This window comes from Euleptes europaea, chromosome 4 (genome assembly GCF_029931775.1).
Source record: "Euleptes europaea isolate rEulEur1 chromosome 4, rEulEur1.hap1, whole genome shotgun sequence".
NCBI lineage: Eukaryota > Metazoa > Chordata > Lepidosauria > Squamata > Sphaerodactylidae > Euleptes > Euleptes europaea.
The window spans coordinates 72806285-73094642 of record NC_079315.1 but is presented as its reverse complement, the minus strand read 5'-3'; the positions used below and the strand labels follow the sequence as shown (position 1 = coordinate 73094642).

At 41.7% G+C, this 288358-nt stretch overlaps 1 protein-coding gene across 1 annotated transcript; it reads left to right on the top strand.

Moving 5' to 3' along the window:
* Positions 1-55908: 55908 nt before the first annotated feature.
* Positions 55909-232027, top strand: FER (FER tyrosine kinase). Its single transcript, XM_056847980.1, has 19 exons — positions 55909-55983; positions 57764-58030; positions 60432-60605; positions 61285-61384; positions 69678-69861; positions 71771-71908; positions 73863-73982; positions 83992-84114; positions 85134-85323; positions 127401-127493; positions 131230-131433; positions 131988-132110; positions 157667-157723; positions 159855-159970; positions 162349-162443; positions 189230-189353; positions 218147-218301; positions 228642-228764; positions 231841-232027. Exons 2-19 carry the CDS (start codon positions 57824-57826, stop codon positions 231981-231983), a joined length of 2469 nt encoding a protein of 822 aa, XP_056703958.1. The 5' UTR covers positions 55909-55983; positions 57764-57823; the 3' UTR covers positions 231984-232027.
* Positions 232028-288358: the final 56331 nt, after the last annotated feature.

Below are 288358 nucleotides of genomic sequence, written 5' to 3'. Positions count from 1 at the left end.
GAGGTTTTTTCTCTTTTAAAAGAACTGCTGAAGGCCAACGGGCTCAAAGTTACATTCTGATGAGCAATCTTCATCTAAACTATTACGTTCTTCCATGTATTATTAAGAATATATACATATATATATTATTTCAAATAAAACAGTGAAGCAGCACATAAATCAGAAAAGGTCTCAAGGGCTATATCATCTGCAGTTGATAATCAATAATGCATCACAGCTTAAACTATAAGATCCATTATGTGGTTGTTGGTGTCTCCAAAAGCTGGAAGTGCTATGTCTAGGGTTTCCAGCTCAAAGTTGGGAAATACCTGGAGATTTTGGCAGTAGAGCCTGAGGAGGGTGGGGTTTGGGGAGGGAAGGGACCTCATCAGGGTATAATGCCATAGAGTCCATCCTCCAAACCAGCCATTTGCTCCAGGGGAACTGATCTTGATTGTCTGGAGATCAATTGTAATAGCGGGTGATCTCCAGGTGCCACCTGGAGATTGGCAATCCTACCTATGTCCATTCATTCTGTCAAAGCCTGGCAGGTCAAGAAACAAGAAAGGTCACGAAAATCTCAATTGTTAAACGAAGTTCATTTGTAGGGTTGCCAGCTCCGCGTTGGGAAATACCTGGTGATTTGGGGGATGGAGTCTGAGGAGGGGGAAGGACTTCAACGCCGTAGAGTCCAATTGCCAAAGTGGTCACTTTCTCCCGGGGAACTGATTTCTATCTCCTGGAGATCAGTTGTAATAGCGGGAGATCTCCAGGCACCACCTGGAGGTTGACAACCTTATTAATTTGGGTATTGGGTAATTCACTGGCTATCTTCATTTATCATGAACAAACAAATTCAAGCTTGTCTGTGACAAGAGTGAGCCAGGAAGTCTTTGGGTAGGCATATTCCCCCTCCCCCTCTCCTTTCCTCCCTGGTAGAGTCATAATCAAAAACTTCTTGGCTGGCAAGAAACATACTGCATCCTTAAAACACCCCAAAACAAAAATCACAACAAACTGCAGTTTCTTTCAGGAAGTGTCTTCGATCTCAGCTATGTACACAAGGGGAGGAATGAGGGGGAGAGAGCACATACGCCCAAAGACTTCCCAGCCAATGTGTTGGAACTGAGTTATTACTGCTACCATTTAGAGGGATAGGATCGTTGGTTATGGCTTAATGAAAGTAAAGTGAGTCACTCACACGCACAATAACAGACAAAGTTGTTTGTCTTAGCAAAAACAATCTTTACTTACTATAATCAAGGGATGGGTTCACTGGGAGGTAAAACAAATAATCCTTTCTACATGGCTAAGTTTCCTAACCTTGCCAGATACTTCTGGCAGGTACTAAGCTTACACTTGAGGCATTCTTAAAGGAGTAAGTTGCCTCTCCATCCTTTCAGGTTGGAATCCAAAAGGTAACAGAATACTGCTTTCGCTTCTACACAAAGGAAGTAGGAAAGCAGTAAAAATGCAGATTGCAAGTGTACGTGACAAACAAACACGTCTGCAATGGATACTCGCTGACCACTTGGTTAATTAACACATTACATCATTTCCTTGAACTGGTCAGCATCTATATATTCCTTATTAACCCTTGACTGTCTGACATGTAACAAAGCTCGCTACCTAATGCCCAACACGATTTCTGTTCATCACGTGAGGATAGGATGCAACCCGTTTCTCAGGCTAACCTATCTCAGTGCCTGTCGGAACTACCTGGAGAAAAGGCCGGAGACAAATTGAACAACTAATAATAATGCTGAACTTTACACTGTTACCGAGGCAATTTTACCAAATACATTTCTGCCCCAGCAGGCCCTTAGCATAGTAGTTTCCCAGACAAGAAAAATGGCCGCTTTGGCAATTGAACTCTATGGCATTGAAGTCCCACCCCTCCCCAAACCCCGCCCTCATCAGGCTCCACCCCAAAAATCTCCCGCCGGTGGCAAAGGGGGACCTGGCAACCCTATCTGCTGCTAATTCGGTCACTGGTCCTAATATTAACGATAGTGTTTGTATTCCACTGTTCCTCGAAACAATTCAGAGCAGTAAACATTTGGTTTTCCCATTTTTATCTTCAAAACAAGCCTGCAACTCAGGCTTGCACACTAGGTTTCATGTAGGTGAAAATGGGAACATTTGCCCAATGGTGAACGGAGGCAGTTTTCAGTGCAGCTGGTATTCCACGCCTTCATGGATTCCTAGATGTTGTCATGACAAAGGATACAGGTCCCATGCCTGTACAAGCCAGACAAATCAAGTCAAATGTGATTGAAGGATAACTCAAATTGGCATACTTATTGGCTCAGACACTCATTTTTCCTTCCGGCACATGTAAAACAGAAACAAAAAGAACCTGCTTCAGAATTTGTGTCCTATTGCACATCTATTGTACCAAAGTACACTTAACTGTCTGTCATCTTCAGTTTGCATAACATGGTCTGTCCCTCTGCATTTGTTTGTGTTAGCAGCTGTTCTGCCTGCTCCATGGTAATAACTTCTTTTTATGTAGCCATGGTGGAATTAAAACTGTGAAACATCTCTCTCCTTATAGAAAATTCAGCACTTTCCTAATGCCTATTGCAGCAGTCATGGGAGTTAGACACATGGCTGATGGAAGGCAAACTTTGGTTTAATGTTGCTTGTCGCATCTAATGGAGACACTTGTGCTTTCTCCTGTAAGCTATTAAAGTGTACCTGCTGTACGCTGGTGAGGAGTTTAAATTCCCAACAGAAATAGTTCTTTGGAGAAGAGGGACAATGAAGCTTTTGTTGGTCTCTCTTGGGGGAAAACTTGATCATGTATAATTCTCCAATTTATTGTGGGAGTATGCAAATCAGAACCTTATTTTATTTTACTCATGGGGGTGCCATACATTTCCTATATACAGAGGTTTTCTTCTTTACCAGACAGAGGGATGCAAAGGACCACAAAGGAGCCCAAAGGAGCTCCAGACATAATTTTCTAGAACAGGAGCTCCCTGTATGGCATTTATTTAAATTTTTTAGATATATTTCAAAAGTAGTTTGTGAGATAGCATAGTGGGGGCATGGGTTGGGTTTAGCCCTTCAAATAAAAAAAAGTCCAACAGTCCACCGGGCTCAAACCTTTTGCATAGGCTTACCAGGTCCCTCTTCTCAACCGGCGGGAGATTTGGGGGCGGAGCATGAAGAGGGTGGGGTTTGGGGAGGGGACGGACTTCAATGCCATTGAGTTCAATTGCCAAAGCAGCCATTTTTCTCCAGGTGATCTGATCTCTATCGGCTGGAGATCAGTTGAATTAGCGGGAGATCTCCTGCTACTACCTGGCAGTTGGCAACCCTACTTTTGCATGACCCTAAGCATTACTTTGAATCTGGCCCAACTGTAAAAAAGAGTTCTGTGACTAGGTGGCGGTGGTGGGGAACCCAGTTTCCATTCTCCATGTTTTCTAATGTGCATGTGAAACAATATAATCTATGTTGAGTTTTTCAGGCACATTTATTTTTCCAACATTTGGCCCTAGGATTTCTCCTACAAATACTGTCGTATGTGTGTATGGCTTCCCTTAAAAGCTAAGCAACCTCTGTATAGGGTTGCCAGGTTCCTTTTTGACACCAGCAGGAGGCTTTTGGGGCAGAGCCTGAGGAGGGTGGGGTTTGGGGAGGGGCTTCAATGCCATAGAGTCCAATTGCCAAAGCGGCCATTTTCTCCAGGTGAACTCATCTCCATTGGCTGGAAATCAGTTGTAATAGCAGGAGATCTCCTGCTAATACCTGGTGGTTAGCAACCCTACTGTACCACTTTTCCAAATATCTTCCCCATTCTTCGCATATTCCAGGTTGTATTTGGGAAGACCCCTCTGAAAAACTCCATTTGGATTTCCCCTGTGAGTACTCTGCCACAAAATTAACATAATATATTCAGCACAGTGCCATAATGATTTTGTGGTGGGATGGAGTACTTCCAATTCAGTCCCAGAAAAATGCTATACTAGCTACATTTCAAAACTTGTATAATATTAATACTAATCAGTGTTTATTAAGATTCAGACACGTTCACAACTGTTCTAGCAGCTGAATGCCTGTAAGCTAAATTGATTTTAGCCCTGAGACACCCATTAACAGCTCCATTTCCCATTTAGATAATGGAGTACAGTTGTTTAGGGGTGTTTGGGAAATGACATCCATTTGATTTATAACTGACCTTGACTGAATAAGGCTGGGTACATCCTAGAATTTAAACCGTAACGAACACAGCCTCATTTGATTACCAAATGGTGAATGTGAATCCTGAGAGAATACAGCGATCTATAAACACCCCAAATATCAATTTGTCATTTAGTCCATCAGAAATCCAACTAGGAGGTTTAAGCATTAACTAATATTTCATTTACATGCACACGTGCATTAAAGAAATATGAAGGCAATAGTAAAAAAAATTAAAAATCAAATTTTGCTTATTTGTCTTTATAGTTTATGAAAACTCTGATCAGGTTCCAAAAAAGCAAGTGTTTTAGGAGTTAGTTAAATACCAAAATTTGCTGCATTGCTTCTTGAAATGTTTGTATAGGAGGTGTACAATTAAATTATTTAAGAAACGTAGGAAGATCCCACTGACATATATTATACGCTACCAGAAAAATCCCAGCTTGTCCTAACAATAATGCCTTTCAACATTGTGTTAGTTGTTAAATAATAAATGCAGCCACCAGCTAAATAATTAACAAGACGTTTGCTTAAAATAAAAACATTCTCCCAGGATGTCTGTTTCATCCGAGCATGAGCAGAATTGTCTCTCTTGATGGGCATATTGAGGACATTCTCTGAACATAGACATTCTGTGGTGGTGATAGTGAAGCAATTTTAAGAAAAAATAATCTCAGAAACTGAATCCTGCCAGCTTTATTGCTCTACCTTGCAGTTTTCCCCTTGCCATAGTCTCCACCCCACATAGCTTTTCCGCCCCCCCCCCCATGAAGGTCCCATAATCCCTAGCACAGCATGTTGGTAACCTTCTTCTTCAAACAATGGGTTTGGACATGGCCAAGTTATGTCTCTCAGATTAATAAAGCTGCTGAGGGGCTAAATGAAATAATAATTATATTTATAATGCTGTCAAATTGCAGCCAACTTACGGCAATCCTGTAGGGTTTTCAAGGCAAGAGAGTAACAGAGGTGGTTTGCCATTGCCTTCCTCTGCACAACAACCCTGGCCTTCCTTGGTGGTCTCCCATCCAAATACTAACCAGGGCTGACCCTGCTTATCTTCTGAGATCTGACAAGATCAGGCTAGCCTGGGCTATCCAGGTCAGGGCATACACATATATAGGGGGGAGGGTTAAAAAAACCCCAAAATAATAGAAACAGCACCTGTTCCTTTACTAAAGGATATCTCCGTGGCCATTGTGGGGGTTACCTGGCAACCACAACAATATTACCAGCTTTCAAACCTTGGTTTCTGTTAGTAAAAGGTGGGGGGAAGGGCCCTTTCCACCCCTTCTCCCCTCCCTCCTGCCCTGAATAGAGGACTCATTGGGACCAGGGCCAGCTGCAACCACCAGACATGCAATTTGTGCAACTCAGTTAGGTGCTGTGGTGGCTACGGGATGACTTTATGACATACAACTTGTCTGAAAGCCAGTGTGGTATAGTGGTGATAGTGTCAGACTGGAATCTGGGAGACCTTGGTTAAATTCCCCACCCTGCCATGGAGGCTTACTGGGTGACCTTGGGCCAGTAACTCTCTCTCTCTCTCTCAACCTAATCTACCTCACAGATGGTAAGATTGAGGTTGTGAGGATAACATTAAGGAGAAAAGAATGATGTAAGTTGATTTTGATCACCATTGGGGAAATGATGGGGTATAAATGAAGTAAATAAATAATAAATAAAGGTGAAGACTGGGATGGCAGATACAAGAAAGGATGACTGGAGAGTGGGGAGGAAAGAAAGAAGCAGGGAAAGGGAAAAGCTTACGGTTTATACCAGGAGGAGAGAGAAAGGAAATTTGTGGGGAAGGGAACCCAGGAAGAAATGAAGTGACCCACAAGTCTTTGCGGGTTCTCTGCTGGTTATCTGGTAATCCTCAATTGAACCCCACAAGGCAGATCTCTACTGTTAAGCCTGCACTGCATGTAGGGAGGAGACTACAGCTGAGAAATAGTGGCTTACTTAAAGTAACTCCTGTCATTCAAGGCTGAAGTAAAATGAGAATCAGAGATTCACTGATTTATAGCTCATTTTGTCAAGCACTGTAAATGCTGTAGGAATAGTAGATAACAGTTAATTTCGTTCAGGTAATGTAGAACTATAATTTGCTTTGAATATGCACTTTCTTGAGTGTGGGATACATTACAATAAATACATCAAAATAGTGAAGTCTCTTAACACTTATTCAAAGATGTTTGGTTTCTGTTGGCCACAAGGTGGTGATGATGCATCTGCAAAGAGTTGTGAAGCCTTTGTACTGTAGATACTTCCTGTCACACTAAGTAAATGTGGCTGCCCAAACCAGGGTATTCTATGCTCTGTTCTCTCTACATATTACATGCTTAAAGGACACTTGCTACATCACCCCTAAAATAGTCCTGAGTCTTGCTGGACAAAATCCTCACCTGGCCCCACTCACTTTCTAAAAACCCTTGGCTGGCACCAAGAAAGGTGTCAGCGGGCATCGCGTTGGGGATCCCTGGCCTATAGTCATATCCTCTACACTTACAGTTCAACCCCAAACCTGAATTGGCATGGATTTAGGCACTGAATCTTGCCTGTCTCCATTCAATGCATTTATCTGACTCTTTCTACAGTTTTATTTTAGGTCATGTAAAATGCACCTAGGATGACTTCTTTATCTTTGATAACCTTTTTTTTTTTGCCTGTCTCAATGGTCTTTGATGCTGGAGTGAGTCACAAGATTCTGCTGGGTCACAAGCCAGAATGTACCTGTGGTGATATATCAATACATAAATGGCATTCAGCTTTCTTTTCCTCTTTTCATAGGACCTGCATTGTACTCTTCTGCAGCTGTACCAATACTTGGCAATTCTATTATATATTATATAATATTATTTATACAAATCGACTAAAACTATTGTATCTCCACTTGCTGTATTTAGAGATTGTTTTCTACATATTGGACATTGTTATGTGTTTTTGTAGTGATGTCACTCAGTTATATATCATTACCTGCATATTTTAGGTATAATTCCATGACTAGTGTGACAAGCTGAGTAGAAATATTGGACATTAGTTTCCTGACATCTTTTTTAAAAAATGGTTCATTTGCAGGTCTGAGGGGGAAAATGCAGTGTTGCATTTCACTACCTGAAAATTAAGGCTTATCCAAACAAGCAGTGGATGGTGTTAGTGTTTTATGACCTTTAGTCCTTTATTGAAAAAAGGATATTCCAATACATAATCAATAACAGAATAATATCAACTTCAAGCTGTGAGAATAGGGGATAAAATATAAATGAACGAAGGGGAGGAGACGCCGCTGCAGTGCCTCCTAACCCATTTCCCCGGAGCTGAAAACTAAAAAAAAAAAAAAGCCCTTTAAAGGCTTTTTAAATTTTAAATGAGGCTTTTTGCCCCATAAAGTCAGGCTGCGCATTCTAAAAAAGCAGGCGCAGCCTCGCTCTTCTCGACACCAGCATACCCTGGGCGAATGGCAACAGCAGCTCCTCCCCCCTGCCTGCCCCAGGAACACCTCCGGAATGCCCCCCAGAACGCCGGCATCTGGGGCTCTGGGCCTCCCTGCTGGCATTGGGGCCACTAACGCCAGCGTAAATAGCCCAGACACCGGCACAGAGGGCCCTAACGCCGGTGCAGCGCCTTCCTGGCCTGCTAAGGGCTTTCGCCCTTAAAGCTCAGGAATGCATTGTCAGTGTAGCATAGATAATGATAAAGTATAGCTAATACGCATGATCTTAGCCAAAAGGCCAAGAAGTACAATAAAATTAATAATGGCTCTCTTGAAAAAGTTTGTCATTGACTAATCATCCTTAATTGCCTAATTCAGTGATTCTGAGTGGTTAATATAAAAATATAGCACATCCAGTTTTAGGAAAATATGAAATCTTTACATCAAAAGTGTAACCTAAAGGGAAAATATACAGCGAATGGCTAACAACCATATTGATTATTCTGAAAAAGAGTAGCATATTAAGGACCAAGAGAACTAGCAGCAGCATGTTATGAAAACACCCAGGACACTGTGAATTCCTTAGGTCAGTTTAGATTGGAAGATGTGATTTCTCAGAGTAAAAGAGTGACTGTTTTTGAAGGAGAAACAATATTTTCCCCTCTGAAATCACTATTAGCATTTGCCGAGGTATCTGTAGCACACAACTTGTATCCTTCCATCTTTCTATTTTTCACACACGCATGCACATGCACACAGTAGGAGAGATACAGATCTGAAATTGCTGAGTTTTGGATAATGAACATACAATGGCCAAATGTGCTCATGCTATATTACATGAAAATACTAACTTGGTCATTTAAACTTTGAAAAACAGGGTAGGCCCTTTGGTATAATGTCACGTGGGACATATTAGAATGACTGCAGGAACCTGGAATGTTACTATGCTGCTGTTATTTATAATTTCCTACTGTCACTTTGCTCTGCAAATTCTCAGCTGGCATATGGTCCCATGCCAGCTGGTATAAGTTAGAATCCTAACTCATGCCAATCCTAATGATGTAGCCAAGACAGCTTAATCAATCTGCTATTTGTAACTGGCTGAGCGCCCAAGCACTGGGCAAGTGGTAATGCACAAGAGAACCTGCCCCCAGGAGCATATAGATGGGGGAGGGGGAGACTTTGCAACAGAAAAACATGATCGAGTAGGCTTTTCAAACCGAGACTCATTTCTTCACATTGTTTTCTGGTTTACTGTAACGTGACCAACTGGGAAAGAATTTCCTGGCAGCTAATGCTGGGATGAAGATCCAAGGCAAATGCTGCCATTTCACTTGCTCAATATTTGCCAGGAAAAAAATCGACCTTTAGGTCATTGTTGCTGGAAAAGGTGTTTTAAAAACAAAACAAAATTCTTATAAGTTGGCTGCTTGAGCTTATTGCAAGATGTCAAGAAGCATCTTCAGGGGTGAATTTCACCTGGTGAATTTCTTGCATTTGTCCCCCAATTCCCCATCTCAGTTTTGTGCTGTCTTAACTATTGACAAGATACACACACATCACTCAAGCAGTAATTGAGGGTTCCCCTCCATTTAATTGTTAAATTAGGGTGAAACCATACTGGAGGTTCTTTAGGACCCATGGCTTAAGTGAAGATTCCTCTGCGTATGTGACTTGGACAAACAATGAGTGATTCAGAAGGATGGCCATCATAACTTACTTCCGAAGGCTCGCAAATGCTCTTTTTAAATTAAAACCTTTAATTTTAAACACGTCTTATATCTAATACCTGTGGAGTTGAACCGTGAGGAGTATTACATTTTAGATTGTTATTCTGAGCGAAACAGCCTCAATTATTCTTTAGAATTGAAACATAAAGCCAAAATGAAAATGCAGCTAACTACAGATTTATGTGTTAAACATTCTCACAAATCAGCAGGGAGACTGGCAGGGTGGAGGCATCATAAAACGTGATGGAATGCCCCATTTACCAGTCCCTTCCTCCTCTGTGTGTCTCGCTTCCCGGATCAGTGAAGAGTGGTGTCCTGGATAGCATCATTCTGTTATGCGCTCTTGTGACTGGCCTTTTTATACCAACTGAGGGGACACGCGCCGTCTCCTATGATTTTGGATTTGTTTTAAAACTAGAAACCTTCCCCTCAGTTACCAGGCGTTCTAAAGGTAGCAAGTGTATAGGCTCTGGGTTCGCTGCCGTGAGGTTTGTGGTACACAAGGAGATTATTGAGATCACTGAGGCAGGAATAGTAATATAAACAACTAAGAAGATTTATTTATTGGGTTAAAGGAACGAATCAGCAGCACAGGTCTCCAGGTAGACAAAGGTGAGTTATGCGTGGTCGGTTTAGCCTCCTTCATTCCCTGTTTCAGCCAGGATCAAGTTTTTGAAAATGCACGTTACCTCATTCCTTTTCGGCTTGTCCCGAGTCCAGGCCTGCCCAGGCCGCCTCGGGACTTCCCAAACATGGGCCGAGGCCACCGGCCGCTTCCACAGGGGACACAAAGAGGTCCATGCGATGGGGGGGCAGGTCCGCCCCCTCCGCGTCCTCGCCTGCTTTTCCCCACAGGGTCCTCGCCAAAAAAGGTGGCAAACGTCCCGAGGACCCCCCAGACGCCGACCGACAGAGACAGGACGGCGCCCAGACCGAGAAGAGCCCAGCTGAACGGCAACGGTCTCCCGCGGCTGCTTCAAGGGCCCGGCAACCAGCTGGGAGGCGGGCGGGCGCGTCCAGGGCTGGGTCGGGGAAGACGGGACCCATGTGTTCGGGCGGAGAGGGAGGAGGCGGGCGCAAGCCTCTCCTGCCCTTATATGGACTCTGGGGACGGGTCCGGAAGGGGATTGTAGGGGGTGGGACAGGAGCCGGCGGGGATAAAGGAGGCTGTGAGGCGGAGGCCAGGGAGGAGCGAGTCAGCGTCTGCCCTGCTGTGCCTGAGCTCCGTGGGCTACGACGCTGGCTTCATCCGAGGGGGAAGACAGTTCCGGTTCCCCCTCGGAATGGTCTGAGGCCGAGGAAGCCCCACAGCCCTCTCTCCCGATGACTACCCCGGGGCAGGGAGGAGCACATGCCCAGGTGGGGCCGCTCACACGGCTTAACCCCGTTTCAACCTTAAACGAACTCGGCTTTTCCCATTCCCCTTCGTGCCGGAGTCAACCAGTCTTTCCTAGCTGAAACCAGATCCAAAGAGCGTGCATAACACTTGCCCCGCATTGAGCTTTCCCCGCCCCCTTTCCAAACCCCTCTTCTGTTCTGTTTGCTGATAGCCATACAGGGGAAGCAGTGAAGATTGGCATCTCTCACAGCCAATCGTGAAGAGGCAGGGATTCAATTGCTTCCTGGGAGCTCTTTCTGAGAGAAAGGCTTTTTTTATACTAAGGCTTTGATTTTGCCCCCCCCCCCTTCTTTCAAATGGCTCCATTTTTTGTTCTTAAAATGCTTTTTTATGTGGCAGTTGGGTCTGGGGGAAAAGGAAATGTTCTCTCAAGAGGTGATTCAATTACAGAGAAGCAATTAAAGGGGTGGGACTTGATTTGAACTTGGGAGGCTGCTTTCCTGTATTCATGCCGCCGATTTGCACACAGTTTATTCCCTGATCATTCAAGCCAATGCATACAGTTTTCCCCAACCCAGGTTGCTTTGATCCTGGCTGAAACGGGGAATAAAGAAGGGTAAAGTGAGCATGCATAATCGGCAAAAGGAGAAACCTGGCTGGGACACATAAGTTTAAACTAGTTATGGCTTCAGCGAGTAGTTAGAAGTTTCTTTAAAGCTTTCAGGCGCAAACAGGCATTTGCCAATTAGCTGCTAGATTGGATCCTCTCTAGGATTCCACCTACACCGGCCTGCTCTTTCCCAAGAGTCAGACTAAATTGTACAAGGTCAGCTCATCCCCAGAGTATTCTCTCTTCTCTGCCAGAGATAGAGCTAATCTGCTCTGCCACTATACCAGACAGAGCTACCCTTCGCTCTGTCTGCTGCTTCTCCTGAGCCAGATTTGAACTATCCCTGCTCTTTCTCTCTTGAGGCAGATCTCAACTCCCCTTTCTTCTGTTTTCTCTCCCCTTCTCAAAGGTGATTGGATGCTGGAGCGGCACCTCATCGGAGCGGCTGATTTTCCCTTCAGGGGCAAGACAGCCTCCTGTCCAACACACCGCCCCACATCACTGAGTCGTGAGAAATGACGGCAGTAGTGCTTCTCTGGGTTAGTCCCTTTGGAGAAGAGAGCATTGGCGATTTAATGGCATTTCTGCGGTACTTGCTTTATTTCCAAATATATGCACAGCTAGGAGCCCCGTGGCACAGAGTGGTAAGCTGCTGTACTGCAGCCAAAAGCTCTGTTCACGACCTGAGTTCGATCCCGACAGAAGTCGGTATCAGGTAGCTGGCTCAAGGTTGACTCAGCCTTCTATCCTTCCAAGGTCGGTAAAATGAGTACCCAGTTTGCTGGGGGTAAAGTGTAGATGACTGGGGAAGGCAATGGCAAACCACCCCATAAACAAAGTCTGCCTAGTAATCGTTGGGATGTGACGCCATCCCATGGGTCAGTATTGACCCAGTGCTTGCACAGGGAGCTACCTTTACCTTTTAGAAGCAAATACGTTCTTCTACAGGATGGCAAACCCATTATGACGCCCATCAGATTCCCAGAGAGGTCTTGCTCCACCACTCCACTGACCGAAGAGAAGGGTGATTTTATCCCCTTCCCCTTCTGTGTTGCAGCCTACTGGCCTGCTTGACTATTACGCCACAACGATCCTACAACCCTAGGTAGCAACTTTCCTGTCGTTATAAGGGACTGCTGGGCAAAGCAGAAAGTGGGGAAGGCCCACGGGTGTCAGCATCTACTTCTGACAGATTTCTAGATCAAACCTGGAATCCCTCTTTCCAAGGGAACTGAATATGTTCATGCTTATGCGCCTTCTGCTCAAGGAAGTGGGGAGCACAAAACAATATATTATCATCAGCGATGCTCCAGTAGGAGATACTTTAATAAATATAACAAGGCAGGACATATTACTCTATTTTTGTTGTAATTTTGTTTTTAGAATAGTTTGTGTTCAAGACTGTTGTCATAAGAGCAGAGAATTAAAAAAAACCATCATTAAGAATAATCAGAATTCATTAAGAATATTTCATTCAGTCTTAACAGAGAAAGAAGGAAATCTTTCTATGCTACATAAAATATACTTCTCACAGGATATTTCCAGCTGATTCGTGCCACATGATCTCACCAACCAACCAACCTTGTTAATGATAATGCATTGATCTTAATTGTGATGATTCATATAATGAATCGGCAACAATGATTATGCAATGCCTAATGTTATGGTCTTGTTTGCTTATTATGGAGTGAAGTGAATGCTCGCTTGCACCTGCATAGATTAAAAAAACCAAAATACTTGGCTTCATGACTGTGTATGTCATTCAACGAAGCCATTTAACTAACAGGGAAAATTCCCAGGGGAGGACCACTGCCCTAGAGGGCAACTGGTGGCCAGTAGCAGAGCCAAGCCCTAGGAACTCTGCCAGTGTCTCAGGAGTATCTTGGCTCAGAGACAGTGGTAATTAGTATCAGTTCCTAAATGGCCTTTTCCCGCACTGCTGTCATTTTTCAGGAGGGAAAACCGAACTGACCGACTCCTGCAGTGCTGGCTTGTAGACGGGGAAGTGGCTGGAAGAAGAGAACTGAAAAACCGAGTGCTTGAAATCTTCTGCCTTCACAGCTTCATTGTCTACAAATATATGTTAACCTTAGGGTCATATGTATATCACATGTGTCTGTATATTGAACATGTATAAGAGAGATACATACACATGTACAATCTGTACTCACAGGCTTTGTATTATTACTACTACTACTACTGCTACCACTACAACATTTTTATGCCCCCTTTCCACTCAGTTCAGGATTTACAAGGTGGCAAACAGTCATAACAATCGAACATTTTTTTTATGAATGGATAGGTAGGTAGGTAGATAGATTTAAACAAAATGCAAACACATAGAAACATACACATAAATGGAAATAGGGTCATTGAGGGTAACTGAGGGAATGCCAAACAAAACAGAAGTCTTTATCTCCTAGCAGTCATTGAGAGGGACAAATGAGTCTCCCTGGAGAAGGAATTCTACAATTTTGGTGCCATGACTGAAAAGGCCCATTCACAGGTTTCCACGTATCTGACATCAGATGGCAGAGGCACCTGAAGCAAGGTCTCCAAAGTTGACCAGAGTAGTTGAGTAAGTTCATATGGGAGAAAATGGTCCTTCAGGTATGCTTACCCCAGCATATAGGTCTTTAAAGGTCCATACCAGCACCTTGAATTGGTCCTGGAAGCAAACTGGGAGCCAGTGTAGGTAGAAGACTGGAAAGATAGGGCCATAGGACTCCTGTATGAGAAGGACTCTGTCACATCCTTTATGAATAACTTTCAGCCTCCAAGATGCAGTATAACATAAGATTAACCTTATCAACTATTTACATAACTTAAACATCAGTATTAGAAGGAGCAGTCTGACTCACTACTTCAGCCATGACTCTGCTCCTAATGACTTTTTTCATTGCTAATATAAATGTCCAACTTGAAGTTGGAGGGTAAGAGATTCAAAACAGATAAACAGAAGTATTTTTTCACACAACGCATAGTTAAATTGTGGAACTCCCTGCCCCAGGATGTGGTGATGGATGCCAGTTTGGAGGGCTTTAAGAGGGGAGTGGACATATTCATGGAGGAGAGGGGTATTCATGGCTATTAGTTAGAATGGATACTAGTCATGGTGCATACCTATTCTCTCTAGTATCAGAGGAGCATGCCTATTATTTTGGGTGCGGTGGAACACAGGCAGGTGGTGCTGCTGCAGTCGTCTTGTTTGTGGCTTCCTAGAGGCACGTGGTTGGCCACTGTGTGAACAGACTGCTGGACTTGATGGGCCTTGGTCTGATCCAGCAGGGCCTTTCTTATGTTCTTAAGTTCAGATCAACTGGCTACTTCATGTACCTTCTCCTCATGGCAAAGCCATGGTTATGGATGCATAAGTCGTGGCTACTTAACATCTGAACTGGCAGTAAGCTTAGGGGCCATAACAGAATGGACCCAGGATCAGAGTCAGGGTAAAAAAAACTGAATCTCAACCAAGAATCAGGATACTGGTAGAGATTAAGGATGTAGCCCAGGGCTGTAGTATTTCCATTTTAAATAAACATAAATTGCAAAGAAACAAGCAAACTTCCTTTTCTGAATCCTCTGTTATTCACTTTATCCTCTCCACAATTCTGCTAGGCCTCAGTTCAGCTTCTTCCAAGCAACAATCAAGTCTCTTCTTTCTGGTTTCATCAGGAAGGCTAAATTACCCTTTCACAAAATGTCTGACACCTTTTCATAACTCTTCCCCACCCCCCAAGTGCAATGTACTGTAGAGCTTCTGCCATTCAATGCTAGTCCTTAGCCCTTCAAAAGCATGTCGCATTCAGGAAGAAACTCTGCTTTCACCCGTACGGTAACAATGGATTATAAAATAAATACAAACCATATCATGAGTTTAACAGCATCTAATTTCTTTTCAAAACACCAGCTGCCACAATTTGAGATAGTTTTCTAGCTTGCAGGGAATAATGAAAAAGGTAGCAATCAGCATACACACCTCTTGCTAGTGCAATCAATGACTACTTTTCCTATAGAGTTTGAAAGAGTCCTTTGTTAGTTAGAGCTGTAATATTTTCAACATCCCCAGAAAAACAGTGGCTTCTGCAGGACGAGACAACACAAGCGCTCTTCAAGCTCCCTGATGAGAGTAATCTTAGCAAATTAGACGTTTTATTTATTTGCTTAATTTTAATTTTGGTCTTAAAGGTGGCTTTAGCCAGGTGCTAGGCAGCCTGACAGGCTCTCAAAACACAATTTGTAACAAAATGGCAATCACTAATCATCAGCCAGCCTTAGCCTGTACAAAAGGGGGGCAGCCAATGCTAATGGGCATAACAAAACATGCAGAAAATGCGGTCAAAGCCCACACATTCTAATAAGTGGTCTTTTCAAATTGAAGCTGCAGTGACAAATCTGAACAATTGCAACATAAGTAGGGTTGCCAGGTCCCTCTTTGTCACTGACGGGAGATTTCTGGGGCGGAGCCTGAGGAGGGTTGGATTTGGGGAGAGGAGTCCAATAGAGTCCATAGAGTCCAATTGCCAAAGCGGCCATTTTCTCCAGGTGAACTGATCTCTATCGGCTGGAGATCAGTTGTAATAGCAGGAGATCTCCAGCCACCACCTGGAGGTTGGCAAGCCTAAAAATAAGCCAAGTTTGGTCTATAGATTGTAAAGTCAAATGTCTTACCAATAAAACAGCCTTGCAAAACCTTCCCCTCTCATAACAGTAGCAATTACTTAACAATCACATAGCACTTTTCATTTAAGAGGTTTATCAAAGAGTACATCAAAAAACATGGCTCCTTTTCTGTGCTTTGGAACAGCATGGATTGTACATAAAAACTAGAGGTAGAGAGGGCATCAGTTTACTTTAAAGCCACTAATCTGAGGCTAAATATCTTGGGTTTATTGGAATGGAAACACAATTTATTTCCAAAATGCCTTTAGAAACATGCCTGTTGTGATCTTTCACAAGACATTCTGTTTTCAGACACTGTTAACTATTAAATCTCAAGATAAATGACTTGACTGCTAAATGGGTCTCATAGGGATGAGATCAGGAAAATAGACATGGGCTACGCACAGCGCTTTATTTTTCAAGAGCTCATCAATCCCACATACTTGCATTACATATAGCCTAACACTTTCTGCTTATCTCGGTAGCCCATTCCAGCCAACCTAGAGATTTTTAGGCCACACAAGTTTCATCATGTAGGAGAAAACAGGTTCATGCTGCGAAGATAGCCAAAACTTCAGTGTCACCTGGGGAGAATTGTAGGGTGGAGTGCAAATGGATATGTGTCTCTTCGAAATTAACACTCCTCAAATCAAGACTTCTTTTTCATTTGCAGTTTAATTGTGGGATTTATGTAAATTAGCTCCTTATGCCTTGCTTGTGGTGTTAGTGCAAAGAATGCTAACAATGTATATATGTACGTAAAATATTTTATCCTTATTAATAAATGTTTCTATAACAATCTATGTAGAAACTTCTGTGCAGTTCCTTTCTAACAGCATCAGCTCAGAATAATGTTTATGTCTTGTTTTCTAGCTATAATGGGCTTTCTAAACCAGAGATGCACACAGCCAAGATAATCAAGTCACATCCCACCTCCTAGCATCCACACGTCCCCTCTGAGATTTATGCCTTATTTCTCATACTGTGTAGGATGTGTAATGAGCAGCCTCCCTCCTGTCAAAAGCACACAAAAGCCATCAACAAACCAAGCGCATAAACAGGGTGGAAAATACTGTGTGATGGGCTTCATCTGTACATCCCACATCTCCATTCCCTTTCTCTGCTCCTACTACGGCTGAAATGCTTTTAAAATTTATTTTAACTTGTAACTACAGAGGTCAGCATTTACAAAATGAAGTAGATCAATTCATAGAGGATTGGTCTAATTATTAATGGATATTAGTAATGACATGTGTGAAGCCGCAAGGACTTCCCTCTCCCCACTAGTTCCTTCTTTCCCTTCCTTAAAATCTCCTGTAGCCTCTCCCCCTTTCTGGCCACCCACCAGCCAACCGACCTTTACCTTCTCCCCATCTTCAGTTTTTTTGCCCTACCCTATCACTGACACCCTCTACCTAGGAAGAAAAAGAAGTGTTGGTTTTTATATGCTGACTTTCTCTACCACTTAAGGAAGAATCAAACTGGCTTACAATCACCTTCCCTTCCCCTCCCCACAACAGACACCCTGGAAGGTACGTGGGGCTGAGAGAGCTCTAAGAGAGCTGTGACTAGCCCAGGGACACCCAGCTAGCGTCATGTGTAGGAGTAGGGAAAACAACCTGGTTCCCCAGATTAGAGTCCCCTACTCCAAACCACCACTCTTAACCACTACACCACACTGGCTCTCTCAGGAAAACTATGGTGGGGCTGGTTACCAGAGCGGGCCAGTTGCACAGTGGGGAACATGTAAAGACCTGCAAAGGGCACCCATTTCCCCATGTCTCACATTCCTCTTTTTCTCCACTATTTCCCACACTACATCCTCTTTTTCTCTACCTGACAAGTCCCTCTTCAACCTTCTCTGCTTCCTTCTCTCCTTCCTATCCATCCACCAACCTTTTTATCTGCCCAGCCATCTTCAGCTATAATTATTATTTACTTACTTCATTTATAGCCCATCTTTCTCCACAATGGAAACTCAATGCACGTTGCTTCATTCTCCTCTCCACTTTATCCTCGAAACAGCCCTGTGATCAGGGGCAGAGTAAAAATCACTGGTATCTGGACTCTGCTTATTGAATTCACCCGACTTTGGACCGAGACCTGGCTTGTGCTCTTTGGATTTGCCTCTCTGGTTTGCTTTTGGATACCTGTGTTTTGACCCTGGATTGTGTTTGGACTATACCTGTTACCTCTTGCCCCAGGGGCCTGCCTAAACCAGGACACGCATGGCTGCTTATCGTTGCTGCATGTGCCTCTCTTTTCCTTTTCTGCAGGTGAAGATCCAACAGGGTGAAATTTGGCCCAGGCCAGTACTCCCCCACACACACTCTGCCCAGGCTGCTGTCCCAGCCTGCCTTCTGAAGTTGACTGTTCTACCTGCTGCTCCATCTGTGGCTCCACCCTACTTAGAAGCTTGCCATCCCAGGAAAGGAACAGTCTATTTGCTTGTGGCACGTTGGAGGTGGTCTCTGGAGTCCTCAGCCCCTTCTCTCATTTGCTGATCAATCAAGTTTTGTTTTGTGCCACAATTCTTTCTCTGTTGGTGTGAGGCATATATGTCTGGTTATTTGCACCCCAGACCTGTTTTGGTGGAACACTTGGGAGTTGGTCTTCACATGACTGCTGCACACCCAAATGTTAGAATTCTTAAGGGCTTACTGCTACCATTCAGAGGGATCGGATCGTTGATCATGGTCTATTGAAAATAAAGCTTAAGTCTCACACACGCACAAAAGACGTTTGTCTTAGTAATAAATGATCTTTACTCTAAACTCAGTGTTTGGGGTTTCACTGGGAGCAAAAACAAATAAACTTTCTACATTCTAAGTTTCCTATGCTTGCCAGAAGCCTCTGGCAGTTGCTAAGCTTACTCTCGAGTAGGCATTCTTAAACAGCAGGAAAGCCTCGCCATCCTAGCAGGCTGGCATCCAAAAGAAAAAGTAACGACTGAACTGCTTTCACTTCCAAACAAAGGATATCGAAAGCAGTTAAACATGCAAATTGTTGTGTACGCGATAAGCAGGCACGATTGCAATGGCCACCATACTGACCACCTGTTTAATTACAATATTAACCCTTAACTGTCTGACATGTAGCAACGCTCGCTATCTAATACCCAACACTGAATATATCTGGTAGTTCTATGGAGGGCACTAATGTGGTCCCTGGAGACAGTCAGACATATTGGGGTTTACAGTGAGCCTTGGGAGCCAGCGCTTAAAGGCTCCCTTGAATGGCTAGTCTTGTTTCTCCTTCCCCTGTGTCCCTGTTCGCTGAGGCAGCGGCTGACACATGGCTCCACAGTTGCTTGTGGCTGCTTACTTCAGTTTCAAATTTGTCTGTTCCCCCACCCCCCTTCCCTCAGTTTAGTACCTGCGGCCCAACCAAGCGGTTGCCTAGTTGATGAATGATCCATGGGGGGACGCATTAAAGAAGGAGTCCTCCCTATTACTATCACGTAAATGGGTGTGTTTTGCAGCTCTCAGCTGTGGCGTTTGCAGTGGGGCCACTGAGAGCATTTGGGTCCTGGCAACCACCAAGGTGGTCAACTTTGCATAGCCAGGGCATTTGGTTTTTTTCAGAACTCTACTGCACCAAACCTCCACAAGGGAGTTCAATGGAGTATAGAAAATTGGTGTTTTAGGATAGGGTACAGAAAGAAATTTGGCCGTGTTATCATCTATATAACCAAGAGACACTCCTTCAGAAATTACAGTTCTAATAATTTTGGAAATCCTATTAACAGGATTACTAGGCAATTTCGTATAAAATCTGGAGTCAGATAGTTGTCTCAAATTCTACCTGGCAGTTGGCAACCCTAGCACTATTCGTCCAGTCAAGCTCAGAATCGGAGAGCATAAATCAAGAATCAGGCAAAAAGTGTTAGACGCACCGTTAACATCACATTTTATTACAAATAAACCCAGTGAGAATGACATTTGGTTCATTATTATTTGGACCTATAAAGGTAATTCATTTGATTTAGATAATGTGCAAAAGATCGTTTTGAGACAAGAGATGCGCTTTATTTATCTTTTTAAATCTTATTTTCCTTTTGGTCTCAATAATGAATTAGATCTCTCTTGCTTTCTGTAATAACAGCCTCAGCTGTTTTAACTATTTGGTGTGGAGGTTGATAATCAACCAGCGGAGCATTGTATAAATTATTGACACCTGTGGCTTTTGGCTACACGCAGCTTGGAGCGGAGCAGCTCTACAAGCGCATTTGAACAGAACTCACTTTCTCAGTGAAAAATTTTCATTGTACTAAGGTATGTTTGGTAATTTTGCTGTAAAAAACACTATGTTATAATAGATTTAAGTAGTCAAGCGCAAAATGATTTTTTAAAATACTTTTATTGGAAAAATAGTATGTATTGCATTTTTTACAGGAGCATTGTCTCTTGAAATAGAATGATTTGCTGACGAAGCCGCCAGAGCGGCAGTGAAAACGTCAAGTTAATCCGGACTGCGTTTCTACCATCTTCTACCGTTACCTTTGTCAATTTCATACTTCAAGGAATACTTCAAAGACTGTATTATACAGAGAGTCCTGCGGGACTAATAAGACAGCCCTGAAGAGACGTTTGGTGGCCCCTGTTGGGAGCTATGCTTGTGTAATTTGTATTGTTGTTTGCTGCTTGTTGTTGCAACTCATCAATTTATGTTTTGTTATGTTTGCACTTTTCACTTGTCACTAAACAATTTGTGTTTGCATAATTAGTTGCTCAGTACTATTTTTTCTCTCAACTGCCAGGTAGTAGCAGGAGATCTCCTGCTAATACAACGGATCTCCAGCCAATAGAGATCAGATCACCTGGAGAAAAATGGCCACTTTGGCAATTGAACTCTATGGCATTGAAGTTCCTCCCCTCCCCAAACCCTGCCCTCCTCAGGCTCCGCCCCAAAAATGTCCCGCCGGTGGTGAAGAGGGACTGGCAACCCTAGTGGGCGGCCATTAGGCATGCGCTGCCCAGGATGTACAACTGGCTCATGTCTTTACTCCTATTAACAATGATCATCATCAATGTAATATATCTGTGAAGATGAGAAATGGCTTCTCTGAAAAATTAGCTAGTTTAGAATAACTAGTCTTGGTCAACTTTGTCAGCTTTTGACTTGAATCTCTCGCTGTAGCTCAAGTCCTTGGATTAAACAAGGGATTATGTGAGAAGATCTCCAAGGCCATTTTCCTCCCTCAGCACTGGAGATTTTCAGTCCAACAATCTTCTTAACAGCTTCCAGATTCTTACATATGCCTAACCGTTGATATCATGATTCAAAAGACTGTTCTGGATTTAATTTTTAATGTAAAGTTAACATTATGATAGCATCTTAAATCCAATTTTCCATCTTAATTGCTTTGGATGCTTTCATAGTTCCCAAAGACCATTTGGACACTTTTTTAAAAGCAGGTATTTCTTTTACAGGGTACTTTGGGACAAAATATACAGAAGATTTTATTATTAGCTTTTTCATTATAAAAAGAAATGCTGTAAGATATGATTGATGAAACCTGACTCAGATTTGTCAGAATTCATAGTTATTGCCTTAGAAAGGTGAAGTAAAGTAAAAGATTTAATGTTAAATAGGAATGTACTCCATTAATTCTACAAACATAAGAGATAGATTTGGAGTTAAATTTTACCTTCTGCCTTTTCCCCCAATAAAACTATACAACTGATTTATATGAAAAAAATAAAGGAATGATTACCTGCTAAATCAGAAGAGGAAATATTCAGAGGTGAATGCTCCAATTTTTAAGAAATGTGAGCTGCTGACCACATTAAACTTTTTATGGCCCAACTTCCCATTAAACATGTAGTATTTCTTAAGCTGCAGTTAAACAATGCTTTTGCTGTTCTCATTACTTTTCACCCACATCTCTCGATACAAGATTTCATTCAGCACTCTCCATGGCCACCAGTATGTTGCTGCAAAGTAATTAAATCCCAACTTTGAAAAATATGTTATAAAATCAAAAATATGAAATCCCTGGGAGGGATTGCATAGACATTGTACCCAAGAAAGTACTTTGCTGCTTGTCCATCGTAAAGCTCTACACCAATTATCTAAATGAAGATAACTTGAACTCAGCCAAGGACAAGATTCAAGATTAAAGAAATCAAGAGTTTATGTCCGCATTTGATGGCATTTATTCCCTTATAGGCCATCATTTAGATTTATGGACGAATATGACTTTGCAGCTTGTGCCAAAATTATACTGGATTCCCAGTAGTGTTGTCTTCTGACAGCTGGCCCTATCCAAATACGAGTCTGAATTATTAACTATTCACAAAAGCAATTCAAAACGAACGTGAAAGAAAATTTTCAGAGCACACCGTTGACTAAGGAAGCCATGCTGAAACTGAAAGAATTAGGGGGTCAATAAAAGATGGATCCAAATTCCTGAGCCAGAGAGTATTTGGAATGAGCAGAGCTGGGTTGGTCAGATGGGTGGGATTTTGAATACTGTCATGGTTGGGGGGCACCTGTCCCCAGCCTGAGGGATGGCAGCTGGTGCATTCGGTAACCAGCCTAAAAGTGAAAGAGGGATATGGATGGAGCTGCAAATAAAAGGCTGCAAATAAAAGGTGTGTGTGTGGGGGGGGGGGGGGAGTGCCAGCATACCAGTTCTGGTGGGTAGATGTGAGCCTGTGTGAGCATCTGCTCCCAACACACTCATCCAGATCCTGAGGATTGGTGGAAGGAGAGAAACAATTAGGAAATGTGGGGTGTTCCTCTAAGCTGGGAGACAACTTCTGGGAGTTAGTACAAATGCGTTGTAGGATTCCTGGGATCTATGAGATATCTGTGCAAAGGGGACAGCTGCGAGTCCTTCTGGGGGGTATATAAGGAATTATGGAGAACACCAGCTGGAGAAAGTCCTTGTTATTATAGGACTAGTGCATGTAGTACTGCTAGGGTTGCCAGGTACTTCTTCACCACCAGCGGGAGGTTTTTGGTGTGGAGCCTGAGGAGGGCAGGGTTTGGGGAGGGGACTTCAATGCCATAGAGTCCAATTGCCAAAGCAGCCATTTTCTCAAGGGGAACTGTTCTCTGTCGCCTGGAGATCAGTTGCAATAGCAGGAGATCTCCAGCTAGTACCTGGAGGTTGGCAACTCTATATCCAGGTCAGGGCAAAAATTAGTGTAGCAGCTATTGTAGTTCTTTGGAGGTAAGTGTAACCTTGGCAAGTGTAACAATCACTTTCTGTTTCTCCTCAGTTGGGGCCTGAGTAGAATGAGGGAAGGCCAAGACTGAGAGAGCTCTGTAAATAAGTTGTTACCATAAGGTTACGGTTTGTTTAAAGACTGAGAGTGTTTTCATATAAAGATAGAAAGAACACACCTTGAAACACCCCCCAGGAAGACACAACCCTCAACACACACACACCTCTTCCCTACTGCACATATGTATCCTTCCCCTCTGCACAAGTATACTCACAGAGCTCTTCTTCCTTGGAAAAGTAACCTTTTGGGAGGTAAGGAAGCAACAGCTCCTCCCTTTCATTTCCGAGGCTAGAAAATAGTAACTCCCTTGCCACCTTCTGGAGGGAAGGGACAAGGGTTGCCAACTGTCTGGAGAAACAAATGTTCTGCCCCTTTAATAGAGGCTTAATGGGATGTTATTAACCTGGTGATATACCTCCATGCAAAAAGCTTCAGCTGCCTGTTTTCACACATTAAACCTCTTTGAAGGGACATTTTTTCACCAGGCCTACTTTAGAAGGTCAACTCTAGAAGGAAGGGAGAATGCACTGCACTTCCTGCCTTCGAGGAGAGCCTCAAGGCCCTTAGAGCTGCACCACTTACCCAAATGTAGGGATGCCAACCTCCAGGTGGGGTCTGGGGATCCCTCGGAATTACAGCTGATCTCCAGACTGCAGAGATCAGTTCCCTTGGAGAAAATGGATGCTTTGGAGGGTGGACTCTATGGCATTGTGTACCCTGCTGAGGTCCATGAACTCCCCAGGCTCCATCTCCAAATTTTTAGGAGTTTACCAACCTGGATCTGGCAACCCTACCCCCCCATCCCTCGCTGGTGAGCAGGAGGGACCAGGCAACCCTACCCAAGTGTCTGTATTCATCCCTCATTAAGATTGCCAACCTCCAAGTGGTGGCTGGAGATCTCCCACTATTACAACTGATCTCCAGGCAACAGAGATCAGTTCACCTGGAGAAAATGGTCGCTCTGGCAATTGGACTCTATGGCATTGAAGACCCTCCCCTCTCCAAACCACGCCCTCCTCAGGCTCTACCCCCAAAATCTCCAGATATTTCCCAACCTGGAGCTGGCAACCCTAGCCCTCACTGTGCACCATGCACAAAGCAGAATTATTCCTTTCCAGTCTTGCCTGGTAGAAAAGACTGCCTCTGCAGTGTAAAAACGAGATGCTGAGAATCACACTATTATTGAAAATCTGGAAGTAATTGACTTTGGCTAGATTTTTTTCTCTTTAACTCTGTTTCTTGCCTCATTTTTACTGGTATATCACCTCTGTCTAAAACTCAGTTTTTGAGGAAATAAGCTGTAGCTTTTTCATTTCCTTGTTATAGTGTAAACTATCTGTTAAACAGAAGCTTAATGTCTGGAAATGGGCAGCTGAAGCTGTTTGTAGCATGGAGGTAAATAATATCCCATTTCCTCCCCACACAGTTGGCAACCCTGCCTTTGGAGGGCCCTTGTTAATTAAACACTATTCTCCTTAATTTTTATGATGCACAAAGTATCCCAGTCATTTAAGTCAATGTATTTGTAATTTATTTTTTATCCACTCGGCTTTCATAGAGACTACATTAACTGCCCTTTTACACCAAGTATTTATTTAAGAAAGGTGATCATTGTTATCACGGGAAACTTCTGAAATAACATAGGTTTTACTAAACTATATGTTCCTGATGCTAACCATTTGTGTGTGAAGTGCCATCAAGTTGCTTCTGACTCATAGCGACCCCATGAATCAATGTCCTCCAAAACGTCCTATCTTTAACAGCCTTGCTCAGGTCTTACAAATTGAGGGCCATGGCTTCCTTTATAGCAGTGGTTTCCAAAGTGGGCAGTACCTCCCCCTGGGGAGGGGATTACCTAGGGGGGCACTAAGAGGCAAGGGGGCAGCAGGGGGTGCTAGAGGTGGGCCCCTTCAGCTGTGTTGTTGGATAGGGTAGGGGGCACTGGGGTTGAGTTTGTGGAACCAAGGGGGTGGTGGACCGAAAAGTTTGGGGACCACTGCTTTATAGAGTCAATCCATCTCTTGTTGGGTCTTCCTCTTTTCCTGCTGCGTTCAGCTTTTCCTAGCATGATTGTCTTTTCCTGTGATTCTTGTCTTTTCATAATGTGACCATAATAGACACTACATGTGACCATAATAGACACAACACATTTACATACTGAGGTTTGGCAAAAGGTATGGCGGTTTCTCTTGGATATGAGGAAATTATGGAGTTTTCCATTTGTTTCTTTGAAGTCCTCTCTAAAAATAAGTCTTTGTGAGGAAGGCTGGCTGTAGCCCCAAGAAAGCCTAGGATGAGTCATTGGTGTGGCTCAGTGGTAGAGCATCTGCTTGGCATGCAGAAGGTCCCAGGTTCAATCCCTGGTATCTTCAGTTAAAGGGACTAGGCAAGTAGGTGATGTGGAAGACCTCTACCTGAGACCCTGGAGAGCCGCTGCCGGTCTGAGTAGACAGTACTGACTTTGATGGACCAAGGGTCTGATTCAGTATAAGGCAGCTTCATTTGTTCATGTGTACTACACTGGCTTACGCTCTGAAGGAAATGTGTTGTGTAAAAATAAGAGCTGGGTGCAGTATTGTAGAGCTATCGTTGCCCACTGTTCATATTTATTTACTTAGAAAACTTCTCTGCTCCCTCTCCACAGAACTGACATGCATTCATTTTTTTTTCTGGCTCTACATAGTATCTGGTCAAACTGCATTTGCATGTTTCTGTATTGCTCCAAACATTACTTCTAAAAAACTGCAGCTGCCTGGAAGATCAGCACTGCTGCAATAAATGCTTACATTTTAGAGTGACTATACATGCACCTATGGGATAAGGTTACCAACCTCTAGGTGGTGCCTGGCGATCTCCTGCTATTACAACTGCTCTCCAGCCAATAAAGATCATTTCACCTGGAGAAAATGGCCACTTTGGCAATTGGACTCTATGACATTGAAGTCCCCCCTCCAAACCCCGCTTCGCTCAGGCTCCACCCCCAAAATCTCCAGGTATTTCCCAACCCACAGCTGGCAACCCTACTATTGGACAGCCTCTGTGTGATTAACACACTCAGCCACAATGTGAAGAACAGTTTTAGAGCTGTTTTTAAAAACACTTCATGTACAGAATGCTTATATGCACACCTGTCCAAGTTCTTTTTAAAACGATGGCAAACCACCTCTTGCCTTGGAAACCCTACGTGGGCATGATAAGTTGGCTGTGACTTGAAGGGGAGGGGAAACACATAGAAATCTCATAATCCGAGCACATTTACTTTCTTGCTTGTTAAACTTCACAGTTCCATTGATATGCCTAGGGCTAGGGAAAGCAGCTGCAATTGAGGTTGTATAATAACCATTAACAGACTTCCTTGACCAGTGTTTGAACACTTATCAAGTTGTGATAGCAGGGAAAAGGTGTTTCTGTTGTTTCTTGACTGTGTACACACAGGCAAAGACTGAACATCATTCAAACACTTTCGCAGTGACCCCAATCAATAGTAATTTGCCTTTATTACAATGGTTAATAACGTTTGTGTAGACAGGTCTGAATAAATTGGACTAAAGGTATATTGATAGGAACCTTGGTGCAAAAATAGTCTTGGTTTTCCTCCATGAGAAAAAAAAAAGATAAATATCTAATCCATCTGTGTTTACTCTGCAAGTAAACAGACTAAGCCTATTTAAATCTGTATCAGATCACTAAGCAAACTCTGACACTCCTAAATATGTATCTTGGGCATAGAGAAATGCCCACAGCAATATCTTGTGGGTTATTATACCACCTTTGTTCACAGTTGAATATAATGTTGGATTAACAAAGGACGTACATACAGATGCGCAAACCAATGCACAGCAAAAAATTAAAAGAAAGGGAATGTGCATTGATAACATTCAGTCTGATTATTTAAAGGGATCCCTACATAGAATAGTTGAAATGGTTAAAGCAATTTTGCAAATAGGTTTGCACACAGAGTATTTGTTGGAATGATGTTGGTTAGAGAGGCATATACAAGAGGATGCCCAATAGACTTGGGGCAAGCTGTCTCTTGACAGCACTCCCTCGCTGTCTGTTTGGACCAGCTCAGGCCATGCGATGAAGATCTTTATGAAGATACTGACTGTTGAAACCTGGGAGGTGGAGCTCAGTGGATCACTGTTAGCTGACTGAACCTGACACCAAAATAGAGCCAGCACAGGAAACGTGCAGGTCAAGGTGTGATACGTGCAAGTCATTACTCAGGGACAAAATTACTGCTGCTGCTGAATTTTTGAGGGGGGAAAAATCAAAATGTTTAATCAAATGCAGCCTGCATGCTGCCTAGCCAGTACATTTGCAGGGTTCCTGGTACTTATTTTCTGGAAGCACAGGACAAGACAATTCTGAAATCTGAAGGAGAGATCTAATGGTAGTGGCAAATGATGCAGTAGTGGCATGGAATAGTGTATACATTTTGCACAAGGTGACATCCCCTTGCCACAGCAATACCACAAACAGTTAACTTGCTAAATAGGAAGGCCACATGACAGAATGGGCTTCTCAGGTTCTTGCATTCTACCCCAGAATGTGCAGATCTTCACCAGCTGGTCCAGTTCTGAAACTTCTGCACCCTAAGGAGTTCACTTCTTCAGCCTGTCTTTTTAAAGCTGTCTGTGCAAGTGACCTAACCTTAAACTAAACCCATTTTTCTTCCACTTCAAGCACTTATGCCTATCTTATCAGCTTTGTAATGGTCTGCTTCTGTTTTATGGATAGTTTTAATGCTGTTTATGTCCAACTGCTTGTTTTTTATACTGTGGGTTTTAATTGTAAGCCGCTTCATGTTTGATATAATGTTCCTAAACTCTGCTCTCTGCCCCCACCTGCAGAGATAAGGTGAGTGCAAGGAGAGACGGGGGTTTTTTTGGTGGTGGCACCTCATCTTTGGAATGCCCTCCCTCTTGATGCTTGCCTAATACCTATTTTATGTCTTTTAGGCACCAGGACAAAACATTTCTTTTTACCCAGGCTTGTAATCAATGGGGTCTATATATTTTACTATTCTTATAGTCTGCTTCTAGCCTAAGGGCTGTTTAATTTTTTTTTTTTAGGCTAATCAATGTTGTTGTTGTTGTTGTTTTTGCTGTTTTAAAAAACTTGCATTTAATATTGATAATTTATGTTGTGGTGGTTATAATGTTATTGTATTTTTTAATTTGTGAATCGTCTACAGCAGGTCTCTGGAAAGGCAGGATATGAATTTACTAAATAAAATTATTTATTTATTAAATGTCTGTGCTGCCTCAGGGGAGAATCTGTCTGGCACCTAAAAAAATAAAACATGACAAAATTGCATTGAAAATTGGGAAGAATCCGGGGGAGGGGCCTGAGGGGCACCATTAATAACAGCACGATGTCACTTGCAGAGAGTTTCTGGTGATTCCTAGAGAGGCATGATGTCACTTCTGGATTCTCCACAGAAGTGATGTCACACCATTGACCTGGCACCATTTTCTTGTTTCTTTTCTTTCTTTCTTTTGTAGATAAATGGGCAGGGAGTGGGAGAGGGCCGCAGAATGGATGCTTCTGTTGTGCTCCTCCCCTAATTATCTTCCCTAGTCCTAATTAAAGGACGCAGGCCTGGCAAAACTGATATTTATTAACTACATTTGCATATGCACCTTTCCTCCAAGGAGCTATACATGGTTCTCCCTTTCCCATTTGATCCCAACAACAACACTGTGAGGTTAGGCTGAGAGGATGTGATTGGTTCAAGATAATCCAGTAAGCATTGCGGCTGAGTAGTTAAACTCCGATCCCTTCATTTTACACCTGACATTGCATCATGGTGGTAAATAGGGGGGCAACTCAGTGAACAAGGGACCCACCTGCCGTAGGAGCAGCCACCCACCACTAGATCCATCAAATCCTTCTCAGACTAGCTGAAAGTGAAAAAGAACCTGGGCTAAGTGCTTGTTTTGTAACTTTCACCCCCAGCTGATATCTACTATTATCTCAAGAGCCAGCACTGATTAAGAATCTTTATATTTGGGTGGCTTTTTTAATTTAAAAAAATGAAGTGGCATTATATTTTAATTTTTTTCCAGTGATGAACTTTATACATCCCAGTTCTTCTTCTATGGGGTGCACTTGGACCCCTGTTACATATGGCTATGCTTTGACTGCCACAGAGTTGTAGAGATATACCAGTTTGGTTCCCCTGGAAACTAAATCATCTCTCTTCTTCTTCTTCTTCTTCTTCTTCTTCTTCTTCTTCTTCTTCTTCTTCTTCTTCTTCTTCTTCTTCTTCTTCTCCTTCTTCTCCTTCTTCTCCTTCTTCTCCTTCTTCTCCTTCTCCTCCTCCTTTTCTGAAAATTAAGAACCCCAAGCTATTCCAAATTTCTCTGGACATATAAGTGAAGCTTGAGAATCTTGCTTGTTTGAACGATAATTTCCAGGCAGAAACATACCTTGGTCCCTCGGTAAGTGTAATCACTGTTGGCCATGATTAGTCCTTGGATGGGTGACCACCAGGGAAGTCCTGGGTTTCTCTAAAGAGGAATGCAATGGTAAGCCACTTCTGCTCATCTCTTGCCTTGAAAACTCTGGGGGTTGCCATGAGTTGGTTGTGGCTTGATGGCACTTAACTATCATTTTTAGGTCTCTTCATCTGCCTTTTTAGCGAGGCCATATCTTAGCCTCGCTCTTTACCAGCCACTCCTGGAACGTTCTCTTCTTCTTCCTAACACTTTCCTATACCAAAACCAAGTGTGCTGCCTCCTCGTAGAGTTCCCTTTAAGCACCTTCAGACCTGTCCCATTCTTTCTTCTTCTTCTCCTCCTCCTTCTACCTGATGGGAAATTATCATCTGCTGACTAGGAGATTTCAGTGCTGCTCTTAAATCCCGAGGCCACTGGAAGTAACTCTTTTTACTGTTTTGGCTATACTACATTGACATATGAATTGGCCAATATATTTGACACCCAGGGAGAGTGGAGCCAAGCTGGCAAAATCAGTGAAGGTTGATTTAGATTGATTATAACTACACAGTGCAAATTAAACATCTGCTTTCCATAGTTTAAATGTTTATACAAATGCTTGTGCAGTGAAGTGGCATTTCACCACTAGCCAATCTTGGGATAGATCTAAGAAAGAGGAGAAAAACCTGTCTCTATGTTGCTTTTCTTGCAGTTTGGGGCATGTGAGTCACAAGGATAAATTCCTCCCAAAGTATGCCTATAGATATGGGGCTTAAATTTGTTTGGGATAGCTGCCACTTATATGGAAGAACTCTTACCTCCTTGTAGGAATATGCGCAGCAATTGCTTTTGGATCATATTCAGGTTGCTTTGCTCCTTAATATTCTGTATGTTTTCTGTATTTTAAAATTTTTTGTTTGATTCCCCACTCCTCCACATGAGTGGTGGACTCTAGTGAACCAGGTTGGCTTTCCCTCATCTACACATGAAGCCTGCTGGGTGACCTTGGGCAAGTCACAGTTCTCTCAGAACTCTCTCAGCTCCACCTACCTCACAAGGTGTCTGTTGTGGGCAGAGAAGGGAAGGAGATTGTAATCTGGTTTGAGATTCCTTAAAAGGTAGAGATAATCAAGGTATTAAACCGAACTCTACTTCTTCTTCCCCCCTGTCCCGGTCACTTGCTGACTTAAGTCAGGAGTGGCTCCCAGCATCTGCCACCACTGTGGGAGAGGGGGAAATCCCATCTCCTCCTCCCATCACTTACCTATGGCCTTCTGTCACCAAGGCTGAGATCAGAGGTCTTATTTCATCCCTCACTTCTGGGAAATCCCCTGGTGAGGACTTGATTCCCCCAGTGCTGTTTAAGATCTTTCCTGATTGGTGGGCACCCATTTTAGCTAAGCTATCCACCCAGATAAATTCAACAGGTGTTATCCCTGCTGGGAGAAAATTGAGTATTGTAGTCCGTGTTTAAAAGGTGGAGTAAAGCAGACCCCCAGAACTATCATCCAATAAGCCTGATGGACATAGACGCCAAACTGTATAGTAAATTCCTTCTATGGAAGTTGGAGGATTGCGAGGCTTCCAACCAAGTTATCCCTCCAGAGCAAGCAGGCTTTAGAAAAGGGCAATGTACTATTGATCACTGTCAAATTCTTTACCAACTAGCCTTTCAAATTATCAAGGGCCCAATTCAGTCCTTGTATGTGGCCATTATAGATCTGACAGCTGCCTTTGACTCTATTGATAGAGAAATCCTTTGGACGAACTTGGCAGGCACTAACATCTCTGCAAAAATTAGGCTGGATACCTCAGAGTCTTTAATGGAGGAAATCCCAATTATCAGAGGAGTAAAGCATGGGTGTGTTTTGGCCCCCCGCTGTCTAATTAATATCTAAATGACATCATCCCGAAGCTATCTGGCTCTGAGTTTGTTTCTTCCTCTTTAAGCTCTCAGAAAATATCAGTTATTTTATACTCTGATGGTATGGCTCTGGTCTCCCTTATACGTGTAGGTCTTAGAAGATTGCTGCATAAATTGGGTGACTACTGTAAGGAAGAGGCCTTAAATATCAACTATGCTTACCTTACAGTGATGGTGGGTGGGGGGGAGCTCCTCTGGCAGATCCTGGGCTCTGCTGCCACAGACAGGCTCCCGGGCTCCACTACTGCACTCCTGGGCTCCACCGTCAGCTCCCAGGCACTGCCACAGATCCCTGAAGTGCCCGGCTGCATCAGCCTCTAAGGGGGAAATGCATTGTCTATGCATGTGCAGACAATGCTTTCTTTAGTTTGGGGGGATTTAAACTCATTTGTTTTTTAACATTTTGGATTTTTCTGCAGACCCAGGGGGTCCCCTGAGTCTGCAGAAAAACCTGTTTGGGGATGTGTGCCCCCTATCTGCAGATTTAAGTATCTGCAGGCATGGGGCACATGTGAGAATTAGATATAAAGATGCCTGTTCAGGTTCTTTATTACAAATTCATTTTTGTTGATTTTGATGGGAGATACATTTTTCCTGTCATATTTTTGTTTTCTGCCTTGATTAGATGACTTTTTCAGTCACTGTACTACTTACCCAAAGCACCTTTCCTGCCAAATTTCAGGAAGAGAATGTCTCAGTATCCGAAGCAATACATATTCTGGCATGGATCCCATAGCCTCATGATTGTTTCTGTCCCCCTTACATTACCCTTAACCGGTATCCTCTCTCCCCCCCTGCATTCCCATTTTGAGCAAACTTCTCCTTGTTTGGGCAAAGAAGGATACTTCAACTATTTCCATCTGAAGTTATTCTCCAGCTCTGTGAATAAAGGGACAACTGTTACTTTCCACCATACACGAACCTATATGCCCTGGGCAGGACTGAGGAGGGTTTGATGATCTGTTAGTACTTACATTTTCAAAGCAGAGACTATCCAAGGAGCCTGTGTAGCTTCTTGAACTCTTATCTGCATCCATCACTATGCAATCTAATTAAGTATGCAACACTTTCAGGTCATTTAAAGAAAATTGCAGTCTTTGGAGCAACAAAACATTCCAACATTCCCTGAACCATCTTTTCGCTGTCTCTCCTCCCTGCGTGTGTACTGAGCATCCAACTTGATGGAGTTAAGGAGAACTTGAAAGCTTGGGCTCGTTATTTTGTGATATTTTGATTGGTCCTGATAGAAAGGTATTATGCACATCTTACTTTGAGATATTTTCCATTGATCCCCCAGCTACCTAAAATTTCCACTCACTTCTGTTCACATCTATGGTTCTGGAACCACCCTCTTCTCTTGCTGAGAGGTGTATGTGATTGTGTGAATCTATGTCGAGGGGCTGGGGTGGTACAAGCCTTGTCAGCAGCCATACCCGTTTTCAGCCTGCTGCTCTTCTTGGTTGGAGTACATCCAAGCCAGAGCTGCCAACAGCTAGCATAAGATTGTGTATCACATCAGAAAAGCACATTTTAATGCTTAGCAATGTACCATGACAGGTATGGGGGGGAAGCTGCTATCTCTCAACAGAACTCTAAGTGTTGCAATTTCTGTTTAGAAGTCTGAGAGATTACTATTTCAGGGTATGTATTAATGAGATTATTATGTTTTACTCCTCACAGGAATATGTGCCTATAATCATTTATTCTTTTTTGCCCTCTCTAATAACTTCCCGTATTACTGCCATGTGCATAATGGCCTCCTTTAATATATCCAAGAGATTATTTTATGTTGGAATTTGCAATGACTTGAGGTTTGTTCTACCAGCTTGGAGGAGTGATAATGAGGTACTCTGCCTCTTACATTTTATACTCCCCTTCCAGGCATGTAATTTCCTTCAGAAGTTGATATTGTTCTCAAAGCAAGCTGTTCTTTCCAATAATGGAATGCAGTGTAGTGATCTGCCCTTCAACTAGAACTTTACCATTCCCCTCTCCTCCCTCCCCAGCAAGAGGAGTAATTCTTTGCAGCAGATACAGCAACTTGTATTTGGGAATTTGAAACAATCAAGTGGAAAGAAGAAACAACGAGTTTAAAAAGGGCAATTTGGGCAGTAAACCAGAGGGGAAAGCTGTGTTCCAATGAGTACTAGAGAGAAATCTGATTAATTACTGGCTTTTATATTCTCAGAGCTGCCATTTTTGTCTTGAAACTTGTTTTGCACCCAACTCCATGTAATCTAATTAAGTGCCCCACACATTTCAAGGGTCTGCAAACTGCAGACCATGGTGTCTTTCAACATATTTTGAAACTCTCCACTCAACATTTGTGTGTGTGTTTTTTAGTGAACATCCACCCAGGTAAGAGTTCTGTTCACTGTTTTGTGGTATTTTTCTTGTTCTTAATAGCCCACTGTTGCTGTAGGAAGATATGTAGAAGACAAAGCATCCTGAATCCTTGGAAACCCTCAGTAGGAAAAGACACCTACAGTGCAATCCCAAGAAGTGTTACAGCCTTCCAAGTTCATTGACTTCAATGAATTTATAAGGCTTTAACTCTGGAATTAGGAGGATGTGACTCCTTAGGACAGCACTGCTTGATGCACTGCTTGGCCTTCAACTGGTTTAATGGTTATGCCTTGGAGAGTCTTGTGCAACTGATAAAGAGATATTTAAACAAGAAAATGACCCCCAGAATTCTTGGTGGGGTAGAGCTAGTGATCACTGAGAATTCTTAGCAGTCTCTACAACTACAGTTCCCAGAGCTCAATGGGGAATACCATGAATATTAAAGTGATACAGAAATGGTACATGTTTATAGAGCAGATGTATCATACTTTAACATACATAGATGAAAAATACCAGAGAATGAGGCTGGAGACAGATTTTTTAAAGGTGATTGCCATAGTTGCAAATTGTGAACACAGTGATTTTTTTTTGTTCCGTTGAAAGAAGAAAAGGAAGAAGAAAGCCTACATTTTCTCCTTGTTCTTAATTCTATGTGCCTATTAAACTATACACCAATTGCCCATACCACTGGATTTAATTAGATTTATTCTAATTATACCTAGCCCTCAACAGTGTCTGAAAACATTTCATGTAAAAGGCAGTTAGGTTATTTCCACAAAACTCAGAGTAAATCCCTTTGGAATTCCCAAGGTTCCAAAAGTAAAGGCTTACTGATGTCATGAATCAACAAATTGCGACAAAATATTTCTCTCTACCTTAGACATCTGATAATTTCTCATTTGTGACAAGTTTCAATTATCCCAGTGTCACATATATTTATTTGCTATTGCTCACAGATCAACAATCTTTATCCTTATTAGGAAAGTGACACACTGTGGGCACTTTCACACAGCCCAAATAATGCACTTTCAATCCACTTTCAATGCACTTTGAAGGTGGATTTTACTGTGTGAACTGGCAAAATCCACTTGCAAATGATCGTTAAGGTGCAGTGCAAGTGGATTGAAAGTACATTACTTGGGCTGTGTGAAAGTGCTCTTAGAGAAGATAGGGGGCATTAGATCCGCTTAGTTACCTAGGAAATTATCTTTGCTGTTCCTCACCAATCTTTGATATTCTGCTTTATAAATACCAAGTGACATATGATTTGCCCTAGATTATACAGCATTGACATACCACTGAAATACTGCTTGTCCTATTCCTGAAAGCCATGGGTTTCAAGGAGATTATTTACATATCTGTTTCTGTCCGTTATCAAAGATGAAGTTTATGGTTGAGAACCACAATATGCTGCTCTCAAAGAGCTTTTGGAGGCTGCAACTGTTGCAAAATGTGGTAGCATAGCCCCTAATGGGTGTCCAGCATCACATTATAACAGCATCCCAGCTTGCTTCCTTATTGCTTTCCTGATACAAATCACAACCATGGCTTAATTAATTCATATATTTATTTACTTATATTTAATTTATACCCCACGCACTCTTCCCATAGGGGACTTGGGACAGCTTGCAACATTAAAAATTATATAAATACAGATGCAATACAAATAAATATGATAAGCATAGAACAATACAAATAAATACGATAAGTATAGAACAATAAAACCAGTTAAAATTCCAACAACAAGCAGGCAATTCATGGGCCAGGCACTTGTAGAAGGTCCTGCGATTATGATTTAAAGAGGCGTGGGGGGGTCATACTGGGAGAGATTTTTATTTTCAAACTAAGCTTCCAAGGTGTCTTGACAACAAAAGCTCAACAGAAGTTAAAAGCCATCAATTAAAATATACAAATACTAAACCAGCAAAAAACAAACAAAACCAGAATAACATAGCAACCCCCCCCCCCAATCTAAAAACCATTAAAATAGCAATAAAAGCAGAAAAGCAGCAGGGACAGGAAATATATATATTACCCATTAAAATGTTTACACCTAGTGCTTAAATAATGATAAAGTAGATCTCTGCTGAGTGTCCATGGGAAGAGTATTCCACAGCCAGACAAATGGATTTGGACCAAAACTTCCCTGATCCTAAATACTTCTTGGCAATTTGGGGGTGGAGCCTGGGAAAGGTGGAGTTTGGGGAGAGACCTCAGCATGTATAATGCCATAGAGTCCATTTTCCAATGCAGCCATTTTATCCAGGGGAACTGACCTTCATTGTCTGGAGATAGGTTGAAATTCTGGGAGAACTACAGATCCCACCTGGAGGTTGGCAGCCCTATCTCCCATTGTTCATTTTCATTCCCAAGACCCGCCTAGAGTGCCCTTTTGACAGCATTGCTGCTCCAATACATTTAAGACAAATAGTGATGTCATCTAAAGAGGTATTTTCCGTATCTGTTCTTTGACCTGTAGTCTCTCATATCAGATGGATGTTAAAGCCCAAGGCTAGGTATCTTCTGGAAATATATTTTTTTTAATTTAAGTTTGAGCTGTTTCTGTCCTTTTCTATTGTAGGCAGTTTACCCTAGTGGGATGGAGTGTTGGGAGAGACAGTTGGAAAACAGAAGTTAAGAACAGCAGGTGAGAGTTGGCAGCTATGGAATTGAGCAGGGAAAGGAGGATGTCCAACTGAGTGAAACTGCAGAAGAGCTGCTTGTAGTGGGCTGAAAGTAGTCAGTCTGTAACTAAAGGATCCCAGTTGCAGGGTGACATTGGCAATGCTGTGGAAACAAGAAGATATTCCAGAACTGGAAAGATGGCAAGATAAGTTGGCGGAATATGCAGTGATGGCGAAATTATCCAATGTGTTAAGAGGAGAACCGATGGAAGAATTTCAGAAGAAATGGACGTCTTATTATGAATATGCAAAACTTAAGGTGTAATACAGAAAAGTAGTAGATATCAGTATTTCGATATATAGTAATATGCATATCCTAAATGGTACAAGCTGAAAAGATTAGGTAGCCGACTCATTTGAATTAAAAAGTAGAAATAGAAAGTGCAGCAAAGCCAGATGAGGAGAAGAACCTTAATTTTAATTAAGAATAGCTATAATAAATTTTGTATAATCTTTAAGTGGTGAATGGGGAAGTAAATGGAATAATTAGGATAACAAAAGCAGATATAATGGCAATGGTTATAGAACAGTATATTAAGTAGATTGACTTTTTTATGTTATAAAATGCGAGTTTCTGAAAAAGGCAATTATTTACTGGAACCCCGAGAAGGGTGAAAAAAGACTGTGTGAATGTGTATGGTTATTGTTTTGCTTGTTTTATAAAATTTTCAATAAAATATGTTTAAAATAAAAAAGGATCCCAGTTGCAAGAACAGGACCTTAGTTCTCGGTCTATATCTAAATCATAGGATACAAATAAATGGTGGTAGCATGTGAATGGAACAGAGTTTGAGCCCCAACCCCAATAACTGTGTGAGTGAGGGATTATTGTTGAAGGGGGCTGGGCTACCTGTCTATGGATGTCTCTGTGAGTGAGAGGACCTAAGGTGTGAAATGATCATGGCTCTGTCGATATTTTAAAAGACAACAAGGCGAATGTGACGCCTGACCTACTGGTAGCCCTGAACCTGACAGAGAGAGGTCTAGAAGATGGTTGGCACTCTGTGTGAAAGGAGAAGGGACATCATAACATATTCCTTGTGGTAATTCATAAAAAAGATTCAGTGGGCAGATAAGCAATTAAAACTCAGTCAAGTATATACATGTATACTTATTTTGAACGTCAGGAATGTTTTGCATTATAGAACCATTTGGTAGTTTTATTAAATTATATTGCCAAGCATACAGGAATTAGTATTCTGACTTGAATTAGTATTAAGTATTCACAAACATGATTGAACAACGCTAGTACTAAGAGAAATATACATCTCTGGCTTTTTCTAGGAATTCATCTCCTTGCTCCATCCCATGTTGATTCAAATGTAATGGGAACTTCCACTCCATCTCATATGGGGTCTTTGCTAGTTCAGGCTGGAGAGCTGCCCTCAATTATAAAGGACACTTCATGTCCTGAAGATTGACTTTTAGATGTACAAATATCCAATTTTAGACTTTTTCTAGCAATCAATGTGTCCTGGGTCACATATATACCAAACTTCAACTTTCTAACAGTGCAGTCATATACTGAGTGATTCCACACTAAACACATTGAAATCAATTGATTTAGGTTGGAGTAACTCTGCAAGGATTGTACCGTACATTATGAAAAAGTACCGTAAGAATTTTGGGGTATAGGTAAGAGTCCCTTTTATACATTTAAGAGCAACCATAAACAGGGCCAATCCAATTAGGTATACTCCCAAAAAAGTGGTGTTACGATTACACTATGTGTATGTATGTGGGACTGCTTGGCCTCTAACCATAAGATGATGCCATGCAATTTTTCATTTATTATTTATCTAGTATATTTAACATACACCATTCTTTTCTTTTGCTCTGAGGCCTGATTGCCTTATATAATACTGGAGAGAGAACTGACTAAAAGCTGCCTTTTATATTCACAAAGGGAGAGTAAAAAAATTTTTTGTCTCCTGCTTTGCCCCAGCAATCATTGCTGCAATCTGCAATCCTGTTTGGCACCTTGCACAATCTAATCCCATTTAGCTCACAGCATTTTAATTCTACAACTGCAGACATTAGTCTTTGCCACATGCATGCCCCTAGCCAATTTTTATCCCCTCCCCATTTTGTACTGAAATTGGCCTGATAAGGAGTTCAAGAGCCTGCACACTGTTTTATGTTGGATACTGTTTTCTGACATTTTGGTTGGTCTTGCTAAAAAGGCATCACATTACCTTTGTTTTTGGAATTTGTCTGTAGGTCAATATGGCTACTATCAATATTTGTCTATTTTGAAGGAGATATAGATAAATATGCAATTTTGCAATTGACCAGTCAGAACCTAAAAGTACAATCCTAAACAGAGTTACACAAATCTATTTAGGATTGCACTGAAAGAACTATTCCATGAATAGTTACACTTTTTTCAGAAGTAAGAGCCCCGTGGCACAGAGTGGTAAACTGCAGTACTGCAGTCCAAGTTCTGTGCACGACCTGAGTTCGATCCCAACGGAAGTTGGTTTTAGGTAGCCGGCTCAAGGTTGACTCAGCCTTCCATCCTTCCAAGGTCGGTAAAATGAGTACCCAGCTTGGTGGGGGTAAAGGGTAGATGACTGGGGAAGGCACTGGCAAACCACCTTGTAAAACAAAGTCTGCCTAGTAAATGTCGGGATGTGACATCACCCCATGGGTCAGGAATGACCCGGTGCTTGCACAGGGGACCTTTACCTTTACTTTTTTACGAAGGCATAATGCAGAAAGGATAACACTCATATTTGAAAGTACAGACAAGCTCAGCTTATTCCAAATTCAATGAAAAGAGGCTATAAAATACAATGACAACTTGTTTTTCTTTTTTATGGGCCCCAGGACTAGCTTTCCCGTAACCACTTTTTAATGGGAGATCAGCTAGTAGCCATATTTCATTGGAAGTGCTTTCCCCTTAGTTAATATTTAAGTTTCTAAACCATTATAGCATGCTTATATTTATTTTTACTCATAGCAACACAGACACTTAACTTTTTTATTTTTATCCTATCCTCGCGCCAAGGAGCTCAGAGCAGCATGCACCATGCTTTTCTCCTCCCTAGTAGGTAGATTAAACTGAGTGACTGGCCCGAGACTGGCAACAAGCTTCCATGGCAGAGTGGAGATTTGAATCTGGGTCTCACAGACCCTAATTCAACATCCCAACTAGTACACTGGCTCTCTAGCTTACTACACCAATGAGAGACAGGCATTGAACATTAGCACTCACATTAATCATTTGGCTTTACTACAACTAGCTCTCCCATGGTTTGACAGCTCCAAGTTGGGAAATTCCTGGAAATTTGGGATGTGGGTGGTGGACCTGGGGAAGGACCTCAGTGAGGTACGATGCCATAGAATCTACCCTCTAAAAGAGCCAGTTTCTCCAGCAGAACTAATCTGTCTTCTGTAGATGAGCTGTAATTCTGGGAAATCTCCAGGCCATATTTGGAGATTGGCATCACTATCTCCTACTGCTTACCTGAAAACTGAGTTGGCATGGGAGGGCACTGCAAGAATAAGGTTTTAAAGCCTTTCAAAGTCAGCACAAGGGAAGAGTCTAGTCCATAACAAACAGTCATGGTACAACCAAGTTAAGTAAAGGTAGTCCCTTGTGCAAGCACCGGATCATTCCTGACCCATGGGGTGATGTCACATCCCGACGTTTCCAAGGCAGACTTTGTTTATGGGGTGGTTTGCCAGTGCCTTCCCCAGTCATCTTCCCTTTACCCCCAACAACCTGGGTACTCGTTTTACCGACCTCAGAAGGATGGGAGGCTGAGTCAACCTTGAACCGGCTACCTGAAACCAACTTCCATTGGGATCGAACTCAGGTCGTGAGCAGAGCTTTTGACTGCAGTACTGCACCTTACCCCTCTGCGCCACGGGGCTCTTCAAACAACCAAGTTAGTAATGTACAAAACTTTTATTAGTAATTAATAGTGCTCGTTCTATATTTGAAGGGGGGGGGAACAAACACTTTGGCCTGCATTAAACCCCTGATGCGCTTCTGGTCCTGCGACCTTTTTCACAGGAGACAACCCCATACACACAATACTAAGTCCTACTTATTTTAGTCAGTGTACGTAGGATCGGGCTGCACGGCTGTGGCCTTACGCGTACATTCAGCACAACCCCCTGCATACTCTCTTCACAATCGGAACCTAAGAAACGTACCCAGTGCTGTAGCTTTACATAGGGCGAAAACGCATGGTCACTTTATCCTCCTTTAATCCCTGTTTTAGCCAGGATCGAACGCCCGTTCGGCGAAACGCATGCGTTCGATCCTGGTTGAATCCTGGCTGAAACAGGGATTAAAGGAGGATAAAGTGACCGTGCGTTTTCGCCCTAAGCAAAAGCCTTATTGAGCTCCATAAAGCTTCGATCCGAGTAAAGACTGGCAGCTACGTGCAAAGATGTTGACATCAGGAAAGGGGCGGAGACTCCGCAACGGCTCCTCCCCCCTTCCCGCCCCTCTTTCCCTACCGGGACCCTTCCAGGATACAGACCCACCTGCCTAATCAATGAAAGGAAGTCAACGCCCTCTGCTCGGCTCCGACCCCTTCCCACCCCAAAGGGATGCAGCCAATCGCCTCCCTACATCAGCCAGGAGGGCTGGCGCGACCGCTTCCTCGTCTCCCCCGATTGGTTGCCGGCCGGGCAATTCGTCGGCGAGCGGGGGGAACGATTGGTCGCCGGCGGGGCGAGAGGCGGGTGCGGATTGGCCGACCCGTCCTCACGTGACCCAGGCGGGCCCGGTGACGGCGTATTGTGGCGGAGGGGGGTCCCGCTTGTCAGGTAGGTGGGCGCTGCGCTCGGGCTCGTGGCGGCGCCTGCCGGGTTCCCCCTCGGGCGGGGTCGGTGCGCCCCCGAGGCCGGCAGGGAGGGGGGAGGCTTGTCAGGTAGCGGGGGCATCCCCGGTGGATGCCGGGGGGTGGGGTTGGTGGGAGGGGTCGCTTGGGGCTAGGCCCGGCGGTGGGCGAGCCGTTTGGGCGGGGGCGCGGGGGTGTCGCTTCGCGAGGGCAAGGAGGGGGCGTTCCTGGTGGGGTCCTAGAGCCTGTATGGGGGGGGGGGAGGGCGGCAGCAGCTTATTCCCCGGTGTGGGACATGGTCCTTGGATGGGAGGCCCTCTTCTGAGGTCTGGTCTTCCTCTGATCCCATCTATGAAGATAATTCCCAGTGGGTAGCCGTGTTAGTCTGTCTGCAGTAGTAGAAAAGGGCCAGAGTCCAGTAGCACCTTAAAGACTAACAAGAATATTTTCTGGCAGGGTGTGAGCTTTCGTGAGCCACAGCTCACTTCTTCAGATACCAGTAGTAGAAAAGGGCAAGAGTCCAGTAGCAGCTTCAAGACTAACAAGAATATTTTCTGGTAGGGTAGGAGCTTTCGTGAGCCACAGCTCACTTCTTCAGATACATCTGAAGAAGTGAGCTGTGGCTCGCGGAAGCTCCTACCCTGCCAGAAAATATTCTTGTTAGTCTTGAAGCTGCTACTGGACTCTTGCCCATCTATGAAGTATTCAGGCGACTGCTGTGATTGTCCTTTAGAGTTAAGTTCCCCTTTGCCTGCTCCTGGAGGAAGTAGCGGTGCTTTGCTTCTTTCTTCAGTCCTCACGGTTTTTGCAAACGGGCGGGTGTTAGAACTTGGGCAAGTAGTTTCTCAGGCGAGTGACCTTTGGGGTCGCCTGACATACTACAGCGGTGTAAGAAGGTAAAATCGGGATAGGGTTAATAACCGGGAGTGGGGTTGGGCGTGACTGGGGGGGGGGATTTAGAAAGTATAGTCTCGCAAGAATATGCTATGGGTTTAGCTATGTGAAACTAAATTGTGGTTGTAGAAAAGGGCCAGAGTCCAGTAGCACCTTAAAGACTAACAAAAATATTTTCTGGCAGGATATGAGCTTTCGTGAGCCACAGCTCACTTCTTCAGGTATCTGAAGAAGTGAGCTGTGGCTCACGAAAGCTCATACTCTTCCAGAAAATATTCTTGTTAGTCTTTAAGGTGCTACTGGACTCTGGCCCTTTTCTACTACTGCAGACAGACTAACACGACTATCCACTGTAAATTGTGGTTGTTGTTTTAGGGACTCCTAAGGCTTCTATTGAATATAGATCTATTTTATTTGCCCTGAGTCTCTGTGAGAGCTTTTGTGAAGTTCTGTCATGCAGATCTGTTGTAATGCCTTTCAGAGGTGTTGTTTGAGTGGGAGGTCAGTTTTCCTGTCTTTGTTGCCACCATCACCTCTTATTCTTGCCTGAACACACAGATGTAGTTTCAACAGAGAGGAAGGTGAATACTGTGATAGATTAAGCAGGAAATCACACATTTTCATTACATTATGTTTAGTAGTACAAACTTGCTAATTTTTTTTTAACCACTGAGGTTTTCAGGGCTTTATAAAGAAGTGGAAGAGGCTGCTGGCTATGATCTTAGTTTGCACTTGGAAGCAAAAGGTGCTGCATTTCAATCCTACCAAGCTTGGATTTTCACCTTCGGGTGAATGGATCTCGTTTGGTAATAAAAGGCAGTTGAATCATAGTGGTGCTTCCTTCTGGCACTCTTGGACAAAACTAGTGGGGGCAAAACAAACTGGTTAAGCAGGTAGTCTAGGTTTTCACCCAACTGCAGAATTATCTTTTGTGTGACACCTTTGTATGGTTGGTATTCAGCGCTATATGTGGATATGTCTTGAACAAAATTACAAAAAACCCGAAACACTTAAAAGTTCTATCAAGAATATGTTAATGTTGAAGAGAGAAGGTCCATTATTGTAACAGAACATACACAAGGAGAATTAATTGGATTCTAGAAAGAATCTTGGCGTCTCTTTGGACAGGACAAGAAAATCATGGGAAATTAACTTCCAGCAAAATCTTAGTATATTGTGCAGTATTTCTTCCATTTCTTATTTCAGTGGTCATCATGTTTAGTTTGAAACAGAAAAACATGGCTTCCCATAAGTCTGTTTTTCAGCTACATGAAGTAGTGGTGCAGTAGAGTGAGTTTAAAACATCCTGTTTGTATTGTTCTTGGGGCCTGGAGCATTATGCCCATTACTTAAGCAGATTAATTTCTCAGTATTGGAATCCAGAGCTGCAGAGAGCCACATGGGCCCACAGACAACAGTTCCCACTGGGCATTACACCACCCAGAAACTTCATTTAAAGCAAATGGTGTGACCTGCAATTATAAGCAGTTCATATTGAAACTTCCAAGGCCTCTGGCACATTACCTACTGAAAACCATTATATGATCCATTCTGTCACCTTTAACAGCAAGGTTCAGCAGTTCTTGTGACCTCTTTAGATATATGAATCAAGTGTAATTTTAATGGAAACTTGGGGAAATCCTCCATTTCTCCCAAAAACCTGTGAGGAGCTTTGAAAGATGGAAAATAATTCACCTTAGTAAACTAAAAGTCATGGCTGTTTTTTAAACCAGGCATCTCCCACCTTTTAGAGCCTGAGAGGACCTTCAAAAGTTTGAGGGGAGGGGAACGCCAGCCCCAAGTGGCTGCCACAGGAGGCAGCTGCCAAAACCTCCTTCCTTGCTTTGCAAAAGAATTGTAGAAGGGGAAGTAAAAGAAAAGGAAAACCCGAGGGGGAAGGGAGAGAGAATGGGGAATAAAAAACAACAACAAAGGAAACTGAGAAGGGAGAAAGAGATTTGGGAATAAAAAGAAAGAAAGCCTGAAGGGCAAATGGAATGAAACACTGACAAAGGAAACCCCTCTTGATGTTCCAATGGCTGCAGCTTCTACTATAGCAGTGAAAACCTTACAATGGGCCCACTTGGTGGGTGCCAGGAGAAGTACTGGTGGGAAGCCCGGCCGCCTTCCTTCTGCTGTAACCAGTATGGTGTAGCCAGACTTCCCAGGTGGAGAGAAAGCTGAGAAGTGGGTATTTACAGCCGTTAGAGTGTTGGACTAGGATTTGGAAGTCGGGGTTCAAATCCTTACTCTGCCATGGAATCTTAGGCTGTTCACACACTCTGAGCCTAACTTACTTCACAGGTAGATTTCTCCATTTCATCTCCATTTCCATTCTATGGTGTCTGATGAAGGGAGCTTTGACTCTTGAAAGCTTATACCCTGAAACTCTAGTTTGTCTCTAAGGTGCTACTAGACTTGAATCTAACTGTTGTACTGCAGACCACCATGGCTACCCTCTGAAACTTACTTCACAGGGTTGTTTTGAGGGGAAAATAAAACAATATAAGCTGCTTTGGGTCCCCATTGAGGAGAAAGGCAGGTTATAAATGAATAATACGAATAAAATGATCTGACTGCAGGTTTAAGGGTTTCGGTTTAAGTGGAGCTTGAAGTCAGCCTATATAGGTGAAACAGATTCTGCAGCTTTCTCTTGTAAACCCACACACACACAAAAAAGTACATTAATAGCTGCTTCTGAAGAACTACTCTTTGATTTCTACATTCCTGAAAAACCTCCGGTCTGGCTCATAAAGTTTAAATCAGTTGTGCTTAAATTAGCTGAGAATATACCAGAATGATGATGCGGGGGTGGTGGTTGGTTGGTTGATTCAGTGAAGAAGTTGGGCATTGCTATTTAAAATGCAGCAGCAACCATGCATGTACATTCTCAGTTTGCTTCACTGGGCAAGACCTGTTCCCATTGTTCTGATACTCAGAGGACAAAGGTCGTGGTAGAGGATGTGAAATTGCCTGTGTTGAACCTGATGTGCTCAATGCAGGTGATCCTGTTTACTTCATAAGAACATAAAAACAGCCTTGCTGGATCAGACCATTGGTCAAGTCCAGCAACCTGTCCCACACAGTGGACAACTAGTTACTCTGGAGACCCAACAACAGGGTATAGAGGCCGAGGCCTTGCTTTGATTTTGCCTCTTGGTACTGGTATTCAGAATTTTACTGCCTCTGATTATGGAAACTTCCTTTAGTCACCATGGCTAGTTGTTGCTGACAGACCTATCCTCCATGAATCTGTCTGATCCCCTTTTAAAGCTGTGTATACCTGTGGCCCATCATTACATCCACTGACACATTTTAATAACTTGTGTGTAAAGAAGTTTTTCCTTTTGTCTGTCTTGAATCTACTGCCCATCAACTTCATTGGATGCCCTAGTGTTTTTGGAGAGGGAGTAAAAGTTCTCTGTTCCCTCTCTCCGCCCATGCATAATGTTATAAACTTCTATCATGATCCCCCTTTAGTCTTCTAAACTGCAAAGACCCAGGCTCCTTAGCATTTCTTCCAAACCCTTAATCATCCTGATTGCCCTCTTCTGTACTTTTTCCAGCTTTGCAATGTCCTGTTTGAGATACAGAGGCAAGAACTGTGCCCAGTATTCTAAATGATGCCATGCCTTAGATCTATCTATATGGGGGAATTATGATATTAGCTGCTGTATATTTCATTCCTTTCCTAATAACCTCCGGAGTTCTTGTTTTTCACCACGGCAGCGCACTGGGTTGACACTTTCATTAAGCTATCCAAGTATATAATGTCTACTGGGTCACTGTTATCTACATGTTTACTTTCTCAAAGGCTAACTGGCCCGTAATTTCCTGCTTCTACTTTGGACTCCTTTATAAAAATCAGTGTAACATTTGCTACTCTCCAGTTTTCTGGTACAGTGGTTCCATGTTACATATACATGTTGGTAGATCAGCTATCTCACATTTGAGTTTGCCCAAGAACCTTGAGGTGTATGCCATCAGGACCTGGAGGCTTACTGTTTCTTAATTTCTCCAGTAGGTCTAGAACTTCTTCTCTTGTCATCTCAATTTGACTTCTTCATATTCTCTTCCTGAAAATAGTGGCTGAGTGTACATGCCCCACAGTTTCTGCAGTGAATGCAGATATGAAGAATTCATTTAGCTTCTCTGCCATCACCCCATCTTTCTTCAGCAATCCTTTTATTCTTTAGTCATCCGAAGTCTCAGCTCCTTCTGTAGCTGGTTTCCAACTCTAGACATGTTTGAAGAAATGCTTATTGTTTGTCTTGATACTTTTAGCAATACATTCCTCAAATTCTACAGTTCTGTTTCCAGACCCTGTGCTCCTTTCTGTTTGCTTCATTAGGGTAGATCTTCAACTATTTAAAAAAGCCTTTTTGCTCTTTATGGCTTTTTTGGGTTGGGTTTAGCTTTCCTAAATGGGAAATGCATTCTATCTGGCCTTCAGTTAGTGTAGTTTTATTAAACAGTTTTCAAGCATCCTTAAGGGATTTGACTGTTTTGTTGCCCTTCAGTTTTGTGAAGTTCCCTCTTTTGAAATCATGTTACTGTTTTGGATTCTAGGGGTAATTTAACATCAACGTGCTGAACTTAATAGCATTGTGGTCACAAAACCCCTAGGATCCTATTATCAGGTTACACTCAGGTTATGCCTATTATCAGGTGACACTCAGGAAAGAGTGACCTAAAAATCTTACAAATAAATAAATTTAGTCACGGCTTGAGATCTGGAAATGTAGTTTGGGACACTTTCTTGCATCCCCGTGGGTGTATCTTACAACATTGTAAAGTCTTAAGGAGCTTTCTGCTGGAATAAGAAACTTCTTCCAAAAGAAGAAAGCTCTACAGCTAGCAAATGGAGTTGTAGAATTCAACCTAGTGTTTTGGAAATACTTTGTGTGGATACCATGGTGATAAATCTGTGAGACATGGCTGATTTCCTTATTATGAATTGGCTGTCTGTACAAAGAGCTATTGGACATATCAGCAAATAAGAAAATGGCAAGATTTTCTAATTCTCTCAGTGTGCAGTTCCCCCCCCCCCTTTGAGCATGTGTGAAAATAGCATGCGATACCAGGATCTTCCAACTCCATTTATGGAATCAAGCAGTCAGTTTTTGTAAACTAAAATGTTTAATTCTATGGCAATTATTGTAGTGGCAAAATAGCAGGTGTCTCAGGCTCTGACCTTTTGTTTCTAGTGTATAAACAGTGGAGTGAAGCTGATTATACTTTCCCTGTGAAAAGGAAGTGGCCAGGGTTCTGTACTGTACTGGAAGGAACTGAAAACGCAGGCGGGGTAAAGGCCACAAACTATATCTGGCCTTCTAAGTTTCCTCCTCCCTCCATCCCAGAACATTTAGTTCATGGATGAATTGGTGCATTGTGGAAGAGAGAAGGGAAAGCCGGGTCAGAAAAAAGCCTTGTCAGGGTGAAGAGAGCCTCATCCTGGCTTTCTCGGTGTAGTGGTTAAGAGTGTTGGACTAGTATCTGGGAGATCCAGGTTCTATTACCTGCTCATACCATAGCAGTTTTCTGGGTGAACTTGGGCCAGTCACACCTTCTCAGCCTAACCTACCTTACAGTGAGGATAAAAAGGAGAGGAGAACGATGTAGGCTGCGTTGTGGGGAGAAACGCAGGGTACAAATAAATGTTGCCTACCTACTCTTAGAATGCTAGGATTCTAGATTCTGTTGGAAAATCTTTTTGCGAAGGAGGCAGAGAAGTTGGTGGGAATAGTTAATAATTAAAAAGTGAATATGGCAACACTGCTGAAAACTGTGTGCTTTATGAACGGAGAAATAAAGGAAGCTTCGTTTTTCGCCTATCAAACTGCCTTGGAGGACCCATGCCAGATCAAGAGGGAATTAGATTAATAGAGGATAGGTACATCAATGGCTTTTAAACCTGGTGAGCAAAGGGGACACCCATATGCAGAAGCAACAAACCTGTGAATACCAGTACTTGGAGGCAGCATCAAGAGAAGGTCTTGGTCTCTTAGCCCTGTTGGTTCTCCAGCAGAACTGATTTGGCTGCTATGTGAAACAAGATTCTGAACTAGATGGACCACTGGTCTGATGCAGCAAGGTTCTTATGAGCAGGCTTAAAACTACATTTTGTGCTTGGTATGATAAATCTTTCTCCTTAAAAAAAGAAAATTAAACTTCTTCCATTCAATTATCTATTTTGTATTACTGAGCTCTGCTTTCTAGACATAGCTAAAATTGGGAGCTATACAGTGTTTGGGGCAGTGGTCAGATAGTTGTGTTCTAGTGTTTCATTGCACTATGCAGTGTGGTTGCTGTACAGCTATGTCTGAAAAGATGTATTTAAAAACCCCAATAAGGTATTTTTCATATATTTTAGATAGTTGAAATGGTATTCAGGATTCTGGAGTACTGAATTTTGATTCTTGAAAAATCCCTAAAATATTCAGTAATATCTGGGGCTGCCATTTTAAGGCTCCTTGGACTGTTTTTCTTCCATTTCTCAGGATTCCCTAGCAGTGGGGGAGAGCGGGGAGGGAAGTAGCTTTCCCAGGTAATAGGATCAGACGTTTGAGGGAACAGTTGAACTGTCGGCCCAAGTCATGATGATTAACACTTCCCTCTTTGAGGGCCAACTACACATTCAGGTTTTTTTTTTAACTAGTTGGTTCCAGGTTCTCTGGATCCAACACAGGGTCTCTCTACAGCCATACAGCAGCTGTGGGGAAGCATTTTTACAAATAAAGGAGAGCCCAAATGGGCTTGAAATGTCACTGGTGCAGAGAGGACTCCTGCCTCTTCCCCAGTGTTTTCCTATGCCAAAAGAACACTAGGGGGGGTTATTATTGCTCCTTGTAGAGTACTCTAGGCATGGGCAAAAGAGGATAAAAACAGCTTGATTCCATTTCAGAACTAGATTTTTTGGAGTAAACTGCTTTGGGCTCATTTGGTTTTCTACTGTCATTTGTTTCAAAATATTATTTCAAGGTTTCCTGGTGGGTTTTTTTTTTTTGGTGTGTGTGGGGTTATAGTAGGGGAGGGGTCAGTCTTTTATTTTTCTTTATGGTTCTTTAAAAGTTTTCCTTGGTTTTGATTTGTGGTATCATGGAGTTTTGTGGTGTTGCTGTTGATTTTCTTTAAAAAAAAAACTGTTGCAGCAGGTTTGGAAGAAAAATTCTGGTTATGTTTTAATAATAGTTAACAAGAGGTGAGGGTTAAGTTTTTTTTTTTAAAAAAAACCCTCAAGGTTAGTTTGGCTTTGACTCTCTGGTTTGACATTGGTTCTGTTGGGACTGTTGTACTGTTTGCATTGAAAGGCTATTGGGTAGTGCTTGTTCTTGTATGTTTGACTATTGGCTTCTTTGACCTGAAGGAAGCATAGAATTTCCCCCCATATGAAACAATGGCTCCTTGTTCAGGGGCCCATAAAATTAGAACCATTGATCCGATTTGCTTGAAACTTGGAGGGTTGTGTGTGTCGTTAGTGGACCGGCAACACTAGGTTCCCTGAAACGTTGGTGTTATTTGGTTGAAAAATAGCCAGGCCAGCCAGCCAGCCCCCCCCCCCGCCCAGACCCCCATAGGGAATAATGGAACCTGAATAATTCTGGAATCTTAGGAAAAAATCCAAATCCTGAAATGATGTTGGAGGACACAAATATTTCTGAATACCAGTATTTATGCTGCTGGCAAAATCCGAATCTGAAAAATACCTTTTGTTTAAGGTGCACATCCCTATGTACAGCATCATATATCTTTGGTAAGGGTAGTTGTGGTAGCAGAATCAGTAGCATGCAGCAGGGTGTCATTCACAGTTAGGAGCCTTAATTTAAAATGGCTTAGCTAGTTGTTATGGATATAATAGCGGTATTTTAGACTAGGTTGTTTGTACTTCAGGCAGTGTTTAGGTTGCCTGTCTGCCCCACCCAGACTGAGAACAATTACACAGATTGACATGAATATTAATATTCAGGATAATGATTCCTTTGTTTAGCAGTTCATTTAATCTGACCCAACCAGGAAACAGACATTGGGTGACTTTTCTTTATGCAATGGAGCTCAGGGCTGCAAGTGCAAAACTGCATTTGTAAATTTGGGCAAATAGTATGCATGTGTTTAATTTGAGTCACTAGAAATCAAAGTACATTAGAAAATTTGTCTGGGAGTAAGCCCCATGGAAAAGACCCCAGCTACTTTTGCTCTTGGGAATCACCTAAAAGTTGAATTAGAGCATTCTTGTGTATTGGTTAAAATTGGTATTTTAATTCTGATTTCAGTACTCCCCAACCCCTGCCTCTGGTTAAATCATAGTTGTATTGAGCTGCAGTAATCTTTTGTGTAGATTTTTCTGTAATCTGCTGCATGAGTACCAGTAAAAGTTCAAAGTCTAATTATCATATTGTGTTTCATTGAAGCAAATTTATTTTCATTTGTTGCTTAAGTTTTCTGACATTGTGTTGTCATTGGTGCTAAATGGGACCCAACTAAGTGAAGCCATATTGTCATCAGAAGAAGTAAAAGGTTGTTTCCAGTGTTCTATGTTGGCGATTTCATTGTGATGCTGAGCAGAAACAAAGGAATGGAGTAAAATGACACCCAAAACATTTTAGTTACTTAAGGCAAGGTCCCTTTCAACATCTAGTGCTCTCAAAGAATATCAGTGAAATGCTGTTAGGCATTAAGAATGTTTCTGTTTTTGTCAGTACAAATATATCAGGCTCATAGTTCTGTATCAAGCAGTTCAACTATAAATAGCAGCATAGACAGAATAGAATTATATCCTTAAAATTTGATTTAAGTAAGCTAATGGTAAGACAAGTGGAAATAATTTGGGGAACATATTATTAAAAACATTAAGGACAGCAAGAATCTTGCATGATATTAGAAGCAGGAAGCTTGGTAGGAAGATACCGTTACTGTGGGACTGCTGAGGACCGAAATGATCACAGAAAAGCTGAATGAATTATTTGCATCTTTCTTCGTGGATGAAAATGGGTGGTTACCTATTCCAAAGCTGTTCTTTCAGGGACTGTGTATGGAGAATGGGGTCAAGTAGAAAATATGAAAGATGAAGTAGTAGGACTAATTTCAACCAAAGCCTGAATGCCCTTATCCATGCCCGTGCTTCCAGAGCTTGTAAAACTAGTTCCACTCTTAGAGAAACATTGGCCACACAACTTGGCATCCTTATGATCTTTCGCAAAAATATTGACAGAAGAGAAATTGATATGTGAAATTGATGGTCTTCTATGCTGTGTGTGTAAAGTGCCATCAAGTCGCAGGGGTTTTCATGGCAAGAGACTAACAGAGGAGGTTTGCCAGTGCCTTCCTCTGCACAGCAACTCTGGTATTCCTTGGTGGTCTCCCATCCAAATACTTACCAGGGCTGACCCTGCTTAGCTTCTGAGATCTAATGAGATCAGACTAGCCTGGGCCATCCAGGTCAGGGCAGAAGACCATGCTACCTATCTCTAAAACCTTTTTGACCTTTCTACTGGACTGTTGAACAGTAGCAAATGTAATACATCTTTTTTAAAAAAGGATTGATAAAACTATAGGCCAGATATTATTGCATCAATCATCATGAATGGCCATGATATGTCTGCTTTTGACATGTATATGTAGGATTGGGTCCCAGAGTAGCCCGAAAGTAAGGAGGAAAACCTTCCTTCTGCCATTTCCAGGTGGATTTGATTTAAATCTATTTAAATCAGTAGTCAGTAAAACTAGATTTACATATAAGGACTCATTCTTGCTTGTATAATCTTAATATTTACAACCAGATGAAGGTTTCATTTTTAGAATAATAACTTTTCAGTTTTACAGTTATATCAAAAATTGCTGATTTGGTTATACTGTTAGAAATACATAAATAGATAATTATTAAATTATTGCAAGGTGAGCTATCTCCAGTTTCATTTCAGTCACCAGGCCTTGCATTTATTTGTTGCAGTGTTTGAGTTTGGCACGCATGCCTGCCTTAACCATAGGTAGAGGAACTTGATTAAAATATTCCCAAACTGGGTTGATTTTTCGGCCTGCTGCCATTATAGATTTTCTCCTCTAGAAAGAATAATATGATAAACCTCAGGCCGTACACACAAAGATTCCAAGATTTGTGGAGTAGTCTGCTCAAAAGGATTCACTTTCATTTTACTGCTTGCCTCTCCCTCCTCACACTTAGCTCCTTGTGCAGATCTATTCCACTCCATCTTCTAATCATTGAAACTTAGCACTTAAAAGGTACAGGGTTGATTCTGCATACATAGATTTGCAAAGGAGTATGGATTAAGGTATGTTTATTTTATAACATTTTTGCTGTGAAGAAGAGGCATGTTATCTCTGCAGTCACAAATTCTCAGTTTTGAGAAATACAAAACCAAGTATCTGTGATAATATCTTCTAGATAGAAAAATTGCCCAAAATAATCTTACAGAAACCTCTGGAAGAGCATGACATTGTGAATGGATTAATGGAATTCATTTTCCAAACAATGTGAACATTGAATATACAGCCTCATGCTACATAATTAAAAACTAATCCTTATTGTGGCAAATAACCTTTGGAATATAATGTATCTTTAATAGAAATATATTTAAACTATCTTTAGATAGATTTTTCCTCAAAAACATTTTATTTAAAAAATCTGATTATCCGCCCTGGCCATTTCTCACTCTAAGGAATTGTTGGCTTGTGTTTCGCACCAGGCTTAAAGGAATGTAGCCAGTCTGGGCAAAGAGTAACTTAAGTGACGTTTGACAAAGTCAGAAGGCTCCTTATGCAGGCTTGTAAGAGGTTGGGCCCATGAAAATGGTGCAGTTATGCCAGATACCCGCTGAAGACGTACATTGCACTTAGGGGTAGGGTGGGAGAAGAGGCCAAAGAGGTACCGCTACTGATCATTGTAGTTTCCAGGCAAAACATCCTAATCCAAAGCAGGGGTCCCGCAGTGTCCAACCAGCCGATAATCCAGCAGGCATTTGGCCAGCCTGGCTGCTCGTGAGGAAGGACATAGGAATGTGTCCCAATAGAAACGGGAAAATGGGAAAGGGATGTGTTGGAGGAAATTTTAATTGTCTCCATTAAATCCTGAGTTGGGCCTTGTGTAAAGAAATTCCATAGACCAAATTAGATCACTCTGGACTAGAAGCCTTTAAGTGGGAAATGGTAGTGTAGACGTTAGTTCTTCCTAAGGCTTACTGGTAAGGCAGCTGCATTCTTTGTACTTTATTGAGTGTTTGTGTGTGTGTGTGTGTTAAATGCCCTCAAGTCACTCCTGAGTCATGGCGGACCTATGAATTAATGACCTCCAAAACACTATCATTAACAGCCTGCTCAGGTCTTGCAAACCAAGGGCTGTGGCTTCCTTGATTGAGTCAATCCTTCTCATATTGGGTCTTCCTTTTTTCCTGCTGCCTTCAACTTTTCCTAGCATTATTGTCTTCTTCCAGTTACTTGTCTTCTCATAACCAAAGTACCATGTGACCAAAGTACGATAGCCTCTGATAATTTTAGCTTCCAGGGAGAGTTCTGGGTTGATTTGATTTAGAATCCACTTATTTGTCTTTTTGGTGGTCTACGATATCCATCAAAGTCTCCTCCAATGCTACACTTCAAATGCATTATTTTCTTGCTGTGAGATTTCTTCATTGCTCAACTTTCACACCCATATATAATAATAGGAAATACTATGGTATGAATTACCTTGATCTTGGTCGCCAGTGACACATCCTTACACTTAAGAATCTTTTCTAGTTCCTTCATGGCTGCCCTTTCAAGTCTCAATCTCCTGATTTCTTGGTTGCAGTCTCCCTTTTGGTTGATGATGGAGCCCAGGAATAGAAAATCTTGAACAGTTTCAGTTTCTTCATCATCAACCATAAAGTTGGGTTATTCCCCAGTAGTCATTACTTTTTCTTCACTTTTGGAAAACTGACTTCCTGGGAAACAGATCATGAGGTTGTGGTAGATAGCTGAATGAAAATGTCAAGTGGGATGGTGACTGCAGGGATGGGGAGGCAAACTCTTTGCTAGGAATTATTGGGAAATACACCAAATATATAATGGTAGTATTTTAGTGCCCTTCTATAGATTCATGGTGTTTCTTCTTGGCCTGGTTGCCCCATCTCAAAAGGTGCAGAAAAGGGTGATCAAGTGGTTGGAGTGCCTTCCCTACCAGGAAAGGCTGATGAGTCCAGTCCTTTTTAGTTAGGTAAAAAGATAAATAAGGGGAGATATGACAGAGGTTTATAGATCTGTATATGGGGTGGAGAAAGTGAATAGAGATATATTTTTGTTCTCCTCCATAGTATTAGAACTTGGGGCTCTAATGAAATAAAAGGTCAATAGATTCAGCACTGGCAAAAAAGTTTTTCTTCATAAGTCTACCTTGTGATCCTCCTTGAGTCTCAGTAAGAAAAGCAGGACGTAAATTAACTGTAATTGTTGGCTGTTCAGATGACTTTAAAGGTGGATTAGATTCAGTGGCTCTTAGCTATGATAGCTGAATAGATCTCCATGTTCATAGGCAGTATACTTCTGAGTGCCAGTTGCTTGGAGGTAACAGTGAGGGCATCTGTGTTGCTGCGATTTACCTTTAAGGACACTTGGGTGACCACAATGGGAAGCAAGTTGCTGGGCTACATGGCCGATGGATCTGATTTTGAGGGCTCTTACGTTCTGAGATACTGTTTGAGATGAAAGTGCATAACCTCCATAGCAGGCAAAAGAGTAAACTAACAAAATAGAGCCAAAATATACATTTAAATAGGAGGACTGTGAATCTTTCACAATTGACTCCATATTTGTCAGTAGAACGCGTTCCGTGTAGTGGTCAAAAACACAAGCAGTTCCTCCGTATGTGTGTAATTGCTCAGTGCATTGTACTGATCTTCAAATGTCCTATGGTATGTTGGTCTATAAGGCCTGTTTCACATTCATTGTGTTGGAAATCAACACAAGATACCTCCATGAAGCTGCATAGTAGCTCTCTTCTTTCTTAACCCCCAAATCACTGCATTAAGCCTGTAAAAAATATTCCATTGAAGTGTTTTATCCATAGTAAAAAGGTAATATAAAGGCTACAAATGCTTAAAAAGTACTTGCAGCAGTATTTATTTGGCCAGAGTATGGTCCTTGTACTATTGGATGCAGTATTTTAATATACCAACAGTTTTCTTGAAGAAACTAAGTTAGTCATTGAAAGCAGTTTAGATTGGTTTTTCAGTTTGAGTCTTCCTGCTCATTTTGGATGGATTTTGACAGATTATGTTAGGGAAAAACAGTTTTGATGAACAGTTTTATTTTCTGATGGAAATCATCACAATGAGGAATTCACACTCAGTGTTGCAAGTCCATGATGTGAACTGAAGAGAGACTTATATTTGAGATTCTTAACTGTCCATTCAGAATTGGCACAGTATGCTATATTGTTACTCATATGTGCAGTTTGATTACCTGTGTTTATAGTTTGCATTTCGCCATTGGAAAAGATGGCATCTGCTGAGGCAAGTGCAAGCTTCTTCTGTAAGTGTCCTGGTTCAAAACTGGCAATACATGACATTTCCTTTTGTGTGGTTGTCAAACTAGGTCTTACAAGTTTTGTTTTGTGTAGGGTCAGAAGATATTGAGAGAACAGAGTAATTGGAAGAGCTGAGCGACGACCACGTTGCCCCTGCTGTAAGAGAGAAAGCTTTGCCAGAAGAAAACTTTTTAGAAGGTATGTAAGCAGAGTTTTATTTCCTTGTTATAAGGCCTAATTCAAGGACTTCACTGTGCCATTAATCATTCAGGTGTGTCATTCCTAGGGTGCTTATCAGCAGCTGTTCATAGCTAGATGGAGATGTTCTTTTCCCAGAAATGTGTGCACTCTGGGGGAGTGTCAGGTTAGAACTTGTGTCACATTTCTGAAGAAGTGATCTGTGACACATGAAAGCTCATGCCCTGCCAGAAATTTTCTTGGTCTTTGAGATGCTACTGGGCTCTGGCTCTTTTCTTCTGTTACAGACAGACTAACACGGCTACCCACTGTGATCTGCTTCATTTAAGTTTGTCTCTCCCATTGCTGGTTCAAGTGTTTGTTCACACGTATAAATATATTTTTGCTTATGAGGCTTGCTTAACCTTAGGCACTCTGGAATAAGCTTGGACTATGAGCCAAACTACATTTGCTGTAATGTAGATGTGCAGGAGGCTTTTCTAAAAGAAGAATTTGTGTGTATGCACACACTCAGCTGTAAATACCAAATCCTAAACAGTGGTGGGTATCAAATTTCAAATACCTTTATTGGCATAGTAAAATCTGCAGTATATAAAAGGATAAAAGTTAGAGTAAAATAAAATTAATATAAATCATTCCTTAATGCTGTGATTCTACTTTCTACTAGATTCCCATTGGTTCACTATCGGCAGAAATTTTGCCATGTTTTTGGTTATCTCAGGATCCTTATCAGCAAATAGTTTGTAAAGTATTGTGTTGATGATAAGTTCAAAACTATAGGTTTTATTAGGTTTCCTCTTGGGGAATCATAAAGATGGCAGTCCAAAAAAATATGAGACAGGGAGTCAGGACATCCTGCGCCACATCTGCAGACTCTTTTAGCGAAAGGTGTTTTCAGGAATCTGCCAGGGAGGATCTCTGAAGGCAATGAATGAGTCCTAGCTTGCATAAAGACTTTCCTGAGCTTAGGATTGTCAAGATGGTCCAGTTAGTTTAAATGGAAATTAGTTGGAAGTCCAAAGTATTGAGGTTAGCAAATTGGAGGCGTTAAAGGAAATTTGCGCTGGTATCATTGCAAAGAGTATCCTTGATTGGAGTTCTGCATTCTTCTGCCTTTCGGAATTGCTCCAACCACAAGAAAAAAGTCACTGTGTTGTTTCCCTATTTCTCTCTCTTGATATGTTTTTGAGACACATCTCTTAATTTGATCCTGGATAGTGTTGTAAAATTTGACCAATGTCACCTTTGAATTGTACAAGCTTGGCTTCTCTGCCATCTGGGAGCTGTCCACACCTTGAGCCTGCAGGCGTACGTGCATGGGTGGTTGTTGCTTTCTCATAACCTTTGGCTTTTGATGGCTGTGGAATAATGAAGTCACTCTGTCATCAGAACCCTTTATTTTGGAGTATATTGGTGATTATGCTGGTTTGGATCTTTAACCAGTGGAAAATGTTGGTGTTAGCTCAATGGAATGACCTGCAAGAACAGTTTTGCTTATCATAACTTTTCATTGGGGGCATTTTCCAATTGTTAATCCACCTTTGTGCTTGGAGAGCTGGCTATGGGGCAGGGGTGTGTGATCTTCTGTAGGCTGGAGGAAGGAGATGTTGGAGAATGAGAAATCTTTCAGAGCCAAGATTTCCCCTTTATTTCCGAGTTATGTAGATGAGTTTATTTCTTACTTTAAATACACACAGGGTTACAAGAAAAGTTGCACTGGAAAATAGCATTATAGATTGCCCTTTCAACAAACTTCTCATTAGTTTTATTCTTCCCACAGATGTGCTGACTAGAAAGACCCCTCACTTTTAGCCCTTGGTAAATCTGGTGCCTTATAAATATGGGGTTTGGAAGTGACCTGAAGTATTCTCATGAAGCTTTGCTAAAACTGCAAGACTGGGAGTTGCGGCTACTGGAAATGGTGAAGAAATTTATGGCCATGAGAATAAAAAGCGACAAGGAATATGCATCCACTTTACAGAATCTTTGTAATCAGGTTGATAAAGAGAGTACATCACAGCTGGATTATGCTAGTAATGTATCTAAGGTAAGAAAACAATATTTAGAAGCTGAACTGAGCAAAGTTAAAATTGTGTGCATATGCAATGAATTGCACATAATTTATCAACAACACAGCGATGTAAAAATCTTTGAAATGATTCAGTGCTGTCCTGTGCAGACTTACTTCAGTCTAAGCCAACTGAAATCCATGAATTTAGACTGAAGTAACTCGGCATAGGATCACACTGTTAAACATCCCAGGAGTACTGGTAATCTGCTTTAATTTGGGTACTGATCAGTTGAGTCACTTTGCCTGTGGAGTCCCTCTAATGGTTGGTACAATCAGTGGCTTTTTGTAGTCAGTTAATTACTGTTTAGGTGAATCAGCGGTCCTAATAAGTACATGTAACATTTTGAACAGTTTGAAGCTAGCTACTGATAATCCTTCCGCTGAAGCTAAATGTATTCATTTAATTTGTAGCCTCATGTGTTAGAATGCCTCATTGTAATTTGTGCTATAAGCATCTTTGGTGTGATTGTGTTTTCCTTGTTTGACTTTCTGTCCCAGTTGTCAGTTCTAGTACATTTTTTTTGCCACATAAACAGTAAGTGTTGTCTGATAAAAACATAAGTGCAGAGCCAAGATTGAAGATTTTCACAATACATTAAGCACGAAGCATCTCAGACTTTCACAGTTTTTAAACTGGAGTTTTAAAAATTACATTATGTTGAAGCAAAATGTTCATGTATGATAATTTTTGGCTAACTTGAACAACTGTCGAAATTAAATGATAATACTTATGAACAATGAAGTGAAAAACAAGTGTTGGTGGGTGTGTTTTTGTAGAACAGTATCATAAAGTAACGTGAGGCTTTTTACCAACATCAAATAGTTGAGTGCTGCCATAAATTTGTGTCTCTTTGATTCTGATAAACTTTCAGTTACCCAGAGTACAATTTCGAAGGGCAATAGTTGTTGGCATATGCCCCTGATTAACAGTTGTGAGATCTTGGACTAACCGTCTTTGTCACTTAGCTCTTGCAAGAGGAACAAGATATGAGGAAACAGCAGCAGTATCTGTCAATATTTTAATGGTAGCGGTTTAGAGTTAGAACTATAAATGTCTGGGACAAATACGGAAGGATAGCTGTGGTTGCTAGAGGCTTTTTTTGGTTGTTTTTTTTTGCTTGCTATGCATCTAATGAAAACCTGGCTTTGTGGGCTTAATTCCCTAATTGTATAATCCAGAGATTGAAGAATGTCTTGTACACTTAGCAGACTTCTTTTCAGTAGCACAGCACAGTGTGGTTTGTTACAGGTTGTAATCTGTTGCCATTGCCTGCCTCAGACCATGTTTTCTGCATTTTTGGGAAAACTCTTCAATAATGTGGCAGAGCATGGTGTAACTCAGGGGTTCCAATATGGTATCCAATATGGCATCGTTACTTGTCAACCATCCATCCAGCTTTTATTTTCTCTAGTCATTGATGAATGGAACTAACAAAATGGGAAAATGAAATAATATGTAAATGGGTTGGAATAGATTGTGTAAATTACTCCTACTTTTGCCAATTAGCAACATAAATCAGGTTGTGGATGATGCAGCAGAAATTGCTGCATTTCACTAGTTATTCTCTGAGTTAACAGTTTCCCTCCCTGTAAGAATGACAGTTTCATTATAATGTCATTGCTTTTTCTATTCAGCTACAGTAGAGGACTTATTTGGAGCATTAATTGTGCTTACTGCAGATTTTATTATAGTTTTTTGCGAACTGTTCTTCAGCTGTGCCTTTATTACATTAATTAATCATTTTATGAACCAAAAAATTTCTGGGGACAAAAAGTTTCATTGTTTGCTGTTGAACGCATGTACTGATACTAAGCTGTCTCCATTCCCCTTCATAATATTTAGGTTCTGTAGACCGAATTCAGTTCTTCGTAATATCTTTTCAGTATCTAAATTATGATAATTTGCTTTGCAAACTTTGGAAATAGTGTGTGAGTTCAATATCAGAATAGCTTGATTTACTGTGGAACTGACAATTTGTAGAATTGGTAAATGTGTTTACAAAAACATGTATGAATGCCTTAATGAATGGTCAGATAATCTGTCTGTACTTTATCACAGTTTCTCAAACTTTTGGGTCATGGAGCACTTTTTAGGAGAGAAATTAGTCATGGAGCACTAATTTACACCTAGCACCTATATACTAAACTGAATGACAGTAGTATTTTGCTTTCCAATCTCTTCATGGAATACTAGGAGCTCCGTGGAACACAGTTTGGGAACCTTTGCGATCAGTCATGTGTTTGTCAACATACTAAATTTATCAGTGGGCTCTTAATAAATACTTTTTGAAATCTGAAAATTCTGACAACTTGTACCTGCATACTTTTGTGTCCAAGCCGATAACAAATGAGGTTTCATCTCTCCTCTTTCTTCAAGTCATGGCTGCTCATTGTACAGCAAACAGAACAACTTAGCAAGATCATGAAGTCGCATGCGGAAGACTTGAATGCTGGGCCATTACATAGACTTACCATGATGATCAAAGACAAGCAGCAAATAAAGAAGAGTTACATAGGTGTTCACCAGCAGATTGAGGCAGAGATGTTCAAGGTATTTCATTTAATCACTCTTTGTTTTTAACTGAGGAGGTTATTTGGAGTTACAAGCCTCCCATCAATGTATTGGCAGGGAGAACCTATTGATGATTGTGGGGCCTGTTCTTGGTGGCCCTCTTGAAAGCCAGAACAGTCCAAGCCAGGGAATTAAGCCAGGAGGGCATTTCTGTGGGTGAAATCTTTGAATTTCGCCATGTTGGTCTGCAGTAAAACAGTTAGATTCGAGTCTAGTAGTGCCTTAGAGACCCTTCCCTCCTGAAGGCAGCTGTGCCTCGCGAAAGCTGATACCCGGAAACTCTTGTTGATCTCTAAGTCACTACTGCACTCGAATCTTACCCTTTTACCAGAAATGTCATTTTTGCTATATGTGAATGACTTTTAAACTGTACAATAATTATTTGGGATTATACATGTTAACATAACGTTCATGTGATCCTATGTTTTGCCTTAAACAGATGACACAAGGATCACTTAAAACATTATACTGTGGAGGCTGACAGATTATTTTACTTAGTCGCATTTCACATCAGGATCTGTAATATTTGCATGCTGCTTACTGTGTGGTTCATCCCAGTTGTGTGGACAGCTTCTGCATTAGCACTGCGTACATCTGTTGAGTGTCTTTCGACTAAATTAGAGTGACAATACCTCTTCTATGTTTCTTTTCATGATAGGTAACAAAAACAGAATTGGAAAAATTAAAATCTAGTTATAGACAATTAATTAAAGAAGTAAATTCTGCCAAAGAGAAGTACAAGGAAGCTGTGTCTAAAGGTAGGTGTTTAATGATTAGTAGTATGAAGGATGACTCTGCATGAACCTTTCAGGATTATTATTTTTGTGCTGTCACGTCGCAGCCAACTTATGGTGGCCCCGTAGTGTTTCCAAGGCAAGAGATGTTTGGAGGTGGTTTACCATTGCCTGCCTCTGCGTATCAACGCTGGTATTCTCTCAACCAAATACTGATCAGGGTCGACCCTGCCTAGCTTCTGAGATCGGACAAGATCAGGTTAGCCTGGGCTATCCAGATCAAGGTTTCAGGATATACTTGTGCATAATAAAACTACAGTCAAAACTAAACTGGCTGTTGGTGGAAAGTGCTGTTAAGTTGCAGCTAAGTGTCAGCTGATTTATGGCAACCCTGAAGGGTTTTCAAGGCAAAAGACTAACAGGTGGTTTTCCATTGCCTGCTTCTGTGTAGCAATCTTGGACTTCCTTAGTGGTCGCCCATCCAAGTACTAACCAGGGCCAGCCTAACCTGGTTAGCTAGTACAACAAAAACAATGTGAAATTCCTCTACTTGCTCTTCCTTCAGATTCCTGTTCTGTAGTTGACTGCATAATGTGTGTTGGCTATTTCTCTATTTTCTTCTGTACCTCCTCGGACAACTTTCCAGACCTCAGCCCAGTCTTCTGGGTTAATATACATTTTTTACTGACTTTTCACTTCACTTATTAAAATTGAATGTTTGTAAGTATTGTTGATGCTTTCATTCAGTGGTTAGGATGTTTGTGAATGTTCCATTACATACAACAGGTTGGTCAATTGCTGCTAGAAGCTTCACTAGAATAGATAAAAATTAGTATGTTATCATACAGATAATGGTTGTGATTGTAAAGGCTGCTTAAATGTAAGCAAAGGGTATGTTCTAACCCAGAATATATTGTTTAAAATGTCTTTAAATGACTATATGCTGGATTGTAAACTGAGTTTTAAGAACATTTTCCCATGTTGCCTGGAGAGGCTTGAGAGAAAACAAGTCTGAAGCTGCCTTAGGCTCATGGAACTAGTTTGGTGTTTTGGAAACTCTGGAAGTGCAGGATTACCATATGGTAGCAATACAGTATTGAACTAGGCTTTTCATTGAACAGTTGATCTAAGTCATGATAATAGATTTGTTTTGTTTATAAGATGATAATATATTTGTTTAACAATTGGGTCTATTGAAAGTCTGAACCATATTAATAGAGGTGGTCACTTAAAGTTTAGAGACTAAATTATGATGGGGCAGTTGAAGTGAATTAAGAGAAGATCAGTTTTAAGCATCTTGAAATAAATAGGTTTTGTGTTCATGAAACACTATGCTGATCTTAACTGCAGGCTGATGTACTCGGAAACAGTTGAAACATTCTGTTTAGTCTGGTTTATAATATAAATGATTCCATTCTGACTAGTAGCAGAACTTTAACATGCTATGCTTGAATTTTTATAAGGATTGACTTTAAGGAATATAATAAAAGTCAAAGTATATATTCAAAGTGGAATCTTTAACACTGTAAGATATCACAAGTTAATTATCTGCAGTTGCCATTAGTGGGATAAATAAAGCTTACTGAATGCTTATTCAAATGCAGATAGATCACGATGGGTAGCTGTGTTAGTCAGTCTGTAGCAGTAGAAAAGAGCAAGAGTCTATTAGCACCATAAAGACTAACAAACTTTCTGACAGGGTATGGGCTTTTGTGAGTCACAGCTCACTTCTTCAGATACATTGAAGAAGTGTATCAGCACTGGTAATGAGACAAGTATCCTAAGTCTCATTACCAATGCTGATTTCTCCACGCCTACTACCCCTCTGCATATTACATTACTAATACAGTCACTCCTTCTATTGACATTTACATGCTATTTTCATTGGGTCTCTGAATTCACTCTTCTCAAGGCCAGATGGACTCACATTCTAGCTGTATCTGAAAAAGTGAGCTGTGACTCATGGAAGCTCATACCCTGCCAGAAATTTTGCTAGTCTTTTCTACTGGACTCTTGCTCTTTTCTATGCAAATGCAGATAGTCATAGGAATGAGAGAACTGTGCAGAACTGTTGAATTGTTCTTATCAAAGACAGGCACAAATACTTGCATATTAATGTCCAACTAACACATTGAATAGTTATCATACTGAGCACTCTAGAATCAGTGTGAAAAGCTTTGAAAAATGATTTTGAAGTGTTTGTTGCAAGAAACTGCATTAACCTCCTAGTGTCCTACTGTAGCTGACAAGCCAGTTGTAGTTCTTAGAAGTACTTATATGGCTTGTTTTTAATAATTTAGCAATGATGACATGTTAAATATTTGTAGAGTCCTTCCTTATGAGAAGGACATTTTAGAAAGACATTACTGTCCAGAGACTTAAATAAAATCCTTAAAGACCAGACTTGCTGCTAGTCATTTGCTGGCAGATTTAAGTCACATTGTGGCTACTAAACATGCCCCATATTCTTTAGATGGGGTCTGTATCTTACTGTGAACAAAAAGCTCTTTTTTTTTTGTCTGCCCACTTTTATGGGCAAGCCCTATTACTGTCTAGTGATAGTAACCTCTTGGTGCCTCAGAGGGTGAACTAAAGTTCATAGAGAAAAATATGATGGTAAATTAGAGATTGTGAGGGGGTGGGCTGGTCCTAGGGGTGAAAAGAGAGGGCTGTCCAACTATCTGTAGTTGGTAGGTCATTGAGAAAATGTGTTGCACATCTGTCACCTTGGAGATGAGGCCACTGAGAGGTGTATCAAGCTCACCTTCCTCCTGTGCAGAGGCCTTGGATTCTGAGGGGGTTGAATCTTCACTCTGATCCCTCTCTTTATGTCAGGACTCTCCCTTCATACCTAACTTTCTCTCTGAGCTAGCTCTGTGGACAGAAGAGCAGCTCCAACTATGTCCTCCTTGGCTCTGGGCCGGAGGAGCTTAAATAATTCATCACAGTATTTGCAAGTCCTTTCCGCTTCCTCTGGTTTGTGAGGAGCCAGGCAATCCTGGGTATTGCCTCCCATCCCTGGAAATGGTTTGCTCCCCCTTATGGACAACTTTGCTTTGGCCTGCTTTCGGGACTGACCCCATCAAGCTGTGGAGGTGTGGCTTTGATTTTTAGCCTGCAAGGGCTTAAAACGACAGTGTACCTGCTTCTGCCACCCTGAGGAGCCCTCAGCCTCACCAACTGCTGGCCTTGCCTCTGGAGCTGGTTGTGAGACCAGGGTCAGAGCCCCCATCCAGCTCTGGCCAAAGGGGTTCACCTAGATTATTGATTTGGGAAACAGTTTAGTTTAGGATAGATTTGTTCTGTGGCTTGCACAATACTTCTAACACTCATTATGAATGATTTGCTCATGGAAGTAAAGTAGCTCCATATGGTTTACTAAAATATATGTATTGTAAAGTAAAACTTGTAAAATCAAACCTGTGATGATTAGTAAAAGGTAAAGGTCCCCTGTGCAAGCATCAGGTCATTCCTGACCCATGGGGTAACGTCACATCCCGACGTTTTCTAGGCAGACTTTGTTTGCGAGGTGGTTTGCCAGTGCCTTCCCCAGTCATCTTCCCTTTACCCCCAGCAAGCTCATTTTACCGACCTCGGAAGGATGGAAAGCTTAGTCAACCTTAGTAAACCTTTTTTCAAATGAATATTCAGTACACTTTTTCAGTAGGTGACCTGAAAGACCTGTATGTGAGACACTGGGGAGCTGCTGCCAGTCAGATTAGACAGTATTGACCTTCTTAAACTAGTGGTCTCATTTATTGTAAGGCAGCTTCATGTGTTCATTTATTTTTTATTGTATTTATTTATTTGGATTTTTATCCCACCCTCAATCCCCAGCCAAAGCCAGGCTCAAGGCAGCTAACAACAAAGCACCAATACAATAAAATACAATAAGACCATAGACTTTAAAATCAATAAAATAAGAACATTTAAAACAATCCCAATAGAATAATCAGTAATAGTTTCAGACAGATGGTGCACATCTTTAGAGCACAATGGCTGCTGTGGGGCACAGCAAGACAGTCAGCCCCTCCCCCCCATATACTAGTTGGTAATGATCAAAGAAGAATGGGGGTAGGGAGGCCAGCTCTGATGAAAAACCTTAATTGCCCTCAACTATAGGCCTGGTGGAATATCTCCGTGTTACAGGCCCTGGGGAATTGCTTAAGGTCTCTCATGACTGAGAAGCCAGAGCCATCCCTCATACATCTGGACTTGTGGGGAGCAATTCCAGGCAGCCTTGTATCTTTAAGCACTTGTGAGCAGAAGAGAAAAGGATGAATTTGGGCCATGAAATAAGCAACTCCAGAGGATGATGGCTATATTACAAACCAACTTGGCATTATAAGCAGAAAAATGTATACAGCGTTTTCATTGCATGGCTCATCTTAAATTATGTTATGCAGTTTTTTGAATACATGTCAGTCTCCATGAATGACTAAACAACATTGTGATTGGCTCCTGAACTCATTTAGATTAAGTGGGGAGATCGCTTCAAGCAGTTTGACTGACCCGGGCTATAGCCTCCTGGATCTGCAATGGTTATTGGTCAATTAGATTGGTCAACAGGCCAACAGACAGTGACATACCTTTCTAGCTTGTTTTATGCCAGATGATCTTGAAAACATTGGGTGGAATGAATAGCATCTTATCGGTCTGCACTTCCTTATGCAGAAGCAATAGTATAGTCATTGTACAGCTAGCTCTGCCTATTCCCTCCCATTCAAGATGAACCTTTTCTGAGCCCAAAATGGATGAAAAAATTATGCTGCTGTTCTCGCCTCCAGCCTTAATTTAAAGCAGCAGTAGTAACAGAGGTGTTGTGCCTGATGTCAGCATTCTGCTTATAGACTGCCAGTGGTTAGTAATTAATATGGGGTATTAAACATTATATGGGCATCGCTTGGCCTCCACTTGTCAAGTCGTTGTATTTGGGATTTTTTTTCCTTTTGAAAGCTGCTAGAGAACAAGACATAACTCAGCTTGGTGCCATTTCATTTCAAAGCAAAATTACGGGTTTTGTGACATAGTAATGAAAGCATTTCAGTTTCGTTTTGGTAATCCAGATAATAACTAGTATTGTTTAACTGAAACAGCCTTGTAAGTAACCAGAAACTGATGTTTGTTCAGGTGAAACATGTGATGAAACATGGAGGTGTTGCATTGAATTCATGCACTCTCTACTTTTATCTTCCTATCCAGAGGAGAACCTAGAATCTTAAAAACAGATTACATTAGAGAATTGTTGTACCGAGAGACTATAATGTAATGTCACATTAGAGAACCTCAATGCAGACTTGTGAGCAGTTTTTGGATATTACCCTGTAGAAATATGCACTCAGGGACCTAAAAAAATTGTTTTCCTCAATGCTTGTGATAGGCTGGTACAGGAGAAACGTAGTAAATATCTGGGTGTACTTTTGCAACCTAAATTGTGGGATTCTAGAAGTTTGTATGCATGGAATTTAAAAATCCACCCCCCCCCCAATGTTTGCAGACTGAGGAGGCAAAGGGAAGCTCTTTTCCTTCAAGTGTGTGTATGGTCATGCTTGTGCTTTCTGTGAAGTTTCTTGAAATTTGATGCAATATTGTTGGAACAAATCTATGAGAGTGGGGAGAGAGTAAATCCAAATGGAATGGAGCTCTCATTCCTACTTTGGATTAGTGTACTGAATTCTGTTCCTTTCCTTTATCCCTTAGGAGCTCCTTGATCCATCGATCTTGAGCAGCGTAATTTTAAATCTAATGTTTGAGGGATATAAGGACTGGAATAAATCTTGCCACTGACAGTGTAGCCTTGGGATGAATTCTATTCAGATTATAACAATATGTACATGGAGAGTCTGAGTACATTTTGTTTCCATTGGAACATTAATTAGTACTATGGGTACAAATCTAGAAGAATTAGGACGAAAGAAGAACTTGAATAACTAGTAACTCAGACTTGTTGCTGTAGCATGTCTTTAAATAGAGACGTTGAAAAAATGTTGTGCTGTTTCATTGAACTGCTTTTGTTTCTTGATCCAGTATATAGACTTCAATTAAATAATTTTACCCCCAACTGCAGCAAGTGATTTGTATTGAGAATAACTGCTTCATGGGCAAGTGGTAAAAACAAAATGAAACCCCTTAAATATTTACTGGTAGCAAAATGTCTTTTCAACCCGTGTGAGTGCATGCTTCATAAACACATTTGATCCATATTTAGTTTCAAATAAATGCTACTGATTCAGGGTAAATATTTATTGACTACAGAAAACACTTGACCTTGGTTGTGCACAAATGCTGGATGATTTGTGCACTGTTCATTGAGCATACATTATACGAATATTCAAGTGCTTATTTTGTATTTTGGATTTCTTCAGTGTTTGAGGCTTCTAATTCCAACATGTTGTAGTAGACAGAGGGCAATCCTAATCGGGTCAGCTCAAAAGAAAGTCCCATTTTATTAAGTGGGGCTTACTTCCGGAAAAGTATTTTTAGGATTGCAGCCTAAGAAGAGGTAATTTGGAATTTTTAGACCATCGAAAAGTAACTGATTTATTGGAGACGCTTTCCCAGTGAAAGTCAGAGCCAAGTGCTCAGAGAATGAGCCCCCCTTCTTATGAAAAGAAGAAATCGATGGCAGTTTTCTCTAGCCATTAGCAGAAGTTCAACTTCTGAAAGAAAAATAAGAGCTTTGGTTCTAGGGTTTATAATGGCTGGATTTGGCAGAGTTGGCCACATTGTTTTCCATGGTTTCATTTTGACTGTAAACAGTAATGTAGTACCGATATGTCTCTGATTTGCAATTTCCCCATTTTGAAGCAGGTGTTTAAAAAAATTACAGTTTTGTATAGGCTTCCAGCAGAAATAAGGGCTACTGAAATTGGTGGTCCTTAAACATCTAATGTGCTATCCTGTGCAGCATAACTCCTGTCTAAACCCACTGAAATCAGTAGGTTTAGTCTGGAGTAACTCTCCATTGGATTGTACTGTAAATGTGTATTTTAGTCCTATTAGCTTGAATGGAATTTAGTTCTGGGTAACATTTACTGGATTTTGCACCCTGTATGGTAGATGAAATGCTTGACTTCTAGAATGTTTCTACGAGCTGTGAGCTTCTCTTGAAGGGAGCAAAAATTAATTTTTTCAGCTCATAATAGTTGTTGTAGTGTGGCATATTATGCACAGCCTATTGCTATAAACATTAAACGTTTACCAAGAAGTGACGGCAATAGAATTGTAATTAGATCCTTTTATGAACAGCTAAAGAGGAACTAGTTGTTTCCTTCTCTTTTAATTCACAAGTGGAACATGCATTTAGCCTAATTCATTCATTTATGTTTTAAAAATACAAAAAGTCCTGTTGCAGAGAGAGCTGCGGCTGACAACAAGTAGCTTTTACATTGTACTCTTATATTTCAGTTATTAAACCAAGCAAAATGTCTTTTCAACCCGTGTGAGTGCATTCTTCATAAACACATTCAGGGTAAATATTTATTGACTATAGAAAACACTTGAGCTTGGGTGTGCACAAATGCTGGATGATTTGTGCACTGTTCATTGAGTATACATTATATGAATGTACACAAATTCACTACACAAAGAAACAATGGCCACTAACCCTTTGAAAAGATAACAAATCATCAGTTATTCAGATCTGACTTGGGTCCTTATTGGAACTTGTGGGTTTCTTGTAAGGTACACAGCAGAAATAAAGAGGAAACTTCCCATTGGCTCTAGAGGGAGACTGCTGAATTTGCCTTGACTAGGGATTTTATTTTGCTTATTTTTAAATGCCTGTATTAGATATGTAAATATATACAATGCGAGGGTCCAAAGAACCAAGCAGCTAGCTCTTAGGGTTTTTAGCTCTTAGTGGGGAGAGGCTGTGGCTCAGTTTGCAGTGCAGGTTTAATCCCCGGCATCTCCAGTTAAAGGGACAAGGCAAGTAGGTGATGTGAAAGACCTCTACCTGAGTCCCTGGAGAGCCACTGCTGGTCTACTCAGTGACTTTGATGGACTAAGGGTCTGATTCAGTATAAGGCAGCTTCATGTGTTCAGGGGTCCAAATGTCAGCCTGTTTTTGAGTTGAGATGACTTTAGGTGCATTTAATACAGTTTTTTGTATTCCAGTCAAGATATATTCCAGCTGAATATGCAGTTTTTAAAGAAAATAAGGACACTTTTAATTCCTACTGAATTCACTGGGAGAGCGTTAAGCACATACTGCCCCACCCCATTGAAATTCAAATGCTTTACTTTGCTTAAAAACAGATTCATGTGGTTGCAGCCTGTGAAATTATCATGTTTTTTTAAATTGCTTTTGCTTCAGGAAAGGAGACAGAAAAAGCCAAAGATCGTTATGATAAAGCCACTATGAAACTCCACATGTTGCACAATCAATATGTATTGGCACTGAAAGGAGCACAACTGCACCAACATCAGTATTATGATACTACACTTCCTCTGTTCCTTGACTCCTTACAGAAGATGCAAGAAGAAATGATTAAAGCACTGTAAGACTCACTTTCCCCCTGTACTGTTCATCAGTGAAAGTATGCATATTTCTTTTCATTCATCAGTTGTCTTGTGTTAAATTCTAAGGGTTCTTTTCTGCTACATGATGAATCTTTGTTCATGGAAGGAACCCTTCTGTGAACAGGAGGGAGATCTCTTACTGCAGAACTACTTCTGCAGAAAGGAACTTTAGGATCCCACCCCCTTGTAAGAAAGAAGCAGCAGCACTCAGTAGTATATACTGGTATTCTTGTCGCCTAGTACTGTTTTACAGTGGTCATAAACTGGCATTAGTTGTTTAAATTACATGAAGGGATCAGATAGTTGTTGTCATTGTCTCTTTTGCAGCCTCATCCCATAAAGGGTCTCTTAAGGTAAATGGAACCGTATTGCGGATTTTTGAAAAGTGTAACATTCTAAAACTAGGGATTTTCTCTTCAAACAACTGCTGAAATATTAATATGTCTTGAAACAAATGCAGATGGCAATTTTCATCTTTGAAGTAAATGATTAAATTGGAACCCATATTTTGTCATTTGCAAAACCACTGACCCTGATCTCTCTCTCTCTCTCTGTGTGTGTGTGTGTGTGTGTGTGTGTGGGAGAGAGAGAGAAGCTTCACCTTTCTCATTTCAGCAACAGAGCACCATCATTTCTGTCTGCATAAAATGGGCCTTTGTGCCTTTTTCTATTCAGTTATTTGGATTTGCTTAGTTCTGTAGAAACAACTTTGTAACAGTAGCACTTCTCTTGGATTACAAAACTCGTTTAAATGGCCCAAATAACAAGAATAGATTCCCCCATATAATAGTTCAGCATTATATAGACTCTGATTAGCCTGCAAAATGTTGACTCTTCAGAATCAGCTTCCCAGTTGCTGGGACAAAAGAAGAGCCATGCCTAATTGGACCAAAGGCCCATCTAGTCCAGCATTCTGTTCACATAGTGGCCAACCAGCTGCCTCTTAGAAGCCCATGAGCAGGATAACTGCAACAGCATCCTCCCACCCTTGTTCCCCAGCACTTCATATAAAAATGCATACTGCATCTGGTACTGGAGAAGTAGATGTCACAATGGCTACTAGCCATGATGAATTAGTAGCCATTGATAGCCCTGTCGTCTATGAATTTGTCCACTTCCCTTTAAAAGCCTTCCAAGTTTGCTGCCTGTCCTTGTTTTATTAGTTGTATGAGAGTGGCATTGAATATGTAGTATGCAGCAGACCAAAGCTTTATATTCAGATAGGTTAAATTCACATGATAAAAGTGTATTGACAACCCCATATGCAACAAGTACCACACGGCATACAACTGAACTCTTTGGCTTTCACTTATCTTCTTGCTTAGCTTGAACCTACAGCATGTTCATCAAAGTCTGATTCTGATGAGTAGGATAGATTATACTAGATAAATGACTACCAGGGGGATGTATGGTGTTGCTCGTTCATCTTTTCCCTCTTCAGTACAACTGAAACAGAGCAGAGGAGGAGAGATGAGGTTGGTATTGTGATTTCACTTCTCTCTTACCCTTCATCTGTAATTTGAAAATGAGAGGAGGAGGAAAAGGGAGAAGTTACAGTAGCATGCTTCTCACAAACCTCTCCTTCCCAGTTCAAAAGAAAGGGAGGAATGGAAGAAAGGTAGCCTGTGCTGCTGAGTCATTCACTTTGCTTTCCTCCCTTTCCTGCTTTGGAATGATACGCAGGTGAAAATGAGAGAGATGTTGCTCTTCACAGTCTCCTCATACACAACATCTGTGTGTAATTGAGAGTTTTGAATGCGAAGCCTTAAATGCCCAACAAAGGGATTGAAGCAGAAAACTGAGACATCATTTTACTTTTTTCATAAACTTTATATAGTAAATTCTCCTGAATTTGCTTACATTGTTTTCTTCTCTCCCCCCCCCCAGAAAAGGGATTCTTGATGAATATAGTCAGATCACCAGTCTTGTAACAGAAGAAATAGTGAATGTCCATAAAGAGATCCAGACTTCTGTTGAACAGATAGATCCTGGTTCAGAGTACAATGGCTTCATAGAGGCTCACAGGTAAACTTCATATTTATTTTATTCCCCTCCTAAATCTGTAATCTGTTTTCAATATTAATGCTGTAACATAGCAAATAGTTTGTACAAGGGCCCTCTCATGCAACAGCAAGGCAATAATATGTGAAAATTGCCTACATTTGCCAAGAGGCAGTTAACACTCATGGCTTATCCTGTACAGTTGCTTTAGATATAGACACCTGCTTGGGTAGCTGAAGGTATGAACTATATTTCCTTTTTATCTATTAAGATAATGTAATCTTATTTCCTGTACATCTCTTTTGTATATTGTAGTCCTTTTACTTGCTATTAAAATGTTTTTAAAAGCTTTACTGCTGTGTAGCTGGTAAGGATTAGAAGTTCTCTACCAATATACAAGAGCCCCGTGGCGCAGAGTTGTAAGCTGCAGTACTGCAGTCCAAGCTCTGCTCACGACCTGAGTTCGATCCTGACAGAAGTTGGTTTCAGGTAGCCGGCTCAAGGTTGACTCAGCCTTCCATCCTTCAGAGGGAAGATGACTGGGGAAGGCACTGGAAAACCACCCCATAAACAAAGTCTGCAGGTAAATGTCGGGATGTGGCATCACCCCATGGGTCAGGAATGACCCGGTGCTTGCACAGGGGACCTTTACCTTACCAATAAACAAGACTTGTGTAAGGCAAGAAGTAGGGGTATATGGGAGGGGCTGCAGAATATTCCTGGGAGCCATTGGCTCATCATAGCATATATGTGAGTGTGTAAGGTTCCGTCAAGTTGCAGCTGACTTATGGCGACCTTCTATGGGGTTTTAAAGGCAAGAGACTAACTGATGTGGTTTGCCAGTGCCTTCCTCTGCATAGAAACCCTGGTATTCCTTGGTGCTTTCCCATCCAAATACTAACCAGGGCTTCTTAGCTTCTGAGATCTGATGAGATCGGGATATACCATGCTGCCTTCCCTCTATATTTAAATGAGCAGTTTTGGTAAAATCCTAGTGCAAGAGCAGATAGTGAAAGCTGAAGGGCTGTAGATAGGAGCAAGGTAGATAGGAGGAATATAAGAAGGGCAGTGGGCCATTATCAGCACACACCAGTTGCTCAATGAATATGTATCTGCAGAGCCTTGGAATTAGAGGATCTTCCTCATTATGTCCTGTCTTGTGATTTTTCTTTGATTCCTAGGGCCAAGTTTCTTGCAGCCATTTTAGCTAGGCTAGCCCAGCATTCAGTGGCAGACAAAATCATTTATCTCTTCTCTGATGGGGACCATCACCTATGTCACCTATATAACATAGGACCATCACCTATGTCACCTATATGAGCTCATTGTGTGCATTGGCAGCCAAGAATATTTGTACTAAATTCTCGCCTCGATGCAATCTATGTTATGCCCCTGTCCTGACAATTTTGAAACTGTTTTTAACCTTGCTGTGTTTTCTTTTATTGTTATATTTATTGGTGCCTGGGCAGTTGTTTTTGTTATACTGTTATGGCCTTTGGCCTTACACAGTAAATTTTACTTAGCTTACAAGAAGGGTAGAAAATAGATATGATATGAGCAGTGGCATGGCAGAAGCTTTTTGGTTAGCTCAGAAAGTATAGTATGAAGAGCCAGTGGCTGCAAGAATTGTTTAGCTCATCTTAAGGGGCTGGGTTAGGACTGCAGCTGTCCAGCCTGGTGTGGAAGGCTGTATATTCTGGCAACACTAAGGATGATGACTCATTATCTTCTACAGTCACAATTCCTAATAACTTTCTGCTTTAGCCTTTTGGCAGTAGCTTGTGTCTCGCCCCCGGCAATATCTAGAGAATGAGTCATCCTAATAACTCAAATTGAATCTTAAATCTTTGTTGTTGCATGGTCAAAAAGCAGCAGAAGGTGATGTTGTTTTGCTCAAGTGTAGATTCTTTTTCTTAAGATAGGTTGCATAGAGAAATACCTTGTACTTCTGATACTCAACTGTTTTGCATTTCTAAAGGACACCAGATGTTGCACAACAAGAAATAGAGTTTGATACATCTTTATTGGAAGAAAATGAAAATCTTCAAGCTAATGAAATTATGTGGAATAATTTGACAGCTGAAAGTTTGCAAGGCATGTAAGTAATTTAAATAGTCTTTTTTCTTTCTCCCTATGTGAACGTGCATTTTGAGAGACATATGTATTCCCAAATTCTGCAATTGGAATGATTTATCCAAGTGAAATAAATTTGCACAAAATTTTGTTTATAGTTTGTAAGGGATCTGGAGGTTTCTCCGTTGTTGGCAAGGAGCCAATACAGAGAATAATGGGCTGTAAGATCGGGGATGAAAGGCCAATGAGTTAGGAGAATAGGGAATAGTTGTTGCAGTAGAGGAAGGGAGAATTTTTTTGAGGCAGCAATACCACCTCCTGAACTTTGAGGCCTACATAAAAGCACTGAAATAGTATGATACCTGCGGATTAATTAATTCCTTGAACTTCCATGAATGTATACATGCACTGGAAAGCTGTGTGGTCATAATTTCTTAGTGGGTGCAAACAGTCAGACGTATAATCTGTGATCATGCTTAAAAAAGCAAGCAAAACTGAACCATTAAGGTTGTTAAATTCTGCCTTAAGTAGTATGCTTAATTGGTGAAGGTACAGAGTATGGGCAGACCAATTTGATACAACCTTGTATTACATGTTCCGTATGACTGGTTCTTTGTGCAGTGTGATTTTAAAAGTATAGTTCTGGCAATGCATTCTTAGGTTGTTAAAAAATTAAATTCGACCTGCTGACATTCAGACTAAATAGCTTGCGCCATCAGTACTGATTTCTCTTTCTCCCCCACCCTGGCAGCGTATCATTATCAATTTCAGGCTATGATAGATAAATGAGGAGCCTTTATAAAAGGTAAAGGTCCCCTGTGCAAGCACCAGGTCATTCCTGACCCATGGGGTGACGTCACATCTCGACGTTTCCAAGGCAGACTTTGTTTGCGGGGTGGTTTGCCAGTGCCTTCCCCAGTCATCTTCCCTTTACCCCCAGCAAGCTGGGTACTCATTTCACTGACCTCGGAAGGATGGAAGGCTGAGTCAACCTTGAGCTGGCTACCTGAAACTGGAGCCTTTAGAAGCTTTTAAAGGCTTCACAAATAATGGGAGGTACTTAGCTTATGTGTATATGAAGAAAGAAAATATGATAGTTAAAATTTCTCTGCTTAGTTATGTCTCCTTAGTGTGTGTGTGTTCTTAGCTGTATTAGTTTATCATATTGTAAATGGCTAATATATATTTGTTTGGCTTGTTGGGGATGAGGGTGGGCTCTAAATTTGAAAAATAAAAAAATATTATTGTAAGTATCTGCCAAAGCAGATGCTGATTAACTGATTAATTCTGAACAATTTTATTTCTGCCATTTTCATACTTTCCTCCATAACTCAATAAATTTATTGTAAGGGAAAATACCCTTTTGATACCCATGGTTACTAGCAAAGCATCACCATATTGCATTCATTTGGTGACATTTAGTTGATAATTATTCCCTTTGCTGTTTCCTGAATGGTTGCTGGTCTGTCTTCAGCTGTTGTGTTTAGTCTTAACATTTTTTTACTCCAATTTGGGATTTAGAAATAATTTTAAATCTGATAATTCTTTTATAACCTGTTCAAAAGATTACAGGATTATTTGCCTATTCTCAGTGATGGAGCAGTTTTACAAAAAAGAAAAAAATACACCAAAGCATGGCCATAACCGAATTATATACTGTGACAAAGAAGAGAGCATCCTGAGTACCAAGTGTCTCTTAGCATGACAATCCAACAGTTTCTCACAGGAAAAGAAAATAACACATCTGTATTTGTCTAAGCCCTGACCTGGATGGCCCAGGCTAGCCTGATCTCGTCAGATCTCAGAAGCTAAGCAGGGTCAGACCTGGTTAGTATTTGGATGGGAGACCACCAAGGAAGTCCAGCGTTGCTGTGCAGAAGAAGGCACTGGCAAACCACCTCTGTTAGTCTCTTGCCATGAAAACCCCAAAAAGGGGTCGCCATAAGTCGGCTGCGACTTGACGGCACTTTACACACACGCACACATTTGTCTAAAGAAATAGTTGCAAGTGGGGAGGAATATTGTAATAGTTTTAAGCAAGTGGGAACCCGCAAGGACTTGTGGGAGGCATCTCATTTCTTCCTCCCCCTGTATTTCTTCTTCCCCTTTCCTGAAAGCCCCCACACCCTCTCCTCTTTTCCTGCTTCCTTTTTAGGGTTGCCAGCTCCAGGTTGGGAAATTCCTGGAAATTTGGGGGTGGAGCCTTGAGAGGTGAGGTTTGGGGAAGGAAGCACCCTCAGCAGGGTATACAGTTCACCCTCCAAAGTAGCCATTTTCTCCAGGGGAACTGATGTCTGTCATCTGCAGATCAGTTGTAATTCCCCACCTGGAGGTTGGCAACCCAAGTTCCCCTGGTGGAAATAGCTGCTTTGGAGGGTGGAGTATATGGCATTATATTCCTCTGAGGTCTGTCCCCTCCTCAAACCCCTTTCCCCAGACTCCCCCCATCCAAATCTCCAGTTATTTCTTAACCTGGAGTTGGTAACCCTATCTACGTCTGACCCAGCAGCCAACCTATCTTTATCTGCACCACTGTCTCCAGATCCTCTCAAAGGCAGCTTCTACCTAGGAAACCTGTGGCCCAGTCTTGTGCTGGCCACTGGGCCAGGTCCACTTGCATGGCAAGGTACATTGAAGGACTTGTGGGGTAGCACCTCATTTCCCCCTCTATCCTGCTCCCCAAACCACTTCCTCTTTCCTCTTCCCCACCTCTTTCTCTTTCCAGCCGTTCACAAACCTACCTTTATCTACCTTCTAGTTTCAGCTATATATATTATTTATTTACTTCATTTTTACCCCTCCTTCTCAGTGAGAACCAACGCAGCTTACTTTATTCTCCTGGAATCATAGAGTTGGAAGGGGCCATACAGGCCATTTAGTCTGACCCCCTGCTCAGTGCAGGATTAGCCTAGAGCATCCCTGACATGTGTTTGTCCAGCCTCTGCTTAAAGACTGCCAGTGAGGAGGAGGTTACCACATCCCTAGGTAGCTGATTCTACTGTTGAACAACTTTTACTGTTAAAAAAAATCCTAATAGCCAGCTGGTACCTTTCCCCCTATAATGTAAACACATAACTGCGAGTCCTATCCTCTGCTGCCAGCAGGAACAGCTCCCTGCCCTCCTCTAAGTGACAGCCCTTCAGATACTTAAAGAGAGCAGTCATGTCCCCCCTCAACCTCCTCTTCTCCAGACTAAACATTCTCAAGTCCCTCAGCCTTTCCTCATAGTAAACTCTGTCTGCTGTGCATTATAACCATCTGTATGTTGGCGTATGTTAGAAAGCGTTGCAGCTCTACAGGCGAGTAAGTACAGAAGACTCAGCACGTAGTACAAAAGTGCTCTTTTATTCACAGTGACAGAATGCTCCGCTCGGTCATCAATCCTCCACAACCCACAACCCAATACATATATAACACACCTATATACATATCTGGCATAGTCTCTCAGCCAATCAACTGTTGGCTGCCTTGTCTCCAGGACTATCTAGCTCAGTCCAGTACAAGCCAGTTTTTCTGCTCAGTCATTGAGCTGTCATGTGACACCACCAATCACCTGGCTGTCACTTAGATCTTTTACATCTGCTTGCCATGTGCAGTCTCATGTTCCAACACTCCTCCTAGACTGACATTGCAAGCCCCAATTTGCTTCTAAACAGTTCAAACGTTTCTGTAGGCAAACATTTGGTAAAAACGTCAGCAATATTTACATTTGAAGCACAATGTTTCAGAACCATCAAACCATTGTTTACCGCTTCCCTGACATTTTGGTATCTTATTGTGATGTGTTTACTTCTTGTTCTTATACCTTGATATCCAGCCAGTTGCTGTGCTGCAGTATTATCACAGTAAACACTTACAGGCATTTCACAACCAAGATTTAGGTCTTTAGCCAGTTGACTCAGCCATTCCAGCTGAATCTCACTGTCGCTTAATGCAGAATATTCTGCCTCACATGTGCTGGTAGCTACATGAGTCTGTTTCAAAGACTTCCACATAACCAGTGCCCCATGTAGAAATAGCACATACCCAGTGGTAGACTTTCCTTCTTCTCTATCTCCCCAACTGGAGTCACTATACACTGTGATTGTTTCCTCTGCATCAGCCTTTAAACACAACCTGGCTGAAGCTGAGCCTTTTAAGTATCGCAGCACCCTTTTTGCTGCATTCCAGTCTTTCATGTATGGGCATGCACATTTCTGGCAAAGCAAATGTACTGCCATACAAATGTCTGGTCTTGTCCAACATGACAGATATAACAATGAACCCACCAACGATTGGTATTGATTTTTGTCATGGAATACCTTATCATCCACCTCTTTCACATACCCTGTTGTCATGGGAGTCTCAGTGCTTTTTGCTTCTGTCATTTTAAATTTTTCTAGGAGCTGTTCAATCTTTTTCTCCTGGCACAACTCAAAATATCCTTCTGGGTTCCTGGTAATTTCTACCCCCAGATAATTTTGAATGTCACCAAGATGCTTCATTTTAAACAGTTTTCCAGTTGCCTCCTTAAACCAGTTTAGTTGTTCCTTTGTATGACACAACAAACAAAGATCATCGACATACAAAAATAAAACACAGTCAGAGCCCTTTACACATTTGGTAAACATACAAGGATCAGCAACACCTTGCTTAAACCCAAGATTTGCCAATGCTTCACTAATGCATTGGGACCATGCACGTGCACTCTGCTTTAATCCATACAGAGCCTTATGCAATTTTAGTACTCCCTGTTTACCCTTGCATTCAAACCCAGGGATCTGCTCCATATATATCTCTTCACTTATTGTTGCATTCAAATATGCAGTGGTGAAGTCAAAATGGTGCACTAACATGTTATCTCTGACAGCTTTACACAATGCAGCTCTTATAGTATCAGCCTTCACAGTGGGAGCAAATAATTCATCAAAGTCTTGCCCTTCAACTTGGGAATAACCCTTAGCCACAAGCCTGGCCTTACGGAGTATCTTCCCTTCTGGACACTGTTTGACTTTGTAAAGCCATCTGCACCCTATGGCTTTTCTCTGAGCTGGCAGTTTTGTTACAGAGAATACCTTATTCTCTTTCAGTGAATCAAAACTCAGTTTGCATGGCTTCTAGCCAGGCCTCCTTTTCCCTGCTTTCCAAAGCCATTACCTCCTGAAAACTCTTTGGTTCTTTGACCTGCACATGATTGACATCAGTGGTCTCAAAACCATACCTCTCTGGGGGAATTCCTTTAGTGCTCCTGCTTGACACCCTAGGAATCTGCCTCCCCTCTTCAGCCCTTGGTGATGAAGCCCTCTGAGGAGATCCCTCCTGCTTCACCCCAACTGCATCCTGTGAGAGATCTGTCAATGGTAGCCCAATTTCCTTTGGCTCCTCCTGTCCATGAATTCTGGCCCAGTTATTACCCTCACAAAAATTCGCAGCTCTGCTGTAGCTGAGAGAATTATGCTCATCAGCAAACCTGTATGATTTCATGCCAGACTGATACCCAAGGAAGGTTAGTTTCTTAGCTCTCGCTCCTCCTTTCCTTCTCTTGGATATTGGCACATCAACCCAGGCTTTTGTACCAAACACTCTGAGGTAACCTAAGCTAGGATCCCTCTGGTACAAAACCCTATAAGGTATGTCATTTATGGACCTGGTCCAGATCCTGTTGGAAACATAGGAGGCGGCCTTGATTGCTTCTGCCCAGTATGTCATTGGCAACCCTGCATCCTGCAACATGGAATACATTTTTGTTTGTAGCATTCCCCCATGTCGCTCAGCAACACCATTTTCTGCTGGCACCGCCACGTTGGCAACCCTGTGCCTCACACCCTGCACCTGCAACCATTTCTTAAACTCATTTGACATGAATTCTCCCCCAAAATCTGTTTGTAGAGAATCCAAGATACATTTAAGCTGTTTCTGTACTCTTTTGGCCCAATACTTAAATGTTTCAAACACCTGTGACTTCTTTTTCAAAGGATACACCCATGAGAATCTGGTGCAGTCATCCACCAGAATCAACGCGTAATGGTTACCTGAGTGACTCTCCCTGTAGGGGCCTATGACATCTGCATGCACTACCTTTAGTGCAGTGTCTGAGAGTCTCTCACTATGCTTAGCCACTGGGTAAGCCTTAGATTTGGAACTTTTGCATACCTCACAATCCAGGTAGTTCCCACACTCTTTAACTTTTTCCTTCCCCAGTAAGGCTAGTGTTTTCTTTATGGTCTCATAATTTGCATGAGCCAACCTTCTATGTAGCAGATGTATGCAATTGTCATGGGGGCTCTTATTAGTTATCATTTTTGCCTCCACATGCCTATTTTCTACCACATACACATTATTACACATTTTCCCTGTAAGAAGCACTTTCCCACCTTTGGATATCTTACAAGCCTTGTCTGTAAATGTTACAGTATATCCAGCCCTGTCAAGGGCACTTACACTTAACAAATTGTTCTCTAGTTCAGGGACACATAGCACCTTTTTAAATGTATAGTTCAAAGCTGGGAACCACACACTCCCCTCACGTGTCACCTCAGAATTCCTTCCATCAGCGAGGCTTACATGCGGCAAACTTGAGTCCCGTGTGTCTTTTAAAAGTTCCTGATGCCGGCAAATGGTCTGTGACGCACCAGAGTCTAAAATCCAGACACCGGCTGTGTCACTGTGCTCAGTCAGCACCAATGATGCCTTCTGACCGCTCACAAACTCACGTGACGACTGGTCCCTTCGGCTTTTCTTCCTTGCTTCTGGGCAGTCGCGCTTTAAGTGATTTGTTGCCTTGCAGATGTAGCAACGTCTGACCTTCAGAGCCACGTGTTGCTGTAAATCACCCGGCTTTCTCTGCTCCGCATTCCTCTCTCCGCCGGCAAACCTCTGCGTCTCCCGGCTTGGCAGGTTTCCCTCCGGCTTGGCAGGCTTCTCAGGATTTGTTGCAAGCAATCTCTTCTCGTGTTCCAAAATTCTGCCAATAACATATTGTAGAGTCAGCTTATCAATTTCAACCGACTCCAGAGCAGTAATTAACATATTATACTGCTCAGACAGAGAGCTCAGGAGTATATAAACTTTATCATCCTCCTGTAGAGACTTCCCCCTCTGTTCCAGCATTTGGAAACATTCAGTCAGTTCATTTATATGGTTTCTCACAGGAACTGACGGCAAGAGAAAAGTTCTGTACAAACGCCTCGTTATGGCTATCAAAGAGCCAGATGTTTTTTGTACGTAGACCTGAGATAATGAGTTCCAGGCTGCTTTCGCTTTCAAAGCTCCCGTCACATGGACAAGCTGGTCGTCAGCCACGTGCCTTCTCATCTTTCACCACGTCCTGCGGCGTCTCAGGATCCGGGGGGTTGGAGACATAAATCCACAGTGCCTCTCTTTTAAGGTAGTGTTGCATACGTAACGCCCACACATTGTAGTTGGTAGAAGTGAGCTTCTCCACAAGCAAGGACATTGCAGCTTGAGCCATAATTTCTCCCGCTCCCTGCTGCTCCTGCTCTGTGTCGCTCTCCTCCTCCGCCTCGGACGCACTGCTGCTGGCAGACCTGCTGGGCACCTCCTCTGCTCCGTCTGACTCAACCTCAGACATCCACTCGCCTTCTGCTCACTACAGCCCTTGTTCCACAGATAGTACCTCTGTTCAGAACCTCCAGGATGTAGCGCAGTTGAGCTGTTCTGGGCCCATAGCCCTGTTGGCGTATGTTAGAAAGCGTTGCAGCTCTACAGGCGAGTAAGTACAGAAGACTCAGCACGTAATACAAAAGTGCTCTTTTATTCACAGTGACAGAATGCTCCGCTTGGTCATCAATCCTCCACAACCCACAACCCAATACATATATAACACACCTATATACATATCTGGCATAGTCTCTCAGCCAATCAACTGTTGGCTGCCTTGTCTCCAGGACTATCTAGCTCAGTCCAGTACAAGCCAGTTTTTCTGCTCAGTCATTGAGCTGTCATGTGACACCACCAATCACCTGGCTGTCACTTAGATCTTTTACATCTGCTTGCCATGTGCAGTCTCATGTTCCAACTCCGCGAATTGCCCATTGAAAAGGTCATTCTGCAAAGTTTAAAATGTATTTATGACACAATTATAAATTGTCTGGACAATATTTATAAAATATCTCCTATTTGGTATCCCTAGAATTTATCAATCTTCTTTTCAACGTTAAGTGTTACTCTCTCCCCAACACAGTAAAATTGTTAAAGATGTCCCATGAGTTCAGTATATTGAGATGAAATGTTTATATGTAGGCCTTGTAGAGGAGTGGAATGAATATTTGTTGTTAGCAGACTCAGGTACCTGATTCCTAACTTGCTCTTTTTCTGGTCTTCCCCCAGGGCAATCAATTTTGTGATAGGCTGAAATCCAGCCCACAAAGGTTTTGCCAACATATTCAGGGGCTTAAGAAACTGTATTTCTAGAATTTCTGCCAGTTATGCTACTGTTTAAAGCATACAAGCCTTGCCAGACAATAAAGAGTAGTCCTGCAAGCTCTCTGTGCTGGGAGTATAGATGGAAAGAGGGGAAAACAGACCCAGACCCAACCTGTGCACCCTGCTTTCATAGTCCCCAACTCAACCATCATATCAAAGCAAATCCAATGACTTGTTAGCACGAATGGGCTACAAATTGTAGCTGTTTTCCTCATTTAAACTCCACCCTTCCTTCAAGGAACAAATGCAATAAACACACTAGTTTGAGAGTGAATTTAGACAGCTACAGGAGAAAATGAATTTTGAAAGGAGGAAGTGACCTCACAGGAAGGGGCAGGGTTTTGTTTGGGGAGGGGTGACCTAAAATTGACATCACATTAAGGTGGGCTTGGGTCTGTGACCCAGCAGTGATATCATGGGAAGAGGTGTGTTCAGGGATGTAACCTGGAAGTGACTTCACAAGACATGATAGCACGAAGTGACATCACATAATTGCTAAGTGCCGGCCTGAAAATTTCCAAATGTTTTCTGAGTTAGACTTGGCAACCTAGGCCAAGGCCATGAAGGGCTTTGTATGTGATTTCAGTACCTTGAACTGAGCCTGGTAATTGATGGGCAGCCAATGGAATGCCTGCAAAATGGAAGTGATATCATGTTTTGTTTTCTGGAAATGGTATTTGTTATTGATAATTATCTGTCATGAATGGCAGAACTAGAGGGAAATGGAGTCAAATAACTGAATGAATATAGTAAAGTAATCTGTTCTGTGCTACTCAACTTTGTTCAGGACTGAAAGATTATTCAGGTTTGTAAAGTAATGTACGATGAGGTATATATGTTTAAATTGTCTGGATGTGATGAGTCTCATCTTAGTGCAGTTGGTTGACCTAGTGAACTTTCAAGCCCTTTCATTTCTGTGAGATATCTTAAATGACATTTCTGTTACAGTTACCGTACAAACCACTTATTCTTGGACTGTAGTTTAGATTTATCAGCTTGAATCTGATAATCAAACATTTGCTGGTGACAGAATGTTTCAAACATGCAGTACTTTTTATTGAGTATTATTGGATTATTTTAGCTTTTACTGCTGCTGGAAAAAATACTGTTTCTAAATAACAGTTTTATTTTGTAGTAATTTAAATGCCCCAACTGCTGTAGATTAATTTACCTGTATATGAATGAATGTAATAAGGCTATGGACAAGAAGGCTTGAGCATTCCCTGTGTTAAAAGGAGAGTGCTTATATATCTTGTTCAACCTGGCATCTTATTATATCATTGTGAATGAAAAATGTGAGCTATATTACGAATATCATGTTCTAATCAGAACAAATTTCTATTTCTCTTTCAATATTAGCATATTAATGCTTCCTGGGAATGTAGTAGCGTTACTGTTCAAAGGTTCTTGCAGGTGACTTGATACTTTTAGGAACCTAGCATTTAAATAATGTAAGTGGGCATAGACAAAATTGGAAATAGCTCTATATTATAAGTTACTATCTCTTACATATTAGACTCTATTCAGAGAAATGGAAAAAGACATGCTAAATGTACTCAAAGCATATTTGTGATCAAGGCATATATAGATTCTTTCAATTGAAACCATAGGTTGAAAACTGTAGTAGAAGAACTGATTCAGACGCAGCAGACACTTCTAAACAAGGAGGAGCTTGTGTTGGAACTAGAAAAAAAGATTGAGGAATCTTCAAAGATCTGTGAAAGGAAATCGGAGTGAGTACTGGAAAGATGTTAAAGCTTGAAATTATACTATACCATGATTGCATTTGGTATGTGAAACCTGTAAGTGTCTGTATGTAAGCATGCCAAAATGGGGCCTTTTAACTTGTTATGCTTCTTGTTGAAATTCTCAGAATTTTATTAATTTGATAAGAACCAAAATAGGTTTTACCTTTGTGCATTTGTAATGATTGATAGAAAATAGTGCCTCTTGTTGGATGAATATACTGGAATTAAGAGGTGTACAGGTCAGACCACAGAAAACAGAATCAAAATATGCTGATGCCCCTGTCCCAAGTTGGTCATTAAAGGTAAAACTTCTGGGTGCTTGCAGTCACATCTGCTTTAAGCCTGTTAAGGGGAATTTGAGAACCCACTTTCCTTAGCTGTTTTACAAGCTTGCCTTTCACCAAGGGTGAAACCAGTCCTGTGCCAGAAACCTGCCTGTATCCTGGTAGTTATATCACTCTTCCTGTCTTTTTGTCCCTCACACATCCAATTAGTGACATCTACTATGTCATGTCTACTTTCTTTCCCTTTCCCAATGTAGTATCAGTACATACATGCTAACCCCTACCTTTAACTCTTCTGCATGGTGGTCATCAAACTTTCTGAACTCTTCTCCTTGTTCACTCTCCGTACTTTTCCATCTTTTATTACTAAGTACACACTTGAGCCAAAGTATTCTTATACTCCTGTCACAAGGAATCTCCACACCCCACCTGGAACAAATGTGCTGCTTGTATCCTATTCCGAAAGAGCTTCCCTTAGGTAGAATGGGTTAGCATGTTTTTCTAATTATTTAAACTTACACAGGAAAACACCAAACGAATACCAATATTTTTGTAACAGTTGTTCTACACAGTTGAAGTTTGTGTTACAAATAAAGATTTTGAGGTATTCTCTGACAGGCATTTGTGAGAAAAATACATTAAAGGTGTGTTCTACTGCATTGTTTTGACAAAAATGCTACCCACTTCTTTTCAGAGCTAACTTTGTTGTCTTCTTTTCAGTGTTGTGCTTCTACTCAGTCAGAAGCAGGCACTAGAAGAACTGAAGCAAACAGTTCAGCAATTGAGATGCACTGAAGTCAAGTTTGCTGCCCAGAAAGAACTTCTAGAACAAAAAGTTCAAGAAAATGATGGGAAAGAGCCCCCACCTGTTGTAAATTATGAGGAGGATGCCAGATCAGTCACTTCTATGGTAAATCCTATACTTATTATTCTATGTCATAAAGTTGTAGCATTATGGATTTGCGAACATTCGTGATTAATCCTGGATTATGTTACTTAATGCTGTGTTTTATTCCTTTGTTGAATATTGTCCCTTCTTATGGGTTGTTTGAAAATTGGTTAAAAATCATGGATGGTAGATTGTTCTGTAATGCCCTCTAATCACAAACTGTCTTCTGTCATCAGGGCACTAAAATGCGGCTACCCCCAGATGATGTCAGGGACTCCACAGGAACAAGGAAAAATACTAGTTTTTGAGTTAAAGTAATACCCCCTCATTCATGATTTGATAAGGACTGAGCTCATTCATTGTCTTTTAGCAAGCACTGAATATAGAAGGTAGTTGAGTGCCAGTTAGGAGGCAGGAAAAAAGATAAATAGGTGGGGACAGAGAAGTAGAAGAAGTGTGCCTTATTAAGCCCATACAAGTTTATGTCATCCAGAAATGGGGCCAATTTGAATTGGGTGAAGGGGGGTATGCATTGGTGGGATGTGCATTGGTAGAACATTGATTCCCCCCCCCCACCCTAATCCTCTTTTCCCAGTTCCACCCTAGCTAGATACTGTAAGTTTTAAGAATATCTGATTTAAAGTTAAGAGTTCAGGTAAGAGGATTAATTAGGTTTGAGGGAAAACATCATCTAATCGTACCCCCAGTGACTCCTTAAGCTCCAGAGGAACTAACAATGTAAAATACGTTGGAAATGGGACTAAAAATAAAGTCAGGGTGTGTCGCCTGTATGACATAAAAATGTGCTGAGATTTGAGGCTAGATGAGTGGCTTTTTCTTCAGTCCAAACCTCAGCAGTCAGAGCATTAAAGAGCATTAGCTCTGGTAACAACAAATGTAAACTTGTGTTGGCATACCCCTGATTACTAGGTGCAGGATTACAATACACAGAAGGTGTCTGCCTTCATTCCCTGTATGTTTGCTGCTGGCCAGGGACTGTTGGTCTACATGGTGAGTTAGGCTGTTAGCATGACAGTTATTTATTATTGTATTTGTCTCTGTAGCCGAGGGGTTTAATAGACTATGCAAAAAAGAGTATACAAGAGTTTAGCAAAACCTTTGGATACAGAATGAGTCTAAAACAGAAGGGTTAGCTTAGCTTTAATCATGGGGATGACCACAAGAGAAGACATTGCTTCTGTATTTTGTATTAAGTGGACTACAAGCCCAATAAGAGACTAACTGTCCATTCCTGGGTGGGGTGGGGTAGATCTGTGAAAATGGGGAAAATGCCCCCATTGAAAACAGCGGGGCTGCAACACCAAAAAAGGTGTCGTAGCCCTGCTGCAGCTGCGAGGGGTGTTCCCAGGCTGGAAGGGGTTAGAAAGTTGACTAAAGTCAGCTCTGCCTCTGGGAACACCCCCCATACCAGCACTGCAGGTCTCTTCTGGGATTTAGTTCCCAGAACGGTTGCGCCGGTGGGGGAGCCCCATGCAGCTCCACAGTGCCCAGGCACTGGTGGGAATGCCCCCATGCCAGTGTAAGTTCCCCTTCTACCGTGATGTGGGAACTTACGCTAGCGCAGGGTCACACTGCCCAAATGACTCCCTCCCCACCAACTCAGAAATGTGCTCTTAGTATCTGGCTAAGTTCATCTGAAGCAGACCTCTTTGAAAATATGTAAAACTGTGGAGTAAAACCAAGAGGGATTTGTAAAGTTGGTTAAAGCTACAAAATTTTCTGGTTCAGGAAAATGACTAGCATCAAGGTAATGATTGTGCCAAAAATTCTTTTATTCAAGAACCTCCCAATCCTAGTTGCTTACCCCATAGTAGAAAGAATGTTGGAAATGTGGGATAAGTTGAGACTTAAGCCCTTCACCATCTCCATTGTCATCCTTCATTTATATTTGTGATTTTAAAATTGAGATCATCATACATTTGGATAGAACCTGGCATTATTTGGCTGATAGCAGTATTTATATTTATTTATAATATTTTTCATTTATATTCATATTTATTTATAATATTTTTATTTATATTCTTATGTCTTTATATTTTTTGTTTAGAATATTTATGTATTATCGAATGCTCACAGAATTGTCACTACATTATCGATGAAGGCTGGTTGCAGTACTTTTCATTATATATTCACATTTTAGAAAACCAACAAAACCTACACCCCATCCCCTTGACATCTTTCAAGGATGTATTAAACAAAAATAAGATGAAAGGCTTATTAAAACTATTTTTTAGTCGAGGGGGATAAAGCTGTGTTTTACAGCAAACAGAAAGATGAAAAGGGCTCAACTCATAACTGTTATTGTCAGAATATTGGTAAGTGGGTAAGGATTCATTAGATATTATTAAGAGTATGTTTTGTTTTTGTGAAAAGAAAATTAGTGTTGTTTGGGGGGTGATGCTCTGTTATAAGTGTCTATCTATAGCACAGTTACATGGATTTTGGGGAGCGACTCTATGGTTTCTTTGTCTCATATGAGATCATATATTTGCTAAAGTAAGTGTTTGGCCCCATGGCCTATATAATATACTTGTGTTCTCAGACAGGCATATGATATATTCTTTTTAGATACTGCTGCTTCCTCCACTCCTCTCCCCTGTTATTCTTTTTCCTAGGTGCCAGATTTGCATGCATTCCTCTGTTATCTGAAGAAGTGAGCTGTGACTTAAGAAAGCTCATACCCTGCCAGAAATTTTGTTTGTCTTTAAGGTGCTACTGGACTCTTGCTTTGTTCTACTGTTACAGACAGACACCCATCGTGATCTTCTTCTATTATTATGTATTTGTACAGAATCAGATGTATTTTAGCAGATGAACAGCTTTGATGAGAGCCTCTTCTGGGTAGCTTGCAGTGTAATTTAGGTATAACATGGCAAAGGGTGGAAAAGGGGTGCAGTGCTTAAAGAACTGAAGGGTAAACTAGTCCTGTTCAAGTTGCTTAGACTGGCCTAAACTTAGACAACCTGGGCTATCCAATGGGATGCTAAAATTTCAGCGAGTAGATGACTTGATTGTATAGTAAGTAATAGCTTTATTTGCATTTAGCCATAGGCCATTACAAACATGTCAAGGATACCACAGATAACTTGGTTGTATAAATGCCTTGGAATGCTATGTTTTCAGGGAAGGCACATAGTCGCAGTTCATCTTCTGGGTGATACTTCCTGCATTACAGGGGCGATGGCTGAAAGTCTTTTGATTTCCGTTTTTGTGTATGGGGTAACAGAGTGCAAGTGAAGAGATGACATTGAAAATTACAATGAGAAAATAGTATCCCTGTCACCTCCTAATCATTTAATGTGCAACACTATGTGCACATTGTGTTGGTGCTTGGATAAATTAGGGTTAAATGTATAACTTTGAATTTACTAGGAGAAAGAGTGGACAAGAATAATTCTTAAATGGTTCCAGAGTAGGCTAACGTTTATTGGGCTAATCTCAGAAAAAATGCAGAGACCATTATCTAGTTATATTAAAAAAGGGCAAGAGACCAGTAGCACCTTAAAGACTAACAAAAATATTTTCTGGTAGGGTATGAGCTTTCGTGAGCCACAGCTCACTTCTTCAGATACCTCACAAAAGCTCATACCCTACCAGAAAATATTTTTGTTAGTCTTTAAGGTGCTACTGGACTCTTGCCCTTTTCTACTACTTCAGACAGACTGCTACCCACTGCTAGTTATATTAAGCTAATTAATGCATGTAATGGGGGCAGGGCTTCCATGGTTTTGCTAATATAGTTAATGTCTGCAATGAGTGATAAATCCAAAGTCTTCATTCATATCATGGAGGATGGTAGTGTAGTTAAAAACTCTTAACAATATTCTCAATGGGATTTCTTTTGCTCTGTATATGTAAATATGATCAGTTTATCTATAATTGTCAAGGCTGTTGTGCTGCAAGTCATGTAAGATGGGCTACATCTGGGATATAAGCATGGATAAACTTCAGTGCTGGTACATAGTCCAGGCTTGTACATAGTATATTTACCTTCTGTTCCCAACTTATAAATATTTGAATTTGAATCAGAAAATCTTCTGGAAAACTTTCCTGGAAAACCCAGACCACTGCTTTTAATTTTTTTGAAATTCAGCAGTTTCACTCTGGTCTGACATAGCTAGCCATATTAGCCACGTTAAAGTCAAATGTTGAAGTATTTAACCTCAAACCCGACTAGTTTTAACTAGTCATATATATATATATATATATATAGAGAGAGAGAGAGAAAATAGGACTTCTCCACTAGTTCATCCTCCAATATCATCGTGTGTTAACGAAGTCCTTCTGCACTTTAAATGGGACAAAAGGTCATTTGGGGTTACATTTTCTATTTATAATGGAATTCCTTTTTTTAAAAAATTGCAGGTTGACAAAAAAATTGTTAGAATTTCCCAGGTATCAATATAAAATATACTGGTGAGCCCTCTGGGCTCATCTTTCCCCCCATATGTATTAGATTTCAAGAATTCTTGAAATCTTTAATACATATGGAAAATGATGAGCTCACATGGCTAAGGGTGTTAGGCTCTGTAACACTGTACATTTCTTTTGTTGAAGAATTTTCATTTTCACAGCAGAAACAGAGTGCCAGTAGGTTGAAAAGTTCTCTCACTGGCTTCTGATTATTTTGATTTCTAATGCCCAATTTGTATCTGTCTCTTTTTACTGACTGACCTGTGGTCCCATGTAGAATGCAGAAGGACATTGTTAACACGTGATGGAATATATCCCATTGGAGGGATGAGCAAGAGGAAGAGTCTTAGGTGGTGTACCTGATATTTTACCAGAATTGGCTAGTAGTGTATATAGAAACAAAGTTGGCATCTTGGTTTGTTAAATACTTTAACATGTTGATATTGGGGTCAGCCAATGCCAACTTTTTCTCTTATGAAGTTTTTTTTTTTTTTTTAAGACTAACAACATTTATTTCAATATGAGTTTTTATGAATCACAGCCCACTTCCTCAGAGGGCTTCCTTAAAGCCCTACATCGCTTGGGATGGGGGTATCTGACAGGAACATCTTCTCCCATACATTCTGCCCATGGACTAAGATCACAGGGAGAGGCCGTCAACTGACTTATCGATCAAAGAAGCGTGTCTGGAGAGTACACGAGGAAGGGTCTTTTCAGCGGCAGACCCATGGTTATAGAAAAACCTCCCCAGGCAGGTGTGCCTGGCCCCCTCACTTTTTTTTTTAATATATTTTTTTTATTTTTCCAAATCATTATACATTCCAGTTCACGTAACAAAAAGTATAATTCTTTAACTTCCCCTCTCCCCTCCTCTGACCCCTTATTTAACATTGTCTCTCTCTTTGTATTATTTATCTAACTCAATTATACCAAAAACATCCATATCTAATACATCCACTCTGAATTAGATCAAAATATGTTTCTTAATATCACACTTAAGTTCATTTCTACAATAATTTGTCCATGGCTCCCATTCTTTTGCAAATTCATTGTTATCTTTTTGATTTATCAACGCCGTAAGTTTTGCCATTTCTACTAATTCCATCATTTTTTCAATCTACTCCGATTTATTTGGTATATCCGTCATTTTCCATCAAAAAAGGTCTCTGGGTCACTATGGTGTCTGGTATTATGCTCAACAGCATCATTTCTGGTGTTTTAGGGATATTTTGTTGTAATATCAGTCTTAGTTCATTGTAAATCATATCCCAATAGTTCTTAGCCTTCTCGCATATCCACCAAATATGATGAAAAGAACCCACTTGTTTCTGACATTTCCAGCAGTTCGGTGACATATTTCCATACATTTTGGCTAATTTCTTTGGTGTTAGATACCATCGGTACATCATTTTATATATATTCTCTCTCAAAGATTGTGAATATATATATTTCATATCCTTTGACCAAAGTCTTTCCCATTTGTGCATATGTATGTCATGACCCAAAGTTTGTGCCCAGGTTATCATTGTTGGTTTAACAAGGTCTTGTTCAGTGTATAAAGTCAGTAATATCTTGTAAATCTTAGATATTAAATGTTCATTGTTATCTAACAACATTTGTTGAAAAAGTGATTTGTCTTTTGTAAAACCTAGCCTCATATCTTGTATAAATACAGATTGTAACTGATGGTATTGAAGCCAGGTAATCTGTTCCTTCATTTCACTATATTCCTTTAAAGCACATTTATTGTCCTTCCATACCAATAAATCCTGATAGGTAAGAAATTGTGCTGGTCTCAGTGGTTTCAATGTCAGCATCTCTTGTGTAGAAATCCATAATGGTGTTCTAAGTTCCAAAAGATGTTTATATCTAAGCCAAGTTTTTAGTAATGAAGATTTAACGACATGGTGCTGAAAGAGCTTGTGTATTTTCAGTTTATCATACCATAGTAACCATGCCATCCATATCTATTGTTAAAGCCTTCTAAGTCCAACAATCTGTTATTTTTCAAATGTATCCAGTCTTTTAGCTTCTCTTATGAAGTATTCATAGGTGTTTTTTTTTAAGGTTAGCCTTCAGCACAGGTGCTCTGTGGGGAAAAGGAAATTGCTGTTTAACTCTGTTGTGCTCACTCATGATTGCATGGGAGAATGAAATTTTAAGATCCTTACGGAAATGATTGTTTTCCCCTTTCATTCTCCTCCTGCCCAATGGGATTACATTTTTTAAATTGCAAGTTGAAGAGAAATTATGTTTGAATTTACGAGGTGTCAATTTAAAATGCAACGATAACTGCATTTTTAATGTCGCCTTTCCAAGAAAAAAGCTCCAAGTTCATAAACTGTTCTTCCAATTCTTTGCCTGTTTCAGTTAATTTATATACTGAATATCGATGATGCTTTTGTTAAAAGAAAATAAATTGAAACTATTTGGTAGTAATAATGAATAGCAGAGAAAAAAAAGAAATGTTAAATTGCAAAGTTGCTTTTAATCATTTGTGTAAGCATTTTTGAATAAAGGACTCCAAAGTGAGCTCTTTAAAGTGGTTTTGATGGAAGTGGTAACTGGAAGTACTAATCTCCATTTTAATGTGGTGACTATTTTTATAAAAATAGTCATCTGATTTAACCTCATCATTGGGTACAATATTTACTGTAGCAAATACATTGGAAACTGTCAACTGTATATTTCAAAAGGTATATAATAGCCTAGGTAATTGAACTCTTTGCTTAAGTTAAATGAAAAGATATTTAAGGTTATGGAAGAAAATAAGATGATTTTGAGCTCACTATAATATTTAGTGGGACACTAACATATAATCTCTTTGGCCCAATTGGCTGGGGCACCTTCTGTTTTCCTGCTTCATAGAGAAGCAAGTTAGGATGGTGTGGGGTTTCTGTCAAGATCATTTTTGGTTTGACTGAATCTGATAAAAGTGAGTTCCAGGACTTTTCCCACCAAGACGTTGGATGCAGTAACCTTCTTCCACTAAGTGAGGAGCCTTCCTGTTGTAGAAGGATAGCTCAGGTTAGCCCGATCTCATCAGATCTTGAAAGCTAAGCAGGGTGATGGGAGACCACCAAGGAATACCATGGTCAGTGCCTAGAGGCAGGCAATGACAAACCACCCCTGAACATCTCTTGCCTTGAAAACCCTATGGAGTCACCATAAGTCAGAGGAAAAGGAAAGCAACAGGAACAGAAGATAATGGAGGTGAACCACTGTTGCGTTGGTGCTGCTGGTAGGAGCAATTTGGATTCTGGGACCATGGGCAAGGTTTTCTGGAAAACAGCCTCCCAGCATGCAATGGACTTGTCCTATCAAGGTCGGGGAAGAATGTGTTTGGCAGGAAGCTGGGGGGAATCATCAGGAGGGCTTTAAACTGACACCCAAGGGGAGATGACAACATAGGGATTTTAAAAAAGGAGAGCAAACAGCAGAGATCCACTTGGGAAGTCCAGGTCAAATGGAGCCAAAGTTGCAAGGGTTCAGGTGCCTATATGCCAATGCCTGAGGCTTGGGCAATAAGAAGAAAGAGATTGAGCTTCCAATACAAACAGTGGGATATGATTTAGTAGGCGTTAGAGAGACTTAGTGGGATGATTCCCATGACTAGAATGTAGTGGTGGATGGATATGAGTTGTTCAAGAAAAAAAGGAGGTGGACTGGATTTGCTTGTCAGGAAATACTAGAGGAGGCAGGTGGCACCCCAGGAGAAAGTATCTAGGTGAGGTTAAGGGAAGGAAGGGCAAACAGTATTGTGGTTGGAGTCTGCTAAAGACCACCTGACCAGAGTGATGAGGTGGACACTGTCCTCCTTGAGCAATTGACAGTATATCCAAGCAACATGACTTCGTACTTACGGGTGACTTCAGCTTCCGTGATGAGTACTGGGAGACAAACTCTGTTAAGCATCCAGAGTCACACAATTTGCTAGGCTGACAACTTCCTTTATCAAATGGTGGAGGAAGCTTTGAAGGACTCAACCTTACCTGACTTAATATTAACCTGCAGGCAAGTGATGGTAGATGGGGTGAAGGTTGTGGGGACCTTAGTGGGTAATGGCCATGTTCTCCTAGAATTCGTTTTGCTGTGGGGGGCCAAGGAAGCTTGTAGCCAGATGTGTATGTTAGATTTTAATAGAGCAGGCTTTAATGAACTCAGAAGCCTGATGCGAGTCATTCCATGGACAAGACTGCTGGAAGGGAAAGGAGCAAGTCATGGATGGGCTCTCCTAAAACAACTCTTGCAAGCTCAAGCCCTCACTATTCCAGCCAGATGAAAATATTATAGAGGATCCAAGAAGCTGATGTGGATGAGGTAGGGAAGAAAAAGGAAACGTTCAAGAAATGGAGGGAAAGACATACCTCCTAAAGAAGAGTATCTGCGGGTTGCTAGGCCCTGTAGGTCAGCCATCAGAGAGGCCAAAGCTCACAGTGACCTGAGGTTGGCCAGGGAGGAGCAAATGCAAGGTTAAAGAGGTGATAGGCTCACTGTTGGGTGACAATGGAGGAACTCTGACAGAGAACAGAGAGAAAGCAGAAAGGCTCAGTGTCTATTTAATCTCCTTTTCCCACCTGAAGAAGTGAACAGGTCCATCTAGATATGGTAGTAGGCAAGGCACGGTATCTGGGCTGTTGGTTGACATGGATAGAGAGGTTGTTGAGAGGCACCTGGCTTCATTGAATGAGTACAAATCCCACAGGCCAGATGGTGTACATCTGAGAGTACTCAAAGAACTTTCTAGAGAGCTTGCAGAGCCTTTGTCCTTTATCTTCAAGACCTCTTGGAGGAAAGGAAATGTGCTACAAGGCTGGAGGAGGGCTTCTGTTATCCCAATCTTCAAAAAAAGGAGGAAAGGTGACCCAGGAAACTACTGGCTAGGCAGTCTGACCCCTTCTCCAGAAATGATACTAGAGCAGATTTTAACGGGGTCAATCTGTGAGCATCTGAAGAACAACTTGGTGATCCAAGGAAGTTAGTTGTCTTTTAGCTGTCTTTTTCTGAACTGGAAAGTCCCAGATTCTTCAGCCTTTTTTCATAGGATAGATGATCCAGCTCTTTAATCATCTTGGTTGCTTTCTTCTGATTTTTTTCCAGCTCTGCAGTGCCCTTTTTTGAGATGCAGGAACCAAAACTGCACACAGTGTTCCAAATATGGTTGTCCCATAGATCTGTGCAAGGGTATTATAATATTGGCATTTGTATTTTCAGTTCCATTCCTAATAATCCCCATCATGGGGTTTACCTTTTTTGCCACCGCTGCACACTGGAGTCAATATTTTCCTCAAGCTATCATAGTACAACTCCAAATATTTTGATTTTCATCTCAACATATATTTGAAGCTAGGATTGTTTGTTCTACTGTGTGTCACCTTACACTTACCAGCACTGTATAAACTGTCAGTACAGGTTTCAATAATTTTGTACCCAACTATCTGTGAAAGAAAGGCATATGGCATTTTCTTGTGTTCTTCATTCCTATAGACCTTTCCAAATCCTGGAAAGGTGATTCTTTTTATATTGTATCAGAAGCCTACTAAAACCTTACAATAGTTTGAGGTTTTTATACTTCTAGGCGTGCTATGTGAATTTAAATTAAATTTAAACATCGCCATATTAATATAACTTGTCACAAAGTAAAACTGCAAATCTAATCAATAGAATTTATAACATTTGGGCTACTATGCCAGTAGGTGGAGCTCACTCCTAGCTAAAATGGGATGATTTAAAGAAGAATCTTGATTTAATGCACATGTTCTGAGAACGCATATTTATTCATGACATTACTCCTTACCTACTGATAAAATGTACTCCTTTTGAAGATGGCTATAGATTTACCAGCATCTTTACAGTAGTTCTTGGTTTTGAAAGTAATTTTTACTTATGTCATGTAAATATGGTTTGATGTATCATTTACATTGAGAGTGTAGCAATAGACAGTAGGGGCACAAATTTCACTCGAGTCTTCATTTAAAAATGCTAATATGTAATGGTAGCTTTCAAGTAAGTGAACTTTGTTTTATTTTTATTAGAATATTTATCTTCCTTTTCCATCATAGAAACAGATCTGAAGGTGGGTTGCACAAAACCAAAACCATAATATTACTTTAAAATCAGCTACCAATCAAAAAGGCAGTCTGCAAGTTTCTCTGTCACAGCCATTTAATGGCCCATTTATCAGTGTGACTGTCATTACAACTTATCAGTTCAGCCAGTGAAATCCTCATAAAGGAGACCGTCTTAAACAAAAAATACAACCCAATTAAGACAAAAAAAATTTCGAAACAGTCAAACCAACTGAATAAATAAATGAAAAACAGATCCATAAAATGCCAGTAAAAACAAGCAAAGCCAGGTAGAAGAACTAGGGCATAAAAATGCATAAAACAAAGCATTCTAAAATTATATAAACAGTCTTTAGGCTAGGAGCAGATCATAAAATGAAGTGATTCTCTGGAGAGGTGGCATATAAATTGTGAAATTAAATAAAAATTGTCAAAATAAATAAAATGACAAATAAAACCCCATAGATAAAAGCCTGGAGCATAAAAGTAAGGAGGGCATCAGGGGAGCCTCGATGAGGGGGTGGAGTGTATTGCGCATCTGCAGCACCACAAATGATGCCACGCTCCCCTGGAATTTTTTTTTTAAGGGGCGTGCGGATAGGGTAAAACTTACTTGGGGGGGGGGGAAACGATACAACGGCGAAAGAGGCGACCTGTGTACAAAAAAATTGAATTCTCTGCCAAACCTCGCAGATCAACCATCGGGATAATCTGTTGTAAGTGATTTGTGCAGAAAAGGCCACAGTGCCCCCAACTCCACCAACCTTTCCAGAAACATACCATGGCCAGTAGTGTGAGAAGCTTCTGACAGGTCAAGAAGAATCAACAGGTATACACTCTCCCATTTTTTTCTTCCAGTGTAAGCCATCCATTAGGGTGACCAGTCAGGGCAACATCCCAAACATGCCTTTATCTGGATTGTAATGAGTCCAGATAAACAGTCTCTTCCAAGACTTACTGAATCTGGTTTGCTCCCATCCAGTCAGCCACTGTCATAGAATACCTTTTCAGAACTTTTACTTACCCCCACCCCCCGGTCAGATGTTGTTTTTCCCCATGTGGAACATGTGTTCCTCCCAGCAACTTTATAGGAGTCCTTTGAATTAGGAAAATACAGCATCATATCTGGGATGAGCACTGGCCTCTTCCAGAAGATTTTTTGTAATTACTGTGGAATGGGCTTCCACTGGAAATATGGGCCATCCTATTGTTCTCTACTTTTAGGAGGGGCTGTAAAACCTTTGTATAATAGAACCTTTGAGATGCAGGTAAGCAGGGTACAGATTTATTCTAGAAATTGATGCCAGCTTACTTCAAATGTCAAAACATCTTCCCCAGTAACTTCTGGTAGATGTTAAACAATATAGGGAAGAAGGTGGTTTGTTGTGCAGAACTGAGCAACAGGGACCAGCATTTGTGACCTACTCTCCAAGATGCAACCGAGGTGTCACAAAACAGTTACCAGCCAGTCAGAAAGATCCATAAGACTGCCATAGTTGACTTATTAGATGTCCTTGAGAAATCAAGGGGGAGCAACAGGGATGCTTTCCTCAAGCTCTCTCCTGGCATACATTGTTAAGCAGAGCACCAAAACTACCGTATTTTCCGGCGTACAAGACGACTGGGCGTATAAGACGACCCCCCATTTTTACAGTTAAAATATAGAGTTTGGGATTGTCCCGAGTCCGCGGCCTAGGGCATGCCCTCGGGACTGCGCCCCAACCCCGCGGCCACCCCTGGTCCTACTGGGGCGGCTCAACCAGGGAAACAACACCACTTACCAGGGCGGGAGAAAGAGGGGCGGGGGCGGCCGGACGAGCTGGCAGCGTGCCAGGAGGCGGGGCTGGCGGGAGAAACAGGAGGAGGCCAGGGGCCGACCTCCCGGCATGGAAGAGTGTGTGCCGACCCGGCCCAGCCGGAGCAAATCCTGGAGGCGAGGCGGGGAGGGAGCCTCCCCAGGCAGTGGGAGCCCCACAGCCAGAGACGCCGGCTGTAGCCAAGGCTCAGCCCCGGGCTCTGGCGGGAGGGTGGGAGCCCGAAGCGGCGGGATGTGGCTCTCGGGGGGAGTCGGCGAGGGGAGAAGGGAGCGGGGAAGAAGAGGGGGACGGGGGCGAGAGTAAGGGCCCTCGAGAAGGGCGAGGTTAAAGGCAAGGGGAGGACTGAGCCGACGGCCCGCGGAGGACGGGGCTAAAGGAGGGTTTGGAGGGGAGGGAAGCCCATAAAGACAGAAGCTGAAGTGGAGGCCGGGGAGGAAAGGGGGCATGTTGGGTGTGCTAGGCTTCAGCCAAAACACCCTGTGCCGGGAGAAGAGAGTGGCCACCCCGGCCAGCCGGCCAGCCAGCCGCCTGCCTGCCTTGCGCTGCCGCTGGAGCGCAGCCGAGCACTTCCCTCCGTGCACCCCGGCGCGCCTGGCTCCGACTCCGAGCCGGGCAGTGAGCACCCTCGCCGGGCTCGCCTCCCCTCCCTCCTCCGGTGGACATGGACAGAGCGGAGGCGGCTCCCCAGGCAGATTCTCCAGTCCGGCTCGGAATTCAGCATCCGGCGTATAAGACGACCCCCGACTTTTGAGAAGATTTTCCTGGGTTAAAAAGTAGTCTTATATGCCAGAAAATACAGTATTTTCTGTTCCAAAGCCTAGGTGGAAACCTGACTGGAATGGATCTTTTACATGCTCAGTATGTTTGCCAGTGAACACTGGTGTCCCTTGTCCAAAAATAACCGTGCAGGGCAAAAACCATATGGCAAAAGGTTTGGATGATGGTTCTGGGCTTGTGTAAAGGTACTATATGTAGCTACAAACACACACTGGCTCACACAGTGTGGGGTGCTCACACATCTTCTGTGGGAAGGAGTAGATGGGAAAAAACCTGATACTCCAGCCTCTGGCACTGCACAGAATTCAAACAAATGAGAAAAACAAGAGCTTTCTTAGTGATAAAATACCATGTATTTGTGTCTGTTTGTGTTAAATCAACCCATAGTGCATAGAGATCTGCTTGTTACAGTAGCTTGCTTGGAGGTGGATGTCTAATGCATGTTTAGTAATGCTTAGTGCATGATTTACCTGCAGACTCCAAACTGTGGTGTAACAACCTGGTTTGTGACTGATCTTTAGCCTACGATTTAGATATTCACACGTAATAACCTTTGTTATGCCGGCATTAGGCCAAGGTGTGATCTGAGACATTATTTTGAAACTTCCTTGTTGCGCTTCTGTTACATGTGGGGTCTTCCATGACCTGTTTTCTCTCTATCTTTCAGCGAAGTCATAGCGGTTGTTCCTTTGCAATTGCTCCGTACTGACAATAATGGAATCCTTGACTTTGCTGGCGAAAGCGGCATAGTTTTCATACTGTGTTCTGTGGCACTATAATGTGTTTCATCACAGGGGAAGGCGCGCCAATGTTCTAAGCAGCTCCAGCTCCAGAATTCTCATATTCAAAGTAACCCACAGGAAAACTGTCAGCTTCTTGGACATTCTGTCTCCTCAGTAACTGGGAGCCAAAGAGCAAAGGCTAAAATAACTGGCTGAATACTAGCTTGTTTGCTTAGCACAATGGGAACATTTCAGCAGTGCCTTAAATATTATCAAATCCTTCTCGTTCAGAATGGAATTAAATAGTTGGTAACTTGTATTGCGGCAAGGGCTGAGGAGAACCCCGTAAATAAGTAGAGCAAATGACTGCGACTCCCTTGAAATATTTCTTAAGGTGCAAAAATTAGTCTGGTAAGCCATCATAAGGGTTCAGAGGTGATCTGAACAGCTGCTGTGTCAATATTTGTAGGGTTTTGGACTTGGCAAGTGAAATAATCCGCAGTTATGCTGAAGGTACTATGTGTTGTTTAAAATTGGTTTGGGATTCCAGATTTCTGATGCACAGCTAGCTAATCTCTAGTATTAGGACTGGACTAAGTATATTTTTGGCTTTTTATTGTAATCCATCATGGAACAAAAATGCAGCAAATGCCTGGTACTTTCTACAGCTGGGGAGAGTGAAATGTGTCCTTCATGTAAAAATGAAGAGAGTACAGCTGCTTCTAAATCAATGTCAGTTCCTTCTAAATTTTCTGTTCCTCCTAAAACTGCACCAGCTCCTAAAGCCCTTGTATCTCCTCTCCAGTCACGGGAGAAATCACCCTCAAAAGATAAGGTAAGAGATGAATTCTCTATGGGTGTGCCGTGAGGAAGTGATTTACATCTTCAGTAATTTATGTTAAATCTTGGAAAACCGCAATATTCTTTTCTGTTTTCTAGTGAAACCAAGCCTGCTGTTACAGATTTCAAGCTCTAGTGTTAAGTGGCACAGTACAGAATTGGGCTTTAGATATCCTGATGCTGTGGGGCATCCATGTTTGAGTCCTGTGTTGAGTTAAAAGAAAAATGATCACTTCTGAAAGAACTCTCTGACAAGGCCCTTATGCAAGGAGCTTCTTTTGGGAGGGGAGATATTAGGATGATGGAGACATCTTGTACCAATCCGGAGGCCCTTGGAGCAACTTGTCCCCAAACTTTAGCAAAACAAAGGCTAATCACTTGCCAACCAGATACGTTTTCATTAACTGACTTCTAAAGTCTGTGTTGATATTGCAAGTAAGGATTCATAACTATTGGTTTGCATCTCTTCTGGTTTAACTGCAGGCATATTTCACTGCATGGCTTCTTTTGTTGCAATTTGCCCTAAAAATTAGATATGCTTTGGATTTTGAAATCATCTTTAATTTTGTACTATCACATAAATGTTGGAAAAATATGTTGGAAATTTGGGATTATTTTAGTGCTGTTTTCCAAACATAAGTGTTACATTAATTTGACTTACTGAGGTAATTTATGGTGGTGGCGTGTAGAACTTTTATATTTATTATAAATACACCAACTTAGATGTAGATATAGACAGATACACATACATAATCAATTACGTTCTTAATCCATTTATACTCAACACTCATAATATACATTCCTTTGTTAAAATTTCATTTTTTTACTTCGTATAACATAAGAATCCTGTAAACTTTCCACCATTTAATTTCCTCTCTAATTTTTAAATTAGGCAGTCTCACCAATCTCTTAATTGGAACATGCCTTGATTTCCATGGACTAACTCATTCTTGCAGTTTTTAACAAATTTAAATTTGTTTCTTGAGCTAATGGATAAAGCCACCTGTACATAATAGTCCCCCTCAGGCACCAGTGGTAGATCAGTTCTCAGAACTTCAGTTATCTTCCATCATTTCCCAATACGATTTTGCACATTTGCATAACTAAAACCACCTATGATAAAAATCAGCCTTATCACTTTGACAATTAAAATTATATACTCATAGCACTGTGCTTTTTTAGGAATATGATGCAATAGAGTTGCATTGTTAGACCAAATAAATAACTTTAAACTCTAGTTGGCTGAGTCTGACACCTGCCTTTTTGCCAGTTGCTGGCTATGTCCTGACTTGTGTTGTTATTACTATTGTACCTACATGTACTGAACAGTTGAGAAAATCATAGAAGCACCTGAAAGGGCATTCACAGTATATTAAAAAGGAAAACAGCCATTGACTATAACTGAAAAAGTGATGGTCTGGGTGCTGTTAGAAGTCCAAGTCATGAGAGGCAGGAAAAGAGAGAATGTTGATTACATGGAGCTTTTAAATTATGGCTCAGTAGATTCCTGAGTATCATGATTCTATAGCTGTCATAAACACTGCAGGAGAAAAATGTAATGAACTTTGGCACATTCCAGTGTTAGTTTACCTGGGAGAATTTTTTTCAGGAGCTGCTGTGTTGAAAAACAGAATCATAATGCAGAACTTTAAAAAGTTCAAAGATATGTCTAATCTGTTTGCTATGTTCAAATCTGTTATTTATTTACTTACTCTGACATATGCGCAATTTAGTGAGTTTTTGCTAGAAGCATTTGTAAGCACAGTAGGATTGTTCAAGTAATCCTCTCTTTCCAAGCAAGTAAGAATGCATCAAAGCTACCACCTCTAAGGTAGCATTAAAAACATATATTTAAGTTTTTATGGTAATACTTATGGTGGACTTCACCATGCATGGGTTTCTCCTCCTTCTCATTGGAGAGAAATTAGAGTGTGTTCTTGGGATACCTTTACAGAATTGGATGATTTGAATGAAAGTCAACAAACTGCACAGTCACTTGCAATACACCCCCCCCTGCAGTTATGAGAAAAATGAGCAAGGTTTTCTTCGGTTTTTGAGAATTTATTCGAAACTGGTTACATGAAGGTTGGCTATTTGACCAGTCAGAAAGATTTGATCAGTTGACTGAAACATGGTCAAATATTGCTTGATCAAGTATTAACTGTATTAGAACAACAAATCAGATAATTCACAATTTTGATATTTGTACTAACTACCGAAAGTAAAGGGCAGAAAAGTCTGTTCTTTGTTTACTCACTCCTCCAGTTCAGCTCCTCGAAATCCCAAATGGAACAGGTGGAGAAATCCCATCATCCCTAGGAATTTCTGTCTGTACCTTCAGTCTTTTTGTACCATACAGAAATCTGAAGCACACGTATGACCACAGATTTTGATATAGGATTTTCTGATCTTTCCTAAAATGAAACCAGTGTCTCGTTCTATATTATTTATTTATTTAATTCATTTGTCTTCTATTGTCGCCTCCATTTTATCCTCACAACAACTCTGTGAGGTAGGTTAGACTGAAAGAGTATGATTGGCCCAAGGTCACTCAACAAGCTTCCATGGCATGAGTGGGGATTTGAACCTTGGTCTCCCAGGTACTGTTCCAACACTCTTAACCACTGCACCATACTGTCTCTTTGGAATCAGATGCTGAGTGAGGGATTCAAAGCCCTCTCACCAGAAAGTTCATGGCTGGAGCAGAAATTCTGAGGGTATCTGCCCAAAAAACAACTCAAACTCCGAGATTATATTTTTGTATTTTGTCTTTATTAGCCTGTAAAATAGCACAGACTATTTAAATACTTGAATTTATTTTTACAAATTAAATGTTCATTCTTACATTCTTTTAGTTAATGAAATGTACAATAATTTCATTGTTAGTCTATTTAAATAATCATGCAGTATACCAAAGGTTTTCATTGATATTTGGTTTAAAAATTAAAAATTTTATGTTTCACATGACAGGAAATCACTGTATTGTGAAACACTTGACATAAAAATGGCTGTAAAGACCTGTTTCTAGTTGTGTTTGTAGTTGTGCGGACTGTCAGATAGAAATAGCCACCCTGTTTCTAATCTATTCAGACTGCATATCTTTCTGTTTCAGTTTATGAAAGGGTAAGATTTATCCTTTAATTCAGTTAATGCAAAAACTAAACTGGTTAAGAGTACATTTTCTTCCCTATCTCACAAAAAGCTGATCAGGTTTAATTCTGTCAGGCTTCTGCTTTTCTGAGATAAAGGATTTACAGTATCTCGCAACATGAGTTTCTTAGCACCACATATTAAAAATTAATTAGAAGTAACTTTTTTGTTTCTGAACACTGCAGAAACCTTCACAATGCATGTGATTTTAGGTAACTTGGGCCTTCCCCTGATGTTGCCTCCTGGCATTGGGATTCAGAAGTTGACTGCCTTTGAATGTGGAGGTTCACTATGTCACCATGGGTAGTTGTCACTAATGCACGTATCCTCCATGAATCTGTCTAATCCCTTTTTAAACCCATCTATGCTTGTCACTACATCCTCTGGTAGCAAATTCCACATTTTAACCACTCATTGTGTAAAGAAGTTTTTTTGTTCATAACGAATAATGATAAATAATAATAATTCTTATTTGTATCCTACCCATCCCCCAGTGAACTGGGCTCAGGGCAGCTCATATCATCTAAATAAACAAAGTTACAAAGTATAAATACAATACAGTTTAAATAATGTAAAATCCAAATCGAAACCTTTTAAATAATTATTTAAATCTCTCGATGGCACCTTGAGTTCTAGTATTTCGGGAGAGGGAGAAAAAGATTTTTGTCAATTCTCTCCACCCTGTGCATAATTTTATAAACCTCTATCATGTCCATTAGTAATCTCTTTTATGAACCAAAAAGTCCCAGACTCTTCAACCTTTCCTCATAGGGGAGGTGCTCCAACCCTCTAATAATCTTGGTTGCCCTCTTCTGTATTTTTTCCAGCTCTGTGATGTCCTTCTTGAGCTATGGTGACCAGAACTGCACACAGTATTCCAAATAAGGCTCACCCTAAATCTATACAGAGGCATTATAATATCGGCCATTTTATTTTCAGTCCCTTTCCTAACGATCCGCAATGTAGAATTGGCCTTTTTCACTGCTGCAGCACACTGGGTTGACACTTTCATTGAGCTATGTACTATGACCCTAAGATCTTTTTTTCCCTTTCAGTCTTAGCAAGTTTAGGCACCATTAGCCTACACTTGATGTTGGGATTTTTTGTCCCAATGTTCATCACCTTACACTTACTAACAATGAGCTTTATTTGCCACACTGTTGACCACTGTTGGAGCGATGGGGACAAAACAGTGCACTCTGTGCAACAGATAGCAACTTGTAATAGGAATTATTTATTACTACGTCTACATGTTTGCTATGCTATACCCTCTGTAACAAAAACAGCCTTAGCCCAGACACATAATAATTTAAGTCCATTAAGGTGGTGTGAAGCTATGGAAGAGAAAGTGGAAGCACAAATGAACTTGATAAAAACTAGTCATATAGGCTCCCAGGTAATTAAGAACATGGGAAATATGGAACTTTTTATTGAACTGATTGATTTGCTTCAGCCTATGCTGGTAGCAGGTGGAGCAAAGTTCAAGGGACATGACATACCTAGTAGAAATAATTGGTATGATCCTGATTGCAAGGCAGTTAAAAGGGCAATTAGGAGCCTTCATAGACAGTTTAAAAACTCGAATAGAACAGAGGTATTTCCAAGTATTTTGAAATTGAAAAGAGAATATTAAAAATTACTGAAATTAAGAATGGGAATGTTCATGCTGCGCCGTAAAAACAATAATGACAAACTTTTTTGGACCTTAATATCAAAAGGGTTAAACACAGGGTTTCCTGTAGCTTGCCACATTCCAGCGGTTTTCTGGGAAGCCTTCTTTACTATTACTTTTGCAAATAAAAATAGTGATATACTGGATAGCAGACTGAAATTACTGCCAGATACGAAGGAATGCCCCCCAGTAACAGTGAGATTAAGTCTTTGAGTAAGCAACAAAAAACGGGAAAGCATCTGGTCCTGACCTAATATCAGCGGAATTGTTTAAAACTGACCCAGGCTGATGGGCACAATTTCTGGCCCCAGTCTTTACAGATATAAACAAGACGGGGAGTATGCCTGTAGTATGGCATAGCACAATGATTGTCCTGATTAATAAAAAGGAGGATCCGATGGACCTGACAAATTATCGTCCAGTAAGTTTGTTGTCCTCTATTGGGAAACTTTATGCTGCAGCATTCTTTGGGAAGCTTAGAACCTGGGTCGAAGAAGAAAATAACATCCTTGGGAATGAGTAGGCTGGTTTTAGAAAAGGAGCAAGTACAATTGACCATTGTCATACCCTTCAATATTTAGCAGATAAATATACGAGCTCTGGATAAGGCATATTGGCAGTTGCCTTGATGGACCTTAAATCAGTATTTAATACCATCTCTAGGCCCCAATTATGGGAAAAGCTAAAGAAGTATGGCATTGAATCTCACCTCCTTTATCAAATACAACAGCTTTATAGCTGTCCAACTGCCCGGGTCAGGTGTGGGGGAGATGGGCCAGATATCTGGGGTACTTTCCCTAGACAAAGATGCTAAACAGGAATATATTCTTGCACCCCTGCAGTTTAACTTACATATTAATGATCTCAGACCTTGTCTTTTGAGAAATTATTTCCACCTTCCGTATCTATCGAACTGCAAAATCCCCATTCTTTTATATGCAGATGATGTGTTGTTGATGTCCAGATTAGTTGTGGGGCTCCATAAATTGATTTAAAAATTTGGGGAATACTGTAATCATAGAGTCGTAGAACCATAGAGTTGGAAGGGACCACAAGGGTCATCTAGTCCAACCCGCTGCACAATGCAGGAAATTCACACCTCCACCCCCAGGTCTGTCTATTAATGTAGCAAAATTGAAGGTTCTGATATTTAGTAAAAGGAAAAGGGAAAATCTTCAGGTGGCATATAGCAGGCCAATCTATGGAATAATTACTCCGTTTTGATTCATCCCTCAAATGGAATAGATTACTCCATTTTGATGCATCCCTCACATGGAAATCACACTTGGACCAGGTGGGGAATACTGCCTTGAAAGTCAGGAGGACAATTGTAAAATAATTTTATACACCAGGAGGTAAATTTGCCCCCTCGGTCTTAAAAGTATATAATGCCAAGGTTTCCAATCAGTTTTTGTATGGTGTGGAAATTTGGATTGTTGCTGTCTCTGAGAGGATGTACTACGTTAGTATAACTTTTTCTGACGCTTACTGGCTACTCCTAGATGTGTCTCGTTGAGAGCTGAATTGGGTGAATTATTGATGGAGGCTAAGGCATGGATAAAAACATTCCTTTGGAAAGTTAGGGTCTTAAATCTGAGGGGAGGCCTACGTTTCTTGTACTTGTTCAGGCAGATGCACATGTTAGCCAATGGGATCATTTACTGGAAAGAAAAATGAAATGTCTAGGAATTACAAATGACATGGTAAAGATTCCAGAGACCATAAAGTAACTAGGCTAATCAAAATGTGAGTAAAGAAATTGGATCTAACAGTACATCTGTTAGAGCTCGTAGGGTATGCTCAGTATCCTTTTTGGGTATTGCCCTTCCGATGCAACTGCTGAAGTATTTCTACCACCTGACATTACCAAAGCTCAGAAGAGCTTTTACCTTGGCAAGAATGAATGCCCTTCCTTCGGCAGTTTTGTCAGGCAGTTATAAAAAAAAATGCCATGCACAAATAGACCATGTAGATGTTGACATGACAAAGTTGAAACTATCGAACATATGATCATGGAGTGGCCTATATTAAATGAGCTGAGGACCAGTTTAATTACTCCTTTATTTAAAAATATGGAAATGTCCAACGAGGCATCTGGCGGTACGAGGGCGCAGGTGACATGAATAGGAATTCAGTGGAATGCGATAAACAGAAAATGTTGCTACCTAGACATTTTTCTAATGCTCGTGCCTAATCTACTCCTCCCTCTGTGGTTAGGGGTTCACTTGATGGAGGAGATATTATAATTACTACGACAATTCTTGCCCCTTTAGCACATGCAGTAGATCTCTCTGTAGTTTGCTTGTACTATTATGTATTGCCAGGTGGTAATCTTGCAAAGCAAAAGGGATCACGACTGCTTGAGCAGTGGTAGTTATAGTTCAGGTGGAGTGCCATAACGCTGGCTGTGCTAAGCAGTTGCATTCACTTCTATCTGGTGAAGGGTGGGGGACAACATGGAGCCAGTTACAGTAGCCAAACTGGAAGCCATGGTGTATTCTTCCTCTGCTTACCTAATACAAAGGGATTAGTACTTGCAGTTGTAGTGATTCTTGAATGTTTGGGTGCTACAGTAGAGTACTTGTAAGGGGTCTGAGAGGGTGTTTTTTTAAAATATTTCTCCCTCAAGCTGTGACTACTTGTGCAGTTTTCTTTTTTAATCCAAAGTCCCCTCCAGTGTTGCCATCAATGAAGTCCCCCACAGTGTCTTTGGAGTTTGCATCATAAGAGGCCCAATACCGTTTATCCTGTTGTCTGAAATATAGGTATTGTGTTAGGCTGTTGCAGACAGTGCATGGTGTGCTGTAATTGGCTGAAGAGTTGACTTATTTATTTAGGTAGAATGCCATGTTCTTTGAGGGCAACAGGTAGAGGTGGACAGTTGTTTTTGTCTGTCTTCTGAATTCATTTGTAGTAATTAGCCAGTACCGTCTCTTTTGTTGGTATAATATTTTGCTGTTCTTAGGGATGGGTCCAGGTTCTGAATGATCATTTAAAACTGGCTAAATCCTGCTCCCTCCATGATGCCATACAATCCCAGACTCCATGCTGGTGGAGTTGTACCAGTCTTGTGATGTATGCCAGCATATCTTCAAGATATGAAGAGGACTTGTAGTGTAATCCTATGCAGAGTTAATGCAATCTAAACCCATTGACTGGAGTAACTTTGTACAGGGTTGCTCTGTTAGTCAGCATCCTATAGTACTCCTGCTAGTGTTGTAGGGCCATAGGATTGTATTGTAAGTTTGGGAATATTTATTCTTATTGATGCTAATGAAAAGAGTGCATGGAGATCTCTGGGTTTTGCTGGATTTAACATAAATTCATGAATGGTTGTTATAATGTTATTCAGTAAAGCTTTGCTTCAGTAAAGATTTGCCGTTGGAGACAACATTATACATAGGTCATGGTCCAAAGACCCATGCAATTAACTTTAGGTCTCTGTAGATCATTGGACCTATGTATCTTATAGTTGATACAGCAAATGTTTATGTGACCCTGTTTAAAGAAAAACAAAAACCCAACATGGCTTGCTGAAGCCAATAGCATGTTAAGTAGCTCCCTGAATTTTGGCTGATATATAGGTTTTGAGAACTGCAATAAAGAGAGTGAAAAACTGTATTACACTTGTATTGCCTATTTGAACAGGTTCTTTTAAGTTCAGCATGTTGAGGCTGTAGTTGTGAATTAAGACTGTATTTGATCTAGTGTGTTACAATTTTTACTTGCTTGACGGCCAGGGTTTGAAAACGTGTCCTATTGCTTACTCCTTTCTCTACTTTCCTTTCTTTTGTAGACCCAAGAGAAGGCTTAGTTTTCTTTGAAGATCTATTTGTAGCAACTCTGATTTAGTTCCTTGCTTACTGCTAACAACATGCTTGTTAGTATTTATGATATACTGTCAGCTTTGTAATTTGAATCTTGTTTGTTTACCTGTGTATATTGATACTGCATTGAGAAACTGTGGACTGTGGAAAGCTTTTAGAGAACACTGGCAAATTATCTGAACCATTTAAACTAAAATATGGGCTAATTAACTGCAGACTTCCCAGTTTGAGCAATTTTTGCCTTATCAGGGGATCAGATCATTAGATTTATTACATGTTAAGACCAGGAAGTGAATCTTACAATTAAATTTGATGCTGTGGTATTGAGTGAGCTAGTCCAGTAGGAGAATGGCTGATTTAAACTTTAGCGTTCTTAACAGTTCTTAGATTCTTCAAGAGCCTTATTTATATATGCAGTAGATGTAACCTCTGTGGGCTGATGATTGCATTGCATTGCTAGCATTCATTTGGTTAGGAGGCAAGTATTTGTAACAAAAAGTACTTAATTTTAAATAGAAAAATTAAAAGTATTTCAGCTTGGCTTGCCTTCTGAATCTGTTTCTTGTTCCTGCTTGCTTTTGTTTTAATTGATTTGGCTACACAGCTCACAAAACTGTAAATTTCATCTTCATTTTGATACGTGATGGATTTCAAAATTTTCTCTTGTTTTCAAAATTACATTGAAATATATATTAATTATTGAAAATGTTGACCAACATGGGAAAAGATGCTTTAGGCGTGCCCAAGGGTTTAGCGATGCCCAATAGGGTTTTTAGTTTTTCTTTCTTTGTGCGCTAGACCCCCATACTATTTGATACATTGTATTTGAAATGGTCAGAAAGCCAAAGTGTTCTTTGATCTCTGGCCTTTGTCTTTATCCCACAGTCTCCTTTGAATAAGGGTTCTAACCTAGTCTGCTGGTTCTGTTGGGTACTTTCCTGCTTTAGAGAGTTTATGGTTTGGACAAGTCATCTGTTCCTGTGAAGACTTATCCTAATGGCATCCTAATGCACAATCAGCATGTTAATTCCAGTTTTAAGAACTAGCATCTCCCATGCTGGATTATGATTCTTAAAAAAGCTTTCTTTGAGCTACGCACACCCTTGTCCCCCTCTTTTCCCACTGCCCCATTTTCTTCTGCTGCCATTCTTCCATATTCCAACTTTCAGATAAAAGGTAAACTACATTAATACTTGCAGAATGTATAAAAATGACAAGTCCAGCAAGATTTGTATAACTAGTAGAATTTACTAAGAAAATGGGAGCTTGGTTTGATTCAGTCATGCTTGGCTAATTGCAGCATTTAGGGAAAACTACATAATACGCTCAAGCAATGCAATCTTCGTGCAAATATTGATGATTTTCAAGCTCCTATCCAAGCACCATGGACTTGTGTAGACAGTGCTTTCCCCCTACAGATCTGGTTTGCAATTAGGAATCAACATCAGGATCATATGCTTACTTGTCCTTGTGAATTATTTCATCTTCATACCATGACTTAATGCTATATCAGTGCCGACACAAGAATTTGAAGCCAGGATTTGAAGTGTTTTGCAGGTGTGATGTGATGACAAATGCTACAGGGTGACCAAAATGATGAATGTTAGGCACTGGCTATTGGGTGTGCAGTGATTAATTATTACAGACGGTTGATTGTGAAATAAGGCTTGGTATGACCAGGCAGTGTTAAACATTTATTATGGATTTTAAGAAAGGATTCCACCAAATGCAGAGGTTCTTGTTTGGAAAAAGCTGCATTTCAGGGAAATTTAAAAGCATTTTGAGGAAGGGGGTGGGGCAGATTGCACTTGATTGGTTATTGCCTGAGAACTTGTTTTCCTCCCTTTATTTCTTCTTTTGTAGTCTTCTATTACTTTGGCCATCCTGGTATTCTCAGTTGTATGAGAAACGTCTTTCTCTCCTATTTGAAAGTGTATTATAGCAACACCTATAGTAGCAGCTTATAGAAGAGTAATAGTGGAAAGTGCTGAATGTATTTCTAACTATATTTTGAAGCAATTTGCCAGCTGGAAACAAGAAGGGAAATCACTATTGTATCAACTGATTCTCTTAGGTTTCTAGCACACAATTTCAGATGTGAGATTGATAACAGCATTTTGGTAAAATCTGGTATGGGGAAGGTGAGATAAAATGATGAATCATAACATGTTATGGGATTGGTTCATGAACAATTGAGAGACCAAGGATTATTTGCTCAGTAAAACTGATTAGAGAACACTAGCCAGAAAAATTCTGTCTGATCCACTAGCCCTGTACATTGGGATGCAGATTGGGGGAAAGGAGGGGGCAATTAGCTTGACATTTGTTCAAAAGAAAGAGCATATAGCACACATTCAAAGGGCTGGTTTTGTTCTGTTCCTGGCTTTGGTGCTACCTTAGAATTATTAGAAATGTAAAAAGGCCTCAATGTTAGCTGTCATTACTCTTCCAAGAATTTGGTTTCAATGATTGGATGGGACCCAGATAAAGATTGATAGTAAAAGTTATCTGAAAGGCTAGGCCAGCACCTGATAAAGATGTCTCAGTACCTCCAGGCTGAATCTGTGTGGGAACATTTCACATTCAGGCCAGATTAGACAGGCAAAAAACAGTGAATGTGAATTTTGAGTCACTTCTGGAGAAACAGAGTTTGCTGAGGGTGCTTCCCTGTTATGCTATGAAGAGGATCAGGGACAGCTCAAAAAGGAAGGGGACAAGATAAGACTGCATGTGAAAAGAATGTACTTGGCCAGTGCAGGACCCAGAAAGAAAGGTATCTTCCAATTTTGGACAAGTTTGGGAGCTCAGCAAAATCAGCCTGGCAGGCTTTTAATGTATTTAGGGAGAATCTATAGCTGTGAAAGAGGATGGAGTAATTCCAGGGTGTGGGAGCAATATAAGCATATGTGACAGGGTTGTGTGTGAGAAAGAGAAGTGTGTGTGGGAACTATCCCAGTGCTACAACAATGTTGGAGCAGGGAGAAGAAGGTCAGAAAACAGAAGGCTAACATTTAACACAGAGAAGATATCACTGCGTGAATCAACTCTGTAGTCTGTCTGTTCCACAAGTAGGGGCCGTTTTGTGGGTTGTTTTCATTTTGGTTGCTAGATGGTGGATTCAAAACAGCTTTGCAACCATTCTCAAGCAAGCTACACACAGCAATTTGTCAGCATGTACATATGCTCATCTAGTCTGCAGTTTGTTAAATAGATCATTCTGATCCAACTGACAGCTGGGTCATGTGACTATGCTGGCATGAACCGGTTTGATCAGCCAGAAGTAGGTTTTCTGGATGTCTCAGCTACTGTAATATGATCGGATAGAAATGAGTGTATATATGTATATAAGTTCATGCATTGTATGCAGGGTTGTCTGTTAGGGCAAAGCTGATGTCTGGCGAAGGAGTTTCTTTCTGAGCCTTGAGAGTAACTGCATATGGACTGTGTAAATATTGTAAAATAAACTGTATATAGCTGAACTGGTGTGGAGTGAAATCACTACCGGAGGGACTCCTGTTTTCAGCTCACCACTGCGCGTCACAATTTCCCTTCATTACACATTCCATTTATTATTGAGAGCCAGTGTGGTGTAGTGGTTGAGAGCAGTGGACTCTAATCTGGAGAACTGGGTTTGATTCCCCACTCCTCCTCATGAAGCCATCTGGGTGACCTTGGGCTAGTCACAGTTCTCTATGAACTGTCCCCACCTACCTCACAGTGTGTCTGTTGTGGGGAGAGGAAGGCAAGGAGATTGTAAGTCGTTTGAGTCTCCTTAAAAAGGTAGAGAAACCAACTCTGCTTTTCCTCTTTCTCCTCCACACTCAAGGATGGCTGGAAAGAAGAGGTAGGGGGAGTTTTCTATGCATTTCTATTCTTAAAGGTGTAAAAGAACAGCTGCTAGAAATGCCCCAACTGCTTTGCTATTAGGAGCCCAATGATGCCTACAAATTCACCACACCTTTCAAGGTATCCTTGGGGCTCTAACAGCCAGCTGGGAGGAGCGCTCTTCAAGTTGTGATGATGGCTGGAAAGGGAAGTACTCTCTACACCTCTTGAGCAATCTTCGGGGCTCTAACAGCCTCAATGGGTCTCCTTAATGATGGAAAAAAAAGTGGGACTGAGAAAACTTGTAAGGATGGGAAATCTCATTTCCCACTCTTCCTCTCTCCCTGTTGCTGGAACTAGAAATGCTGCTGGTGGGCTCCAGTAGGATCATAACTGCTGTCACGGCTGCATCCTCCTCTCCCATAATAGTACTTCCTCTCCTACTGTTGCTGGTGCTTTGGTTCTTTCCCCCAAGCCTCCTGCTGCTGTTTTCTGTTGCTATCCTTGGATGCTCTTTACTTTTTGGGTATGAAGTGGCCACCACTTCTTTTTTTATGATATGTGTGTGGCTTCACCATTGCCTGTCTCAACCATGCTGATGCCTGCCTGCCATGCTTGCTTGCCTCAATTGCGGTGGTTCCTCTCATTTCCCCCACAGCCTTCCTCCCCACTTGCTTGCTCAGTTACCTCCCTGACGGCAGCAGCACCACTCTCAGCCACTTTTCTCTATCATTTCCTCCCATTGCTGCCACCTCCTCCCACCTTTTCTTTTTCACTCACTACTTTTCTCCCCCTTAGCCCCAGCACTGGTCCCAACCTCCCTCTTGCTCTCCCACCACCCCTTCTTTCCTCAGTCTGATCTCACCACCGCTCTCCTCATCCCTCTGCCTGTCCAACCCTCTCCTTGTCTTGGGCCTGCACATGCAGGCAACCCTCCTTGCCTGGCCCACATCACCCCCTTCTTTGACCAGTTCTCATGGAAACACAGCTCCCTTGACTCTAGAGGTGCTCAAGGAGGATGCTCTTGTTGCTGATGCTGTTGGCGTTTCAGCTTGACCCACAGGTCTCTCAAGCACCACACTGGCCCTCAGCTTACTCTCTCCCTGGGAAAAGCCTGACCAAGTGGCAAAAGTTGTGTGGTAGCAAGTTACTCAAGTGAGTTGTGTGGTGGCTGTGGCCAGGCCTGGCTAGGTCAGCCAAATGTGTGAGGGCTTCCAGATGAGTTTCATGGCATCAAATCATAACCACCGCTGTGCCAGGATTAGCTGTACAGATTGTGGGCAGCAAGTTGCCCTATGATTACTTCTGCCCCCCCCCCCCCCGAGACTTCTCTCCAGGGCTCAAAGGAGGGGAGCAGGAGTGGCCTTGGATAAAACATTGAATAATGAATTGGAGAAAAATGTATATTCTAAATATATTTTACATAGGAACATTTCAGTTTCTACTGTTGGTATTTAAGAATTATATTACATGTTTGAAAGTATTGCTTGAAATATAATATTTAATATGAAGCTTGTGCTGCAATATACATGGCTGCAATATACATGGCTTGGCCAGAATTGTAATGAGGTACTTCCTTTGTAGTGCATATGCTTTTTTTGAGATTAGGTTATCAGTTTCTTCCGCAATGCTTGTGTAAAGTTGCTATAGTAAAGGGGGAATTTCATTTCCTTCAGCAGATGAACAGGCTATCCCCGTTCACTTTATGTAGGTATCTTTGCCTGTGGGGGGAAATATCCCAAGTGGTGTGATTTATGTTCATTGTGGATAACAAAGGACAGAAAAACAAAAAGCCTCTCAAACTGAAAAATGAACATCTCAAGAAATTATTTTTATGTTGTTCATATGAGCTTCCATATATGAACAAAGTGATCCTCCAAACCTCTTCTGTGAAAAAAAGATCCCTGAATGGGGTGTTTTAACAGTGCTATCCTATGCATATTTTCTCCTGTTTAAACCCATTGATTTCATAATCTTTTATTATGGTCTGATAATATTGGAATAGTTTCCTTATACAAATACACAAACACAAACCTTTATTGGCATAATTACGATGCCATAATAATAAATCCATATAAAATTATACAAATACAAGACCACACATGAAGTCATTGTTCCAGATATTTAATTCTTTTCTGCCTATCTAAAAACATCTAAGGGTTATCCTGGGGAACATATCTTTTAATATGCTGGAAGCACATTTACTCGTTTCATCAGCATTTTATGATTTGTGTGCGGCTATCATTCAGAATTTCTGACTTGAGAGAGTGCTAGAAAAAGTTTTCTTTATCTGCTTTCTCCACCCCATGCATAAATTAATAATCCTTCATCGTGCCCCCCAAGTTGCGTTTCACCCCCTAAATTATAAAGTCCTGAAGGCCTCTTCAGCCTCTCATAGGAAATGTGCTCCAACCTTTGAACCATCCTAATTACCCTCTTCTGCACTTTGCAGTATCTTGAGATATAACCATAACTCTACACACTATTCCAAATGAGGATGCACCATCAGTCTGTACATGGGCATTACAGTATTGGCAATTTTATTTTCAGTTCCTTTTCTAACAGTCCCCTGCATGGTATTTGCTTTTTTCATTGCTGCCTCACATTGTCAAAATTTTCATCAAGGTGTCCACTACAACCCTGTGATATCTTTCCGCCTCAGTTTCCACTAGTTCATACCCCATTGGCATTTATTAAAAGTTAGAATTTTTTTTGTTTCAGTGTGTATCACCCTGGCCTTACCTGCACTGAACTTTGTTTGCTATGCTGATGCCTACACCTCCAATTTGGAGGAATCCTCTTGGAACTTTTCACAATCAGAATAATTTAGTCTTATACATAGACTTGACCACTATGCTGCTTCCCACAATTCTGGTCGCTTATGAACAAACTAAATAGCACAGGTCCCAATACCAGTCCTTGTGGGACCCCATTGCCAGAGTGGTGTAATGGTTAAGAGCAGTACACTCTAATCTGGAGAACTCGGTTTGATTCCCTACTCCACATGAATCCTGCTGAGTGACCTTGAACTAGTTACAGTTCTCTCAGAACTGTCTCAGCCCCATCTACCTCGCAAGGTTCCTGTTGTGGGGAGAAGGGAATGTGATTGTAAGCCATGTTGACACTCTTTAAGATACAGAAAAGCAGGGTAGCAAAATCTACTCTTCTTCTTCGTTGCCCCCTTCCTTCCGTTGCAAGAGCTGTCTATTTCTTTCTGCTTCTGGTTGTTTAACCAGTTTTTAATCCATATGAAGACCTGTCTTCCTGCCCCATAACTTCTAAGTCTTTGAAGTACCTTGTCAAAAGCCATTTAGAAGTCCAAGTATATAATATTCATTAGAACACCTTTGTTCACATGCTTGTTAACGTTCCTAAAAAGAACTCCAAAGTGTTGGCATGGCGTGATTTCTTTTGTAGAAGCCATACTAATTATCTTTCAAAGGTTTTGTTCCTCCATGTTCTTAATAATTTTATCCTTCATAACATGTTTAATAACAGGGTATTTATCCTAGTCTTCATTCTGTATTTACCTTCACCCTGCTCCTGTGTGTATGCTTTATTTTGAAGATTTACAGACCACCTTTCAGTAGATCAGATATTTTAAAACATTGTCAACAACAGCAGCTTAAAAATAGAAACAGAAACCATCTATATGAAATAGTGAAACAAAAGCAAAAATTTAAAACGACATAAAATAGATGGCATGAATATCAGTCCTGTATATCCATCATATGGCTTTTTTCATTGATAACCACAAGAAGATGAGGTGCTCCTTTCCTTTCCTTTTTTTTTTTTTTGCATTCCTCCCCCTTACCCCCAGTCTCATAAGCTTATGTTTTGGCAAGCAATTTCTTTGGTTTTGAAGCTTCAGTTTTTAAAAGAAGTGAACAGTTGGCTTTTGGGAACATAGTCTTTCTCAGCATCCTGGATGTGTTTGGTGCCTGTATGAGTGAATGCCGTCTGGAGACTTCTTGAAATGCTGTTTTGCTTTTTCTTAATGTTGGTATAAATTAGGGTATCTATCAGTGAAGTTGCATGAGTTAGTGTTAAGAAAGACACCAACTTCTAGTGATGGCACTAGCTTGGCAAATAGTGAACCATTATGAGTGAATCCCAGGCATTCCCTGAAGTATGAGCCAGTCTCATAATGAAATCACCTATAACCAGTCTTCCTTTCTGCCAGTTTTCCCTTTCCCATAAGTTATGATAGGTCAGAACTGACAGCATGGAGGTGGAGGCCTCATATTTAAGGCTGGATGCTCTTGCTGAGTATCTGATAATGCTAGGAAACATTGGAACTGTAAATTTCAGCGTGACATGTCAAAGATCTGTATGTCACGATCCCCAACAACCATGGATACTCCATGTGAATATCCAGACCTTATAGGTTACTTCTCCATCTTCACTTCCTGTCTTTGTTATCAGTCTCTGATGTTGGCCATCAAACCTCCATGTCACTAATTCTCCATTTACCTTTGCAAAACAATTTGAGCAAAGAGAGGAAATGGCTGGGAAGACTGACATTGAGCTCTCCCAGCTTCATGAGCATCCAGCATTATAAGCTGGGAAAGGACTCTCTAAAAAACCCCAAAGCTTCTCCACGAGAACTTGGAAAGAATAAGCTAATTATAAACCCAGTGTGACCCTTACCCATTACTACTTACCTTGAAGGCATAGTCTAAATTTTGTATGGATTGTGGGAAATAACTTCACTGCTTTATTTTAAGGAATTCTTTTTCCTGAATTATGTTAAAGTGTGTGAAGACTTTTCCAGCTGCATTTTCCATGAGTTAGTGTGTACTTGACAGAACATACTCTTTGGAAGTACCAAGTTTGTATTTTTTGCTATAGCGAATGAGAGACTTACACCATCAGTTATCCTTAGGTCTCCCCAGGTGCATTTCATCATCAGCTCTTCATTATGAGTTTGGTCTTAGCCCAATAGAAGCTCGTGCCTGGCTACGCACCTTTAATTATTGGTTTCATCTATTTTTTGAGGCCCCGGAGGATAGCTTGGTAAGCTTAACCCTCAAGGACTCTTATAAGGCTCCCTGGCTCCAGCATTTTGAACATAAGCTATCACTTGTAAATTTGAAGGTGGAAGACCTTTACTCTTCTTATGTAGATCAATGTAAAAAACCTGTGGCCAAATTGATCTATGCTAGCAATAAGAGTTACACTCATTTTGATGCTTGGAGGACATGTTCTCCACTTGCCCTGGGCCTGTTATCTAAGGGTAATCTTCCTTCCTATATAGATTCTCTGGTTAGTCCAAAGTTATGTAGAACCTTTATGCATTCAAGATTTAATTGCCCTTTTTCAATGGTTTTGCTGGGCTGTATGTTAAAGATCCCTTTTTCAGACCGGCTGTGTCCCTGCCCTCTTCAGTCAGTGGACTCCTTGGTACATATCCTTTTGCACTATCCTTATATATACCAACAGTGTAAAATAGATTACACCATGTTTTAACAAATGGTCCACATCTTCCCGAGCAACTTCGCAGCAAAAGGTTCAGTTCCTCTTAGAGGACTCTGACCCTCAGCGTACTTATTTTGTTGCTTGTTTTTTGGAGGCTGCAGAGAAGAGACGAAGTTGTCTTTAGGAACTGGCAAAAAGTCATGAGCCCAGAACATAAAAGGAGATGGTGGAACACATTGTCAGGTATAGGTTAGCTTAGGACAGGGGTGTCAAAGATAAGGCCTGGGGACCTGATCCGGCCCTTAGAGTGCTGTTATCCAGCTCGTCAGCCGAGGCAGTCACACCCTCCCCACCAGTCCTGATCTGGGCTGGTGAGCCCACATGGCCGATCTGGGCTGATACATATGGCGCTGCCTGACCAAATGACATTTATGTCATATCCGGCCCTCGTAACAAATTAGTTCAACACCCCTGGATTAGGAGGTCTTACCTTGCTAGGTATAGGTTCAAAAAAGAAGCTGTCAGTGTTGAAGGTAAAGGTTGAAGTACATTTGAAATGCTAACAGATGCAGTAAAACACCAGTAGTTTCTTCTAACTGGCAAACAAACCTTTGGTGGTAGCAGGTTGTCAGGGTCAAGAGTATGTTTCCTCCCAAAACTCTTGTCCCCTGGGTTCCAGAGAGGTTTTTGTTAGTGAATCATTTTTGTCTCATCAATGCTTTTGTGATTTGGCTGACTCAGTGTAAGATCTACATATTTGCAGAAATATTCTTTGCAAGTTATCTCTGTGGATGTGGGTTGGGTTGAAATTCCTAAAGTGCCAGGGGAAGTCATGTGTTTCTTTTTATATCAAGTAATCAGTTAAAATTTGGCTTAAACATGCTTCGAATTCCAAGCTACATAGATTTTTGCAGGCTAGGGTAGGTTGTTCTACTTTATATGTAAGTCTTATGTCGCACTTTTCCATGAATTACTTTCTTCCTTGACTTAATTATGCTCACCAAGTGAGGGTGCCTTGTACAGAGTTTTTTAAGCATCCTGGTTGGCTCAGGTTTGTTTCTGAACAAATGTTAAGTTTGTACCTGCTGTATTTAACTTGGGATTTTAAGCTGCTTGCTTCCCATGCTCACATATTATCTGATAGACTACTGACTAGACATTTTTTTCCATTGTGAAGCTTTTCTCATATGTGCCTCTTACATTTTGTACATCTATGAACCAACTGTTTCACTTGCTTATAGCTTTATTAGCACAAAACAGTCTGGCTTGATATTTCCAACATTACTCCAAAGCCTTAATGTAATTAATGCCCAATTGCTTTGAGACTTTAATTGCAGAAGATATAAGAATGTTAGAATTTTTTCACTGACACTTTCTCTGTATTTTCAGTTTGAAAGAAAACTGATAAAGCTTCCTAAGGAGGAAATACATCATCCTTTTTGCTAAGTAGCTAAATTATAACAATGGTCAAAGTTGATATGTTTGGACACATATCTGTTGCACATGCTTGTGTATTTAGTGCTCTTACATGCTGCCTTTTGGGCTTGAAATATCCCCAGGATGGCTAATGACTTAAAATCCAGAATTGCAAACTGTGAGTTTAGGTTGTTTTTTTAATTTTTGGTTTTTTAAGCATCAAATTTAGAACAACATGTAAATCATCTGGTACAGCAAATCAATGCCATCCCTCAGTTTAGTGCAAAAGTTTTCCAGAAATTTCTCTAAGTTGCTCTAGAAGACTTTGGAGATAGTGCTATTTTCAGCTATATGTTTAAATATGACTATTTTTGTGCACAACTAAATATTAGAAATAGAAATATTTAGTGTTGTGAAGATTCACCTGGTCATAAGCTATAAGACCAGGCTTGTCAAGTGACCTGCAGAGGCCACTTGACACCTGGAGAGGAGCTCCTTGTGGGACCGTTTCTGTGATCCCTTCCTTCCTTTGATTTCCCAGCACGCAGCCCCCCGGGGCTCGTCTGTTTATCGTGATTACTTCCCATGGCGGCTGACAACTAAAGGATTTCCTTCCTTCACCCCTTGGGGCGGACGGCGGCTTATGGCCAACTAATGGGCTTGACCCAGAAGGCGGGACTCTGACCCCCTCCTTTGATGGGACTCGGCTCACACTGGTCGATGGCACGGTCCCCTTATCACAGTTGAAAGCCCCCTTTTACCCCTCCCTTTTGCTTTCCTCCCCGGGAGGGTCAGCAAGTGAAACGGCATTTTTCAGTCACACACACAAGAAACAAAAGGAAAAAAAGGTTTAGGCAGGGAGGGGTTTTGCACAACAGGCAGCACGTCCCAAGACGGGGCATAACATTCAGCCATCTCTCATTCATCTGAAGGATTCCCACCCCCCTTTCTTTTCCCCCTTTCCCCGTGCTCAATTCCACGAACTCACCCGGGATCACGGCGTGTTCTTCCCTTGAGCCTAGTGGATTCAACCTCCTTTGGGCAGGCGTTCAGCAACAATCCACTGGGTCTACCTGTGCGGGGAAAGACTGGGTTCCCTCCCAAACAAAAGGTTGGGTGCGCGCTGGGAATCAGATTTCCCCACTGAGGTTTCTCCAGGAATCTGCCATGTGAAAGCCGACTGTTCTAAAAGTGAATCTGTCTTCCCACAGAATTTTTAGAGGCCAACCTTCAGGCGAGTCTCATCTGTTCGGGCCACCAATGATGTGAACTCCCTAATTACCTTAATATTCAATTAGGCAATAAAGGAAGGAGGTTGATTGAGCTTGTGTGTGTGTGTGTGTGTGTAAAGTGCCGTCAAGTCACAGCCGACTTACGGCGACCCCTTTTTGAGGTTTTCATGGCAAGAGACTAACAGAGGTGGTTTGCCAGTGCCTTCCTCTGCACAGCAACCCTAGTATTCCTTGGTGGTCTCCCATCCAAATACTAACCAGGGCTGACCCTGCTTAGCTTCTGAGATCTGACGAGATCAGGCTAGCCTGGGCCATCCAGGTCAGGGCTTGATTGAGCTTACAGCTGATTTATTGATCAATAAGAGCCAAGTGAGCCAGAATGACAGACGAACAGCTCTGCACTCCGCTCACCCCGAGGGAGGGGCAATGCAAGAGGTTATATAGACAATTCACATTCCAGTGACATCCAATGTAGCTTGTCACTGCACCGCCATACTCTCTACAGAGTGGGTGGGCATTGTTACATTACTGAACAGAACTCTATTGTTCTTTGGCTAGGGAGAAATGAAACTTAAAGAGGAGGGGTAGGTGGGAGTGTGTGTGTGTGTGTGTGTGTGTGTGCCTGCTTGCTTGAGGCTACAGAGAGAGGGGGGTTGAAGGCTATCGGAGTCTTCCGTTAGCAGACAATGGAACTTGTGAGCATGTTTGGTTGCTATGCAAGAGGCACCAAAAGAGGGGCCATTTGGAAGCTGCTTCTGTAGGTATGCATGTAGCCTGCGTGTCTGAACGTGGTTACTCAATCACATCAGTATCCAAGTATGCTGCTAGTCCCATGGTGACTGTATGAGTCTAGTTTTGTCCCAATTACACACTTATTTACTACAAAACATGTTTTTAATTTTTCATGACCACTCAGATGGCAAAAACATAGATGTGTTAAAAGAGTTCAGCAGTTTGCAGTGCTCTGTTCTGTATTTCCAACACAGGCATACACATCCCTTATCAGTTGACTGGCAGTTAACGTACTATGACCACAGTGGATCCCAGATTGAAAAGTTTGTAGAATAAGTCATATCGAAGCACAGTTAATAACAGTTTCCCTTGTTATGCAAATTAGAAACTGATAGTTTGGGTGGGTGACATCCAATGATGGCTTACTGAATAAGGGTTCTAGCACAGGCTGCTTTACATCTGGAGGCATCAAACCTTCTCTCACTTAGCAGTGTAAAATAGAAAATAAGGGTTACCCTCGCCCCCCGGTACTACTTTTATAAGTCACCAGGAGCAGTCTCCAAAAGACAGTTGGCCAGCTTCACTTAGCAGTAGAGCTGGAAGGGGACTGTAGTTCCACCCACGATGCTTAATGCAGGAAATCCCAAAGCTAGATCCCTTCCAGCCAATGTCTATTCAGCCTCTGCTTGAAAATCTCCAGTGACAGAGATTTCCCCCTCCCCCAGTATTCCATTAGGAAGTGTCTCCTAATGTTCTTCTGAAATAGTGCCTTGTGTAAATTAAGCCCACGAGATCTAGGCCTGTTTTCTGGAGCGGCAGTAAACAAAGCTTTCCCTCTTTTGTCCCATCAGGTATTTTCAGAGCCTGATTATGTCTTCTGTCAGTCTTTTCTCCTCCAGGCCTAAGTACACTGACTTACTTCAAAATTTCCTCAAGCCCCAACCATCTTTGTTGTTCTCCTTATTTCATTTTGGCTATTCCACTCACCCTAATTCGATGCCCGCAGGCTCTTCCCCAGATCTGCCATGTGCTTCAGGAAAGTAGGCAGGGCCATTTTGAAGGCAGAACCATTGACTGACTGCCTTCATACAAATAAAGGGCTTTTTACCCAGATCCTCTCCACCACTCACTGGAAAATGATCCAGGATCACCTGTGAGCTGGTTGAGGCCAGGGAGAAGCAGAGCAGCTGAAGTAGCACCTGAATCAGCTGACAGGTGATGGGCTGGAGTATGGGGCAGCAGAGCACGCAGCTCAGCTGACCAAGGAGGAAAGGGAGCACCAGCACCCAGATAATTTGGTCAGAAGGGAACATGGGGCAGCTGTGGCACTACCCCGATCACCTGCATGTGCAGCAGGGGGAAGATAAGCCAGGAGTAAAGCACAGGGGGCTGCTGGGGTGGGACACAGATATGCCAGGGCAGGGGGCAAAACACCATGTTTTACTCCCTTGACCATCTGTCTCTCTTTCTCAAGTCAAGCACTTCTCCAGTTTACTCCTTACCCCATGTTTGAGGAGGAGCTTAACTTCCTCATGCTGGGCCTGGATTGCTGCTGGAGACAGAGGGAGAGAGAGATGCCAGGGACAGTAAGACACTGCAGTTCTTCCTCCACCTCTTGGGCTAGTGTGAGTTGCCGCCAGCAAGTGGCCTGTCAAAACTTGGGGCAAGTCCACAGGACACCAAATCCAAGGGTATAGCTGGCTAGGATCAGATATTAGATAAGAGAGGACCAGATATTAGCTAACAGAGCCTCAGTGTGAACATTGACATTCCCTAGAATGATAAAGCCGGGGCTAGGCCAGTGTGATTATTTCAGATAGGGAAACTGAGAGTCAACAGGGTGGCTGATACATAAGCAATCCCTCATTTGACTTGATCTCAGCACCAGGTGCAGAATCTCATAATCTATAGACTGTTGAACAGGGTTTCTGATAATAGAGATCAAATCTTGATAAAAGTATGGCAGCACCACACCCCTTATTGCCGTGTCTCACCTGCTGGTCTATCAAGAAATCTACTGGACATGGTTATGATAATGCAATTTCCTTTGTCAAGTCAGCTCTTGCAGTAGATTTTCAAAACAGCTTCCCTGTTTACTGTGTAAAGATACCGAAGCAGATGAATTTTGAAAGGTATACATTTTAATAATCCATGGAAAAATGCTTTTGGAAGGGTGATGTACATCATTGTAGGCAAATGGTTATGATGGATTTTAGGAAGTGTTGTCTTTGGGGGGAAATGTTAGTATAAAATCAGTGCATTACTTGAATTCATTTTGAGGAGGCCTAATTGGGATGCACAGATTGTTTCTCGTCCCTTTCCCCCTCAGTGATATGAGAAGCAGTCATTTAGCTGCTGCTAATCCCTAGGACTCATTTAGCTGAAGAAGACCCTTTATCTTGTCATTACCTGAGGTGCGTGAAATGAGCTGATCATCCCAAATCCTGGCAGACCTAGAAGCAAAATTAGGCACCGTATCCATGGTAATGCAGTGAGCAGTTTTTAAAGTAGCCATATAATCCAATGATATAAAATCGACCTGCCAGTGGACTCTAAGCAGCCTTTTTATTGTTGGACAGATTGTAATTTAAAATTAATATGCTGTGTTGTGTAGACATAAGACTAGTAAAAAGAATCAGATGTTTTATTTGTGAACATCCTTGGATGTTGGAATAGATATTAACTGTTGGAATAGATTGGAATAGATATTAACTGCTGTGTTCTGTAAGATCATATTGGTGTAGAAGTTAAAATTGTAACTGTTCTCTTTTGTTCTCATTGGTAATCTTTGTGTTCCATTATGACACAAAATTCAGCATATTGAACAGTTATGCAGTTGAAGCTTCTCTGAAATATCAAAAGAAAAGGATTTCAGTCATCCTGGACAGTTGCTGAATAGTACAGCAGAGAAAATATCGTTTGAACAAGCTTTCAGCTCACATTGCCTTTCAGTATGCTGTGAAATCATTCAGTGAGAACCCTGAGTGAATTGAGGGTGGTGATGTCACCCACTGGGGTTAATACATGTGAATGCATTGCTGTGTTCCATGATGTTTCAAGCACATCACTGCTTTGCTCCCTCCTTCCCACATGGGAGGAGGTCGTGAACCGCAGTTTCACTGATCAGAGCATTGGTATTCACGGGCACCATCTGGCTACTTCAGCACCTAAGCTGTTCACCTGGATCTTCTGCTAATGTCCTGTTTATGCTTCTGTGGCCAGGTGTGGGAAATGACTTTAGCACAGGGAGGGGCCGTGGCTCAGTGGTAGAGCATCTGCTTGGTATGCAGAAGGTCCCAGGTTCAATCCCCAGCATCTCCAGTTAAAGGGACTAGGCAAGGAGGTGATGTGAAAGACCTCCGCCTGAGACCCTGGAGAGCCGCTGCCTGTCTGAGTAGACAATACTGACTTGATGGACCAAGGGTCTGATTCAGTATAAGGCAGCTTCTTGTGTTCATGTGTATTTAAAAACCCTTAAGAATACAAAATTAAGATGGTGGTGGTTTCTTCTATTGTATAATGAGAAGGTGAACAGCAGCTATTAGCAGTGTTCAAAAAAGTTGTTTCCATTTTGTTTTGGTATTTCAGGAATGGCATGATGATCATTATCCTTGGGGGTATTGATACAATTTAGAGAATCTGTTTCAGGTACTATGGGAGGGGGGAGGTTGGAAATATCAGTTATCAGCAGACCTGACCTTTCCTCTGGAGCCATTGGTTTTCAGTGGGTGTTAGACCTGGTGTCCAGACTCTGGAGGTTAGGCCTGCTGTTACTGTTTTCAGTGGGTGATAGACCTGGGCTCCAGATGGAGGCCAGGTCTGTCAATTCCGATATCCCACTCCCCCGCCCCAATTACCCAAAACAGTATAAATACTAACAACTTTTTGGAGTAATGATAATCATGCCCTTTGTGAAATATAAAAAAGAAATCAAAGCAACATTTTTTTGAAGTGCCCCCCCCCCCGAATAGCAGCTGTGCTTCTTTTCATCGCACAGCACTAGAAGAAACCAGAACTCCCACCTGAGCTTGATGGGATTGAGAAAATTTGGGATCTTACAAATCTTTTTTTTTTTTTTAATTTTATTTATATAATTGAAAGGGTACAGGAAAAAAAAGGAGGGATTAAACATGAGTATAAAAACAAAACAATAATAAAAAATAAGCTCAATTGTATGTTAAGAGACATTCTCTATACTAAGAAAAAACTATTACATAATGTCATTCTGTTACTGCTTATATTAGTATTCTATTGTATGAAGGTCTAAAGTTACATTACAATTGTGTATAACAAGTTAAATATTACATAACCATCGTGTTACATTCAATTAACTGGAATTCATATAGGTATAGAATGACATCCACTTATCATGGAATTGCTCTGTAGATTCAGTAGATTTTAAATTAATCTCGAAAGTCATCTTAGCCATGCTAGCATATTCCAATAGTTTTTCTTTCCAGTCTTTTATTTCGGGTATGTGGGTTTGTTTCCAAGTTCTTGCAAGAACTGTTCTAGCTGCGGTAGTAGCATATTTAAAAACGTCCTGAAATTTCGAAGGTAGGGATCTTACAAATCTTATCACTGTCAGGACTCCCCAAGGGAAGCAAAAAGAGGATCACTTTATGGAGGAATGGTGGCCTTTAATCGCCTTTTTTGCAAAAAAGCCTTTAAACTGGGAAAAAACAAATACAAAAAAATGTGTCCATAATGATGTTATAATTTGTTAGTTTCCTAGTGATATTGAACAAGCAATGTAATGGGGTGGGTAAGGAGTAGAGTGGATTTTTATTCATTGTAATATGAAAGATGAAAAGTTAAAAAGAGAAATGTTGAGCTGAGATAAATTTGTTTTGCAGAGGTTTACAAAATTAAGAACTTTTTTTTTTTTCCCCTGTAAGAGTAGTCCAGCAGTGGAATTGGCTGCAAAGGGAGGTGGTGAGCTCCCTCTCTCTGGCAGTTTTCAAGCAGTGGCTGGATTAACACTTGTCAGGAATGCTCTAGGCTGACCCTGCATTAAGCGGGGGGTTGGACTAAATGGCCTGCATGGCACCTTCCCACTCTATGATTCTGTAAATTAGCTTGGATATTTTTCTTTTTGTATTACTAAAACAAGCATTTTTTGAAGTGCAAAAAAGAATGCAAAGGAGGCATTTGGAATAGATTGAAGTTGGTTTGGCCAAGAAACAGGTTATCAATTTTAGAATTACAATAATTAACTGTAATTCTATTATAAATTGTATATAGTAGCTACATTGTATTGGGACACTGCTGTTAATGACCCTTAACACTTGTCAGTAGGAGAAGGAAGGCAAATGGAAGGCAGGTGTACTGAAAACCATGCAACAAATAGAATATAATGCAGTGTGTTCAACAGATGTTTCTGTCTTTTCTTGTTAGCATCTGTTGTATGCTTCTGTGGGTCTGTGCATACATGAAAACACTTGTGTTGAGAAGGAAAACACAAATTTAACTCCTTCATAGCTAGTCTGAGCTCTCCATTTGTCAGCTGCTCTTTGCAAGTGGGAATAGGCTTTATTTAAGTTGTTATTTATCTGATATACAGTCTGTCCATAGTTGTATTTTATAGTAATAATTAGTTGGATTCACAAAACAAAACTAACAATACAAATCCATGCTACTCCATTGGTCTGTGGAACTGCAGATGTTTTTGCAAGTCTTGTTGAAACTGTCCAGAGTTACATCTAAGTAAGCAAGGGAGGTCCACACATTTGATGCCACTGTCAGAGGTAACCTGCTCTTTGAAGATATCTTCTGTTGGTGAGCAAACAGAGCAAAACCTCCATGGAAGATTTCAGGGGGCATGGAAACGAAATAAATAGGAATGTCTGTGAAACCTTTGTCTAGCTCACTGCCATATGTTCTCCTAAAATGAGACTAGGTATGTCCTAAAGGCCTAAAGTCAAAGTAATGAATCTTAATTTCACTACTGCATTTTGTATATTGCCCAGCTGGCAATTCATGGTGCTTTTAAACTATCCAAAAGTTTGAGGCTAAGAGTAAAGTTATATATGCAATTAAATTGAAGGTGCTATAGTGGAATTATTAATTTCACCTCATACTTTTGATGAAACTCCATATACTGTACATACTTAATTTGCAAAGGTTAGCTGGCTTGATTTCTGATAGTCTTTTCCTCTTGTTTCCTAGGATAAGAAAGATAAAGTTTCCAGGTTTGATACGATTCGGCATTCCATTGCTGGAATGATAAGATCTCCAAAGTCAATGTTAGGCACTTCATCGGTAAGTGCATACTGATATTGCATTATTCCGTACTTTCTAAGGTTAATAGTTTTCTTCAACTATAATTTGTGCAAAACGTCTTCGTAGTTGCAGTGAGATTATTAGAATAGCTAATGCTTGGAATGGTAAGGTACCCAGAACACTCCCTGATTTGTTATCTACTATATTGCATCTGAAAGCTTCCAGATGTTTGTGTGCTTTTTAAACTGGAGTATTCCTATTTTGGGTTTAAATTTTCTTATTAGCTAGTTACATTTTCCATCTTGGCTTTCAAGTGAGGAAACTATCCTGCAGAGATAAGCTGTCATAATCATTTTTTCATTTTAATATTTTTCTGCAAACCTGGGGTCCCACAAGTTCTATCTCTGTGGCCCTGATCAACGGGTTTAAGTATCCGAACATTGAGCCACAGTTAACTAATGGAATATACAAGCGGGGGACTCTCAAGAACTTGTGGGAGCCACCTCATTTCCCCCACCCACACTATTTTCTCTCTCCCTCCCTGAAAGCCACCATAGTCTTTCTCCTTTTCCTGCTTTCTTCTCTCCTTCAAACCCAACAGCAAACCTACTTTATCTGCCCCCCATATTAAGCTTTCCTTCCCTCACAGCAGCCTCTACTATGGGAAAAGCATGGCCCAGTTGTGTGGTTCTGGCCACTGAGTGAGATCCACTTGCATGGTAGAGAAGCCAGGAGGACTTGTGGGGGTACCTCACTTTCACTGTATTCTCCTCCCTGCACTATTTCTTCTTTTCCTCCTCCTGGCAACCTCTGTATTCTGTCTCCTTTCTCCACCTCATTCTTTCCATCTGAGCCAATTACCAACCTACCTTTTATCTGCCTTTGTTAGCCAAAATGCTTGGTTATGAATATTATGGGGAAATTAGTGTTCAATAACCGGCAAGGGCATAACCTAGGGATCTTAACCTGTGTTTACAGGAGTCCAATCCGAGACCCAATAAATGAGGCGAAGGCAAATGGATTTTAGTTTCAAACGTTTACTTATTAATAAAATATGTGCACAAGCACTCGAATATCATACACATACCAACATACAGAGTCTAGGAGCAAAAGAGAGGAGTAGAGAGACTGTTGCCAATGTGGCAGGTTATACTGCAACTGTCTTGAAGCGGAGTTGTCCTGACTTTCGTAGGCGAAAGTACTAGGAAAGTGGGGCAAGGAAGAAGGGTTCCCGGAAGCTCGACCAGCGAGTCGGGAGGGGGGGTTGTGACCAGGCTGCGCAAAACCCAAATCACAGAGTGGCGGCAAGGAAGCCAAGGGAAGACCTAAGGTACTGTATGGATGGTGGGGACCCCAGATATACTGTTTTCTGGGGGTGGGGTGATTGGATTACCCTCGTGCTTCCCAAGCTAAAACAAAAGGTGACAAAGGGATTAATGTTCGGCTGCCGGGGTGGGGAAATGGGGCAATTGAGTAAACTATGCTGTTTCCATTGATTTGCGCAATTCCGGGAGGATCGGGAGTTGCTTGTAAATGGGATTACTGCTCATACACAAAGACGCACATTGCTGTCTCCGGGACGCGTCACTTTGCATAGCCGGAGGAATGGTGTTTCGTTTTTGTCTCAACGTCTCTCGATGGCTCGCTAATCATGCTGATGAGGCAAGGGGATGGGGGGGTGTTGATGGTGATTGGGTGCTGACAGCTCCCTGCGAGATGGCTTCCACGGGAACGAGGGCACACAGGAAAGTAGATTTCCTCTGGTTCACTTGAGGGGTTGACCTGTCCTCTGCTCCTTGACTGCCTGTTCGCGGGATGACGGGGTGTTCTTTCCCAGGCGGCTTTAGGCTTGCCGCTTGCTCTGGAGAGGCAGAAGCACGCATCAGCTGGGGTTGCCATGACCAGTCTGGGAAATTGGCAACCCATTTCGTAATACCTTCCATCTTCTGCTATATCAATATTTATTTACTTCATTTATACAATTTTTCTATAGTGGGGGCCAAAGCACTGTACATCAGTTTCATTTCCTCCTTTTTATGCTCATAACAATCCTGTGAGGCAGGTTAGGCTGCAAGTATGTGACTGGCCCAAGATCACCTAGTGAACTTCCATGGCAGAATGGTGATTTGAACCTGGGTCTCCCAGACCCTAGTCTGAAGCTGTGACCTCTACACCAAAATTGTCCATCTCTTGGCACAGGCTGCCCACTTAAATGACCATGGCCATAAAATATTAACTGGAGTGGGATCATAGGGAACATATCACCCCGGTCTTGTTCTCCTTACACTGGGTTGCTACTAACCTTTAAAGCCTTGTATGTCTTAGGGCATACGTTAAGGACTGCCTATTCCCATATGATCCTGACCTGGTTAGCCCCAGGCTAGTCAGGTCTCATCAGATCTCCGAAGCTAAGCAGGGTCAGTCGTGGTTAGTATTTCGATGGGCATCCTCCAAGGAATACCAGGGTCATGACGTGGAGGCAGGCAATGGCAAATCCCCTCTGAACGTCTCCAGTCTTGAAAACCCTATGGGGTCGCCATAAGTCGGTTGTGACTTGATGGCGCACAAAAAAATCCTATATAAACCTACTCAACTCCTTGGTCTTCAGATGCCCTGCTTCAGGTGCTCCCATCATCTGAGGTTAGATGGGTGGCAATCCGAGAAAGGGCCTTCTCAGTTGTGGAACCAAAACTTTGGAACTCCTTCTACAGGGAGACTAGTCTGTCTCCCTCTATTGCTGTCTTCTGCCAGCAGGTGAAGAATTTTTGTTTTGCTTGATGTTCCCTCATTAACTGTCATTGGCCGTCCTCCCTGTTTGTTTGTTTCTGTGTTTATATTTATATATTTGTATTTAAGTAAATATATATTACGGTCCTAGACCAGAATGATATTGTTGTATTAACTATTTTATATACTCTTATCTGTATGATCAACATTGCTTTGATTCTTTGCCACCTCAGGACCCTAAGCTGGTTGAAAAGGCGGCATACAAATGTTTTCTATAAATTTCAGTACCAAACCCAGGCCAGGAGCCAGATTGATAAGTGTCCAGATAATGTTTCATCCAAAAACATGTATTACAAGACTGCTACATGCTTGATCACTAAGTCCAGCAATAAAATCTTTGATAGAAGCCCCAAATTATCCAAACTGATAGTTCTTTAAAAGGTAGTTTCTTTAAAAGTTGTTTCACAACACCTTATTTAAGCATCTGAACACCATTCATTCTCTCACAGGCCTTGGCAACCTCAGCCAGGCCATTCTTTTTAGCCCTCTTGCTTATTCTATGGGTAAAGTGATATTTCATAATGCATTTCTTTCTCCTCTACAATCTTTTTGATTTTTGAATTTTTAGAATGTACATGATTGTCTTATTTAGCTAAAAAAATTGAAGATGAAGTCTGCTGGTTACTAAATACTGTACACCAATAGACTGGATTATTCAGAAAAAAATTAAATGCTTTTATAAAATATATCTTCCCTCTCTACATTTAAATAACACTAGTCAAACTTTTTAAACAAAATATGGTTTACCCCAATGTCTGTCCCTTTCCTTTCTCAGTTTTTTTCTAATGCATGACTCTGCTTGTTCCTCTTAAAGTAAGTATTCAAGAACAATAGACTTGCTTAGCTTTATAGCTCTTTAGTTATGTTCACTTTAGTTTGCTGATGCACAGTATTGAGAAAGATGTGAAATAGTTGATCTATACTGCACTTAGAATGAAAATTAAACACATAAACTTGTATTCACTGATTTTCATAATTTTTCCCCAAGTTCTTTGATGTAATATCAACTAGCGAAAAACCATTGGCAGAGCAAGATTGGTATCATGGTGCAATCCCAAGAGTAGAATCGCAAGAGCTATTAAAACAGCAAGGAGACTTCTTGGTGCGAGAGAGCCATGGGAAGCCTGGTGAATATGTCCTTTCTGTATTTTCAGACGGACAACGGAGACACTTCATCATACAGTATGCTGATGTGGGTTTGTTATTGTGTTGACTTTTTAAAAAATATTTAATTTACATGCAACCGTATAGCATAACATATAGCATAATTTATTGCTAAACCTCCTGAAATTTTAAGTTTTTGTCAACTAAGATTAAGAACGCATTATCCACAAGGGATATTTCTGATAGTTATACTGTGTTGACTCAGAGTATGAGCTGCAGAAACTTAGAAATCTCACTTCCAAAGTGAGGCAAACCTCTGTGCACCCATTCTATAGCAATTTGTCTTTAAACACAGTAAAATGGCATTCACACAATTATATTATGTGAGAATAAATTGTTACTGTTTTCATATGGAAACCATCTTTATGCACACTGACTTAGGAGTAAACCCTACTGAATTTACTGGAACTTAATTCTAGCTAAACATGTCTAGGATTATGCTGAAAACTGTATTCCTTTTTTTGCATTCTTTTGTGATCAAGTTATATGTCACTTAACTCTCAAGGGAATCCAGGAGTAATGATGAAAAGGAGATAATTGTGCATATTAGTGGTAAAAGGTTGCTTAATTTTTCTCTTATAGAATCAGTATCGATTTGAAGGGACTGGGTTTCCAACTATTCCTCAGCTTATAGAACACCATTACCAAACAAAACAAGTAATTACAAAGAAATCAGGTGTAGTTCTGCTGAATCCTGTTGTTAAGGTATGTGCATGGCTATGTCTCTGTGAATGAATATCTCCTTTTTCTGAGTATGCATTGTGTTGCTTTAAGCTGCTTTTATGATTGGTATGTGATGTTTAATGCATTGCTGTTTTTATGTTATGGTTGATACCTGTTGACCAGCTTGGGGGCATGTACATGGAGGGAAAGGTGAGATAGAAATACTTCAACAAAGGCAAACACGCATATAAAACACATGTGTTGCCATTCTTGTTGGAAGTCTTTTTGTGGAAGGTGCAGTCTTTCTCTAATTAGTTTGACTGACCTGATTTTTTTCAAGTAAATTCGTTTTCATTCTTGAAATTTTTCTTTTTGTCTCTTTTTGAAAAAACACTCTTCATATAATGCGAAGAATAATCAACCTACCTAAAATATCATTTTACTAGGGTGTCACTAATGTCTTGAGCAGAGATAAAATATTTCCCCAAACCACTTTTTGTGGTGTTTTCTCTATCTGAGAACTTTGGTTCAGTTTTTTTCTCCCTTAGAGGAACATGAGATTTTTTAAAGAAAACCACTGATTTCTTGAGCTTGAACTTAAACTAGCATGTAGAAACAGAAATTGTTTAATTCCTTAATGGCTTGGATCCACCGAGCCGGCATTCTGGCTTTCTTGCCTCTCTCTTCCACTTCCAACCCTCCGTTCTTTGAAATGCTGCTTGGGAGGGGCATGAATGGCATGGGATGTAGCAGAGGTTGCTGTTCCAGGAAGGGGCTGTTAGTGGACAGCATGCCCTGCCCCTTGTGCAAGTGCCCTTTTGTTTGTACGAGAACGTATTTGAAGCCAAGCAAAGGTATCAGTGCCACAAGCTGAAAACAAATTTTTTTTAATATGAAGTAATCCATTTATTCTTTACTATGTCTGTACAGCATGTTTTTTAACTTTTAGGAAACGAGTCAATTTCTGATACTGTAATGACTGATCAGTATATGTTCTTTATTCTGATCTTTAAGGAAAAAATATACTCAGTCTCTGTCAAACTGCTTGGAATCTGTGGATTCTAATAAATTGTAATTAGAGATATGTGAATTGCAAGAGCAATGGAGGTTTTTTTTGCTGTCAAGTCACAGCTGTCTTATGGTGACCCCGTAGGGTTTTCAAAGCAAGAGATGTTTGGAGGTGGTTTGCCATTGCCTGCCTTCACGTCATGACCCTGGTATTCCTTGGAGCTCTCCCATCCAAATACTAGCCAGGGTCAGGACTGAGAATGTGTGACTGGCCTAGGTCACCCAGCAAGCTTCCAGGGCATGACTGGGGATTTGAACCTGGGTTTCCTAGATCCTAGTGCAACACCTTAACCACTACATCATGCTGGCTCTCTGTGACAGCAGTGACAGAATGTAAAAGTTCCAAGAACAGCGCTTGTTTTCTGTCTCCTTAAATACAATTTTTTCTATCCCAGTAGTCTGGATAGGAATAACTGGGCAGATATATGGAAGGCAAGCAGTCATGAGATGCCAAACACATTTAAGTCTGGAAGTAGTTTTCTGCCTGTGCTTCCTAGGCTTGATACATATGTTACAAAAGATCATTTGTTCAAAGCATGAGTGTTTGGGATCCTTAGTCTTGCACACTTCCTTCCCTACTTCCCCTCCCTCCTTCTCTTTCACACAGCGGTCTAATGAAAGGCTTTTCAAGGAAACCATAATTTGACATTACATCCAGTTTACAAATTATGGATTGAATTCTTCCCTGCAAGTCAGAATTGAGAGTCCTGGTTTTTAAGGGAAAGTGCGCACCATTGTTTGGTTTAAATCTAGCTATAAACTGTTCTTTACTGTGAAAGTCTTAATTAGGTCTCAAGAGGATGGGCAGATGAAAAAGGAATGTGCAAACTGGAGTATCCACCCGGCTCGCTTGTTCATGTAATGACAAACTATAGTCTGGGGTTTTGTCTGAAGGATCCCCATAAGACATAATGTCTCCTATGTTAGGTATCATACAGCCTACATCTGATCACTTGTTCAGAATTCCTGTGAAATCTTGATAGCAGCCTTCCTCTTACAGTTATAAACCAATCTGATATTTTAATCTTTCTTTTATAAAATTATGTCCCCATAATGGCCTATTTAATAGGTAGCATAATTTATTATGAACAAATAAAATTAGCCTTATTAAGCATATTAGTTTACAGTCTCTTACTTTACTTGTCAAGTAAATAATTATAATTATGCCAAAAAGAGCTGTAGGATGACATATTCTATATAGACCAAATGTTCATGCTAGGAATTTTTTATAGCAGAGAAATAATAGTTTATATTAAAAGAGCTAAGGACATCAAAAAGAAATATGCCTGTGAATTTTTTTTTAAACTAGAAAATCTTCTCATATTGATTTATAGTCCTTGGAGAGGATGGCACTTAGTTCATCAATGTAACTTAGTCTTGGAGTACCCATGGGCTCCAACAATGAAAAGTCTCTTGAACCCACATTTGAAAACATTCTAACTTTTTAACTACTTCCACCTTGAAGTATTGCTGGCATTGAATTTTGCCAAGGTACGTTTTATAGACTAATTACTAGTATACCATGATGTATTTCTAAATATAACCTTGGAAGAGTTTTACCCTATTATATGTGCAAGACCAATGACCTGGAAAAAGACTTACAGTACAATCCTGGCACAGTTACTCTGGTCTAAACCTATTGAAATGAATGGAATTAGACTGGACTATCTCTCTTTAGGACTGCACTGGGTGTGTGTTAAAAGGTGCTGTCTTAATTTACATAAAAATGCAATAGAAAAAGAGAATTATGAAATACTTGCTTCTCCCCTGTCATCAGTAGTGCCAACCATTCTGCATGTCCTATAGGTAACAGAAGGAAACACTTTGCTTCTAAGGTTAAATAGATGCAAACATCCATGCTTCTGTCCTCTGTGATAGCAGCTTGCCTGCAGATGGGAAAGGGGGATTCAGTGACTTTAATTTACATGAATCAACAAAATTGCACTTAAGCCACTCTCAGCAATGTTTCTAAAGTGCACAGAGGCAGAAGTTAAGACCTCCCCCTCCATCAGTTCATGTATGCATACGTATGCGTGCATATACCTTAGTCAGATGAGATGCAGAACATTGTGATAAGGATGGGTCAAACCTTCTCACTGTGAGGGTGAACTGCTGATCCAGGATCTGACACTTGAATGTCTGTAATTTAATGTAAAATTCTAAGCAGCCATACTAAGCAGCCATGTTAGTCTTTAAGGTGCTACTGGACTCCTACTCTTTTCTACTGCTAGTGACAGACTAACATGCCATTGCTCCTACCTTCCAGCTACTCTTAGTTGTGCCAGGGGGAAAAGACAGGCAACCCCTCTTATCTGCATGAAAAGAAATTGGGTTGGGTTTCTAAAAAAACTACACCTAGAATCATGTGAATACTGTATGGGTGAAAAAGTTGCCCAATCCTGGCACTATAAGCATTTTTCTCTGGCCAGGCATCAGTATAGGAAGTCAGCTTGACTGGGAGAAAAAGGCTGGGGAAAAAGGTGTAGTGAGCTCACTTCCCCCAGATGGTACTTGTTTAAGTGAAAAGGCACCCCCCATGCACTGCTTAAGAATCTCAGGAATGGAGGGGAAAGTTCATTCACACACCATTTCATTCTTCTGTGTGCCTGCTCTGCAATTGAGAATTTTATCTGCCTGTAGAATGGGGACACATTCTCCTACCTTTCTGCATTTTGGGAGGGAAGATCCCTTGGCTGAAGGGTTAATCTCTACAAATTTCATCCCAATTGCTTGGAAGGTTAGAGTTGGATTTGAAAATGCTTCCATGGAAATAGGCTAGGTTGTTTTATTAATATGATTAGGTATCTTTATATCTGATATTGAAGAATCTAACTAAAATATTCCAAAATATGGAAAGATCCAAAATACAGACAACTTCTGGTCCCAAGCAGTCCTGTACAAATTTTTAAAACGCAGAATAGAAATCAGATTCAGTGTTCCCAGTGGCATTATGTGTCATTTTAAAACCACTAAGAATTTTTGCATATACATAATGAGATACCTTGGGAATGGGAGCCAAGTCTAAACATTAAATTCATTTATGTTTTATATATATTTTATATATACTTTATACACATAGCCTGAATGTAATTTTAAACAATATATTTAATAATTTTGTGTACATTGACCTATCAGTGGTGCTACTGAGGGCCTGTGGGTAATGCCTGCATGCGGGCTCAAAACATCCGCTTTTCAGGTCAGTCCAGATATTGGATGTCCGGATAAGAGAGACTCAACCTGTATTACCCTGTAAAATATTTGTAGGCCTATAATATATATCAGAAGTTCAGTATCTGCTTTGGAATTGACTTTCAAGCCATAAGCCCACAAATTTGGGCTTAAGTATAGTTCTTTGAGTTTCCTTTAAAAAGGAGGGGGCACTGATCTGCCTTATGCTATTGTAATGTAGAATAATGCTATGGAAACAATAGAGCCAGGAAAGTAAAGTGTTTGCTTTTGATTTTCCCCTTGAAACTGCCTTCTGTCAAAGATACTATTCTGTAATAGCTTTGATTATTAGCCTGCTGATATGGTACCATTGATTATACAATGGAGCTGAACAATTGGGTACTTTGGTTTAGAATCTTAAATTGAAATATATTAAGAGAAATTATTACGTTTAGTTTCAGGGAGAATTTCCAGGTTCTTAGTTATCAAATCTCTTTCATATGAAATAAAGAGCTGTATCAATCATTTTTTAACAAGGGCACATACACAATTATGCTTTTTAAAGGGGTCATGAGTGGCCATCTCATATCCCCTCCCCCCCTGAAGACAAGTCACTTGGAAGATCTTGACTTACTATGCTATTAATTAACTAGCCCTGGATTGCAGCTTGCAGAGACTTTCAGCATAGGCCTGAAGGGGGATAGATATGTTGAGCTCAGGAAAGGCACATCCATGCCATCTCCTGAGCAGCTTGGGGGCCAGGCGCCGAAGGGGAAAATGCATTTCCACCTGAAGCCCCATGTAACGGCCCATTGTGTTTCATAGGGCTGCGCCTCCCTTTTTGCAGGTGCAAATTTGCGCTTGCAAAAGGGGGTGTTCCTGGAATGAAAGGAACGCCCCAGGAACGCCTCCATCAGCACCAGCCCTTATGCTGTGGAAAAGCTGCCGGGGAGGCTGTTCCAGCCCCTGAGCCTCAGGCTACTGCGCTGCTTCCTGGAGCCAGCATATGTTGCTCTGCTCCGGCATTGGTGCCCACTTAACCAGCACAAGTGGCACTAACGCCGGCGCAGAGGTCACGCAGGCTCCTAACCACCTTCACTCCCCCCCTTCATCTCCCATGCTTGTGTTAGATAGCTGGTAGTTCAGTGGGTACTAGGCAATTGCTGATTTTATTTGTCATGTACACTTCCACTTCACTTACTACCTATGGTAATCAGGTGACCTATACTAATTCAGCGCAGGGTTAGGGTACCTATAATTATATCAGTACCCAAACTGTTTGTTTCACAGAAGTAATGTGTCTGTAGATGCAAACCATTTCACCCAAGACAGCCTCGTGTTTTGAGGCCTGTGTATTTGTGCTCAGAGTAGACATAGGTTTTGCCTATACATATAAAAAGTTATACACACCCCTTAAACACTTCAGTTTAAACAGATAGTTAGTAGGCTTCAGCATTGATAATGGAAAATCCTTTTTGAAGACTTTTTTAAGCCAGCTAATCTTGTATTCTGTGTCTGTGCCAGGAATACTTTGTATCTCTTTATCTGTGGAACCAGAAATATTTCACTACAGACTGTCAGAAGAGGAATAGTTTAAAACAACTTTAATATGAATAGCAATTGAATAATCTTGCACAGCAGCTAAGACTTGTTGTCAAACTAAGGTCATGTGATTCTAGGGAGTTTTTCAAAGTACCAGTTCTCTGACACTGTTAACTATAACAGAATGTCTGAATTATCAGTTCTCTTACTACATTCAGGAGAACTTCATGTAATTAAAATTATTATTCTGTTCTTCTTGAATTGGCCATAGGTCAATAATAATCTGAGCATATGTGGTTTTTATTATATCTGCCATCTTTGTGTTTTGCTGGGTTGAATCTTTTGTCCTTCAGAGTTCTTTTATTATGTGCTAATGTGTATTCACGTAAGTATATGCTGAAACGTTACCATCCCCTGCTTCATAGCGCCTTTAAAGAGGACAAGATAAATTTGGCCAGTCTTTGTTTTTGTTTTTTAAATAATGAAAGCCCTTCCCATGGTGGAAATTGACAATTACTTTCTGAATTGAAAATATCCCAATCTGTATAAATGAGAGTAGTTGTTTTGTTGGTATCATTTGTACCTGACTTTCCTTTAGCAAAAGTCCAAGAATAACTTGCACGTTGCCTATAAGACGGTTGAAATCGATTCCATATATAATAGAAAGTCCATCAAATATATATAAAGCATATTATAAAATATACAAAATCTATTAGCTATGATGACTAAATGGAATCTCCGTGTGCAGGGGCAGTCTTCCTGCCTGCTTGTAGGCCTTCTTGGGGCACTTGTGTGAAACGTACTAGATGGACCATTAGACTGCTCCAACACGGCTACTGTTATGTTCTTATGTGTGAGGTTGCACCTGTAGGAGAGTTGTATTTATTATGTTTCTATCTGGAGATGGATGCCCTCTTGTATAAATAGATCTGGGGGTGGGGATCTTGGTAGGTAGAAGAATTATAAGAAACAAATTGGGGTTTCTGTTACTTTGTTCTTTATTTACAATATATTCCAGCAATTTTTGCTGTTTTATTTTCAGACTCTGAGTTTATGATTGTTATACTGGAAAACACACACATCCCGTTAGGAGTTTAGACTCAGTCAAGAGGCTAAACTCCTAGCAGAGTCAGTCGTTGGAATGGTCACAGCTGAGACGCCAGACTAAGATGCATCCCTTCAGGGATCAATGGCCACATCAGCAAAAGAGAATGTACAGTTCCAGCGGTAATGGGCACAGGAATCCTTGAAGGGTAGCTACTGGGCGGCAGCAGTAATAGTGGAGGATCTATCATAGACAACAATAGTGCCACTAATCCTGGTTAGTTCTGCGCAGAAGAAGGCAATGGTAAACCATTTCTGATCATCTCTTATCTCAAAGACCTTATGATAAGACAATCCAAAATGAAAAAAGATAGTGCTAGAAGACCGAACCTCTAGGTTAGATGGCACTTAATCAGCTACTGGGGAAGAGCTGAGGACAACTGCAAGTAGTGCTATTCTTAATGACACAACTGGACTAATCCGAAAGGACTTTCAATTGTCGAAATAAATGGATGCAAAAGGAAAGTCCAAAGCTGTTCAACTCATATAATAGGAACATGGAATGTGAGTATGACTCAAGGTAAGCTGGAAATTATAAAATGAGAAATGGAATCGGTTCTTTTAGGTTATCCGGGCTGTGTGACCATGGTCTTAGTATTTTCTTTCCTGACGTTTCGCCAGCAGCTGTGGCAGGCATCTTCAGAGGAGTAACACTGAAGGACAGGGGCTGTTATTGCACTAGGTATTCCCAGCGATGTATCAAGAGTTTGGAAATGTTATAAAAAACATCGCTTTAAAAGGGTTTTTGGATGCCACGGCTAAAAAATGGTTGGAAGATGTCTTCACAGCTAAAGGGGCCAAACAAAGTGTGAACAGTATTTTTTATAACATTTTCAAACTCTTAATATATTGCTGGGAATACCTAGTGTCTCCTTCAGTGTTACTCCTCTGAAGATTCCTGCCACAGCTGCTGGCGAAACGTCAGGAAAGAAATACCAAGACCACGGTCACACAGCCCGGATAACCTACAAGAACCGATTAACTTTGACCGTGAAAGCCTTTGACGAGAAATTGAATGTTTAACTATTGCAATCCTGGGAGTAAGTGAACTAAATTGGACTGGATTAGGACATTTTCAATCAGAAAATTATGAAGTGTTTTACTCTGGAAATGACCCACACAGAAGAAATGAAGTTGCTCTAATAGTGAGGTGTGGTATAGCATAAGTGGTCAGGGGCTATAATGCAGAGTCTGACTGAATAATATCCATCAGACATCATGGAAAGCCAGTCAACATAACCATCATTCAAGTTTATGCCCCAACTTCAAATTCTGATGAGGAAGAAACTAAAAGATTTTATGCAAGTATCCAGGAAGAAATTGATCATCCACCTAAACAAGATGTTCTAATAATCATAAGCAACTGGAACCCAAGAACAGGAAAGAAAGCAGAATCAAATATTGGAAGATTTGAGCTTGGAGCATGAAATGAAGCAAGAGAGCGACTCATATAATTCTGTGAAGACAACAATTTGTTCATCGCAGGCACCTGTTTCAGGCAACCGAACAGACAATTGTATATGTGGACATCAGGGTATGGCTGATGTAGAAATCAAATAGATTATATAATTGGAAGCAGACGTTGGAGAAACTCTGTTTTCGCTGCTAAAACCAGAAACTGATAGTGGTACAGACCATGAATTGTTAATATCGAAAATTAGAACAAAGCTGAAGAACATCCATAGTGCTAAAATACAGACCATGAATTGTTAATATCGAAAATAAGAACAAAGCTGAAGAACATCCATAGTGCTAAAATACAATCTAAACAACATCCCTGAAGAGTTTAAAGGCCATGTAAAGAACTGATTTGCATTACTAAGTTCAAGTGACCATGAAGCAGTAGAACTGTGGGTTGAAGCCATAGATATTACCAAGGAAGAATGCACAAAGACTATTCCTGTAGGCAAAAAAAATTAAAAGCCACGATGGATAACTGAAGTGAAACTCTTAAAATTGCTAAACATAGACAAGAAGCAAATGTAAAAGGTGACAGAAATAGAATCAGAAGTCTAAATGCAGCGTTCCAGCAATTTATATGTAGAGACAAAGAGAAGTATTATAATAACCAGAAATAGAAGAGAACAACAAAAAGGGAGAACAAGAGATCTGTTCCATAAGATTAAAGAAATCAAAAGGAAATTAAAGGCACAGTTAGGCATGCCGAAAGGTCAATACAGAAATACATTATCTGAACAAGACAAAATACAAGATGGGAGTGATTCACCGAAACAGAAGAAAATGTACAGAAGAAATTAAAGGATGACAGATTCCTTCAAACAAGAACCTTTTGAAGAAGAACCTACAGTTTTAGAAAGAAGTGAAAGTTCCACTGAGAGCAACTGGGAGAAACAAATCACCAGGAATAGATGGGATATCAATAAACCTATTCCAAACCACAGAAATTGAGTTTCATCAAAATCTTAATGAATATGCCAACAAATATGGAAAACAAAACAATGGCCCACAAACTGGAAATGCTAAAGCTACATTCCAATTCCGAAAAAAGTAGATGCCAAAGAGTACAGCAGCTATGGGACTGTTGCATTAATTTATCACTTGGGTAAAATGATGCTCAAAATCTTACAACAAAGACTGTTACCATCTATGGAACAAGAAATGCAAAGATGTGGATGGATACTTGTGTTTTCTCCTATTCAAGACTTCTCTTAGAACATCTAAAGCTTCATCTTGTGGGATATTAGCATAGAGAGAGACGATATCTAATGTTACAAACAACACTTCCTCCGCTTGCAGTTTATTGGTCATAATGTGACCAAAGTCACATTATGAAAAGACAAGACTCACTGGAAAAGACAATAATGCTAGGAAACGTTGAAGGCAGCCGGAAAAGAGGAAGACCCAACATGAGATGGATTGACTCAATCAAGGAAGCCACAGTCCTTAGTTTGCAATAGGACATTTTGGAGATAATTAATTCATAGGGTCACCATGTCTGAAATTATTTGATGATACTTTTCACACTCACAGTACTGAGTATTGTGATGAGGACTACAAGTATACTCCTTATGGCTCACCACTACTTGAATTATGTCTACTTTACTCTTGGTCCATGAAACCAATTTATTTGTTCTTGCTGTTGTAGTTGTAACATTCTTTTTGACTAAGAATGTCAAAAAAAGTGAACAGGCAGTGGCTGCCATGTTAGGTATAGAATTAAAGCAGTAAAAAAGCATGACTGATCTTTTGTTGCTAGGTTTATATCAGAACAGGAATAGCCAGTATACAATGTACCAGGTGCTGAAGCCTTCAGCACCCATTGACTGAAGGCAGGTGGATTTGCATGTACCACTCCCCGTAGGACAGCATTTATCAATTCTCCTTCCTTTCGTCACTCAGCGTTCAGAGACAACTGTACAAACCCATTTGTGGCTTGTGTTTCTATATACTTTTCCACCTACATTTCATCTGGTCTTTCAGTATTCTCCACTCATCCCAAATTTGATCTCTGTGCACATAGAACTGCAACTTGATACATCCCCACCTCTCTTTTCTCCCTGCCTTTCTGTCTATGTGGTCTCTTAACTCTTCTGTTCGTGTTCTGCATGTGGGAAACAGAGGGATCCCTTTGCAGTCCTGGCTTTCCCCTGCTAGTTCCTTGTTGTTTTGTCCTACCCTTTTCTCAAAATCTCCAGAGCTCTGCTTGAAGTCGTGTCATCCTGATCAGTTCTAGTGACAGGAAGATGGGCAGTGCCATCTGAAGTAAAGTTGCAAAGTCCTAAGCTCATTGACTTTGGTGGACTTAGAAGGGTTTAACTCTGGGATGGCACAGGTAATATGCTAAGTATCCAAAGTGGTATGGTGTTTCCATCAGTACAGTTTGACTATTTTGGACACAGTGCCAAAACCTGTGTTATACTTTGAGGATTTAAAATTGTAGTTCACAATGCTCCTCTTTGAATTATGCATGGACGGAAAGAGCTTATGTAAATAGCTCATTTTGTGTTTTTATTTTCACATTCTTATTTGGATTTTATCAAAATAGTTGCAACGAGCCTGATTATAATGATGGAGAAGTATTCTTGTAAAGCTCTCACATTCCCTGAATTATTATTTTGAAAGTTGTTGAAAGATTAGTTTTCTAAATATATCATACATTTTTAGAAAAAAAATATTTTTCAGCATCTACCTTTCATTTCTGTGCCTCATCTGAAGGACCTCAGACGTATAATTTATGATTCACAAAATTATGTGCACACTCTTGGAAGCTCTGCTGTATTTAACATCAAAAATAGTTTCTCTAACTGGATCATTTCTGTAGTAACAGACAGTATCAACAGGTAAACATCTGTTGTTCACCTTGATTTCTTTCTGTACTTCAGCAAGTTTTGATGAATGGTATTGAAATACCAACTTTTGATGAGAAATTGTGTGCAGTGATGGTTTTGATGTCCATAAAATGGCATTGGATGTAATTGCCTCCAGTATTGAAAATGGAGTTTTGATTTTTCTTTTTTCTATCAATATGCAAAAATTTCTCCTAGCTTCCAGTAACTCATTTTTCCTGCTATTTTTCAGAGGAAGGTAGGAGCATATGCCTCTTTTCAGTGTGTTTCTCTACAGCTATTTTAAAATTACCTTTTGTAGGGGAATAGATAACATACCAGTTCTTTATCTAGAAAAAGAAAAGGTTGTATATGATATTTCCCCCCTTTTCTCACTCTTTTCACTTGAACAGATTCTCTAATGTAATAGGAAGACATCTTTAAGAAGAAAGGAATAAATATTTATTGGAAAGAAAAGCTTTCATGATCACTGTAAACCCCTCCCTCCAAAATTCAGTTGGGCTGTTAGAAATCCCTTTTGATAGTATAAAGTGGTCTCCTAAGAACTGTGAATATTATTCCACCAAGTAGAGAGGTCTTTGCTACCTTGACCTCTGGCTGCAGCCCCTGAAATTACAGGTTGGGGAATCATGAAGGGTAGTTTGAGACAGCCTCTCCTTGCACCAGTTCAAGTATCCTGGCCCATGGAGGCAATATTTGGGACCCCGCCCAAAGTGACTAGTTATTAGTTTGAAATACTCAATACTCAGTTCTGAGGAAAGCAGTGTTCTGTGCACATGTTGCTGTTGTTGAGCCCATAGGCCATGAGTAGCAGAGAAATTCCTATTCTGCCATGGAAGATTGCTGTGTGACCTTGGGCCAATCACACAGTTGCAAACTAATGTACCTCACAGGGTTGCTGTGAGGATCAAATGGAGGAGAGGAGAGTAGTGTAGCCTGCTTTGTGTCTGCCCAGAGTGGGACAGGGTGCAAATAAAGTAAAGAATAAGTAAATTCTCAGACTAATTCATAATATAAAAAGCTGAATTTGGAATTGATAGTGAATATGGAAAATACAAATACAAGTTTGAGAAGTGAGCAAATTTCTGAAAATCCTCATCCTGCACGACACTCTATCATGCCTGGTTCTGAGACACCCTGTGGTCTGGTGAGTCCATCTCCACTACTTCATCACAGATGGTTCCCAGAGAGCAGTAGGGGTCATGGACACAGCTCAGATTCAAGGGCTGGATCTCCTTCTGCCTCAAGGTATGCATGGCCTCATCCTTACTTTGGACACAGAAGGCATGCAAAGCTTTGTTCTTAATTCATACAGCGGCTTCTTACTCCTGGAAAGATGATTCCTGGGGTTGTGGGAGCCATGTCGGGAACAGCCATGTGGATCAGTGGGCCAGAGTGATGAGGGACAAGAGTATGAAGCTGACCCTGTTCCCCAGCAGAGCTGCACTTGCAAAAAAGGAAGAGAAGTGATTTCACCACCTTGTTCTTCCTCACTCCATCCTCCCTAAACCATGTGGCTCTTGTGACCCTTGGAATTATCCTTCCAGGGAGTAGTAGGAGTAGCGAGGATTGGAGAAAAACTTTGGGTTCTCTGCACAGTGGTAGGATACATGCAACTATGAAATGGTCTCAGAAAAATAAACATACTTTAAAAGGAAAAATATGTCTGTACTGTAATTTTGTTTGCTCAAAATCAACTTGTGCATATAAAACAAGTCTTTTCATACATAGGCATAATGCACAAGACAATTCACGGATAATGGAATTAATTTATGGACCATTTAAGAAGCATTCATTTACTGACGGCTTGTAAAACTGACTTTAACAAGGCAACAGAATTTGCATATACACGTCAAAGAGCTTTTTTTCAAGTACCCATGAAAACATTATTGAGGGAGCAGATAAAATTTTGAATAATCCTTTGGCACTGAAATATTTGCTGGAACTGAAAATTTTGACTGGAACAAATGTGTAAAGCTTGAATAATAAAGCCATCTAAAGGCAACACTTCTAATGCAAAACACAGGTGACTATTAATGTGCTAAAGTAAATAGAGGTAACAGCCTCTGACAGCTGTCTTGATTGCATTTTATAGTGCCATTTTGTTTAATTGTTCCTCTGAAGGATTATATATCATATATATTCTTCATAAACGTCATGTCATCTAGTTCACTGTGGAGGGCTTATCCACCCCCCAAAATATTCTTCACCCATGAAGGGGGAATCAGCTGAAATCAGCCTTTTTCCGTCTTGTAAGAGCACGGCATTTTGTTCAGGAAGGTCCTGAGTCCCTCAAAACAGCTAGCCCCAAACTCTTAGCCACACCTTGGTTTCTCTTATCCTCTTCCCCCCACCCTTGCTCAATAAATAATAAACATTTTTTGCCTGGTTCCTGATTGTAGTTGATTTCCTATGTCCTGTTCAAACTGAACCAGTTCTGAAACCGAATATTCATGCTTTCAAGGAACTTGGGCAATAGTCAGTTTTATTCCCAAGGGAAACATAAAAGGAAAACAAAAAATTAAATGAATAGTTTAATAAAGAAGTTGGATTTCATTAGTAGAGGTATGGACCTCCTTTGTAGCTGTTTGGCATAATGTCTATCATACCTGTTAAACAGAGGAACATTCTTGCTTTAGTTTAACTTTGAAGCCTCTGTTGTGGAAAGTGAGCAGGCAGGAAGATCATGGAAGAGGAAAGAAGATGGATGGGAAGGAAGCAGGAAAAGGGGAGAAGCTGGGAGGGGTGAAGGAAGTGAAGACTGGAGAATAAGCAGGAAGGGAGCAGGGAGAAGAAGAAGCTTTGACAGCTGCAGGGGTAGAGGGAACAGGGAGGTAGTGGGGGGAGGACCAGTGGGGAATGGAATTCCCTCCCCCTATGAATCTTTGCAGGTCTCCTTAAAGCTCTACAAACACCTTCAAAATCAATTTGAAAACAGGAGAGAGAAAAATGAATGTATGTATTCCTGGTAGTGTTAGTTCTCCAACATTGCCTCATAGTCTCTAAAAAGTTATTGTTTGCCCACCTTAAAAACACAGTTCTGATATTTCCTCCTGCTTGTCTGTTAGGGTCCTCCTCATGTAATATCTAGGAGTTGGTTGCATGCATTCAGTGTGTATTGTTTCTACTTGAGAGTCCCCGCTGTACTTTTTCTCATAACTGTGTAGAGGGTTTCTGCTTTTCAGTCACACCTTTTCTTGCCAGTCACACCTTTTCCTTTCTGGCAGAGATTGGCTTTGATGTAAGATTGCTTTGGAGGGGAAGGAGCATGTTCTAATTCTTGTGCTAACTCCTACTCTCAAAAGTATTTAATTAAAGTAGTCTCTATTTGTAACATTTCTGTTGAAATGATTGGTGTAGAGTGACAGGTCTTTAAGAATCATGCCCTGTGGATAGCTTTCTTGTCTACTTACAAACTTCTGATGGTTGAATGGGATAAGTTGGCAATACATCAAAAGCTTTTTCTGACATTAGTTTTGGTTTGTTTTTAAACTTTATAATAAAAGGTTTATAATAAAAGGTTCTGTAATTCTGTATCTTAACAACCCTGTTAGTATTCTTATTATACCTTCCTGGTTCTTATTATACCTTCCTGCAACCAGCAGAGCAGATTACTTCAGTGCCACCCAAAAAATAGAGGCAGCTTTTTGTTGCTTTTTTACTATGTTTGCTTGCTGTCCACAACTTGCTATTAAGAATAAAACTGTAAAATACAAAATGATAAAAACCACAGACATCAGTAATCCAAAAGGGCTAGTTTCCCAAAGCACAACTGAGCAGAATTTCTTTTCACATTCTCCATGATGTTCCTCGATAGTAGTAGAGGTAAGCTTGTGTTTATTTACTTACATGCCCTGCCTTGCTTCTCAATGGAGCCCCAAGTATGTGACTGGCCCACAGTCAACAAGCTTTGATGGCAGAGTAGGGATTTGATTCTGGGTCTCCCGGTTCTTAGTAATAGCCCATGGGAACAAGCTCCAGAATTATAATGAAAAAGACTGCTTCTTGTGGAAGCCAGTCAGTGGGGTGTATCCTATCCCTATCCCGTGACTCCACTGGGCAAAGTTTGAAGCCTTCCTCTGGTCTAATGAACCTTCCTCCTACTTCAGTGGCTCTTCCAAAAGTTGGAACTTGAAGCAGGACTGTATTCGCTGATCTTAAGATTCATGGAAGATTTAGTAGAAGGGGGCACTCTCTGTATTCAGGGTTTAAGGCTTTGTAGGCCAAAGCTAGCATCTTAAAAAGAACACAGATACAATATAGTAGGACTAGGCTGACTCAGAACCTTTACAAATCAGGCAGTGGCATTCTGAACTATTTTCATGAGCAGTCCATGCTGAGTGTATTATAGTAGCCAAAGTTAAGAGTTTATCAAGGAATTAGTCACAGTGGTCAGGTTTGTATCTACTACTAGTAGAAGGTGCAATTGTCTCATAAGCTAAAGCAGGTAAAGCGTTCATTGGCTGTCACCCTGGAGAAAAGGGATAATGCTAGGTCCAGTGGCAATCTCAGGGTTTGAACCTGATCACTCCGTCATCGGATGGGTGTTTTCCCATCTGTTCAGTCCTTCACACTTTGGGCTTCTCTGGATTAGGTTTAAATGTATTCATGTGGTCCATTACCTGTTCCTGGAAAGAACTGAGGTATGTCATTACCTGACTTAGATCAGATTTTTAAAGACAGTGAGCTGGGTGTCATCATCATTATTATGATTCTGCGTGCTGCAGTGTGACGTAGATGTTAGTATCATCTAGTCTATTGAGCAAATTTCCAGTTTACTTTTGAATAATCAGTACCTTTCCCTGACAGGGACCAAATGTACTAAGAAAACCAATTCATCACCCCCTTCCCAACTGAGCAGATTTTTCAGTTCTTACCTCCCCCGCCCACCTCAGCTATTGATAGCAGAAGTCATTGTTCTTCAGAGGCAACACTTTTTTCGTGTTCCATGTTGTGAGTGGAAGGATCTTTTAACCAGAGCATTGAAGTGTCTTCTAAAGATTACTTGATCTTGCTTTATCAAGAAATAAGAAGGGAAGAAGATGATGACTGAAGTCTCTCTTAATTAGTGGTGTAAAATTTTCCAGAAACTTTAAAGCCATGAGCCCCACCCCACAAATTGGCAAAAAAAATATATATGCAATAGCTTTCTTTAATATTGAGACAAAACTTATTTTACTGCTTTAGCAAAGTAAAATGAAGTATTTTATACCTAGAATATGATAGTGTAAATATTTGGTATATTTATTCAAGCAGGGGACCCACACTGGGGTATCGTGTCCCCACCCACTATTTTCTCTTTCCCTTCCCTGAAAACCTCCATAGACCCTCTCCTTTTCCTGCTTCCGTCTCTCTTTCAAACAGAACAGCCAACCTTTCATCATCTGCCCCCCATATTCAGCTCCACCCCTCCAGCATCTACTATGGGAAAAGTATGGCCTTGTTGTATGTTGCTGACCATTGGGCCAGGCCCAATTGCATGGTAGGGAGTCCCATAAGAACATAAGAAAGGCCCTGCTGGATCAGACCAAGGCCCATCAAGTCCAGCAGTCTGTTCACACAGTGGCCAACCACGTGCCTCTAGGAAGCCACTAACAAGATGAGTGCAGCAGCACCATCCTGCCTATGTTCCACCGCACCCAAAATAATAGGCATGCTCCTCTGATACTAGAGAGAATAGGTATGCAGCATGACTGGTATCCATTCTAACTAACAGCCATGAATACCCCTCTCCTCCATGAATATGTCCACTCCCCTCTTAAAGCCCTCCAAGCTGGCGGCCATCACCACATCCTGGGGCAGGGGGTTCCACAATTTAACTATGCGTTGTGTGAAAAAATACTTCCTTTTATCTGTTTTGAATCTCTCGCCCTCCAGCTTTAGCAGATGACCCTGTGTTCTAGTATTATGGGAGAGGGAGAAAAACTTCTCCCTGTCCACTCTCTCCAAACCATGCATAATTTTATAGACCTCTATTATGTCTCCCCTCAGCCGCCTTCTTTCCAAGCTAAACAGCCCTAATAGTCTTAACCGCTCCCCATAGGACAGTTGCTCTAGTCCCCTAATCGTTTTGGTTGCTCTTTTCTGCACCTTCTCAAGTTCTGTAATATCCTTTTTTAGGTGTGGTGACCAGAACTGTACTTGGAACAGTATTCCAAGTGTGGTCTCACCATAGATTTGTACAAGGGCAGTATGATATCAGCAGTTTTATTCTCTATTCCTCGTCTAATTACGGCCAGCATGGAATTTGCCTTTTTTACAGCAGCCGCACACTGGGTTGACATCTTCATTGAGCTATCCACTACCACCCCAAGATCCCTTTCTTGGTCTGTCGCTGCCAGCACAGATCCCATCAGTGTATATGTGAAGTTGGGATTTTTTGTCCCAATATGCATCACTTTACACTTACTCACATTGAATCTCATTTGCCATTTTAATGCCCATTCTTCCAGTATGCAGAGATCCTTCTGGAGCTCTTCACAGTCCGATTTTGTTTTAACCACCCTAAATAATTTGGTGTCATCTGCAAACTTGGCTACTTTACTGTTTAACCCCAGCTCCAGGTCATTGATGAACAGGTTAAAAAGCACCGGTCCCAACACAGATCCCTGAGGCACCCCACTGCTCACATCCTGCCATTGTGAGAACTGACCATTGATTCCTACTCTCTGCTTCCTATTTTTCAGCCAGCTCTCAATCCATAAGAGGATTTGTCCTCTTATCCCGTGACTATGAAGTTTGTTTAGCAGTCTTTGGTGGGGGACTTTGTCAAAAGCATTTTGGAAATCCAAATACACAATATCCACAGGCTCATTCCTGTCCACATGCTTATTGACGCTTTCAAAAATCTCTTAATAGGTTAGTGAGACAGGACCTACCCTTACAGGAGCCATGTAGGGTTTTGCCCAGCAGACCTTGCCCTTATATATGCTTGACAATTTTATCTTTAATAATGCTTTCCACTAATTTACCCGGAACAGACGTTAAGCTAACTGGCCTGTAATTTCCTGCGTCCCCCCTGGAACCTTTTTTATAAATGGGTGTTGCATTGGACATTCTCCAGTCCTCTGGTACAGAGGCTGATCGAAGGGACATATTACATATCTTTGTTAGAAGTTCAACAATTTCCCATTTGAGTTCTTGAAGAACTCTAGGATGAATACCGTCTGGTCCCTGTGACTTGTTCGTTTGCAGTTTGTCTAGACCAGGGGTGGGGAACCTCAGGCCCGGGGGCCGTATGCGGCCCCCGAGGACATTTTTTGTGGTCCTCAGGAGCTCCGGTAACTCTGCTGCGGAGGGGGGGCGCAGGGCGGCCCTCCCCAAGGGTGTTCCTGGGGCCACGGCTTACAGCGTCCTTATAGCGCCCTTTGGACCTCCTCTCACCGACTGTTGGTTGTTGGTCGGCGAGAGGAGAGGGGGAGGGACTCTTCCCCCAAGGCTGCCCCCTACAGCTGCGGCGTGCAGGAACGCTGCGGCACATTGTAAGCCCCTCTCACTGCCTGTCGACAGTTGAGCAGCGGGGGGGGGGAGAGGCCGGTGGCTCCCGGCGGCAGAGTATGCATGCGGGAGCCGATTGGGCTTGGGGGGGGGGCTTTTATGGACTCTGGGGGGGGAGTGCACGGAGACTGGGGCCCGGTTGCTTGGTGCTCTGTGCGCCGCCGGGTGTGTGTGTGTGTGGGGGGGAGGTGGGGTGGCTGGGGCCTGGTCGCACAGGCCGGCATGCGTGGGTGTGTGTGTGGGGGGGGAGGGAGGCTTTTCTCTCTTCCTCTTTTTCTGTCACTCTTTCTCCTTTCTCTCCTTCTCTTCCTCCCTCTTTTTCTGTCTCTTTCTTTGTCTCCCTCTGTCCTTTTTTTTCTTTTCCTCCGTCCTTTTCTTTCTTTCTTCCCCTCTCTCCATTTCTTTCTCCCTTTCTCTCTCTTTCTCCCTCCCTCCCTTTTCCTCTTTCTCTGTTTTCCTTCCTCCCTTCCTCCCTTCCTCCCTTGCCAATTGGCTGTGGGCTGTGCCCCCCTGGCACCTCGTTTTCTGGGGCCCACCGCTGGCTGCCCTCCCACCTGGGAGGGAGGAGGGGGGCACCCTGCAGGCCTTCTCTGGGGGGCCTCCCCTGGGGTTGCCAACCTCCAGGTTGTGGCTGGAGACCTGGCAACCCTAGCCTCTCCCCCCCCACGGAGATCTACACCTGGTATGGCCCCCGAAAGATGTTATAAATGTGTGAATGGCCCTTGGCAGGAAAAAGGTTCCCCACCCCTGGTCTAGACGTTCTAGGACTTCCTGCCTTGTTACCACTATTTGCCTCAGTTCCTCATTTTCCCCTCTCCAAAATCTCTGTTCAGGAGAAGGAATCTGCCCTGTATCTTCATCAGTGAAGACAGATGAGAAGAATTCATTGTTTTTCAGCAATCGCTTTATCCTCCCTTAGAGTTCCTTTACTCCCATTGTCATCCAGTGGTCCAACCGCTTCCCTAGCTGGTTTCCTACTCCTAATATACTTAAAGAATTTCTTATTGTTTGTTTTGATGTGTTTAGCAATATGCCCCTCAGAATCTTTTTTTGCATCTCTAATTATCTGCTTGCATTTCCTTTGTGCAAGTTTGTGTTTGCTTCTGTTCACCTCGTTTGGGCAAACCTTCCAGTCTCTGAAGGAAGACTTTTTTTCTCTAGTTGCTTCCTTCACCTTACCCGTTAGCCATGGTAGTGACCTCTTGGACTTATTACTACCTTTCCTGACCTGCAGTATACAAGCTGAGCCTCTAGTAATGTGGACTTGAGTAACCCCCAAGCCTTTTCAAGAGATTTAACCCTCCTAACTGTTCCTTTCAACTTCCTCTTTACCAGTTTTCTCATTTTAGAGAAGTTCCCTCTTTTAAAGTCAAAGGTAATTGTGTAAGATTTCCCAGTCACTTTCCCACTTGCATATAAATTAAATTTGATGCCATTGTGATCACTATTGCCAACTGGCTCAACTACATCCGCATCCCGTATTAAATCACTGCTAGCACCACAGAGTATTAAATCCAGGATCGCCTCCCCTCTGGTTGGGTCTATGACCAACTGTTCGAGGGCACAGTCATTTAGGATGTGTAAAATGTTTTATCCCTTTGGCTTGACTGGAGCATACATTTATCCAATCAATATGAGGGAAGTTGAAGTCTCCCATTATTACTACTTCATTACCTTTACATGCTTCCCTAATTTCATTCTCCATCTCAAGATCACCCTGAGCCATTTGGTCAGGGGGCCGATAGAACGTCCCCAGTACTAAATCTCCTTTGGGGCCCGAAATCATCACCCATAAGGATTCTGTGGACAAGTCTGCCCTTTTTATGGTCTCCAGCTTATTAGACACTATGCCTTCCTTGATATACATAGCAACATCCCCTCCAATATGCCCTTCCCTGTCATTTCTATACAGTTTGTAACCAGGGATGACTGTATCCCACTGGTTCTCTCCCCTCCACCAGGTTTCTGTAATGCTCACTATATCTATGTTTTCTCTTAAAACCATACACTCTAATTCCCCCATTTTTGCTTGGAGGCTTCTAGCATTAGCATAGAAACACCTCCACACTGTTTCTCTCTTTCGACTTGCCTGGCATGTGCCTTTGGGCATCTTTAAGTGGCTACCCATCATTTTTTCCCCATTCCCTTTCATGTCCAAGTAATTCCCATGTGGGCAATCTGAAGCAATTTTCCCTTTGTCCGTGTGCACTGAGTTTGCCCGAACCGGATGCTTCTCAGCTCCTGTCGGCTTTCCCCCCAGGTTCAGTTTAAAAGCTGCTCTGCCACCTTTTTTATATTACACGCCAGCAGTCTGGTTCCATCCTGGTTCAAGTGGAGCCCATCCCTTTTGTATAGGCCTGGCTTGTCCCAAAATGTTGCCCAGTTCCTTACAAATCTAAAGCCCTCTTCCCTGCACCACCGTCTCATCCGCGCATTGAGACTCATCAACTGTGCCTGCCTAGCTGGTCCTGCATGTGGAACAGGTAGCATTTCTGAGAAAGCTACCTTGGAGGTCCTGGCTTTTAGTCTCCTGCCTAGCAACCTAAATTTGGATTCCAAGATCCCGCAAAGACTTGCAGAGGTACTTCACTTTCCCTATATCCCTCTCCCTGCACTATTTCTTCTTTTCTTCCTCCTGGCAACCCCTGTATCCTCTCCTGTTTCTCTGCCTCATTCTCTCCTTCTCAGCCATTCACTAATCTACCTTTTATCTGCCTTCCATTTTCTGCTATATTAATATTTATTTACTTCATTTGTACCACAACTTTTTTTACAGTGCGGACCAAAAGTGTACATTATTCTCTTTTCCTCCTTTCTATCTTCACCTTTCTATCTTCACAACAACCCTGTAGGTTAAGCTGCAAGAATATGACTGGCCCAAAGTCACTTAATGAGTTCCTATGGCAGACTGGTTATTTGAACCTGGGTCTCCCAGACCCCAGTCTGAAGCTGTAACCTCTATACCAGACTGGCTTTTGTAGGGTAGCTGCTGTTGAACAGTAGCATGCAGCTGGGCTTGGGTGAGACATACAAGTCATAGAATCATAGAGTTGGAAGGGACCACCAGGGCCATCAAGTCCAACCCCCTGCACATTGCAGGAAATTAACAACTTCCTCCCCCCTCCACACCCCTAGTGACCAGAAGATGGCCAAGATGCCCTCCCTCTCATCATCTGCCAAAGGTCACAGAATCAGCATTGCTGACAGATGGCCATCTAACCTCTTCTTAAAAACCTCCAGGGAAGGAGAGCTTACCACCTCCCGAGGAAGCCTGTTCCACTGAGGAACCGCTCTAACTGTTAGAAAATTCTTCCTAATGTCTAGACGGAAACTCTTTTGATTTAATTTCAACCCGTTGGTTCTGGTCCAACCTTCTTGAGCAACAGAAAACAACTTGGCACCCTCCTCTATATGACAGCCCTTCAAGTACTTGAACATGGTTATCATATCCCCTCTCAGTCTTCTCCTTTTCAGGCTAAACATACCCACTCCTTCAACCTTTCCTCGTAGGACTTGGTCTCCAGACCCCTCACCATCTTTGTTGCCCTTCTCTGGACACGTTCCAGCTTGTCTACATCTTTCTTAAATTGTGGTGCCCAAAACTGAACACAGTACTCTAGTTGAGGTCTAACCAGAGCAGAGTAAAGCGATACCATCACTTTGCGTGATCTGGACACTATACTTCTGTTGATGCAGCCCAAGACTGCATTTGCCTTTTTAGTTACAGCATCATACTGCTGACTCATGTTCAGTGTTTGGTCTACTAAGACCCCAAGATCCTGGCCTCTTTAGGCTCCTCCCATTTTTCCTTCTCATAGGAATGGTTTGGGATTGCGCCTTCAGTATTTTATTTTTAAGAAATGCCCACCCTTCTTGAACTCCCTTCTCCTTAAGTATTTCTGACCATGGGATTCTACCTAGCATAAGTTTAAGTTTGTTAAAATTTGCTCTTTTGAAGTCCAACTTACATGTCTGACTACGTACAGGTTTTCCTCTCCCCAAGATTGTAAATTCCAAGAGTACGTGGTCACTACTACCCAGGGTGCCTACTACTTTAACCTCATCGACCAGTTCTTCCCTGTTGGTGAGAATCAAGTCTAAGATAGCAGACCCCCTTGTTTTCCTGCACCTGGGAAGTGTCCACACCTGTCCACACTTGGAGAGAAGTGACTAGTGGAGTTCCTCAGGGATCTGTGCTGGGCCCTGTGTTGTTCAACATCTTTATAAATGATTTGGATGAAGGAATAGAGGGGATGCTTATTAAATTTGCAGATGATACTAAATTGGGAGGGGTAGCAAATACGGTAGAAGATAGAGCCAAGATGCAGGATGATCTTGACAGACTGGAGAAATGGGCTAGAACTAATAAAATGCACTTCAACAAAGAGTCATGTGGTATCACGTGGTTGCTGCCAAGCCCTGCCCAATGAGTCTTCCCTCAAAGAGGAAGACAGCCCTGGAAAGGGCCCTGCCCCTAACCCCTGTCTTTTTACTGAGAGAAACTAAGCCTGAAATGCTGGCAAAATTATTGTAGTTGCCTAGCAACAGCCACTGAGGGCATCTGTTTGTTAAAGCTATAGGTGCTCCTTTTATAATTTTTTTATTTTTTAACCCCCAGCGTATTATTTTTTTAGATGTCACATTTTCCTGCAAACCTGGGGTGTTTTTCAAGTTTGTAGAAAGATCTGTGTTTGTTCACGGCTCCAATCTCTGGTTTGGCCAGGTTGAGAATTATCATGTCTGTATTTGGCATGTTTATTAAATATAAATGGTTTGGTCTTCTACAGGCAATTACATACAGTACTAAAGAGATACAGAGAGCAGCAAACAGTTGCATTCTCTGCTACTTTAGTACATGTATATTAGCTAGGTTGGCTGTTGGGTGGGAAGGAGATAGAGTTGCCATCTCCAGGTTGGGAAATTCCTGGAGATTTGAGGGGTGGAACCTGGGAAAGGTGGGGTTTGAGGAGAGGCGGGACCTCAGAATGGTATAGTGCCATAGACCCCACCTTCCAAAGCAGCCATTTCTTCCAGGGGGACTAGGGTTGCCAACCTCCAGGTGAGGGCTGGAGATGACCCAGAATTACAACTGATTTTCAGAAGACAGAGATCTGTTTGCCTGGATAAAATGGCTGCTTTGGAGGGTGGAGCCTATGGTATACCCTTGCCTCACCAAAACTCCCCCTTCCAAGGCTTCAGCCCCAAATCTCCAGGAATTTCCCATCCTGGAGCTGGCAATCATACGGGGAACTGATTTCTGTAGTGGGAGATCCGTTGTTATTCCAGGAGAGCTGCTGCCACAACTGCTGGGGGTGGGGAAGCAGGTGGGAGGCCAGTAGGGTGATGGGGGCCCAGAAAGAGTGATGAGGTGGGGGGGCAGAAAGAGAGCTGCTTGATGATTACCTCACTGTACCTCAACAGTCAGAAGGAATGGTGGGGAAGAGCAGGATGACCCATGAGTTTTACAGCTTCTTTTCTGCTCTTCTAATATTTTAAAAATATTTCAAAGATGAATTATCCTTGTAAATAGAGGATCTTTCTGATAATTCAGTCTTGAAGAGTTTTAAATTAAGGTTATGGTGCTACTCGGCAAAACTGATCCATTGCTCATAGGCAGGATACATGTAATCATTGGGTCTCTTTGGTGCGTAGTTACCCAGCTCAGTGCGAAAACCTAATTTTGTCCTGTGATGTAGTGGTGAGAGATTACCAAGAGGTATTTTAAAACAGACAACCCATATATTATTGCAAGGGAGGACCTGCAAGGACTCATGAAGGATGGGAGATTCCATTCTCCTCCTCTCATGGCCTGGCTTTGCTGCTTCCACATCCTTGCCAGCCCTGCTGCCTACTATGCTTCTGTGGACCTGCTCCCCCTCCCCATCTAGTTCCACTTCTTCTCAACCTCCCTTCTCACCAAACCAGGACCTTTTAACCCTGGTTGGTTCTGTTTTGTGTAATTTTGGGTCCACACAGAGGCTGCCCTTGACTGTTAATGTTGGAAGCCTTCTTCTAGTGCTAGGAACCTTCTGCTTGCACAGAGTCTTACGGTTGTGGAAGAGATCATGTTGCACTGCAAGAGGCTTGCTTGCGTTGGAGAAAGCTCCACCATTAATAAAATGGAACCTTTAGATATAATCCAATATTTTCAGGAGGGTTTAATCAGTGTACATCCACCTGTTATCAAATGCCAAGAAAAAGATGATAGCGACAGAAGGCAATATTGATCAGTAGCAGAGTGGTCTGAAAAAGAGATTTAGCAAAATTAAATTTGTCATAGATTAGTTAGTGCTACACTCATTGTTCCAAGTCAAATTGGCTGTATGAGCAGTATGATTAAAGTAAAGTAAGTGCTACACTATACACTTAAGCTGTATTATGTAACAGAATGTTTGTATCACCATATAGCACTGTAATGTATGTTTTCTGTATATTATACTACTCTGAATATTACTGGAGTATGGTATGAGCCTACATTTTATGTGTTGAACCAATGCTAATATATAGCTAGTTCATCTGCATAATAAAAAACAGCTTTTTCCAGTGTGTTGCAGAATGGTCATTTTGTTGGCTCAAGTCAACACTTGGATTTTACTGCAAAACGAATTACCTTGTTTTTTACTGAAATAAATATTTTAAATCAGCAATGGGTATATGAAAAGCGTGTCTAGTTTTATATGTATACTATTACACCAAAACCCTGTGATAGGAACTTGCCATAAAGATTCTAATATCCTGTTGTGCAGAACATTTTAAAATCTGTTTTATAGATTCTTGGGGTTATAAGTTCTCAGCATGTTATTGATTGAATAGCCCAACCGAAGGGTGACTATAGCTCTATTCCTAGTACCTCAAATATATTGTATAAGAAATGTATTTTTATGGATTAAACATTGGTGTTTTCTTCTGCAGGATAAGAAATGGGTTCTCAGTCATGCAGATGTTACACTGGGAGAATTACTGGGCAAAGTAAGTAATCAACTTGTTTATATGAGAGAAAAAATATTGAGCCTTGGAGTCTGAATTAAACCAATGACTAGGAGAGCTGTAGCATTTCTCTCCCTCCCCCCTTTCCATGTACAGCTTTTCTGTGAATAAAGAAACAGGTTGCATTTTGATTTTCATCACAGGAAATATGGGTAAGATCAGCCAAAGCTAAGCTCTGTTAAGAATCTTTGATTTCATTAGGAGACGAAAGGCCTCTCCCATTGAAATCAATGCATGCTTTAAGTATTTTAGACTTTTGTTTTACGTTTTAAATAATTTTAAAACTACCGTACTTTGTGTTAGAATGTACTGGAAACATAGATAAACATCATGAGAATATGAGAATAGTTATATGTCAGTTAAGTTCCAATCATTCTAAACAACGAACTTTCCAACTTCTTGCAAATGACTAGTTCCCAATCTTTTCCCATTTTCCTTTGCTGCCACTGTAACTGCATCTTTTCTGTAGGTTTGTTCTACTAACACTATGCAACCAGCCAGTAATTACTGACAGTTAATAGCATTGGAGATCTTTTATCATCCCAACTGGGTACAAGTGGAATAGAATTTAAGTTGACACGTACATGCTTGAAATCAAAGGGACTTGCACCCACAATGTTTACATGTTCGAAATGATAAACTGAAGACCATGGGAATTATCTAGCCCCTGGCCAGCATGCACAAAGAGCACCATGTTGAGGGGAGTTGAGATGAAGGGGGGAATAGAGGTGAGGTGGCTCATTATTTTTATACTCCACTTTTCTCCACAATGGAAATGCAAAGAAACTTACAACATTGCTTTCCCCTCCTCCATTTTGTTCTCACAGCAACAACCCTGTGCAGTAAGGTTAGGCTGAGAGTGAATTAGTGGCCCAACATCACCCAATATGCCTTCATGGCAGAGTGCAGATTTGAACCTGTGTCCCCCATATCCTAGTCTTACACTCTAACTATTGCACCACTCTGGCTGTTAATAGAAGAATGACTAGCAGATACCTGAAAAGTGCCTTATCAGTATTTTGGTATCCAGAGCATTATTCAGTATTCTTGGGAATACTAGTATCCCATTCTGGCATATTCTGAAAATAGTGGAGAATATTGCTTTGGGGGCAAAAAACTCTCTATGCATTTCCTGACCTTCTGTGACCAAGTTGAGGAAGGCTATACCACTCCAATACCCAAGGGATTATGCGCAGAGCTTTTATTTCTTTCTGCTGTCTTTGCACATGGTACATACATTTCAAATAGAGGTCTTGTGGAGAACCCCCTCCCTTTTGTGTGAGAAAAATATAACAGAAAAGAATTATTCTAAGCCACTGGCTATTAAGTTGAAAAATATCCCAGATCTTTATCAGATATGCTCTGTGATCTGCTTTTTGCCTTAAAATTGTTTCCCTATGGTTGTCCCCAGTTCTCTAAAGCATACAATGCATTATTCTTCAGAGGTCTGCTTAGCTCTTTCTGGACTTCGACTAGTGTCTGTGACTAGGACAAAAGTAGACTTAATTTATTCTCCTTGTATGCAGGGACTCTGTAGACCACAGTGTGAAAAAGGAAGCTGCATTAGTTGGACCAGTGGTCTTGATCCTGCAGGGCATTTCTTATGTTCTCATGTTTATCTCATTCTACACTGTGAGCCTGATAAAACTTTCAACAAAAAATGAAGGCAGTTGGGCAATGATGTTCATAACTGGCAGCTCATGTATGAATCAAGGATTTCCACTGTTACTAAAGTCTGGCTTGTAAATAGGCGTGCCAACCTCCAGGTGGTATTTGGAGATCTCTCACTAGTACAACTGATCTCCAGATGACCAAGATCAGTTCCCCTAAAGAAAATGGATGTTTTGGAAGGTGGACTCTATAGCATTATACCCTACTGAGGTCCCTCCCCTCCCCAAACTCTGCCTTCCCCAGGCTCCACCTCTAAAATCTCCAGGTTTTTCCCAACCCAGAGCTGGCACCCCTACTTGTAACTCACATGTGAACTTGTAAGAATATTGTTCCTCAGTGCAGTTGTGTGTAAAGCTTTGTGATATTTTCTGTATTGTGAAATTTTATTTAGCTGAGGACAGTACTGTGTATGTTTATTGACTATTAAAACCTGCAATTTCAGGGTAATTTTGGTGAAGTGTACAAGGGAACACTAAAAGATAAAACTCCTGTTGCTGTGAAAACCTGTAAAGAAGACCTTCCTCAAGAGTTGAAAATAAAGTTTTTATCAGAGGCCAGGTGAGTAGTGAAAACTGAAATAATATTTTTTTGCAAATCCATTAGATACTTAGTACAATCCTAAACAGACTTACACCCTTCTAAGTCTATTGAAGTCAGTGGGCTTAGAAGGGTATAATTGTGCTGAGGATTGCACTTAAAATGTACATGTACATTATACATAGGTTTCACATTAGATTAGCTAATGAATTCTCTTTGAAGAGGGAATGGGTCTCTTGGAAGGAATACATTGAAGGCAATCAAGCATCATATTGAAAATGAAAGCTATAAACTGTTTTTTTTTAAAATGATTTTATTGTATAAAAGGGAGAGAGGAGCCCCGTGGCGCAGAGTGGTAAACTGTAGTACTGCAGTCGAAGCTCTGCTCACAACCTGAGTTTGATCCCAATGGAAGTTGGTTTCAGGTAGCCGGCTCAAGGTTGACTCAGCCTTCCATCCTTCCGAGGTCGGTAAAATGAGTACCCAGCTTGCTGGGGGTAAAGGGAAGATGACTGGGGAAGGCACTGGCAAACCACCCGTAAACAAAGTCTGCCTAGTAAACGTCGGGATGTGACGTCACCCCATGGGTCAGGAATGACCCGGTGCTTGCACAGGGGACCTTTACCTTTATAAAAGGGAGAAAGCTATAAACTGTTGATAGAAAGTTCACTCATATGCACTCAGTGGAAATGCTTTAAATTATACATTCTTATTGCTAACAACAGTAGTTGACAAAATGTCACTGCCATAATAACAGCTGTAGCTGGGAGTCCTTTCTAACACATGAAAATATATTGAAATCATATTGTTTTAATTTTTTGCCATCTTAAAAATTAACGAATTTATTGCAGCTAACACTTCTTGGGTAGAGCCTGTTTCGCTAGATGCATAAATTTATTTATTCATTTAAAAATTCTATCCTGCCTTTCTGCCCTCAGAAGGGCCACCAAGGCAATTAACAAATTAAAACATGTGCAATAAAATCACACTGTAAAACCACCCTGCCAAAGTAACATACATCATTAAAACAATTAAAAACAAAGCTAAAATACATACAAAGACATATAAACAACAATTAAAACATTGGTCAGGAAGGAGGGATCATGAAGGGGAATGCCAAAGGAAACAAAGGAGACTTCACCAGCTGGTGGAAGATGGCAACATAACTGAATCCTGAGTCAGCAGATAAAACTACACATGGGGAAAAACTGTGATCATTAGAGTTCAAAAGCCCCAAGCAGTATACATTTCTATGCAAAATTCAAAAGTACGAGATAGGTTTAGTGACCATTCTCATCAGCAACAGTGGTGCTTAATACATTTCAATCTATTATAAAATCCTAATTCAACAATTATTTATCCAGTAGTTATCTATGCTACAATAAATCTGTTAGCCTTTGTAGTACCACAAAGTTCCTTTTTATTTATAAGGAAAGAAAGCAATTATAACACCCATTAAAATGCTTTCTGTTGTGGAGCAATTAGTCCTTGCAGTCCTCTACTGTGGGCCATATTCCTCTAATGCTTGGAATTTTTGGCTCATTAAAAGACTTTGTTCTTGCATGAGTAGAAGGTGCCTAACATTGGCAGAATACCTTCCACATCAGTGGATTGCTTCTGCAATGGAAAAGGGCACCGTATACGTGGAAACAATACTTAAGATCCAAGTCTTTGTTTTTTGTAGAATTGCTATGTCACCTCCCCAGAGAACCTGATCAAGACAGCTGACAAAGTAAAACGTTTTTTTAAAAACCCTTAGAAGTTGTTAATTAAAAAGATAGGTGGAGCATAAAGACAACAAATAACATTAATCAGCTTAAAACGAGTCTCAAAATAGTTCCATCTAGAAGCAGGCTGTAAAATATGGTGAAAGTTCAACCTCTTAATTAAAAGCTTGGGTAAAAAGGAAATGTTTGATTTGGATCCTTAAAGTATAGGGTTGGTGCCAGACCAACCTGAAGGGGAAGTGTTCCACAGATAAGGTGCCACTGTCTCTGGTCATTATCCACTGCAGGGGAGCACAGTGAGCATGGTTTGTGGGGAAAACCTTAGTTGGTTGGGTGATGGGAAAAAGTGAGCCTTCTAATAAGAGTGGTCTCAAACAATTTAATATTAAATGTATCTAAAATAAAATAATACCCCAGAAAACCGCGAACTATTTCTATGAACCTGTATTGTACTGTTTAGGAACTAATGAGAAAAGTGAGGACAGAAAAATCGGGGCTTTCCTTCCATCAATTTTTACTTGATTCATCTATTCATGTCTGTTGGGTTGTAAGAAATGTCAGAAATGGCATTTTAGGTTACTTTATTATACACATCGACATGATATTTGTGTTGTATCAATCAAACTGGTCGTGTAACATACTAATGTAATGAAAAATTTGCACCCTTTGCAGAATACTCAAACAGTATGACCATCCGAACATTGTAAAGCTTATAGGAGTTTGCACTCAAAGGCAGCCTATTTATATCGTTATGGAGCTTGTTCCAGGTAATATGCTTATTTGCTTCATTGTTTACAATGTATTTTAGAGCCCAATTGAACTTTCAATTGTATTCTTGTTCTCTTGGACATGTGCTTTCTGCTTTTCATAATCACCTGTTCTATCATAATACATTGTTTAAGGCTATTCGACTTCATTTCAGAATGGTCGGGTTTTTTGTTTTTGCCAGTAGGTGGAGACAGAACCAAAGTGATGGCTCCTAAGCTTTTCCTGTTGTAAATCTGTCCAGATCATGGGAATATATGCCACCACTGCTATTCCATATCTGTCTATATGTTGATATTATAGGAGAAAAAAAACGTGCCCCAAGACATCTTCCTGAATTATATTATCATAACATGGATAAAGAAATGGGCAATTTTTAACTTCTGGGTAAAAGGAACAGGAAGGTTCTTAGTAGGGGCTAGACTGCATAGTAAACAGTTACTACAAATACAATTTCATTTCTGTCAGTTCCCCCCCACCCCCATGCATGAATGGGAGATAGCTTAATTATCCTTTGCCTCATTATTTTCATTTTACAAGGCACACCTGGGTAGATATTTTTATAGGGGACAAAGTCCACTGCTTTTTGTCATGTAATCGTTATTGAAGCACAAGTCCCTTTTCCTAATAAAAATCAGATTAATGGAGAGGGCAAAATACTAAGTTCTAGAGAACATCAGTTTACAAGATGATTATTTCACATAGTTCTGGACACACAAAAGAAGTGTTGCATTTGGAACACGTTGTCCTATTTGAGTGCATCAGCTTCTGGGTGCTAGAAGTAGATCATGGTGAATCTAAAATGCACAAACTGCTTTTCTTGTTCTTCATCCCTCTCATGAAAACAGGGCTGCCAATCTAGCAAAAATATTTGAATAACTAATGTATGGATACTGTGAGTGATAACAACCCTGTCATTTACTATCTGTCTATATTGTATTGTGCCTGTGGCAATGAAGACTGTCATATTGACTGACTGTCATACTGACCTGGTGTGCTGGCATGGAATGTTAAGGTCCTGGGGAAACTGAACAGTTGACTTCTCTTCAGAGGAGCTAGAATGTAATCAGTTCACGTAGCTTAAAACGTCTCACAAAGGCAGACTGAATACGGGAAGAGATACTAGAATGCAGAAAGATTAAGGGGCAGGGAGCTCAGAGGGCTTGAGAGTCAAGGGAACCAACTAGAGAAGGGACTAAGAGGAATCTTAAAAAAGGGCTGGGTGCTTGAAGAAAGGAACGTAGAAGACAGGGAATGGAAGCCACACATAGAGGACGTTCTGATTGCATTTGGCGAAGCTCTAGGATAGGTTACTGAGAGTGATGGAGGGGGACAAGAATGTTAGGGAGGTTGGTCAAGAGACCAAATGGCTAAAGGAAGGAGTTGTTAAATATAGACATGGACAATAGATTTCTGCCTGGTAATGGCTTTTACTGTCACTGTAGCTTTGTGACTTGACAACCATAAGAGACATTGAGAGCCATAAAATAGGGAGGAGGACAATTTCACAGATTGTTTGAACTAATTGGACATTTCTTTAGCTCCAACCTTTCAATCTCAGTAATGGAGCTGATATAGCATAGTGGCTAACAGAGTGAAGTGTAAGCCAGGAGGCTCCTCATTCAAGTTGCACTGCTATCATGACCTCTCTAGATAGCATTAGTCAAGCCACACCCTCAATCTCAGTCCCAATGGGGCATAATAGTGATTTATCTACTGTAAGGGTTATATAATCTGTCTTCTTGTGAGCAATTTAAATTGTATAACTGTATAAGTGATGCAAATACCAAGTATTATTCATGATTTTGCATTCACAAGTTGTTTAAGTTCTCATATTCTATGAACTAAGAGAATTCTGAGTACTTATGTTAACTCTTGCTACACAAACATGGAGATTGTAAGTAAGAGCTGCCATTTTGAATTCCATATTATGTGAACAGTATGAATTTCATGCTTGCTTACTTTACCGTGCTCTTTTAGACTTTTTTCATGAATTGGCAAGAGTGTTACATTCTTCTTTCTAGCATATAATTTCAAGTTGCAACTAGATTCTTACTAAACATTTATACAGCATTGTCCCCAAGTTCAGCGTTGGTCCCTCAACCTGAAGAGAAAAAGAACTGAGTTTTAAAAAGCAATTGTTAGAAGCATGCAATCTAAGACCTGAGCAAGAATTGGCTGCCTAGGTGAACCAGAAAGCAGCACCTGCGTCTTTATGGGAAGGGTAAGAACCTGACATTACAAAGCCAACTATTCAGGCATATGCCCTACATACCCAATCATAAATCGGCTTTGTGCGGTTAGACAGAGTGGTGATCCAGTAATCATAACTGGCCATATAGTTCCTTAGATAGGTCACCTGACAGCCAGTTCAAGTTCAGTTATTATTGTCTCTAATACCTCTACTGTAGGTACAAATGTACATGACTACTTTGTTTCTGGCAGCTGCTCTTTTCTCCTTGCTTGTGGCAACCAGATCGTCAGTCTTCCTCTACAGGTAAAAGCTGCCATTCTGCTCACTTCTGCAACCATATATGTGAGTTGAGTGGAGGGGCAAAACTGTGACTTCTGTGCATGTTAAGTGACTCTGCTGTTCCATGAGAGATGGGGTAATGGGGAGACACCTGTCGTGCAAATGCACAAGAATCTGGAGGAGGCAGAGGAATGGTGGTGTCCGGGAGTCATTGTTCTGTCCCTGGAGAAGGTATTCACTAGTTGCCTTGGGTTGATTAAGCCTATTATTTACAGCTGTAAAAAGGGCTATCCTTTATTATTCTCAGCCTCATAATGGAGGGAAGAACTAAAGGCGGCTTGGTCATTAGGCCTGCCAAACACAACTCAGCAGGCTTAGTTAGTATAAAAGGTGTATGGAAGAAGGTTACAATGAGAGCACTGTAGACCAGGACACAGAGGGTGCTGGGGAACAAGGCCCTGGGGCACATTTAGTTCAACAGTGGAATCGGCTGCCTAGGGAAGTGGTGAGCTCCCCCTCACTGGCAGCCTTCAAGCAGCAGCTGGACAAACACTTGTCAAGGATGCTCTAGGCTGATCTGGCATTGAGCAAGGGATTGGACTAGATTGCCTGTATGGCCCCTTCAGACTCTATAATTTGTTGCTCTAAAGAGCTCCTAGCAGCAGAAGGGATTTAAGATACTGCCTGTGTAATTGTATTGTCTCTGGTTGCTTTTATTAAAACAATCCTTGAAATTTAACAATAGCTTGCCGCTGCGAGCTCATTGACCTATCAGATTGCTGTAACAACCCGTTGCCTCTGGCAGAACACCACCAAAACTGGATTGGTCATAATGCTGAGAAGGGATCTATGTGAGTTGGAAAGAGTTGCAGAATAGTCTTCCTTTCTTTGACTATGATGTTTTCAAAAATAACAAGTTTGTCATAAATGAAGACAAAGTAATTTTCGACAAAGGCTGTGGAAGTGTGGGTGGAATAGTTGGGGTCCTCTTATTGACGTTTTTAATAATTTGTATTTTTGAAGCCATTTCTTTGTTATGTTTAGGAACAAATGGCACACTATAGTTCTTAATGCATTGCTTTTCAAATATGTAGTTTTTGTAATGTTAATATGGATTGAATCCTTACTAAATCACTGGCTTGTTTTTTGGTGTCAGCTTACAGTAATAAAATTCATGCCAGTGTGCTTTTTATGGCCTTAATATTTCAAAGCTTATTCCTTTTGATTTTATCTGTCAAAATATTGCTGATGCAGCATCAGGCATTCTTGGATACTTTAAAATGGCATTCCATAATGTTTTATGTTTGGTTGATCTGATGTTTCATTTGGTGCCTAATATTCCAAAACAAATGGGAACGGGAAAACGTAAGCTGAGCACTTATCACTGTGAAGATACATTAACCATTTAAAACATGGGCCAGCATCTTTTAATTTGCATATTACATGAGTCCAAAGAATGTTAATAGAGTATATAGGAAACTGTATTGACATTGTTATCATTAAGTTATGGCTAGGCTATTTCCTTATACTAATATTTATTTTTCTTTTGAGGACAAATTGAAAAGTCTAGCCTTAAAAATGCTTCAATGGAAGAAGTTTTTTTATTATACAAAGCCAAAATTACTAGAGTTCAATACAAATTATTTCTGCAGTAAGTAAGAAAAAGTAGAAAAATTTGCAGAAAATCTGGAAAAAATTGCAGAAATATTTACTCTAAATTTAGCCATTTGTAGGTCTCTACACATATTCCACCTGCTTTTGTTGGGGTTCTCTTCCTAACAGTTCTGCTCAGTTTTTCACCTAGTTATGCTAGGCATCAAGACCTTCCAATCATCTTCAGTAAGTCATCTTTGTCTCTCGTGCACATCTTCTTATGAATAGCGCACAGCTCCTACTGCCCTGTTTCCATTTGTGGAGACTTTGCCTGCCCTTAGAACACTGGCATCAAAGAAGCTTTGCAAGTGAGAGGAAGGAAGGTGGGCTTTACATACCCTTGAAGAGAGAATTATAGTAGCCGTGTTCCTGCAAGCATCAATGAGCCATGGCATTGTCAGTCCAAAGACCGTCATGAGGAGTTCATTCTCTATGTACCTGGCATAAAGCATTGCACGCCAAAACTTTGCTCAAACAGCAACGCCGCTACTAATGATCATTCCTTAGTGGTACCATTCAGCTTCTTTATTCCTCAGATATTAAGTGACTAATGGTTGATGTTAATGTGGTCCCGCTAAAGCAGGAGGCCTCTGTTTCTATGGGTTCTTTTCACCCCGGTGGGTACATGACTGTTAGTGGGAAAACACAGACTCCAGCATGTTACTGATACAAATTTAACCATTTATTGGAAGGCACTATTGTACAATACACTACAAAAGTAAATTGGAAGCTGAATCAGAGGCATAATACGTTCATACATATCATGAAAAGGCAATGGATGCAAAACCATCAGAAAGATGTATATGGCTACAGCTAATACAAATCTATGGTGAGACCTTGTACAAATCTATGCTGTACAAATCCAAGTGAGACCACACTTGGAATACTGTGTACAGTTCTGGTCACCACACCTAAAAAGGGATATTACAGAGCTTGAGAAGGTGCAGAAAAGAGCAACCAAAATGATTAGGGGACTAGAGCAACTGCCCTATGAGGAGCGGTTAAAACGCTTAGGGCTGTTTAGCTTGGAAAAAGGTGGCTAAGGGAGACATGATAGAGGTCTATAAAATTATGCATGGTTTGGAGAGAGTGGACAGGGAGAAGCTTTTCTCCTTTTCTCCCTGGGGTCATCTGCTGAAGCAGGAGCGTGAGAGATTCAGAACAGATAAAAGGAAGTATTTTTTCACACAACGCATAGTTGAATTGTGGAACTCCCTGCCCCAAAATGTGGTGATGGCTGCCAACTTGGAAGGCTTTAAGAGGGGAGTGGACATGTTCATGGAGATGAGGGGTATTTATGGCTACTAGTTAAAATGTATACTAGTCATGATGCATACCTATTCTCTCCAGGATTACAGGAGCATGTTGATTATATTAGGTGCTGTGGAACGCAGGCAGGATGGTGCTGCTGCAGTTGTTTGTGGGCTTCCTGGAGGCAGCTAGTTGGCCGCTGTGTGAACAGACTGCTGGACTTGATGGGCCTTCGTCTGATCCAGCATGGCTTTTCTTATGTTCTTATGAATAACATGGGATACATAAACAGGCAAGCATAAACAAATAAGACTGGAGTCTACAATCCACTTCTAAACTAATCCCCAGTAGAGGACACAAGGGAGTGGAAAGATGAACCATAAACCCCTAGGCATGGTAACAAAAGGTTTCAAACATGAGAGCAAGCCTAATACATGCTAGCAAGTCTAAATGTTAAGCCATTAATTGCCACCCTACTACCCTCCTGCCCTTCCAGTTATAGCTCAGTTTCTCATCAAGCAAGGTGATGCGGTTTCATAGCTTGAAGAGACAGGACCCTCACAGACTTGTGAGCCTCTCAAACTCCTGAGAATTAGGAGGCGGGGCACAGTAAGGATAGGCCTTTGGAGACCTCAAGACACAGCATCCTCGAAGCATGTGAACCCTACACAGAAAAAGCTACTGCTGTCCAAAAAGAAAGTGGTGCTGTCAAGCCCACCTTCCTCCTGACCTTTTCTACATTTACCTTGGGCAGGGAGGTGGCACTCCATACCTACTTATCGGTCATGAGACTGGTCGTCTTGTATGCACTTCTGTTCTGGGGCCTTTTTTGCTTTTTCAGCAATTAGCAGTGCATTCTGGAGATATCTAATGAAGAGTTTCAGGCTGAGGGTCAAAGAAAAGTGCCCCTGCGTAGCATGACTGTGTGTCCAAACAGTCAGAGGGTCCTCCTGTATGTGTTGAACCCAGTCCTGTGCAATCTGGTTGCCTGTAGGAACCAACTACCTTCTCATGGAATCTTAACAGTTGCCTATCTTAACTCACTTGTCAAAGGTTATGCACAATATTCCCGTTAACACAGCCATTTGTGGGCTTTTTCAGCTGAATCCACAGATTTTCTCGAAGCCATTGGAACAGTCACACACAGTAAGATCAAAAGTCGAGAAATCCATGCTTTTTTTCACCCCATAATATCATGTAGGGCCAAACACAATTGGGGGTGTCTGGTGAAAAGGGTCTTCTGTTGAAAAATCCATTTGGACAAGCTTTAGAGGTTTTGCTTCCCTTAATGAAAGTATTCTCTTTATATTAAGTGGTATTTTTCAAGTGTTTACAGCTACTTGAGGTTAGATGTCCCTTGTGAAATGCAAAACAATCACCCAGTGTTGTACTGCTGCAGGGTCAGCAAAAGCCAAATTTTTGGAGGCAAATTATGTAGAGTCAGGGTCTGAAATCCATTTTGTTCACAAATGGAGGCTGTAACTGGGCCAATCTAGGACTGAAATGTAGCAGATTAATAGTTACTATGGATAGAAAGTATGTACATGCTTTCAATTCCTTTTAATGTAATGTTTTTGCATAACCCATTCATTTGTGCGTAGGAATGAAGAATGAGGGCAAGGTTCTTGGCATCTTTCCAAAGAATGGCATTCAGCAAAGTCATGGATTTTTTTTGTTTGTTTGTTGTTTTTGCTTATGAAACAAGCGCTGCAGTGAGTAAATAACTTCAGGCTCCAATTTGAGAATGCAGTGGATGAACTGCATTCTGAGAGCCATAGTCTTTATGGACTCCATTTTGAATTATTTCCTGTTTTATCCTTCTTGTGGTGGTGATACAATAAATAGAGAGAGAACAGGGGCAAAACATGGCATCATATTGCTACATATTACTTATTTACAAAATTTATACCCCACATTTCTGCCCTCATCAGGACTAACGAGGTAGCTAACATCAAAATAATAATAATAATTAAAAAAATCTTTAAAACAAAAAAAATCATTCATTGAATTAAAACCTAGTTAAAATACATATACAATTTTTTGTTGTTGTCAAATTGCAGCCGACTTATGGCAAACCTGAAGGGTTTTTAAGGCAAAAGACAAAACAGGTGGTTTGCCATTGCCTTCCTCTGCGTAGCTAGCTTTGACTTCCTTTGTGGTCTCCCATTCAAGTACTAACCAGGGCTGCCCCTGCTTAGCTTCTGAGATCAGGCTGCCTTGACCTATCCAGGTCAGGGCAATACAATAAAATACACATGCATAAAAACAACAAAAACAGAGCAGGAAGGAGGGATCGAGAGAACACTGGACAAAACAAAAAAACCTTTACCTGCTGATGGAAATTGCCTGAAAGGCACCTTTATATAGGCGTTCCTTTAATTCTCCTTTTGTTTTACCATACAATTGATGGCTACTTTAAGGCTTGTACTCAGAAGATATGCGAAAGAATATGGGTATTGTATGGTTTAGACGCAGGAACGTACAAGAACTTGCAAGGAGGTATCTCATTTCCCCTTTCCCCCAACTATTTTCTCTTTCCCTCCCTGAAAGCCCCTATAGCTTCTCTTCCTGCTTTTTCTCTCTCCTTCCTACCCAACAGTGAACTGCATCCAACTGGGAATCCACTATGGCCACAACCCATAACGCTCCTCTCTTTCTAATGGCTGCTTTTTAAGACAAAGCAACACATTTGGAAATCTAGTCACAGAGTCGAGTATAATTTAATCCTTCTCAAAGTCTGAAAACATTTTAATATCTTTTTGAAAATAATCACATTATCCTGAATAATCACCCACAGATCGTTTTCACGTGTTTTTAAATAATTTAGAGCTGATTTGTTTGTAAATCCAAAATATAGCAGCCACTTTTTCCAGCTTTATCTCTTTTATGCACTGAAATAATGAAAGCACTGTAAGACATATATGTATATATTGATTAACAACCTGATACATAAACACTGTTCTGAGTTTCCATGGGGAGACCGTAAGCACAGCTTTGAGGGTGAAACATAAGAGCGCTTGTGCTGTGGAAAGATTACACTGCATATCAATGAATTCTTAACAGATTCATACATTTGCAAAAAGTTTGCCTTGGTCTCTGATATATTGGGTAAATCTCCGCAGTGTCTATGGCCCAGTAATCAGAATTGTAACTTCAAATGAAGATTCTTCAAAAATTACGTAATGGGGTAGCAGAACCTCAGTTTGGGGACATGAAGCTTGTGCTACCTAAAAAAAATGGGCTTTAGTCCACAAAGCTTATGCTAGAATTAAAAACGTGTTCATCTTTTAATGTCACAAGTGAATAAGGTTGGGGGGGTGCTAAGGAGGATGTTGGTTTACTTTCACCTCTGAAGACAGCTTTACTGTCAGCAAGAAAAAAGTGATCCTCATCCCATTGAGGGAGTTCAGGTGATTCCTTGTGTTTAAACTTACCCTTGGTAATGTACATTTACCAGTGTAAGGTACATTAACGTCTGTGGGACTTACTTCCAAGTAAACATGTATTGGGTGCTGACTGGAACTCTAGGCACAGCATACTCACTTGGGAAATAGCTTTGGCATCTCCAAACAATGGGATTTTCTGTCCAGGGAAGGAGGTTGCCAGAGAAGCCTAAAGAAACAATGGGGAAATCTGCCCTCGTAGGGGCTGGGGGGCCTTGGGCAGCCCTTTCCTGCTAGACCGGAGCTACCTTCCTCAGCCTGTCCCATTGGTTGGCTTCATTTTCTCCCCTTGCACTGTGTTTCTTTGCAGACACCTCTGATCAGAGCTGTTTACTGCCATGTCTGACAGCCTCTTCTGCCTTTTATTGCATCTGCTTTGGGGTAAGCCCAGGGGGGCTGCCACTGGCCCTCCAGGGCAGCAGCCCACCAGGATTTTTCCTGCTGCATTCAATGGCAATTTCTCTCCTGATAGTCATTAGATCTTGAGTTCATCTGGATATTTTACATCTACAAAGATGAGCATAAACGTCAATATGTCTGATTCTCTGCATGGTCCCATTTGTAGATACTGAAATTGAGGGACTATGGCCACTATGGCCACAGACAATCTAATCTGAATCTAAATCTGAAATCTAATAAAAATACATGGAGGGTTAACTCTCCATGATAAAAAGAGTCCCTATAGCTTTAAGAAAGATGCCGTCAGTGGCTGTTGCTAGGCAACCACAACCATATTCAAACCTTGGTTTCTGCTGGGGAAAGGTGGGGGAGTAGGGGACAGGGCCCTTTCCAAGTTGTTTTGGACTTTGAGAGAGGACTCATTGGGGCCAGGGCCACTGGGGAACTTGCTACCACCCACCTTGTATAACTCACCCAGGTCTGGGTGCGTGATACTGTTCAACAGCAGCCACCACACAGAAGACAGTGTAGTGCTGTGGTTAGAGTTGCAGGCTAGGATCAGGGAAACCCTGGTTCAAATCCCCAGTCGGCCATAGAATCTCAATGGTTAACTTTGGGCCAGACTTTTAGGGTTGTTGTGAGGATAAAATGGAAGAGAAGAGAATGATGTAAACTGCTTTCGACCCCCATTGTAGAAAAAAGTGGGATATAAATGAAGTACATAACTAATAAATATAGCTGAAGGTGGGGGGGACATATAAAAGGTAGGTCGGTGGTGTGTGGGAAGGAGAGAAGGAAGCAGGGAAAAGGTGAGTATATGTAGGTTGTCAGGATGAGGGAAAGAAGAAATATGGGAGAGCAGGTGCAGGGGAAAGTGATGTGCTGCTGCAAATCCTTGCAGGTTTCTCACTGTGCAACTGGACCTGGCTCAGACAGCATTTCACAACTTGGCCAGAGTGTTCCTAGGGAGAGGCTGCCAGGGGGAGGTACAGAGGGAAAGCCAGAAGTAAGGAGGGCAGATAAAGGCAGGCAGGCTGGTGAGTGGAAAGGAGAGAAGAAAGTACAAAAAGATTAAAGACTTTAGGGGATTTCAAGGAAGAGAAAGACAAAATAGTGGGAGGGGAATAATTAGATGTCTCCTGCAAGTCCCTGCAGGTTCCCCTTATAATGAATTATTTATGCTAAAATCCTTGGTAGTAGTACTTAGAGAATTCCCAAGATCCAGATATATTAAAAGATACCCTTGTTGTAGAATAACAGTACTAGATTACTTAAAACTGCTTCATTCCTGAACCTTCAGGCTTACAAACTGAGAAGCCATTTCCCCTGTCCTCTTTTCCTTTGCGATAGACTGTTGCAAAACTCAGTTGTTTGAGGAAGTGTCATTATATTGGGGGTTACCGCACTTGTGTTCCTAGCAATGTATTAAGAGTTTGACAATGTTATAAAAAATACTGTTCGCACTTTCTATGTATTCCCAGCAATGTATTAAGAGTTTGAAAACGTTATAAAAAATACTGTTCGCACTTTGTTTGGCCTCTTTAGCTGTGAAGACGTCTTCCAACCATTTATAAGCCGTGGTATCCAAAAAACCCTTTTAAAGCGATGTTTTTTATAATATTTTCAAACTCTTAATACATCGCTGGGAATACGAAGTGCGGTAATCCCCATTAATAGATTTGCCCTGGCTGGGGGGTTGGGTTGTCAGTGCACAAATGGGGAACACATTCCTACTCTGCCAGACTTCTGAAATAATATTGTTCGGTTGCATTGTAGTTGTATTCTTATTTACTCCATGGATGAGTGAGAGCAGAGCAGCAGGATGTGTTTGTAGCTGGTGTGAAATAATTCTCCAACAGCTTTTGTTCTCTATGTATTCTCTCTCTACAGCCTGTGGTGGAACTTTATTAGTGCCTATCCAGCTCTCTAGATAGAGAAGCTAATGGATTAATATATCTCAGACTCACACACAATGAATTTAGGCTTTATTCCATAAAGCCGTAGAAAGTATCTTTGTTACCTGCTCAGTGGTGAAGTACAAGAAAACCTGAACATGACAGGTTAATTTCTGGATTATTGTCCTCATTAGAAAAATTAATGTTTGAGTTAAGTAGAATGAGTAAATATTGAGAGATTTCCCCCAAGACAGATTTCTGATTTGAAGATTTCATTAGGAGAAAATTCAGTAAGCCAGAGGTTGATTCAATTTTCTATTTCTGTCTTGAGTCATAGTTCACAGAGCAATGTCAAAAGAGATGTTCCATTGGGTGTCATTTCTGTACAAGTGATGCTAAAACCTACAAACTATTAAGGGAATTTCTGATGTACTTGACTGGGGAAATAGAATATAGATATTGTTCTGACAGATAAATGGTACTGGCTGTTACACACATTGATTCATACCTTTCCTAGAAAGGATACTGTCACAGGATTTGGTGTTGAAAGTATCAGTTACAATGTCTTACAGCACTGTAATCAGATGGCGCTAAAATGCAGCATTTATCATGTCTCTATTAAGTAGGTACTATTGATCATATCTGCCCCCCTCCTGTGTGTCATTAAATCATCATTGTATCAGTGAGAGATTAGAAAGAAACAGAAGTTCACATTCTTGTCTAAAAAGAAATGTGTTATCCTGCCAAGAGATTTGGGGTTGTTTCATGCTTTGTCAAAGAAAGCTTCTGGTCAGGCAGTATAAGAAAAGAGGACTCTGAAGCATTTTTAGCACATAATTTGTTTCAAAAACAAGGTTATCCGTTACAGCTATGCAGAGCAAAATTCCATTGATCACTGTACCATTTATCAGGGTGTTGAAATACAATAAGCTTTCAGCAGAATGCATCATGGAAAGGATTTTTAGGAAAATTGGAAGTTTAGTTGGATCAATATTTTCTTTTATTCACAAAAGGTTGAATAAGTAATAGTTGGGATTGTTGGATTTTTTTGTTTTTGTTTTGCCATCAGGTCACAGCTGACCTATGGCGACCCTGTTAGGTTTTCAAGTCAAGAGACATTCAGGGGTGGTTTGCCATTGCTTGCCTCCACGTCATGACCCTGGAATTCCTTGGTAGATTCCCATCCAAATACTTACCAGGGTCGAAGCTGAGAGTGTGTGACTGGCCCGAGGTCACCCCTCAAGTTTCCACAGTGGACTGGGGATTCGAACCTGAGTTTTCCAGATCCTAGTCTGATGCTTTAACCACTACACCACGTTGTTTCTCAGGACTGTTGAAAGCTGAATAGAAATCTGGCAAGTTCGATTTGATATGGTGGTGATACGGCTTAGCACTATTCATATCATACAGATGGTAGCTTTGCCCCATTGGTTCCTTAGAACTTGATTCTATGATCTTCTTTTTCTGTGGCACTGCCTCATCTGTGTAGGCTCCACTGTATGAATAGGGCTCCCAAAAGAATGGGTATACAGTGTCTAATTCTCTCAAACTTTCTGGATGGACCATGACATTTTCTTTCTATCATAATTGATGCAGTTTCTACATAATTGATGTAGTTTCATTTGCCATGAGTTACCGTATGCAGACTTAATTTGCTTTGCATGGGCACACTTTTCTGGAACCCTCTGCAGAATTTTGGTCCTCAAAGCTGCACACAACTTTCTAGATTTATGTCAACTTTTATATTTTAACGATGAAATTCATCCCCTATGTATCAGGTGAGAGTGATGGTTCCTTTCCTATCCCCATATATATTGGTAACTAAACTAAAGAATTTGCAGTCCCAAAGAATACACTTGATTCAAACATTGATGTGTTTGACTCCAGCAATGATTTATCAGACAACCTTGTAGCAGTTGAAAGAACTTGGAATTGAGGACACCTCCATGACCATAATCATATGCAGAAAAGCTGAAAGCAGTTGTACCAGGTCCCAGAATCTTACCTTAAATTTGTTAAAGAACACTTGGCTGCACTGTGCATTCACTGTACCATGTTTTCCAGTCTGATTACCAATTTACTTGAGACAGCTAAAGTTATGGGGTGCGTTGGGCTTCCTGTTTATTCCAGTCTTTATGGGATACTCAGGGATGCAGATGTTGTTATATGGACGGATGTAGAGTGTGTTAAGTTAGAATAGAGTAAATATGTGCAGGCACTTGTTTTATACCTTTGTAGGCAGCTGTTGAGTTTGTCATAAATTACCTAACCAAGTTGCATTACTTTTGATATCCTCATTAAGGCTGTAAAGTTCGGTTTATTTTGAAGTAGTGCAAGGGGAAGTTTGCTTTGTTGAGACTTTGAACCCTAAATTCCACTAATTCTTTTACTTGAGTTCTATCTGCTTGCCCTGTCATTGATTTCATGGAATGATTAACACTATGTTTTACTGTTGTACTAAACTGATGCTGTTGTCATCTTGCTGAACGTCACTAGTATTCTATATGCTTATAAATGTTAGACATAGTTCAGTGTTCAATCTTGCATTGCATTTGGGAGGGGACTGAGAAGGGCTTAATGCATTTTTGTGTTTTTACTAGTTTTCATTCATTAGTAAATGAAATTTTAACTTTAAAAATCAGAACTACATGGCACTGATTACTAGATTATTGTACGTTCTTTTACACAGTAATTTAATAATGTTTGTAATCTAGTTAGAATTGCAGTTTATTTTCTTGTTCTGAACAGGCAACTATTTCCTTTAATATCTGCAAGTTTTGTAATTCAATAGTGAGTTACACAGAAAAGTGATTTTGTGTCTGCGTGTGTTTTTGTTCCTTTGCCCTCCATTATGACTACGCAAACAATTTCACTAAATGGCAAATTATATTAAAGCTTGCATTGAAGCAAGCAACAAATCAATACTAGCAGAATAAAAACACACCACCTTGAGGAAAGCAATTTTTCACCATGTCTAGACATTATTGTTTTGGGTATGATGTGGCATACAGTTGGCTGTTTATAATTGTCTGGGAAATGATACTCAAATGCCAGTGCAGTACATCACTCTTCATTATTTAAAAACATATGTATTACATAAATTGATTTTCTGTTGAAACTAAATGCAGAAATAATGGCAAGCATGGAAGATGTGTCAGATTGCTTTGCAAGCCTTTTCCCCCATTAGAACATTTAGAATGGCTAAAAGGCTTTAATAGAAAGGTTTGTATATACCAATAATTTTATACACACAAGATTCTCAGTGAGAGCCATTAGGTTGCAGCCTACACACTGAGCACAATGGCACTTGCAAACGTGGATTTTCCCCCATGTCCCCTAGAAGCCCTTTTTCATTCACCCCAAAAGCTGATGATAGGGGTCAAATGGACCTTATAGGCAACATGTAATGGTAATCTTGGGTCTGCAGTGGGTAAGGTTGCCAAGTAGGGATGGCCACCAGATGGAGGGCTTGGAATGGGGACATGGAGGGGGCATGGTGGCTGAGTGCTGGTGGGTAGCTCTAGAAAGTGCTGGAAACACTATGGTTGGCAATTTCTGGAACTACCAACCGGCAATTCTGGGTTTTTCCAGAAGTGACATCATGGTGCACATGCTGATTATAGTTTTTTTAATTTTTCTCTACTCAGAGCAACGGCAGGCAAAGTAGGTTGCCAGTGGGAGGCCTAGCACCCCCAGCAGTGAGGAAGGGGACTAGACCAAAATCACCACTATCTCTTTCCATTAATAGAGCCTCTTGTGGCTGGCAAAAGAGGGCAGGGTGGATGTTTTCCCCTGATTTCTGCCTCCCACACATTCTTCAGCTTCCAGTACCCATGGGATTTTGTCCCTGAGGCTTGCCCGACCCTCCAGCGTCAGTATTTCCTTTGTCAAAGTCAGCTGTGGGGGAAGAGGGAAGGCAGGGAAGATCTACCCACAGATTTTGTAGAATACGAACCCATTCCGTTAATTATCACAGATTAAAAATATTCTTACTTGTTTGGTTTGTGCTTGGTAAAGGATGCTTACCATTAATGCTGGTTTTGAATGCAAATAATGGATTCATTTTGGGTTGCCAACAGGCCTGGATAAAAATGTCTTGTCCTATAATAGAGGTTTACTGTGGGAAAATGGACAGTTGAAGCTTTTCAAGGCATGCAGGTTAATAATATCACCTGATACGTAATATCCCTTTAAAAGGACAAGACATTTTTCTCCTGGTCAATTGCAACCCTACCTTCACTGTGTAACTTGAACAAGCCCCACCAAAATCTTCATTTATGTATATATTAAAAAAATAAAAGCATATCAAGACACAGGCCTTGACAAATTTTCACAGACTCTAGGAGCCAGACTTCTTTTTCAGCCTTCAGTGATTTATATTTTAAGGACTACAATTTCTGTTTATTGCTAGGTACATAAAATTTCTGGACATTTTGAAGCTTGTGGGGGCCGTGACTTTCCCCACTTTTTTGTGGGGGGGATGGATTGAAATATGTTGAGTATTTACTTTTCTATCAAGCCTAAACTTATTTTACTACTATAACAACATAAGTGCATAATCTATAACAGGCAGCCCATTCATAAAGGGGGGCTGAATGCCCATAGGAGCCGGTGTGACCCCAACGCCAGCATCCGTGCCACTTCCACTGTGCAAACTAGCACTGATGCCAGCATAGGGCGACATATGCTGGGCCCCCTAGATCGCAGCAGCAGCACAGCTCTCAGATGCCGTTGCATTCGCCCGCTGGCGTTTCCCCAGCATACCTCCCTGTGCCGACATCCTGGGAGGCGTTCCCAGGGTGTTTCTGGGGCTGAGGCTGCCTTTAGGCAGCTTCCTAACCCCTTTCACCCCAGGAAACCCCTCCACACTGCAGCGGGGCTACACCAACAAAATAGCTGGAATAGCCTCTCTAGTCTATGGGCATTTTTTCGCCTTTTTCATTTTAAGCGCATTTATTTTTATTTTTTTCCGGCTGGGAAGCCTCTGTGGAGGCAGGATGGCAGCACCACTCCCAGCTGCTGCCTAACTGCCCCCCCTTCAGGAATGGGTTGCCCGTGTGAATTCATATCACAGAGATGAGAATATTAAACATCTAATATGAACTAGTACCATGTCTTATACTCAGCACTTTAGTTACACAAATCACCCACTCATGCCCTAAGTTCTTCCAGATCATGGCTGAACAGAACAAATAACATTTTAATGTAAATGTTCCAAAATTATGTGTTGACACAAATGCTTCAATTAATTTTTTTTAGAAAGAATACTGTCAAAAATGCCTTTTAACATTCTCTGATCAAATGGGCTCACAAAAACATATGCCATAATAAATGAGTTCACCTTTAAGGTGCCATGAGACCCTTATTTTGGTTGCAGCAGACAAACATGGCTAGCCCTCTGGAATTTAAATAATGCATCTTTGCTTTCTGATCCAAATCTAAGAATAAAACATACAATTGTTATGCATCCTATACATTGCTATTTTCTGCTGGGAAATAAAGGATATTCTGACATGAAAGTAAAAAGTTATATGCAGTGTAATACAATAAAGCAACACGTGACCACATTTACTGCTTAATTAATTTTATAAATTCTGCCAGGCAGACATTGTATTTTAATGACCTCTTATTCTTTGCCCCAGTTTCCTGAGCTCTTGCTTCTTGCATTTCCTGGTCTTAGTTTTCTGCTGCCTTTTTGGCCATGAAGCCAGACAAGGAGGGAGCTGGTAAAGGGAGCTGTCATTGGTGATGTACTGTTTCCACAGTGCTATTCTGTAGGGATTGCCCCCTACAGCACAGTTCTGTAGTCTCAGCTGCCCAGGTGAGTCTGCAGCTATTAGTGAGCTGGTCCTCCTACTGCAGTTATGCCAAGTGTGAACTATCCTGGTGGTAACTTGTCTGATCCTTGTACGTTGAAGCAGCAGGAGTGTAGTTAACTGAGTTCAGTCTTGTACTTTCCTGGAGCCAAGGGAAGTAGCTGTGTCACATGTGGCAGGTGTAATAGCTGTAGTTACATGCTTGGAATAGCTGTAGTTTACTTCATTGTTGGTGTATAGAATTTGTCCCATTAGGTAGACTGTAGTTTATTGCTGGGCAGAGTAGACCCCTAGAGACTGAAAGGCCAAGAGAGTAGAAGGAAAACAGAAAAATGGAGGCGAAGGGAGAACAAAGGCTGTAAGAAATATGGAAGAATAAAACTGTGTTGAATTCTGCCGTGTTGTCTCCTTATTGCATCATGCTACAAAAGCCATGCATGCAAAGCACTCTACTTCCTTTATTCCTTGAAGGGCTATTCGATCTCAGGACTCTGATGAATAACCAGATATACCAGCAGCGAATCTTGTATTTTCTGTACCAGGTTCAAATCTGCTTTGAAAGCACTATGTATTCAATTCCCTCCTTAAAGTCTTCCTTTTTTGTGAAGCCTTTGATGCAAGTCTGTAGGCCCACCACTTACTGCTGCGTATCCTATGTATATGTAAGTGCAACAAAACATTCCTCCCTTCACCTCTCCATCCTCCTTGATTCTGATTTTAGATTACATGCTCCTTGGAGGAAGAGCTTGTCATCTTGTATTTTGTGAAGTGCTCTATACACTGAGGCTCTGTATCACTGGTACACTCACTCCATGGGTTTCAAAGAGCTACAGTCACAATTGCCATCAACCAAAAGAACTGCATGCCTGCTATATGCATGTGCACCAACCCACCAAACACATACACTTAATAATACTAAATATAACTATAACCATAGACAAATTTTCAATGCACAGACCTAATTGGTTGCATGCAAATCAAATCACCATAAACCAAAATGAGAAGAGGGACCGGAGGAGGCATGTGAAAGAGCCACATGTGAGTGCCACTGTTCTATTTAAATAGTAATTGGTGCTTTCCTAGGGGCAATTGTCCCTGAATCAATGTGAAGCTGAGAGTATATTGGTTATGCCCTCCAGAAAGTAAAAAAGAAACACAGCTTCTTTAATATGAATTACTGAAGGACAGTTTTAAAGAATTCTGCAGTCTTTTCCCCCCCAGCTATTACAAAAGCTCTCACACTAAGCGTTTTTCTCTGTGTTAGCAACTTTTAAATCTCCACTTGACACTGATATTCACATAGGCTGCAGAGTTCTGAGGTGATGTGGACAAAAATTGTAAATACATAAGAACAAGTTGCCATCCAGTTTTATCATCTTCACCTGTGTGCCTAAACAGTTTTCCCCAGTATCTTGCAATAGTTTTTTTTAATCTACAGGTGGTAACATGGCAGTTTCCCTAAATATCTTGTCCTAAATTTGATTAAATACCATAGCAGAGTGTTTAGTCAGTTATGTTCATTCCGCTCACAGGTTGGGTTTAAATTGCACAGCGAGGGACCACATAAGCCCCAGGCATAGTTCAATATCCCAGAAGTAGCAATCCAAAGGAATTTAAAAATCAGGGCAGTATAGGTTGGACTGCTGACCAGTCAGTCAACAGAAATAAGGGGAAGTATGTTCAACAATCTGTGCTGGATTATAGGTAAAAATTGGCCTCAGAGACAGCATGAAGGAACTCTGATTTAACCACCAGTTACTTCTCTTTAAAGAACCACACCGTAGTTTTGAAAACATTGACAGGAGCCCCCTTGGTACATGCTTGAGATTCTTGTGCTGTCAGAGGCTGTTCCTAGTATTTCCCTGAGTTCTTGGAGTTACTTGGGGAGTGCAGACAGCTAATTTTAAAGGGGAGCTTCCTAACTATTGCGAAACAAAATTTCCTAGTCTTGTGGCAAATGTACTGGCTGTCAGTTAATGTTAAAGTGTGATTTAAGTGCTTGCTTACAAGGCCTGAATCTTGCATCTTTGATATAACCTCCGTCACATACCTTCTCCTTGTGTATTAGAACTTGAGGGGTGAATAAGATTGTGGGCAAGATTGTGTCTCTCTGACTTTTAGATTTATAAACTGGGGAACAGATGATTGCTCCAGTGCTCAATTCATGTTCTGGGGGTGGGACCCATCCACGCTTTCTGTAAAATGCAATTCTTGTACAGGTTGGTAAAATCATCTTATACCATTCTGCTGTTTTTGAACAGTATTCCCCTGCAGAAAAAATAGTATATACAACTGGGGGCTTGATTGTTTGTCTGCTTTAACTTGGATTATTTCAATTTTCAAAAATATTTATACATTCTAGTTTTTTGTGTAAGCACACTGCTATTGTGGTGAACTTTGCATTACAAAGGAAGCAAAATACATCACAAAACATTAGACAGCCTTCACCTTTCTCGTTTTTTTTTCTTTACTTTCTTTTTTTAAGTATTGGGACCAGGTTGCCTATCTATAACCATGAATTTCCTGGTCAGGGATAATGGTAGGTTTATCAATACATTACAAATATACTGAATGCTAGGTTGGTCCTGGGAATATTAATTTATATTCAGGATTTGATCCTGATTGAAGAGGTATGTGGTCAGTATGCCACTGGCTTTAAAAATCAGATAATAAATATATCCGTTTTTTCAAGTGCATCAGCCAATGCTCTTCATATTCTCTGTTACAATTTGATTATTTTGTTTGTTGTAAAAATCTGATCTAGGCCATTTGCCAAAAGATCTCCATGTGTTATTGTATTGTATTTCCTAAACTTTACCACTGCTACTTTTAGTGTTGTATTATCTATTTGTATTATTTTAGATATAAACTAAAGAGGGGGAGAAAGAACTTGAGGGAGTGGCTCTGTTCAGACTACTATCACATCAAGATTTGTTGAGGGATGGAGAAGAATCTTCCTGTTGAGGCCCTGGGATTGTGTGATATCTCTAGAGGTCTTCTGTAGTACTTCCTTTCAGACTTTTGAAAAACTATTAAAACCTCTCTTTTTGGATAATGCATACCGTATATACTCGCGTATAAGCCGAGTTTTTCAGCCCAAAAAAAGGGCTGAAAAAGCCCAACTCGGCTTATACGCAGGTCAATACTGTAGGGGGGGAGGGGGAAACTTACCGCCGCTGCCACCTGCCCGCGCGCGTTCTCTGCAGGCCAGGAGCGGCCCGCGCGGCCTCCTGGGCGCAGGGAGGGGGCCGCTGCTGCCACCTGCCCGCGCGCCTTCTCTGCGGGCCAGGAGCGTCCTGCGCGGCCTCCTGGGTGCAGGGAGGGGGCCGCCGGCATCGCCTGCCCACGTGCCTTCTCTGCGGGCCAGGAGCGCCCCGCACGGCCTCCTGGGCACAGGGAGGGGGCCGCTGCCGCCGCCAGCCTGCCCGCACGCCTTCCCTGGCTGCGGCAGTGGCCCCCTCCCTGCGCGCAGGAGGCCCCGCAGGCCGCTCCTGGCCCGCAGGGAAGGCGCGCGGGCAGGCGGTGGCGGCTCCCTCCCGGCCCACAGGGAAGGGGCTGCCGCCTCCTGCCCGCCTTAAGGTAAGCCTGCGGGGGGGGGGGGGAGAGGGGCTGCATTTCCCCCTCGGCCTATACGAGGGTGCCTAATTTTTCCCCATTTTTGGGGTGAAATTAGGCACCTCGGCTTATACTTGGGTCGGCTTATACCCGAGTATATACGGTACTTTGATATTTTACATCATACGTGGTGTTCTCTATAGCCATTCTAATCTGTAAGACTTGATAGCTGCTTTTGAATGATCAATAAATATGTGTATGTGTGGGGGGTGTAATTTGAATATATTATACCCTCCTTTCTTACCCGTTAGTGAAGCTTCTGTCTGTCTCTTCTTTTTGTTTTGGGGTATTTGATGATTTAAGAAACTCATAGCATCTCAACTCTGACTTGCATTTATACTTAGTTTATACTTCTCTTCCTATAGGCAGCTGTTTGTAGGAATGACATTCTATTTTAATAAAATACTTCTCTGTTCTAAAGCATAACATTCAGCCCTTTTAGTGTTTTACCGTTTCCTGGTAGCAATGTAATTTTCTCTGATTTGTCTGTTCTGGGGATTGTGTATAATATTCTTACATTGAGGTTGTCTTTATTTGCAATGTCTTTTTTTATGAAAACTGACACCTCTAAAGCCAGCTGTATGTTCTGAAGCAAGCCTTAGTTCTGCAGACTTATATCTAACATTCAGTTTTCTACAGGGACAGCAAAAAGTTAAATATAATATAATTTGCATTTTAATCTTTTGATTTCATTTCCCAAAATATGTTAGCTAAATATGTTAGCTACTATATTGTGCAAATAAAGATTGTTGCTGAAAATCTAGGACTAGAATGAGCAACTTGATACAGACATCTTTGAAATATGTGGAAACCATTCATTTTAATGATCCCTGGCTCAGACTTTGCGTGCAATCCTAAGGGGAGGGCGAAGCTCCTTAGGAGCCGACGTGACTCCATTGCGTGATTCCTGGGGGTGGAGCTGCCTGTAGGCAGCTTCCTAACCCTTCCACTCTGGGAACACCCCTCTCACAGTGGTGTAGCCCCGTTGGTTTCAATGGGGGCTTTTCCTCTTTTTAATTTTTTTTAATAGTTTAAATTCTTTTTAGTGCCGGGAAACATCTGAGGCCATGGATCTCCCCCCCACCCTTTCAGGAATGGGGTGCCCGTCTGCTCACTTCATTCTCAATGTGAGAATCCTAAACGTTGAAATGACATCAGAGAAACAGTTATCATTCACTTGTCCGGGGCAAGAGCAGTATAGCTAGAGTTACCAAACACATTCTTTTACTTTTGCATTTCCGGTATGTTTTCATGCCTCTTGAAGGCTTAGATTCTATGGGGTTGAAACGGTCTGGTATCTCTCTCCCCCCCCCCCCCATTCTCTCTGGCTTAAAAGCTGGCACAGCTTTTAGATGGAATTCCTTGTAAAAATGCTTTTCCGAGGTGATGCTGACTTCTTTTGTTTTGTATTTTAGTTTAGCACAGATGGGAGTCCCCATCCTTGTTTAGCCTGTAGGCAATTTTGGATTTTGAGAAAAGCTAGTAGGTATCACCACAAAATGGCTGTCATGGAAATTCTGAAAGTGTTTTTTTCCTCCAGGGTTGTTATTCTTCCATTTAAATATATTTGAGGTTGCATTTGCAAGAGGATGAGGGTTAAATTTCTCCCAGTCCCTCTCCCACACATATTTCTAAACAAAGTTTCAATTAAATGAAAGTTGCAATGAAGAGAGGGGGTAGGTAATTTCAGGTTTTTTAGAGGACCATGAAAACTTTCATGTAGTAGCATACTTGCCCAAGATTGCTACTATTTATCTAATTTATAGAAATCGTGGTAGGTGGGATCAGTTAACGTTGCCAAGTCTTTGTGGGAATGGGAACTCTGAAATGAGAATTCAGTTGAAGCCAGTTTTGGGGTGTGTATGAGAGAAGATATTCTGGATGTGGCAGGTGCTAGGAGGGTGCAGTGAATTTTCCTGGCTGAAATGGGGAGCATAAATTCCCCATACTCCTCTTCATATCTTTAGCACTTTTCATATTTGCTTTCATTTCGCTTAGTGAGGGTCCCTTTCTGTCATTCCTTTTCATCTCTGGTAGTTGAGCTGCTGTTGTGGAGAAGTAGTTTCAAGCATATAAAAAGAGCCAGGTTGTGAACTCAGGTACCCCATTATCCTTTAAGCTACAGCTACTGACTGGACTTTGCAGGTGGCAGGTAGAAATGAAGTTCAGAGAGACTCAAGAGAGATGAAGGGCAGAGAAAGGGAAAGGAAGAAATGTGAAAGGGGACAAATAGAAAAGGAAGAAATCTTGGGTGAAGGAAGGTAAATATAGAGGGGCATTTGAAAAGGGATAAGGAAGAGAATGGGAGAGATAAGGAAGTAGGGCAACAAGTGGGCGCCAGGAAACTGGATGTCATGATTTCTCTTCTAGCATAAAATAAGAAACAAAGCTGCCACCTGTACTGGATCTCTGAGAATATTTTTCCAGCCATTGTTAAAATACTCCTGTAGTTGCCTTGGGGTATTATATATGTGATTAAATACAACCACATTAATACAACTGCAAGGTGACTGTGTATGTTAGGCTGATTGCTGCCTAAGCCCAGGATTCATTGATAGTTCATCAGTAAGGCTGGGGATCTATTTCTAGTTTTTGAAAGTCATACCCATCAGAGCTTGGAGTAGGTAAAACCACTCAGCTTAAGGACAGGAAAGAGATGCAGCAAAACACATTTTTTAGTTTTAGATGAAAGGAAAAAGACAATCTCCTCTGATACTATCCAGCCTGCCAGTTAAGATCTACCTCTCAGAAATATCATAAATACCGAGAGAACTGAGAGTGATGAGGGACTGTGGCTCACTGATCAGTTTGACATGCAGAAGGTCCCAGGTTCAATCCCTCCAGCTCCAGTTAAAAGGGATTAAATAGTATCATGTGTTCATTTATAAGAGTCTTGCTAGAATTGGCTAAATATGGGGTGCTTTCTTGGTTGGAGGTGCTCAGATTGCTCCCTGAGAATCTAATGCAAGTTCTGCAGTCTTGCCTGTAAGGGTATATGTAGCATCCAAGGTTGCTGAGAGGTAGGTCCTAAGGATGTGAAATTCCCTGTGACAAATTCCTCTTGAGGGCCAGGAAGCCAGGCACTGTTACCCCCAGAATCTTTTGTACTCTTGGTGCTGCATATGCAGCCTAATATGTAGACATAGTCCATTTTGAATTAACCTAGACAATCACAAGGGTCATCTCATGAAGTAGCCAGGTTCCCATGAGAAATTGTGACAACCCCTCATCATGAATTTGCCTTGTAACTCCGTGGGTTCTTCCCACGCTTAGGCCAGAAGGAATGACTAGTGCTTGTGGGACAATGACCTGGCATTCCTCAGACAGTATGACAACTTAATTTTCTGTCCCCTCAAAGTAACTCCAGTAACAAGAAAACCATGTTCTCATCACTGGCAGAAAAGGGTGAAAATTAGGCATATAAAAGGGCCTCATTTTAACCCAGCATTTTAGGTTCAGTTTTACCCCAGGACTCTCACACCTCATCTGCAACACTGGACAACATTCATGCTTCAGGATCAGGCAACATTATGCTTGGGCATTATCATTTTGAGTCTTATGCTTTAATTCAGAGATTTGGACATTATTATAAAGATGTTTTTCTATTTGTTTTGATACATGGATTTTGTAACAGAAAGATGGATGTAACAGGATACTAAATAAACATTATTATATAAAAACGAATTAGATGTGTGATAATTTTATAACTGTTTTTGGTATAAATTCATCAGTACTGTTATAGCACTAGTATTGGAATGAGAAATAGAAAACATGTTTTCTTTTTTTTAAAAAATGGTGAGAGAACAACCAAAGGGTTAAGCAGAGTAGTTTGTTTTCTGGAAAGCTTTAATTAAAGAACATGCAATTAAGCCATCACCTCTTGAGTCTTTCTATCTAAAGAAGCCCAGATCCTTGGAAGACCTGGTAAAAAGCTCAGGAGTTGGCAAATTAAAATGCTAATCCCTCTTATAAACATGCCAGCTTAAATTTGAGGACTGTCGAGTTAGAAGGAGGTTCAGTCTGCTGTTAAGTTAATAATCACGTGATTTGCATCATCCTCTATTCCATGTAATGTGAAATAAGTATATCAATATAGGGTCTGAAACATTTAGCATATTGGAGTGCCTCTCTTTAAATGAAGAACATCAGTCTGTGAAAAGCTGTCCAACCGAGATTCAGTAACAGAGTCTGAGTGTTACTTGAAAAGTGGTGTTCTTTCAGGTCAGCTAGTCCAGCTCCCTGCTCAGTGCAGCCATATGCAACTGCAGCATCCCTGACAGATGACCATCCAGCCTTCTACTGAAGGAGAATATTGAGCATCTTCTAAGACAATTTGTTCCACTTCAGAACAGCTGTTATTGTTAGGAAATTTTGCCTAATATTTAGCCAAAATCTGCTTCTTTGTAATTTTTATCCATTAGCTCCATCTTCTACTTCTCCTCTTAGTTTTGCTTCTCAAGGCTACACATTCTCAGCATTTTCAACCTTTTCTCAAAGGGCTTGTTTGGCAAACCCTCAGCATTCTGATCACCCTCCTTTTGATGTGCTCTATTTGTCAGAGTCCTTCTTAAAAGGTGCCCTGAACTTGGTACATTACTCAGATGAGGCCTGACAGTGTAGGATAAAAGACTGCATGAGCTATGTTAGCAGCTGCATCACATTACTGGATATTTGTGTAGCTTGTGATCAACTAAGATACTTGGATCTTGCTAAAATCTACTGCTGCTAAATCAGGTCTTCTGCAACCTAAACTTGTGTCTCTAACCTGGATAGCCCAGACTAGCCTAATCTCTGAAACTGAGCAGGGTCAGCCCTGGATAGAGTTTGGATGGGAGACCACCAAGGAAGTCCAGGGTTGCCTTGCAGAGACAGGCAATGCCAAACCACAGTCTCTTGCCTGGAAAACCCTATGGGGTCACCATAACTCAGCTGTGACTTGGCAGCAAAAATACCAACAAAAAACAAAAACCAAGCACAACTACTTTTATCCCTGTAGAAATTTATTTTATTAATTTTTGGCCTAGTGTGCCACCTGCCAAGATGATTTTGAATAATGACTGTGCCTTCTTCAATGTTTTACTATGTCTTCCAGCTTCATGTCATCTGCATATTTGATAAACATCTCCTCTGTGCCCTCATCCCTGTCATTGATAAAAATGTGGAACAGCACAGGGCCTAGGACAGAGTCCTGTGGCAATCCACTAGAGCTCTCCCTCCAGATTTAACGCAAACTCTTAATGAGCATTCGTTGGGTACAATTGTTCAGCCAGCTGTGAATCTACCGGACAGTAGTGTTGTCCAGCCCACATTTAACTATCTTATCTACCAGGATATCACTAAAGTCTTTGTCAAACATTGTCTGTTAAATTAGTCAGGTATGAACCATCATCATGGCCAGCACAGAATCTTGAACGTTGTATGTGTTTTGAGATATGAAAATCTGTGCTGTCATTTTTGTAACTAGCTGTTAGCACTGAGATGTATTATGAAAAGGATTCTTCAAGATAAATTTCTAACAGTTATGTTGAGTGATCTCTCTGACTTTCATCTAAAGGAACTTCTGGGACTGACTAGAATAAAAATGCAAATAACATCTAGACTGGGATTGAAAGTGCCCCTTTAGGTACATCTGAAAGCTCGGGCATGTCCAGTAGGATTTTTGCGCTCCCCACCCCTTTGAAGTACAGACCTCCATACCATATCACAAACTGTTTTTGAAGGTCCCCTTCTGTTTCAAAAAGACTCACTGTGAAGTCTGGCAGGCTGCTTTTTATGAAGCAAAAGCCCTTGTGGGTGCCCAGAGGTAGAAACATGGTGCTGTGGATTCTAATCATTATGCATTATTAAAATACTGTAATAAAAAACTTGTCAGCTACTATCATGTGCATAGTTTTTAATTAGTCCAGGTACTGGCTGTGTCTGCTTTTCATTAAACTCTAGTATATCCCTTTTGTACCTTTAAATCAGAGTTATGCATAGGAGTTGGTAGCATGCTTTCCAAAAGTGCTTCTGCTGTGCAATGTACTGTTTTTACCTTATAGCAAAATAATATTTAAGGAAGCTATGTATTGGTGGAAATACTGTCTTTGCATTTTTCTTTTTTTTTTATCCTAGGCTCAGACAAATTGGTTGAAAAGCACATCTGAAAGTGTAATGCTCTTGTTCAGTCAGGCGTCGCTAATGAGAGATAAATGGGAATATCATCCCTGTCATGTCTCATTGTCTACCTGTCTCTTTTTCTAGGAGGTGATTTCCTCACCTTTTTAAGAAAGAAGAAGGATGAGCTCAAAACCAAACAGCTAGTGAAGTATTCGTTAGATGTTGCTGCTGGCATGGCATATCTTGAATCCAAAAACTGTATTCACAGGTAAGATCAGTGCAAATGTTCCGCACTACAGTTTTGAGTAACTAGATAAATGGGTGTATACATATGCTGTAACATAAATGGATGGCTGAAAAATGCAGTTGACTTCATATATTTTTCAATGTCATGTCTCTTTTCCTAGCCACTACTACTTATGTGAGCTCTTATTTTAATCAGTTGTAAAACAATACGTGTGTATTTCACTGTCAGCTCTTTATGGAGGACAAGTTGTGCTTCCCATTGAGCCATATGTTTAAAATGTAGTGAAAGTTGGTGGCAAGGGATTATGGCCCAGTTAATTAACCAGTAACAGCCCTGTCTGAATCTGAGGCATGGCTGGAAAAGAGATTACCATTTGTTACCTTTTCTTGAAAACCATAAGCATTTTGCAGATCATAACCAACTGTTTAACTCAAGTCTGCTTTTCTTCTGAGATGCAACCTGTATGTATACCTGATATATTACTGTTTTAATGCTGGGCATTCTTATCTCTTTTCCTCCAAAGAGAATGCTGTAATTACTGGATTTCTGCAACGTTTGAAGACATGCCACATTTTTTCCTCCTTAAATTTCTGATTTGATGTGTAACTTTCTTGTTTGGCATGGCATATTTAGGTGAAAATTCAAGTGTTTTGAAAATGCTAATGACTTTTTAAAAAGTTTTGTTTTGTTACTGAAATAATTTTCCTGTACCCCAAAAACCTTTATCTCTTCAGGTTGTAAAAGCTTCCCTGCCTAGTCATTTTGAATTGATGCTTACTTGCCTCTGGCAGTCAAGTGGCAAACTCCATGTTATGTGGTGATCTGTAATTGGATTCAGACATTGACTTTTACTTTATAGAAAACAGCTTTGGGGAGCTGGGCATGAATTAACACTAGGAAAGACACCCATCCCCAGCATTATTTTCCTGATGGACATTTCCCCCATACCCAGGAGTAGCCATGTACATGCAATTTTTACCTACCGGTATCTGCAATTTAAGGCTGACCCCCTCCCCCCCATGCCTGCTTTATAAATAAACCATTGGACAATCTGTCTATGGATCTCAGCAGCAATTTACAAGCCTGTATTTATGAACCTTTTCAGGTTTTAGCATCTCCTGTCTGTACTATAAGGTTCAGTGGTTCTGTATGTTATAAAAAATGTATAACCAAGGTCTGTTTCACATTGTGTAAACTGGTATATTACATTGTGAAAAGAGTTGTGTTTGCACTGGGCTGCGCACACGGTGACCCTGTAGCCATTTCCATGACCAAAGCAGCTTTGATCGTAGTGTTAGATGCTGGCTCACACCATCTACGATATTCTTATGGAGCTCCTCATGACAACATATACTTGCAAAAATAATAAACATGAATCTGAGAACTGTATTGAACACAGTTGCACAACTGCAGTTACTGTTATGCTTTTGCAACTGTAGACCTAGGGAAACCAATTTAAGGAAGTGTTACACCAGTGTTGGCTCTTGTGGCCCTTTCTTACATGCCCAGGGTAATGCTGGTCACCACTTGGGGTCAGGAAGCAATTTTCCTCCAGGCCAGATTAGCCATGGATACTGGAGGGCTTTTTGCCATCTTCTGGGCATGGAATGGGTGTCACTGTGGGTGTCGGGGGGAGGTAGTTGTGAATTTCCTGCATTGAGCAGGGGGTTGGACTAGATGACCCTGGTGGTCCCTTCCAACTCTATGATTCTATGAAATGCTCCATTAGTTATCAGTGTCTTTAATAGAAAATTCATAATTGTCCTGGGAGTGATCCCAGAGTTTGAAATTGGAACTTAGGGCACTTGTGACTGACCCTCAAAGCACCCTGAAATAACTTTTAAAACATCATTTGCACTTTTATTTTTGCATGTCTAGAAGTTTTCCTTTCCTCAGCCTACTGGAGCCCACTGGGTTGGATTCAGACTAAGATGGAAATTTCTGCTGATTCCCCTTTTCTGCTTCATGTTATTCCTAAGGGTCTCCTGTCTCCCCAGAGCAGCATTTTGTGATGATCAATGGGAAGAGTGAGAAAGGGAAGTTCCATTCAGCCTTCAGAAAATTTAGACTCAATCATCCCTTTCCACCAGTGGGCTCTAAAAAAAGGAAGTTGCTACATCATGGTAGCATTATAACATATAGCTATCTAGTTCCATGATCCCAGCTTTCATATTTTTAAAGTAAGTTATCTAGCCCCTTTCATTGTAGAGTTATAAGGGGGAAAGCACAGGCTGCAGCTTTCCCCTTACAATGCCTCAATGAAAAGGGCAAGAGACTTTTTTAACTGAAAGTTTGGAACTAGTACATCCTGCAACATATTGGTATAACATTATAACAATATAGTAATCTAGAATTTTATTTTTAAAGTCCCAAAAAAAGCCCTCCGGAGGTGGTGGTGGGAAATGGCAGTGACAGGGCTGAGACAAAGAAAATGCCACTGAAGTGACCTGCAAAAATGAACACATTCCCATCTATGCAGCATTCAAAGACACTTTGACAGCAGCCTTTCCAAACAGACTGTACACAACACATCACAGCAAAACAGGAAAACATAGAAACAGGACAAATAGAGGAATATTCCTAAAAACATCATTGCTGTGAGTAATTCAAGGTGTAGCAAAACATCCATGTGGAGATGCCCTGGAAAGGTTTTCCTAATAACATTGTCTGACCTTTGTGGTGTATTTTATAGTGTACTATATGAAGGGTTAAATTAGTATGTTTTCTGCCTCAGGTTCTCAGATTGCTCATTTGATGTATTTATTATTCCCCTTTGAAGTACATTTCAGGTTGGGATGCCATAGTTCAAAAAGAACATTTATGAGATGGGACGGTTTCAGATAATAGAAATGGTAAGACAACTAATGAAAAGCCCATACAAAATTTACTCCAGACATAGAAATTTGGGGATTTTTACAGCCTTTTATTGCAGTTTTTCAGATTCACTGTAAATATCCTGGCATAGCCAAAGGGTGAAATAGTTAAATAGGTTTTGCTGTTAAAATATCTTCTTGTCCTTAGAACATACATTAACTGGATACTCTTGATTACATTTGGTTAGCATAGATGTAAGAGCAGAAGATGCTTAGACTGCTTGTTCTCTAAAAGTAGAAGAATGCCTCTGGGTTCATTTTACGCCCCCATGTTTTTCAAATACTCACCCAAACACCACATGGGAGTCTTCAAGGTGCAATTGATGTTGAACTAGAGTACCCTTAAGGCTTCTCATTGACCTAAAAATATGTGTGCATGTGTGTGTTAATTGTAAATTTTCAAGCTGTATCTTGTGCTTTGAAGCACATGGAATGGATTACAGAGTGCACTTTTCATAGTAGTGTCATTTTCCTAGAATCACAGAAAGGTCAATATTATCCTGTTTCATTTAATTTGTTATAAATCCATAGTTATTTGTCACACTGATATTGTACTTATGTGAACTTTTTAATCTCTTAGGTGTGCTTATAATGAGTTGCCAAACATGATCTAATTTCTAACCTATGGCAAAGCATAACTTTACAGAAAAACATTTTATTTTATCTGCTCAGTATGTTTGACATTTTACTTTCTAGATCTTTGCCCTTTCCTCCCATCTCCTACCTCATCTCTCTGCTTGCTCTCTCAGCTTCTTTAGATAAATATTATCTAATGGAGTTTTCCTGTTAATACTGTTCCAGTGGTGCTTAGTTCCTCACCATTTAAGATACTGAGGGAGAAGAATAGCATCCAATCATTAATGAGCAATTTTAATCCTCTGGAGTGAAATTTTCTCTTCCCTCCCCTTCTCCTCCTTATCTTCTCTCTTGAATATGGGGAGTCATTTCTTATATAAATTACATGAACAGGCAGATCTGCTATTATCGTATCTGCCATTTGAGTCATTAAAAAACCCTTTGGCTGCAAAAACGATAATGCGGATCCATGGCTGAATGAAAATATGTTTGCTAAATAAATATATCTTATGGAAGATTCACTTTGCATCATGCATTATGTAGCAACATGAATCATTAAATCATGTTATATTTTCTAAAATAAGTGTGGTAATATAAAACAATAAAACATTTTTTTACTAACTGTTCCTATTTTGTCAGAAGTCAGCTTGTTCAACTGAATCCTGAGAAGTTAAGTGAAGACAGTTCATATAACTGAATAGAGCTGCTGTACAAGGAGTTTTTAAAATATTTCCATATCAGCATTTAAAAAGTGGCAATGAGTTGAGCACAGAGGGAAAGGAAAGACTTTTTCACTCAGCTAGCCCCTCATGCCTTTACCAGTTGGTATCCTAATGATCAAAAACAGACAAGGCTATCTCAGGTATGTGTGGCCCATCCAATTTCACCAACAACTCCTGGTCATGCTACTTGATATGACCACATGGCAGTGTCAGCTTAAGTATATGGCTAATATAAAAGCCTAAAAACATCCCTGATGACTTAGGGTGACCCTGCAGGGTTTTCAGTGCAAGAGGTGGTTTGCCATTGCCTGCCTCCACATCACACCCTTGATATACTGTGGAGATCTCCCATCCAAATACTTGCAAATACTTGCCAGGGTTGAGGCTGAGAGTGTGTGACTGGCCTAAGGTCACCCAGCAAGTTTCTGTGGCAGAGTGGGGATTTGAACCTGGGTTTTCCAGATCCTAGCATGACACCTTAACCACTATACCACTCTGTCTGTCTGTCTGTCTGTCTGTCTGTCTTCCTTCCTTCCTTCCTTCCTTCCTTCCTTCCTTCCTTCCTTCCTTCCTTCCTTCCTTCCTTCCTTCCTTCCTTCCTTCCTTCCTTCCTTCCTTCCTTCCTTCCTTCCTTCTACCATTCTCACTGCTCCACAGGCTGTCTTCTGTGGAACTCCTTTTGCCAGAGAAAAATCTTGACCAGGAAAAACACCTCAGCTCCTTCTTCTTCTCTACTGATGTTAACCCTACTCCTTTGCTCTGTTCATGGACAATTACTCACCACCCTGTGTAGAAATCACCTCCCTCTAGAGAACAGTATTTTCAGACCACTACCCACTATACAAAGGAAAATGGGTCACAAATATTCTAATAATTAAACATTTCAAAAAAATTTTTTTTAAGTATTGCCCTTCAGCCATTGGAAGAAGTTAACCTTTCTTTTCCTTCACTTGGAATTGTTTTTGAGTATTCCTTATGGCCATGTGCCATTTCTTACACATATAGGTCTCATCCTATCTTAGAAAGTTAAACTGTAGAAAATTTCATGTTTTTTTGAGACCACCACCTGCTTATTAAAAAACGTCCCCCCTGTTAACTTTTCTTCTTGTCCTGTTGATTGTGAGCTCCACAATTCATGTGAAAGCATCCTCATAACAAAAGAATCCTTGGGACAAGTTATGTAAATTATGATATGCCCCATATAATTTTATTGGTGAACTCCAGCCCCATGAACTAACTAAATCAACGTCTCTTAATCTGTAGGGAGTTTTTCTCCCTACATCATCTCCTGTGAAGCAGAGGCTGATATTTTTGAGAACACAGTTGAATGCTGGATTATCAGTTCTTATGTCCAACAGACTGATGATATGCGTCTCAACCGCCAACCCTGTTCTTTGCATTCCCGGTAACACTCTTTGTTACTGATCTCCATTTCAGGCAAGATTCAAAAAGAATGTCTAACGGTTACCTTATCTTGTCTCTATTCTGCCCAGCTTTAATCATTCTGTTTTTTTATTAATTCCAGTAAGACATAAACTCTGTCTTTGCTAGTCATTTTATCACCTAGTTTTGTTAAGTCTCCCACCATGACATTAAATGGAAGCTTCCGTTTTTTTTGTCTCCTTACAATATCAGGCTGTGAACCTAAGTCATTCTTGAGTACCAGTTTATATAAGGCAGGGGAATATACCTGATCGCCTATATTATGATGCACCCCCTTTTACCCTCTTTAGTACCCACTCTCTCAGCCTGGCTGTGTATGCTGAGGGAAAGCATTAGCCTGAGTGTATTGTGAGGAGATTCTCCCCCCCCCCACTCCAGTCCCCACCAAATTTTACTTCAGAGAAATTTGACACAAGAGGCTTCTTAATGTTATCAAACAAACCAAGGAACAAACCAAGTATTCACAAGATGGATTTTGGGGGGAAAGGCTGAATTGGAGGGAAACACAAAACCACACACACACATATATATATACATACACACACACAGTTTAGACTGAGCTTACATGTTTCTCAAGTTAAGTTCCTTCGGTTCTTAGTTTACAAGCTTAGTTCTGTTCCTCAGAACCCTCACAGATTCAGTTCCACACTCTCAGATCTGATCCCCAGAACTCCTTTAGGTGTTGTCCCTCTGCCGCCTAGCTATCAGGGAAGGAAGAGACCACTCAGCCTCTATTTTCCAGAGAAACGCAGAAGTATGGTGATTCCCCCTTGAATCACTCTTCCCGTCCTCACTAAGATAAACCTCACTTCTGTGGCAGTTATATCTCAAACATCTCAAACTGTGTTTGGAATAGCTCCTTTCAAGCCTATTCCCTCCTAGTGACTTGAGAAAGGGCCCTTTCCCTCCCTGTCTCCTCCTGTCACTACCCAGGACTTGTTCTCCACCAGCACAGGCCAATACAGAACCCTTAGGTTCTCAGATTACAGACACGCTTCTTCTCAGTCCAGTTACCCAGCTCAGAATCTCTCACAGCCTCCTCTCAAACTGCTTACTAATCTTAGAATCCCCTCTGTCTCTCATAGCTCAGAGTGTCAGCTTTCTTGGTTTCTCAGCTTTTGCTGCAGATTAACCCCTTGTCCATCACAGCCTAGTATTTGTACAAATTACAATTTTACTTGTGGCAGCCAAAATCTGTCAAAAAAATAAAGTTGCCAAAGATAAATATAATGAAGAATTGATTAGAAATAAACACTTACTTTCAGTTTATCTGTTTTAAAAGGTCGACGTTTACGCCTTTTAAAAATAATGGACTGTGCAGTCTATATTCATGGTAAGGTCTTTCATTGGAAGATGACACCATATATCAAGGTAACAGTAACTGATCATGTTCTGTGATTACTTATACACAAAATAATTACATCACATTTTGCTGTCGGGGCGATACTTCCTTGAAGAAAAATGAGCGCACAGTTCAACTACAGGTGAATACTTGCCTCAGCATATTATTTTATTTATTCCAGTTCAAAATGTTTACCAGAGATTAAATAGGTATGAATAATAAGATCTTTTTCTATATATAATCATGTTTTAAAGGTCAGAGAACAGGAGATGGCTAGAGTCATGTGTGATAAAAGATTTACATGCTTTGCATTATTATAAATGTCACATTTCATGGAAGATAACCTTAGTATGAAATACTTTGTCCAGACTCCTTGATTTAATAGATTGTTAGAAAAGATATTCTGGAGCCTAACTGAACACCATCAATTCCTCCTCACATATTATGTGTTAAATTAATTCCAACTAAAATGATGCAACTATTTTTCTTCCTTGTGTTTTTATCACAGTGGAACTTTAGTGAGTTAATTTACACACCTTTCAACTTCACCATTGTCAATTTTTGCTGAATCCTCACAGTTATCAGCCAGGCTTCACCTTGGAATACCACATCAGAATTTTAGCAGTTTCAGAAGAAGAATTTGGTTTTTCCAGTCTGAAAGTGAACACCAAACTGGGTTCCTTCTTGTCCACCATGCTGTTTAACATCTAAATGAATCTGCTGGGAGAGATCATCAGGAGATTTGGTGTGCCACAGATATATGGGTAGCACCCAGCTCCTACTTCTTAACAGTTGAGTGGGTGGGTCTGTGGAAGCCTTAAACAGGGGCTTGGAGAAGGTAATAAGATGGGTGAGGGCCAGTAAGTTGAAGCTTAGTTCAGACAGGACTGAGGTGCTGCTTGCTAATGAGAAAGCTGGGCAAAGACTCAGGAATCAGACTGCCATGGAGGGTTTGTACTCCCCCTGAAGGAACAGGTTCATAGCTTGGGGCTGCTGCTGGGTCTAGGGTTGGAAGCTCAGGTCTCCTCCGTGGCAGGTAATGCCTTTTATCAACTTTGGTTGATACTTCAGCTATAGCCATTCCTCAAAAAACATGTTCTGGCCATGGTGGTCCATGCTCTGGTTACATCTATGTTAGACTACTATAATGTGCTTTATGTGGAGATGCCTTTGAAAATAGTCAGCTCATTCAAAATGTAGCAGCCAAGCTGTTGTCAGGAGTGGTGTAGGATGATCATTTCTGTTCACCCAGGCTTTTAATTAAAGGGTTCATCTTTAATACTATTTTAGTCTAGAAGCTGTTATTTTAATCTGTTAGTGGTCTGTTTTTAGTCTGTGTTTTTATACCAGGCTAGGTTGTTAATGCTGGATTTTAATCAATATCACCTAATGTTTTGTTTTATTTTTTTTTCTTTCATAAGCCACCTTGGGCCAGGGTTCCTAGAGAGGTGCCATACAAATTTTCTAAATAAACAAACAATGAATACAAACTCTCAGATAACATCGCCATCACATTTTCATGAATTTTCAGCACAAGAAGGGAGTTGCCTGTTGACTTTGCTATATGAGCCCTTTTCAGAGGTCTGTGTCATAAGTACTTGGTTGTCTACTACATCTCTGCTTCTGAAAAATCATACTGCTTTTCCAATAAATTGATCAAATGATTGAAGCATTCATGGGTAATAATTGATGCAGGGAGAAACAAATTAGAGCCTAGCTGAATAATTAGCAGACTTGCATGATGTATCTGGTGCTGGCCCATTTCAGACTAAATGATAGCAAACGAATCTGTAAATACTCCCCTATGTAATGTAGTCACTATACATACAGAACTAGCATGCCTCTCTTGTTAAAAAAATACATTTTGTTTGCCCATGTGTAATAACAGAAAAAGTATGTGTTTAGAATTTCTCGGCTCTTTAAAGTAAGACATCCTCTGGTTGTTCTCAAAAAAGCTCTCATTATCATACATGGGATGCCCATAGAGTATCGGATCTAAGTAACAGCTAGGACCAGACCTCTCACTGGTAAACCAAACTGCAGAGTACACAACCCAGGATCATTCATGTGAATGTTAATAAGACACCTGCAGAACAGATTATTGTACCATAAATCACTGGCTACATTCATTTTTAATATTTTTATTTATTTCTTTTTAGTAAATGTTTCTTCCAACTTGCCAGGAACCTTCTCCAGGTAGCTTACAAAATAAAAATAATAAAAAACCAAGCATTAAAAGTTATTAATTGAAACCCAGCATTAGAAGCCCAGCATTAAAAGCCCAGCATAAAAACATAAATAAAAACAGACCACTGACACCTCTGAAGGTGATGGCACAGAGAGCAGGTCTTGTGAGGTAGAGTTTAACTTGCAGGCTGGACAATATGGGAGGAGGCAGTCCTTCAAGTTTAGAGTGCTGTTCTTTTAAAGATACATGGAAGTAGATTGATCAGGACAGTTTGGCAGTCTCAAATTGGGGGACTGAGCCAAATGTTAGCATGAACCAGCCTTTGTACTGGTAAACTCACCTGTGAAACAGAAAACCTTAGGATGAGATCAACATATTTCAGGCACTGTTCCCTTTTGCTCCCCCTTCTTGGTATAGCTTCTGCTCCAGTGGCATGACCAGTCTGGATGCTGTTCATCCTTGAGGATCCACTTAGGGAAGGTTAGCTCATCCTTCCCACTTAGCTCGCATGGTTGCATAATCCAAAGCACCATAAAGAGGTGTGTGTTACAATGGTCCAGCACTTCTACTCCAGATAAAAAGGAAGGGAGGCTGCAGCCAACTGCTCTTCAGGGCCACACCCTCTTCTTGCATCTCTGTAAGGTTGACCAGAAGCCAGCAGTTCTGCCTCACCTAGTCCTGCAGTTAATTGGCACCACATGTGATGCCAACTGTGAACAGACTCTTCTTTAAGTATTATGGCTTTGTCAAAAGGCAGTACTTAGCCATGATATGAGCTTCCCACTTCCCACACTAGCCTGCTCATGTAACAGTAATAATACTTAGCATATATATAGCACTTTCAAGTGTTCAGGGTGGGTTCACGTGCATTATCTTTGTCTTAGGACTTACAGCCCCATATAGTATTTGGGAAGAGAAGTCAGTCAGTAAGTGTGAGTGTCTTGTGTAGTAAATATTCTCTTGTATAGACAATCAGCCTATAACCCATTCAAGAATAGATAGATGCCTCCCACAGCCTCACCGTGTACATCTGACAAGTTTGAAAGTTTCTTTCTCTTTTTGTGTCTTGACATCCCTACAATTGAACCTTGTGGTTTAAAAGTTGTTCCATTCTGATATTTGTAAGCATTTTTTTTTTGTTCTTTCTCAGCAGTTCTTGAATTATTTTAAAGTTGGATGAACTCTGTACTCAAAAAATGTACTGTAGGCAATTTTGTCACTTTGAGAAGAAATGAGCTAGAAGTGACATCTATTTTCAGTTTCTCCATGGTATTGCTATTTAGTAGATGTAGCTTTCTGTGTCTGATTAAAATATTGGTTCATAACAGACATCTACCCTAATCCCATAATACCTTTTGTTAGTATCTTGGAAGAGTTGCACTAATGAAAATCCTTAATCCTTGTTTTCAGCCCCTATGAGCAAGAATGTATCTAGTGAAAGTGACGGCACATCCCCACAGCTAAAATAAAAGCAGTGAACAGCAGAGAAACTTGTAAGATATTTTTAGAAGGCTGAAAAAGTAAGGTTTATCTTGGTTGAGATAATAAGAAACACCAGAGAACTTGTGTAATGTACCAGTACTTTGCCACTACTTGCTCAGTTGTGTTGTTAGCACATGAAATTTCTTTTCTTGTTTGGATAACTGTGCCAGCTGTGAAAACATTCAGGGCTGTAGCAAATGACAAGAGGCACCTTTCTGATTTTATTTCAAACCTCTCAAATGATAGTCATTTCCCCCTCTTTGTATGTCATGGTGACCTCTCTTTCAAATCCACTTCTCAACAATGCCTTTCTCCTATTCTCTTACTTCTGCACCTTTTTCTTATTAACTGTGCTCTACCTTATTTGGTCCTCTCCATCCGACTTACAGCCCAGTGCTGCAGTGCAATTTTAGCTTCTGTAGTGTGTCCCTGGTAGTCAAAGCAGTGTTCAGCACCTCCATAGCCCGCACACGTGCGCCGAATACACTGATACACACGCTACTTCATTCCTGGGCCATTCAAACTCCTCCCTTCATTCTGTCCATTTGTATGCTGCCCTTTTTTCAAGGAGCCGAAAGCACCATACATAGGATGTTCCTAGTTTTTATGACCACAACAGTCCCCTAGGTAAGTTAGGCTGAAAGATAGCTTGGACTGCACAGTTTAGCAGGAATTTAAGCCCAGTTCTTGTTGGTCCAAGGACAACCTCCAATCCATTATGCTACACTGATCCACCCTTATGAAGCTGGCATGAGGAAAACATAGACATAGTAATTCCATTGGCTACTGTTGCAGTGGTACTCAGGTTGGATGTGGACTGAAGTGCAGCATTGGTACAATTGAATTATTGGGCCATTAAATTGTAAGTCTCCAATCAGGAGCAGTGTTGTTTTAACAGCTAAGATTTCATTGGCCAAATAAAATATCAGTATGAACTACTGCACTTAAGAAGCTTTTCCATTACATGTCCGAACAAGGAAAATTTATTTCAAGTCCATATAATATTTCGTTTTCTGAATTTTATTTCATTTCATATTATTTTAAATTTCCTTTTTAAAAAGTTTATCTTTCTACTTTAGTAGTAAATATATGTTAGTATTATGTTCTTGCTTAGTGGTCACACTGTCCGTGTTTATTTTCTTTATGCTACAGTGACAAGAGCCCCGTAGTGCGGAGTGGTAAGCTGCAGTACTGCAGTCAAATGCTCTCCTCAAGACCTGAGTTCGATCCCGACAGAAGTCGGTTTCAGGTAGCTGGCTCAAGGTTGACTCACCCTTCCATCCTTCCTAGGTCAGTAAAATGAGTACCCAGCTTGGGAAAGGCAATGGCAAACCACCCCGTAAACTTAGTCTGCCTAGTAAACGTCATGATGTGACGTCACTTCATGGGTCAGTAATAACCCAGTGCTTGCACAGAGGACTACCTTTACCTTTACAGTGACAAGTATACATGGTCAAAGTTTCATTAAAATCATTAAATGTGACTCCAAATAGGGACTGGTTCTTATGTCACCTGAGGCAAGGCTAGAGCCAAGTTTGGGGAGCTCTTGGCAAAATGCTTTCTGGCACCCCTCACTGGGGCTCTTTGCACTTCAAAAGGCTCTGCTCCATCATCTATATTACAGCCCTTAAAATATCATAACACCTCAATCGCCTCCTCTCCAGGCTAAACTTACTGAGCTCCTTCAACCCTTCCTCATAGGACTTGGTCTCCAGACCCCTTACCATCTTCATTGCTCTCCTCTTGACACGTTCTAGCTTATCAACATCCTTCTTAAACTGTGGTGCCCAAAACTGAGCATAATGCTCTGGTTAGATCTCACTTGGACAAGACTAAAGTGATACCAGCATTTTGTGTGATCTGGACATTATAGTTCTTTTGATGCAGCCAAAAATCACATTTGCCTTTTTAGCTATCACATCACACTACTGATTTCATGTTCAGTGTATGGTCTACTAAGACTCCTAGATCCTTTTTGCATGTACTCCTGCCAAAACAAGTTGTCTCCATCATATAATTGTGCATTTGATTTTTCCTACCTAAATGTAAAACTTTATGTAAACTTTACATTTATCTCTGTTGAAATTCATTTTATTAGATTTAGCCCAGTTTTCCAACCTGTCAAGATCATCCTGTATCCTTGCTCTACTGTATTTGCAACCCCTCCCAATTTAGTATCATCTGCAAATTTAATAAGCATCCTCTTTATTCCTTCATTCAAATCATTTATAAAGATGTTGAATAATACATGTCCCAGAACAGATCCCTGAAACACTCCACTTGTAACTCCTCTCCAGAAGTATGAGGAACCATCCTTCTCCCCTTTGAGTTTTGAAATCCCCCTAACTACATCTTAGAAGTGTAAACCATGGTCCAAAATACCAAGCCTTTCCTGATGACACCATCTATGTAGCCAACTGTTTATTTCCAATATTCTTCTTTCTCTTCTTAAGCAACAGCCTTCAACAGGAAGAACTGATGAAATCACAACCTGTTCTCCCTGGTCCTTCCCCTCATAGTCTCTTTTAATATGCTCTGGGCTATGCTGGCAGTATCATTGGTTTCCACTTGGATGAGCAGGAAGGGATAATAATCTGTGGGCTTAATGAGTCTTTCCTTTCTGTCACATCCTGGATGCATGCACCAGGTAGACAATATACTCTAGAGATGACAAGTCCAGTTGGCACATTTTAGCCTCTACCCCTCTCAGTAGGGAGTCCCCAACTACCACCGTACATCTCCTATATTGGGGAGCAGAAGCTCGAGTCCTCTTATCCACAGGAGCCTGAGAAATTTTCTTTGAACTATGTGGAGCCTGGGAGGAGTAGTCCTTGTCCCAGTGGTCCAAAATCAATATCTATGCAGAGAGTCTGGAACCGATAACTTAGCAATAGAGCCTCAGAATGTCTTGATTTCCCTGCTGCTGTGGGCCACATTCTTCCACATGCCCTCTACCTGTGTTGGGTGCTCCTCCATTTCTTGAGATGCCTTCTCTTCCTCCTCCTTTGGTCCTCTCAAGAGTTCTTCATGTGTTCTGTCCATGAACTCTTCACCTTCCCTTATGAAATAGGGTATGGATAATCATTTCTCAAGTCCTTGTAGCTTCTCCTCCAGTAGGGCTACCAACTTACACTTGCTGCAAATGTAATTGCCATTACCCTCAGGTAAGAAAACAAACATGGCACAGACTTTGTAGATCAGTACCTCATCTCCCTCACCAGCCATGTTGTTTTGATCCATATAGGAAGTTGTTCAGGCTTTCCTGCACTCCCCTATCAACTCCCACACAAAACTCCTATATGCCACCACAGTCTTGGGGGGCTGGCATAAGTCGCCCTACTGCAACGTCCATGCCAGTTTGCACGGCACCAGTGGCGCACACGCCGGTGTAGGGGTAACACCAGCTTCTATGGGCATTCCCCCCCCCCACTTTCAGGATTACACGGCAAGGCACAAGTAGAAAAACTCCCACACAAAACTCCTTGTTTTCTCCTCCTGTTTGATTCTCCGGATTGCGAGCTCACTAGCTTCGTGATGCTATTTATACAGCAGCTATGTAACTGCATACCCTACCCCCAACCAACTCATGTTAGGTGACTCACTTTAATGATCAGACATGGGAAAAAGAGGGGAAATGCACACTAGACAAAACAAGCCTCAATTCACTCAAGGTAGAACCTAACACCAGAACCAAGTAGCCAAGCACAAATTTTGCACAAGAAGCAAGCAGCCAAATCAAACTAAGCACAAGCCACACCCTTAGTATTACCACCTGCTTACTTCTATACAACACAAACCACACCATGGTATTTCCACCTGCTTTACTACCACACAAAATGTCCTGTTTGCTCCTCCAGTTTGCTCGCTCCAGATCCTGTTGTGACAGTGTTGTGAGCCACCACTGGCAGCCTCCTTCTAGAATGGTAACATAGAAATATGCTCAATACATAAAAGCTGCTGGAGGTGAAGAAATAACGGTACCATGTGCCACATGCCTTTACAGTTCCATTACTACTTCCACCTATTACTGGTGCACTGCTGTAGTGCATACCATTTGTTGGTACTTATATGCAGGACAATCAATGGTTGTATTCTACCTCAAGCAGCCAAAAGATTAAGGTCAGCAATTCTTAAAGAAGCCCCTCAAGGTTTAAAAATAGGGGGTGAATGTAAATTATTGGGGTTAGATTCCCCAAGGGAAGATCATCTGCAGCACCTCTGTTTTGATTTGATCTATTAACACAACATAGCACCTTACCTGCTGAATATTGAGAATCTTGGCCTAGCTTGGTGTGATGGATAGGCAACGATCTTGCCCCTTTCTGTCAACTACCGATCCTCTCTTTGCCTGTTTGGTATGTATGCTCAGAGCAGATAACAGCCAATAAGGACCCGTAGCATGCTGGAGGAACCAGATGGGGAAGAGAAGCGGAGAGAAACAAAATCAATTAACTGCCATTTCTAGTTAGATAGGGCTTGAGCCTCCAGAGAGTGTTACTGGAGGAATCCTTTCTTAGGAAACTGTACATGTCTCAGAATCCAGGTAGGTAGGTAGGTAGGTAGGTAGGTAAGGAAGGAAGGAAGGAAGGAAGGAAGGAAGGAAGGAAGGAAGGAAGGAAGGAAGGAAGGAAGGAAGGAAGCTGTTATAGTGAATGCTTAGAAGGTAGGGTTTGTGCCTCTAAGTATCAGAGCCTGGCTTTTAAGGAAAGCCAGCTAATTTATTTAATGCTTTAGGAGATTGTACCTGTCTCAGATTATAGTTTCTGGGGAAAGCTGGGGAAAGATTTTCTGGTTTCTAGGAGGAACGTACACTGATACTGAGGGATTCCTGAAGTTGTGGAAAAGACAAAGATTCACCTCAGGAGTTTTAAAAGCTTTACTGAAAACTGCTGTCTGCACCCAGTATTTGTCAACTGAAATCTTATAAGTGAATGAACCCAGCAAATGCTATGTGCTACATAAATAGTTGCTGCAAGCCTTTCTTCTGAACATCCTTACTCCCCTATACAAGGCTATGAATAAAAATTACTTGGTTCTTCCTCCCCCACCCCTTCACATGTTCTTCATGTGAAGCCCTAGGGAGAGTAAGGCATTTCTCAACCATAACCCAGGCAGTACCAGAGGGAAGAGCTCTAATGCCATCATAACCGTAGAAAAAAGCAACACTGATTAGGCTGTGGTAAGTTCGCTCATGTGTATTTAAATAACTGTATTTAGAAGCCACATGACTTCATTCTGTCAGGTGGACATTGGGATAGAGACCATATTAGTCCAACTTCACATCATGCTGCTTCCACTCTAACACCATTTAAAACCTCAACCTTCACACCTGTTCCCTCCATAATAGGGAAGAAGCTGTTGTCTGGCATGTCTGCCAATCCCACCTGCCTGGGCCACCATGTTTTTTCCTTGCTTGCTGTCCAGTTATATGGTCATGCTACCTGCTTTCTGGATTACACATTATCCTTCAGCCTACCAACTCTGATAGCATGAGTGAGATATTAAAGTAGAAACTGGTTTCTGCAGTTGGATCAGCAATTTTTCTTGTACAGGTGGCTTGCGCAAAAAGCTTGCACAAGGAAATCATTTGCTTTTGAGTAGGGCTTTTTTTGGGGGGGATATATTGCACTTTTCAACTCAGATTCCTATATTTGCTTTAGAGTTTCCACTGTGTTTATGCAACACAGCATGGTTGGATAACGAAGAAATAATCTGCAAAGACGACAAATTGGAATTAGATAAAAGTAAATGCTTATGTAAAAGATAAACTCTCGGTTGAGTGCATAAAAGAAAATGTGCATTTCCCCCTGTTGAACAATTAGTTTCATATGGGAGCATTTATTACTGATCTTAAAGAAGCTGATAGTTTCACTTTGGCCTTATCAAGAGACATTCAAAAAAGCTAACTTTGCTAGAGGGAAAATGTGACTTGAAAAAATGAAAAGAATGTAGTAATCTCCCACTGTTTGACTATGCTGTGACACAGCAGGCATCTGATAGGACATCTAGACTAAGAGAACATTCTTAGTTATATTATATCTTACTCATTCCCAAATATTTAAATTAACAGTCAGCTCTCATGAAATTATGCTTGTTTGCAGGATCCGAGTCTAAAGACCATAATTTCCCTGCAGAATTATACTTGGAGGAGGTATAAGAAATGAGCTCTAGCCTCCAATGAAGGAAACTTAGCTTCCTTGCTAAATGGATTATTCCATTGATAGATAAGTTTATATAGTTAGATGTTCCCAGTGTTTCATCACTATTTGGCCCTTTGTCCTCAGCATAGAGCTATCATTAGTTGCTCCCTATTTATCTGAAGTCCTGTCGGATACTTCAAAAATCATTCAACAGTGTTAACGTTTCTTTCCTCCATTGATTCTTCTCTTCCCTAGATTAATGATAACTAATTTCTATAGCAGTTGTATGCACATTTTTATTTTTATAATGAAAAATACTTTGAGTATAGGAAGAAGGGGAACTATTTCGTAATTGTGGAGGTGTAAAAGAAGGTAAAGATATACTAAATATACATGATTGAATCCCTATACAGTGTTTTTCAGACCTGTCAAACAATTATTGCCACAGTAAAGATTATTTTAAATGGGAAGTACAAACAAAGACTCAGACCCAGAGATTAGCGGCTAAATTCCTTGCATTCTGGTAGTGGCTGATGACACCTCATTACTTGAAATCCCACCAAGGTCCGTGATAGCCCCGGTTCCTGTAAGCTTTTCTGTCATACTATCTGATGCAGACTATTAACTAGCACACCTAGTTCAGCTGTGGGGAAAGTCTGGGGAGCAATAGCGGTTGAAATTTCCATCACTTCCTGGAGTACTGCTAACACCAACAATTCTGCAGTGGCCCATCAGTGTTTACGGATAGTGGGGCAGTGCCATATAGCCACACCTGCCCTTCCTGATGCCACCATGGCTGCCTGAGATTTGAGATGTGCAGCAAACTTTTGAGATAGGCATTGGAGATGTATTGGTGGCAGTGTGGGGAGGCAGAGCCTGCAGGGTTGTACTTGCTCCTTATTGCCTAACACATGGTGCAAGGGGGCTTGAGTGGCTAGTGCTACATTTTAAACATTACTGCCATTACTGCACAGTTATCTGGCCCCTTATTTATTCTCCACTTTTCTTCTGTCAGTGGGATTTAAGACAGCATATATAAGGGCCTTATAAGGTGTCTCATCTAGGCACTGAGCAGGCTCATCCATGTGTGGTTTTATTTGCTGTATCGTGACTTCCAGACATACCCTGGAACCTTGTTATTGTGTTACGTTGATCTTACTGATCCGTATACAGGCACATGGGGGGTGAGGATGGAGCAATAAATGTCAGTAGGCTTTGCTGGTGTTCTGAAGTTTATGTAGTCTTATATACATTAACATAAGACAAATGAAAGATGGCAGTTGATGGTGGTACCTCTGGTTGAGGGTAGGTCCTCTGTTGATCATTAGATCTTGAAAAATGCTCAGTCTGATGGCTGATGCGGTATCTTCCTAAAACACACATACATTCCTCTGTACAGGATCTCTATACCATATATACACAGAAAACATATTGTAAGAATTATAGTTATGATGGATACTTGGAAAATGTCCAGTTTTAAAGCAACTGTTCCCTTTGTTTTTTAGACTAGATAACTCACAGTGGGTAGCCGTGTTAGACTGTCTGCAGTAGTAGAAAAGGGCAAGAGTCCAGTAGCACCTTAAAGACTAACAAAAATATTTTCTGGTAGGGTATGAGCTTTCGTGAGCCACAGGTATCTGAAGAAGTGAGCTGTGGCTCACGAAAGCTCATACCCTACCAGAAAATATTTTTGTTAGTCTTTACGGTGCTACTGGACTCTTTCCCTTTTTTAGACTAGGGTAGCTAAATCTGAAGCCCAGAATAGGCACTATGTTGAAGGTCCCTCCCAGAATGATACATATATTTGTTGGGGGTGGGCTATAGCAAATGTCTGCTATTGATGATATCAATATCTCTAATTTGCAACATGACCAAATCTGTGGATACTTAAATCCAGAGATTGAAGCCATGAACAGACGAGACAGTTCTTTCTACAAACTGGAAAAAAGGCCCCAGGTTTGCAAAAGAAAAAAAAAATCTGAAATCTAAAAAAAAATTACTTGGGGAGGTGTAAAAGTGGGAGGAAGGTCACGGCGGAGGGACAAGACTTTATCTGCAAAAAAGCTCACAAATGCCTCACAGCCGATACCCGATTTACTATTGTTTTGAGAATCTCCTGACAGGGTATAAGTGACCAAATTACCCTAAATAATTGAGCCAGGCAAGAGCTTGTGGACGCAATGGAAGAAACAATACCTGTAGTTTTGAGAAACAAATGCCCTCAGTGCCCATTGCTAGGCAACCACAACAGTGTTGCCAGCCTTCAAGCCTTGGTTTTTTTCAGTATAAGGCAGGGGGAGGAGGCAGGTCCCCTTCCAGGGCTGATTTTGCCTTTGAGAGAGTATTCATTGGGGCCAGGCCCTCCAGCAGGCATCAGGTGACTTTCTAACACATTACTTGCATGACTTAACCAGGACTGGCTTCTTGCTGCTGTTCAACAGCAGCCACCCTACAAAAGCCAGTGTGGTGTAGTGGTTAAAGTTTCAAACTAGAATCTGGAAGAGCCATGTTCAAATCACCACTCTACTATGGAAGCTTACCGGGTGACATTGGGCCTCTTACACATTTTAAGCCTAACCTACCTCACGTTGTTGTGAGGATAAAATATAGGAGAGAATGATGGAAGCTGCTTTGGGTCACTATTGTGGACAAAGGCAGGGTATAAATGAAGTAAATAAACAATAAAGATAGCTGAAGATAGGGGGCAGATAAACAGTAGGTTGTTGATGGGTGTGAAGGAAAGAAGGAAGCAGGGAAAGGTTCTTTGGGGATTGCCGGGGAGAGGGGGAAAGGTAATAGTATGGAGTAGGGGATACAGGAGAAAATGAAGTGACCCCCCTTTCCTTATGGGTTCTTCACTACACAATCAGCAACCAGTGCCACACATCTGGGCTGTATTTTTCCTTTGTAGAGGCTGCCAGGGGGGGGAGGGAAAGCTGAAGACGGAGCAGATAAAAGAAGGTTGGCTGGTAGGTGGGAAGGAGAGAGGAAGCAGGAAAAGGAGATATTTGGGGGGTTTTCAGGGAAGGGAAAGAGAAAATAGTGAGGGGGTAAAAATGAGATGCACCATTGCAAGTCCCCCACTTGTCATTTATATTGAATTTTCAACATGGACTTGTATCCAGAGACTGGAGCTACTTGAATCCAGAGACTGGAGCCATGAACATACAACAAAGATTGTTTGACAAACTTGAGAGAGGCCCCAGGTTTGCAGAAGAATCTGAGGGTTAATACAAGCAATGTCCTCTGCGATCTCTGTGGCCATTGTGAAGGTTGCTCAGCAGCCACAACAATACTGACATCCTTCAGTCTTTGGTTTCTGTCAGCAAATAGTAGAGGGGAGAGCCCTTTCCCTGGGTTATTTTGGCCTCCCAGTCCACCCCAACTCCTTCTACCTTTTGCTGTGGAGGGAGGACTTATTGGCCCAGCCACAACCACTGAGCAACTTGCTGCCATGCAATTTTCTTGATTCTCCCAGGTGCAGTGGTAGCTACCAAATAACTTGGCTGGACCCAGTAGCATCCTTCACATAACTTGCACAACTTGGCTGGGCCCAGCAGTAGCCAACTCACAATTCACCTGAGTGACTTGCTACCATACAATGTTTGCAACTGGGCCAGGCTTCTTCCCAGGGAGAGGCTGCCAGGGGGAGGGAAGGAAAGAAAGCTGAAGGCCAGTGTTTTATAATGGTTAGAGTGTCAGGCTAGGATCTAGGAGTCCCAGGTTCAAATTACCACACTGCCATCGAAGCTTGCTGGGTGACCTTGGGTCACCACATCTACCACTTGGGATCAAACCTACCACATGGGGTCAATGTGAGGACAAAATGAAGGAGAGGAGAATGATGTAAGCTGCTTTGGGTCCTCACTAAGGAGAAAGGTAGGTATAAATGAAACAGTAACTAAAGCAGAAGACTGGGGGCAGATAAAAGAAAGGTTTGCTGGTGAGTGGGAAGGAGAGAAGCAAGCAAGGAAAGAAGAAAATATATGGGAGCTGCCAAGAATAGAGAAAAACAGTAGTAGTGCTGGGAATGCTGTACAGGAGCAAACAAAGTGACCTCCCAGAAATCCTTTCAGGTCCCCTGTTTGTAACTATATAAGTTACTGAGTCATACAAAGACCTTGACATAAAAAATATTACAATTTAATGCAGATTTTTTTTTGTAGGTGTACATTTTGAGTATTCCTAATAAAGGTCTCTTACCATTATTTCTTCTTTGCACTTTTACACATTATAGAACTGCTCTACTCTGATATCGTTTTTCTTCCCCCGTTTTCAATATGTCTTTCCCCACAGCCATGATTTTTAACTTCCTCAACTAGTTAAAGATGACTGCATTCAGAATATCTTGTGTATCCATCATCACAACTTTCCATTCCTCTTGTGTTCACTGATCAGTTTTTATACCATATGAGTATGACAGTGACAGCATAGTATTTATTTCCTCAGATCCACATGACAGGAGCCATGAACTGTCTTTCAACATAACCTACCTTAAAGGTTTGTTGTGATGATAAAATGAAGGCGAGGATACAGTGAAGGACGAGTGAATTGTCCTGAGCACCTCAGGGTACGGGTGAGATAACAATATGATAGGTAATGGTGGTGCAGCCTTCAAGAGATTTTAACTCAAATGGGCTGGAGGTGAGGCTCTCACGCATAGTGCTTAGAAGTGGCTTAAACTGCTCTCTATACTTAGTGGTAAATCCTTTTTGGGGAGTCATAGAAATATAATTAAAGTAGTTTATTCCTCTGCATGATCTTTACTATGATACCAAAACATTCTTACAGGAGTTCTGCCAAGGGATGTTTTCCACAAAAGGATGACATTTATGTAGATTAGTCATTCGCAATTGTGTCAGATTTTTTTTTAAATAAACTTGATTCTTTGAATTATAGCCAACACATTTCTTTTTGGGCAAATGATTCCATTACCATTCACATTTGCAATTTTGGGATTCTTTTGTTGGGGTTGGCTCTCCAGACAGATGATAATTTGATGTCACTACAACAATCCAGCCTGGGTTTGTTATTTTATCCCTGCTGTCACTTTTGTAGAGATAGAAAAGGACAGAACAGTCAACTTGTTTTATGGTTGTTGTGGATCTGTGACCTCCTTTTAGGTGCTTCCATCAAACTTAGTTTGACCTTTGCACCATCCTACTGTTTCCAAATAGCATTCTGGGCAGATGTGAAAACTTCCATGTTATCACTCTGTAGTAGACTCAAAGTGGGACTCTTAACAATACATTAGCTGTGGGAGGAATCTACTTCACTGAAAACAAGCCAAAGCTTCTGCTCTCACCTTTTGTGTGATCTGAATGTCGATAGGCATTTTTCTTCCTTAATGCTAAATTGAGCATCTGAATTTCTGTATCAGTGGATGGAATGTAATGGCACAATGAATGAGTGCTTTTATCATGACTGGGATAGACTTTTTTTGTTCAGTTGTCAAACACGTCAACGGTACGTATATAGCTACTTATATTCTCTGTTGCACTGATGATGTAGCAACCTTGGAAAAGTGGCAGTCTTCTACTCACAATTCAGTCAGCAAACATCTTCTGCCTCTTAAGCGTTCATATTTTAGTAACAACTACTTAAATAAATCATCTTTGGATATTAGCTATACCTGGAGTACTGTGTACAATTTTCTATTCTATATTTAGAAGTATATTGTCCAATTTGACTGTAACTGGTAGAGTAAGATCATCAGGGCTTTTCAGTTAGCATAGCAATGATTAGGTAGCAAAACAGGCATTTAGGGCTTATTAAGAAATAACAGCTGCTTATCCTGTCATATAATAAAAGCAAGAGGATTTCAGAATCATGCTGCAGGTTATTTATTTATTTTTAATCACAATGTTTTCATGCTGAAAAGCTGATGCGTAGGAATTGCTGGCAGGGTGCAGGAGTGGTGAATGCTGTCGTTGACAACATCAAGTAATTATCTTGCATTCTGAACATGTTGTGGACCTGCTGACATTTGAAGTAATTCATGTTGTCACTGGGAGATCTGTATGATTTTCTTCAAATTATGATGGATTGAGTATCCTAGCTGCTGTTACTTTCTCTGTGAAGGCTCTCCTAATATTCAAACTGATAATCAATTTGAATATCTTATATAGTTCTGTGCAATTTTTAGCGGTAATTAGTCTAATGCTGTATAATGCTGCATTTTGACATATTTCTTGAGTGGAAAGTGTGAATCACGGATCTAAATGTAAAGCAAGTGCTAATGAGTGTGTGTCAGGCTTCCAAATTGAGGGCTAAGTTGTTCGGTATTGAGCCTATCCACTCAGCAAAGACTTCGGCTTGCATTGCCACAAGGAAGAGCTGCTGTAGCTAAGATTGGGTCTTAATGTAATACCGTTGGAAATAAAGTCCTATCCAACTCAGTGCTGAATTACTGAAATTGGACTACTGCTGTTTTCTGACTAAAGGAAGGAAATATGTTGGAAGAGACAAGAAACTGATTGCAACCTTTGTTTCAAGATGTAAATGAATTATGGGAGAAAGTCTTCATTCATAATGTAGCCTCATATTTCCATTCAGCACTCTGAAAAAATCATGAGGGTAAGTAGTAACATATTGTAAAATCAACAGGAATAACACTACATGTATTGACATAAAAAAAGAAAACTGCATTATAAATTGAGATGGGAGTGATAAAAATTCCATCAAAACAAGCTTGGAAATAACGGTTCAGAAACATTCCTCAAGCAACTCATTCATTTCACTTCCAAAAATGCTTGAAAATGTTTTGCTTTGTTGACATTCCTAGTTTGCCAACCATCTCTGCTAGTCCTAATGTACGATGCTCACCTTTGTGTATGCTCACATACACAAAACCTTGGCTAACTATTCCAGTTGAATTAATCTGGAATAATTGCCACCCTTTAGTTGATAACTAGTGACAGTGATGAGAACGCTTTCCTGTCATAAGTATGCATACGAGAGGAGAATCAAACCTCTTAGCGCTTCTGAATTGTAAGAACATTGTGTTAAAGGTTTCAAAGGATAATTAGAGAATGTAGGTTATTCGCTGAGTTCTGCCACTGGCAGACTATCATATGGAATAAATAACTGGTGTGAAACTCTAAGATTTTGCTCTTATATACTGTGATACTGTTGTTTATATATTTCTGTGTCGTACTGAGTATAATACCACTAATCACACTGCACCCTCATAAGGTAGTGTGAAAGAACTGGGGAGCTCTGAATAACGCTAAAGCTGAAAGACAGTATCTTCTTTTTTGTGTGTCATTCTCAAGGAGCATTGCCCAGATGGAACCCTAGGGAGATATGTAGTTGAGGTGAGCGAAGAGGTCAAGAGAAAAGCGTATGGGGGTGAAGGGTTAAGCAATCCTTTTTCCATCCAGTGCATCTTCCCTGCAGATTTGCCCTCTTCTTGAAATGCTTTTGCAGCAAAGAAGCTGTGCCCAGCATTTCCAGACTCTGCTGGACATGAACCAAGTAGTTGTAGCCTTGGCAACTCTGTCAGTCCCCCACTTGAGATACGAATCCATGCTGCTCCAGGCCTCCCAGCATAAGAAAGGTAGATGGTCTGTGGCACAGCTGATTTTAGACATGGACGGCCAGTGCTGCTGATTCATCACCATACAATACTTGACCCGGCACCAGGTACTAAAGGCATGTTACATCCCCCTGCTTCTTTGTGTGGCACTTGCATAGGCTAGTGTACTCAAGCATGACCCTAGCAACCCCACTTCTTCCCCTTGGGCGGACCCTCTCCATATTGTGCTTGGATCCAGCTCCCTCTGGCATTCAGTTATTATTGATGGGGCCATCAGAGGAAGGGCAGGAAGCATGCCCGCACCCAGCTTCAGTTGAGAATCCCCTCCCCATGGACCATTTATGTTGAATTTTAATATTGCTTTGCTTTTAATTCCTGAGACCTACTTTTGGAGCTCATTTTGGCTGAATAATAGGATACTTTGTGTGACGACTTTGTACAAGGTTACCTCATTTTGCAGAAGCTGCATGTTTTATTTTCTTGTGTCTTCTTACTCTGGTCACTGAACTTATCGAGAAGTGTTCCTTTGAGTAGGTGACCTACTTATCCAAAGCTACTATTACAATATTATATTCTGAGAACTATGAGATTCATATCTATTCATTCATTTAAAAGGTTCTTATTTATTGATCTGTATTAAACAACTATGATTCTATTACCTTTCAATAGAAGGAGCTGAATCAAGAAAGAATTGTAGAAATAGGTCTGTGGGCTGTACCCATAACTTGCATATAAATAACGTGCTATTTAAAAGCTTGTATAATTTTTAATCTTAATAATCCTCAAAGAAACAATTCATTACTTATGCATAGCAACCTGTCGGTTGGCAAACTATCTGTGCTGAAAGCGAACGGCAAACTCTTCGTAAATCCTTTTCCCAGGAATGACTTCTAATGCTGCATCTGTAATTCCCTACTTGTGTTCAAATAGTTTAACATTATTATTTTTCTTATGGACAGCTGTGCTCCTAAACAGATGCTTTAAAGAATGTTGGGGGTGAGTTTCTCTTTGCTGCAGGATGGCTTTTTGCTGAGCCTTTTGCCTTTTTGTTTTTACCAAGCTTTTGAGTTCTGTTTGTCAGTAGCGTAGTCCTCCAAATTTTTAAATCCGCAAGAGCTGCTGTAAAGTGATAAGAACTTGAGCCTGCAAAGTTCTGATGTTGGAAATTTTCTATTACTGGACTTATAGGCCACAATTCAGGGGACCATGTGACTGACTCATTGCACCTAGTGGAACTTGGAAATATAAGCCCCCCCCCCCCCTCCGGCTGGTTTCATAATTCAGGGGAGATTTCAAGGCTGCGTGAATTGTAGCACTGCAGGCTGCTATTCATAGGCCTTCCCTTTGACTATAGTCATTTAATATCATTCTAGATTTCAGAATGTCAATCTTATTGCTTCTCCCAAATAAGGGAGAAGGTAAAACTGGAACATGAAGGTGCTTTAAAATATTTCAAAGTTCCAGGCTTTTAATTCTGGTATGAGAGTCCAGAGCAAAAGTTATAATAAAACAGACCTTGTTTAATGCCAGGGCCCAGAATCACCTAGAAATGCTATATAAATTTGTTTATAGATGTCTGGGTCTGATCCAGAGAAATGGTCATAGATTTAAAATAAAATAAAATAAAATGTTGCCAATAAAAAAGCAACAACAACAAAGCATGTGGCATTTCTTCTCATCTATTTAATCAGTTGGACTGTGTCGAGCCTTTGTAATGCAAGTAATATATGAAATAAAATTAGTAATTATGGGTGAAACCCTTACTTAACCATTGGACTACATCTGAGTAACCTAACTGTTGAAAAGAATTGGGGGGGGGGGAGTAGGTGTATGGTACTCTGAACTGGTGGAGCAAGATGAAACACAAATGCTGTACAGCAGTAGTAATAAATCCCACCATTAAATTGTGTGCACATTACTTGCAAGGGCAGATTGGCCATTAAGACTACTGGCAAAAATCCTAGTGGACCAATGGCTACCTTTGCTCAAGTGTAGGATGAACTCAATCTGTTGCCGGTGCCTCCTTGCCATGTGAGTCAGGAAGTGCCTGGCATGTCGAAAGATAGGCCCTGTGAGGGATGCGCCTGGCCTTACCCCACCTGGCAATAGATGCCTCTGTACTGGGCTTGGTTGCCCCACCTGATGAGGCCTGGTGTGGCAAGGGATGGGCTGAGTCCAGCCTTTCTCAACACAGTGAAAAATGTGCCCAGCCTTACCCTTTAGCATGGTGCTCAGCCAAGCTGTGGGGAGTAGGACTGGCAGCTGAGCAGACTCATTTTCCTCCCTCCCGTCTTTGGCAGGGGACCAGGTCCATTTCCAGTACCATTTTCCCCCCTAGTCTGCCCCTGATTACCCATATGGATTTCAGTGTAGTTCATATGTGGATAACAGAATGCAGATTGCAGCCTGGATTTGGCATCACCAGTGGTCATTCTGCTTAAATCACTGGTTTCCCCACCCTTGCGTGTACATGCTCTTTATAGTTTTCATCTGAGCCAAGGAGACATTTACTGGTTTGTCTTTTTTTATTAGGTGTATTCTTCTCAGTGTCTTTATCCTACCAACAGTCTTATTAATTAATGTATTTGATACATTATTGATCATATATTTGATAAATTATTAAAGGGACTTGGAAGAAAGGGGCTGAGTATTTAAATTACTTTGTGGAATAATTGCTAACGAATTGTTATTTATATTGTTTGTTTGGTTTTCTTGTGTAGGGAATGCTTTACACTAGGCTTGTCCAAACTGCAGTCCCCGGGCTGCGTGCGGCCCAGGACGGCTATGAATGCGGCCCAACACAAAATTGTAAACTTACTTAAAACATTATGAATCAGCTATCGTTAGTGTCAGTGTATTTTATGTGTGGCCCAAGACAATTCTTTTTCCAATGTGGCTCAGGGAAGCCAAAAGATTGGACACCCCTACTTTACACTTTATCATAATATCTGAAACAGATGTTAACAATACAATCTTTATTATCTAGAGTCACAACAGGAATATTGGAGGACAAATAGCTTAACACTTGTGTCTGTTTGGCAACCAGCGGTGAAAAAATATGACCATTAATTGTTTATCTTCCCCTTCTACATTTGGGAGTTACGAGAACAAGCAGTTCTGGTTTTTTCTTCAGGCTGTACTAACCTCTTCCATCAGGTCTAGTTTTGTTGGGCAGCGTACTGGAAATAACCCTCAAGGGCTCTGTGGCTTCAGTGCTGTGTTGCACTGCATATGTTGCTTGTACTAAAAAATCCAGGAACTGCTTTACATTTCCAAAATCAAAATCCATCTAAAACCTTTTATTAAAACCAACTAAAATGATTAGCAGTACATTCAAATCCTTTAAAAGGCTGAGAATGGAATAGAAATATGGTATCTATATACTAATAACATGTGGCCCCCATATGCGGATACCTAAATCTTCAGGTCGGGGCCACAGCGACACTAAACGGATCTTTCTTCAAACTTGGGGGACCTAGAATGGAATTGCTTCATCCCTGGCCCCTGCTCTAGCCCCTGCCTCAGTAATCAAAGGATGGTGGCAGCTGCTGCTGGCCCAGTCCAGCTGCAGCAGCAGCAGCAAATACTAAGAGCTGCTCTGGGCCCAGCCGTTGCCAGGAGCTGCTGCAGGCTTAGAGCAGCTCTCAGATACTGCTGCCACTGCCAGGCTCAAAGGTAGGGAAAAGGGGGGGGGGGGAGACAAAAGACGGGTACATTGGCTTGGGGGGAGAAATAAAGAAAGAAGAGGGCATTGGCTTGGGGGGGAGAGAAAGAAGGGGGCATTGGTTTGGGGGGAAAGAGGAAGGGGTATTGCCTTGGGGGGGAGAAAGTGAACAAAGGGGCATTGTCATGAGAGAGAGAAAGAGAAAAAGGGGATTATCTGAAGGGGAAGAGGGAAAATTGTGGGATAGAAACAGGGGAGAAAAAGAGAGGCACATTGAGAAGAGGTGGGGGAAGAAAGGGGGACATTGTCTAAGAAGGCCTGGGGTAAGAGACATACAAGGGGTGAAGGGAAAAAAGGAGATAAAAGAGGATTGCTAGAAAAGGAGGTGGGGCAGAAAGAGAGAAGAAAACTTACATGGAAGGAATGAGGGGAGGAGGGTGAGAAAAGATTGATAGATAAAGGGAGGGGAGAAAGAAGAGGAAGATTGTTAGAGAAGGAACAGGGAAAGAAGCAAAGGGGGGAAGGGATGCACCCTCCCCACAAGTTTCTTGCAGGCCCAATTGTTCATTATATTAACAAATATTGGAGATTAATTTGAGAGATTGTGTAAAGGGACAGCAGGAGCCAAATAGGTAATGTTATGTAGATAGCAGTGTTTTCTAAGGTGCACTCATCTTCTCATTTGGTGGAAATTTTTTTAATTTTTTTTTGGGGGGGTGAAAAAGAAAGAATGGTAGGTAAATGCTATCTTTGCCCAAGCTCATTATGATAGATGTGGAATATAAAAATGCACAATTCTATTGTAGACTCTGGCTTTATATAATGGTTGTGCCTTTTTTCATCGTAGGGACCTTGCTGCCAGGAACTGCCTCGTAGGTGAAAATAACATACTAAAAATCAGTGACTTTGGAATGTCTCGTCAAGAAGATGATGGAGTCTATTCCTCTTCAGGCTTAAAGCAGATTCCCATCAAATGGACAGCTCCAGAGGCTTTGAACTATGGTAAGGAAATTGTATTAATAGCAGAAGTAAATTGAATACAAAGGTCTCCGGAACTTTTGCAGTGTCTTTTTTTAGACCTTAATTCTGTAAACTACTAAGTGTAACACTGGATAGGATGCAATTCAAAAATCTGATAAGAAATTAAAGTAGCTGATAACTTTTTTCTACGCCTTTTAGAGTTATTTCTTGGCAATACTGTGCATACTGCTGTCATCTTTGAAAATGAATACAGGTGTGCTGTTTATCAGTATGAGAATTGGCCTATAACTAGATGGCTTAGTAAAATTGAGGAAAGAATTTTAATTAGTTGGGATGCAGTTGCAAAATGGCTTGTATGTTTCTTTTTCGTAAATGGAGTAACAGGTATTTTGAATGAAAGAGCTGATTGGAGACCACCAAGCTTTGCTTGTGCACTTCTACCCCCAATATTCCCCTGTATTCCATTCCCCTACAGTCCCCCCTGAATTCTTTGTCAATGTCCCTTTTTTTGGTCATGTAGTGATGTGTCTGCACTGAATTTTAACCTTAGCTGTGACTTTCCTTAAACCAAAGTTTAAATGTGGTTAATGATGAAAATGTGATGGAAGACAATTCTGACATCTTAAGCATAGTTAAGAATTCAAGAAATATTGCTGATACATAGGGTCTAAATTTCTACAGTAGTGTTTTTACTTGCTCTTTGAAACCTAATATGGAATTTTTTTTAAAAAAAACAACTCTTCCTTCCAAGTCAGCTTTGTGTATAACAACTGCCTGTGTTATGACTTCAGTCACAAGAATGACTTGTGCAAACATTACAGTGACTAAAATTGTGCCTGGGAAGCAACCCAAAAAGTAAAATATGAGGTCAGCAGAAGGAACATAATAAGAGCTGTGCTGGATCAGACCACTGGTCCACCTAGTCCAGCATCTTGTTTCACACAGCAGGCAGCCAATTGCCCTAGAGCGTACAAAGTAACGAAGCTTCTCCTGGTGTTGCCTCCTAGCCCTGGGCTTCCAAGGTTTACTGCCTCTGAATATGGAGGTTCCCCTTACTCACCATGACTTGTAGCCATTGATTGACTAATCCTCTATGACTCTGTCTAGTGTCTTTTTAAAGACATCTGTGCTTATGGCTGCCGCTACCTCCGCTGACAGCAAATTCCACAAATTTATTACTTGTTGAGTAAAGAAGTACATTACAGGGATCAGCATTGAGATAAATGTTAATTTGTTTTAATTTAAGTAGCTAAACCCTTATATGCAACACTTCTGAATTTAAGTAAAATTACAATCATCCTTCAGAATGTACTGTATTGACATTTTGTGCATTTGCATAACTGCTCTTGAAAAAACCATGCATATATCCATTCACGGCAGTCTCATTGTTTCAGTTTGTTTTTAGTTTTGTATATCACTAATGTACATCATGCGTGTATATTATGTTCTTTGGGTGCCTTGATATTATACTGAGCAAGGTAAATGACTCCATGCAACTTGTACTTTTTAAAGAAATGAATTGCTTCTAACCGGCATCCCTGAATATCTTTAATGAAAGGTGTTAAATTACTAGATACTGAGCTCTGAAAGGAGAAGATAGGCAGGCTAAGAAAACTAATCATACTACCAACAGCACAGTGAATGTCCATAATTGCTTCCACCAGCTAGGCGGAGTAATTTAAAGCAGCATGAAATTATATTTAGTTTACGTGCAAACAGAACTTTCTGAGGTCAGAACACTTAGCATAACCCTAACTGCTACTGCTGCATATTGATTTTGTTTAGGCTGATAATGAACAACTTATCCCATGCTTTAAATATTTGGCAATTGTAAATATCAGTATGAGACCAGTGCTAGGGGAGAGGAAAAATTGCAAAATAAAAAACAGATTTTCAGAAGCTTTGGAGATCATTGAAGACTCATCAGCATAAACCCTGTGCTAAGCTGAACAGGCCCCTTTATGGTCGAAGAGACATACGCGCACTACAAGTGTCAGTGTGAATGTGGCCACTTGACCATTGGTCCCAGTTGCACATTAAAATGTCCACCTCTCACATGATAAATGAGCTGCTAGATTAGGTTATAAACATATTCAAGGGAATGCTAGTTGAAGCAGGGATTTGTGGAGAAAGTGCAAAGGTGCCCTACTATAGGGTTGCCAACTGCCTGGTTGTGGCGGAAAATTGCCTGCCAATCAACTGGGCTGCCCGCTGACCAGCTGATGGTCAGTAGGCAGAAGCAGAAAGGGGGGAGCGATCCTCCCCGTGTGCTCCCGGGAATGCTCCAACCTCCCGTTCCAAACTGCAAGCCCGATCAGTCCCGAACGGGCTTGCAGCATGGAAAGGGAGGCTGGAGCCTTCAAAGCCCCGCTGTGAGAGATCAGAGTTCGTGCAGAGCAGGGCTAGGAGGAAGGCTCCAGCCTCCCTTTCCATGCTGCAAGTCAGATCGGGACCGATCAGGCTTGCAGCATGGAGAGGGAGGCTGGAGCCTTTAAAGCCCCGCTGTGTGCACACTGTGAGAGATCAGCGCACATGCACAGCAGGGCTAGGAAACCGGAAGTGGAATCAGGGGAATTGCAAAACCAAGCATCTGTGATAATATCTTTTAGCAGAAAAATTGCCCAAAATAATCTTACAGAGACCTCTGGAGAGCATGACATTGTGAATGGATATCATCAATTCAAATGTATTGAAATACCACAAGCATAACATACAGTGTAGCCAAAGAGTCCCGAGATGTAACAAGGTACAGAAAAAAAGCAGAGAAGCCGGGAAGAGCAGAGCTCCAGCGTGAGCGTCTGCTGCCCGCAAATACCAAAGGGCGGTGGTATAGAAAACCCGGAAAACGGCCAATAGCCACAAAAAGCTGGGTAAACCAAAAACTCCGGCATAAGCATCTGCTGTCCAAAAACTCCAAGGGCAAATATATGGAGATCCCGGAAAACGGCCACTGGCAAGTATGGACAGATGGTCAATAAAGATTCATAGAGGTGAACCTATGTTCCGAGGATGGAATTCCGGTAAAATCCATTTCACCGTGGCTTCATCCGTCAGGAATAATTTAAACAAACAGCAAGAGATGTGCATCTATCTCACTATGCTGCAAAGCTCATAGCTTACAATTAAGTGGACAGAAGCTCCCACTGGAGCTCTGCTCTTCCCGGCTTCTCTGCTTTTTTCTGTACCTTGTTACGTCTCGGGACTCTTTGGCTACATTGTATGTTATGTTTACGTTATTTCAATATATTTGAATTGATGCCATCAGTGCTTGTTATTGTTTGTAACCTCCAGGTACTAGCTGGAGATCTCCTGCCATAACCACTGATCTTCAGCCGATAGAGCTCAGTTCACCTGGAGAAAATGGCTGCTTTGGCAATTGGACTCTATGGCATTAAGTCTCTCCCCTCCCCAAACCCTGCCCTCCTCAAGCTCTGCCCCCAAAACCTCCCGCTGGTGGTGAAGCGGGACCTGGCAACCCTACCTAAGCAGGGGAGACTTGGAGCAGAAAGCCTGCAGGATGGAGGAAAGCAAAAAGGGAGAGACTGGAGGCCAGTTAGTGTGGGAGGGATTGTTCCTCCTCCAGGAGTCTTTGCAGGTCCCCTCTTGTTTAGTAATAATACCCAACACTGCAAAACCTGTTAAAAGGTGCCAGATATTCCAAGTGCCTACAAGCAGTGTGCAACATATTCCACTCAAGAGGGGTTCTGCTCAAGGTTCCGAAGAGCCTACTTTCTAGGCTTGGAGGGAGGGCAAACTAAGTGAACTGTCTTCTGTCTGGCTAAAGAGGCAAAGGAGGTGATTCACGGTCCTTGTTTCCAAATAGGAAAACAGATGATACGTTTTAATGCCAGGAGATGTGTTTGAAGGTGGTCTAATCAGGGGCAGGTGGCTTTGGCAGGCAATTTCAAGTAGTCTTAATTACATTATTGGGACTGTCAGACCTTAGGCTTGCCATTTGCCCGGTTATGGCAGGCAATTACCCACCAATTAACTGGGCTGCCCTCACCCCTCATCATCACGATGGGGACACTCTAACATTCTCCCCCAAAAACTCTATCATTTCCAAAGAGTTTTTGGAGGACAATGCTAGAGTGTCCCACATGATGCCAGTGCTTCCGGGGTAAACCTGGAAGTGACATCATCATGCAGCACACATTGTGCGCATGTGGATCCCCCTCCCAGCCCCTCCTGTAAGAAGCTCCTGCTGGTGGCGAGGGGGAACCTGGCAACCTATCAGACTTATTTGTGGGGAATACAGGGTTTTTTAAACATTTATACCCTGACTTTTCTCTTGGTTCAGGGTGGCAGTGATTGCAGTTCAATGCAAGTTCATTTCTTTTTTTGGCAGAATTCTAATAAGGCAGGATCTTTTTGTGGCTAAAATCACAGTGATTAATTGTTTATTGTGGTCTTTGATTAATAACCAGATTGCCTTACATGCTGCAAGGCTTGGCTTCTCTCTGGGTCATCTGTTTTCCCACAGTAAGTGGCTCTTTGTTATTTGAGGGCTGGAATGCCATTTCTTGATCTCATGTGATTGTGGAAAAGATCTGATCCCACATGAAGATGTAAGGAAGGAGAAGGAATATAAACCAAATTAGAAGCTTAATGGCAACAAAACAAGCAGTGTACAACAAGACCTAGTTGATTCTGTAAGGGTACAGTGTGGCCCCCATCTGCAGATACCTAAATTCACAGATTGGGGCCACATTTACCCCAAACAGATTTTTCTGCAGACTTGGTGGACTTAGTTCTGCAGAAAAATCTGAAAATTAAAAGAAAAATCATTGAGGGGTTTTAATTCCTGCTAAATTAAATAAAGCGAACATACTTACCTTAGGTGGCACGTGCAGGAGGCATGATGGGTCCAGCAGCAGTGGTGGAAGTGCAGCCTGGTGAGAAAGCAGGGATGGGAGGAAATGAGGCCTCACTGCTTGGAGCCACTCCGGGCAAGCCAGCAAGAGTGAAGCTGCGCTTGCCTGGAGTGGCTCTAGGAGAGCTGGCAAGAGTGGGGTTGTGGTGGGAGATGCCTTGGCGCACCCACCTGGAGCAGTCCAGGTGAGCCATCAAGAGCGGGGCAGAAAGAGAGAGCTGGGGTAGCAGGGCAGAAAGAGTTGGTAGTGGGGCAGAAAGAGAGAGAAAGAGAGCTGGGGTAGGGGGCAGAAAGAGAGAAAACGGGTAGGGTAGCAGAAAGAGAGTGAAAAAGAGAGCTGGGGTAGGGGGAGAGAAAGAGCAGGTATAGGTGGGCAGAAAGAGAGAGCTGGGGTAAGGTGGCAGAAAGAGAGAGAAAGAGTGCTGGGGTAAGGTGGCAGAAGGCGAGAGCTAGGGTAGGGGAGCAGAAAGAGAAGAAGAGTAAGAGAAGGAGTGCCAGGATGGCGAGTGAGAGACAGAAAAGTAGGGCAGGAAACAAAGATGGGGTAATCCCCCCTCCCTGCAAGTTTCTTGTTGTACCCACTTGTGAATACATAATTAGTGTTGGAGAAGAAAGGGTGTTGCTGGTTGTCTGGCAATTTATAAGACTTCTGCTTAGCTGGGCTCTGGGCTATTCCACAGCTGCTGAAACGTGTTTATCTGCAAAATATGCTGAGCAGAAGCCATACCTGTAGACTTAAGAAGGTGAATGCCCTTATGAAGGGTACAGTTGGGAGTTAAGTGTCATTGACCAGATAAAAACCATTAACATTTCATCAACTAGTAAATAATGATTGCCAAAGTAATAACATGCTTTGTCTCTAAACCTGAAGCATATACATCTTCAGACTATAGAACTAATACAACAGCATTTTCGGAGAAGAAACCAAGAAAGTAATCCATTAATTCATGGGACAGTTTTGTGGCCTATGTGGACGAGTTTCTGAAAAATTTAGATGTCTACTTAGTAACTTCTTCGTTCTGGGGACTTGGGTGTCTTATAGTAGTAAAAGGTAAAGGTAAAGGTCCCCTGTGCAAGCACCGGGTCATTCCTGACCCATGGGGAGACGTCACATCCCGACGTTTTCTAGGCAGACTTTTGTTTTGCGGGGTGGTTTGCCAGTGCCTTCCCCAGTCATCTTCCCTTTACCCCCAGCAAGCTGGGTACTCATTTGACCGACCTCGGAAGGATGGAAGGCTGAGTCGACCTTGAGCCGGCTACCTGAAACCGACTTCTGTCGGGATCGAACTCAGGTCGTGAGCAGAGCTTTTGACTGCAGTACTGTAGCTTAACACTCTGCGCCACGGGGCTCCTGTCTTATAGTAGTACTAGAATCCAAAATCTCAAAACAGTCTCTGCTGCAAAGCATTTAACCACACTGACTGAGAATATGAAGCAGACTGCTTGCAAGTCATTCAGCTTGAGTGCAGCGATTCACAAATCAGTGACTGACCGATTTCAGTAGGCATTTCATGGTTGATCATCTCAGGAAAAGGTTTCCTCATCAGAGCAGTGTTAGGAAGCTCTGAGGTAGGAGTGGGAAATTCCATACCTCTTCAAAAATTATGCCTAACAAAACCATGGTATTGCAGTCCTTACCATTTTAAACAAAATCATAGAGAAAATACATTATGTTTAATAACATTAGCTGCCTATAATTAATTTGCTGTAATCATAACAGAAATTATAGTAGATTTATCATCTACCGTATTTTTTGCTCCATAAGAGGCACCTGACCATAAGACGCACCTAGTTTTTAGCAGAGGCTGTGCAGAGATGGAAGTGGAAGGACGGAGGGAAAGAAGGAAGGAAGGAAAGAGAGGGGGAGAGAAAGAGAGAGGGGTTCCCAGCGTCTCCCCCTCACACACATGTGCAAACCTCCCCAGTTTCTCCCCCCACACACACACTCATGCAAGAACAATGGGGAGAAACCTCCGTAGCTTCTCCCCTGCCCCTCCTAGCAAGCAAGCAAGCACCTGGCTGCACTAGCAACCGGGAGCGATTGGGAAATCACCTCCGCAGCTTCTCCCCCACCCCACCCCCAGGAAGCAAGGAAGCACCCGGCTGCACTAGCAACCGGGCGCGATTGGGAAGTCGCCTCTGCAGCTTCTCTCCTACCACACACCCAGCAAGCAAGGAAGGAAGGGAGCAAGGAAGGGAGCAAGCAAGCAGCCGGCTGCACGGGCGCGATTGGGAAGTCGCTTCTGCAGCTTCTCTTCCACCCCATCCCCAGCAAGGAAGGAAGGAAGGGAGCAAGCAAGCAGCCTGCTGCATGAGCAGCCGGGCATGATTGGGAAGTCGCCTCCGCGGCTTCTCCCCACCCCCCAGCACACAAGGAAGCAAGCAGGGAAGGAAGCAAGCAAGCACCCAGCTGCATGAGCAGCCGGGCACAATTGGGAAGACGCCTCTGCGGCTTTTCCCCTGACCCCCCCCCCCCAAACAAGCAAACAAGCACCCAGCTGCACAAGCAACCGGGCGCGATTAGAAAGTCGCCTCTTCAGTTTCTCTCCCTCCCCCCCAGCAAGCAAGCAAGCACCCGGCTGCATTAGCAACCGGGCGCAATTGAGATACCTCTCTGCAGCAGGGGAAAGCAGCGCTCTGCCGGACAGACCGCCGGACAGACACAGGAACCCCAGCATTTTCCTCTCGGCGATTTGGCTCCAGTTACGGTAACACACACACATTCACTCCATAAGACGCACAGACATTTCCCCTCACTTTTGAGGAGGAAAAAAGTGTGTCTTACGGAGCGAAAAATACGGTATATAATAGAGATCTCTAAATCTCAAATCTCTCTACTGAGAAAGGAAATATTGTCTTGCTTATGATAAATATCCTAAAACAGTAAGTCGAGAGCTGATCTGACATCAATCAACTTGGGTATATTTCAAAGGTATTCTGGCAAGATACTAGGCTTTGTGACTTGAGGAAATTGTTTTAAAATGACAGCAGTGTCAATTTGACACACATTAACTGCCACTCTACATTGTTGAAAGGGAAAGGGGGCAGTTTGGTTAAAATATAGAAATATTTGGAAGTGGGATTTATACAAGGAAGAGTAAAAAGTGTTTTTACTGATTTACATTTTCCAAAATTGTTTTATTTTGCAGATAAGAATTTATCTACAAAACAAAAGGAAAGGACTGTAAAAAAATCGATCTGATTTTAAACTCCTCACTGATACTTTAAGCCAGTCACGTTAGAATAAACTGTATTAAAGGTTTAAGTGATTTTATGGTCTTTAAAAATAATTCACTCTTAAAGCCTTCAAAGAGTAATATCAATAAGCAAAGAGTATTGATTAATAGGTTGATTTCATTTGTTATATATTATTCCCATGGAATTAGTTTTTGTGCCCAGAGGAATTGTTACCTTCTTATAGTGGCATGTATCCTGCTACTCTGTGTACTGTACCGCTTCCCAAGCTGGCTCTTGTAAAAGTTATATATATTTTAAACAGACTTCTGTTTTACTATTGGTTGCTGCAGTGGTACTTCACATTTATTCCTCTGTCAATTTTTTAAATCAACTTCATTAAAATCATAGTAGCTATGCTCGGAGTGTACAATTTTACCAGAATTCAAACATGCCATTTACAAGACAGATAAGGGAGCCAAATTCACAGTCAAGTTTTAAGTGTTGTCCTTGTGGCATGCTGCCCAGCTGCTGTTCCATTTTAAAAGAAGGTTGCTTCTTCCTTAGCTGTGAGATATGCATCTGTGAAATTTGCAAGCTGAAGGTATGGTTGGCTCACTTAGCACAGCACACTGTTCTTTCATAGTGGCTTAGCAGAAAAGTCCCTTATGTTGTGAGGATGACAGGGTGACAGAAGCAGTACTAAGATTACTTGTAAGGAATCTAACCATGCAAATCTATGCAGAGTTACTCCAGTCTAAGCCCACTGAAATGAATGGGCTTAGACTGGAGTAACTCTCCTTAGGATTCTTATGAAAATCATTTTGCAACTCCAGTACTTACAAAGGTTTATGGAGATACTCAAGTAAATACCCTTTTGCATTATGACTTTGTGGTCTGCTTAACTACGCGGCAAAGGTATCAGATGAGTCCTGTAAAGCTGTGTTGTTTTGTTGCACATACTCCCTGGTCAGAAGGATGGTCATTCTGCTGCTGACCTCCTGTGCTTTGACTATTTCAGAAAACCCATGCTACCATTCTGTATATTTTATGTCTTCTTAGCAGTGTAATCTGTTCCGATAGTTAGAACTCTCTCATCCATATGCCGCTATTTTTTTGTGGCTAGAAATGTGAAGGCATGGGGAAAAAACAGAAAAATTCAGAAACCCCCCCTCCCTCTTTTTTCCAAAGGAAAAAATTGGAAATGTTTGAGAGTACTGAAATATTTCCTATGAAATATTTTCTCTTTTCAAAGGAGTGAAATGCTTTTAAAGACATGGTGGGCATGTTGTAGACATATGCAGCTCTTAAATCTAAGATGCATGCCTTATCTTCATGAGGGGAGCGTGCAGGGCTCTCATTAATTTTCATCTGTTTCATACCTTTTGTTGTCCTTTTGGCCTGACTTGTGGTTGACCTTTACATCTCTCCCTCAAATAGGGTTGCCAACTTTCAGGTACTAGCTGGAGATTTCCTGCTATTATAACTGATCTCCAGCCGATAGAGATCAGTTCACCTGGAGAAAATGGCCGCTTTTTCCAATTGGATTCTATGGCGTTGAAGTCCCTTCCCAAACCCTGCCCTCCTGAGGCTCTGCCCCAAAAACCTCCCATCGGTAGCGAAGAGGGACCTCGCAACCCTGCGCTCAAACCACTGTGACACATATACCCACAGACTGGGTAAAAAGTAGTTTATTGCCTACCTTTCAGGAAGGAGAAAAAAGATGAGAAGGAAGTGGGGCAGAAACTGCACAAAACCTCAGAGGAAAACAGAAAGTTTCATTGAAAATTTAGCTCTCTCTTACCAGATAGCAAAAATTAAGGTGCATGTGTTAAGATATCATAGGGTTCATCAGCTTGCAGTTTTCCCTCAAGTATTGAATATATTTGCAGTTTTACTTGTATTAAACTAAGGCATTTATAAATTTTAAATTCCATAAAGATGTCAATTATTGCAATTTTACATGCTAATTAAGTTATAAACAACACATTGTATGTGGTTAAAGCAGTAATATTAGTTTAGGTTTGATAGGATAGTAAGTATCACAAATGTTTCCATTTTTCCCAAATCTTTCCTTAGAAGAAAAAGGTTTTTTGCCCATGGCTTCAAAATTTCTGGAAATTTTACATTGTACCTTGTGGCAATAGTTTGAAGTTGCTGCCTCCCAAAGCTGAGGGAGGTATATGGGTAGTATCTCCTGTTAACTAAACTTTCCTTCTGCAGAAGCTGTGGGGGACCCCTTTGGCTTCCTAACTCCTTCACAGTCTATGCATGCCATTGCATTATTGCTGTCTTTTTTTTTTTTAATCTGCAGGGCGATACACTTCTGAAAGTGATGTATGGAGTTTTGGTATCTTACTTTGGGAGACGTTCAGTTTAGGTGTGTGCCCATATCCAGGAATGACTAATCAGCAGGCACGGGAGCAAGTAGAGAAAGGTAATTGTGTGTCTGGAGTTTTGCGTGTGATTAAAAAACCTGACTACAAGTAATCCTAGGTAAAGTTTTCTGATATTTGGGATGAAGGTCTTATGTACAGAGTTTTGGATAGAGGGTAACTGCCACAAAAAGTATCATATAGATGATTTCGCAAGTACTGTATTTGTTGGATAGTTTGGGTATTTGAAATCTGTTTCGATAAAAAAAAATTTAGCTATCTGATTTCTTCAGAATTCTCTGTGAGCTTGTTTTAACAAGATAATGTAACTCTATGGGGACCTCTTTCTTTTAATACCTTTAAATAAAAGCAAAGGGGAAAGGGCCATTTTTGCACTGATAGAATACAGCATCTCCCTGAAATGTTGTTCAACCATTATGTAGGCCAAGGGAAAAATGAGACAAAATATGAGGGCAAACTAGAAGACCTCTAGGCACATGATGAGACCCATTGACCCACATCATTAGCATTGTGAAAACTGCTTTGCCATGAAGAAAGAAACCTATAAGATGGCCATGGTTGCTCCATTCAGGTTTCTTATACATATCACAGTGGCATGAGATACAGCCATGGCTAAGAAGTTCTCATGTTGCTCACTGAAGACACAAATGAGACTCAGCATTCACAGAAATATGACCAAAATGCTCTATGTGACAAACGTTGCTTACATTTTACTGTAATCTTATGCTTTATTGGAGGTTAGCAAGGGGTGTAAAGTTCTATGTGAAAATGAAGCAAAACGTCAATATTTCTAATAGTCAACATGACCTCATCTGTGGAGACTTAAATCTGCAGATCAGGACCATGTACAGACTGTAGACAATATTTTTGCAAACTTGGGAGACCCCGTAGGTTTGCTGGAAAATCAGAGATCTGGGGAAAATGGGGAAGGGGTAAAATCACCCAAAATAGAAGTGTTTGCGGGTGCGCACACAAGGCACCTCTGCTGGAGCCACCTCTGCTGTTTCCCTCTGTCTTCCTTTCTCTGAGGAGAGGAAGAAAACTGCTCACTGTGATGGCTGCATCAGAGGCTCCAAGCCAAGCAATGTCTGGGTTGGGTGCAGAAGAGACACTGTCATCACTTCTTCCTCCTCTTCCTCCTCCCCCCCGCCCAAGCAGGCCCACATCGGAGCAACCCACAGGTTGAACTGAAATGCCAGAGCGTCAACAGCATCTTCCTGTAGCAACCCTGCACGTCTGAATGGGCTGCACTGCCATGATGGGCAGGGGGCAAAGGATGGGGTGATATGGGGTGGGCAAGGAGGGTTGCCTGCCTGTGTGGGGCCCACGGTGAGAAGAGGGGTAGGTAGGTATGCAGAGCAGCAAGGAGGGGTGTGTGCAGGCAGAGTGGTGAGGAGGGGTGAGTGAGTAGGCTGAATGACAAGGTGGTGTGGGCTGAGGAGCAGGGCAGGAGGGCAAGAAAGGTTATAGAAAGGGAGAGTGGCAAGAGGGGTGGATGAGCAGAATGGCTAGGGTAGGCAGGCAGAGCAGTGATGAGAGGAGTGGGTGGCAGGGAGATAAGACTGTGGAAACAGCAGGTGGTGGGAGGACAAGAGGGAGGTGGGGGACCAGTGTTGGAGGATAAGGAAGGAGAAGGAAGATGGTGTGGAAAGAAAGAGATATGAGGATGAGGTGGCAGTGGGAAGAAAGGGTAGAGAAAGGTAGCTGGGGGTAGGGGTGTCAGAAGCCTGAGGAGAAACAAGGATCAGTGAGGTAATTTCCCAGTGAGTTTCCCACAGGTCCACACTTATCTCATTTAAATGTTAGGCAGAGGAGCGCTTATCAGTATGCTTTTCAGAAAACAGTTGCACTTTCCAGCGTGGTGTAGTGGTTAAGAGCGGTGGACTCTGATCTGGAGAATCGGGTTTGATCCCCCACTCCTCCACATGAGCCACGGACGCTAATCTGGTGAACTGGATTTGTTTCCCCACTCCTACAAACAAAGCCAGCTGGGTGACCTAGGGCTAGTCACATTCTCTCAGCCCAACCAACCTCACAGGGTGTCTGTTGTGGGGAGGGGAAGGGAAGGTGATTGTAAGCCGGTTTGATTCTTCCTTAAGTGGTGGAGAAAGTCGGCATATTAAAAACCAACTCTTCTTCCTCATATCCAGTAAGTCACTATCTCTAATAAAGTTCCATAGGGTACTGTATGGAATTGATCATTATCTTGTTTGTACTTTCCATAAGATCCATACAGCAAACATCAACAATACATAGAGGTTTTGAGGAGGTTTCCTATCTTTGAGATTATAGAATATAAAGCTTGTTTTTCCAAGCTCTCGAGGCTCCTCTTTCATAGTTTGTTTAAGAGCAACCATATTCTTGGCCTCTGCCCCCACCCCCCCCGGGAAGATTGTTCATGTTTGAACAGCAGGGAGAAAATGCTGTATGCTGATTGAGCAAAGGAAACAATTTGCTGCGTGCAAGAAGAGTAAAGTGAATTCAGAATGATATTGCAGAAGAAAGAGAGAGGCCTGATTAAAAATGGGCAAAGCTGTCTGAGACAAAAAACAGAATAAGAAAACAAAAGTGGAAGTGTGATTAAGGCTGCAATCCCGAGCATCTCTACTGAGAAGTAAGTTTGACTGATTTCAGTGGAACTTTGGAATAAGCAGCAGATCTTAAAATAGAAGGTAACAATAATGGTGATAGAAGATGAAAGCATTTACCAAGAACCAATAAACATATATCTGAAAGTACTGTTAACAAGGTACATGTTTCATTTTAAAAACTTAATGCTGTACATTGGTTATTCTTGAAATAATAAACAGCTGAATGCAGATGTGCAGTCATCATTTCAGATAGATTGTACCTGTGAGCTTGTGAGACGGGGTGATTGACCCATCCTGACAATTTATTTTTTTCAACTCATTCAATGTTGGGCCATTTAGTTTTCAGACTTGCAGTGCAACCTGTTGTGGATATTCCTTAATATTATTAAGAGAAAGCATGCGTCTTTTAATAGTCTGTGGGTATCAGCTCTAAGGAAGTTGGGTCATCTAATTTTAATTAGTCTTTTTTTTTCATTTTCCAAAGTTTGAGTACATTTTCAACAGTCATCTCTTTTCTTTATGTTAGGCTATCGAATGTCAGCACCTCAGAAGTGCCCAGAGGAGATCTATAAAATAATGCACCTGTGTTGGAATTACAACCCTGAACTCAGACCAAAATTCTATGAGATTTACAAAGAACTGGCTGCAATCAAGAAGAGAGTGACATAGTGAACAACTAGCAGGATTCAAACTTCTCTTTTTCTAGAAAGTAATATTTTGTCATGAACACCTATGCATTTATATCACGTTGCTTTTGGCTTTCTTCTGGGATTTCTTTTAAAAGAACGGTTTGAGTACAAATTTGTCAGACTGCAGGAACATCATACATATGTGAAAGAGAAAACGAGGGCTTTGCCAAATGCTATATAACCAATCACAGGGATAACAGTCTTTTAGGTTGTGTGTACTTAGAAAACACACACATAAGGGACTCTGGCTCTTTCATTTTACTGTGATAAATTTCTCACGTTTTTCACCCTTTTCCTCAGCTTTCAGTTCAGTTCCAATTTTTCACGCCAGCCATTCTGTCAGCTGAGTGACTTACACACCATTCCTGTAAGTCTTAAAACTGAAGGCACTGTTTTTAATATTACCTCAATTTTAAAAGATAATACAATGCATTACTCAAAACAACACCAGCAGCTAATGTAATCTTGGATTTGCTAGTTCTTGTTCTAAAAAACAAAATAAGCTAAAGGTTGGTTTGTGGAACAGGAAGTGCACTCTTAAGTTTCTTGCAAATATTCCAAGACTCAGTAAACATTTCCAACAATGAATGTTATTTATTTCCCTTTTTTAAAAACAGGAAAAAAAACACAATTCGCCAGGAATCAGCATGCACAAATCTATGTTTGGTCTAGCCTTTATTTTAAAAAAGCTGAAGCTGGGTCGTGTATGATATATATTTGTCAGGAAATATTGTATATGATCTGTCTTTTCTGAAAGATGAGCTATACACAGTTGTTTCTGAATGTGCACATTTAGAAGTCCTGTCAGCAAGAAACATGTTTGAGAATGAGAATGGCATACAATGAAGGTAACCAGCAGCATTGATTTTTGATGGGAAAGGGAAATTGCCAGATTGGCCTTTAGAAGCTCTGTGTATTGATGTTCCTGTTCTGTATGCTGCTGGAGCAAGGAAAAAGGGAAGAATTATATTCCATACACACTGCCCAAGGAGAGAAAAAATCTTTCAGTAGCAAAAAGATACTTCTGATTATACTGAAACAAGGAAATGTAAGTGTCTTTTACACTGAACAAACCACAGAGTTGTAGGACTTCCCCGCCCCCCTAATTGTTCTCAGTTTCTTCCGGGTTTATTCAGTGAACACTTAACATACTCATCCACATAGGCCATCCCAGGGCAACAAAACTGTGAATGGATTACATCTGGGGTTTCCTCTTTTAGAGCTTTTCCCAGCTACTTTGTAAACTGATGACATGATTTTAAAGGGTTTATCCATAGTGGCAGAGGTGCTCGGTCTTGCCTAAAAGAGCAAAGTGATAGAGTCAACAAGTTGATCACTGCTAGCCCAACGGTATGAAGGTGTGGACATAAAATTATGTTTTGAACCTTAAATGGCATTTTGTACAGTAGAACCAAGATGTTACATGTTACCTATTTTGCTGACCCTTCTAGCCAGAGCAAATTTGCTCTTTTTGGTGTATTTTTGTGGTAGTACAGAGTGGTAATGTTGAACAGGGTGTCTTCTACGTGTTGTCTAGAAAGACTGATGTTATTAACAGGATAAAATTTAATGTCAGAATAAAATGATAAAGCATTTGTATTGAAGAAAACTGTAGGTGGACTTGTTAGCACGCTAGCACAGGGGAAAGTTGGGCTTCTTTCTTTATTCCACAAGGGATTGGTCCATGGGTTCAGAAATCTAGTGCAAAAGCAGAGGATGGGAAGAAAATTTAGTGTTGTCTATTTACCCTGGGAGTTTCTTTATTTAGCAGTGGGCATACACTGGTCTTAAAAGATTTGTTCCAAATGAGAAACATTAGTATGGTTACTGTGATCCTAAAGGGATCCTAAACAGTGTGCCTTAATTCATTGGCATTCCTGTGTTAAATGAAATGCACAAAGACTGAATGCTAACACCACAAGGGGGAAATCACAAATCTCTCTGCTGCAGGTCTTCATCTATGCATTCACTAATGTATAAATATAAGAACAAGAATGTATTTTCCTTTTATTCCTGGTGTTCTTAGTTTTTCTCTTAAGGGTTAATATTTTTATATAGGAGAGACTATACCATTTCTAAAAGTCTTTTGAATGTACTCTTCCTTGTTGAAAGGCAAAGGACAGTTCTTTGCCTTAATTTGATTAGCAGGACACACTGTTCTGATCTTCTTGTACAGATGTAAAGGATAACTGCTATTTATATTTCATTTATGTAAGCAGTTAAAATTTGCAATTCATGTCATACTGCTGCTCAAATTGAAAAGCCTTTTCCAAACAGAATACCAAAACCATGTAGAGTTTGTTCTGTCTGCCCTGTGTCTGAAATCGGTGATCCATTTAAGATCAGAAATGGTTTGGGATATTGTCAGACCTGGTTTATTCATAGAAAATAAGTTTAGTATATTGGTAGTTAAGTTTTCAGAAACTTTATGAACCATTTTCTTAATGAATCTATTATATATAAGACAAAAATGCCTCATTTAAAATATTGGACTGAATTATATTAGGAAATTAAATCTATACCAGATACATGTTGACAAAAACGATTAGCTGGGAGGTTGATAAAATGCACACATCTTTGGAAATGATAAAAGGCAATCGATACAACCCAAAGCTGGTATAAGATATTGGCTTAATGAAGTCAAAACTTCGTTGTGTTTTGTTCCAAAATTTAGATAGCTTGTGATATAGCAAATTAGAATTTCCCCACTTTTAAAAAAATGCACTGTTAAATAGACTTTGTAGTTTTTCATAGCAGTGGGTCTTCATGGGCTTAAAAAGTGCTGAAGAAATTGTGCCTCTGCATTACACTCAATTAAGAAATTTTGCCTCAAAAGCCAAACATTTTTGAAAGTTGTGTTTGCAAATTTGTGCTTGGTGCTTTGGAGCCCATTATTGCAGTCTGTTCGGTTTTTGGGAAATATGATTTCAAGAAACTGTTTACAAGGAAAGCTCCAAATGGAATAAGAATCTTCTCCAGGTTATGAGAGCTTTCTTTTTTTTTAAAAAAAAAAGATTACTATGGACCAACCTGAAAACAACTGAGCTCATAAGTGAGCTCCTACAAAACAGACACCCCTGTATTCTTCAGAAAACTGGTCTATCTGAAAATATGATGAGGAACCACCATCAGCCCTTTACAACCAGAATCATTTATTTGCCTTCCATTCCACGATGGCTCTTAAATAGCTGGAACTTTTAATTTGAAGGGTGAATTCATGTATGTGTTTATCAAATGCTGCCTATTTGTCTATTCTGAACAGTGCAGCCGATGCCAGAACAATGTTGCCAAACAGTGATATTTATATAACAAGCCACTGGTTTGTTTGGTTAGAAAACAGTTGGAAGAACATGTTTCCCTTATTTTCCCTCAATGTTTATTTGTATCTTTGGGTTATCAGCTGACCAGTCGGTTAGTGACCTTTGTCTGCATAAGGAAGGCAATAAGTCGCAGAAAGAAAATAGGGAAACACATAGGTGGATTAGTCATTCTTTTCCTATATTTGAGCAGTTGGGTAGATTTTTAAATAGTTTATCTCTCTGTTATTACTTTAAAAGCTTTAAACCACCCCCACCCCCATTTTAGTTGGGTCTCAGTCTGGAGGCACTTGTAGGCTTTCATTGGAAATATAGCTTCCCTAGGCAAGACCGGTTGGCTTCAGCTAAACGTTTACAATACTGTTTTGCAGTGGTGCAGTGTTAGTTGATTGTGGGGTTTATTTGCATATATGAGGTGGGGGAATGGGGAGGACTGTAGGTTCTGTAGTAATCTATGCCTTGAATAACAAAATAATTCTGTAGTACTCAGTGCAATGATTGTACTCAGTTCATCAGCCAGACAACTACTCCTACCTGGAGTCTCTGAAACACTACATTACAGCAATTAATTAAATAGATTTGGATATTAACATCCAGATAAGAAGGCCAGATAGCCCTGAGCAGCATAATTGTACTAAAAAATATTTGTCAGTTTTAGTTTTTCAAGACATTTGTTCTTTTAGTTTGGGATTTTCTTTTTTGGCCTTATGTTACTTCCTCTTTCACTTCTGAGTTCAGCTGTTTTCATGCTGGTCCATCATCTTCTGTTTTCTTGAAACCAAAGATGTAACCTGGCTGAACCTGATGCCTGGCCATGGCTTTTTTCATTCCCTCAGATGTTAAACATTAGATCTTGAAACACTGAAAAATGAGCAAAAGGTCAATAGAGCACCTGCAAGATGATACATCCTTCCTTCTCTTTATGGCGGACAGTGTTTGTAAGCTTTTCTTCTAGCAGGAAGAAAGCTGTAGCCAAGAAAAAAAGGTAAGCTAAAGGTGGTCTGAATGATGTACAGGGATGTATTTGAGAAACAGAGAGAAAATTCAGTGCATGTTTGTACAGCAGTTGAACGGATATAGTAAAAATGTAAGCATGTTGTTTTTGAGGGCCTTTTTTCCAGAATTGTTTATCTCTGGGGTAAAGCATATGGTGCATTATTCTACCTAGAAAACTGCAAACATGTAGGGATCAAATATTTACTTGCCTCAGGCAACAGTTCTCCTGAAGCCAGTTTTTCCTCTGCCCCTTTCCCTGGCAATCTAAGGGCTGCTTTCATGAGTGGGGAATGCATGCAGAAGAGAACTGTGCTCAATCCTCGCTGTTCGGCATGAATTCACTTGCAAGCTCGTTTTTATTGTGTGAACACATTCCATTTTGTAATATGTGAAGCTTCCCTAAACCTTATATTTGAAGGGATGATTTAATATATTGTCGAAGGCTTTCATGGTCAGAGTTCATCGGTTCTTGTAGGTTATCCGGGCTGTGTGACCGTGGTCTTGGTATGTTCTTTCCTGACGTTTCGCCAGCAGCTGTGGCAGGCATCTTCAGAGGAGTAACACTGAAGGACAGCGTCTCTCAGTGTCAAGTGTGTAGGAAGAGTAATATATAGTCAGAAGGGGGTTGGGTTTGAGCTGAGTCATTGTCCTGCAAAAATTTCCCTGTATTGTCCTGTATCACGTGTCCATGTCCTGTATCACTTCAGGATACAATGGTTCCACATTAACATACCACACCCTCATTAGCACATTATCTTGATACTTACAGGACACTGATTAGCACATTACCTTTGATACTTTTGCAGGACAATGACTCAGCTCAAACTCAACCCCCTTCTGATTATATATTACTCTTCCTACACACTTGACACTGAGAGACACTGGCCGAAAACACACGGGCACTTACTCCTGTCTCTGCCCAGTCTCCTCCCTGCTTTTTTCCATTTTCAAGCCGGACGAGACCACGGATGCTGCTGGCCGAGCGTTGTTTCAACCTAAAACGAACCCGTCTTAGCGATTGAGGACCCAAACTGTTACCCCTGGCTCACTTCAGATGAACAGGAGCCTATTCCTCCGGCGTCATGACGTCCTGCATGCCTCCAAACCCCTCCCTGCGCAACCTCGCCCCCTTTTTTTCCAAATTTTTTGAAAAGTGGGAGCGCAGGGCTGTCATTGGTCAGTGGGTCAGTGAGTTGGCCAATCACCACCGGGAGCATGCTTTGCTGAACGGCCAGGAAGTGCGTGTCTCCTGCGTTTTCTGTTTTGACTGGCAGATCAGCACGCTGACTCGCCACGGATCAAGAGAGGCTCTGCGCACAGATTGTCCCCCCGCCCGGTTTGAACTTATCCTGGCTGGAACGGGGAGGACACTGGGAAGAAACTGGAGTATGTGCCCGTGCGTTTTCAGCCACTGTCCTTCAGTGTTACTCCTCTGAAGATGCCTGCCACAGCTGCTGGCGAAATGTCAGGAAAGAAAATACCAAGACCACTGTCACACAGCCCGGATAACCTACAAGAACCGATGATTTAATAATTTATCAATATGCTCTTTTAAAAGCCTTGGTACGTTGTTGTTTTCCAATAAGCCCGGAGCGTTAATTCTTTTCAGTAATTTATTTTCCAGTATTAATTCCAAAACACTGTTTCGGTAGTGCCAGAGTATTGTGGACTTCTGCCTCACTCATATATGCATATCTGTGAATCCCTTCATTCAAAATATCATTCCTCTATGAGTTGCAGCATTACTTCTATACAAATGCTAGGTTTAAGTAGATTAAGCAATGTGAGAGGAAGGAAGGGAAGAAAAAAGGTTATGTCATAGGAGTAAATGAAAGGTTTAAACCTTGCATTTTTGAATTCCAGCAAAATACGTTTTGATTCGATTACCCCTTCCCCAAATTGTACCCTAATAACTTGGCCTGGAGTTACTGGAGGAGCAACCAAGAACTAGAGTGCAACTGTTGGGATTTTTGAACAGCACCCCCCCACACACACGCACACACACACTGAATCACAACCTGTTTTTGAAATGTTACTGAGTTCCATAAGTGCTTTTGTGTTTGTCATGGGAAGCAGTTGTTTGACAAACATGCTTCTGGAAGTAGTTGTATGATGCTATGGGACCTGGGCATCTGTTTGATCAGTAGACTCTTAATATAAGTATAGTGAAGAGGCAGTGAGGCACTCACCTGTACATGAAGTATCTTCAGAATTCGAGCCCAAAATAATATTAATAAGCTGTATAAATTGGTGAGTAGGGAATTATTAGGTAATGCCCTGCAGTGCTTCAATTCATTCAGTGATTTGTACCAATTTCCCCCTATCCAGGAATTGCACAACTAAGATTTTTTTTAAAAACCGAATCTTGAGATTCTTGACTGCTAAAGCTTTCAAGGAGAATGGCTAAACCTTCCCGGTTCCCCAGTGAACATTGTGCTGGTTGCTAAATTAAATAAACATCTATAGATGCTTTGCACTGCACATGTAGCAGCCCATTTAAATGAGCTGCCATGCATGAAGTCATACTGGTGAGTTCAGGCCTAAAACTAACTGTTAGTGTTCATGGACATGAGAAACTTGTTCCCAAATATGGCACCAAATCTCACTGATGTTTAAGATCCAGAATATGATCAGAAACCTCCATGCAAAGTCATAGCCCAACAAAATCAAAGTGAAGTTGAGTATCTTATATAGCATCTGCATAAAATATAAAGTTGTGGATAAACTTTTCAAAACAGGTAAGTGATGTGACTTGCATCACCTATAACTGAAAAGTGGTGCCCAGTGGACCACTCCTATCATTACCAGCAGGTTTACAATTTATGATGTAACGTTAACTCTGATTGTTAAACACAGACTGTCTAATTCCACAGAACAAAGGCATCACATACATCAGGGGAAGAGAGAAAAACCCTCTAGCAATGCTATTATCAGTCCAAACTAAGGAGAACTGTGTGTAAGGGGAACATTCTAGCTGTGGAAAATGCGTCATAGTTGCTGTTATTAGTTTACAGAGGAAAGATCCTTTTTCAAAGAGAGAAATGTAAGAGCAGCCAGAACAGACATATCAGATTAGTTTTCTGTAATGTATTGAGGAATAACAAAGGAAATTACTTAAAAGTCTTCAAAGAAGTACAGAGTGGAAGGGGGAAATATAGGATCTTCGCTGTGTAGACAAAAGGATAATAAAGTTCTTTATGCACAACAAATGTGCCCCAACCTTTGAGGTTATGTGAGTTTTAAGCCATCCTTGAATTTGACGGCTGACTCCTTCCTGTATGTTAATACTGGTGCTGCTGTCTTGAGCTGGTCTTGCCGCTCTTAAATGGTGGAAGAACTGAATCCTAGGAACATTTTTACAATAAAATTTTGTGTCATCCACTTCAGGTCTGTTATACCATAACGTACTGTACTGACTCACATCTGTGCTTTTTGTAGTTGCCCTGTTTAAGGCTAAATGACTGGGCAAGAAGGAAATTTGCAGGCAAAATTGGTGATTTGACAGGCTTAGAAACTGCTTTTTCCATATTAATTTGAGAGTAACTTGGACGAGATCTTTGCTGACTTCCCCTTCCTATTGCAATCCCCGACCCCTACCCCCTCTCCAATAAAAAAACAATCATGGTGTCCTTGGGAATGGTATAGGATGTGGCATGGGGCAGCTGAAACATGAATGTGCAGTCCACAGAAATATTTTTTTCCCAAATGGAACATGAGTTCATGTAAGAACGGAGGGATGGTGTAATTTTTATTGTTTCTCCTTTCTTGCTGCAGCACATCCCCCAAGTCCCCAAAGTTCCCCAGCTCTTAGGAATTGCTTTTATAGGGATGCAGTAGGCTTCATTGGGAAGAGGGGGAAAATTATCTTGCCTCCTCTATGTTTACTAACCTGTATCTGAGGAATTGATTGAGGTCCCAGGGACTTCCTAAAAAACCAGAGCTGAAGAATCGTAGACATTTGAATAGGGCGTGGAGATAGTTTACAAGTTTTTACATACATGTATTTTGGTGTCGATTTGGGTCTCTGTTTTAAGTTAGTGCCAATATATGTGCCAGCAGGTATAATATCAGGTAAAGCACCTTTTATGCTCTTTATTTTAGAAATAATATATTTGTGAAACACATTGGTAATACATAACACTGGAAAGGATTGCTTCTTCCCAAAAAAGTACAGGTGCTTAAAAAGGGAGGAAAGGGAAGCTTTTAGAGGCTTTCCTAGCGTTTAACAAAAGTCAGAATGATAGCATAAGTAATACTTATTAGTTGTCTGTCCTTTGTAATGTTATCAGATCTACATTTTATCTCTTATTTATTTGCCAATTTTTTATATTCAAGTTTGAACCTAAATTAACCTTGTTTTATTTTCCTAGCTTGTTACAAAAAGGGATCTTTGGTGTTCTTGTTTGCTGATAGTTTTGAATGACCTTTTTCTCTTTGACTGGACCAATTACCACTAACGGGTCTGCAGGACCCCACTTTTTTAAAAACTGTATTCTTCCAATAAATGTACAATATTTGTATTGTTTGTGTGCTTACCTTTATTTGATGTTCAGTGGTTAATTTTAGTTCCTTTTTCTAGAGATTCCTTACAGTTATCACCATTATCCTTGTAAAAACCTTTCAGCTCAGGGCTTTACATATTCACTTGGATGTTTTCTTGGATGGTTTGGGTGGGGACTTAAAAGGGTGCAAACTGAGGGCTTAAAAGGGTGAGATAATCTTCTCGGACATATGCATTGGTGATGCCACAACAGTCCTGTTTCATCACACTGTGCTGGAACTGCCCCAGCACACGAAGCAGGGACTGTTGGCCCAGTTGTTTCAGCAATTGGGATAGATTCCCTTCCCTGTCATTCAACATGGCTGGCTTCATTCGCCCTTGCTGACATGGAGCCAGATGCAATTGTCTACATGGTATGACATTCACAATATGGCCCCTTTTGACTGGGGTTGCTTCCACACACCTGTTTTGCATACAAACCATAGCAGGTGGTTGTGGCTGTGGCTGTTTTGAAGCATCAACACAAATGCTCTTCTAATCATCCATTTTCCTGTCGTCCCTGCCCCCGCTTTGTTGTGATCTTTCCCAAACATGATTTGATAACAATGTTCTGGGAAAGTTCCTAGAAGAATCACCTTTGCGTGATAAGTGGACAGGAAGGTGCACATTTTTGAAGGTCTCACATCAGCACCATTTTCCTTGTCTCAGCCCTCTGAAGTCTCCATTTTCTCCCTGTGCCACCAGATGACTTTTGGGCTTAATTACAATTAGTAATTGTAACATTGCTATAGGGGTCTATCATAATGATCTATTGCCATTATCTAGTAGTTTCTCGGCTTACTTTTTAAAAAAGAATCTAGCTCTTTTTGTTGCACTCTGCAAACCTCTCATCCCAAGTCTTTAGTCTTGTGTGTATTTGGGAGTGAGTCCTATTGACCACAGTAATACTTTTCAATAAGTATACATATTGTTAGTCTCCAGGGTTGCAAAGTCAAGCTCACCTGATGATGGTTAATTGCCCTTTAACATATTTTAAGCACCATGTTCTTACAATTTGCATGTTAAACAGAGAATGTATGAATTTTTGCCCCTCCTTCCAGGGGCAGTTTCAAATTTATCATTCTATGCTGTTTTGACTCAAAAATCCCCTTTTTGACTTCATTGTTCCCTTGTGAGAATCAAACCTTTCATATCTTTATTTTGCATTATTTTATTTCCTCACATTGAACGTTTGCTGTACAATACATGCTTTCAGCAATATTTGTGTATTAGATTAGCGTTATGCATTGTTTAAATGACTCCCATCATACAATTTACAGCACGCATACGAAGTACAAATGAATCTGCAAAACTAACAGTGAAAAGTAGAGACCCAACACTGACAAAAATAGAAATAAATGAGGGCTATTTGCTCATCCCTTGTGTCTGTTGTCTTATGGGTAATGGTCTTCTAATTTGACAGGGCCCTTCAGATGTTCTTACATTTGATCTGCTTGTGGAAGCTTTGGAACCAACCTATGGCCCCTAGGCATTTCTATTAATGTAAAGTGCCATCAAGTCGCGGCCGATCTGTGGTGACCCCAGCAAGGGGCAAGTGAGAAGCAGAGGTGCTTTGCCATTGCCTTCCTCTGCAGAACTTTCCTCGGTGGTCTCCCTTCCATGTACTGACCCTTCTTAGCATCTAAGGTCTGACAAATTGGGCTATACCATGCCATCATGGTATAGGAAGAAAATAGATTCCTTTGAAATGTGGTGTTGGAGGAGAGTGTTATGGATTCCGTGGACTGCCAAAAAAACAAATCAGTGGGTTATAGATCAAATCAAGCCTGAACTGACCCTAGAAGCTAAAATGACTAAACTGAGGCTATTGTATTTTGGTCACGTCATGAGACGACAAGAGTCACTGGAAAAGACAGTCATGCTAGGAAAAGTTGAGGGCAGCAGGAAAAGAGGAAGACTCAACAAGAGATGGATTGACTCAATAAAGGAAGCCACAGCCTTCAATTTGCAAGATCTGAGCAAGGCTTTCAAAGATAGGACATTTTGGAGGACTTTCATTCATAGGGTCGCCATGAGTCGGAAGCAACTTGACGGCACTTAACACACACACACATGCCATCATCCAAACAACATATCTTTGAAACTATGCTACATACATCTACAGTATACACAGGAATTATCATTATAGAATGCTGTGTACTGCCTTGCATTGCAGAGGTTCATGCTACACATTTTGAATTAGTAAAGTGAGAATGCCTTAGGAAAGCAGGTTCCAGCTTACACACTGACTTCAAATACCATATGCTACATGCAAGCTTAAAAGGTAAGTCTATTTTTTGTAGAATAAATGGGAAAATCATGAAAGCCTACTAAAGTGATAACAAGTAAGGTGCTCCAGTGCACCATGGTGCTTGCTGATGTGTTTCCTGGCTCCCAGTTGCTTGAGCAGGGCCTTCTGCAGGTGTGAACCAGCAAATGGGTAAAAACCAACAACTGTCCATACATGTGCCTTCTCTGTTATGGCCCCCATCTAATGGAATGTCCTGCCTGAGGTAATCAGGAAGGCTCCCGCTCTCCTGACTTTCCACGAACTGCAAAATTGAATTATTCAAGAGGGCCTTTCTACACAGGCAATAGATTTGCACTGTACTAAATAATTCACAAAGTTACTTGGCAAAATTATTAGGCACTGTGGTCTATACTACTGTGTATAGATTGCTGAAAGTAGGATACTGCTGAGGGATTTTGTATCTTTTAATGTGTTATGTTCATACTTATGCTTTGCTTCAGGTCTGTTACTAGACTTCTGACTGCTTTTACAACCCTAATTTTATTGCATTGTTCATTGAATGCCCCATCTGTCGATTGCATTGATTCACTCTGTGTGATCCGCCTTGAGAAGCCCCATGGTGCAGAGTGGTAAGCTGCAATTCTGCTGTCAAAGCTCTGCTCACAACCTGAGTTCAATCCCAACAGAAATCGGTTTCAGGTAGCCGGCTCAAGGTTGACTCAGCCTTCCATCCTTCCAAGACTGGTAAAAGGAGTACCCAGCTTGCTTGGGGTAAAGTGTAGATGACTGAGGAAGGCAATGGCAAACCACCCCATAAACATAGTCTGCCTAGTAAACGTAATGTGACATCACCCCATGAGTCAGTAATGACCCAGTGTTTGCACAGAAGATTACGGTACCTTTACCTTTAATCTGCCTTGAGTCCAAGTAAGAAAGTGAACAATAAATAACATAAATAAATAGTCTTGAGGCTAAAATCCAAAGGATTTTGAACAGAAAAGACTGACAAGCAAAGCATGGATGTGAGAAAGGTAGACTTACAAATGAAGTAAATAAATGAGCTTATCTTGGGCAGGTATTTCACAGCCATGTGCCCTTGACAGTACTGACAGATTTTCTTATTCTCTGGCCTTGGCAATCTCTGTGGCCACTCAGGGAGCAAACCCTCTTGTTCCTTTGAAAACTGAAACCAAATAGTATCTCTTCATTTAAAGAATGGATGGCTTTCCTACCTCCTTGGTGCGAGAAGTATTTCAGAAGAGCCCAGAAAACATCATCTTTGTGTTTGCTGGCAGCATCCTTTCAGAAGCAGCTGCCTCTGGCCTAGGAGGACTCTTGGTTTGGAAACTCTCAATACTTTTCTTGAACCTCCCAACACTGTGATTGACCTGACCCCCTGGCAGCCAATTTGTGGTGGTACCCATTACTCTTCCTCAAACATTTAAAAAGTACCCACAAGCTAAACAAGGTTGGGGACTCCCATCTTTTTTTTTAAAGAAACAAATATAAAGAATTTCATCAAAAAGTATGTTGTGAACATACTGTTACCCAGTTGCAAATATTCAATATAGAAAAGTCTCATTTGTATTATGAGTTAAAATACAGTATTTTTAGAGTGCTTGTCTCACTACATTTCCTGTTGGACATGTTTCCTGTGTGTAAAATAAATGTGTAACTATGGGGAAATCACTGGGTGGGGTAAGAATTTCATAAATATATTATGTACACCATATTGGGATGTGTGTGTGTGTGCGCGCATGTCGTCAAGTAACAGCTGCCTTATGGCAACCCCATAAGGTTTTCAAGGCAAGAGATGTTCAGAGGTGGTTTGTCATTGCCTGCCTCAGTGTGGGCTGAGAGAGTTCTGAGAGAGCTGTGACTGGCCAGGGTAAACCAGAAGGCTTCATGTGGAGGAGTGGGGAATCAAACCTGGTTCAGTTTAGGGTCTGCCGTTCTTAACCACTACTTTATGTTGGCTCCAGCACCATACTGTTGCCCACTTGCAAAATATCTTTCAATATAGAACAATAAAGATACTGAATTTTCTTTGCAAGAAATGTTCTTTGGAAAATATTTACATATTTAACAATAGGAGATGTTTAGTTAGCTTTTCTGTAAATTCTCAGGTTTGGCCCAGCTCACTTTTTGTAAATGCAAATCCTGGTTGAAAACGCTGCTCTTAAAAAGTTTCCTTGTCAAAGAGGCTTCTGAGATTAAACATTTCATTCCGTAGCTCCCTCACGTCCTTTAAATATTTGAGACTGTCTTAACTTGCATTGCTTTCTTTCAGCTTGAAGTCTTATTCTGATGCTAACACTTGCTGTCAGTTTCGCCAATTATGTAAAATCCCAAGGGATTTTCAGAAGTGGAAGTTGCTGATTTAAATTAAAAAACAGTTTTGAAGATAAAAACTCTAGAGAGGTATGAAACAATGGAGATGATTATGAGGCCATTCCGAGACTCCTGCTTTTGTAGTAGATGAGGGACAGCGGGCATGAATCCCCACTGGTGCGCGGGAGTTGGTTTGCACATTCACATTGACAGTCACGTTCTGTGAATCTTAGAGCACATGAAAGAATACCTTCCTGTTGTGCTAATATACTTTTAAATCATTTGTTCTGTCTTGCAGAAGTATTTGGAGGAAAAAAAGTAGATTTTGTTACAGATATGGCCCCTGGTGACTGGACAGTTTTGGAGTTGGTGCAGCTGCAGTATTTTTTTAAAATTCACACACACACCCATACATTTCGCCAATAAACTTTGCCAGTCAGGCTTACCAGGAACATGCATGTCAAATTATGTACTGATGTGACTGAGTTTGAATTTTTAGTTAGAGAAGAAAGACGCTGAAGAGAAAAATACCTATTAATACTTTGTGTGTTTATTTACAGTGTTGTGAAGTCTCAGCCAACCTAGGGCAACCCTGTATGGTTTTCAAGGCAAGAGACTAATGGAGGTGGTTTGCCAGTGCCGCCTTCTGCATAGCAACCCTAGAATTCTTTGGTGGTCTCCCATCCAAATACTAACCAGGACTTGACCCTGTTTAGCTTCTGAGATCTGACCAGATCAGGCTAGTCTGGGTCATCCAGGACAGTGCTTAATACTCCATACCTTTAAGATATTGTTGCTAAGAGTGTGACAGGCATGATTCCAGTTTACACTGCACCTTAATCACGAGCCCATCGAGGCCTGCTGTTAGCCTCATCTGAAACAGTAGTAATATTAATGACCTGCCTTCTTGTAAAGGTTGCTTACAAGAAGCTCTTTGAACACTATAAAGATTAAGCTTTCTCCACAAGTCAAAAACAAGAGCCACAATAGAATACATCCTTTAGAACAAGATGAACACTATAAAGATTAAGCTTTTTCCACAAGTCAAAAACAAGAGCCACAATAGGATACATCCTTCAGAACAAGATGTTTCAGTTTTTCACCTATTCTTCAAAGATGAGTGTAAGGATTCAGACCTCCCCTCACAGATGCCACTAAACGTGGAGTCCAACAAAAAAAAAGTCAGTGTATCCTTACAACCATCAGAGCCTCGACAGCCTCTCGCAGAAACTCAAGCAACTTGTGCAAAAATCAAGCTGTGGTTTGATTTTGAGGACTTGGCTCAACATCCAGTTGTCTCTAGTTGCATCGTTTTGTGCAAAAATGACTACACTCACTTCTTAAAGCTGGGGATTTGTTTAGTAGGAATGCCTTTTTGCACGTGTAAGAGGTTGTGCTCTAGCCCTTTTTGGAAAGTACCAGATATTCAATATCACCATGATTAATACAAAACTCTTCCTCATTAAAGAATGAGTGATTTTTTTTTAGCTAATACAATAAAGGGTTCCATTTGAATCTGGAATTGCCATAACATCTGAAATGTAACCTCTGAACATAAGACAAAGGCTTTTTTTTCACTGCCAGTTAACACAGCATCCACATTCTGAGGCCAGGGAAGACAATATTAGGAGAGGGAAGGGCACCAATGCAAAGGAAGACACTAACCCTTCCTCCTGCAGAAAATGCCTGTGTACAATGTCCCATCCTCCAGGTTTGTTAAAAAACAATCCATTTCATGTAATTATACTGTATAGTGGGGCCTACACACTGGAAGAGCCATCTCTTTTAATATGTACCCATGTGGCAACTGCTCTCCTCGGAACAGAGTCTTTTAGCAGTCCCTTCTCTAGTCAAGGTAAGATCTGCTACTGTTGTTACTGTGTAGAGAGGCTATGAAACATTTGTTTAGACGGGTCTTTGGAGCAATGTCAGGATTTCATGTTTGGGTCAAATGGTATGACTGGGCTTTTATATATTATATTCCTATGTTGATTATATGTATATGTGTAGTATGTATATGTGTATTATGTATTTTTATTACTCAACTTGGGTCCTGACTTTTCAGGACAAAAGTAAGCATATAAATATTCTTTTAAAATAAAATTTACATAATAGTGTGTTCAGAGAACTGAGGTAGGGTTTGGGTACCAATATTACCACAATGCAGGACAGAAGACAGTGTCCTCAAAAATCTAGAGGGTCCAAAAAGAGAAAAGAAAAATCCAGAGATAAGCAGGCATCGAGCATTACAAGAAGAAGCAACTTTGGCCAATTGCCTCTGGTTAACTGAACAGTGACCACCCTTGCCTTTGTGCTCTTTGAAATGGAACTCTTGCACTGAAAAGCAAGCCCCAGAAGTTCTTACCCAGAAACGTGTCCTGTTGGTCTACTTGCTGGCAGCATTGTGAAGAGGTGGAACACTGTAAGAATCAAAGGCCATTCTGTGAAGCTTCTAGAATTTAAGTGCTGAAGAAGAGCAACCTATCCAGAATAGCAAAGCTACCTGTATGAAGATTATGAAGAGTTGGTTTTTACATGCCAACTTTCTCTACCACTTAAGGAAGAATCAAACTAGCTGACAGTTACCTTCCCTCCCCCTCCCCAACAACAGACACCCTATGAGGTAGGTGGGGCTGAGAGAGCTCTAAGAGCTGTGACTAGCCCAATGTCACCCAGCTGGCTTCATGTGTAGGAGTGGGGAAACAAATCCAATTCACCAGATTAGCCTCCACCGCTCATGTGGAGGAGTGGGGAATCAAACCCGGTTCTCCAGATTAGAGACCACCACTCCCAACTACCACTCTTAACCACTACACCATGCTGGCTCTCCAGACAGCTTTGCAAAGATAGCTTTGCAATGTGTTTTTCTCTACACACACACCCAGCAGTCCACCATCCCTTATTCTTCTCCAGTCTGGCAGGGCATTTGGTGGGAGCAACAGAATGATGAGTTAATGGTTTGTTTGTGTTTTTTTTTTTAATCTTATTGCCAAGTTAGGAAGAGCCCATAGTAAAGGAACTTCCCCTGGGCCAAATACATTTTGCTTTCCATCACAAACCACATTAGGGAAGAGTTTCATTAAATTGTGAATTTTAGTCCTTATCTTGAAAAGGGATATGCAAATATGCCATTTATTTTACTACACCTTTTATGAGGGTAGGTTCACGTTTTTCCCATCTTGTAACAAGAAAGTCAGGTATTTCCAAAGTATGGGTTAATCTGTGAGTATGGGTTAAGAATACCCAATGGGTTCCCTCTACACCTACACATCTCGGCCAAGCATAGTTAAGATGGTCATGGCTTAAGATCTCATTTGCCTGATGATTAATGATCACTGAAACCTACAACAGTTTTGTATTGTAGAAAAGATTAGTAAAATTGTCGTTTAAATTGAATACTCTTTTTCAGTGCTTAGTTTGAATTTTTGTAATCGTATTAAAATGTAAGTCAAAGTGTACTGTTCCCAAACTTTGCAAATCAAAAAGAAATTTAGCATCTGCTCAGATATTGATTGGAACATGCATGCTCAGAGGCACTGACTTCTCTGTGGCCAGTCATGCACTTCATTCACTTTGTTCACATTTACAAGGGAAAGTGTATGGCTCAGAGGTAGAGCAACTGTTTGGTATGCAGGAGGTCCCCAGCACCTCCAGTTAGAAGGATCTGGTAACAGGTGATCTGAAAGTCCTCTGGTGAGACCCTGGAGAGCCGCTGCCAGTCTGAGTAGACAATTTTGACCTTGTTGGACCAATGATCTGACTTGGTATAAGGCAGATTCATGTGTAGTAAAACATCTCTGAGCGTTATCATTGGCAGGTCCATGCAGGAGACTGATGACATGGTGCTATCTAACACCAAATTATTTGTGGGAAATGAAGAATAGATATAGACAGAGGAGTGAGTTGCAAGTCTGCAAGAATAGACCAGTAGAAAGAGTTTAATGGTAGTTTTCACAGCTTGGCTCCCTATTTTTCTCATTCTCTTCCTTGAAAATTTAAGATACACTAACATAATTTTCCATTCTCCAGGTTGGCCCCTACAAAGAGCAGGGTAGGGTTGCCAACCTCCAGGTACTAGCTAGAGATCTCCTGCTATTACAACTGATCTCCAGCCAATAGAGATCAATTCACCTGGACAAAATGGACGCTTTGGCAATTGGAATCTATGGCATTGAAGTCCCTCCCCTTCCCAAACCCCGCACTCATCAGGCTCCACCCCAAAAACCTCCCACCCGTGCGAAGAGGGACCTGGCAACCCTAGAGCAGGGCCATTTCCTGTAGCAGCCCCAGTGCTCTGGAGTATTTAAAAGGCTCCTTCCCCAGTGGGAGCTAAGGCCTGCCTTTGTCATAGTGCGTTTGGTAGTTGAATTTTAAGATGTCAGGCTATGCCTTATTATAGTGGGTGGGTGTTTCCAGTTAATTGATTTATTTTCATTTTTGTTTTATGCAAAAGGATTTAAAATTGTGATCTGACTGTGTTTAGTCTTTATGCATCACTTCGGAAACTGGCATTGAAAAGTGATGCGTAAATATTTTTAACTACCTAAAGTAAGCAATTCTCCCAAGGATGGGAATAGCACACAAAATCCAGATGCCATAGAAATAAATAACCATGTGAATTGTTACTAAGGTCCAGTGCATATGTAACTGGTTCCATGTGTGCATTGCCAAAAGAACCTATGAGATTGTCCCTGCACATAAATGTATGAGGTAATGTTAGTGGAACTGTTCGGATGAAGTATCCCCAGCATTGCACTTTCCTGATCTATTTCCTTGACATTTAGTTTACAGGAGTGACGTTTGGAATAGATGTTAAGTTGAAACCAGTGTACTGTATAGTGCTCAAATGGAGATTTTCTGACAGTTTGTCCAGCTGAGATAGTGTATAATAGGACGGGTTTTTAAATGGGCTGCTAAGCTGACTCCTTTGACCGAGTTGTTGGGTAATGAGAGTGGCTACAAAGAACTGGGGACAATGGCTCTTTTCTAAAGCCTTTTACCTCTAAAGGTCAGCATTGGAATAGTAGACTCTGCCAGGAAGCTCCTGCTGCTAAGCAGCATGGCAGTGGCAGGAAGGAGGAGATGGAAAAAGAAGAAATGACAGTCCTTGGTAACTTGAGGGATTTAAAAGCCTTCTGCACTGTGTCTTGTGATTGTTTGGTTCAGCTGCAGTGTATTTGGAAGTGATCTAAATGTACATGTCCTTGGGAGACACCAACTCCTTTACAAGGGAAAGGGAGTCTGCACTTAACAAGTTGTCAGGCCAGTGGACTGAAGTCAAACAGAAAGGAGCTTTGGATTAGATAGGAGGAAGTCAAGACTCAAAGAACTGGCATTCCATTTTAAGGGTTTAACAAAGGGAAATGGGGAGGAGGGCAGCGGTCTGCTTGCAGGAAGGGAAGCTGCATCGACTTAAAACATGTCCTTGCTAGCAACCCACTGCAACCAATTAAATGGCAGATCAGTCATCCAGACAAGCCCCAGGCAAACCCTGTAAGCAATGGGGACAGAGGGAGGTTGGGAGCTGTGCACACTTTCTGGCTAATCCTCATACTAAGCACAAGACTGAAAAAGGCAGAGCAAACATGAATAATTTTTGTAGGCCAACTAATATTGAAAAGCACTTCGATGTGCAAACCAAACGACAGAAATGACTTCATTGAAGAGTTCCTGTAATTCATAGCTGTCTCTGGCTGTGTTATGCATCTTGTCCTTAATCAGTGCTTACCCAGGCAGAATGGCATGGGTGGGTGCGCCACCGAGGTGCCAAACAGCAAAGTGGGCCAGTCATGCAACTGAGAACAGAATTGGGCATTACACGAGAAGGAGGAAAATACAAATCTTACTGAGAGTCAATACTTATCCTTAGGATCTCTGTTTAAAAAGCCCAAGAGCCAAACTCACTCTGACAATGGGAAATTTGTGATTGGATTTCCTATAGGCATTGCTGCAAACTATGACATAAACATGATCACCAGTCAAATTCAACTTGCTTGATCCCCTCAGTCAGACACAAAGTGAGCTCCTGATTGGATTGCCTCAAATAGTTCTTTTCAAATTACTTTGAGCACACAGTAGCCGCTTCTTTTATCGAGCCATGTCATTGTGTCTTCAGTTCCTGCAGTTCTGGTTGTTAACCTCTGAAATGCTTTCCACAAGTGCCATTTACTTATTTTTTTTAATGGCTCTATTACACCATTACAATATTTCTACCATTAATATTCCTAGTGTCATGCTATGATAGCACTAATCTGCTCAAACGGAATGAAAAATTGGAGTGAGACTTCCACCTACATCAATAAACAGAAGAGGAAATCAGATTAATGATTATAAGGAACTGACACTGAAGGTATATGAAAACACCTCAATAGTAAGTCTCAGTTCAGCCTGAACGACTTTCTATGATTTAACTATGTTCCTTTCAGCAGGCATGGGTGGAGTGGTTGCTATGAAAAAGTACTGTAACTGGTGACCTAATAATATTTCTCAATGTGTGTGCTTACATTGGTGAAATCTACCTCTGTAAATGAGCTGACTAGCAGTGTTACATCAGAACAGTGTCAATTTCAATTTTTAAAAAAACTGCAGCAAGCAATTTAGAAGGACCCTGGCAACCAGCACTATGCTTTCCCATGTGTAAGAAAGCTGTGTAATCATGCAAAAAGAACTATTGGTTCCCTGTTTGTGGCTGGCAAACAGGATGTGAGTCAAACTGGTGGGTGCTCAAGCTCTCCTACTGTTTTAAATTGTGCAACAGCTCCAGGGAATCTTGGGATCATAAGGTGGATGGAAGGGAATGGACTCTTTAGTTGTTAGTTATCTAAATCATAACCACACATGCATTCAGGTATAACTCGCCTCCCTTTGTGTTTTTATTGCAGGTAGTATGTGAACCCCTTTATGTTTTCTCCCAATACCAAGGTGCCCTAAGAATGGAATTGCATGCTGTCAAGAGCAGGGAGTTGGCATACCACCTCAGAACTGCCCCACCCAAGCCACAGGACTTCTGTCTTCAATGGATTTAGTTTCAGCAGGCTCTGTCTCAACCATCCAGTCATGGCTTCCAAGCACCTGGCCAGTGTGTCCAAGGTGGAATCCAGATGACTGTCCATCAACAGATAAAGCTGGGTGTAATCAGCATACTGGTAACAGCCCAGCCCGAAACTCTGGACAAGTTGGGTGAAGGGGCGCATATAGATGTTGAATAACATAGGGGAGAGGATTGTTCTCTGTGGAACCCCACACATCAAAGGATGCCATTGTGATATCTCTTCCCTGAGCGCTACCCTCTGTCCCCAACCATGGAGGAAGGAGCACAGCCATAGAGGGGCTGTGCCCCGGATTCCAATGCCGACGAGGCAGCAAAGATCATAATTGACCATGTCGAAGGCCACTGAAAGAACAAATAAAATCAGCAACCCCGATATGCCTTGATCCAGTTGTTGATAGAGATCGTTTGTGAGGATGACCAGAGCTGTCTTCATCCATGACCATGGCAAAAGCAAGACTGGAATGGGGTCCAAGGCTGATGTCTCCTCTCCTCCAGGAATGCCTGATGCTGTTCAGCCATTGCTGTCTCAACTACCTTACCCAGGAAAGATAAATTTGTCGCCAGGCAGTAGTCAGCCAGAGCCCTTGGATCTAAAGATGGTTTTGTTCAAGAGCAGACACACCATTGCCTCCTTCAAACTCCCTGGGAAGACCCCTGTACTAAAGGACAGGTTGATGATTTGTCCCAGGGGAACCCACACCGCACCTCGACTGGCTTTTACCAGCCAGGGTGGGCCAGGGTCCAGGAGGCATGTGGTGGGCCTCACAGCCATCAGGATCTTATCAACAGTGGCCTGGGAGAGCTGACTGAATTGGTCCAATATTGGGCCTGAAGATGGGCAAGGGGCCTCCACTTCATTAACTGGATCAATGTTGGCAGGGAAGTCTTGGCGGAGCGACAAGATTTTGTCTGCAAAAAAGCTCAAAAAAGCCTTATAGCTGGGGGCCGAGTTAACATTTAAATTTGGCTGTCCCTCTGAAAGTGAGGCAAGTGATCTAATTATTCTAAACAATTGTGCCAGGCGAGAGCTAGCGGATGCCATGAAGGCTGCATAGTATTCCTTTTTTGCAGCCTTCACTGCCACCTCATAGGCTTTCGTAAGTGTTCTATAAGATGTTCTTACAGCTTCGTTGCGAGCCCACCGCCAAACTCACTCTGTCTGTCTAAGCTCCCATTTCTACTCCCTGAGCGCCACAGTACACCATGGAGCCCAATTGAAATGGGGGCAAAGAGGGCGTTGGAGTGATTTCATTGAAGGCTTTGGAAAGCCAGGGGTGCCAATCTTCCACCAGCTCATCTAAGGAATTGCCGGGGGGAAAGGGATCCTGCAGAGCACATTGGAATTGTATTGGATCCATGAGCCTTCGGGGGCAAGCACAAATCTGCTAGTTGCCCAAACAGGGCAGGGATGGGAACTCAATAACGGGCCTTCAGGACAAATATCTGCAATTACAGCCAGGCCGGCCAAAGAATCAGTATAAGGTGTTTTAAATCCCCATATTATCAGTTATAGTATCTATTTACAATTAGTAACTTGCACTTCCTGAGCCTGAATGTGTTGTTAACCTTTAAAATTTCCTGGGATTTCCCAAACTACCTTCAAAAATAATACATCTAAAGGGGGCAAACAGAGCAAGACAACACAGAAGAAATAAATAAACCATTCCTCACCATTCTAAGTAGTTTTAAAAATACAGTAAGAAATTGTGCTTGCTTTAGGACATGGGTAGCTCATTCGCCAGACTGATCTGTCTGGATTAGCAGTGATTGGTGTCCCCCCGCACCCCGAAGGCCTCTACTTCAATAGATGGGATTTTCTTTCATCAGGCAATGAGTAATCTAGTAAGATAAGGAATTGGAGATCTTGGAAATTTAAGTCCCTTTCGTTTTAAATAGATCCTACAAGAGAGACTAGTAAATTATTCTGGCAATTCAGGAAAGGTTTTATGAATAAAATCTCCCTGGTTTTATTTTTCTGTAATGCAAACAAAAGCCAAAGCTGCCGGAAGGGTTAGGCAGGAATCGGTACCTTCCTTTTGTAACTGCCTATAGAATTAGTTCATAGTCTGTAAAACAGAATAAGAGGTACATGTAGTTATTTATTTATTTAAAGCATTTTTGTGCTGCCTTTCCACCCAACTTTGGGTCCCTAAAGCAGTGAACAAGCAAAACCATCAAAAACAAGCTTTTAAGAATGCTGTTATAAAACAATTACAAACAATAATTAAAACATAGACACTGAATCCAAGCACATAAACAGGAAAGTGGGTCAGGGAGGGACCGCCAGATAAAACTAAAAAATCTTTGCTTACTGGTGGAAAGCAATGATCTGGAGGCGGGGCGGACAAATGTCCCTGGAGCAATTTTAGTTTTGTACAGACATTCATAATTTGCATATCCTCAACATATGGGGGTATGCCTTGTCCCTCCCAAGCAGGATACATAGTTTAGAACCCTGCAAAATGTCCTCGAGTGCGCAGTGAGAGTTTACCTGATTTGAATTGGACCCCGGTAGGCTCACTGCACGCAGAACCTGTCAACATGTGGAGCTGAGGAGAGTGGGCGCAACTTCCCTCCCTCTTCCACATGTTGAGGTCACACAGATTACTATGAATGACTGAGTAAGTCTCTTGTTCCATTGGGATGGGACTCGTGTCAGGGTGACTTTGGCAGAACTGTCTGAGCTGCTTTTCACAGTCATCTGAAAGGCCAGCTGAAGTTACAAAGCTGACCTTTTCAGCTGCTGAGGTGCACCATTGTCACTGTTTACAAGGGGGAAAGAATAAGCCAACACACCCATTTAATTCTTCTCGTTTGTTCCCTTTGTATGATTCCCATTGACTGCTAAAGGCTGATTTACCAGCCTGTCACTGTTTGAAAGCAGCAGCTTGGCTGCCTTGTCCTTACGTTTAACTGTCAGAAATCAAGCTATATGTCAAGGCGCACTAAAGGTCAGGTTTGTTGTGTCTTGAAGAGAAAGGTAATGTTATTTCCCTTTATTGGATTTAGGGTTCAAAGAGTACATTTAAAATAAATCGTCTGTCACACTGATGTTAATCTTGATGGTTCTTGCGTGACAAATTATTGTACTGAGTCAAGAAGATTTTTTTTTTTGAATAAGCATTTTTCTTTGTGATAAATAGACAGTGAAAATGTAAGCTTTTACAGATGACCAACTGTGTGGGTTATATTCTTGTATGCCTGTAGTTATCCAAGCACTGATGTTTCCTAAATGGGCAGATGTTTCCGGGGGTGGGGGTAGATATGCAGCGGCCGGGAACGGTGCAGCCATGCCACCTCCTCAGAAGCTTCCTGGCCACAAAATAAATAAATATATAAATAAGACAAAAATAGAAAGTCCACGAAAATCCCCCATAGTACTTAATTGGGCTGTGCCTGCAAAATAGCTGGTGTAGCAACGCCACAGTGCAAAAGGGCTTTCCTGGGGCAAAAAGGGGGCTGGAAGCTGACTAACATCAGCTCCGCCCCTGGGAACATCCTGGGAACACACACACATTCACACTGGCGCAGGCTTTCCCTTCTGGGATTTCCCTGCCAGTGTGGCAGCGATGGCAGCGGAGGCCCTTGCAGCTCCATGGTTCCCTTGGTCCTGTGCCAATTGCCATGCCATTTTGCGCCATGGTAAAGTGGCATGGACACGGGCATGGGGTCATGACGACTCTTATTGAGCTTCGCCCCCCTTCAGGATTGCACTGTTAGGGGTGGAGGGAATGAACTTAAATTATGTCTCAATATTCCTTGCAGTGACTGAGAGAGTTATACCTGCACAGTTCTTTAGAAGGCTATGTTAGGAATATGTTGTTTCTGCCCAAAAGCAAGATCTTGGAGAGAAGGCCTCCCAAGATCAGCTAGCCAGTATCTTTCCCCATGACACAGCACAATTAAATGCACAATTATTTAGGCCAGCTCACAGTCTCACATTTTGAGAACTTTTTGCCCTTGTAAAATGTTGCATTTTTCTTTATTTTTTGTACTGTTTGTGCAAGAAAAAGTAAAGGTTTTCACTGATACCCCTTTCATACCTGTAAACCCCAATGCTGTTCCTAAGGGACCTCTGACCCCTCAGGAGAAGTTTTTCAGGGGGGCTACAGCATGATGGAGGAGGTGGAAAAATCTGTTCTGTGAGTGGAGCTCTGCTCTGTTTGTGCTTCTTTAGCTCCAACTCTGTAATTTTTCATATATAGAATTGTTTAGGAGGGATGAGTAACCAAGTCTATAGTTAGTTCAGCAGAAGACAGAATCAAGATTCAGGCTGATCTTGACAGGCTGGAAAACTGGGCTAAAATTAACAAAATGAATTCAACAGAGATAAATGTGAAGTTCTGCATTTAAGTTGGAAAAATCAAATGCATAATTATAGGATGGAGAAGACTTGTATTGGTAGTAGCACATGCAAAAAGGATCTAGGGGTCTTAGATCGTACTCTGAACATGAGTCAGGAGTGGGAAGTGGCAGCTAAGAAAACAAATGCAATTTTGGGTTGCATCAACGGAAGTGTAGTATCCAGATCACACAAAATGATAGTATCACTTTACTCTGGTTAGACCTAACTTGTAGTACTGTGTTCAGTTTTGGGCACCACAGTTTAAGAGGATGTTGATAAGCTAGAATGTCTCCAGAAGAGGGCGACAAAGATGATAAGGAATCTGGAGACCAAGTCCTATGAAGAAAGGTTGAAGGAGCTGGATATATTTATCCTGGAGAGGAGACAGTTGAGAGATGGTATCATAGTCATCTTCAAGTATTTGAAGGGCTATCATATAGAGGATGGAGTAGAGTTGTTTTCTGTTGCCCCAGAAGATAAGACCAAAACCACTGGGATGAAATTAAAAGAGTTTTCAGCTAAACATTAGGAAGATCTTACTGACAATTAGAGCAGTTCCTCAGTGGAACACGCTTCCTCAGGAGGTGGTGGACTCTCCTTCTTTGGAGGTTTTTAAGCAGAGGCTAGATGACCATTTGACAGCAATGCTGATTCTATGACTCACTATGAATTTAGCCAGATCATGGGAGGGAAGACAGAAAGGGATGAGCCAGTGCTGGGCACTTGTGGCCCTTTCTTATATGCCAAGGGTGATGCTTTTGCCACTTAGGGGTCAGGAAACAATTTCCCTCCAGTCCAGATTGGCCAGGGATCCTGGAGGTTGTTTGCCTTCCTCTGTGCACAGAGCAGGTGTCACTGGGGGAGGGGGGGCTGTGAATTTCCTGCATTGAACTCGATGATCCTCGGGGTCCCTTCCAGCTCTGTGTTTCTGTGCTTCAGCTCTCAAACTAAAATGTTTTCCAATTTGTGCACTGGAACAGGGAGAGAGACAGAGAAAAGACAAAATGTAGGCATCTTCCCCCAAGCAATCCTTAGTTGAGCTGGTATAATAATGCTGATATGAGGCCCTCTCTGTTCTGGGGTGGGGGTGACTGCTTGAGATGGCTTTCCTGAGGAGTGTAAAAGTCAAGCTGCTTCTGTTCCACTTGAGCTAAGTCTGTGCATCACTCATCAAGCAGGATCATTGCAAGCTCAATTTTTAAAAAATCAGTGATCATGCTTGAAAAGGGAAAATTCTCTGGGAAAATAATGCTATTAGAAGTGCTTGGCCTGCTCTGAAGCGGCTGTCAGTCATAGTTTTCTTTTCTCACATGGCTGCAAAAGCTGGAATTTGAGATAGAAGATCTTTTTGATAGTCTTGAACAATCAGTTTGAATTGTAATTTGTACTAGTCAAGGTGTTTCATTTCCACTTTTACTTTAAAAGAAATACATTTGGCAGCCTTTCCAGGAGAGAAAATAACTTCCATTGAACTTATGTCTCCGCTCCTGTCCCTCTGATCCAGTCGGATTCACTCTTCATAAAGCTATTTAGATGAGATTCCCGGAACAACAAATGCATTCTGACAAGCGTCCCGTATAAGAAGGGAGCCAATTACTGGCTTTCCTAAACTGGCATTGCTATGTGGAATGATACAGAGAACTCAACCACATCCATCAGTTTATTATTCCAACAGTCATAAGGATATTATTTGAAATCCCTGAAGGTAAGTCGATCTCATAAAACCCAGGCTGGCAGAGACTCTGAAGTGCTAATTTGTTCTCTCCCGCTCGCTCCATGCCTGAATTAAGCCAAAGGTCCAAATATAGATACCTCTGGTTATTGTTAAGCCGTCTGGAAAGCTGCTTCCTAGTTCTGATTTAAAGGATAGAAAACCTTGAAAGCAATGTCCTGAATGCTTTTCTAACTCTCTGGCTGCAGATGACATAAGAGCAGGGAAATGTGCATTCATTATTTACGCCTGACATTCATTCACTCAGGCGGACATTACAAGATTCTGTCAAGGTTCCTCTAATTGCAAGATCAGTTAATCCTTCTGCCCCCAGAGCTACTGTGAAGCCTGTAAGAGGAAAATCTAGTTCATTTTCTCTATCGAAAGCACAGGGTACCCAGCTGAACATTCAGGCCTAACCAAGACAATACTGGTCTAGCTTCTACACATGGTCAATATTGAATGATGTCATTTGCCCACATGTATCTTACTTTGTTGGGCAAGTATAGTGCAAAGCTTTAGGACATTATAGCTTGATCTGTTGTTGATGGAAAGGCATACCAATGGGGTTGGTACTACGGTTGTGCAAAAAACCCCAAAATTTCCAGTAAATTTCAGGTTCTGTTTTTTTCAGCCCAGTTTTTTTAGGTAAACCTTATTCGGCTTATTTTCAGGTTTCCCAAAAAATTCAGGCCCATTATAGCCAATGGGGATATTTTTTTGAAGCTCCTGGGGGGCGTTTTTGGAGGTAGAGTCCCCAAATTTGCAGCATGGCTACAAGGGACTCTCCTTCGATGGACATCAAAGTTTGGTGAAATTTGGGACAGAGGGTCTAATTTTATGGGCTCACAAAGGGGTCGCCCCCATCCCCCAGGCATTTGTGAGCCAAGCTGTCCATCAGGTTCAAATGTTCAGCATTGCCGAGGACTGGTGGAAATAGGCAAGTCCAACCACAAAGTCTGCCTTCATTTCTGGGTCACTTTGCATGATGTCCGTGCAAATGAGCTTCCAAATTGAGGGGAAAAGCTTAAATGCAAGAGAAATAAGGCACAGAAAAAATTCTGTTGGTGGCAAATGACATCCTGTGAGCTGTTTTTTATTGTGGTCATGAAAAATCTGATTCCAAGAGATGGTCATGGTGCAGGGAAACGATATCAGAGCCAGCCGAAGTCATGACCAAGGCAGCTCATGTTAAGGAGATTGCTCATCCACACAGGTGAGGGAGTCTTCTTCAGAAGGGCCATGAGCAGCTCACAGAAACTAATGTTCTCTAGACTGGGCGAGCCCTGTCTTTTAAAGTGCAGATCAGCTATTTGTCAGTTGGTTAGACCAAGTTGGCTCCAATTACATGACCCCTACCTAAAAAGGGCCCCAACTATGGGGCCCTAACAAAACCAGTCAAAAAAAGAAAGGAAAGGGGGAGAAAGCATAGAGCTGTGCCTCTGAGCAAATGTGAATAGCCGAACCTGAAAAGCCGAATATCTATTTGGCCTTTTCGGGAATTGCCTATTTGGCTTTGGCTTTATCTCCAGGTTTTTGCATTCAGTAATCCCAAATCCTTAAATTTACTGAAACGGCTAATTTCGGGTTTATTTTCAGTTTGGGTTTATTGATATGCACAACCCTAGTTGCTACCAATAGGCTCAGTGATTTTCATTGATGAAAGTGATTTTTGTCACTAGAACAGGACTTTGTTGCCTCCTTCATCTTGCTGCAGCCTGAACTGCTCCCTGAAATGGTGCTCCTGGGGGCAGGGGATAGGATTCCCAGAAACAGCATTAAAGCTTTATTGGAGGTCTGCAGAGGAAAAGGTAACCAGCAAAAATTGCCCTTCTTTTGTTAGCAGACCTCTAACACTGGGTCAAGCCCATCGTTTTTACATCTTCAGATGTCTTCACAGAACATGCACCCTGCATTGTTGAAAAATAGGAAGTTCCGAAGGAGGCTTTTCACAAGTTCTCTTGTGAGGAAAGAATACTGGAGACTTGCAGTGTTTTTGTATCATCTTTATTCAAATATACAAGTTGAGCAACAGAACAGATACCCAGCCAACTAGAGCTGGTCTTTAGAGTAGCATCAGTTCCCTGAAAGCAATAATGCCCTCTTGCAAGCAGCCCCCAAAGCAGCTGCTTTTCATCTAGCTGTAAAACACACACACACACACACATGCACACTTCTTTCTCTTTCACCAGCAATATTCAGACTGCCCTGTTATGTCCATCTGCCCCTACCCAAATTGTTCAAATCCAGTAGGTAGTGGCCTTTATGAAGACATTCAAGCTAAATAATAGCCTTGGGAGATCGCCTTCTCGTCACCAAACACAATACAATAACATCTTCACTACACTGAGATCCTATTTATAAAAGATCATTGTGCTTTCACAGTATACTAAAGGCTGGCTCACAGGTGAGGCGTCACCACTGAATTCCCTGTGTACAAATATCCTTGACCTGAGCTTACTCAAATGCATATGGAAGCACACACACAGCTACAAGGGATTGCTGCAGTTGTGATGGCTCCTTGTTTTATTTCCTTCCATTAGGGATTGGGAATGCACATAATTGCATATAAATACAGGATCTGTGAACCAGTATGTGTGTTGGTTCAAACACAGATAAGCAAAAGCCGAAGGACGTTTGTTTCTAGGAAATTTGTCAATGCCATCACATGAGTGAGCTGGTCTTTCTATGCTTATAAACTAACAGCGAATTCCTGAGAGCAATGCCTGCGTCGGGTTTAGGAGGCAACCCAGCAGCGTTGCCTCCTAAGGAGGTTTTGGCACCGCCGAAACCTCTACCCAGCGCAAAAAACCCGTGCAACCCTCATAGGTTGGCGTATCTCAACAAAAAAAGGGGGCGTTCCTGAGCAGAAACGGCTGGTGCTGGAATGCCCCGAGAATGCCTCCTGGGGTGTTGTTACGCACCCGGTGCTGGAATGCCTCCCGGGGCGCCGGAACGCCTCCCGGCTCGCCACCGCAGCCTGTGCCAGCGGCCGGAAGCCAGCGGGAGACTGCAGCAGGGTCCAGGACCAGCACTGCCGCCGCAGCATCCAGGGATCAACGTCTGGGCCTGCACACCGGCGCTGGGGCCATTCACACCGGCGTGCTCCTTCCGGGCACCGGCAGCGTGGGCCCCTGCGCCGGCGGAGACCTTCATCGGCCTCCTAAGGCCTTTGGGTGAAGCTGCCGGCACGGCTCAGGAATGGGCTGTAAATGGTACATTTTGTGCATAACTTAGAAGCTGCTCTCCATCGGAAACTTTCTTCCTTGTATTCACAGGGCACTTTTGTTCGTCACTCATTCACTCAGCCTCTTGTTGCTGCCCCACTCATCACCTCTTCCTTTTCACTGCGGATGAACACCTGGAATGCTTGCAAAGGCAGCGTAACCTCTTCCTGTTTTGGAAGAGTGGTGTGGGTAGCTAAAGTTTATGTAGAATAAACTCCACACAGTACATCAACATGCTCTACAGCACTGGTTCCCAGCAAAGTGCCCATGGCATGGGCACCAATGGTGTCTGCGGAAATTATTCCTAGAGTCCCCTTCTGTCTTCCCCCAAAGCACTGCTTTCCAATTCCAAAGCGAAGAGCCAATCCTGCCTTTCAACCTCTGAAGAAGTATTTGAGAAGAACTCAAGAGGCATCACCTGTACTGAAAGGCTTATTGCATATATGCGGAATTATATAACAATAAGAATTGCAATTCATGTACTCTGCAAGAAGGTATGACTATATATTTAGATTCCCTCCTTCTTCCTCTTTTAAGGCTTGCTTATATTTTACATTTTAGATGTACAAATAAATTTTTAGAACAGTAGAAGGCATAGATTGTTATAGAATTGCTCCAAATAATGCCAATAAATGCCTTGTCATAGCTATGTAAAGAGTATGTACGTTGTGTGTTTTGTTTTATTTTGTGTTGAAAATAATATATATATATATATTTAAAAACAAGGCATCACCTGTGTGTTGGCAGAAAGTACCTGTTCAGAAACTAGGAGACTTGCGGCCTTCTAACTTTTTCTGATTCCTCCCAGTCCCTACGGTGGCCATTCTTTGGTGGTACTCATGACCTATTCTGAAAATCCAAAAGTACCATAAGCTCAACAATGCTGGGTACCCCTGCTCTGCAAATACATGTGCATTAAAAAAAGTGAGTTCAAAATGTATTCAGTGCATTAAGAGCATCTTTTGAAAGTAGGTGTGACTCCAGCCTAAATTCATCATTAATACAAATATTGTCTTCATGTCACATAAGGAACATTTCTTCTGTTAAGGGCCAACATCTGTTTGAACCCTAAGTGCTAAAGAAGGTTGCCAGGTCCCTCTTCATCACCGGCGGGAGGTTTTTGGGGTGAAGCCTGAGGAGGGACGGGTTTGGGGAGGGGAGGGGCTTCACTGCCATAGAGTCCAATTCTCAAAGTGGCCATTTTCTCCAGGTGATCTGATCTCTATTGGCTGGAGATCAGTTGTAATAGCAGGAAATCTCCAGCTAGTACCTGGAGGTTGGCAACCCTAGTGCTAAAACATTGGAATTACCTTGCTTTATGCTTGAACTCAGCCTTTGGCCTTTTATGCATTGTAGGTCTGCCAGGTCCCCACTTACCTTGGGTGGGAGCTTCTTATGGGCAGGACTGGGTGGAGGGATTCCTGTGCAGTCCCGATTCCACGTCCAGTTTCCTAGCCCTGCTGTGCGGGTGCTCTGTGGAGGGCTCGCAGAGCAGGACTAGGAGGAAGGCTCCAGCCTCCCTTCCCAAGCTGCAAGCCCGATCAGGACCGATTGGGCTTGCAGCATGGAAAAGGAGGCAGGCACCTTCCAAGCCCCGCTGTGTGCACGCTCTGAGAGATCAGAGCGTGCACACAGCAGGGCTAGGTGGAAGACTCCAGCCTCCCTTTCCAAGCTGCAAGCCAGATCACAACTGATCTGGCATGCAGTTTGGAACGGGAGGCTGGAGAGCTCCCGAGAGTGCACAGGGGGGGGGATCGTTCCCCCCTTTCTGCTTCTGCCCGCTGACCATCAACTGGTCAGCGAGCAGCCTGGTTGATTGGTGGGCAATTACCCGCCACAATTGGGTAGTTGGCAACCCAAATGCACTGGTTGTTTCTGTGGCGATCACCCCCCCACACACACACACACACTACTTTGGGACTTCATTTTCATTATGCACGTCTTTTCTGACCTTTAGAAGTTCCTTTGCTCTCTCCCCGCATTTCCCCCACATTTCCTGGATGCTGTTTCTGGCAACACCCAGAAAACATAGGGAAAACATGAGGAGAGAGCAAAGTGACTTCTAAAGGTCAGAAAAGACGTGCATAATGAAAATGAAGCCCCGAAGTAGTCGGGGGGGGGGTGTCTGTGTGATCGCCACAGAAACAATGTGTGCATAAAAGGCCTTTGAATAAATGCTTGGGCATTGAGCATTGGGGTTTCAGGACTCGAGTATCTTTACCAACTACAGAGCAGGTCGAAATTCAGGGGATGAAGCTTTCCCCCATCATTCATTGTTGCTCTGGTTTCTTAACAGAAAAGAATGATGAGATTCCTATACTTGGCTGAGAATTAGCTACATTCACCACTCCAAATGTTATTCCATCCAGAGCAACTTGCCTCCTGTTTTGCATCTCCTGGTACCTGAGAGTAGCACAGGTAGCACTCTGCACACCAAACAAAAAACACACGGCATCTGGCTGCCCAGTGCATTTGGCTGCAAGTTTCCCTCCAAGCTTTTAGGAGCACGATAAACATTGTCAAGAATTCCTACTTGAAAAGAACAGTGAGTTATTTCTAGTCACGTCCCATCCTTCTGGATCTGTTTTATTTTTGCTCACTTGTTGCCAAATCAATAAAAAGCTTTCTCTACAGCAGACAAATATCTTTTCCACCCTGCCGCCATCTGAGCAAGGTGTGGGGTCCAGCCGCGCTGATGGCACGTGCGACTCCAGTTTCAAATGCTGTTGCAGCAGTGGGGAGCCCAGGAGGAAAAGGTTTGCAGGGGCAGACACATTGCAGCAGTAACATTTGAATTGCCCTCTGATGTTGCATAGTAGACTGAGCAAGCGCTCAGTCAAGAGATGTCTTGCTTGCTTAGAGTCGCCTGTGAATTAGATAATTTGAGGGTTCTTTTAGCAGGGGTGGGTTTTAATACTACATTGGCAGTTGCCAAGTCTCTTTCCCAGTCAATCAAGATATTTTTTTAAAAAAATACTAATTTTCTTATGGGTTATCTAGATAGTTCTTTTTCTTTTTCTTTAATTTTTGATCTCCGTGTGCCATTGTTCAGGGCCAAATTGGCCGTATGAACAGTATCATTAAAGTAAGCAAGTTTGCTTAGATTCCTCCCAAACGCAACTGTCTTTTCCCCACCAGCCTCAAGCTCCTGTAAGCATTCAGGACTCCCCACCACTTCAGGTGCTTTCTCATCGGTTGTATTCTTTCTTCATTCCCTCGGTCCTTTTGTATCTGTTTGGAAAACTGAATGCTATAACAGGAGCAACCGATGAGTACTTTAAAGCAATGCGGAGAGCCAGCAACCTCTCTTAAACTGACAGAGAGAACCAAAAATATCGGTGTTTGGCTGCGTTGCACATGAGAGTCATAACAGTAACGACAGAGGAGATTTTTTTTAACGGTACACTGCTCAGCAGGAAGGGGCTGGGAGATAGGGGATGAGTCGGCTCGTGCCTGTGGGGGATGCCTAGCAACAGCATTTGCCTTCAGGCACCAGATCTTTACATGCCACAGCGCTAGCAGCAGCAGTTTAGCATACAGAGGCTCACAGCCCAAAGGATAAATGGTTGTACAGGGAGTTTCCTGTGGCCAAATGACTTAAAACTGGAGTTAGCATAGGTCTCCTAGTACAGTTTCTAAAAACAGACGGCATTATGTTTCTGAGCAGCATGAGGCAGCTGAGCCCTGTTGCCTAGAGCACAAGAAAGGTAGAAGTCCTTGGCTGCATCCACACTCTGCTGGCTATCGTGCTAGCAGCATTATGCTAGAGCAGTCATTTTCAACTGGGTCGGCTTGTCCACACAAGATACTCTGGATGTGAATGACTGTTAGAGTGCTACGATAGCGCAGTACCCAATAATGTGTGGATGAAGCTATTGTCTTGTCTATAGTCCCAATAAATTCTCTCTAAATACATCTCCCTTTCCATAACTTCACCAGCTGAACAATGGGCTTTTAATAGCTATCCTATTCCTGCCACTTGGCCTATGAAAATGAGTAGGACTTCCGCTCACCCATAAGAATGACAAAAGTACACAATATTGGTGGTGCGCAAAAAAGCAGTCTAGATTTGTTTCTTTAAAACCAAGTTAGGTTTTCACAGCAAAATTCTATGCAGAGTTACTCCAGTCAAAGCTCTTGGATCAGTAGAGTTGCCAGCCTCCAGGTAGTAGCTGGAGATCTCCTGCTATTACAACTGATCTCCAGATGATTGAGACCAGTTCACCTGGAGAAAATGGCCACTTTGGCAATTGGACACTATGGCATTGAAGTCCCTCCTCTCCCCAAACCCTTCCCTCCTCAGGCTCTGCCCAAAAACCTCCCGCCAGTGGCGAAGAGGGACCTGGCAACCCTATGGATCAGTGATATTACTGTTAAGATCCCAAAAGCCAGTTGCTGACATAAATCTGTTAATAATTCCCATTGGTTTTAATGGGAAAACATGTGAATGTGATTCTCCCTGCCCCACCTCAAAATGAGATTACCCTCTCAGGGATTTTAACTCAGAGCAGACATGAGGAAGAATGAACTAATGTGGGTGTGTATTTCCCTCCTTCATTCCAGGGATCTTTCCAAGGAGCAAGGGGCAGGGGCAGAGAGTAATCCCCCCCCCAAGAAATGGGACACTCAGGAGGGCTAAACCTTGAGCCCTTCCACACCTTGCCCAACTACGCTCCAATTCTTTGGATGTTTTCCCTCAGACCAGTTGCTTTCTTGTATCAGAGGCTTGCTCTAAGAAAACATGCTTCAGGCAACAGAACATAGTCATGTAAGTTGGGGAGGGAGCAGTGGGTTTAGGGTTGCCAACCTCCAGGTACTAGCTGGAGATCTCCTGCTCTCTCCAGCCGATAGAGATCAGTTCACTGGAAGAAAATGGCCGCTTTGGCAATTGAACTCTAAGAAAGCATTCCTGAGAATTGTGGCCGATTGGGCTTAGGAGGCAGGGTGACCTTGCTGCCAGCGTAAGTGCCTCTTGTTCCGTGTTAAGAGGCACTTAGGCTGGCGGCGAGGGCAGTTCCGTCGGCGCCTGAGCGCCGCAGAGCTGCGTGCCACTCCTCCGCCAGCGCAGTCTCCTCGTGGCGCAGATCACGGCAGAGACTTGCGGCGCCGGAGTGGGGGGCGTTCCTGGGGCAGGCCACGGAAAGGAGCCGCTGTTAGGCGGCTTCCTGTCCCCTTTCGCCCCGTAACACCAGCACCGAGAACAGCGTTGCTGTGCCTCTTTTTTGGCAGGCACATCCTCGCTGTTCTCTATGGGGCGAAAAGGCTCCGTTTAACAAAAAAAGCCACGAAAAGGATTTTTAGTTTTTCAGCGTAGGTGGAACGGTTTTAGAAGGTGGCGCGTCTGCGCCTTCTCCCTGCCGTTTCCCTACGCCAATTCTCAGGAATGCGCTGCAAGGCACTGAAGTCCCTCCCCTCCTCAAACCCCACCCTCCTCAGCCTCTGCCCCCAAAACCTCCTGCCATTAGTGAAGAGGGACCTGGCAACCCTAAGTTTGTTACAATCTCCAATAATGTCTAAGTGGTCCTGATTCAGGTGTTCTGACCCAAAATCATCACCCATCTTTCTTGCACTTCCTGTGTGTAATGGGGCTTTACTACTGCATGGTGGGGAAGCCTCAATCTTCTGTCTTCCCACCCCAGGCTATAGACAGGTTGGCTGCCTATTTCGTGGTGGGGAGGAGATATTTTGACCCACCGCAATCTGAAATGAATAAGCAGGTGATGCCATTCAGTGGGGGATGGAGACTACAGTGTTCAGCTAAAAACATCAAGGCTTTAAGGAGGGATTTGTAGGCATTGGCAAAACTGTATTTTAATAGGCTTTATTGCCTACTTCCACTTTGTCACTTCTATTGAGCTTATCTTCTGTTCTCCAATTACTTAGCATTTTATTAACATATAGCTTTCACATTTGGGATATGTCACAAAATCCCAAGGTGCCTTTGAAAATTCCCAGACAAGTCCTAGTTCTACAAGCGTTGCTTGCTCTTCAAATAGATTACATTGGCTGCAACAATTCCTTGCTTTATTTTTTGCCAAGATTTCACCCCCCCTAAGCTCCCTTAACATTTTTCTTTTTCTAAGATGGTATTATTGCAGTCTCCCTGGGCACAAGACTGATCTTGTCATGTTTTTTGCTGATCTTCTGAAGAAATGCTACATAATTTAGATTTGAAAAGAGCATTATGTTGTTTATATGGCCGTGACATTCAGTATGCAGTGATCAGATAATTTTTTGTATCTTTCCTTTCTGTCTGCAAGATTATTTTCCAGGGATGGGTAATTTGCCTTTTTATACTAGCGCATTTGCAAGTCTTATTCTTTGGCTGTGCTTGAAAACTGATGATGCACTTAGAAGAAGAAAGAAGTCAAATAGAAAAATAACCAGAGGTTGATGTGACCTGCTCTTCAAATTAAATCAAGAAGTGATTTTGTTGGGGATACAAATGCATTGCCAAGGGGTGAAGAAAAATGGTGTGCAGTTGCAGAGATTGGGGGACACAAACAATCAGGCTTTCCTCGTGGAATATTTTATTCTTTGTGGAAATGATATAGTTACCGTATATACTGACTGGAGAATGCTTGTCTTCTGCCAGTGGGAGACTTTTTTTTTGTTTGGTTTGGTGTTTCCTCACTAACTCTTATTTAGTCCCCTTTCCTGTGTATGTTTTTAAATATATTATTTGTTTAAAATATTATATATATATTTGTATGTTAAATATTTTAATGCTGAAATGTTTTCATGTGTGCTGTCTTGGGGTCCCTGCTTTGGGTGGGAAGATGGCACAGAAATGACTTAAATAAACACCCACAAACAGCATAGCCTCAGCATGGTGTATTAAGTTCCATTGATACAGGTAATTCTTCACCATACCTTTATGTCTAGGTTGGAAACTGATGAAGGGGCAGACCTTCTTGAGTGGTGAGATTTAGCCTTGGACCTCCAGTTGTTGACCCATAGACGGAGTGTACATATCTGTCTGCATGTGTGTAGAATATAAAATTTAGAACGCTTCTTTAAACAAACCCTCTGTGGGAGGTTTTTTTTTTAACGTTGCTATAATCATTTTAAAATATAATATGAAGCCCCGTGGCACAGAGTGGTAAGCTGCACTACTGCAGTCCAAGCTCTGCTCACGACTTGAGTTCGATCCCAACGGAAGTCGGTTTCAGGTAGCCGGCTCAAGGTTGACCCAGCCTTCAATCCTTCCAAGGTCGGTAAAACGAGTACCCAGCTTGCTGGGGGTAAAGGGAAGATGACTGGGGAAGGCACTGGCAAGCCACCCCATAAGCATAGTCTGCCTAGGAAGGGTCGGGATGTGACGTCACCCCATGGGTCAGGAATGACCCGGTGCTTGCACAGGGGACCTTTACCTTTTTTTATAATCATTTAAGAAGGGAGGTTTTACACAATTAAAGTTGTGATTCATTTCTCGCTGAAAATATAACCTAATTTTGTGCTTGTCAGCCAGCCTTTATGATGTACATGCGTTCAGTGAGAGCAGTCACACAAGTTTTTAGGCTACCCTTGTTCTCAGGGTAGGGTCCTACACCCAGGAATGCTTGTGAAATATGTAGATCAAGCCCACCAACCTTTGGAATTCTGATTCAGTGCGGAGGGCACAGCCACAAAACGACTGCTTTCGCTTCCCTTCAGTCACACGGTGAAAATCCTTGTGCTGGGGAGACAGCTGCAGCCAAAGCAACATTTTTTAAAAATCTGCCACAGCCAATCAAATCTCCAATGGCCACTCAGAAGCCATGTTGGGCAAAAGCCCTACGTGGCCCCACCCACTTTCTAGAAACACTTGGTGGGCACCAGGAAAGGTGTCAGCAGGCATCACGTTGGGGACCCTGGATGTAGATACAAGAAATCCCTAACTCTTGAGTCTGAGTTGGCCATGCTTACACTTGCATCTTAAAAGGGAGTTGTGGCTTTCAAAAGTTCATGCCCCAATAAATGTGTTAGTCTTTAAGGCCATAGAAAGCCATAAGATGTAGATGTTTTTGTCAATGTTTATGTCTTTAGACTAGTTCATGTATGTGTCTGGCTCTCTTTCCCTTTGTAATATCCTCATGAATTAGAAGTGCTCTAAAGGCTGTAAAAGTCCTTCTCATCCTGACCAGTCTGACAGCAGTTCCTCCTTTTGTTGCCCACAAATGGGCTTCCACTTTTTGGCCAGACGTCTCAGTAAGAAAGCGACGATTTGGAGTTCAAAAAGCAAAGGAATTTTATTAATAATGCGCGCGGGAGAAAAGGAGTGTCCTTGCTCACAAAGCAATTCTCCAACTATCAGTTGTTCCAGACACCTTTTATTTACATCTTGGGTCTTCTATAATAGCATGACACCTATCTTACACCTTAATTGTTTCTCAATTTACTGTTTCCTAGTTCCCTTTAAGAAAGCGTTTCCCTTAAGCTAAGTTGGGCCCTTATTGACTCATCCTTGCTACCTGCATGAGGTCTGCCCACTTGTCCAAGCTTTGTTACAAAAGGTAGCAGATTAGCACATGCATATACTTTAGGAAACACTAATTTGCTGGCAGCCAGGATACAGTGTTGTAAACATTGACAGTAAGAAAAATCACAAGACAGTTTCACAGGTGTTTCTTCTCAAAACCACTAACTGTCCTTAACTCTGCCTGAGGTGTTCCTAACTGATTAAATTAGCTTGTGCTATGTGTGTGCGCATGTGCTTTAATATATTGACCCCACACTGATGAGTCCCCCCGTATGCCTTAGTAAAGCCCTTTATAATATGCATATATTTCCTTATATTTCCTACATAGCCCTCACTTTTAAAGGGAATTGGAAAACAGAAGGTTCTCTCAAACAAACAACAGACTATCACACCATCAATTAAAAATCTGCAGCTGCTTTTTCCTTAACAGTTTCTGTACTTTTCTAATAAAAATGTAAATTTTGGCACATCAGGAAAACAAAATTGTCAAATTAAATCCATGGGTATTTACTGTGCATCAGTAAAAATTACGCTACAATTCAATGCCATCCTCACACTCAGCCTTCACAGAGGGCAAGAACATGACAATGTAAGTTTGCTTAATAATAAAAAGCCAACTTCATCTTTCTTAAAACTATAATCAAGAGAAACTTGAAAAAATTAATACTGAATATTTTTAAGGGGGACAGAGTTTGAAGCTGGCTTTTAAATGAATTCTATATTCAGCTAACATATGATGAGGGTCCTTTATGCATGGGTACTTTGTCTCACATTCACCCCCAGACTGACTCGGTTGTTTTTTGGAGTTATGCATGAGTTTTCTGTCCCTCAGAGTTGACCTCACACCCACCTCGCACTTTTCTTAGGTTTTCCCAATGCTGTTTTTCCATGGATTTAAAGTCTGCTCTGAGATCAACTTGGTTCAAATTGTAGCTATTTGTGTGCATAAGGCATTCCGGATTTCCCCCTCCTCTTCCAGCCAGTGCAGCGGGCCAGAGCTGCGGGGCATGGAGGAAGTGTTTTCATAATCAGGAACCAATGTAGCTGCACTTGCATGGGCTCCATTGAAATATATGGCAGCACAAAAAAAGTTGTAAAGAAAATGCAGAATGGATTTTTCATTAAGGTCACTTGGCCCAGAAAGACTACTCTGGCACTGAATTGACAGCCCCCAGAGTGGAATGACAGTCCCAGGGGACAGAATCTGTCCTCTGGGACTGGAATGACAGCCCCCAGAGTGGAATGACACCCTCTGGGAGTAGTAGACGTTTTCTCGGACTGGAATGACAGTCCCAGAGTGGAATGACAGTGCCCTCTAGGGGCTGTCAATTCAGTGCCAGAGTAGTCTAACTGGGCCAAGTGACCCTAATTGAAAATCCATTCTGCCTTTTCTTTGCAACTGTTTTTGTGCTGTAATGTATTTCAATGGAGCCCATGCAAGTCAATTGGCAATCCTGGCTCCCATGATCTTCAATGGGCCTCCCAGCCCCTCTCATTGTTTCCAGTGGGCAATCCTTTCATTCCTTTTAGTACATCCCTTTGCAGACTACAGCCAATTACAAAGCAGCCTTTTCAAGGGGCAGGGACTCTCTGGATTTCTGCTGGTGATTCTGCATCACAAAAACTTACTCCTGGTACTCCAGGACTTTCTTCAGGGCAAACAACCACCATGCATAGGAGTCTGAGAAATCAGATCAGAAAAGTGTGCATCAAGGGAGCGTCGAACCCACGGTAAAATTCCCACACATAAAAGATCTCAAAAGTATTGTGCATTCAGGGGTTGTTTTGTTAAACTTTAGTGTGTGTGTGTGTGTGTTTTGTTTCAGTCTACAAGTTCCTGTTATTTTAAAATATAAGGGGACAAATGGGATTTATTGATTAAACATTAGATAACGCTTCTGAAACATACGTTCTGCTAAACTGGAGAGCAGATGAAATGGAAAAGGGCAGCAATTAAGATGAACATGGGGAGGGCAAGGGCACGGCAGAGTGCCATCTCAGTTGAATGGATGCTTCTGGAGATTTGTATGAGGAGATGATGCTAATATCATTGTCAGGATACTGACTGACAATGTGACACTCCTTTCCATCTCATCTTTAAGGATTGTACAAGTTAGAAAAAGAAGACGAGTTGGTTTTTATATGCAGACTTTCTCTGCCACTTAAGGAAGAATCAAACTGGCTTACAATCACCTTCTCTTCCTACAACAGACACTCTGTGAGGTAGGTGGGGCTGAGAGAGCTGTGACTAGCCCAAGGCCACCCAGCTGGCTTCATGTGTAGGAGTGGGGAAACCAACCCTGTTCTCCAGATTAGAGTCTGTCGCTCATGTGGAGGAGTTGGGAATCAAACCCGGTTCTCCAGATCATAGTCCACTACTCTTAACCACTTCACTACACAGGTACTAGACAATACTGGATCAATATGGGAAGAAGCCACAAAAGCGCAACTAGGCAACTCCAGTAACCTATGAACCTTTTTGAGCCTGTGGGCACCTTTGGAATTCTGACACAACTTGGTGTGCGTAGCCACAAAATGGCTGCCATAGCTTACCTTCAGTCATACCACCAAGATCCTTGAGTTGTGGTGGCAACTGCTGACAAAGCAATGCTTTAAAAAATCTGCACAGCCAATGAAATCTCTAATGCCAGTAGCCCCACCTGGCCTCATCCACTTTCTAAAAACACTTGGTGGTCTCCAGGAAAGGTGTCAGCGTGCACCATATAATGAATTATGTTTGTTGGTAGACCAAAGGGGGTGATAGGCTACTCTCTGTGTAAAGGTTATGTTCAAAACAGCAGGATAAAGAAGTTGTAGTTATGTTATCAAGAGCTTGTGGTGCAAACTTTTTTGTGAGGGAACGAATACATAGCATTCGTTATGAGGGACAGTCTCTTATATTTAAGGAAGTCCTTCTTGATAAAATTGAGTAGCTGAGGGTCCTCAGCTGTTTGATATATTAAAGCACAGTCCAAGGAGAAAGGCACTGTGGCTATTTAAAGGATGAATGCAAAATGTCCCCACTAAATAAGGGGTATTTGAGAGGCAAGCTAAAAGCTTCAAGGCCTTGTAACAGGCTTGGGATTATTTTGGTGTTAACCATCCTAGTAAAACTTGGAACTCCTCAGCATTCAGAGGTGTAAATTAACTTAGCACAGCTACAGAAGAGGCCATTTACCTCTGCTTCTTGATTACATTTGAATTTTACATAATGACATTTCAACCGGTTCTTCCTTTATGTCACCAAACGGTTGCCACCTCCCAGACGGTGTTACATGGCAACCATCTAGACACGCGTCACCACTGTTCCAGATGTGTGCCAAGCCCCAAACGCAATGGAAAGGGCTCACGCACCATCCTGCGAAACAGGCAAGGAGGGACCAAGGGCAGGCAGGCCCTCCGAGTGAACCAGAGGGAATCCATTTTCCTGTGACCCCGCTCGAGTCTCCAGCAGAAGCCATTTCTCAAGGAACACCTAGACACGTAGCCAGCACCCCCTCCTCCATCTGCATGATTAATGGCGCATCGGAAGGCGCCGAGATATCAGCTCCGAAAGATCGCACCTCCGGCATCCAGGAAGTGACTCGCCCGGACGCAGCTGTTCATTTCTTTGTCTCCAACCAGATAATCCCATCAATGATCGTCTCCCGGAATTGCGCAGTCAATAGGTTTAGGTTTAGCCCGTCTAAATTGCCCTTCCCCACCCTAGCAGCCGACCATTAAGGACTTTGTTCACTCTGGGAGCCACAAGGGGGTAATCTAATTAGCCCCACCCAAAAAAGGTATAACTGGGGAAGCCAAAGTGCATTCGTGAGCTTCTCTCTCTCCTTTTTACACTTGCTGTTACTCTGTCGGTCTGGGTAGCAATGCCAGATTATGCAGCTCTCCAGCCTTGCTGGCCAAGTCCCGGGAACCCCCTGCCCCCCTTTCCCTCTTGTTTGCCGCACGGAGCCCAGGATGCCGCCTCCAGGATCAGGTGACTATCGCCCCTCTTCAAGGTATCCTGCCACATTGGCGAACGTTCTATTTCTACTACCTTTACTATAGTCTACTATAGACTGTGTGCATTTTGCAAGGATCTGTTTTGTGTGTGTGCTTACATATTAATTTAAGTAAAAACCTTTTAACTAAATCCACTGCCTCCGCCTTATTTTGAGGGTCACGGAACGGACTCTGGTATGCATAGGTTAGATCCCAACGTTACGTCATTTGCCAGTTATTGATTCGCTAACTCCCCATATAAATATTCATAACTAAGCAATTTGGGTAACATGTATGTCATAGCTCTCTGATCCTGCTGCTGCAGTCATCTTGTTTTTGGGCTTCCCAGAGGCACCTGGTTGGCCACTGTGTGAACAGACTGCTGGACGTGATGGGCCTTGGTCTGATCCAGCAGGGCTTTTCTTCTGTTCGTATGTTGTTTCTTTTTCATTCCTCATATATGAATGTCTGCTTAGTTAAGACCTGTTATGGTTATCTGATGAAGTGGGCTCTAGTCCACCAAAGTTTGTGTAGGAATAAAATCTAGTCAGCCTTTAAGATGATGCTAGCCGGCTGTTTATTTTCTGCTTCAAAAGAAGCTAAGTCTAGTTGCCCATCACAAACATTGCACTTACAGCTGCAGGAGCCATATTTACCAGCACACTCATCTAAAGCATTTGCACCCATCTATAGCAGTGTAAAGGAATCTAATTCAAATATTCTGAAAGCAGGGCAAACCAAGCCTTACAATTAAACAGAAATGAATTAATCTGTTTATATAGCTGGCCTGAGAGAGCTCCACTTGAAAGACTCCATGGAAACTTTTTGGCAGAGAACTGAGCATGAGGAAGCTGCTGCCCTCACTCTTCTGTTTCAGGGATGGAAGCAAGTATAGCTTACCTAAAATATCATTTCCATGTGTATTTCATATCACAAGTACTATGTGAATGTAAAATGTAAAGGCACTGGGTTGGATCCTGGCAGAAGAGCCTCTTGTGTCAGCAGAAGACTCTGGAGGAAGAGTACTATTTTTAGTGGAACAGAGTCATTGGATCCAAACCAATGCATCTATTATCCAAATAAGTGAAGACATTATCTCAGTCCTGCAAGAGAAAAGTTTCTGAACCTCAAGGGCTTGAATTTTCAGAGTGTATATGTTTGTATCAGATACGTTGGAGGCTTTGCAAAATAATTCAAGTCCTCTGACAGTGTGTTATTTGTTTTAGAGAGAAATTACATTTTTGCAGAGTGTTCTGACACTCTGATCCACCCACAACAATACAAAAAAAAAACCCCCCGAAGAAATTACCAAGGGACAGAGAGAAACAAACGTGATTTGGATGGAATAGGATCAGGCTTGTGCTTTGCAAAAGTAGAATTTAGCCAAGAGAGTTTGATCCTGGGTATGTTACATAGCAAGCACAGAGAGAGAGAGAGAGAGAGAGAGAGAGAGAGAGAGTATCCTTATAGTTAAGGCTTCACCTGCACAGGCAGAGTTCTGGTATTGTTCCTTCAAAGACACTATTTTGAACCTGAGCAAGGGAGGGACAATGTTCTGCCATATCCAAGACCATATCCGTGTAAACAAGTTGTGAAAATGGGAGGTGAGAGATTAATTTAGGGCTTTCTAATTGGTGTCTCTTGTTTCCCTTCCCAGATTCTCCTCTTTGTTTATCAGTCCTATGGTTTCCTTCCCTCTGCTTTTAACCTTTTTGTTCTCCCCTTTGCTTTGGACAATCTGTTCCTTCTTTTATTCTTCATGCTTCCTTTTTGTCCTTCCTCAGTTTTATTCTGAGGCAAGTGCTTCTCTGCCCCATGCATTTCACCACTCAGGAAGATGGTGTGATTGAGTTCTGAACACCCACACTGGGCTATGATATTTCTATACAGAGGTCTGGTTTACACATCTGCTAGATGTAGAGATGCTGATGAAGTTTACAAATAACAAACTTGTATAATATGAATTTACAATGCATAAAACATTCAGTTTGATAATGATTTGGGCATGCTGATCCGTAAAATGGATTTACACAAGCAAAATTTGGATTTACACAAGCAAAAGTTGGCTAACTAACTGATGGTGAATTTATGGGAAAGTGCCAAATTCAGTACCCCAAAAATATTGTCGAAGGCTTTCACGGTCAGAGTTCATCGGTTCTTGTAGGAACTGCAGACTTGGCCAACCTGAGAAATCAGCAGTGGCTGAACATGGACTGACACAAACAGGACACAGGGTCTTATTCCAAGACACTGAAAGACTGGACAATTCTACCAACTATTTTGTCAGATTGCACAGAGAAGCCATTGAAATTCATAAACATCAGCACAACTTTAACAGAAAAGAAGAGAGTTTAAGAATGAATAAGGCTTGGCTTCCTGTCCTGAAAACCTCCAGACTAACAAAGACTACAGTCCACAATAGCCATGCGGATTAGCTTTGGATTCCACATGTTAACAGATCACTTCAAGATACAATGGTTCCACATAAACATACCACACCCTCATTAGCACATTATCTTGATACTTACAGGACAATGATTAGCACATTACCTTTAATACTTTGCAGGACAATGATTCAGCTCAAATCCAACCCCCTTATGACTAAATATTACTCTTCCTACACACTTGACACTGAGAGACACTGTCCCTCAGTGTTACTCCTCTGAAGATGCCTGCCACAGCTGCTGGCAAAACGTCAGTGTGAGAGATCCCCCTCTCTGAGTTTGCTTCTCCAAATCAGTTGCTCAGACGTTGATACAGAAACAATAGATTTATTGAAGCCTTCAGGAGATGAGACAGGCACAGGTAGAAAGTTGCAAGTGAGGGGCTATACGGGTTTACAGAATATATTGACTCCAGGGCACTGGGGCACTGGGGTTCACACTTATTGTTATGGGAAGTTACAAGCTTGGCATAATACAAAACATCAGACGGATCCCAGGAAGTCTGGTGCGGCTATCACACATCCAAGGCCGCACCGGCTTGAGGGAGTACTGGCAGGAAGAACAGCGGGGGGGAAGATACATGGGCCATCAGGCCTGGCGCCTGAGACCAGAAGGTGTGAACTGCTTTTACGAGTTCACTGATAACACCGCAGGTGATGGAAAGCAGAGACACAAAGACAGAGACCCTCACATTCTGCCCCCCTTAAGGCCCCCCTCCGAGAGGACGAGGCTTATCGGGATAAGCGAGGTGGAATTCTCGGACCAAGCGAGGAGCTGCCATGTGGGGTGCGGCCACCCATTCGTCATGAGCGGAGCCAAGGTTTTTCCAGCGAACAAAGTAAAACAGTTTCCCTTTCTTCCATTTGGAATCTAAAACCTTGGATATTTCCAAATGGGTATCCCCTCCTACTACGGTAGGAATCTCATGAGCGGGAGGGGGGTGGAACTGGGGAGCTGCTACATAAGGTTTGAGGAGGCTTATATGGAAGACTGGATGAACTCCCTTGAGAGTCTTAGGGAGACTCAGTTCCACGGTAACCTCGTTGATTACTCTGGTAATGGGGAAAGGTCCTACATAACGGTCGCTCAGTTTTTTGCAGGGGCGAAGAGAGCGGAGGTTTTTGGTGGACAGATAGACTTGCTCCCCCACCTTGAGTTCCCACCCCGGAGACCGGTGTTTGTCTGCTTGTTCCTTGTACTTGCTTTTTGCCCTTTCCAGATTTTTGAGCAACCATGGCCAGGTGGATTTAACCACCTGAATCCACTCCTGAAGATCAGGGGTAGACTGGAGCTCTGGCGAGACGGGGGCAGAACCGAAAGGGCCAAAATCCGTCCCGTATATAACTTGGAAGGGACTAAAGCCGGTAGAGGAATGAGGCGCATTGTTGTACGCATATTCGGCAAATGGCAGCAGGTCGACCCAGTCGTCCTGGTGGAAATTTACATAGCAACGCAAATAACATTCTACTACCGCATTTACTCGTTCCGTTTGACCATCCGTTTGGGGGTGATAGGCGGAAGAAAGGCCCTGTTCCTCCACTCCCATTAACTTTAGGAAAGCCCGCCAGAATTTGGCAACAAACTGGACCCCCCGGTCGGAGAGGACCTTCCTCGGGATCGAGTGTAGCCTGAGGACGTGCGTGATGAACAGTTTAGCTAAGCCCTGGGCTGAAGGAAGACCTGCACATGGAACGAAATGAACCTGTTTGGAAAAGAGGTCTGTGATAACCCAGAGAACCGTTTTCCCCCGACTTGGAGGTAGGTCGGTGATAAAATCCATGGCGATGACTTCCCAGGGACGGGAGGGGTTCTCAAGCGGTTTGAGAAGCCCCGGGGGTTTTCCCATCCGTTTCTTGGCTGTGGCGCAGGTGGGGCAGCTGCGCACATACAACTCTACATCAGATCTCATACCGGGCCACCAGAATTGCCTTCGAACCAGGTGAAGCGTTTTTATAAAACCAAAATGACCCGCTAGCCTGGCCCCATGTACAAGTCCCAATACTTCTTTGCGAAGGGAAGATGGGACATATAGTTTCCCCCCTTGCACCCACCAAGTGTTGGTTCGTTCCAAGCCAGTGGGGAGGAGATGGTGCTCCTCCTCCTGTAAGGAGGCGTCTCGGAGTCGCTGTTGGAATGCTTCCGGGATACCTTTGAGCGTAGGGGGGGTCTCCGGTTGGCGGGCTTGGGATCGGGTGGTGACGGCCAAGCCAGGGACTTCCCCTCGCTGTTCGGGAGTGAACAGGGAGTCGACGGGGCGATCGAAATCGTTGCGATACTGGGGAAGTCGTGACAAAGCATCAGCTAGGGCATTTTCTTTGCCAGGGACATGTTTGAGGGTGAACCGGAATTTTGCAAAAAATTGGGCCCACCGAATTTGTTTGGCATTGAGTTTTCTAGCTCCCTTGAGAGCCTCAAGATTCTTGTGATCTGTGCACACTTCGAACGGCAGCTCGGCCCCCTCCAAGAAGTGTCTCCATATGGTAAGGGCATGTTTGACCGCTGCTGCCTCCTTCTCCCAAATGGCCCAGTTGATTTCGGACTGGGAAAACTTCTTGGAGAAGTAGGCGCATGGCCTCAACCGTCCCCCCTCATCCCTCTGCAATAGGGCCCCGCCCATGGCTACATCCGAGGCATCCACCTGCACCACGAAGGGCTTGGTGCAATCCGGGTGAGCCAAAACGGGTTCGGATGAAAAAAGTAGCTTTAAACGTTCAAAAGCTTGCTGGCACTGGGGAGACCATTGCAGACGGGCTGAGGGGAGTGCGGCGCTAGCCCCCCTGTCCTTGGTACGCAACAGGGCAGTGAGGGGAAGCGCAACTTGGGCAAAGTTGGGAATGAAATTCCGGTAAAAGTTGGCAAACCCCAAAAACTGTTGAAGTTGGCGGCGGGTAGTGGGGGTTTCCCAGTCCCGCACCGCCTGGACCTTGGCGGGGTCCATTTCCAACCCTTGGTGGGAAATCACATACCCCAGAAATGTAATAGAAGGTTGGTGGAATTCACACTTGGACACCTTAGCATACAGTTTGTGCTCCCGCAGCCGCTGGAGCACTTCTCGCACTAGGCGCACATGTTCTTCCATGGTTTCAGAGTAAATAAGAATGTCATCGAGAAATACCACCACCCCCCGAAACAGTAAATCATGCAAAACTTCATTAATTAATTGCATAAAGACACTCGGAGCCCCCGAAAGTCCGAACGGCATGACCAGGTACTCAAACATCCCAAAACAACTGGAAAAGGCCGTTTTGGGTTCGTCTCCTTCTTTGATGCGAATGCGGTGGTAGGCTTCTACCAAGTCCAGTTTGGTGAAGATTCGGCCCTCCTTTAATTGTGCTAGAAGGTCAGGAATAAGAGGGAGGGGGTAAGCATTAGACTGGGTGACTGCGTTCAGTCTGCGAAAGTCAATACACAGTCTTAAATCTCCCGTCTTTTTCTTTACAAAGAAAGCTGGGGCTGAATAAGGAGCCTTGGAGGGGCGTATGAAACCCCTCGCCAGATTGACATCCAGATAGTCTCGCAATACAGTCTTTTCACTAGGGCTCATGGGGTAAACCTTTCCCTTAGACAGTTTGCCTTCCCCTACAATCTCGATGGCACAGTCCGTTTCTCTGTGGGGAGGCAGTTCGTCGCACTCTCTAACATCGAAAACATCAGTAAACTGCGAGTACTCAGAGGGTAATTGAGGAGAGACTGGGGCGGGGGACCCTACCAGTGCGGCGGCTGGAGTTCTGAGTACCCGTTCCTTGTCATGCAATCCACAGGGGTTTTCGGGGAAGGAAAGCACCCGTTTAACCCAATCAATGGAGGGATTGTGTCCCCTTAACCAGTTCATCCCTAACACCACAGGGGTTACAATAGGGGCGATGGTGAAATACAACCGTTCCCAATGTTCCCCCACGGACATAATCACGGCTGCAGTTCTGTGGGTCACAGGGCCCCGTTTAAAGTCACTCCCGTCCATTTGGGAAAAACGGAGGGGTCCCGGAAGCCGCTTGCGCCGGACACCCAACTTCTTGGCAGTTTCCTCATTTATCATGGTGCGGGCACACCCCGAGTCGACCAACGCGGGGACCTCTAACGGGGGACCCCCTTTGGGTAGGGACAGATGAACACGCACAAATACATTGTCCTCTTGGGCGCTTACCATCGGTGGAGCTCCTTGCACAACGATAGGGACGGTCTGCTGCGGAGCCCCCTCTACAGCAGACCGACGGCGTTTTTTGCCGGCTGTTCCCACTCTTCCTCCTCGCTGGAAGAGGGGGACGGGGTGGTGGCTTCCGGGGAGCCGTCCGAATCAAAGACGGTATTTGTAATCCGGGACCCCGATGGGACCGTAGAGTCGGATGCCCCATCCTGGGGGCGCGCGTGGAGAGCGGAGGGTGCGCCGGAGCGCCGGCTCAGTGGTCCACTTCTGCGGCGAGGCTGGCTGTCGGCGGCCGGTTTCGTCGGCTCGGCCTGGGTTTGGCGGGGGGGGGTCGGACGGCCTGAGCGAGAGGGGCATTGCGATGCAAAGTGACCCTTTCCCCCGCAGATCAGGCAGACGCCGGCCTCGAACCGCTTGCGGCGTTCCGCGGCCGAGAGACCCCCGCCACCCCCTTGCCGGAGTTCCCGGCCACGGTCACCTCGGGGCCTGGGGTCTCGCCCAAGCCGTTGCTTGGACAAGTTCAGGAGTTGTTTGCGATTCTCGATGTCAGCAGCATGGCGAACCCAACCTTCCACATCCGGGGGGTTCCCTTGCATGAAGGCCCAATGTTGGAGGTCTGGGTCGAGACCCTCCCTGAAACATTGTACCAAGGTAGCTTCACTCCAGTCCAGAATTCGGCTAGCCAGTGACTGGAACTCACTTGCATACTGCGCCACCGATTTAGTCCCTTGGCGCAGTTGCATCAGGGAGGCTTTAGCCCGCTCACCCAGAGTCGGGTCCTCAAAACGGTTTCGGAGTGCTACCATGAACTCGTCCAGGGTTCGCAGCACCGGCGAGCGGAGTTCATACTGCAACACCATCCAGGCAGCCGCCTCCCCTTGCAGTAAGGAAGCCACGTACTGCACCCGGGACTCCTCAGAAACGAAGGTTCGGCCTTGTTCCCGCATAAAAATGTCTACTTGGACCATAAAAAAGGTCAACTGGTCTCCCGACCCGTCATACGTGACTTTCAGGTCCCGACGGGCCGGGGGGGCAGGGGTTGCGGGCGGAACTACCGGCGCCCCGTCCGGGGGAGCACCGGCTGGAGGTTGCAACTTCAGCGCATCTAGGGTCGTGGCCATCTCACCCATTACGCGTTGCATGATCTCCATCTGCTCCTGCATAGCCCGGCGGTCTTCCTGCCACTGCTTTCGTTCTTCCTCCATGAGGGCCTCTTTGCGGGCCGGGTCCCCTTCGAGTCCCGTGCTGGGGAAGGCCAACCGGCGATCCTTCGCCGCAGTCCGCGAGAGCGACCAGCCCTTGGGAGAGTCCAGCCAATAAGTAAGCCCCCGGGGACGTCCGTCCCGATCTTGGTCGGGGGCGCGATCCTTCGGTTTCTTTGGCTTGGCTCCCTCCTCCTTCGGGTCCGGCTTCTCCGGCTCGTCCGGTTCCTTGGGGGCATCGGGGTTAGGGGTGGTGTCCTCGTCGGCTGACATTCTGTCCAAAGCGGTACAGCTGCAGTCCGAGAGGCAAGGGACTTGCAACTTAATGTGAGAGATCCCCCTCTCTGAGTTTGCTTCTCCAAATCAGTTGCTCAGACGTTGATACAGAAACAATAGATTTATTGAAGCCTTCAGGAGATGAGACAGGCACAGGTAGAAAGTTGCAAGTGAGGGGCTATACGGGTTTACAGAATATATTGACTCCAGGGCACTGGGGCACTGGGGTTCACACTTATTGTTATGGGAAGTTACAAGCTTGGCATAATACAAAACATCAGACGGATCCCAGGAAGTCTGGTGCGGCTATCACACATCCAAGGCCGCACCGGCTTGAGGGAGTACTGGCAGGAAGAACAGCGGGGGGGAAGATACATGGGCCATCAGGCCTGGCGCCTGAGACCAGAAGGTGTGAACTGCTTTTACGAGTTCACTGATAACACCGCAGGTGATGGAAAGCAGAGACACAAAGACAGAGACCCTCACATTCAGGAAAGAAAATACCAAGACCACGTATCAGTGCCCCCAGCTTATCTTTTAAAGTTGTTTAGAGGCTGCTTTTGAGGGAGGGGGGCAAAGACCACTGCACATGCAGCAGTGATATTAGGAGTGCCTTTCCTCCAAGGAGGGGCGGGGACTGTTCTTGTCCATAGTATACTTTTTTGTTTAAATTCCTATGGGATCTTGTGTTGTAAATTTAAAATTCCTCTCCATCATCCCCATCTTATAAAATCTTAACGAAGAAGCAAGTCAGACTCAATTGTCTGGGTGTTTTTTAAAAAATTAATTTCTTCAGGCATAAAAATTTACATATGTTGTTTAACCTGCAGAATGAATTATGCTGGAAATTTCTTTTCAATTTTTAATCAGTCATTTTCAATCTGTTTCTATTTCATTGGGTCTGATCAGTGTGACTGCCAGGCATTCTCCCTCCCACCATACGTTCTTGTACTCGAGCCTCAACAATTATACTTTTAACTTTCCTAATGTACAAGTATGGTATTTAAACTTTATTTTGATTGTTCAAATAAAGGTATTTGATTTTTTTTTTTTTGACAGCAGGAATCATGGGGGAAATGAAATCTTTTGAAAGCAAAGGAAAATGGGAATACAGAGCATCAAGCTGAAATACTATTGAAATACTATAGAACAACAGCAGACACGTCTGTGTTCACTGCTGGGGCTCAAGTGTCTTTTTGCTGGATCTCGTATGATCACAGGGACCCCCGGTTGAAAAACATACAGGCGTGTGTTATTAAAGAACAAATGGGCCACTCTCCTGCCAAATTAACGGTGTGCCTATGCACGTGCTGTCAGGTCACAGCCAACTTGGTGACTCCATCAAGGCGCTTTCTAGGCAAGTGAGAAGCAGAGTTGGTTTGCTATTGCCTCGTCTGCAGAGCCTTCCTCGGTAGTCTCCTATCCAAGTACTAACCCTGCTTAGCTTCAGAGATCTGACAAGATCAGGCTATACCCGATGCTGCCACACCCACCCACCCCAAATTAACGACTTCACATAAATTACTTATAATCCAAGTTTGTCTCTTGTACAATATTTTTCAGCCTGGACGTATGGTTGATCATCACAAAGTGTTTCATAAACAATGAAAAGTCAAGTGATTTGCAAGCATATATGAATCACCCCAAGTTCTAGGAGAGACCATTCAGTATGAAGCTTCTCTCAGGCATTTGTTCAAGCCATTTTCTTGGTCACAGCTCACTGAAACCAGGTCATCTCTGAGGGACAGTTTCTGACTTACATTTCCCCCAGGTATTTATTTAGACAGTAGAAGAACTGCTGCAGCCTACTTAACATTAATTGGTAAAATCAGCTCTCTTAGCACAGCTTTGAGAAAGCCTGCTAGCTAATCCCCATGTTGACTATGCTTTGAAGGGTAATATTTAACAATGAAAAGATTCCAGAACCATATTGCTAGCCTGACTGAGGGTTGCCATATTTCTGGAAAATATTTTCATCTGCCTACAGGGGCGTAAGATTCATAAAACAGCTGTAGAAAATGACCCAGAGTTCTCTGTAGGTGCAATAGTTTGCCTGGGATTCATAGGAACTTGGTCAAAAGATTTTGGGGGGCGTCGTCCGCTTCAGTTCCCTATCTGTACATTGGAAAGAATAGCGACCTATTCTTTGATTATTGGGAAGGGAAGAAAAAAAGAGCCCCGCAGTTCCTCCTTCCTTGTTCTGTATTTAATTTTCAAAGTGTGCCGCGATTCATTCGTGAATGACAGGACACTGCCAAATTGGCACCACTCTGACAAATTGTAGAACTCTATCAACCTTTTTTGTGTGGAGAACAAAGGACTGCTTGCCCAGATGGTAACGTTGATTTAAAGACACACACCCAGCCTCAGGGGGATGATCTCGGCAACTTTTGAAAAACAATTACAGTACCGTTGGCTTTGAAGATAGCCTGCAGCATAGGGGACTAAGTTTTTTTTAAAAAATTATCTACTAGCAACTTTCTGATAAAAGCATCAGAATTGCCTTGCTAGATGAAATCAAAGGTAATCTTATCCAGCTTTTCATTTCCAACAGTAGCTAATCAGATGTCTTGGAATACTCACAAGCAGAGCATATTGTGCAAGCCATCTGGTGGTGCTTTTGCTGTCAATATTTGGTTGATGGAGTTATTACTAGAACAATAACTGAACTGTTGGCTCTGAGTAAAACATCCAGTCCTTTGGACCAAAGGAGTTGCTCTCTATTTGCCCGTCTACTAGCAACTTTTATAGCGTCAGTACGATGAAGGGATGGTTATGCTCACACTAGTGACCTAAATACCGAGGAGAAGCTGCTGAGCATAGTATTTATAATGTGAGCTTTTGTTCTCAAGACGTAGGAGCTTTACCACAAGGTTAGCTATATTTAACAATAGTTAGTTTGTTTTTTTCTCTGAACCCTGATGCCTGCTGAAGATGATGCTGTCTGAAAGTTTGCTTTCAGCAATGTAAACAATTTAAATGGCATGTGAGTCCACTAAAAAGATTTTGCCTCTCATTATGGCCATTTATGCATGGCTGTTTCCTCGCAGCCACTCAGCCAACAACTCTGGGGCTTTGCTTTGATTAGGCTTGCATTTTCTGACCGTCAGAGGTTGCCTCACTCTCCCCATGGGTTTCTGCGTATTTTGGCACCGTTTTCTGGATTCGTGTTCAGCCAGCATCCAGAAAACACAGGAGAAATGCACAGAAATGTGCGGGGAAAGCGAGGCGACCTCTGACAGTCAGAAAATGCCAGCATAATCAAAGCAAAGCCCCAAAGTAGTCAGTGGGGTGATCATGAGGAAACAGCTATGCATAAATGCCTTTCTGATATGGTTGTGATATGGTTGTGCCCCTTCTCTCCATTGGTGGGAGTTATAGCTGTTCTTTATTTTATCTAAAGAAGAACTGCTGCTTCCTCTGACTCCTGATAGATGTTCTTAGCGCTTGCTTGACATTGATCCTAGACTGCTGTAGAATAGGAAAGTGGTCTTCCTACCTGCATTTACATTGCACACACCGATGTGTCTTAAATGTTAAATTGAACTTGTGCTCCTTTAGCCCACTATTTGCTACCTCTGGAACTTGCAGCATCAGGTGACTCAATGGCTCATTTCCGTGCTGCTTTCTGTAAAATTGCCGTTGTCAGCTTATCCTATGCTGTGGACGATTTTGTCATTAATCAGAACCAATGATCTGTTGAAATGAAAGATCGTCCCGCTAGCCTGCTCAACAGAAGATATTCAGTGGCAAAGATGCCCTCAATCATCCCAAGGCAATCTGGAATGACTAACAGCATCTCTCTTCCTGCTGCAGTTTATCTTCAATCATGGTATCAATGAACTGATCACAGGTATGATGCTGATTGGGATACCAGCAAAGCAAAATTGCCTTGCCCGTGATAGTTATTTTGAGTTAGATTCCAGGAACTGCTTGCCACCCAGATCCACTACATCAGTACTTGTCACGTTCACTTTTGCATCTGTTGGTAAAAAGTGGCTCTTTCCCAGGATGCAGAAATGTCCCAGTCTTCTGAATCCCAGTCAACTGGTAATCCAGCTCTTATATGGTGTCTATTTCCTCATCACATATTGGTCTCTGCTTATAGATTACGTCACTACAGAATCTAACATCCCAGGACTGGACCAACCATCACCCTGACAATCACGGCTTCAGCCCGTTTGGAAATGCACAATAAGAAAAGTATTTAAATATGCTAAAATGCCTGTTTATCTGAAGCTAGGACATTCCACACCACTTCTTTCCTTCTGATGGACCATTTGCTGGAAAAAAATACCCCTATGACCCACAAGTGGGTGCTTCAACCTCATCCCAAATATCTTTGTTTTGTGTCCCATCATCCTAAAGTAAGCTGGGTATCCTCTAGCAGGCAGAGTCCTCTTGTCTTCTCTTCAAACCTAATTGAAAAGGGTGGAAAGACTTTTCATACACTGCCTCTTTCTCTCACATTTTATAAATGCTTGTATATCATCAAAGGTAAAAACCAGCAGTCAGATTATAGATGCAGAGAGGTCTTGTTAATCAAATCATCAAGTCCTTCTTTCTGCCTGTAAGTGGTTGGGTTGCCATTGCTCTCACAAACGTGGTTTCTTACAATGTGTTGATACACTTATTTGATCAAGCTATGCATCATGTGCCATAAAAGAGTAATAATAATAATAGTTAGATCACATTTATTGCATTTCTTCCAAATGACTTTGAGCAAGTCATACCAGGGGTAGTTCTGTTGCTTCCTCCAAGATACTTATAGAAACAAATCAAAGTAAGATGTTTTACTATAGACCAGGGTATGGATAGACAAAGGTTTGCTGGGTGTGAGAAAGTACGCATCGATGACAAGCTTTAAAAAGTGACATTGGTTCAGGTAAACATGCAGATATACAAAATAGTTTCCTTTTAAGAGCCTCCAGGTTTTATTTATACCTTTAGGGTTAGCAGATTGTTTCATGCTAAAAGAAATGGACAAGAGCAAAGAAGGTTAAAGATGACAGGGAGTGATTTATAGATGAAACACCAATCGAGGGTTATTCTTCATGACCTTTGGGGTGTGTGACCTACTCCCCAATCCAGTGACATATAGCCTTAGAATGTATAATCTGGAAAATGACAACTGTATGGAATACTCAATCAGTTTAGCTTTTTTGAGCTCTTATGAAAATAACATGAAATGGCACAAGCAAGGAAATTAGCTTTCATTTGAAGATAAGTAAAAGGAGAAGGAATTTCATTTATAAGAAACAATAAATAAAGACATTTCTGATTTCTTATTCACCCTCACACAGTGGTTGTGAGGATAAAATGGAGGAGAGAAAAAAGTAAGCTGCTTTGAGTCCCCATTGGGGAGAAAGGAGGGGTATAAATGAAGGAAAATAAAACAAATTAATAAGGAAAATGTATTCCAAGCATGCTACAGCTAAAATCAACCAAGTACTAGAGAGGATATATGAAGTAATGTTAAAATATAGCAAAATGTAAACCCAGTGGGGGGAAAAGAAGAAAAAAGACCAAACTGAATATGTACCAATGAATAAGTCTGGAGAAATTTAATGTCTATAATCCTCTTTCTTGGCTAGTGAAATGAGAAATGCAAAATATTGTTATCTTAGAAAATGTGGTCTTGCCCATTAAAATGTTAGGATTAATATTTATAATTTCTATAGCACTTGAGTTAATTGCCCTTTCCCCCATTTAACTTGATATTAACTCTGAAATGCCATAATTGTATCATTTTTGATAGTGTCTTGCACAACAACCCCACAATCAACAATGGTTTAGTCAGAATTAGGGGGGGGGGAGTCTTAAATATATGATCAAATAATGCTGCAATACCAGTAGTGTTATCTGGACATTGGGCACTCAGTTTTTTTTTACTCTAGTTATACCAAGAGAAATAACTACAATCAGTGGAGAGGTGTTAATTTCACTGCAGATAGACCATCAATGCAAATACTTAATTCCTATGACCAAGATCAAAATAGTTTACAAGTACAAGATTTGTTGGCATTTGTATGACAATAAAGCCTAGGCCCAGATTCTTGGCAAGTCCGGTGTTTGTTT

Excerpts from the sequence above, each read along its gene's own strand:
- FER (XM_056847980.1), top strand. The coding sequence starts at position 57,824 with ATGGGGTTTGGAAGTGACCTGAAGTATTCTCATGAAGCTTTGCTAAAA. Across the intron at positions 60,606-61,284 it reads TTGAGGCAGAGATGTTCAAG|GTAACAAAAACAGAATTGGA; the intron begins GTATTTCATTTA and ends TTTTCATGATAG. Across the intron at positions 228,765-231,840 it reads ACGGGAGCAAGTAGAGAAAG|GCTATCGAATGTCAGCACCT; the intron begins GTAATTGTGTGT and ends TCTTTATGTTAG.